We start from the raw sequence: 244,562 nt of genomic DNA on the forward strand, positions 1-244,562 counted from the left end.
AATGAAATAGTTTTAAACTTTATTGACAAAAATCGTAAAATTTTATTAAAACGCTGATACAATTATACAATAAACAAATAGTTGAAGTATCAAATTATCACCTTGAAATATTATGCTTTTTGTACTTTGACAAAACAAAGTCTTCACAATACACAATTTGTTTTCACTAAAATTTCTTTAAAAAAAATGTTTACTTAATTATAACATTAAAAAAATTCTTAAGAAAATTTGATAATTAAAAAATAAAATAAAAATTAACATACATAATGCTTTCATTTCATTATTTTCTTTTGTTCTGTATAAACTCTTGAATTGTATCATAGCAATTTCAATGCACCTCAATTGTGAATAAATAAAACAGAAACAACTAGTAGTAATGCCAGAATGTTTATTGTAAAATTTATTAAAATATTATAAAATAAAATCATAGTTAATCTAAAAAGTTTCAAATGTACAACTGCACAAGTTAGGATATTTGGTTAACACTTTTCCTAGGTTAGATAACAATGACATTGTTTTGATCTATGTTAATGTAGAATGCAGAAAGTGGAATGTATATCATTAAAACACATTTTTATACCCTTCTTTTATCCTGAATTATGTGATCAATTATATTTTGTGACCATACAGAATATCTTAGCAGCATAAAAAGAATATTTTTTTCAAAAATTGAGCAATTTTCTTTTCTTATCATAAATATACACAAAAATCCTTTCTAAAAATTTTTTGCAGATTATTAAGTAAATTTTAATATATTTTAAACATCATTGTTAACTAAATATTTATATTTTCTTGTTACATTTTTATTTTCAACCATATTATTCTTTCAAGTATCAATTCACCAATACATTTACACTATGATATTTTTCTTCATTATTTTTTTTTATAATTTCAAAAACACTATGTAATATTGCTATATAATGCATTAATAATATGCAATGCTATATTTGAAATGCGTGATTCACACTATGTAATTCATTTAATAATAATAATAAATAACATAACTGCATACTGAGTTTATTAATAAAGAATAATCATCAAAGATAATATAATAGTCAAAAAACAATACCTAACACAGTATTTAATATAAAAATAATTGTCACATATTAAAAACAAATTTCTAATATGTAAGTGATATTTAAAGTTCACTTTCTTCTTTTTTTGACATAGTACAGGCCTATTTCATTTTAAAACACTTCACTAATACAGCACCTGCTTTACTCTTAAAAAAAAAGAAACCCTTATTTATTATTTTTTGCACTTCTTCAGATCTAGTGATATTGCACATTTAATAAAATGATAGGGTAGACACAATTTTAGGCTTTTACTTACACTGGTAAATGAAGAAAGGGTTTGCTTTAAAATGACATTCATCTTACTGCTGTGGTCTGTAACATAACCTGTTGTACCTTTGATTATAAGCATACAATGTTAACAAGGTATGCCTATAATGAAAATTAATTTGATACTTTGAAATTATTGAAATAAAGTAGAAAAATATTCAACTTTTCTTAAATATTTTATTTTGAAATAATAAATCTGTGTTTGGACTATATTTGAAAAGCATGCTTTTACTTATTGAATTAAATTAATTACAAATTTACTCAAACACAACATTAAACTGAACAAAAGGTTAAAAGTTCCATTATAAAGAATGGAAGTATGTGATCTTAATCTTTATTCTGGTTTATTTTGATGTTATATGTCAGTAAATTTTTACTTTATTATAGTCATAATATTCAGATGCTGTTTGTAAATCATTTAAAAAGAAAATTAATATTTACTGTAACTGTAATAGAAATTGATATAATAAATTAATCCAAATTTGGATAAGAGAGAATTTTTCTTTATACAATGAATGTTTAAATATTTTATGAAAATTCTTACTAGAATAAATTTTTTGATGATGAAAAATATTTAAGACTTTCCTACATTACACAAAAATATAAAAGTTTACAATGTTATGTAAGATGATTAAAGGATATATTACAAAAATATATGCAAAAGCAATGTCAAAATAGAGAGAATTCTATATTTCTGTGATTTCTTTTTTAATTCTATATCTAAGTCATCCAAAATAGAATATAACCATAAATTAAATATGGTCTAAAAACCACATTCCTAAAAATAAGTATCAGCATCTATGGATTTAAATTTAAAAGTATCCATCTTTTAAAAATGGAAAATATTAAACTAAAAGCATTTGTCAAATGTGTTATTACTATTTTAAAAAGTGTTTATTTTATGCAAAAAAAAATATATATATATATATATATATATATAATTATGATTATGACATGAATTTAATCATTATTGAAAATTAAGATAATAAAATGAATATTGAAAATTATGTTATAAACCAGCGTTTCTCAAAGTGGGCGATAATGCCCCTTGTGGGCAGTGAGTAAATTTAGGGGGGTGCTGGAGGCAGGGTACTGAACGGTGATCAAAGGTAAAAGTTCCCTTTCCTCTGTCAAACGGATAAGAGGAAGCATTGCATTTAATGGTTTCCAGATGTCGAGAACAATGTACGGTAAGGGCACAAAGTGTGAGATTCATAGAAAAGTTTTCCTAAGAATATTTCCAATCCTTTCTCACACGGGGGGCGTTGGGTATAAATTTATGGAACAAAGGGGGCGGTGGATCGAAAAAGTTTGAGAATCACTGTTATAAACCAATCATGAAAAGACAGAAAATGGAAGTCACTCTTTAAACAGAGTAATTAAACTGATTCTAGTTGAGTCATTCTGTCATTAGAATTCAACTAGTTCAAGGATGTGAAAAAAATCTTTAATTTCTGCAAAGTTACATCAGAAATATATAAACATCTCCTCTAATACTATCATTTCTGTAAATTTATTTTTTTAAATATAATAATCATAATACATATTTAGAACACCTTTTGGACTACACAGGATTATATTGTGAAATTTTTAGTTTTCCTAAACCTAAAATGATATTTAGGTGAGATTATCTTACTTAAAGTGACTGTCTTAATCTAACAAACCAGTTTGTTATATATTTTTTGAATAACTTATCATTTCACTGTTAAAAGAAAAGAACAAAAGTACACATTTTTTATTAATCAAATTTTTCCTGGAAAGTTCTGAAAGAAAAGAAAAAAAAAAACACTCAATTAAAACTTTCTTGTAAAAAGAATAAGATTTTTAAGGATGAAAAGATTCTGTTTCATTTAAGAACAGATTTGAATTACAATATTTAAATATAATTAAGGCATCCTTAAATGCTCAATGAAATTACAAGCTCATGAAGTAATATATTTATCAAATTTTGTTAACTTTTATAAAGTTTAATTAGGATCAAAATATTTTATTTAAATAAATTTTTTGTTTTTATAATATACATTCCACTTTTATTGCTGAGTTATCTGACTTAGGAAAAATTATAAATTACAAAAATAAAATATTTAAAATTATTTCAAAATTTCAGATGCACATTTTTAACAAATATCTGCAACAAAACAATCAATAATATAATAAAAATAATCATTTGAAAAAGTTTCGAAAAAATTTGGCTACTCCTCTAACTGATCTACAATAATACTTTTTGTACTTAACTATTTAAAAATTCAAAAACAGATCATTTACACAGAAAAATCTAAAAAATATAATTATGCAACAACCATATTTTGATATGTTTACTTTTATAATCCCAAGAACAGGACATAGCAACTATCTACGCAATTAGTTAAAAGTTAAAATTAATAATAATAATAATAATTAATCATTTACTATTAAATATTTTTAGATCTGAATAATGAGTATTATAACAAATCATTCTTGCAACTTAGACTAAAAAATTCTGAGATGGTAGCTATGTCACTGTTTGGTAAAAAATTTTAGAAGTTAAACATCCAAAATTAGAAAATATTTGTACAGTTGGAAATATTAATTTTCAAAATCTAATAGTTTATAAAATTATCATATTGTACAGTTGTTCAACCGAGAGATTCTTTAACATTCATAAAATCTCACAGTTATGCATTTTTTTAAAATGAGCAAATATATATATTTATGTATGTACATTATATATATATAATTTCAAAGTATTTTCTTCAGTTATTAGGTGGTTTCCACTTTTTGTAACGATAATAACCTAATACTATTGCTACAATAATCATTATTGTTATAACAATTAAAGCTAATATAATAAATAATAAATAATCCTCAATAGCTTCATTGCCTTCTTTTACTGATTCGTTGATTCTGAAAAAGAAAGGTTGACTCTTACTTATTATCAATATCTTAAAAGCATTTTAATATAATAAAATTTAGCTATTTATTACAATATAAAATAAATTAATTGAGTTTGAAAAGTAACTCTCTAAGCTAATTGTATTTAAAATCTTAAAATTTTTTATCTTGATAATTTATGCAGTTTTAAATGATAAAATTATTAATTTAACAGAAATAAAAAAATATTGTATACATTTAATATGTATTGCATTAATGTAATTGTCAATAAATATAAATCACTTAGAAAAATATTTAAGTAACTTAGTTTTAGAAGAGTGTAATCTAAAATATTATCTTTTATAAAAATTAAAATATATTAACTAGAATGTTAACACAAAGTTATTTTAAATAAAATTTAAATAAAAGTGAGAGGGAGGAAAAAACTGTCAGTTTTAGCATTCCACAATTAAAATATTTTAAAATATAAACATTTATCTGTATTGTTTATTGCTTTTTGCCCTTAATTTCATTAAATGTTTCTACTAGCCTAAACAGTTATTTATTTTAGGGCTTATCAAAGTTATTTATCTGTATAATATTAAATAATTTTATTAATTAAAGCAAATAATATATTGATAAATTATTAATAGTAACTATTGAGCAAAAACAATATATAAAATATTTAAAACAAAATAAAAATGTTTTCATAATGTTGATTTTAAGTTATGAAATGTTGTCAATGTATTTTAATTAAAAAATATTTGATGTATTTTTATCAGTATATCACACAAAATACAATAAAACAGATAAATCATTATCAAACATAAAAAGACTATTAATCCAATTATGAATGAATAAATAAATATTCACTGTTTATTAATAATACTTATATTGATTTTACCAAAGACAGATGTTATTGGTACAACTCAACTGACAATTCTTTGAACCATTTACTAAGAGAATGTGAAGGGTTAGTTAAATAAATACCATCAAAAATATGAAATTAAGGAACTAATATGTACAAAACAAAATCAAGATTATAGAACTAAATTAAACAATCTTATGTTAAATCAAATGTATAGAATTAATAAATTTTTTAATCAAATCGCTAATGAATTTAAAAAATATATAAAATAAAATATAAAATAATAATAAAATATAAATAAAAAATTAATAGAAATCAAATAATGTTTACTAATGATAATGTAAATCACAGTAAAATATTTAAATGTAAACAAATGTTACAATAATCACATGGTAGTACATTTTGACATCACTTATAATCTTTAAGAAAATGTATATTGGATGAATGTTGAATAACAAATGTATACTATTAAATTACTGAAAAATAACCCCCTGTAACAAGGTTTGCCTTAATGCAAATAAAATAATAAATATTATTATTATAGATCATTATCAAATGTTCAGAGCCCATCAATAGGTTAAATAAAGACAATTTTCTGTCATTTGAATACAAAATTCAGCAAATAATTTGATATGCATTTTGGCACAATTTTAGAGATGAAGTTTTTGGAAAATATTAAGCTCTATAAATTTAAATTTAATAACAAAAAATAACAGTTAATTGTTAGAATTAAATTTTCCTACTTTTTAGATGGTTAAATGAAACAAAAAAATTTGAGGCTAGTATAAACATTAATTTTTCAAAAAGATACTAAAGTTATATTTACATTAACAATATAACATATTAATAGCATTTGTACAGTAATAATGTTTCATATTCATATAGTGTTTAGTAGAAGAATTATGAAAACAATGAACAAAGAAGTATAATGAATTACATGTTTAAATGAACATGGTAGGCTATTATAATCAGATTATCTAAAAGTGATTATGAACAAGATACAAATACCAAATCAAAGTTATGAAATATGACAACTCCACAAGCAATAAGGTCCTATTGTTATATAGATATAATACTGTAAAGTTTGTAAATATTTTGACTGTCCATTTTTAGTGGCCATTGATAAAATATATTTAAATGAATTGAATGTGTACTATAGCTTGCGATAAGAACTTGAAATTTTGAATAGATATTCTTAGAGTATAAACTTTGAGTTCAATAATTGAACTCAAAGTTTAAGCTATTAAACTAGATGATAGCTTTTAACTCAAAAAAACTAATTATAATCAATATTAGTACAACAGATATCAAAAGCAGTGAAAATATTTTCATCACTTCAACTTTATATTGTCATTTTCACAGATGAATTAGGAGTTGAAATTATAGCCATATTCTTAAAATGACTATTGATAAATATAGTCGTCACTTTAAAAAATTCTATAAGAAAATATTTTCAGTTTAGAAAATTCCAATCAAATAACTATCAACGTATTAGTACAATTAAGATATGTCTATTAGATAGTTGTGGCATTCTAGTATGTTTTTATACTGAAAAGGTAAAGATCGGTAAAGTAAAATTATGAAAGAATTGGATATGTATGTAACAAGTTGTTTTACAAAATAATCATATTATGTCTTTATAAAGAGAGAGACAAATTAATTTAACTATTTGTATGCAAATTTTAATTTGGGGAAAAAATTTCTAAAATAACTTATCATCACTAAAATTTGATTTTTTTAATTGGAGTAAATATGACTGACTTATAATATCAAGATAAATCTCTCATTTACAATTAAAGTGGATGCGGATGTATTGTACAAATAAAGATATAGTTCTACATTAAGTATATGTTTAAATATATATTTTAAGTTTGTAATTATTGGTTATATCTTCTTAATATTTTTTTATCCAATAGTATAGAACTAAGAACAAATTTGGCAAGCAGGCAAATACAGCATTGTCCAATTTTCATTTGTAAATGAGAACAAAGTCATACTTTAAAAAGGTTAAAAAGTACTCTGAATGTGAATGAGATTTTATTTCATTTTATTAAAACGCAATTTTGAAAATATTATAATTCAAATAAACAAGTTAAATTTTGTTTTCTCTTAAATTTACATAAAACAGAAATACAGAGAAAGAATGAGAAAATATGAATTTTTAGAATGAAATCAATATTTAATAATTACAGATGAAAATAACTTACCTCATGCCAAGAGCTGAAACTTCTAGTTTGGATTTAAATATAAAAGAAAATTTCCCATTCATAACAAATTCTTTAAGTGACTTTATTAGTGTATCATTAGTTGATATTACATTTACTTTCATTATATAATAATCTTCTATTCTTACAATTTTTGAATATTGGGGAATAATATCAACTTTACTTCCTAATTGTAAATGTTTTAAAGAAGCTATATGCAATTCTTCTATTGTTCCCATTTTTAATACTTCATCCATTATTGTTAAACTAAAATATATTTCTATTTCTATTTCATCCAACTTTCCTAGAAATTATAAAAATTATATTTTTTTAAAATAATTATTAACATTTATGTAAAGTTAATCATGTCATTTACAAACCTGATACTTCATTTTCAATAAAATTCTTTCTAAATTTTGTTGAACAAATAATACCCCAATTTGGACAAATCAAATTATATTTTTCTCCATAATACTGCAAAGAAATTAATTAATTCAGCATTACTATGTAACCTAATTTATAAAAATTATAATTGTAAATAAAATATTAAATAACCTCAATAGTAAGTTTAGTTTTTTGTGGACAGTCCATCCAAAAGTCATCTATAAACATCTTCAAACTACCATTTTCTAAACATTTATACATTCCACAGAAGCTGTTTGACTAAAATTTAAAAAAAGGTCAAATTTCATTTATAATAAAATAAATTTTAAATATATTATATTTAATAATAAACATTTATTTACTCCTTACTTTATTCTCATTTATTAATAAAATGCATGCTGATATTGTTTCATTTGTATATACAGCTGTTTTACAATAACTCTATTAAATAAATAAATAATATTAAAATATAATAATTAAATGTTTCTGTAGAAAATTTAATGGAAATCAATATATTATATAAAAAAAATATTACTTAACAACTAACAGTAGAATTAGGCTTGTAAATGCCACATTTCTTCCATTGACTAATTTTATGGCAATAACTTTCTGTTAAATGTAAATAATCACATCCCTTCATTCTTCTATAATCACTAAAAATATTAGTATAAAACTTTAATCATTAAAAATCTTAGCATAAGATAGTTCTAAAATTAGATTTGACTACAGAAACTATTTTGTTTATGACATTTAAAAATTTAAGTTCATTACAGATTATTTTAATAATTATTTGATTCAAAGTTGCCATATATCATCAGGTAAGAATTTAAAATTATTTTATAGAAATTCATTCTGAAAAGAAAGGAATAACATAAAATTATAATACTTATTGTAAAGAAATTAAGATTTTATTAAATCATATAAAAATATATTTTATTTAAATTATTAATGAAATAAATATAGCTGCAAAAGTGTTATATAATGAATGTAAAGTTTAGTTATTTCATCTGCTACACAAATTATTTTTAAAACTTTTATATTCAAAAATATTAATTTAAACATTAGTAAAAATAGTTTTGAAGTCAGGACAGAGAACTTTTTACATGTTTTACGTATTGAGGCAGATAAGAGGATAAGAGCCTATAATAAAAAGTTGACTTTGCCATAAGACCATTTGTTTCTGAAGTATGAAAAGGACATAAAATAAACAAGAAGAAGCTATGTGTTTTCTTCTGTTAAACTTCTTGTAAAAAAATTCTTTTTAATTATTATTTTAATTGGAATTGCTTTTTACTTCAAAAGAAATTTTGAAACATATATATACAGGAAATCCTCATTAATTTGAAATTCAAGGGACAAAATAATTGTGACTTTGAATTATTGAATTTTGAGGTATCCAAAATTAATATATTTCTGTACAATATACAAATTCCATGTAATTGATGTAATTTGTTAATGAAACAGAATATGGCTACATATGTAGAATGCTATTTTTCATTAATTAATAATTAATAATAATAATAATAATAACTCTCCCGTGGTCACCACCTGGTCGTGGTGGGAGAGCCCAGTATTTTTACTGATCCATAGGGCAATGCAGGCTGGAGCATAAGCTCCTGGTAGGGACACCCATGCCAGTAAGGTCTATGGGGAGAAATGAAGCTAAGAGTGACCACGCCCACATTCTGTGGAGATATTCATCATGGTAATAACTAGATCAAAGTGTGATACCGGCTCGGACGTCGCCCGGGTTAACAAGGTCCGCGTTCGTGGGTTAGGCAGAGGCTCACGTTCGAAAAATAGGCCACAGTCTCCCTTGGTTACCGGTGGCAAAAGCAGCACCGGCCCAAGCATGGCTACTGCAATGCCCTCAACAGATGTGAGGAACAAACCCAGCCTTGGTGTTTCTGTGGCAATGCATCCACAGACCACAAAGGCTGGAAAACCACGCCAACGGATGAAATGGACAGTAGAAATGAACGAGTTTATCATCCGTAGTTACTACACCATCACAAAACTCGAAACAAACATGACAGCATACAGACAACAACTACACCATAGATTCACACAACAGTATCCTCACCTCACTGTCACCGAACAAAGGGTTGTTGATCAAAAAAGAACAATTATACACAACAACCTTATTCCACAAACAACACTTGAACTTATCAAACAACAGGTTGCTGATCAAATACATCAACAGACAGAAACATCTAACATTAATGAAGATCATGTAACCTGTCAGGATAATCCAGCAACAAGCATTGATAATAACACACATACAACAATTACCACTAATGATACTACAGACATTTCCTCATCCATCACTGATAACATAGACATGGATTTAGTTAATACACTCTCACATATATTTCAGGAAACACTCACTAAATATACAGGCACAGATCCCACACAACGACCACGAATACCAAAAATCAACACGTCAAAGGAAGTAGGAAAAACACTAAATTACGTAAACACTCACTTACTACCACACTACATTCATTCAATTTCTACACTCGCAGACATTCATACATTAGTGTATGCTGGAGCAGTCACAGTAGTGACACACCATGGGCTGAAAGTACAATCACAGACAAACACACAGAAAACAAAATTCTATCACAAGCCTGCCTGGCAGAGAAGAATAGAAACACAAATAAATGACATTAGACAGCAATTAGGCAAGCTGACACAATACGCTAAAAACAACATAACACCCAAATTAAGGAAACAGCTCAAAAACATTTTCAAGAAAATAAAAACACACACAAAACATGAACATCACAACACACGCATTACAGAATACATTGATACACTAAAACAAAAACTTGCTGCCAAAGCACGTAGACTCAAACGATACAAAACATGTACACTACGAAAACAACAAAATAAATTATTTACAAACAATGAAAAACTCTTTTACAGACAAATCAATAACAAAGCAAACACTGTTACACAGCACAGTGGCACACCAACAGAAGAAGAACTCACAACATATTGGTCTTCTCTTTGGTCCAGTGCTGTCACGCATAATGCTGATGCAGGCTGGATCGAGGAGGAGAACAGAAACTTGCACAACATACCAACTATGCCCTGTGTTGAAATAAGCATACATGATTTCCAATACACTGTTAACAGAACACACAACTGGAAGACACCTGGTGTAGACAACATTCACAATTTCTGGTACAAAAAGTTTACATCACTGCACCAGGAACTAGCTAAACATCTAACACACATCATCATCAATCCACAAGACATGCCAAATTTTCTTACCCAGGGCATCACCTACATGAAACCTAAAAACAACAATACCACAGACCCCACACAATACAGACCAATTACATGTCTTCCAACACTCTACAAATTATTGACATCCTGTATCGCAAACAAAATATACAAACACGTTGAAGAACACAACATTCTAACAGAACAGCAAAAAGGTTGTCGTAGAAACCACAGGGGATGCAAAGAACAGTTACTCATAGATTCAGTCATTCTACGGCAAGCACACAAACAACACAGAAACATACACATGGCATATATAGACTACAGAAAAGCATTCGACAGTGTTCCACACAGTTGGCTGCTACATATTCTACACATGTACAAAATACATCCATCACTCATTGCATTCTTTCAAAACACTATGCAGCACTGGAGAACAACACTACATCTCAGGGTTAGTAACACTTCCATACAAACAAACCAAATTTTTATTAGGCGAGGAATATTTCAAGGAGATTCCTTGAGTCCTCTCTGGTTCTGCTTAGCCCTGAACCCATTATCCAACATGTTAAACAACACGCAATATGGTTACAATATCAGACACGAAAAAACAACACAGTTTACACTGTCACATCTCATGTACATGGATGACATAAAACTTTATGCATCCACACAAAAACAACTTCATCAACTCCTACAAATCACACATTCATACACCAAGGACATACAAATGGAATTTGGCCTAGATAAATGCAAAACAGTTCACATAGAAAAAGGAATCCTGAAGAAAGAAGATTTTGCACTTGGAAATGGAGACATTATTGAATCCATGGAAGAGGGCGAGTTCTACAAGTATTTAGGATTCCAACAGGCCAAACTAACAGAACATACACAAATAAAGCAAAGATTAATTAAAGAATACCAAAGTAGGTTAAATGCTATTCTCAGAACAGAGTTAAATGCAAAACACACAGTTAAAGCAATAAACACATATGTCATCCCAGTACTCACATATTCTTTTGGAGTTATACATTGGACTCACACTGATCTCGAGCAACTCCAAAGGAAAACAAGAACTACACTTACTAAGCATAAACAACATCATCCTAAATCCGCCACAGAAAGATTAACCCTTCCACGTAAAGATGGCGGACGTGGCCTGATTGACATAGTTAACCTTCACTACAAACAAATACAGTCACTGCGAGAGTTTTTCTACAAAAAACAAGAAACATCACAATTACATAAAGCAGTAACTCTAGCAGACTCAAATAACACACCATTAAACTTACACTCACATCATATGGACACAACACAACATATAAAAAGCATAGACACCATTAAGCAATCGTGGGCTCGAAAGGCACTCCATGGCAGGCATCCTTATGATCTGGCCCAGGATTTTGTTGACAAAACTGCGTCAAACAGCTGGTTAGCTCGGGGATGCCTCTTTGGGGAGACGGAAGGCTTCATGATTGCCATACAGGATCAGGTCATAAATACTAAAAACTACAGAAAACACATACTCAAAGATGCAACACTCACAAATGACACATGCAGAAAATGTCACGTCATGCCAGAAACTATACAACATATCACCTCTGGTTGCAAGCTCTTGGCACAGACAGATTATTTACACAGACATAATCAAGTAGCAAATATAATACACCAAGAGCTTGCAAAGAAACACAAATTATTAGACATCCACGAACCATACTACAAATACATCCCACAGACAGTATTGGAAAACAACACGCACAAAATGTACTACGACAGAGCCATAATCACAGATAAAACAATTTACCACAACAGACCAGACATCACACTCATTGACAAACACAATAAAATCACATACATTATAGACATATCCATTCCAAACACTCACAATATACAAAATGCATGCACTGAAAAAATTAGCAAGTACACAGAACTCGCCCAGGAAATAAGGCATCTGTGGAGGATGGATAGGGTGCTTATTGTACCTGTTGTTCTCTCCTCTACAGGTGTCATACCACACATACTACACAAAAGCCTGGGCACATTGGAATTGAATAGAAACACATACATCACACTGCAGAAAGCCACTATATTGAATACATGTCATATTGTGAGAAAATTCCTGAATACAGACACACACACACTGATACACTTCTTTAATTTCTGTTTTGGTTACTATGCCTTGACTTTGGTCCGGCATAGTACACAGCCACCGGTGTTAACCGAGTATATCTCACTTAACCCAACATAATAATAATAATAATAATAATATAAACTGCAGATAAATATCGTGTCCAATGAGAACCTCACAGGTTGCCAGACAGGTTTCATAAAAAGTAAAGTAGAATACCCCGAAATGTAGCCCAAATTATTTTTAAAGTAGTCCAAAAGTAGTAAGTCATCCAAATCTAGTAACCTATAACCCTACAATTATCTCTATTTGTCAATCTGCTACTTGTAGCCCAATCTTGCCCAGCCATATTTTATGAGATAAGAGGAAAAAAAACCCATTGATGGGTAAGGTATCACCAAAATGAGCTATTGTAAAAGCAAAGCCATCTTGACCAGATTAGAGTTATTCTTGATCTGATGTTCTCTTATATTGATAGTATGGAAGTACTTCAATCTAAATGAATGAGTCAACACATACATATCACAGTTCAGGCAGAATTTTCACTTCAAATTTTAAAGCAGCCATATTTCAAACTAATTGAATTCCTTAACATGTGAACTTCTATATCCCCCAGCTGGTTACGAAGTACTTACGAAATAGTACCGTTATCAATTAACAAGATTTCGAACTATCTGAATTCAAATTAATAAAGATTTTCTGTAATAGTTTAAAAAATTCAAGAGAAATGCTTTTACGAAAACTTATGTCTATATAATTATATTATAATTATGTTGAATAAGATAATTAACAAAATGATTTTTTAAAATAGTTCAGTATTTTTTCAAATTATGATTTGTTTCAAATGTTAATAAGGACAGTTTATTCTAAATTAATATTTACTAAAAACAGATAAATAAATTATTATATTATATATTTGATTTTATATATAAACATCTTGTAATTTCTTTTTTAAATGTCAGATTAGTTTCATCCAATTTAAGATATAAGCAGCAAATTTTTGATTTAATTATATAGACATAAGTAAATTTTTAAAAAAAATTAATTTCTAATAGCATAATTTGAATTTAGTAATGAAGATAAAAAATTCATGCATGAAAATATTATTTGGGAGCTTCATTAAACTATTATATGTAAAACAAATTTTTATTCTATAGTTAATATCTAATAATATTAATTAACAATATAAAAACCAAAAGAATCATATTATAATAAATGAATTAAATTTTTAAAGCAAAATAAACAAATGACATGCTTGTTAAATATGTTAAAAGAAAAAGGTATAAAGCTGTTGTTGTGAATTTAATCTTAAAGATTAAATTCACAACAACATTTTGCAGCTAATAAAATTATTTAATATTTTTAGATTCATAAACATAAGAATTCTAAAATCCAAATGTGTAAAAATATTAGAATCTAAGTTCTGATTCATTGAGATTCTAATATTTCATATGCCGAATTAAATATTTCATACATTTAAATTCTCTAGATTATAAATCAATAAGGTAATCTTTGTAATTATATACTGGAATAAGTCAGAAAAGAAATAAGATGTTACAAGATCATACATCTGATTAAGGTTAGTATGTTGAAGTAATATTGAACTCTCAAATATAATAATGTATTTGATATTTCAATTAACACAAACCAAATCAAAAATATAATCCATTAACATAAAACTAAATTTATATATTTAAATTCAATTTAGAATACTTACGTCATACTACAGAAGTAATTATCATCAAGAGCACTGCAAGTTTCTTTAACTGCAAAATTACAACCTTCACCTAAAATTTAGTTAAGTTTTATTATTTTATATCTAAATATAAATTCATATAAAAAAAAAGTGCATTTCTTTATAATACCTTTCCCCCAAAAATACCCATCTGTATTGGAAAAATTAACTTGATACCATCCACTGTCAGCAAATACAGCAGCACTAATAGGATCTACAGAAATATAATCTGCCTGAAAGTTAAAACAAATTTAATGAAGTATATTAACAATAAATCAAGAATGAATAAAATTCTGTAAATTAACCATAAATTTCCCTAATTTATTTATAGAATTTTAAATATCTGTTAATAATTAGATTAATTGTTCATTATTGACAAATATTTAAAGAGCCTTACTAAATTACTTTTAATATTTATAACTTTATATTTGTTTGATTACTTTTTATAATAAAATAAAAAACTAAAAATAACTATAGAAATATTCATTAGAAACAAAGTTTTGTCATAAAAACTATTAGTTTTTCCATCTTGTGATGCATCTTGACCTAAGTTTCAATCTTTTTGAACTGATCCCTTAATACAAAGTCAAACCCACATAAAGCTTTGTTATATGTAGGCTTCAGTTGTTATGGATTATCAGTTCATATGAACTTTTCTCCATCCCTTCGATCTTCAATATTAAAGATACACTAAAATGTTCAGATATTACAAAGCAGTATATCAGATATAACAAAGATTTGAATAAAGAACAAAGATATAACAAAGATATAACTCATTGATGCACAGCTGTACCAGAAAATATAACATAGAACAAGGAAAAGCCAACCATAGCATTTAAACTTGAATATCACACAATCTTCCAAGAAAGGAATTTAAGCTTTCCAACTAAAAATTCATTTTTGCTCCTCCAGCAATTCAATCTGACTTCTTCCTGCTTTAAATGTTTAGGCATGTGACTATATTATTATTATATTTTTTCAATGTACAAGGTGCATTGATGTGAAAAAATACTATAAGGCATTGAACTTATAAATAGTGAATTTATATTTAAAACAATCCCTAATGTAACTTGATTTGATATGATTGTTGGGAGAAGGTAGTGCAACATGTGGATAATCTACCAAGGGGGAGTGTCTCCCAGGTGGGCTTTCTATGGGAAAACTGGGCTCTATTTAGATATAAGACATATGAAGAAAACCTAAAAAATTCCATGCAGTCAGGCCACTGGTAAAGCTCAAACTCATAACCAAGTACCAATGTTCAGAGGTTTTATCCACTCAACTACTGGAAAGCACCCACTAATGTAGTGAACCTGTAGCAAATATTAATCCACACACACACACACACACACACACACACACACACACACACACACATTATATATAATGTGTGTGTATATAGATTAATACTTTATATTTTTTTCAAGAGATTATAATTCAACTGACACTTAAAAAAAACTAATCAACTTTAAGTAATCTCATATGCACATGCTAATAATTTAAAATATTGCTGTTTGATTATTATAAATGCTACTTACAAATGTAAGATCAGGAGACATAATGCTACCATGAAGCATCACAGAATTCCAATGAGAATCAATTTCACCATTTTTCTAAAAATAATAATGAAAATAAATTATATATAATAATTTTATATCAGATTAATATCCTTATAATATGATTAACTAAGAATTAAAATTAAACTTTGAAATACAATTTTAGAACAAATGTTTGTTAGAAATCTTTAATAATACAGAATATATTTCTAACATTGTTTTTTTAAAAAAATTCTTTCATAAATTAAACCTGAAAATACTTTGCATTCAAATGTATGCTATTGGAAAACTTTCAATCTTCAAAAAAATTATTAAAAAAACTGCAATATAAATTTATAAAATTATTTCTGTTATGTTATAAATTATGTTAAACTAATTTATATATCTTTACTACTAATATTTCAGCAATTTATATAACAGCATTGACTACTATCTAACATTGAAATGTAATGCGCAAAACTGCTTTAAGACATCAAAAGAAAATCCATTATCTACTAATAACACTGTACATTGCAACATATAGTGTTATTAGTAGATAATGATCTTTTAAATGTAATTCACATTTCTTCCTATATTATCTTTAATTTCAGTAAGCAAATGCCACTTTTTTCTTTTAACTATTAAATAATTTTATAATCTTGAAAATAAACAGATTCTAGTATTAAACATTAATACATTCATTTGCTTCATAAATAATAATGCTAATCTGAGAATATCAATTCAACACTACAAGTGAGAATAAGGATCCTAGTTTTGTTGCTTCTTTCAATTCACAAAATCATAAAAATTATCACTAATTTATGATCTTTTACAAAGGTGACAATCAATGTGTTCTTTCAAAAAGTGTGAAATATAAAATATATCAATAACAAATTTCATGTTACAACATGAAATTTGTTATTGAGAGAAATAGTCTTAAATAATATAGAAAAATATTTTGAGTTTACTTTTACTTTACGTTATTACATATAAACTAGGTTATTAGAAATAGTTTTTAGTAGAACTATTTAAATCTGAAAACAAAACAACATTATTAAATGAAGTAAATAGTATGTAAAACAAATAGTCCGATATCCAATGTGTAGTGGAAAAAACAAAAAGAATTAATTTAACTTTTTCTAAATTTAATTAACTAATATATAAATATACGTAATTATACATTAATACATAAAAACAAAACTAAACTTTTCGTATTATTCATATAATCTATTATTTTCACATATTGATTTATATTTAATATATGAAAATGATTTATATTGATGATTGATTATTCATAAAACCAATGATTTTATTATTTATTGATGAGATTCATTAATATAAAATGATATAATCTATTGAAATTTGATATAAAAAAAAGTAACGTTTGAAACTTAAAAAAAAGAATCCAATTCTACAAAATCATTTCATGAAAAAAAAAAAATATCAATTTCAGAATTATCATCAAGAAATATAATGAATTGCAAAAAACAAAAAAAAATTGAAAACATCAACTTAATAATTTTATATCATATATTAGTTGATGGATTAAATTTAAACATCTATTTAAAATCACTTGAAAATTATGCATATTTATATATATTTATTTATTATTTCACAATGATTCAACATTTAAGAATTTACTAATTCTAGAAGAAAAACGGAAATACCTTTGTTCCTAAAGGAGCACCAAAATTAATATCATCACAACCAAAATGTTCTTGCATTTTTTTAATAACAGTTGGTAATGAAAGTCTGTTAACATTATGTTTATCAGTTATGACAGGCCTTTTCCATTCTGAACAAGGGATTCCTAAAAGAGAATATAGTGCATGAAATCATAAATTTATTTAACTTTTATGTGTATTTGTAAATAACAAATCAAATCTCATTTCTAATAATAATATATCATAAGCAACTAATCTTTGTACATACATATATTACATACAGGGCAATTTTTAATTCATGCAAAACTTAATAACTTTTTACCTGAATGAGACAGAAATAAAATTTAAAAAGTACTATATAGTACAATGATTGATTAATGTTAAGAGTATTTTCAAAATTGTGGCACCCACTTTAGAACAACATGTGTTTATTGTAAAAAGTATCATCAAAATTCTAATTCTCCAATTGGTGATTTATCAATATACTAATTGGTGTGCTATCAGTGTTATTAGACCATTCTTCTTCAAAAAGAACATTAATTCTGCTGCATATGTTGAATTATTGAAAAAAGTTTTATCCCAAAATGCTTATTGGGGATAAACATTATCTTGCTTGGTTTATGCAAGATGGTACAAGACCCCATCACACAAAGCAAGTGTTTAAAACCCTTTATAGCATGTTTGAGAAGCATGTAATCTGATCAGATTATGAAAAATATGTTGGTGGTGTGGAGCGGTCACCTTGTAGCCCCAAGTTAAACCCATATGATTTCTTTTTATGGAGCTATCTTAAAGGTAGAGTATATTACAATGCTCATACAACTATTGAAGTGTTGATAGACACAATAAAAAAAACAGAAATAATAATGATTCCAAGAAAGACCTTTATTACAGTTATTGAATGTTTCAAAAATCAGTTAAAAACTATTATTGTGAGCAAAGGTAGTCATTTTGAAAACCTAGCAATAAATGGCAATAAATTTTGTATAATATGCTTTTTGAATTTCCTTTTTATCTCATATAGTTGAAAAGTTATTAAAGTTTAAAGTTTGGTGTGAATTAAAAATCATCCTTTGTATGTATGTGTGTGTGTATATATATATATGATTTTATATATAATGATATATGATTTTTGAATAGAACATCAATTTTATGTCATTCATTTACTTTATTTTATTTTATGCCATAGAAAGGTTTATAAATTTTTAAAATGTTTATGTTCAAAGATTAGATGCTTATAATTTATTATTATTATTATTAGAAATGAATGAGACTTAAATTACTTACATACACACATACAAATTAAATTTATAATTAAATCTTATATATGCTATAATATGTTAATTATTTATTATATGATACAATATATAATGATTATGATTAATATATATAAAATGATTAAAATTTATATACAGTCAACTTGTGTTAATATGAATCGCTAGGGGAACAGTAGTTGGTTCAGTTTATCGAAAATTCATATTAACAATTTTCAGGGTCAAGGCTGTATAATTTACGGAGTTAAGGTTTAATATGCAATCAGAATTTCTAAATAAAGTTAAATAAAATTTATTTAAAAAAAACAAAATGTCCTAAATGATTTTCAAATCAAACAAAATGAAAAGGAGAAAATGTTTGCCATTGAAATGTGGAGCAGTATATCAAAGCAGTCAAACAAAACAAAGCTAAAATAAATCAATAATTTTCTTTTTTCTGTTGGAGATTGTTTGAAAAAGTAAAAAAGTAGCCAAACCTGGCATCACTATAGGCACTTCTTGATACACAAACTAGCATGTTTGCATGAGGCCACATCCAATTAAAAGGATAGGCATCCTTAAACTTTAACCCTTATTTTCTGAGTACAATAAACCAGATATTTGAATTGCTCTACAATCAGAAGTTAAATTCATCTTTGCTTACTAAGAGAAGAAAATCTATTCTACTCAAAATGGAACGTTTATTACAGAACCACTTTTTATTGTTCATGTCAAAAAAGTAAAAAACAACCATTGTTGGAAAAAGGGTTATTTCTTGGGGTTGTGAAGGTGATTTACAGTTCAGTTTAATGAATTCTGGTAAAATTTTTGCTCGCTTTGTTGCACGACAATGGCAAAATTCACTTTTTCAGTGTTTATTTTAAGGTGAGTCAACTGTATATGGAATTGATTATAGAAAAATTTAAGATTTAATAATGACTAAAATCCCAATGATTATAAATGCTGCTACTTCATTTACTATGTTAATATTCAAAAACTTAGCTTTAAATTTATTTTAATAAAATCGATTCAGCAATCATAAATTAAAAAATAAATAAATAAACAAGCAAAGAGTTGCATAACTTTCCTGGCAACATCATTCAAAATTGCAAGTGGCACCATCTATTACTGTGTATGATATTTTATTTAATAGTATCAATCCCTGTAATACACAAACCTCCCTCCAAAATTTTAGAAATTTTCAATAAAAAGACACAGCTTCAAAGTGGGTAAACAAAATCATGCTTTCCCCCCACATGTACACACTAAGATCCATAAATTCAGGAAAAACCCCCAAATTTTTTTGCATTTCTTGATGTTTTCAAGATCAGGAGTACAAAAATGTAAAAATCTTGAGGGATCATTTTTGACCAATTGCCAAAACTAAAAGTATTTATATATTAAGTTTTAATTTAAAAAATATTTTTCACTTTTAATATAAAATGCAGTAAACTGCATCAAATATTTGTTTAATAAAATATGAAATGAAAGAATACTTTATTTATAGGTTCATTTAATGAAACAGATTTAGCTACATTCTGATTCATGTAAATAACATTTAAATTATTCATATGTATTCTTCTATAGTTTGAATTTGCTTGTTTAAATCTCTCCTTTCAGAAAAACTACATTATGCAGCAGTGATATCATATGATATTCAAATCTTTTACTTCTTATTTACATATTTATTACTAATTCTCATGAAATTTTGGAGGATAATTTAAATTTTACTCACTCTTAAATTTTACATTATTATTTTTGAGGAAATTAAGACAATGTTCAAGAAAAAATAACAACTAATGTGTAAAGTCATTATATTTTTCTAATTATAATATTTGGCATTTCAGTAATTAATATTTAAATAACAAAATTTAAACATTTTTGAAAAAAGTTTACCAATTGATGAACAATCTTTAAATTTTTTAAACATGTCTTGAGAAAATCCAAGAGCATGAAATAATTCATGAATGGCTACCTATAAAAATAAATTAATTCATACATTTTAAATTATGTTTGATATAAATTTAAATACAGAAAAATTACACTTGCCATCACTATTCTTTCTTCTTCATGTTTTTCTTTCAAATGAAAAGGACAAAAATTAATAAAACCAGCTATAGGTCTGTCATTCTGGTCTAACACACAATAAGAAGCATATGCAATAATATCCTAAATATAAAATATATTGAAATAATTTCATAATACAGCTTTTATAATAAAAAATAATCCAAAATTCTATATTTTATTTCAATTTTTTAGCATACCTGAGTTTGGCATAAATGTGTATTTTGAGCATTAACATAAAGTATATAATCAGCATTTTGGACACCATTTCCAGCAGGTAACGATAATGGAAGAGGATGTGGACTTGTGAAATTATATACATTGAGTCCATCTAAATGATCATCAGGTATCTGTTAATTTATGTAATTATTAGGCATTACTTTTTGAACATTGATATATTGTTTTACATTTATTTATATTTGCATAAATTTATTGTGATTTAATAGAACTATTATAAATCATATTAAACTGTTGTGTTAATCTAATAAGTAAATTGATATAGTTTTTTAAACTGTACTAAAAAGTAAATTAAAAAAAGTACATTTTGTGAAATATTTATAGGCAAGATAGACAAGTTTCAAAATTCAGAGGTTCCGACAAAGTAAACAGTAATAGGTTTAATTGGAAGTATGGTATTTTATTAATACAATAGTAAGTACTGTATATACCTGTATTAGGTATAAATAAAGCATTTTTTGACATAACAGAAACAGTTTGCCAATAGTTTGGTGCCTCACTTTCTTTGACTGGATAAACTCAGAGAAAAGCAGCATTAATTGCAACTATGTGCTGTATTTCAAGAAATGTTTCTCAATTACAATTTATGCTATCAAAATGTAGTTACTGAGCTTTAAATTTTTAATTGATAGTTCAATCAATAAATCAAATTTCTCCCAAAACCTCTATCTCATATTGATAGAGGTTTTGGGAGAAATTTATTTGATAGACAAGGAAAATATACTGAATTTAGGCTGAAAATGAATGGCTGAAAATGAATGGAAAAAAATAAATTTTGAGATAAAGAGGTTTTTGAGATAAACATTTTGGGACAGACTGGTTCAACTGTTTGTAAAATTATTTGTAGACTATATATATATAATATCACTAAATTTTTAGAGGCTCTTTTTATCTGGTCACGTTTCATCATCACCATCATATGGATTAATTGATATATTTAAAATTATTCAATATCCAAATTAAACATTTAAAAAAAATTAATAACTAAATTGAAATAAAACACAAATAACTGTAAAGGTTGTAAACAAAAATAGAAATCTATGAAATTTTGTCAGCACTGTTTACATGATACTATAAACATATCAATTAATAAGTTTTTTTTAAATAGATAAGTCAGTAAAAAGTCTAAAAATGTTAATTAGATTTTAAATATTATGTAAAAAAATTTTTATGCAATGTTTAAATGCAAGTCATTATTAGTAATTTGCTGATGACTTGTAATGAGTTGAAAATGTTTCAGAAGACAAAAAAGCAAGTTTGTGTCCAGCAGTTTAGCAGATAACTGAATTATTTCATGAATATAGTGCAGATTTTTTTTTTGGATTACAGTTCATGTTATAATTAATAGAATTCCCTTCAATTACTCAAAGCATTATCAGGAATTTTGATATCCTATATTTTTTGAATTTGAAAACTTGATATATCTGGATTATATCCATAATAAAAAGTGCAGAAATATCATGTATAGTTTTATAAATTTATGATCTTAATATAGTAGTATGTATATTATTGTATCTTCTTTTCACACTTTCCTATCTCCCTGTGTTTCCTCTTCTACCTAACTTCTTACTTTCCTAATTTCTTTTTTCCGTTTCCTACAGGGTTAAGTCTGTGTTATAACGGATAGCCCCTCTTATCTTTAACATCAAATCAAATATTATTGTATCTGGTTTTAGATTTTGTTTATAATAAACTTTTATAGTTCATTTGTTGTGAAACCATGTTGTACTAGATTTTCTTTAGAAGTGTTGAACACGAGATCATAATATTAACCAATCACATGGCTTCTTTTCTACCTTTATTTAGTTCAACTAAATAAAAGTGAAAAAGAAGCCATGTGATTGGTTAATATCATGATCTCGTGTTCAAGATGTCTAAAAAAAATAAACTTTTATCTTTTACATTTATTTGTATTACAATTCCTTAAAATTTCAAACAACATTAATTGATGTAACTCTGTATGTGGGTCCCTCACTTATGTCATGATCTTATTAATGGGTTATCCGAATAGTTTTTATTACTACTGTTAATTATTGTCGTCTATTTGAAAATGTTTATGCTTATCTGTTATACTTTAAAATGTTTCAGAGATTTGATTTTTGTTAAAGAGAAAAAATGTTAATTGAGAAGGCTGTATCTGTCCAATAATCCTGTTGCTTTCAGCCTCCAATCAGTGTTAAAACACTAAAAATGTTTTATTAATAACAACAAAATTTTTAATTAAACTATTATATTTCATTCAGATCTGACTATGCTCTAAAAAAATTTGATATCACAAACTATGTCTATATCTATAATAAAATGATAAATGTATTTTCAGAGAACTTTAACATTATACTGAAGAATATTTAAATTTAATCATATGTAGTAATAGTGAATAAGATTAATAATTAAGTTTGAAATTGTAATAAAAATGATTTAATGATGTAGAAAGAAGACAAGAAAAAAAAATTGAAGTGCTTTCAAGTACTGTATAATCAATCAGAAAACTTGATTCTACATAGAAAACACATTTAAAAAAAATCAAAATAAAAGTATGAAATAAAATAACTGAATTGTATAATGTGTTCAGCAATTAATCTTCAGAAATTTTTCACTTTTTAAATTGTCTTGTTACTTTATTCATGTTTAAATTAATACAATTATATATGTTATTTTTATTTTAATACGAGAAAAAATACAATATATATTGTAATTTTTTAGTATTTTAAATGTCTGTTATTCAAATACTTAGATATTATTTAAATTTAAAATCAAGGTATTTTTGATTATCATTAGAAAATCAAAATATTAAAAAAAATATTTCAAATTGGTTCTCTATTATTAAAATGTGTTTTCTTTAAATTTTAGTATGTATTAAAAACTTTTTACTGTGTAACTGAAAAAAATTATAAATAATTCTTACTTGGAAATAATCTATCTTATTTTCACAAAATTCTCCAACATACCCTTGACGAAGGCTTGAGCATCTAAAAAGTTTACATACCATATAAGTTTAAAATATTAGTAACCTATAAACTACTAGATAAAATATATAATTTAATTCAGAGTGTCAGATAATTTATATTATGTATAAAAATAAACAATCTAAAAATAAATGACATTTGACAAATTTACTAAATACAATTTTAAAATAGTGATTATAATAAAATAATTCATTAAAACACTTAAGTTCTTGAATGAATTAAAATGAAAAATATAAGTTCTTGAAATACTTTATTTAGTAACTATTTTACAGTATTAATATAAAAATAAATATTTCACTGAGACTTACAAATAGAATCGCAATATTAATGAATCTTTGTTACTAATATGGTCAATTTATCAATAAAGTATATTACTTTATTAATAAGTTATTTCCAGTTTAAATTATATCTTATTTTATTTAAAGTGAAACATTAATATTACTGAACTGATTCAATAGATCCTTTTATCATTACAAATTATCCTTAGCATTAAAATGAAATTGTTTAAAACTTTATATATATATAAAATGTGTGTGTGTGTGTGTTAATTAAAGCATTGACCAATTTTCTTTAAATTAAAATTTGAACAAAATATAATTAATATATAATTTTATATTTTAAAACATTTTAGAGACAGTTTAAAAGACTTTGTTTCAATTTTTTCATGTTATCTTTCAATACATTCATGTCTAAATTGTGTGTATAGTATGGTCTGTAGATCAGCTGGCACCACATACAAAATTCCATGTAAATTTGTTCTTCACTCCAAGCAGTCCAAGATGATTTCCTAAAATGTTTTGTTCATTTTAAATGGTTACATAAACAATTTTAAAAACATGCTTAAGTATTTTACTTTTTCTATAATGAACAACATCTTAGTTTTATGTTTCTGAATATACAGAATAAAATTTTATTATACTGTAGAAAATACACCACAGTAATCCTTCCATTTATGCAAATAATTGGTTCCACAAAGCATATAATGAAAACTGCATAAATGGAGCCATGGAAAGTTGGAGCTGTTTAAAATAAGGATCTGTTTCATATTCTCAAATACAGTGTTTTCTTCTTGTTGGGTAGAAAAAATGCTTTAATTACAGTTTTTATTTTTTTAAAATAATCCATATAAGAGGTTACTGATTTTAAAAAAAATGATTTTTGATGTAACTGTCATTTTTAATGATAGTTACGTCAAAAGTTCACCAAAAGTTACATCAAAACTTTATTTCCATAAAGTTGATGTTGATTGTTTAAAATTTAAACCTGTTAAAGTGAATTTGCATAAATGGAAAGATTACTTTACTTAAGAAAAATACTTGCAAACCAGAGTATTCATCACAGTAACATTCAGCAGTTATCAGTGTCCAGAATGTCAAACTGGAGAGCACAATATGATGACTTAAGTCAGGTTCAGTGGCACTAGAAATGGATTAACCTAACCATTTGCATAAAATATAAATCCAAACATGCCTGTAGAATTTTCTTTTGGGGCTCATTCCTCAAATTTTATTCAGTGACAGCCATAGCTGATGCCTTAACTGCCTCTGCTTTTCATCTTTCCATTCTTCATTTTGCTACCAGCAGTAGGATACTACCAAACTTCAGAAAGGGCTTTAGCCCCACAAACCCTCCTGCCTATGTTCCTAGATCTAAATATATCAATCTTACTTAAAACAAGACCCTACTTATAATATACTTCATAAACTGGTATTCAACTTTTCAATACAAACAATATAACGTGTATAAGAGTGTAAATAAAAAACAATTTTAAACCTCATTTAAAATTATTTTTATTTACACACTTATACTGAAGTTATTAATTTTTATAATTAAAGTTAGATACTTAAAATTCAACTGAACTTTTTTAATGCTATTTCTTAAAAACAAACGATTTGGATAATTTAGCATTCAGAATTTTTTTTTTAATGCAGAAATTGCACACAGTAAAAAACTAAGAAATTAATGGAAAACAAATCTTTGACTATTCTTATAATTCAAAATATTTGAATAACTAGATTTCAATATAACTATCTATATTTAAAAATTATTTTATTGAATCTATTACATTTCTATCCACTTACTAAAAAAAAAATTCTAAATTCTAAAAGCTTTTTCTAGAAGAAGCTAATTATTAATGATTATAATAAATCACAATCACTTGAAATAAATGTTTATATGTTCTGTTTTTATTTAACAAGTAATAAACTGATATATATACTTGTTTTGATTTCTACTGTGAGGTCCCCATAATTTATCACAAGCTTTTTCACGAGGCAATAACAATGGTCCAGTCACTTGTTTAACTGTAATGACAAAAAAACAAAGAAATTAGAATAAGACAACTGATATATCCATGAAATAGCTAAATACATAAATCTTTTAAAATATAAAATTTAGTATATAAGCACACATCCACTCACATAAAATCCATATCACAGATAGAAATTGTTCATTCCTAAGTAGAAGCTAAACTTTTTTCTTTTGAGGATATTGAATAAAAAAATACATTTTTCATAATTACTTTCTTTTCAAAATAAAGTTAAGAATCCTATTAGAAATAGTAGTTTAGGTCAGCTATTCTCAACATGACCCCCTTATCATTTATTTCATCCAATGGCCCTTTGGGACCACAGAATGAAATAAATAAAAAGGAAATGCATGCAGAATTCAGTTTTTCAATAGGCAATAATGGCAACAAAATCTAGTAGTAGTTATACTTCAACCTAAGAATTTACACTGCTTAAAGTTTTTAGGCCAAGTCTTTTATGATTTGTGTATATATCCTTTTTACAATCCCCTAAGACAAATTTGGTACTACCTGAAAATGATGGCCACATCTGCACAAAAATTCCAATAAAGGATGCAAGTGCAAGTTAGTAATTATAAACAATTAAAGATAGAGCAGGCAAAGCCTTCTCTACTTTCCTTCAGTTCAGCCCCAGTCATTGGAGTAAACAGTAGTTGTGTGAATCAGTAGTAGCCAAGTCTGTTTGGAAAAGAGATCTGTGGAGAGTTTGTATTTAGTCTTCAATATGTATTATTTTAAAAATATATCTTATTTTTGAATTTTTACAAGAATCTGGTTCCAGATGAATTAAATTTACATAATCATAGGAAAGGAAGATCATCAGAAGAAAACGTTGACTCAGTGGCAACAAATCTAGTAGTTTTTATTTGTATTAGTCATTGATTATGCCATTTTTAAACATACGTTATTCAAAAATTTATAAATGCAGGGATGAGAAAATTTTAAATTTATTTATCAATAATATGTTTGCTTTGTTATTTAATCAGTTTATTATTAACTGCATTTACTTTTATACTTCATTACTCTTCTTATCTTTATTTCTTTTCAATTTCTTGTTTTAATTGTTAAGTTGATTTTCAATATTTTAATTTTGCTTTCTTTTTACTCATTGTTTATTGCTCAATATTATCTTTAATTTATGAAAAGTACTCTTGTATAAATAAAATACATAAGCTTTGATTGTTTTTTTTTTCAATTTCATCTTAAACCATTAAGAAATCAGAAAATATATCTACATTTGATAGATATTGCCCATTCAGTATATGCCCATCAGATATTGCCCATTCAGTGAATTATGTGAGAAGAGAAAAATTTCAAAATTATGTTTAAAATCATTTTTTGTGCATATGTTTCAAAAACTTTTTACCTAATGAATTAAATATTCTATATTTTTAGTATTTTGGTTCATTCATCCTTTGGGAGGAAATTGAGTATTACTAGAATTTTTAGCTTTAATAAGTTAAATTACTTTTTATCATCATACACTTCTATTTATTGGTAAATTTTAATTATTAATTTTTATAAAAATTGGAAAGTAAATACCATATTTCCGTATACTTACATCACATGCATGATAGTAAATAAATAATCATAAATTAAAATCTATGACTAAAAGTTAAAATCTGTAGATCTTCATAGTTATGATACACATTTATAAAACTTTGTTTATTGTATTGTAATCTGAGTATGGTTATAGTTGTCTAGTTACTTGAAAACAATGACATTTTAAAATAAGCTTTTTACGCTATCAGTCTTTTGGCTGATAAAAATTATGCACTATCATCAGTTATTAATTATTATCAGTTTTAACCAGTACATTAAACATCAAATATTTTGTAAGAAAAATACTTGCAAACCAGAGTATTCATCACAGTAACATTCAGCAGTTATCAGTGTCCAGAATGTCAAATACTTAGTACAAGAATTTAAATTGACAGTGTTGCAAAAAAACACAGATAAATAGTAATTCATCCAATGTATAATAAATCTTCAAGTTATACATTTTATAACTGTTTTAACATATATTTTTAATATCAATGTCAAAAAAACCAAAATTTCCATTACTTCATTGACTTACCTCATTTAATGTTATCAGTAATTTATCATCATCAGTATAGAAATGTCCCAAAGTTATTACAATAAGCAAATTTTATTATACAGTCAAACCTGTTTTTATGCGCTCTTTTTATGTGCGATTTTTATTTGTGCGATTTTTTTAATGCGAATTTTTAATTTGTGCGGTATAGTTGGCGACTAGTCTCGTGTGATTCGTCATGTCTCACGTTGACTTATTATAGCTAAATAAACTTTATTATAGCATAAATGCACTTATTATAGTAATATTATTGCATGAATATGCGAAAAATGAAATAATTTACTTTTCAAGTCAACAAAACACCACCTGGACAAAAATATGTAAAACAGACGATAGACCAGACGATGCAGTCAAGTGCTGACATCTGTTGTCAATAAATTCTATTTCGTACGGTTTTGAGTTATTTTCTATGTGAGACTTTTTTTATGCGGTCCCTGTTGACCGCATAAAAAAATTATTTTTTTAATTGTGTCGCGAAAACTATTATTTACAGCCATTCGTGAAGTTTCGTGAGATTTTTTTTAATGCGTTTTTTTAATGCGGTCCCTATCCCCCGCATAAAAACAGGTTTGACTGTATATAGTTTCAAACTACATTATGTAATTTGTTGATATGTGCTTCTTCTCTTTAATTACTTATATTATACTTTGTCCACTGGACATTCTTATGTACTAGGACTTGTTATACTGAGGGAAGAGAAACACACAATTTCCAATTAAACTATATTTACTGTAACGTAATCTTGATTACGTTCCCTCAGTATAACAAGTCCTAGTACATAAGAATGTCCAAAGTGGACATAAGTATAATTATGTACTTTGTATTTTACTATAAAAATATTTCATCATTTTAATAATTAAGATATCTACAAAGATTTTAAAAAATTTTATTTAAAATTAAATTAATACATACAAAACTATAACATAAATTTTATATTATAATATCATAAACAGAAATACATATAAGGTTTTAAACATCTCAAATGTACTTTGAAAACTTTTAAAATAAATTACTCGTATTAAAAGAAAATCTATTATAATAGGAAATGAAAAAGTTATTTTTAAGTAATAAGGAAAAAAATGTAATAAAATTTTTTAAAATTTATATAAATTTCGATAATTTCATGAAAATTTTGGATCAGCTTTAAATATATTTTATTTATTAAAATTATACCATGATCATTCAAGTAAAAAACTTTAATTAATGTATTGTCAAATATCATTGACCTGGCACAATATCATTGTTCTTCACATGTTTTATCATATTAAATTTCTTTCCTTATCAATATTATATAAATTAACTTAAATTCACATTATAAATAATTTTGCATAGAAAGTTTAGAAATTGTGTAGTTTTCATCGTAGTTTTTCTATGAATTGTATTAGAGAATAATTCTGCAAAATCATTTGAAATTGATTCTGATTTATTAATTCTGTAAATTTATGATTTATATATTTATTTATTTATTTAGAGAATTTACAGAAGTTATACATAATTTAACAATAATAATTATGTCATACCACACACACTACACAAAAGCCTGGGAATATTACAGTTGAATAGAAACACACATCACACTACAGGGAAAACCACTATATTGAATACATGTCATATTGTTAGGAAATTCCTGAATACAGACACACACAATGATACACTTATTTAATTTTTGTTATGTTTTGGTTGCTATGCCTTGACTCTGGTCCGGCATAGTACACAGCAACCAATGTCAATCAAGTAACTCACTACATCCAACATAATAATAATAAAGTGAAACAAACTAATTTATGTATATTGTAAAATATATTGATTAATTTAAAAGATACTTTCACTTATAAGTAGCTCAGTTATTCTTTGAACAGAATGAAAATCAAAGCATTGCATGTATTTTAAAGATATAGTAATGGATTTAATGGACTAATTAGGTGAAAGGTATCTGCTATTGTCAAAAGTCCATTAAATCAAATGTGGTTTAAAAGTATATATTAATAACAAACTTAAAATATATAGTGTGTGTTAAAATGTTATGATGTATAAGTATTAATAAAATAGTATTACAATTATATCAATGAGTATAAATTACTCATTGTTGCAATGTCCATTTAGCATACTCTATTTATTAAGAAAAAGTTTAAATTTTCCTATAAAAACAAATTTTTTTATCCATTAGATCCATTTTTTATCCATTTTTAAATCAAGGTCTGTTAAATTGAGGGTTAACATTGAGTACTTAAATTAAATTTTTTACAAATTTTACTAAACTTATCATATAATAAATCTTAAAATACAGTAAATTTTGTTATTATATGCTAGTTTTTTAAACAAACTTTTTGATAAAGTGTATTTAATGTATGTATCAAGAATGTTTCATAATTTAAAAATAGAATTGTATAAAGTAAGATTTATTATGCTATTTTTATGCATCATTTGTAAAATTTTTCAATCTTATAAAAATATTTTAAAATGAAATAATGCAAATTTATAAAAAAAAAATTTGTTTGTTTTTGTTTTTCTGTTTTATATATTTTTATTCGATAATTCATTTTTCAAAATTATATTTATATATTACCATAAATACATTTGAGTAAAATTTATACCAAATTAAAATTAATAAAATATGATATATTTAATTTATTACTTTCATTTTTTACTTAACTATGTTTAATTAACTCAGACAGAATTGATATTAAGTTGAGTTAAATTTCAGGTTATGTTTCAGATTAACAATGAATTTATTTTAAATGATTATTTCTAAAATATCTACAAATATGCTAATGACATTTCATTAGAAAAAAAATATGTAGTAAATTAAAAATTCAGTGAACTCACCTTTAGAATTAACATTATTTAAATGGGGATAAATTAATAATAATTAAAAACTAATTTAAATTAAGTAAATAAGACAAATGTAAATTCATAGTCTAGACTAACAGATTATTAACCTGTAAAATACAATTTCTTTTTTTTTTCTTTTTTAGAGATAATAAATTATCCATTTTAATTAATGAAATGAACTAAATTTAACAGAAAAAGATTTCATATAAATTTCAAAAAAGACAGGATTCTGATTCTGATGATTCTGGGATAAACTGTTTTATGACTTATTCACAGAAAAATATATTTCCTTTGACCATACATCCATAGATGGGTCTAGTCTACTTTGTCCTTTCACACGCTGTACAGTACGAGGCAATAACAATTCCACACGGCGAAGTCGGCCTTTATTTTGAGGCTCCCATTCGCCGCCAATATGTAAAACAGTTAACGTCCTCCAGCGGTAGCACGTCGATTTAATAATTACATTTAATAAAAATATAAAAATTGTCAGGACAAATAGTATTATTCACAGAAAAATATATTTCCTTTGACCATACATCCATAGATGGGTCTAGTCTACTTTGTCCTTTGTTTTATGACTTATTTTAAATAAATTATCTTTACTTGCAAATGATTTAAGTTAGTTTGACCATGATATAATTTTATATATAAATATATTTATTATATTATCTTTTTATTTTTACTCTCTGACCTGTGGGCACTAAGGCAGCCTTTTTTCAGGCTTACTATATGTAAGATTTAATTTTAAAAAATTGCAGATGCAAATATGTTTGCAGGTGTTTTTAATTAAAAAATATCTACCAAAGTTAACACAAGCTTTTTTTATTGCAACAATTTTTTCTTCTCCCAATTTTTGAATTATTAACAATTGCTCCACTGAATAACTAAGCACTAAATTACTTGTTCTTATATTTGTTTTTCTAGAAAACATTAAAATACTATATGAATATGAAAAAATTTCCTGTCAATTTTTTAATATTAAAATATGTTTTGACTGAAAAATTTATTACATAATAAATTATTTTTAACTAAATATTTTCAAATCTTGTAATTATTCATCTTCGTAAATATTAAAATTCTATCATGGTATGTGATATAATTTACAAAGATGGGAACCATCATGCTTTTCTGAATTAACAAAATCAAAATCATTCACTCTGGTTTTATATGGCTTTCTTGCATAAATTTTAACCACAAAAATATAATTTGATTTCTTAAAAATAGTTCATTTATTAGGAAGATATTTAATCATATATAATTAACAAAAAAATCCTTTATAAATTAAATATCATTATTTATATTTTACTTATAAACCATTCAGTCTTTCTTTTAAGGTAGTATAATTAATGAAAAATACTTTTATTATATAAATTCTTTTATTTGATATTTATAATAAATGGAAATAGAGAATATCACATTTTGTTTTAGATATGAATTCTTCATTGCATATTAAAATTTCTTGAAAAATCAATAATGGAATCTAGATGGGTTGGGATAAACAATCTTTTTTATTCACTCAATGAAAGATTTCAAACATTGTTTAAAGAATGTTAACTGATAAGAAATATATTATTTTTAAATTATTATTTAATTTTTTTTATTAAATTACATTATTTTAATTGAACAAAATTATAATCAAAATGCATGATGGTAAATTTGTTATACTTTCAATCATAGCATTTCTTATAACAAGATAATTGTTTTCCAATTAGTTATCAACATGCATGAATCACACAAATGAAAAAACGAAGCAAATAAGAAAAAATAAACTGTTTTTTGTAAGATAAATGAAATAATTACATTAATTTTGAATCAAAATAAAGTTTTATATATTAAAATTGTGTATTTTGAAAAATAATTGTTAATTTAAAATACTACCATTCAGAAACTGAATATACTTGAACTAAAGACACTAAAAAACCTCTAATATACAACAGAGAAGTTTGGAAGTGCTGGATAATAGGTTCTTTAATGCCTTTAGTTAATTTAAATATGTAACTTAAATATATTAGGTTGGGGAAAAAGAAATCCATTATTTTGTTGCTAGATGGCTGTAGTGATATATATCTCGTAAAGTATTGATCAAACAAGTTCAGACTTGTGCTCACTGGAAAAGTGACATTTTATACTAAAAAAAATTCTGTTACAGTTTTTTGATTGGTCGATTTAGTTGTGAGTTATAAGGTGTAAAAGATGGAAGTTACCAAAGAGAAAATTTGGTATGTTTTACAATTTTGCTTTGATAAAGGCGAAAATGCAATCCAGGCAGCTGAAATTGTGAATGATGTTTATGGTCCCGATACTGTCACAGCCAATTATGCACAATTTTAGTTTCGTCGATTCTATTCTGGTAATTTCGATGTTAAAGATGCACCTCGCATAGGTAGGCCCGTCATTAAAAATGTCAATAGAATCATGGAAATGATTGAAATGGGCAAGCATGTTAGCAGTTGTAGCATCACCCAGGAGCTAAAGATTGACCACAAAACAGTTTTAAACTATCTGCTTAAAGCTGGATTCAAAAAGAAGCTTGATGTTTGGGTGCCACACGAATTGACGCAAAAAACATGATGGATCGAATTTTCATCTGCAAAGCCTTGGCCAAATGGAACAAAATCGACCCATTTCTTAAATGGATGGTGACTGGGGATGAGAAATGAGTCACATATGACAATATTGTGTGAAAACGAGCGTGGTCAAAGCGCAGTGAAGCGGCTCAAAATGGTGGCCAAACCAGGAATAATGGCCAGGAAGGATTTGCTGTGCATTTGGTGGGACTGTAAAGGAATCATCTACTATGAGCTGCTTCCATATGGTCAAACATTAAATTCGGACCTCTACTGTCAACAATTAAACCATTGGAAGCTAGCAATTGATCAGAAGCGGCCAGAATTGGCCAACAGGAGAAGTGTTGTTTTTCATCAGGACAACGCCACGTCACACACGTCTATAGGGACTTGCCAGAAACTCTGGGAGCTTAGTTGGGAAGTTTTGATGCATCCACCTTATAGTGCGGACCTGGCACCAAGCAATTACCATCTTTTTTTATCATTGCAAAACTTCCTTAGTGATAAAAAATTGGCGTCAAGAGAAGATCACGAAAATCGCTTAGTTGAGTTTTTTGCCAATAGGGACCAGGGCTTCTATGAGAGAGGCATTATGAAGTTACCTTTAAAATGTCAACAAATTATAAAACAAAACGGTGCATATTTGACCTAAATCGGACAATCCGAACCACGTTAAATAAAGTCTTAAAATAAACATAAAAATAATGGATTTCTTTTTCCCCAACCTAATATGTGTTGAATTCTCTTCAAAAAAAATTATATTATTTGTTTTTATATTAAAATTTCTAAATTTGGGTTTTTAAATAAAGTTTACTTTCTAAATCAAAATAACTTAGCAAATATCAGTCTAAGATTTGAAAAAAAAAAGTTCTCTTACACACATGAAAATAATCTTACCTGAAAGTAATTGTGACATTTTACTCCTAGCTTTTTCTACAATGGAAAAGAGTCTTGTCGTTTGTTCAGCAACCATACCATGGTCCATTATACCATAATAAACATGAATTCGAATTGGTTTAAAATCACTTGATATGTCAGCTTTATTCATATCTCTCTTATGTTTTGAACTATAATTAACAAAAGTTTTTACAACATCATTTGATATGATATCGTCAAATTCGCAACAGTATCCAAATTGCCGATAACATCCAAGTACACTGAACAAGACCATCATAAAAAGTAGCCTATCACAACACAATCTTCTTTTTCTCATTATTTTTCTTTGTGGCTTCTGAAAATATTAAATTATGCTACATTATGTTTATTTTATTAATTTTAAATGATAAAAGTAAAAATATATATTTTATACTAATATTAATGTTAAAATATGGTAAAGATTAATTAACGATTAATATATTATGTTACAGAGAGAAGCCAACTTCATCGAATATCATTCTATTATAGATGAATATAATTACAGTTGCAAGTAATAAAATTAGAAAATAATTATAATTAAGTAACAATAAATAAATAATAAAACACAAAAAATTATCACATAAGGCATTTTTAAATTAAATTTAAAAAAAAAAACAATGAAATTTATTAAGAAATAGTTCAGAATGAAAATTCAATTTAAGAAAAACACCAGAAATTACTGATGCTATCACAATGAAAAATAACAACAAAATAAATCAGTTATATTAAAAAAAAAAGCATTTTCAAGCTTTAATCTGGTGAATCCTTAGAATTTAAAAGGATTAATCAGGAAGTTGTTTTTTGTTTGCAGGGAAAAAAATGGATCAAAGTAGTTAGATGCAAATTCTTTAATTTTTATAAAACTGATACAAATTTTATTTAATTTTAAAAACATATAAATACAATTTATATGATTAAAAATAAAATTTTTAGCAGCTTTTCTTTTCAATTAAAAATTTTAATTAAGTATTTCATTATGTTTTTTCAACTTTGTTTAAAAAAAAAAAAAAAAAAATCGATCTATTACTTAAAAATAAAAATATCTAATTTTGTAAAAACTTATTAGAAGCTTTACATTTTTCTTCAGTTATTTTTTTTTATAATTATAAACATTAATGAATTGAATTACAAAAATTAATAAATATATTTTAAGAATTTGAGAATTACGTAATATTTCAAATTTAATAACATTACAACAACATATATCTTTAATATTACCTTCCTTATTATTAAATGTAGCAGCTCAGCAATATAATGTCACAGAAAACTAAAAACAAAATCTGTAAGCAGTGATGTAAAATTAATCATCTCATTAATGCAAAAGAGAGAAAAATGGATAAAGAAGCCATTAAATGACATAGCAATATTGTCCTTATATTAAACACTTGTTCTTAAATATTTCTTAAAAAATTGAAAACTATTTAATTTTAAAAAGGAAATTATTATTAATATTCGGTTTTTATCATATATGATAATCAATTTATTCTTAAAATATCAGATAGAAATATAATAATTGAAATATTGGATATACTAAATTTATTTAATTGCTGAATCTTTACAACTTTTTTCCCCCCAAAAATGACAAAATTATTTGAAAATTAAATAGTGATTAGCTTAAAGTCCTAGTATCTACCAATTTTATTACTTACAATTATCAAATACACTGGCTGTAAATTTAATTTGATAAAATAAAGTAAATTCTTATAACTTTTCAAATTAGCAGATATCAAATTTTACTTAAAAACTACATTTAAAAAAATTAATATAAATGTTCAAAAATTTATTTTTTTTTTAATAATGAAAATGATGAAATAATTGAGCCCTAATAAAGCAGATTTTTGTTATGTTTAGAAATTGGAGTTGTTTTAAAGAAAAACAACTCCAATTTCTAAACATAACAAAAATCTGCTTTATTAAGGCTTAATTATATTTAATGAGAGCAAGCTCCAATAAAGCACATTTTTGTTGTTATTTTTTCGAAACATCAATTGATAAATTGAAGATTTCAGTAATGTTTTGGAAAAACTATTCTGTAATGAAAACTGAAAGAAAAGAAAATTTACAAAACTAAATTAGCTGAACAGAGGGAAAAAAAACTACATTGAAATGGTGAAAGAAGTGAAAAAAATGATTTTTTTTTTTGGACTTGGACTTGAAATTAAATTTAAAAGAAATTTCTTGATATATGAAAATATCATTGGACTCAAAAATTAATAAACCACCATTCAAAAAAGTTAAACGTTTGTAAACAAACTAGTAACAACTGAACACGCACATATTAAGTTAAAATACAATGTGGATATACACTAGAAATGGAAGGAGAATGTGCAAAATATTAAAATGTATAATAATAAATTTAAAATGCTTTATAGCTTTTTAAAACATGCAAAATATTCTAAATTTTTCACTTACTCAGAGACCAAAAGTAGACTATAAACCATAAAATCAATTTAAATTCTATAATGATATAGAAATAATGTAGAAAGTATTTATAAAAATAATTTATTAATTATTTTCAAACATATATAAATATTTTATTTTAAATAGTTATATTATTAAAAAATATTAAAATGTGTGTTAAATAAACATTGAACATATAAAATATGCAGTAATAATATGAATGAACATGCAATCATTAGATATAAATTCTATATAAAATTATTTGTTTTTTTCAAAAGGATTCACATTTTGCAGCTGGAATTAAAATGATATATTACATTTCAATTAAATTTTAAATAATAGTTACATAATTGTATATTATATATCATAATTTCAGTCACCATTATGATATAGTGATCATTACCAGAGCATGAATTTGATACATTTCCAAAATATTAAGATCAGCTAATCATTTAATATAAATTTATATCAACTAATCATATATCTATATACATATATACACACTTACACTAAATATAAATTATCAACTAAACAATACATTTAAACCATTAAATAATAGTCAAAAATCATGTTCCTTTGTTATAAATAAATAAATATAATTATACATATAATTATATATATATATTTTTCATTTAAATGTTTATTTTTTATTTGAAAATCTTCATAAAAGTATATTTTTTAAATGTTTGTCACATAAAAATGCATCAAAACAGAAAATTTCCTTCTTTCTGGTTACTTCTCAGAAAATCAATTTTATCATACAACAATTTCAAGTAAGTAACCAATAAAAAGTTTAACACTTATTGCAGAGTTTCTATCTTCAAGTACAAAGCTCCAATTTACACAATAAATAGAGAAAGAAAAGCAAATTTAAAAAATTCAATAAATTTAAAAAATAAAAATATAGACTATGAGAAACTAGATTAATTCAAGACAAACAGTAAAAAAGTAATTTAATTAACTTGGTAAATCAATTTCTTATTCAATTCCTTATGACAGTGCATTTTTATACTGTGTTACAGCTGGAAGAATAGAAAAACTTTCTCTTATCATTTTAGTTAATTTATATTTTACTTTAAAACATTTTTTAATTGTTAAAAAGCTTATAGATATTAAAATATTATATACAAATGAATAGTGAATAAATAAATTACATAAATATTAATAACCACAAATGAAAAATTCTTGGAAATTAAGAACATTGTAATAATAATGATAAAAATTTCTTTTAGAATTAATTTATTTTTATGATTTTATGATTATATATGCTAAATTAAAACATTTTAATGCTGATAATTTTCAAGTTCATTGGCTGAATTAAAATATTAATAATTTTGTAAGAAAATAAAATACACAATATTTTCATGCTGTTCAATGACTTCACAGAAAGTCAGAGGATTCACAGATATATTATATTCTATAATTCATGCAAAATATTTGAAATGATAGTGCTTTCTAATTCTTAAATAATTGTTGATAATATTTTTTAATATCTATCAATATAAGTAAAACTGTACACTGTACATATAATTTTCTACAATTTACATAAAGAAATAATACTTTGATCTCAAAATAAATAATATTAATATACATTTAAAAATAATTTGAATAAACTTAAAATTTTATTAATAAACAATATGATAATTTCAATTTTGGTAATAATATTACCCAACATTGTAACTGATTAGTTATATTTTAGATTTTACATAACATGCTAATTAAAGATATTCAAATTTAAAAACTATTTCTGTTTAAATTATTATTTTAAAAACTTTGTTTAATATTACAAAAAATTTGTTTTAAATTTATTTAGCTAATAAATCTGTTTCATCTAATACAAGTTTATGCAACCTTTACAGAGCTATTATGGCTGCAATTATACAGTTCTCATATATGTTAATGTAGGAAAACTAGCTAAAGTAAAAAACAAAAAAAATTTTAATGAAATTACATATAGAATCCAATTAAGTTTTTAAAATTATGCTTTAAATTAATTATTTCTCTATTTAATTTCTAGCTTTTGTATTGGTATTGTTTTTGTTTTTAATTTTACAACAAAAAAAAACATTAAAGAAAAAGTAACCATCTTATAAAGTTACTTTACTTTTTGCAGACAATTATGCCTAAGGGTAAGTTATTATTCAATTAAAAGAAACACAAAAGGAAAAAAAAAACACGTTAAATTCTAAATTTAACCAATTATTTTCTTCATGTTGAATTTAAATGAGTAATTTTTTCATTGATTAATTCAATCAGAAAAAATTTATTTTTAGTTTTGAAAATGTATTCAAAATGTTTTAATTTATTAAATCTGAACACTTCTAAAAATTTTCAGTCTTACAAATCACATAACATTAAAAAGTAATTATAATTTCATGATAAATATTATTTTCTTAAAATTAAAAGAAAAACATCTATTTAACAAATTAGTTAAATTAGCAGAAAATATTGCAAAAAGTTATCTTTGAATTGGAACAAAAGCTAAGATTATATATTTTACTTATCATGTAATATAAAATGTTTAAAAATTGGCATATTTTCATTGATAAAAATAGTTGGTTCTTTGTAATTTGGTATAGAATATGCATATCAATTTTATTATTATATTTAACGATAATTATGTAAGTTATTATTTATATAATATTTTGAAGTCTTAGTAACATTTTAAGAATAATAATAACTAAATACTGTTATATATTCATTCAGATCATCTAATATGCATTACCAAGACTAATTAATATGAAAAATTAAGTCAACTTTATATACAGTTATATATTTTTTTTGTTAAAAATTCTTTTATACTTCAATGCACATGCTTTAATTAATTAAAATAACACTGATCTAATTAATTACTTACACTAACATTTTAATTATATGAATATTTTAGATTTTTTATAATTTCCAGTGTAAGCAATTAATCAATTTAGCTCTTTTAAACAATCAATTAGTAAAGTACTTAGCATAACTACTGTTATTAGCATCTGCACTTAAATAATGAATTTGTCAGAGATTTGATGATAATCATTATGCAACCAGAAATAAAAAAATTGACCAAATTTTGAAATTTAACTAAACACAAATTTATTAAAAGAGCATCATAAAATTTTAATTTTAAAATATGTTTACTAAAAACTGATTTAATAAATCATTTTTAAAGAATTATATAGTGATTTGATCAATCAAAAACATTTGTAAATGTATTATTATATATTTATAAGAAAAAAAATAAAAGGAATTTTAAAAAGGAAATAAAATAAAAAAATATAAAAGAATGCTAGTCATATGCAAATATTTTTACTTTAAAACTTGTAAACATAAGTTAGATCTGTCTTGGCATTAAATATATAAATTAATCAAACAACTTGGAATAGAGCCACTCTTTCAAGAAGTGAACAGGAATCCCAAGTATTAATCAGAATTCTTTTCATTTCCAAAAATATTTTCATGTCCTACTCATAACTCACTCACTATAAACAAAAATCAATTACATTATCTATTCAAGAACTATACATTTATGTACTTCTTGATATAATTTTTTATACTTTTTAATAAGAAATTCAATACATGTTATTGAATTAATATCAGAATAATTATTTTTGCAAAGTAAGTATAAATATCAATATATCAATTTCTACTTCAAAGAACCAGATATAATTTTTTTTAAAAATTCTATAAAATAACATACTTCAAAAGATTTCATTTTAACTTTATTTAATCTTTATTTAATTATCTTTATCTTAATCTTTATTTAATTAAGACTTAATTAAATAAAGATTTAAGACGTTGCTTTGACTCCAGAGTATTATATTTTAAATACAAAACAACTCTTAAGAGTCTCGTTCTACATTTTTTACGTTTGGCTTCGATTTCCTTATTTAAATTTGGATCCAACAACCAAATACCGGTATAACGGTCTCGAAAGAAAATCTTTAAATCAAATGACAAACGTCCTTAAAATTATTAGCATCGCATCTTATCGACGACATATTTTATATACCGAACAAATAAAATTCATAAAACAAAATAATTAATTACCTAATATTTATAAAATTGTATAGGGATTCAACCAAATAAATAAATAAATCTAAGATAATAGTACTTATTTAAAATATTTAAAAATTAATATCACAGTGCAGATATTTATATATAATTATGTATGTCTAATTCTTAATAAAAGAAACAATTGTATCTGATTAAGCTAAAAAGGAAGTATCAATTCTAAAAATATTTTACATTTATTAAATGATTCCTTTCTTATTGTTTAACACATTTAAACTTGTTTATGTTATATATAATTATTTATATACTTTAATATATATACATATACTAATTTAAACAGAAACTATATGCAATAATGAAAGATTTTTATATATAATTTGCAGCATGATATATATATATATATATATATATATAGGCTGACATAGAGCATAATATAATATAAGATATTGAAAAGAGATGACAAAATACTTAGAAAAAAAATTCTAGGTCCAAGCAAACACTTTCAAGGAGTAAACTCGCTAAATATTTTCTCAGGAGGCTAATAACAGTGTAGCAATCATTAAGGATTACTGCAGCACTTACCATAAAGACAGGAAATAACGTAAAGATATTAATTTAAAAAAAAACATTAGAACAACTTACGGCACAAAAATGAAAAACATTTGATGAAAAATATCTTCTTATCAGAAAAACATCAGATCTGTTGTCTGATAACGTGCGCTACTTAATTTTTTAACAAGATGATTAATCATTCGACAACTTTGCAAAATAATCATTTCAAACGAATATTCATGTCGTCCATGCAACACGTGCATATCTTAAATCGGTCAATTTCATCCTTACGTATAAATATACCATTCTTATCCGAGGTATTATTGGTTATTTCGACAGTGACGTTTAACTGATACCCAATCATAAATTTGATAGCAAACTCATGTTCATTAATCCGTAATGAAAATTTAATTTAAATATTAGTCGCTAGATGGCGAAGATACAAGAATGAGCCGATGTTTATATATATATATATATATATATATTATACATTTTTTTAAAGATTTTTTTTATTTTTGGATTTTTTAAGATAAAAGTAACAAATTTCGATAAATTAATCGATATTCAATATTAATTTAAGACGCGCTTCTTTGATTATGTTTGTTTAAATCGGTTCAATATTGAAAATTATATCATAACTATATTAATATTTTATAAAAATGATTAAATATTAAATTGCAAAATATTTATTTATAAATAATTTAATTACTTTTAAAAAATTATTAAGAATATTATTTATGCATTATAATTGAATTATATGCTTTCAACAAACATTGAAATAGCGCAATCGAAAACCGAATTTCATATAGCGGCACGAAACACAAAGAAGAACATTATGCATGAAGCTGTATAAAATGCAATGAGACGGATAAATCGTGAACTGGTGTAATAAACAAGCTCGTATCGACTAACATTCTCTGTTTACTGTTGCCGCGTTAATCTATATATGGTCGTCTCCTACGGCACTGTGGAGCCTAGATCAAATATCCTCTACTAAGCCAGAGCTTGCAACAATCGCTATATGTTGTATAAAAACAGATTAAAAAACGTTTAGGATGACAAGACAAAGATAATTAGCATTCATTGTGGTGCAAGATAGCACTTTCTTCTTTCTTTGCTTCATTGTTAATTGGAGGATCAAAAGCTTACGCATGATTAACTTCGTACATGATCTTACGCAACATTAAAATTATACATTTTTGAATTGTAGATAAGAAGATGATTTATATGATTATAGAATATGTTGAACTCTATTTTTTACGTGTACGCTAGTTTCTTTCGTGGATTTTTTTTCTTTTTATGTTGCTTTGGAGGAATTTACTGTGCCTTATCTTGTATATTGTATTTGATACTCACATCCTGTTTCAGTCTTGTAAAACTAACATTACTCAAATATATTGCATTGAGAAACATGTTAGAAAAATGATAAAGTCGAAGAGTAGAATTAAGATAATTTTTCTCATTTGGATTTATAATGGCATTTTAACACATTTTGCGTTTGATGGCGGCGTTATTGATTTCGATCGAAACTAGATTAAAGTATGAATCAATTGAGTACTTTTTTTTATGTTGAATGATATCGAAAAATGTTAATTAGCTGAAAAATTTTTCTGTTTTATCTATTTTAACTTTTTAAATGAATATTTCATATGATATATAGGCCTAAATGAAGAAAAGAAGATTTCATATTAAATACGCAGACTATTGTTTTAATATCCATTTCATTAATATCATGCTATATCTCTACATAGTTTAGTTTTCGATATCGACTTACCAATTCAAAATATCAGTATACAATATATATTTGATATAGGCTATCGAACAAAGTCCAATTATCATTAGCATCATTTATCATCAGATACGAGATGAAACTACTAGTTTATTATCGAAAGAAACATCTCATGTGTTAAATATAAGATGAATATTTTATTATATTAATATTATTTTTAGTATTTTGTTAAAAGATAGATTACTGATAGACTATTCGAAGCCATTGCATAGTTTAATACTTGCAAAGAATAGATTTTCAGTACACTAAATTATATTAGTACTGTGTTGTTCGAACAATATTTAATCAGGAAACTTAGAAATTTATAATTTAATATCAATATGTAAACATAAATTATTTATTTGTCTATTTGGACGATCTGTGAATCATTTCAGTAACTTAACACATCAATAGGCCCGTGACAATATGTGAATATAAATGTGTAAAATAGATATGTTATATCTATTTTTCTTTATCATAGAAATTGAATTTAGTGTTATTCGTATGAAACATTAAATCGTTCATCTTTCTCGATCAATAATTGAAAGTTTGTTCTTCGTTAAAAACTTACAATATCCGTTGCCTTATCTACATTTGATAGATTCATTTTTCTTTCGTAGAATTGGCATCCCCCTCCTGAATACTGTAGGATGTTTATCCATTACAAATTTAAAATCGATCACTAAGCCAACAATAATAACGAAAGACAAAACATTGGCAGGAAACTATGGCTGAATTTGTATCACATTTTTTCCCATTCTTCATGCAAATTTTATTCTTTCAGACATCAATATTATCAAATTTATCATAAAACATTGTATAAATCAGTGATTAGAAAATATTTTTACGCTGTAAACGAATTTGAATTTTAAACTCGTTATTATTTTCTGTCTGGACACGCTACTAATTAGATTTTCAGGATATAAAGAATATTTTTGAATTTTTATTTATGAATTTAAACTTTAAAAATCGTCTAGTTTTAATTAAAAATTGGCTTATCTCATACTTTATACAGTACTAAAAATAAATTAGCTAAAGTTTTAAATTAGTAGTTACTTAAGAAATTACCTTAAAACATGCAAACGTACCTCAAGCACCGTTCAATATCTTTAAAAATTGGTGTTCTACATTCAGAAGCTTAGTTAAGACATTTTTTTTTTTTTCTTCTTTCCTCTTTAATTTAATTCATTCAGTAGAGTTGAAAAACCGGTAAACCTGTATATATTTAACCCAAGGCATTTAAATAATAAATTGTATACCTCGTGGCAAATTTATACATTTGAATATGTAATTTTCTTAAGCCATACGTCAATCTTGACAGATAGTTCATCTAGCCCGATTCTACGTTGTATTTTATATAAGACAAAATGATTTTTCTACTTTACACGAATTCAAAGTTTTCCTTTGAACCAATTTTAATAGTCGGAGCGCTATTTAATAGTGGAGATTCTTCACTGAACTTTATAAGAAGAGCCTACTGTACTGTACTGTACTTATTTTTTATTCGCGCTAGAGATAATATAACGCATTTTCTGTATAAATGTCGTAATAATCTTAAGCTTCCTTATGAAGGAATAAAGGTAATTTATATATTTGATACGGTATGGAGGACAATTCAATTAAGGAAGCCTAGAAAAAAAAATTTCACAATCGCTCCATTCATAACTTTTGAATTGTTTCAGCCTACCGACAAAAACCGACACGAAAGATAACAAGATAGATTAATTATCTTAAATGCTATTTGATCAATTGAATTAACGACACGGTGACATTAATTATTGAAATTTTTTTTAAAAAAAGTTACATATTCCTGATAACTTTAAAGACCATTAGAAACGAGATACAATTTGTATAAAATTATTCTCGGTAGATGGCGACACTATGAAAAAATCAAATTTAAGCGAATCTTCGACCCCGAAAATTTAATTTTTTAAGTTTAAATACATTAATCAATAGAAAAACTAAAATAAAATTTCAATTTAAAATATTTTAAAAGAAAAATAAATTTTTATTATTCGCCCGTTAAGACTGCATCTTAATAATTAAACACTTAAAAAAAAAAGAAAAAATTATATTAATACAAAAGTGCATGACCGCCTCTGACAGGTTTCTATTATGTTAGAAGATTTTTTTCTCCTCTTTAATTTACGATTTAGTTTGATTTATAGCTTTTTCTTTTGGACTCCTCCTCCTATAAGAAATAAAAGCTATACGTAACATTAGATAGAAAAATCAATATTTTAATCAAATAGGCTATTAAACTTCCCTTTTTTTATCATATAAATGAATAAAAATGAGCATTTAAACGCTTCAAATCCTCATTTACAATAAAATCAATCATTGTAATCTAATGAAAAGTCGGCGAGGGAACGATTTCCAATATCATCATCATCATTCAATCTTCCATATGATAAGTAGGGAGGATGCAGTTACTGTAGAAAAGACGTTAAAATTTTTGTTTCTTCTGCTTTTCTGACAGTAACCTAATTATAAAATTCTCATTAAAATTATATAAAATATTCAAATGAAATGGATTCATATCTAGAATTCTAGTTACGATTCTAGGAAGTGATAAGAATATTTAAACATTGATTGATGTTTGTGGCTCCTTAACCTACTTTTTATAACGATCAGTTGTGCACGTTGACTCAGAAAATACACAGGTAAAAATCTTATTATTCATAATTGTTATTTTAGGATAATTTGTTTCCTATTTCGGTAAGGTTAATTAAATATTCTGAATAATTTTCTATTCAATTTCCTTCGGAGACTTTTTAAAATTTAATTTTGGATCATGAAAAAACAATGTATATTTCATTTTTAATGTTTATAAATAGAGAGAATATTCTGATATATTTTAATGCAAAATAAAATACATTAACAGAGCAAGGTCTGTTTTACACATATATTAATACTTACACAATATATATTTTTTCTTTTTTAATAATTAAATTTACATTTATGAACGTGAATTACACGAAAGAAACGAATCTCTTATGTAATTTTCCTGTTAACATTGATTCTATAAGGGAACAATAATCAGTCTGACATTATTGATAGGAATTGTAAATTAATTATAACGTTATTAGATACATATATAATAATTAATTCTAATGTTATTTAGTATTGTACAATTAAAGCTCTGTTTTTCTTGATGAGACACTAACTTAATTACCAAAATTATTTATAAGATTTATTGGAGAGTGGACAGCAAATCAAATGGAAGATTCTTTTATTGAGAAGTAAGGAATACATTATATAGGATCAACTGGAAAACAAATTTGAGTGTTGTAAATGTGATATTGCTTCATGATGTGTGTGGTATCCAAAATATTATTCTAATCAAAACTGTGAATGTTATGTATGAGGAACTTTAATTAAAATGTAAGGTATGTCTGGATGTTTTTATGAAATTTGTAAGGTTTTTCGTCTCATTCGGTATCTTCAATACCAGTTGAGAGGTTCACTTGATCAATTTTACACGTTTCTCATATTCATCTATTGTAAAATCAATAGATTTATGAGGTATCGAATACTTTTAAATTAATTTTTGATGTATTAAATAATAGATATAAAGTGTGCTTTAATGTATTATTTAAAAAAAGAGAGAGAGAGAAAAAAAATAGCATTAAAAATCTTTTAAATATTTTTCTCTTTTAAAAATTGCTGTTAAATAGAAATATTTTTCACGAAAAAATAAAGATAAACACAGTAAATTTAGAAAATAAATATCCATAATGACGATATGTGTATAATAACTAAAATTTTTATGAACATTCCAGATTCGCATGGACGGAATTTCGGTTCTTGGTTTTATCACAGACGGATCAGATGGGAAGTTGAGACATATCTGAAAAAGACAAGAGGAATATAAAGGAAATACAGATTTAAAAAAAGTCATTTCGATGTATAAATATGGTGGTTGTAAAACAACTCAACTGTGCTGCTTGAAATGTTTTTTCTGTTTGAGGCGTTTCGGAACCGTCAGCAGCCAAGCCCCCCTCTGCGTTTGAGTTTCGGCAAAAATGTATTCAAATACGTGACTTTCGTTGCATTGAGGAAAATGCCTTCTTCCAGTTTTGAAATATTCCATATCGTCGCCATTTTGGATTGGGCAATCTTTGCCGTTACCATTTAAACATTTGATTTCTCCATTTTCTTCCGTGCTACCATCTTGAGATGACGCTTCTATCGATTCTTGACTATTCATATTTTCTGTTAAAAAGCCGAAAAAAAAGGTTTTCAAAAACTAAAATTTAATAATAATATTTAAAAAAAAGAAACTTAAAATGCAAAGTAACTACTGAAAATATCGATCGAGGTCGTTGTCTGGCAGTGAAGCCTCCACCCATTCATTTTTATCGATTTTTAGCCGGCTCTAATTTTTTCGGGTGTGTACCTTTTCCGCCAACCTAAACACTAAATATTCGGAGCTGTAAAACTGCACGATTTTATTTCTACTTCTACAGATTTGTCATGAAATCAATTGATATGCCGTTCGGCCTACTGTAATCGAACTAGAAATGCCGTACATTCCATCAGTTAAATAATTACATTACTGTAGCAAGTCATAAAATCTACCATTTTTATAATGAAATTGTATAAATTTATAAAAGTTCGCTATTTATAAGTAAATAAATTAATTAGTTTTATAAAAATTCGCGTAAATAATTTAATTTTATCGCATCTAAAACAATATTTAAATACAGAGTTACGAAGTTAAGCGGTGATTCTAATTGTTTCACGCGAAAACCATTGAAGAAAATTAAAATTCTATTATTTATTTTAAAATTCTATTCTTTCAGTAATGTTATTTACGCATATTCTTCGTAATAAATTTAATATTAATTACATTAAAAGCTTATAATGTGATATAATCAACTGTGAGTTTACGTTAACTGAATTCAGATAACGGGTCATTTACTAAATTTTTATTAATTTAATAAGGAAATTAACTCAGAAATTTTATGGACGATAAATTCTGGATTTATACTTAAACTATAAAATTATATTAATTTATATTAGATACTTACTTTTCAATCTTAGGCCAATATATCCGTTTACAGATAAAGATAATTATTTCTCTTTCAATTTTCTGTCCTTTAATGTTCGAGTTCTCACTCGAATGTGCACATGTCGAAAAATTATTCTCGATAGAGCATGCGCTTATATAGGAGATTACGTCACAGAAGATAACTAAAATATCAAATACATTACAGCATTTAATTGGTCGATATATAAGGTACTTTCCTGTTAAATTATTTAAAATTTGATTGGTTATTAAATCAGATTTGACAATTTAAATATTTAAAATTTTTATCTTGTTCCATTTCCTCCCCCCCATCTTATTATTTTTTTCTTTTTTAGCAATCGATAGTTTTTCTTAAGTAATCAAAGTGTTAATTAAATATAAACGTGGCTTATTTAATTTCCGTTTTGAGTTTTATTTTAATACCGAATAAAATTCGATCTAGAAATTATTCTAAGAAAAGGTCATTGTCAAAAAAGTAAATAAATGATTTTCACCCCATTTTCTGTGTTTTCTTTCGAGGTTACTGGCCTGATGTCACGCTATCGATATTGTATGTCGATGTTAGTAGCATGGCATATACTACATTAGACATTTACTTTGCCTTTATGGTGAATTAATAATGATTCTGAACTTGAATTAAATTCGATATGCATGGATTATCGAGATCGATATGTCAGCGAACGATGCCATTCGTCTTTTATATCTTAAAGTAAAACATTTATCATCAATTCTTACCGAATTATAATACTGATAATAAAATATAAAATTTAATAGAAATTCCTAAATCTATAACTCTGACTTAAGAATTTTGTCGGGAGTTTAAGCGTTAAAAAAAATGATATTGACAAAAAAATATATATTTTTATCTTTTCATAACCGTGTCAAACGAGTCTCCCTACTGTTCTTGAAATTTATTATCATATTGGAAAAGGTCCTTCACCTTTCTGGCCGTCATACTACACTTGAGTCCAGTAGGGTCGTTGGCTTGGCTACAGAAAGTAAACACGACAAAGAGGAATCCTCCTCATTAATATTTGATCCTATACCTATAATCATTTTCTAGATACAGAGACTTAAACTCTCAATTATCAAAAAATATATATACTTAATAAGCGGGTGTAATGATATTAAGCTGACAGCTTCGGTTATTAACATTTCTATTAATGGTTAAAAAATTGTACGGATTCTCTCAAATGGTCAGAGTTCTACAGAAAAGGGAGCCAATAGAGCCCTGCTTTAGTATAACGTGTTAAATTTTAAAATAAGTAAGATAAAATATAATTTAAACTATTCGATGCCGAATTTTATATAAGAAATTTTAAAGAAGTTTCGCTTTTAATTCATTGCAATTGTGCCAAATATAAGGTAGTATTTCACAAAACATGACTCGCTGAACCGGTACAAGCCAGCTGATAACTTAAAAATTAGGATACGAAGTGCTGAAAAAGCAATACATTTATAATTAAAACAATTTTGATATTTAAAAGTTTATTATCAGTACACGATATTGAGCGATAGCCTAATCGTGATCGTGGTAAGGTGGAAATTGTCATGCACGCGCAACGTAGACCTATTTATTTATTCATGGGCTTCCTCTAATTCAAAAGGATCCTCCTCGAGGTAGTGTTTATATATTCGAGGTGCCACTCCATCTCGCATATATAAATACGTCTTGCATACACAACGTATTAGTATATATATTAAGTCTTTCTCCAACCCTCCTAGCTGGAGAAGTTTGAGAGGGAATAATAAATATTTATCGCCATTTTCCTAAATGTTTTATATGTACAGTACAATATAATCTTTTATTTTTAAATGGTATAAGGAAAATTTTATTGAATACAATAAAAATGATCAAATATATATAAAATTCTGTGACGGGTACTTTATATGACTTCATTCTTTATGCGTTTGATTGTTTTTAACACATACACAAACAATGAATGAATGACTATATTTACTTATAACATATTAATTTATTACACTACGACATATATTAAAAATTAATTCACCCGATATGTATAGAAAAATTCTTTACATAATAAAATACTATCTACAGACTAAGCAAATTTTAATTTATAATTCTAAACTGTTTTATTGGAAGAAGAATAAAAGTATTATAATATTTAAATACAGATTCTTCGGATCCAACATTTACATTTGTACAAAACTGCTTTCAAATTCATTCAATCTTATCTGTTATTATAAAGGATAAAATGCATAAACCTGAGTAAATTGTAAAATTCAGTAACTACTAACCCATACATAACAGTTACTTTTTATCAGTAGCGTAACCAGAAACTATAAGTTATTAGAGGGGGCCAATTAAAACTTCCAAAGCTGTACCCACTGTACCACTATGAATGTAACCGAAAGCGCTGTGGACTGAAGAGTAAACTCTTACATATTGTAAACACGTGTGTATAAGTGTATTTGTCACATTTAAATCTTTTCCCTGTACTTATTTGATTTTCTTCTTAATTTATTTATAAAGTTAAGAGGTCCCTTCCTGATCACGTAACTGCTTTTTATAGTTATATCTAGGCACAAATAATTCTAACCTATCAGTAGCCTACAGAGAAATAATTTTCAAAAGTGCATAAATTACATCAGCGATGTCTGGGGAGGAAACTCAAAGTTTTCTCGAGTAATTTTACAAATTTTACTTCTAATCTCTACGGGTTTTCTTTGCAATGACTCATCTGTGCTGCGGAACTGCGGGGATCATCGTTACGCTATTGATGCATATGCATCGAATACTTGCATTAATACTCTTATATAGATAATATATATCTATATATTTAATAATTATTTACCGATTATTTATAGAGATATAGAAATACATATACTTTTACCACGTACTGTAAAGTTGTACATATAGGCCTACCATATAAGCGTGCTGTATACACTGTACAGTTCAGCACATAACTAGTAATTAATTGATTTAAACGTGGTATAAAAATTATTTTAGACATAAAAAAAAGAATTTTGTACGTGTATAAATAAATACATACCTTCGTTTCAATTTAATTCTGTAGAATCGTTTCAACATGAATTTAAAGTATATGCAATAGAGTATACAGTGTATATTCTTGTATAGCTATTGTAACGGATGACAAATCGTTCAAATTTAGTTTCACATCACTCAAATGGCGTAATAATATCGATACAGATGGCAAATCGATATTATTTCACAGATTTTCTTCTTAATAACTGATAAACGAGAAGCTCTTCGCGAATGATGTCAGCGTAACTAAAGAGAATTATAATAAAGAACTTAATAATTATGTTCATAACACTCCCGAATCCCTATTGTGTCACGGGAACTTCGAATTTTAAACCAGATATTCTTCAGAGATTTATACCAATGCGTGCTAGACCGAAATATATCATTAATGTACGCGATCTTATGGATAATGTCAGTAATTTTTAGGGTGGAGCTGAATTATTTATGAACTTAAAAACTTAATTTTGTTATAGCGTCGTCGTAGGCGTTGCGGATTTTTTAATTTTTTCCTTTATTTTTATTATTTTCTCCGTTATAAACCAGAATACAATGGAATCTACAACGTTTAAATTACGGGAAAAAATGCGTCAGTTGGCAACACTTATATTAATTTTTAAAACACGGAATTTAAATTAATTTGAAATGATGCATTTTTAATTATAACATTAATGGATTTTTAATGTTTTTAAGAGAAATGTTTGTAAAGGTAAGAAATTTATGCAGAATTTTTCGAGTGGCGAAGGAAATTATAATTTCGGAACTGTGAATTGAGTCACGCCATCTGTCGTGGGAAAGAGACATTACGATAAGACCCCGAGCAGCGGGATGGTGTTTTATTAAAAATCTCCTTTTTTTTTCGTTCGGGTACATCTATAGAAATAATAAGTTAAGGAAACCGGTTCACATAGAACTCGGAACGTGAAGTGTCACAGATGTTAGTGTTTTGCATGTTGTGGGCGTGCTATTAAATAGGCCGAGGGATGAATAGAAGGCGGGAACTATGACGGTGACATTGTGGACGAACAATGCTAAGTAGTCTGGGGGAAGGTTGACAATACCACAATTTACGGTAGCGGGAGGTCCGAGTACATCTGAAAAGAGCTATTGAAAGCAGATTAACCTTTCCGCCAAAACGGTGGCTAGTCTACCACGATTTGACAATCCAATTTGCCATCCCCCGTTGACATCCATAATGGACGTTTGTCAAGGTTTTCTCCTGATTGATCGCTTTGTATGGCTGATCGCTTTATTAATAGTAATGCATTCGGTATGATACGTAGATAATTGTGTATTGCCGGATAATGATCCGATTCCTACCATAGATATGAGATTCTTTATCATTAGCAACACTCGATTACCATAAGAGAAAAAAAGAAATCCCGCTCAAAAAAGTTTCGGAGATGATCTAACTGGGAGCCATTCGGATTAAAATCATTTTAGTGTGACGTGCCACGGTGCATGATATCTTCATACACAATACATAACTTGTTTTACTGAATATCGCTATAAACTAAATCTTCATTAATACAGTAATTACAGTAAAAATACAGTGTGTTACGGTTTATGTATACATAAATTGACTTCATTCAGATAAATCTGTATAAAAACCATATTCATACAAAATCTATACTCCAAAGTATCATTTAATTTTAACGAAGGTTTAATAATACTGTAATAATATCCTATAATTCTAATGAAGTTAATATAATTCAATTTTTATAAATATTTTTACAAGTTTATTCTTAGTGCTTGCATTGCGAGCATGAGACTAAATTTAAGATCCCTGGGCTTGCAAAAAAAGGCCCTCCTAGTGCTTGTGGGGCAGAAAGTAAGAGGGCCTTTTTTTGAAAGCCCACGATGGGTTTGGCCAGATTTATAATAGAACGGCTGAATGATGAGGAAGAGAGCTCGGGGCAAGTCAAATCACTGAGGAACTGATTCGGAATTCGTACCCGGTTCCCGATGTATTTTGAACAGTTCAATTGCTTTAATTGTTTCAACGGGTTCAAGTTATAAACTATAGACTTTTATATCATATTTCTTAAGTTATAACTGTTATTATACATAAATTATATATTGGGTTTGGGTTTAGGTTTAAGTTTAAAACAGAACACGTGTTAAAATTTAAAAGAAAACGTTCGTTTTTAATTAGCATTTTATAGATTTAACACGACGACTGGCAGGAGAATTTTTAGAAATGTCAATTCTAATCCGTCTATTTAAATATTTAAGAATATAATATAAAATATTTAACAATAAATCTAAATTTTAAAGCAAAACATTGACATCATTCGAAGAAACACTGACAGAATTTAAGTAGCTTATACATAAATTTATCTATAAATACCACGTAAACCTAATGTAATAAATTATATTAAATTTATATAATGCTTATAAGCTATATATGATGTGGCCAAATGTATAATATAAGGTCCACATTATCTTATAAATATTATGTTAGATTCTACAGAGTAAAACAGAAGTATTTATATGGAAGATGCTGAGATTTTTCTCATTTTATCAGAAAGAAAGTTTATCAATAACACAGAAATGCCGTTGTTTTCCTTATGTAAATAGGTTTGTAGACTTTTGAACATGAATTTGAACTTTATCTATATTATCCCTATTACTTATAAGGAAAACAGAAGCATCTGTAACCTCGATACTTTCCTCCTATTTTACGAAAAATAAGAAATTAATACTTTTCAAAATTTGAAGAAATTAAAGAAGAATTCATTTCTATATAATTAAAATATTTTTATTTGGATATTCATTGTTCTACTGTTTCTATTTTGCATATATTTTTTTTATCATTTGAACCTATCCAGGTCTTGGTTTTTATTACTTTCCTCGATACGAATGTATAATTAATAAGAAAAAAAAGCGATGAAAAGCAACATTGATGTGTCAAGTTTATAATTTTTTTACTTATTAAGGGATCAAGAACATAAATTTTCTTTAAAAGTATCCCTTAAGGGAACGTTTGCTCCAGATCTTTGGACTTTTAAGCATTTAAGTAAACGCCCAATCAACTTATTCAATTCGAGAAGAACTAAAAATAGAAAATCGATAAGTATTTAATTTTTTAACCTTTTTAAAACGGTAATTTTTATCAAAACGATTAAAAATTATAAATATTTAATTTACTTTTCCGTGTTATTAATAATTTATAGGGCTAAGTACTTCCCGTTTTTGCATATCGAGCACGTTTTTTAATTGTTAAAATAATAAAGATTTTATTAAAATATTCCTGATAAGAGGAAGTGTTTAAATCTAAAATTGGTATTTTTTTTCTTAATTATTATTTCATTTAAAGCTTAAAAAATTGTCTTAAAAATAATCTATAATCTCTCCAACGATTGAATCTCAAATACAGTGTTACTTCGAAGGTTCCTGCTCTTAAATAAAGGATTTTTAGGGGAAAATAAGGTGATAATTTGGATTAAACGTTAAATTTTCGCATATTTTCGACTTTAAATGCGATTTGCATCTGAAATACGAATTAATATAGTAAAATATCAAAATAATCTAACGAAGAATTGTCTTATTCAAGTTTCAAACAAAAAATTTGATTTAATTATAATTAATAAAAATAATCTAAATGTTAAAAATAAATGGAAGGGGAAAAAATTAAATTAAATTTTGAATTTCTATCCATTTCTTTCTAATTTAGTGAACTAAACAAATTAAAATATATATCATTTAAAGTCATCGAAGTCAGTGTATGGTCTTGAGGAATTGATTGTAATCTTTAGTAGTTTTTTTTTTTTTTTTTTTTTTGATGAAATTAAGTTTTTCCACCTACATTTAACTGGGGATGCTCCACTTCGACCTCTTTGGAGCAAAACCTCACACTGAGAATACAGACGTTGACAGGCATTGTTATTTGTGCAAGTATTGACACAGCACTTCAACACCAACACTACTTAATGTCTCTGTGTTGGTGGTCTTCCTGGTTTATACACTATGCGAGTTTTTCGACTTTTTATTTTATTTTCTTACTGTGACGTTTTTAGAAAATTTATAAATATCTGTTTCTTTTTTGTCGATTGTGAATGAGACTTTCTCTAATTATATCCATTTTTAAATTTGTTAATTTGTCTCGAGACCCAATTGTTCATGGAGAGGGTCAATTTATTGCATGATCAAGAATGGTTTCCAGTGGCAAAACGATACATTCCTTAACAATGGAAATGATTGTGATACAAAAGGAAAAACCTTTGGAATGTCACGATTCAAATTGGTGTCAAGTGTCGAGCGAGGTAAATACGTGTCGGGATCAAACATTTGTTAATCGTGCAATCAAAACGTACGCGTGCATTGATCCCTCCCTTTTACAGGTACCGTGTTCGAATCACTTTTATGTGCGATTTTAAAATGAAATAAATAAATAAATAACTGGACGGAATAGTCTTTAGGTACGAGGTAGAGAAAGTGGCACGATGACGAGAAAGTCGCCTTTGGAAAGACACTGATGCAATCGGAAAATGCACCTTTTTATGAGTAGCTCAGCCATGACAAAGGCAAATAATCTGGCAACTGGTTGACCCTAATTATAGTTAAACTGTGTAAATTCGACAAAACGCGTGCAAGACGATGGAAACGATAAAATGCCATTTCCAGCAAATTATAACGATTACGGCTAAACAAGTAGTCATTTAACTAAATCAGATATTTAAAATATATATTTATTTTTTCATGGTAATTTTTATACAAAACGCGAATCGAATAGTGCAATAGTAATGATTGCGTTATACACTTTTATAATGTCCTCTTTTATATCATAACTTATTATTATTGTTTTTCTTAGCTAGGCCATATTAGAATATTATCAGTTTCCATAATAACATATCGGTCCCCATATTTGACTACAATTGTCCTTCTTTAATCCTTTGAAAGTGAATAAATGTACAGGTTATAAATGGTAGGATGTCACCAAGTTCGTGTCTGATATTGGAAAGAGGAATTTCCATTAATATTGGGGGGTTGCTCGTAACTGTTCAGGATAGCAAAGGGCGAGGATGCGAACGATGGGGAAGCGTTGTCATTTATAGTTAATCCATATTGGTTCGATGGATATGAGGAACAAGACAACGTTTCTCTGTTTGTTGGTGTCAAATGTCTTTCGTTCAGCTCGGGGATGGTATAATGAGAAGATAAATCTTCGTTATTATCACTACTCCTCTGTCCCGATGTAGATTCCTCTTCCTTATTAGTTTGGTCGTTCATTAACTTGGATAATCGTTTGAGTTTGTAGCGATGATTTTGAAACCATATTTTCACTTGATTGGGCGACAGATTGAGACGTCGAGCTAGACTTTCACGTTCGGTGGCAGAAAGATATTTCTGTCTACGAAACACTTTATCCAGTTCGTGTACTTGGACTTGGCTGAAGAGTACTCTTCTCTTCCGACGTCCTGGACATTGCACTGCGGGTGGTTTGTCACTTACTGTCGGTAGTACAGGCTGAGACATCAAGTTGGGAACTGTGGAATGTAAATGCAAATAAAGCTAGGTTTAAAATTAAATTCTACTCTCCCGACTAACATAATTTTTAGTATTTTAAAGGTCAGAAATATTTAATTATCAAAGTAGAATTTGCCGTAGCAAATGTTCATTTTGCGCCATCTTCCTCGTAATTACAAAGTAATACTTATGTAATTTTACGCATATTAATTATTAAAATAACACGTAATAATTTGCATTCTACATCCGTCTACAGCCGAGTTTATGGCGTGGAAGTTTATTGAAACGGAGGATTAGCCTAACGCAAACGATCCTGAAAAGAAGATCCACGTGGGCATCAAATATAATTATTAAATATACATAAAATTCACTTATAAATAGTTCCATTTGCGTATTTATTTTTAGATTCATAGATTTAGATAATTGTCGTAGAGTTCCAAAAGGAAAGACCTATGTCCAGCTTTATTTTTCCTATCCGCAATTTCCTCTACGGTAAAATGTTTATTAATAAACAATAAAAGAATAAAATTCGATTATAAAGATCGAAATCTGCTCAAAATTGATTATACAGTTTTAACTTCCATCGAAATGCAAGAGAGCATGAAATTTAGCATTTGTTTGATGTAAAAAAAAGACAAGGATTGTACAATTGAAGTCACGACAATTTCTTTAACGTTGTGTATCCAATGTACATGTACGAATGACCTTATACATAATTTTCCAGGAAACTATTGGCCAAAGATGATACAAATGTCATCCAATTTGTCACGAAATGTGACGTGTAAATTCGAGGGTCAAATCTGAATGTTCTTATCCTCACTCGTCGTCCCGTCTTTTTGATCTTCAGATATTTCTTTTTTTTAAATAAAGATTTAAGCCTATTAATCATTATATTAGCGAATAATAACTCACTCTCACTTTGTAATTTCGATTTTCTTCTGTCAAAAATTCCGCAAATTTCCGTTTAAAAATTAGAATTTTAGGCTAAAACCTTTTACTTTTTATATCTCGGTTTAACTTAATTTCGATTAAAACGTGCGAAGTTATTATTATTTTACTTAAATTGAGTTTTATATACGAAATTAGATTCAAAATGGCGCTTATCTTTAATGCAAAATAAATCAAATTGCAGCAAAAGTCGAAATTAAATTTGAATTTTAAAAATTTATAAACGTTTTATTTATATTATATTATTAATTTTTTAAAGAGTATTCTAACGAAATATAGAAAAATCTTGTCTATATTATATAGAAAACACAATATAATATATAGAAAAATATAAAATTTGATTAGAATTTATTAAAATTTATTTATTTAAATGTTAAAACAATTTTTTGAAGCGTTATAAAGCTTTTTTTTTTTCTGTAAAATATTACAAATGTCTCTGATCCTCATCCAAAATGAATAGATTTTATCATCGATTCTTATATATTTTTAACCATAAAAATAAAGAAATTATATATAAGATATGATCTATAATATATAAAATTCAGATTTAATTTTCTCTGATTGATCTATTATGCATGAAATTCATGAGAACTTTCACATTTCTGAGTGACTGTATCATAGGCTTTCATTAAAATGGGTATTTAAACTCTTATGTGTGTAATTACTTTCCATAGCAAACAATAACCACGAGAGAGAAAAAAAATTCTTTTTTTCCCCTGGCTTCGAATGTTTCTCAGCTCGAAAGTGAATGTTTCTCATGTGTTAAACAGTCGCACGACACGAACTAAATTTGCTTTCGTTGTATAGATCCATTGAATAATAGGAGGATATATGATATATCCATTGGCACGAACGAAACAATTAAACGTTCCTTTGGAAATGAACCTAAGTTAGAACAATAATACAATAGGGTCTAAATGTAGATAAAGGAAAGTAGAATAAATGCGAACGAAAAAGTGTGAGAAATATTATCTTAAAGTGGAATTAAGTTAGTATTTCTCATCGAATAATATAGAATTCTTACCTGGAAGACGAGGATCGGATGGCTGATTAGCATACCAAGCCGTAGATACACTAGGACGTATGTTATCTGTATAATTCCCCACGTAATCTCCTCCGTTATAATAGTAACCACTGTTATATTGTACGTGACCATAGGGATGAGCCATAGTTGACTGTCCCGTAGAGTCCAATGGACTTAATATGCTGGTTACGGAGAACGAACTACAATGTTTACTGGCATAAGCCATGTTTCGCTATGAGGGACGTCTGTGTCCCATTGAGGAGCCTGGCCCCAACATACACATCGGCGGACACATACCGTTAAGAGGTGCCAATCAACCGAGCTTGCGCAGTAGAGTTTGGGAATAAGAGTTTTTAATTGTTCAGTCACTAACGGATCCTACTTCTTTCCTTACTGGTTAAGCTAGGAAGTGAAGAATATAGAACGGCAGGAAGTAAAGATATTCTTGGTACTAATGAAGGATAATGTCCTTATTATTGTGATTGGAAGGGCTGACTTGTGTCACGATGAAGACCCGTATAGATACGTTTGACATAGTCACCTGTTAGATATAAGGATACGTAAAGTTTGTATTGCTTATTTTAAAAATAATAATAATAATAAAAGAAAATGATGCAGTTTTAATTAGGGAATGCCTATTAATACGGCGAAGAACGTTTCATAAAATGTTCTTTTGTACGCTTTCTGCACAATTTTAAACGCACGTGTGCTTGATCCTTAAAGCACGTGCGGGTGATGTCATTGTTGGAACCGTATTGAAGTGTCAAAATTCGGAGGATGCGGATTGTACTCGTGACAGGGTTAAAACGCTCGGTGCTGCCTTGTTCCTTACTACAATGATAATCTGTGTGCCTTTGGAGGATACTACAATAAAACTACTAAAATGCAGTTTGTTTGGTTTAGAAATTTCCACTTTTATATTCTATATATCCGTCCTCTACGGAAATCTAACTCCTTTTAAGGAATTAAAGGTTTAGTAGAGATTGCAGTTAACGTTTCTGATAAGGTTAGAAAAGCCAAACTGCGGAGAAATTCTTGAAAATCCCAACAAACTAAAAGTAAAATGGCATATATTTAACACTCTATAAAGTCGAGAAAAGAAGTGGTTCCAAATCATTGCTTTCGTCACACTTGAAAGATTAAATTCGACGAGTGAAGACGGAAGAATAGTTAAAAATTAGATAGTTAAAAGTTATATAGTTAATACGGTTTACTCGAATACCTCCTTATTGTTACAGAAAAACGATGAAGCGTAATTAATGACCATTGTTTCTTCCTGTAAGGAAGCCATTATTTTTTTATTTGTTTTAAAGAGTTAATTCGACAGACCTATATGAATTACTTCTATAAAGATGGCTCCTATAAACTGGTTGTCAGGCATGGCCGTTCCATAACGATTTCTATCTCCTTGTCGGAATTGTTACATCGCACATCGTAATTATGGATTATATTCCATAAAAGAATTATTAAATTTTTAAATTATGATAAATTTACTATATCTGTCGATATGTTTTAAAGACGTAAAGCTTAATTAATGCTTTTAACTACTTAAACAGAGGCCTAATATTCAAAATGGGTTACAGTAGAATGTACAAAAATATTACGTAGCGTTGAATCGTTTCAGAAAACAAGTTATGTGAATTAATACAGTAAAAGTTTCTAAGATAGTCAATACTACTAAGTCAAAAGGTAGAGTAAGGTAAATCCATGGGTGTACGAGCGGGAAAGCAGGGGAACTGTCCTCCCAAATTTGGGAAAAACGGTGGGAAAGATTCGGGAAAAGCAAGAACAAAACATCAGAGAGAAGTTAACAAAGTAAAAATCGGTACTTGTGTTTTTTATTTGTGTAAAATTTCGGGAAAATCTCAACCCTTAATTATAATTTTTCCATACGTCCACGGGTAAAGTTAAGGTAACTACGTTAAAATTTACTAAGTTAAATCGTTAAAACTTTGATTAAAACAGATTGTATTTGCTGTGTAAAAGTATTACTACGTAAATATACAGAGAAATCACTTCACGTAGAATATAATCTGTGCTTGTTTAAAGAAGCAGAAAATGACACACGCGAGATGTTTGCATGGTTAAACTCAAAATTCAGCAAACGTTTCATCTGTTATCCGTTACTTCTTTAAACGAATTAAGATTCAACGGAATGAGGGTATTAAGAATTGCTTTGAATTAGCGAATGTAAAGCATTTTTTAGTATGTAGGTCTGTACAGTACAAGGCATTATCTTACAAGGAGCACAATCCGCTTTAATCTATTATAATGATATTAAGTACTGTAGTTTTTATGTTATTAAAGTACGCAATTTTCACAATAATTAAAACTACGTAAAATAGTTGAAAAAAATATCCTCAACCATTTTTATATACTGTTAAAGGCTTATTAATCTTATTTATTAAGCTTATTAATTCAAACTTATTTAGACTAATAAATCTTTTAATTATTAATTTTAAGATTTTATAATAGTTTTTACATAGAATACTAACTTAAGATATTGTAAGACAAAAACCTTTGGATACTTCTGCTGTATAAAATGAAGAAAATCTTAGCATTTTACGAGCCAAATAAATCATATCTTCAGCAGCTTTTATTATGATTATTTCCTTTGTACTAAAAAATTTTATTATTAAAACTTATTAAATCACACAAGTAATTTCATTAAAAATATATATATATAATACATCATTATCAATCATTTTTTTCATGGAATGTAACTGTAAAGTCCAACAAAGTGTGTAAAAATACTAAGATAACATTTAAAAAAGGGCTCTACAGCTTTATTTTCAGTGTCAGTTTAACGTATTTAAGTATTATGCAAGTATTATTGCATTGATAACTTGCATTTAACTTAATACAGAAGTATGAATATATATATATTATAACAGAAAGTACGTCATTGGTTTATAATGGCAAAAAGTTAAATTTAATATCTTTCATAGTTACGAGCCTATAAAACACTACCTTTTTACCATTACAAACCAACGATCCATTACCGAAATCTGCTTGACTTTCTCTTTGCCAAATTAAAGGATCGTAATTTGTTTAATGTTTGATTATTTACTTAACCTTATATAAAATAAGTAGTGTGTTTATATATATATATGCGGGTTATACTCGAATGAAATGGGTAGTGACGACTTAAACTATTTTCCTTTTTATGATAGTAGTTAAGTGGTGATTTAGTTTATAGGCTCGTAATTCCTGATTTACCGAACGAGAAATTGGATAAAAAATTTAGGTTTCACAAATTATATGACCTCTATCAATTGTATTTTGTAGCTTGAACACAATACTTGTTCGTCACTCATGTTATGTATTTACTATAATCATAATAAAGGGGAGGAAATGGAAATTGCTAATAAAATTTCTATTTAAAAACACTCGGAGACAAGGAAAAATTTTTATAATTAATAAATTTCTCTAAAATTTAATAATTTGAATGAAAAGTGATTTTAAAAACCGTATTTAAGTAAAAAATGTCACCACTTTCTAAGCATAATCTCATTATTTCTCTGGAATATTTTATATTTTCTTACTTTTAAATATTTAAATATTTAGCAGCCTTGTTAATCTGCATACCTAGTTAATTCTTCACCATAAATAAGCTTGACATATCCGAAAATCTTACTAGTTTAATGGGATAGAAGTCGCATTTTTCTTAAATTTGTACACAGTATTTAAAATTAAACGGATATCCTGTTAACCCCTGACTTTTCACGCAGAGTCGACTTTATTTTTTGCCAGGCGATGTCTCCCATCGGAGACGAATCAAGTGGAAAACACGACACATTATCATAGTCTGGGAACTCGCCGCGGGTTCGGTCAATCGGTTAATCAAGCGAGATCATCAGCTTTCATCATCCAACGAATATGTCCGACTCTTCTTAATATAGTCATGTCGGTGTCACGTGTCCATTGGGTCCACTCAGCCGACCGGAATTTCATCACAACCGAAAGAATAAAATAGAATAAAATATTCGGAAATTAATTAAGGTAGGGGGTTCGATTGTAATTTTGCTGGCTTCGGAATCGGAAAAAAGAATACCGTTATAGTACGTTTCGTGTCAATTTATATTAGTGGAAAACCTCACAACACGAGTTGCTCCTTGACCCGGACGGGTTAAATCATGATTAACTTCCCCCTTTTCTTGGCTTTCGGTTGCCGATTGTTCTTCGACACACGATTATCAGATGGTGCTGCAATCTATATATATCGCGAAGAGTCCCAGATCACACGGTGGATATGGTCACGCTTTTCCGCATGCCACAATCCCAAATTGCATTATTGCCTTTGTCGTAGCTCTGTCGACAGGAAAATGTCGTAGTGTAGCGCTTCCAATGAATATTAATTCGAATAATCGATCTTCTCTTATTGGACCGTTCGACATTGCCGTGTTACAATGTTTTCGTCTTGTCAATTGCAACCCGTTTGCCTTAACTTAGACCACTTTTCCAGTGTGAATTATCATTTTTCTTTGTCTACTTTGCGTATATTTTTTTATATATGATATTCCATAAACGAAATCGAAACTGAAATGGCCGATACAGTAGGCCTTCGTTACACATACTTACATATATATATATAATTTTTAATTCATATATAGGCCTATATGTGTAACTCGCAACTTAACCTCGAATAGGCAACTGAAAGCCAAGAATACATTCGAATGTTTGTTTACCTAATCGATCGTAAAGTGCCAACAAAGTAAATTAACAGTGATAAATATAGTGTTTTAGCTATCTGTATATAATGTAATGCATAGATAATACGGCTCTTCATTAGAGGTTCAGAGTCTGGTGTATTTCTTAAAGGCCACCCCCGATATACGCTTTTAAAATACATTCGATTTAACGGACTTTCGGCAATAGAAGACACCCCTTAACCCGATTAGACCGTTAAATCGAGGGCCTACTGTAATTAAAAATTCGTCGAAAACAAATTCGTGTAATTGTATTCGAATACAAGTAGATAATTTAATACATTAAATACATTTAATTAGCTAACTTCGACTGCATTATCGTTTACTGTTTACTTGAATTCATTACTAATGTAAATTTTTATTTTACCGGTTACAATATAGTAAAAAATAATTTATAATTCTATTTTAAAGCATTTAATGTCGTTTGTTCTATTTGTTGTTGGTATAAATGATTAATCTATTTCATTAAATTTGCAAAGTGTACATACGTTTAAATAAACAAGCTTTGTACGCTATTACTAAGCAGTTAATTGAATTCCGTTTATACTATTTACTATTAACATTATTATTAATGGAAATTAATTATTAAAAATTTATAAAATCGAATAAATATGTTTATTATTAGATATATTTGCATATTTATACGACAATAACAGTAATACTTGAATACAGTAGAACCTGTAATAAATGTTTTATGTTACCGTCCGTGGCCGTTATTCACAGATTTGACTGTTGCATATATACAATCAATGGACACGGACGGTAACATCTTGCTTTTAATATTATAGGCCTATATTAAATGTATGGCATTAAAAATAGAGGGATTGAAATCTAAAACTCTTTTTATTATTAATTTTTATATAATTTTTAAAAGAATATTTACGTAATGAAAGAAAATCATTTTCGATTTATTAATAATTTTTTAATTTTTAGTTTTTTTTTTAAATTAATTAATTTTATTATCATTATGTAAGTAATTTTTAAAATATTTTTAACATCATTATCCATAATAATTTTTTCTGATTTTTTTAAATGTCATTATTAAAAATTTTCCATTTATTATTAGATAATTTTTTTTGGAAATTTAAATGATGTTTTAATGGTTATATTTTTTTTTTCAAATTTCGAGTTTAAGGCGAGGATATTTTAAATTTTCTTTTGGTAAAGGATAAGCGGTAAAATTTCCAAGTTTATTACATGCAACCAATTTACCTAATAGAAACGCACACTTTACACACGCTACTTTAAACTACGAAGTAAAATTTATCTCTAAATTCTACAAACAGTTTAAGGAGAAATATGAACAACTTAAGCACGTTTTAAGTATTCAAATTTCCCCGTAAATTATCATTTTTTTTTTCTTTTTTCTTATTATTAAACTCTTATTTAATTCGCTTCGTATCAAGTCTTCTTGCAACTCGACTTTCATCAGCTTCTAATTAAGATAGAAGGCTGAAACATTAGACATACCTAAATCTTATGATAATACATTTTGATAATGTTTTAGCCCACCTCAAAATCCGATAAACATAACCAAATGTATCAGTAAATGCATTGCAGTGTTGTATGGGTACTCCCGCATGCGGGTCCGTGAGAGAATGAAGCAAAGACCAAAGTTATTTCATTATTTGACAAAAATAATTAGAAAACGGACATGTTATTTTAAATTTTCACTCCTCTGATGGGCCTTAAACGTCATAGACTCCCGCTCGTAGGGCTTGCTCTACCCCAACCTCGAAAACACGAGTAAAAGCATGTAGAAATACTATATATTTAAGCAATAATTGTCTTAGGTATAAGGGTAAACGTGTCTTATACTAATAAAATAAAATGCAAATTATCTACCCGAATTTATTTATAACGTATTTTTATTTTGAATTTTTAAAGTGGTTATAGTGTAAATGCATTTGTGGATTTCTGCACACGATTACAGCTGCTCGTAAAAATCGATTCTATAAAAAGAATGCGTGGAGTGTCAATGTTATAAATTCTGTTTAACTTTCATTTCACGTTTTCAATAAGTGTTTCTACCTAATACTTAGGCCTACAATTTCAAACTGGAAATTACCATAAAGGAAGTTCTACTTACAGAAATTAATAACTATCGTCGACATATTTCCTTGATTCATTTATAGAATTGTCATCTTTAAAGCCTTAAAAATTAATACGTTAAATCGGCACAAAATTCGCTTATTTATTATTCAGGTTTTCGGTATATTTTTTTTTTTTCATTTATTACAAGTGTTATGAATTAATAATTTCTTGTGTAATTTTATTAAAGCAAACCTTTAAAAATTTATAACTTTATAAGACGAGACGTTGTGTTTTTTTTTTAAATAGGAAATTTATGGCTTAGATAATTTTTGTTTTTATGCACTTTTATAGCATCGAAGTCAGTGTTTTTTTCTTCTTTGTTTTCACGTTACTGAAGTGAATTTTCTTTTTTAAATCAATTATTTTTATGGACATTTTTCTTAATTTATGACGTCGATACAAAAAAGTAAGCCTGGTTTTAAAGAATTTATCCAGATTTATAAAATTAAGCGAGAAAATTATTATAGAAAACTTTAATTTAATTTATATATATATATAAATTTTTTTTAATTCGAAAGGTTTCCGCTCGACGGCGTGTTTTGGAACCATGCCACTACATCGAATGCCATCTGATGGATGAATTCGGAACTAATATAATTATAATTTTTAAAATTGTTAAATAATTATAATTTAAATATGTTAAACAAAATATTATATATATATATATATATATATATTTATATACATTAAAGTATTTTGATAATCGCTGGCTTATAATAAATAATTGTTCGCGTAACAATACATTTTACAACGTTTCTTATGACGCAACATTGAGCTTTTAAGGTTCAATTTGTATGTCTGCGCATCCACGGAAATATTCCTGAGGCCCGCAACCTAAGCCCTGAGTCATATCGCTGCACCTTCCCCAATTGTTACCTGAAAATAAAACAGAAATGAAAGTGGCTCCATCTCTCGCATACTTTCCGAAACACGATAATTCAAATATACCGTACTGTATTACAATTAAATATTTTACTTACCTGCACGATAATGCCACTGAAACACGCATCTCTGACAACGCAACCCTTCAGGAAGTACCAGATTAATATGGATATCTCCCGTTCCGGGTCCAACATAATATTTAGTACCAGATCCATCGGCTAATTGGAGTAAATTTTGATCGAGGCACGCTTGATCCACTACTTGATTTGCGTATTGCACGGGACATATCCGAAACTCGAAATAGCCGTTATGATTAGCTGTCAATTGTACAGTCGCCGTGAAAGTTTGCCCCATTTTATATTTTCTGACAATAATGCCTCGACCGTATAATCCACCATCTTCGTTCGGTCGTGGAGGCGGAACGTCCCACGGATCACCGCAAATACCACAGTTTCCATGGTTTCGAGACCACAGTCTCTAGAATACGAATCGATTTTATAAAATTATTTACTATTATTTTGTTAATTAAAAACCGAAACTTACATCTATTCCTCCACAGAACAATTCGTTGTCGTTATAATTGACAGGAGTATGAAATCCAGCTCTCCACATAGACGATCTTGCTGGAGGTTCCATCAAGCGACCGTGGCTCCATACATGATGAACCAACTGAAGCACTAAGAGAAACGACAACATTTTTCAGTAGTAAAACATCTATAAATGAACGACGTGGAAGTCTGAACTAAATTTATAGTTTTGTCACCGTGATTGCCTAAGATAAGTGATTGAGCATCATCATATTGTACCTACAAATATTTTATAACAGATAAGATATCGTTACTAGTAAATATTGCAAAAGGATTGACGGTGTTGCTGATGTCTGTTTGTGATGGTATAAGGTATTTAACTGTATGTTATCTGCAATATTCACCGAATTCTACACATTTTCAAAACATGACGTACTAAAATTTCTGTTTTGATACCCGTAAAGAGGATGTGGAAAATTTAGAGCTCGCAGTTTCGTGTTAAAAATTTCATTATAAGTAACTGGATAGCGGATTCTTGCAGTATTCACGTAATTAAATTTGATATATCGCTTGAAAACACAATAATTCAAAGTTTATTTTGCGATATTTCTTTTTTTATTAAATCGAAGGTTTGTTCACATTCAATGTAAGGTTTACAGAGATCTAACTGCTGTGATCGATCTGACTCATTCCGCATTCCGATCGATACAACTTATTTAAACTGTTGAAAGTCACTTACCTCCACCAGTCGTTATTCATTAATTACTCCGAGTGATTTATTGATTTCGGAAAGTGTTTTCATCTTTTTTTTTATTGTAAATTAAAGAGGGAAAACGATTCCAAAGAAAAATATTATGTCGTCGGTCATTGTAATGAGTTACGTGACTCAATCGTTCGAGTCAATTAATGGTAGAATGTGCGTGTTTATTGTTTAGATCGATCGATATCGATTTTTGTACATCGTAATTCAGTAATACTAAGCAAATCATCATATTTGATTTTAAATAAACATGATGATTATTACATATTTTTACAAAACCTACTAGTAAATTAATAAGTAATTTTCTAAAATACAGTATTTACTCGATATATCAAACGAAAAATCTGAATGAAAATCAACACAGAAAAGCGATTAAATTATTATTCATATTGATCTATACAATCACGTAAACTATTTTAACCATCGAATTTAGCAATCGTTGGTTCAAATTGCTCGCTCGATCAACTTGTAGCTAAAATATCGATATCCTTCATTCATTTAGATGAATAAAACACAGTTCTAACGGTTGAATCGTAATAATTCAATATTAATTTCTTCGTAAATAAACTTAAAAACATTCTTATCTCGAGATTACTGAATTTCAAAATTTTTCTGCAAAGAATATTGCTCTCTGTCGGTAATACAGTAAAACCTGTGTAAATCGGAATTTCCGTTTTGAACAGGTTTCTTTCTAATACAGTATTTTTTTCCCCTTTTGGCAGGTTTTCGCTTTATTCAGGTTCCGTTGTTGACAGGCTGGAGTTATTATAAACGAATATAACGAATTTTTTCTTCCATAGTCAATTCAATTAATTGTATTTTTATCATTATAATTTGATTTTTATTAAATATGACTCGTGGCGATTGAAGGAATATCCCGGATATATTAAATTAATATTGTTTTGTGTTACTTGACAAATTATATTCTTGCGGTATCATTTATCAATAAACTTTGTCAATATTTTCAATACGTTCAGTCTTTTAAAGTGTTTATATATTTTAATTAACAAATTACAAAATACAATTATTGTAGAATTAAAATTTATTATAAAATAGAACCATTTAGTGTAAAAGTGGCACTATTAGTTAGGGTGCTCCCGCGTATTGTGGGCATATTTCCAAATACACTACTGTATTTTGAAGAGTTTAGTTTATAATATGCGGATGTATAATATATGAGTAATTATATATTAACTATAGACGTCACTGGTAATGTTAAATTGCGAATTTACATATTCCATATATGTAGGCTATAGTAATTTACGTTTATAAAAAATCCTTTTAATTTTACGATCAATTCAATTGTATTTTATGTATAAGATGTACGGTCTCTGTAGATAGACTTTTTCAATTTTACCAGAGATCTAAAAAAGTTTAAAAAATATATTTATCAGAGATCCCGAACGAATTTCTCATGTATATTAATTTATTTAAGCTTGTGTCAGCAAAAATTATTAAATCATTTGCTTATTTACACGCAACTTTCAAATTTTATAGTGGTTTATAATGTTAAAATGACAAAGAACAACAAATGTATTTTTTTAAAATATTACATATAATACATTTTTATTTAAAATAAATGCTTATTAAGTTAAAATTTATGCCTTGATAGATACGTCGGAGCAAGCTCTAAATGTTTCCTGAGGTCCGCAACCCATGGCACCGCCGCCATTTTCGCAATTTCCCCATCTGTTACCTGAAAAATCGAAATAACGTTAGCTAACTAAATATTTACGAAGCTACTTTACAGTCAGTATCTTACCAGTTCTATAGTGCCATTGCACCACGCATCTGTCACAGGTTACGCCGTCTGGTAACTTCAGTTCCACTGGATAAATTCCAGGCCTTGCTCCACGATCTAAATGATATTTAGTACCCTTTCCGTTGGATTGAGGCAGTACGTATTGATCTAAGCAATCTTGATCGGCTTTTTGATTCGGAGTTTTAAGAGGACAGAGACGAAATTCAAAGTAACCCATATGGGTGGCGGTTATGTTGGGAATAGCAGTGATCACTTGGCCCATTTTATATTGTCGAGTGACTATTCCATTTCCATATAAACCACCGTCTTCGTTAGCTCTCGGTTCTGGTGCATCCCAAGGATCACCGCATATTCCGCACTTGCCATTATTTTTAGCCCATTGTCTCTAGAAAAACAAGTGTTTTAAATATTTTAAGGTAATATTCTCGAAGCAATAATTGAAATTATTCAAGAGACCGCGATATAAGATTAAATGCTGCAAGAGTGCGCTAATACTTACAGCATATCCTCCGCAATATAATTCGTTATCGTCGTAATTTACAGGATTATCGAATCCAAATCTCCACATAGTAGAACGACCCGGAGGTTCGTTAAGTCTTCCATGACCAAGAACACTTACGGTAACCGAGAACAGAAAGGTTACTAAACGAAGCATTTTAGAATATGAAAGCAGAAACAATTAAATACCATATTCTTATATACCCCCATCTTCATCTATTGAGTTTATCTACCTGATATCATTTTATCGCATTAATGTTCTGTTATGGATCATTATTCTCACGATACATTCGACCAGATAATTCTCATGATATATTTTTAATTGAAAATTAATACGTGTTAACAAATTACGAGAAATCGATATGCAAATTAAATACACAATTTATTAAATTTAAAATGAGAATTCGAACACGTTTATTATTTTTTAAGAGGTGGAATCGAATCTGTTTGCATTTGCAATGACGTTTCTTTACAGGAATAAAGTGATTTATTAATTAAACGGTAAGTTGTAGTAAGAAATTGCACAGTAATGTATTATCTTAAGAGCTAATATTTTAATAAATGTATTAGGAACAAGATAATGAAAATTGATAATTGCTAAGAGATAAAAATACATATGTTAAACATTTACTGTTTAATGAAAATGTCCTGAAGGGTTTATTTGCCAAATAAATGTTAGAAGAATATAGATTTTAATACCGGCCGTTGGTTTGGTTTGGCCCACAATGGGGGGTAGCGAGGGACAGGGGAAGACATATTGGGAATTTACCACCCACGAAAAATTCCTGGGGTGTTGCTCGCTCGATTCAATTCAGAGTTCTTTCACAACGGTAGTCTGACGCCTTAAAGTTTAAAAATAGATCTATAAATTGTTTTGGTGCCAATTTACACGCATAGAATTTTTTAAAAATATGTTTATTTAGTGATTAATTTATTGTATTTATCATGGAAACAAATTGTCTGTAATATTATGTTTGGATAATTTTTAATTTATTTCTCTAAAAACATTTATTCGTGTAATACGATATAGAAAAATTCATAAATATTTCTTTTCCGAGAAATAAACATGAACGTTTTATAAACAGGAAAAACTAACAGAACATAATTCATTACGGGCGTAGAACATCAGAAAGTACTTTGCTACTTTCGTATTTCTTAATAATAGAGAGACGAAAATAGTTCGAATAAGTATTAACCCTGTGACAATAAATACAAATAATCTTTTAGGCAATTAGTTTATTATTATATACGAAAAATTCTCGAATTCTCTACAAACTTTATCAGAATTATAGAATATAATTTTCCTGAAGATGAAGTTTAGAAAGATTTTATTTAAATGTTTCGGTTATTTAGACAAATAAATAAATAAATAAACCGTTTTCTTGGTGATAGTTTGCGGCAATTAATATAAATTTCTGTCACTTAAAAAAATCAACATATAAACATTAATACGTTCAGCGATAGAAATTGTTTACACTTGTAAATATAGTTATACAGAACTGCTTGTATTATGCAAATACCGGTAATAAGTTCATATATTTGATAGTTATAGTTCTTCATTCATCCTGATACACTGAGTTTAATGTTAATCCTATAAAATCCCACAAAGTAAAACATTATTTATTTCAAATATCTCAAGCTCGTCAGTAACAGAGTGGATAACGTCACTGAAAACTGGTAGTTGGTCGTAGGTTTTCGAGTTGGAGAGGAGTTTTCTGGGTTTTCTTCACGTTTGTAACACCGAAATGATGCCCAGTTTCCCATACAAAGTCCTTTCGAGAGGCTCCCCACTTGTTCTTTAGCAGATCACCCTTGTGTTTGTGTTCCTTATTCCGTCAAACTGAGTTATTTAGATATAAATTTTAAATTTTGATAAATCTGTAAAACGATGATTTAATACAATAAATGTAAATTATAATTAATGAAATGTAATATTTTATAGGCCAATTTATATAAATGTTAAATCTTTCTCCTTCGTTGATATGGATCATTGTATAAATATGAAATTTAGAGCAACATCATGATAACCGGATTTAGAAACGATATCAATCACCTTTAGGTTTATCAAAAACAAACTTTGGTGAATGTAAACTGATCTTTCATCATTAATATATCTCAATTATAGATTTTATAGGTATGGTATTTCATGTAAATGTAAATTGGATACAACCTAACTTAAATTATTATGAATTTTAATTAGTAAATAACAATTTTTAGGTATATTATGAAATATTACGCGCATTATCTAATTAATAAATTTATAAATTGCATTTTCTAAAGTTTTTGTGTACGAAAATGTTGGTTTTATTAAATAAACATATGTATATTTAACAGTAACAATGCATTTATTGATAATTTAAACAAAAAAAAAAAGTTCTGGATATCATGTAGAAATTACAAGAATTTTCTTTTATTTAATGGCGATATCGGCGCATCCACGGAAATATTCCTGAGGACCACAACCCAGTGCTCCCTTACCATTTTCACAAATGCCCCAGCTGTTACCTGTTTAGATTTATAAATATATATAATATAAAATATCATCCACATCAATCTGAATTGTGGTATCAGAAACAAAAATTACCTGTACGATAGTGCCACTGGAAGACACATCTATCGCAAGTAAGTCCTTGGGGTAACTTCAACTTAACAGGATAATTATCGGGTTTTGCACCTGGAGGAATAGGGAATTTCGTGCCTTTACCATCGGCTCTCTCTAAAAGATATTGATCTAAACACTCCTGATCCGCCTTTTGATCGGGTGTCTTCAGGGGACAGATTCGAAATTCGAAATATCCCTGATGCGTGGCAGTTAAATAAACATTTGTATCTATCTCCTGTCCGGATTTGTAAGTTCTGGCGATGATCTTATTACCGTAAATTCCTCCGTCTTCGTTGTCTCTAGGTTCTGGTTGATTCCACGGATCACCGCATATCCCGCATTTTCCGCCATTTTTATTCCAATGAACCTAAGTAAATTTCTTAGTGAAATATCGTGAAGAAAGTAAAAATTTCGATTAATTAATAATATTTACCGAGATTCCACCGCAATAAAGAGAATCATCGTCGTAGTTAACAGGATTTTTAAAACCGAATCTCCACATGCTAGATCTACTCGGGGGTTCCAGAAGCCTTCCATGGCTCCATACCAGAGTGATGAAAGATAAGAAGATACTCCACAACAGCATCTTTACAGGCAACGGATGTAAAGTGATATTTTTTCGATAATTCTTTCATTTTATTTTCTTATCATTTATCACTGTTAGAAGGATTCAGATAAAACCATTAAAAATATATCAATTGTTAACAGCTGCTCAGTTTTTACTATACTAATTGATAAATCCAAGACAATAAATTATCAAAATAATAAACGGTTGCACCTTAAAAAAATTCAAATATTATATACAAATTCCTATATTTGATATATTTTATGTTATTGTAACGTAATGTAAACCGGAATAAATCAAATTCGAGATATAAAATTGTAATATCTGCATTTAAAATACATTTTTTAATGCCGAAAATATCATCTGATATTACGTTTTATTTTTAACATTTATAGTCGTGTTATATATATATCACGCGATTTAAACTGCAAATATTTCGACATTATTCTTATGTTTTCTAGGATTTCGGAATTCGCGATAATAACAATTCCATGTGAACAGGTAATAAAAATTCTTTCTAATTTTTCTGATAATTTTTTTTTTATAATTTAATAAATCTAAGATAATAATTTTATATTTTTATCTGCCTTAAAATATCAACTAACATATGTGAATTTATATGTATTATTTTTTTCTTTTTTCTTCTAGAAAATGTACATCTGCATTCGGATAGATAAAAATTCATTCAAGGTTAATTCTAAGCAAATAATACGCATTATGACGTCAACACACGCTGTTTTTATAATTTATGAGTCCTTAAATGAAAATATATTCCTCAATTTTTTACTTAAAGTATATAATTATGTGTCGAGTAATTCGTTCCCACCAGTGGTCCAGTGCACAAAACCACTGAACACTAGTAGGCCTACTGTATTTGGTGGTGGCTGGCACACCTGGCTGTTTTCCGAGTTTTCACGTGTCTAACACCTTAATGGGGGCCAGTTTCCTATTGAAAGTCTTCCCGAGAGGCACCCACCTTTGGCAGTTCGCTCATGTGTTACGCTACTTTATGACAACCTATCCTATCTTCTCATATTGCCTTTAAAGAATCCCGATTCGAATTCCATTCGGATCTTCACGGATAATTCGAATCTGGCATTCTTCTTCTTCCTTTCCTGTTGTGTTGCCGGTGAAACAGACAATCGGGACCGATTGTTATTAGCAAAAATAAACAAAGACGTGTAATTTAATTATATCGACGCTTGCTGGAAAATCAATTCATTTCAACGCAAGAGACAATGAGTAGGGTGTTCTATATATAATTCAAGAGATAGGAAATTATATAAACTGAAACATTTATCATAGTGTCCAAACTTGCTCCTTTAATTTAAAAAAGTCACTCGTAGAATAAGGGCGATGAGAGTCGTGATAACAAGTGACATTCACGTAAATGAATACCTTACTCTTCTCTTCTAATCTTAATTTTATAAGCAAGAAAACTTTAAAAACAGAGGGAAAATATTATACAATTAAACCGACTTAATTGCGTGGCTAAATTAGGGGGTAATAATTTATTACATTAAATATTTTTTAGTGTGAATCATCATAATTGTAAAGTTATTGCTTAATAGATTAACTTGTTTTAAAATTGTTATTAAACGTGTGGAAGAGAAATCTTCAAAACTCGGCGTAAAATATCTTTAATAAAACATTATAAAATTCAACAATTTAATCTTCACTTTATTATAAGATAAGGAAATCGTTTTGGTACGTAACAAAATATTTTATTATTTTTTCACCTCGGTTTTATTCGATACAAAATAAACTTTCCAGCGAATAAAGACGTCAAACTCAACATTGATCGAAAGCAAACAACAAATATAACAGAGCTTTTTTTTGGTCTGTACAAACTTATACAGTTTATTCAGTTTTCCTCCTAGATTCGGTATCGGTTACGTTAGATTCCGGCTTAGTTTCGTTAAAATTACTATAATAAATTGGTCCTGCAATGCCAGCACCGGCGAATATCCTGATATCTGCACAATTTCTGTAATTTTCTTGAGGACCGCAGCCTTTTCTCATCGTTCCGTCATCGCAAATACCCCAGTTATTACCTAAAATATAATGAATTTAATTAACACGGTTAAGCATAAAGATGAAATGAAAGCATAATAAATCATCGTCATCGTACCGGAATGCCAATGCCACCTAAACACGCAATTCATACAAGTTACATCTTTCGGAAGTTTAACTTGCATGAAGAATAATCCTGTATTGTTATGTGGTACGTAATATCTGGTACCGGAGACATCGGATAACTCTAGCATATTGTCTTGGAAACATTCTTCAGTTTCTAGAAATCTATCTTCTCCTCTCGGACAAAGACTAAATTCGAAATAACCTTCGTGATTAGCCACAATATCTACGATGACATCGATGACTTGACCCGGTTGGTACGTCCTGGCAATAATATCGGTAGCAAACATACCACCTGTCTCGTGCGGCCGGGGTTGAGGATGATCGTATCTATCACCACAAACACCGCAACTTCCATTATTACGTAGGTACTGAATCTAAAAATGGCAATTTTGAAATATAGGGCTTTTATATACGTATAAAGAACTATAAAGTTTCAAAAAACTTACGGCTATTCCTCCACAGAAAAGTTCGCTATCTTCGTAATTAGGTGGCGTAGGATAACCGAATCTCCACATCATGTTTCTAGCGGGTGGTTCCAGCATTCTTCCATGTCCATTAACGATGGAGATAAGTCCACAGGAGAAGAAGTAAAGTAAGGCCAACATCAGCATGGTTTAAACGCAAACAGATATGCAAGGGGCTCCTTTAAATACTGCATTTTGACTTGTAGTACCGGAATGTTAGGTTATTCACCCTTCAAGTTCAATGTCACGAGCAAGGATCATCGGGTCATAAGTACTTTCACTTATTACCATTGTACTGTATTTAATATCCCATTATTTACATTCAATTACGAAGGTGTTAATAACAATAGGATTTCTTATAATTACGAACTTAAAGTTTTTATCGGTGTAATTATTTTAAATTACGATAAAATATAAATAAAATGTACAATTTTTTTTTGTTTTTGTTTTTCCATAAACTCTTTTTATAAACAAGTTTCGCGACTTTCGTTTTCAAAGGTTATTGACTATACAATTACCAGAATTGTACAACAGGTTCTCGTAAACAAATATTTTTATTTTCTTTAATTTTTATTTATTACATAATTTAGATATTTACGACATTTTGTAAGAAAATCCTTAAATAAAAAAAAATACTTAAAATATGTTTGGTTTAGTTCGTATTCTCTCATACAGATGGCAGAGTAATAGGGTATTTATTTGTTTTTATTTAAAGATCGTTTGATTTATATATATATATATATATATTAAAAAAATACTACTCGTTTTTTTATGTCTCCCGCTCCTTTATAGGTCAAGGTTTTCTAGCTTTAAATTTAATTAACAAAATATGTAACACTACATTTTGATATTAAGTAAACTCGACAGATATATAATGTTAATTAATTAAAAATTTAACGGCATTTAAATATTTTTAATTATATATTTAATTAATTTCTTGTTCATTTAGTGTTAAGAAGAAATATTTTAATCAAATTTCATCGCATTAAAATTTCGTTACACGTGCTGACATCTGCGGTTTATATCGTGAACTATTATTGTCATTTAAAATACCGAAAAAAATCAATAAATTAATAATAATTCAGGGGAAAATAATTAAAATAAAAAATAAAAACCACGCATCGAATCGATCGACATAAAGATAATCGACTGGAGATAGGGGTGATAATGTAAAAGGGCGATTCGAGTGTAAAAAAATACAAGGAATTGGAGTAAAAACAATCTAAATTTGGAAATCGGAAACGTCAAATGAATGGAAAAAAACTCGATAGATATCCTAACGGAAGTCACATACAAGTGGTCATTCACTGTTTCTTCCGCAATCCTCGCTTAACCGCAGTCATTGCCTATAAACAGTTCTGTTGTACTCGTCAAAAGGGAGCCATTCTCATGCCAGGGGACTGACTGTCCCCTTGTAACTGGAGACGAAACGTCTTGTTAAACTAGAAATTGTTGTTTAATTTGTCTCGCAGCTGTCAGCTGTTACTCAAAATATCTTCGACTATTGAGGACATTGTCTACTTGGCTGGCATTTTCCTGAAAACAAAGCAAATCCTCATTAAGTTTTCTCCCCCTCCCTCTTGTACGTACACCTTGATTTATAACCACTCGCAGACTTTAGGAAATCGCAATGTGCACATTGTTGTAGAGGTTTCGGATTTCCTGCCATGCCAGATGGACAAATCTATGTTTAGAGAGGGTGTGTTTAGAGAGAAGCTGTATAAATTTTATATAGTTAAGATAAACGTAAATGAATCAGCGTCGGGAGAAAAATTCTGATTGATTGTTGGCGTTTTATCTTAAGTTAATCCTCGACATTCGAAAAATAATCACCGATAAAGGCTGACTCACGGGGGTGGAAATGAGTAAGTCGGGGGAAATCAAGGTAGAAAATTTGGTAGTTTTAACAAACTTCCCCAACCCCCGCACGTAAAAATAATTTATATCTCTATGTTTTCTGCCGTCGAGTCCTGGTTATGGTGGTTTGCGACCGAGGAAGTTAAGCCATATGGTTTTTATCAGCACTGTTTCTCATAACTCTCCTCGGCTCTATTCTGTATAAGATAGATGGATAGATTTCTAACTAGTGAATACATCCGGCTTATCCTCAAACAAAAATCAACATAATTTACTTGGAAACTACTTCATGATAATAATAAAGAGCTGGAGAGCCATCCAACCTTATTCGATAATAACCTCTATTGGATAATAATGGCACCGCTGTAATGTCGGGTTATTTTGTAAGTACCGGATGATTGAAGCTGCGCTATTACTTTTTCTAGTAGTGATTCCGGACTGGTCATACAACTGTGAAAAACCTGGAGTTGTAAAAAGTAAATGATTACACAACATAATCTATTTTTATCCGAATGGTCCACGTGTGCTCGAGCTTCTATAATTGATGCTGTCATAAGCATGGATCCTGTGCTGAAACCAAATAAACAGCAAACACATGCTGATGTCAATCCTTAGAAAACTAACTTTTCAAAAGGCATTCAGCTGCTTGTATGTGTCAGAGAAAATTGAATGTCAGCCACATCATCCACTGTCAACGAGATACATTAAATTATTTATTGTATAGAAAATACTTAATCCCCTATAATTCTATTCTACTCTGATCTTTTTCCACTTCTCCCCAAGAGAATTAACTGGTACTATTAATCACAATGATTTAACCGAGACGTTAATGAAAACTGAGCTAAGGAGAGACAAGAAGCGAGTTATAGACAACTAAAGATAGGCAAGTACCCCTTCTCGCGAGTCGCGACCACATAAAATGCCGTTAAAAGTTCCCCTCCTATAGAATTGAACTTTACTGGGCCAAAACTTGAGTTTTGTGGATATTTCAGACACCTCGGAGGCACTTTCTCTCAACAAACAAATCTCCGAAAAGATAGCAGAGACGTCCAAGTTATGAGCGATGATAAGGGAAAACCCTATTTCTATATATATTATAAACTTTCTCGTAAGCAAGGCTGCAGAAAATAAACTTTAAAGCAACTTTCCCATGCCAAGTTTATTACTTTTTTCCCAGCGATTAAACACCTTATAACTTTAGAAGAGAGAATTGTGTAATAAATAATTGGGTTAATGAGTGTTTGCTCTTCCATTCACATCTGGCTTACTGCAAAGTCAGCAGGATTCGAATCTGATCTTGAACTCGGAAAGACGTGGCCACCACAGAAGTGAAACTGTACACCAGATATTACAATTCGCCCACTTCCAAGTGTAGAGAACCTCGTATCGCTTACAATCTCGTTCTATCGATACAGAACCGTGCAAAATACCTACCTCGTTCCGGACATTCCCGAGTGACATATTTTTTCTTCTCTTATAAAATTTCGATGCCCCTTTGCCGAATATTATCAAACGGATGCATTAAGGTCATTCGGGGTGGTTTGGTGTGATGTATCACCAGTTTTAAATGTCTTTACAGAAGCCGATGATCGAGTGCAGACCCGAATATATAGGTCACACAGTCTGGTTTATAATTTTTATAGCCTGAGGCTCGATTTCTCTTCAAAAGAAGAAATGTCGACACGTGACACCTCTTACAAATTACAGCAATTAATCTGCATACTTACAGTGACGTTTCTAGATAATAAACCCCCCACTATAAAATTAATACAGAATTATAGTTAATGACCCCGAAATCGGACAGAGATCGATAATATAAATCTCTGTCTAGATATAACCGATCAATTCGCAGTTAAATGGGATGAAAATAACGAGATTAACCTATTTCTTTCTTGATATTAATTTATCTTAGTAAATCCCTCCTGCCGTAATCATTCTTATAGCTAATAGATTATCTCTCCTTGCTACTGACACGCTTTCAATGTACTCTCGATTTCCTTCTTTCCTTTACAGGCACGTTTCCACTTTTGAATTAGCGAATAACGTGAGAATAGTGATACTATGCAGTCCATAAAGGAAAAAGGTCATTTCCGTTGTCATCCGGTCCGTTTGGGCCCCCCGATGCAGATCAACGCGAATTTCCGGTGTTCTACAACAGCTAACTCTATTTAGAACCTTTTTTTTGGCGGCCAAATTTCTATATTAAACATTTGTTGAAGCCAGTTTGTCTACTGTACATTGGCATTCGTTAAAACACTGCATTAAGGCCAACTTTAGCGATAAAACCTTATGCCTTCCAGGTATACAGTACGTTATTGATAACTTATCTATCAATTCTTCACTCGTTATGCGTCTATATCACGCGTAGAAACTGTACACCAGACAAGATTTATGAACTCTGCGCTGGCAGTAAATCTATCTGCCTTTTTTTTCGGCCTTCGCCGAGCCTTTATACACCATAAATTGCATGCAAATTTCGTCGATTACGCTATTGAAATATGCGTTTAAACAGCTATTCAAACATTAACATTTTGTAGCAGTTTTTTCCCAGAACCAACAGGTGGTAAGCTTGTCGATGCATTTTCAAACAGGAGGCAGTGCAAACAATATGGAGCCCGTCCCGTTCCTATAGCAATGAATCATTGAACACACTAATTAGATTCCGATCTGCTTGGGCAAAAATAATCTCAACTATATTTACAATCCTGTCAAGAGAAAGAGAGAGGAAGACAAAGAAAAAAGTTAATCATTTTTAATGAATTCAAATTAGTGTGAATTGTTTAACTGTTGACAAATTAGAAAAATCGAATGATCTCTTTTGTTACTATGGAAACCGCATCCGTGTCATTTATCAAGGTTGCTTAGCAGCACTTGTAAGGATTCGGAGATGCGAAACGATTTTAAAAAAAGGTATGTGCAGTACGTCAGCCGGCTTGTGGCTTTGTTTTGAATGAGAATTAAAAGACGAAAGTGGCAATTTTCATCATATTATTATCCTTTTGTGCCAGGGAAGCATTTTAGTCTTTACTTCGCCTCCCGGTTATTATTATGCGGCTCGGTTTTAATGCCTTAAAATTCGCGTTATGAAAGGGATCTAATGCAAATGTTTGGTTTGTCTAATTGCCTATCCAAGCATTTAGCTTATATTATACCGTATCCAAAGCGATTCTTTTTCTTCTCACGACTCGTTAACATCCACCCAACAATTTTATTATGTGATTTATTGTAGCATAAAAATAAACGAATTATTACAAAAGCCCAAACTGGTGTTGCCGTGACTCAGAGAATTTTTAATAATCGTTTCGGTGGGTAAGAATTTTATGATGTATAAAACCTCACTGGGGTTTTGTTGAATAATCAGATGGGGTTTTGGACGCTTAACCCCTTCATTAAGAAATCTTCCCATTCTGACAGTTTGAATTACTCCGATGGCTTTACACTCCTCCGTTTTTCTCTATTATATATTGTCGTCACCCCTCCGATATGTTTGGCAGTTGGAACCATCCGCTGACGCAGCCAAAATTGGTCATCAATAGATCTATGCTGGTGTAATTAATATGTTGAGTGCGTAGGAGAGAGCCAGCCTCGTTACAATAGATGTGTCCACTTAAAACCATGTTCTTTGTCCGTCCACTTCAAAAGAGTAGCCTATCCTACTTATGCAGTCGCAGGAAGGAATCCTCTTTATAAAATCCTCACGCTGTCTGTGGAATTTGTTGCCGATTCCCTAGTTGAATCATTAATTCGATTTTCGTAAATCCCCATCCAGAATATTAGAAAGAATTTTTGTAATTTTTTAAAAGCCGGTATGTATTACGTCGAAGAATGCAAAAATATCACGGTTTAAGCATATTTTTATGTTAAAAACTCTTTCAAATACGCCTGGTAAGTGCTGCGATCATTCGAACGAAATTCGATAAAATGCTAGGCTGAAAAGAGTTAATTTTAGCCGGATAAGTGTGAAAAACTCTCAAAAGATTATATTATAACTCGGAAACATCCCAGATGATTGACTCGAGTGGACTCTAAAGTGTCGCGGCTGCATTTTCCATCTTTTCGATTCTTAACTTACGGTGAAAGTAGTAGACAACCCTTGGAAAAGTCGTAAACCCCCCACTTGACTCCACTTCACAAAGAACTATTACCATTTACTTTCTACGTTGAACACTTTTTTTTTTGTTTTTTACAGTTGGATACTACAGAACTAACCTAGAAAAACTCCCAATTACAACAGATTACGTATTATAAAAAAACCCACGAAACTAATCTGTTGACATTGTCAAATAGATTATCAAAAGTCCCCCATCCTAACATAAAAAAAAAGTTATAATAATAGATAGTTCGTCCTTTAATACCATCAGGATCAGCTAGATTTGCACTCTAATTAGCTTGTTCGTGAAAATGGCTTCCCAATGATGGCTAGGGAGACAAGGAAGAATAAAAAGTGCCGGTGACCGTCTGTCGCCCCTATACCCCTGGAGCGGTGGAGGATTTTTTTTTTTTTTTCAGCATTTCCCTTCTCTATTCAACACAAAAGAGACTAGATGAACGCAAGTAAGACATCCACAGTTGAAGTTTATAGCTTAACCTTGAGAATGGGCACGGCTATATATAGAGCATTATTTTACAGTGGCACAGAAAAAAATAAAAAAAAAAACAGAATTATAATAATCGTACTAAATTGCCAGTGTGAATAATTCAAGTAACAAACGATAAATCAATCTGGTTTCGATGTACGAACGATCTAAGTTCATTTATAACTCAGAATCTCGCTACTTATCCCACTGTGCTCCCATCCCGTTCCTGAGTCACAGTAGCTTGCCCTCCTGATAAGTAACACAGGTGATGGGGTCATTGGGACAAGGGGTCGTTAAGAAAGTACTCTAAATGACAGTCTCCACCGTCTGGCTTTTATATTACGACTTCATTTATTACGCTGATTTAATGAAACAAACAAATATTTTAAAGCTTAGTCTGTAATTTCTAAAGGAAAAATGATATAAAGAAATAAATAAATTTAATGAATAAGAAAGAGGGGGAAGGATTTAAGCAAACGAATTTTTATCTTAGTAGTAATATTTAGTGAAAGAAACATTTCTAAAAACTCCAACTACGCGTACTGTATCTGCTTCTTGTCAACAACTTTCTTGCCTTTAAGAGTTAAGTATCATGTTATCGAGTTAAACTCCTCAATAACTGTATTGTTTGAGATTTCCCGAAATGTTTTGTTGGTCCTTGGGTGTGTAGTCGTTAAAAAAGCGATTAGGCAACTTTTTAAAGTGTGCTACTTTAAAAAAAAAGAAGAGGAATCTAGCCCATTGATTAATAACGTCAATGCAAAACAAGATAATTAACGCAGCATAGAATAAGATTGGCTTGAATTTTAATAGATATTTTTGAGAGGAAGAATGCCTGGAAGCACTTGCACATTCATGACCTTATCTAGGGTGCTGAGACAGTAGGAGTCGAATATTTGTCTGACTACTCCCATGCTTATATATGGAAGAAACAGCGACTTCTTTCGTTAAGAGCTTTATGTATATGTTAAGCAAAAGAAAAATATATATATATATATACTATTCTGTGTATTGCCGCTCTATTTTTCATCGAGCGGCACTGCTATAGAAGCCAATTCTTCAGGGGGAAAGACCTTTAAAGTTTCTGATTATTTTTAATTATTTATTTTTAGAATATTCTTTGAAATGTAAATGGAGGAGTGGTGGATTGGGGATAGGAAAACCCCAGATGGCTGTGAAACAAGAAACGTTCAACTGAAACAAAATCCCCGTTCGATCAAAGTTGGAAAAGTGTTAGAGTAACTAATGATGAGCAGATTACATCCCGAAGAGTACGTGTAACAGGATCTAGTCTGTTCTTCCGAAAATGGACCGGACTAAACGAGACTCCCTTTGATGTATCTACTGATCTTTTCGAATTCATAAACTTGTTAATTTCCAATTTAACATTTAAAAAAAAGAAGAAGGGGGGAAAGTATATCGATAGGCAATCATGAGCACACTATCGTTGGGAATTTTACTAAATACGAGCACTTTATTTTCAGAGATTTCTTTCGATTTAAGATAAGCTGGAAATTGGCAGATAGTTCGGAAAGATTTCTTATCTCTACTAGAACCAACGAAGTGTTTCTAATACGGATAGACACACGTCAACGCTGATTATAGTGAAATAAATATGTGTACCAATCTACCTTTCGCTAAGCGTTCTTATTTAGAAAAAAAAGAAAAAAATGTGTGCAGATTTTTCTTTCCTCTCACGTGGTTATTAATAGAAACACTTGATTAAAAGAAAGAATGATCGATACGCTTAAAGGCGGATTGTGAATGCAAATAGGACTAGGATAAAGTACTTCATTCAACTCGTATCATCGTAGTACACTGTCGAAAGACAGTTACAAGCGACTAAACATTAAGTTTCGTGTTACATAAATATTATTTAAAGATGAAAGAGGCTTTGTTCCGAGCACAGACACTTCTTATTATTTCTTTTTTTAATCTGCTCCGCATTTCTTAAAGGTGATCACGAAAAATTAACATCGATCCGAATCGATTTATCATCAGCGCATCAAACTACTGCAATCATTTACGAGAACGAATATCATCATCTGCGCGAATCAATTCGAACTTATATCTACCTTTAAGAGGTATTAGTCTCAGGGAGTGAACCCCTATTCAATCTCAGGCCTGACTGGCTTACAAACCATTAGATGTGCAAGGCGATCATTGCCATAAAATCCATCTCATTAACTCCCTGTCCAGCGCGACGAGGAAAAACCTGCTGATTCACGTCCAGTGTTTTTACGAGAGGAGAGGGACGGGAGAGATACAGAAGTGGACAGGAGACTCGTCTAAATCAGTGTGTCACCCTTTTTACTCCGCACAGCAAACGGACAAACCATTCGTAGAACTTTATGGGCCGAAACTCCAGTCTGATTCATCGCGTTAATATTACAAGTCTATATCCTGGGTGGCAATGTCGAATGGGATCGGTACCGCACACTTTTATTTATTAATACAATCAGGGAGAGAAAGGGAGGAGCGGATCGGGTTTTGTTATATACAGTATCTACACACATACATATTTTCTCTTATCCTGATAATGGTCGACCAACGAGTGAGATATCACAGGTATACGGTTATCGAGACCACCCTTCTCGCTTAGATAGTCCAAGTATGGAGTAGAAATGTTCCCCGAAGATTTGTTTACAAGTTAAACAGGAAATATATCAACCTTAGCATTATCTTGTCGCAGTAAATGAATTTACCACAAATACATCCAGCGCATTCCTTTTGGATTTATTTGATGTGGTTCTGACCTTTTATCTTTGTGGATTATGCTCTAGTTATAAAGCCATCGTCAGTTTATGACTTTTGTAAACACTCCTCCACTTAATAGTATTCTATAAGTTGTCCGTGATAAATTCGACTTTTATTTATTTACTATAAATTTAATCGTTCCAAAAGTTCAAAACTACATTTATAACTTCTTTCCTTTTATTTAACTTGCAAACTCGAATTAGTTACTTAAGTTATAAGATGGCTAATTTAATTATAAAAGACATAATCGTTATATCTTTTGATCTATGACATTCTATTCTAATTAGGCAGGGACATTTTTTAAAATTCTACACGCGATTTAATCAGTAATTATAAAACACTATAATTTAAATTCGGCAGTTTAAAGTTATCTTTATGGATCCCATTTAGATAAGAAGTATCCGCTAATTTTCCTGTGAATTTCAAGACTTTCAGCAGAGAAATTCTTGCTTTATTGCCGAACAAATTCCTTTGTAATTTAAGGTCAAAAATCAAAGTTTAACTGTAGTAATTATTAGTAATAGTAATACGCCTTTTAAATCTCATTCGGTCGAAAATATAACACCGATAAAATCTAGAATATTTCTCAGAAAAATTCGAGATTATGTAGGAAAAAAAAGGAGAGGGAAAAATATTCATAGGTGGTCGGATTTGCTGACTCTGAAATTGTAGATTCAGAAAATTCAAGATGATACAGGAGAGTAGTTTTACAGATATGAATATTAAACGTGTAATATCTTATGCGAGATAAAAAGAAAAGAAGCGATGAAAAACCCATTTAAAAGTTAGGAATTTAAAATTCTGAATGGAAGGTTGTTTGTTCAGCTTTCAACTATCCGTAACTGGAACAAGAGTGTCCTTAGAGTCGGCTTACTAATTACTATGCCAACTTTCTGAAAGTCAGTCGAGTAGTCCAACTGGTGCACTCATTGCTATCGACACCCCTCATGAGGAGTGGATAAGTCCTACCGTGTTTGGACCATTATGTGAGTGGATGTACTCCGGAACGAGCATGTCACATGTACGGGATGTTTACTGCTCCGCTTGATATCCATGTGACTACCATCTCATCTTCTGTTGACAGGTAAGAATTACTTATCGAAAGGTTTTCGACCTTTTAATATCCATTTAAGGCAACCTTTTAAATATAATCGAATCGATGGGTGGATAAAAAATTACCCGACTAAAAACCACGTGATTAGCGGATATTCGATCACTAATACAAGTTAAAGCATACAAATTTATGGTCCCTAATTGCGGGTAATTCGCGAGAGTTGTGCAACACGTGAGGGTCAGGCGGCCTTCTTAGAATTTAAAGTTTATATTTCTTTAAATGGACTTGTGTGTTTAAGGTCGATTCTTTCAATTGAGAATATTATAAAGCTTTGTGCTTTAATTCTCATCGACGTTTTTATGTATCTAGATGAGTATGAATGTCAGATTAAAATCTCAGATGTTTATCTAACATGCCCGAATGTTTCGGCACATTACCCTCCCTCCCTTCGTATACGAGAACAGTCAAGCGATGAGTATTTTTTCCACTGGTTTCTGGATTATAGAAATCATTTTTTAAACGTTTTTCTTTCAAATATTTCACGCTCGAATGCCTAAATCTTCGCTACTAATTAAATTTATGCTTTAAAACGTGTTATCATACGCTTATTGAGCGCATATGTCAACTAACAAATAGGCTTTTTAAAGAGTGTAGGAGCATTATGCATTTATTTATTATTATAACTGGATTTACGAGTTTGACATTTGCATACAATATGGGTTATATGTTTTCTTAGTGGTTAACAGATCTGAAGTAGATGCCCTTAAAAAATAACAGTGATTTAAATGAAGAGGTAAAAAGAAAGATCACCTGGACGAGTGTGGGAACTCCCGGTCAATGGGGTAGAGAGTAGACATCGTTTCTATAGAACGGGGGCCCCTACAACACGTGTGTCCCCCACGGTACACAAAGGACATCCCGTGTTCAACACGATAAGCTTGCCACTATAGGACTAATCCACATCCACTCAGCCACTGCTTTCCTCTTCTTATTTCGTGCCAAGTAATGGCTGCCATGACGTCATTGGCTGTAATGACCGCATTAGATGTGCGATAATGAGCACGATAAGACTCCGATGACAACTTTTCCGTCTCAATCAATGTCCAGCGTTTGATTAAAAGCGATTTTTCCACGTTTTTCAGATCGGAAGAGAAATAAATGGTGTAAAGGAGAACAAAAAAGAAAGAAAAAAAAATGGTGCAGTCCGGAGAAGATCGGGTGCCTAAATCGGATAGCGACCCGACACCACCTTATCATCACCATCGACATTACCATCATCACGTTTATCATCATGCCGCCGGCAGAACCAGCAAAATTCCAATTCCGGTATCTCCCACCACCAGGATGACTTATAATAGGCCAAATGCCACCCCGACTCTTTACCTAGGATACAGGTAGTCGCCATTTTCCTCAAACTCAATTTAAATTTCTTTATACGATTATTTATGTATTATTACTATTATTACGTACAATACACCAATCGCGTCTTTCGGATTTGACTTAAGTTGAGTACTGCCATCTAGCGTCGAGAAATGACATTAATAATGGCCCAAAAAACATTAATTTGGGCAAAATTCGTGTAAATACAACGCGCATTTTGTTTTAAAAAAGAAACAAATTCCGGCATCGTTAACGAAAGGAAAAAACTTTAATAAATCCATTCCGAGGGAGAATTATTGAACCTTTTTATTGTACAGGAAGTGATGTCATTAGAATCTCCTTACTTCCGGTAACTAACTACTAGACGTGAACTTTTCTTAATCATTCCGACTTGTTTTAAACGTAAAAAAAAACATTTACTTATGCAGTTTTGTAGGAGATTTTTGTACGCTTTAGTCTGATAAATTTGGATTACAGACGTAGAGGAGACAGCGGATGTCCATTATCGAAAAAGAAGACAATGATCCCAGCCTGGGAAAATGATGATGACGTTTACGGTGCGAATTAATCTAGTTTGATAGTTTCTACTTCTTTTATTTAGAATAAATATATTACAAAAGGATAATTTATTAGTTTATATAGAAATATTTCCTATAGATTCTCTTGTTAATATCTTAAGTAGAAAATTGAGATGAATGTTGAAGCGTAAAACATTTTAGATGATACAGAAAATATAAATGAATATTTAACAAATTGTTGAATACTTTAAACAGGAAATAATTTCACTAAAACATTCAAACAAATTCGCAAAAATCTTCACTTTTTTCATACCTTTTCCATGTTTTATCATCGTCATCTTCATCTTCATCTTCACTTTTTCCATACCTTTTCCATCTTTTATCATCGTCATCTTCATCTTCATCTTCACTTGGTTAGAATTTAATTAATTAAAACATTTAAAAGAATTTACCGCACCTTCAGGGCTTCTATAAGAGGAAAATATTTTGATAAATGTTTTTAAACTTATCAGATCGTTTTCAGAGTTTCCGGAAATATAAAGTAGAATTTAAGGTGGTTTGTTTTTTTTTCTTCTGTAGATTCCAATGAAGATTAGATACGATGTAAAGAGATAAAAAAAAAATTTAAATATATCTCTGTCTATTGTGTTGATATATTTTTTTTAAATTTAATCTTGCTCGATACAGCATACATATTTAAAAAACGAAATATGGAAACTGTATAGTAGTATCGCTCCCGAAAGCTAAGGTCGCTTAAGGTTACAGCCCTCTGGCATTAAGTTTATTAGTATAAATGGAATATTAACATACAATAGTTCTTAAGGAACAATGGATAATGATCGTCTATCAATATAATCATCGCATGCAGTGGTGTATGGATAAAACTAATTCCGACAGGTAATGTAAGCGTAGGAGTGATTAGTCCGGCGATAAGAGAGGAGTTAAAGGAATGCTTCGACACCCCGCATCCTCAAATGTCTTGATTTCCTCATCTCTTGCGCATCTAATGACCGATTTTGATTGGTAGGATGTGCGTGTTTTAGTGGGGTTATGAAGGGTTCTGGTGTCATGACGTCCATTAATGGGAGGATATAGAAAGTCCATCAATCATTGTCTACAAATTGTTATAGACACGCCATGTTATTGTTTGAATTGAAGGAATTTCCTTTCACTGTATTCTTATGTGTTTTCTGTTTGCAAAGAGGAATTTTTGAGGGGTTTTTTTTTGTTTTTAAACAAATGTAGACTGATAAGTTTAGTGCTTATCTCACAGATGGCGCCAGTTAGAAATGGTATGTCGACCGTGTTCTCCCCTCCGTTCTATAATTTAATATTGTAAATAATTATTTTTTATTTATTAAAACTTAAAAAAAATTACTTATTTATTTAATTTCTGTATAATTAGCTTGAAGATGTTTTAAATTATTAGAGGGTTGACGTAAATATTTATTGCACCGGAAGTACGGAGCTTAATTGTATTCGATTCTCTCGTGAGAAATGTATTCGAAACTAGCGATTGTTTGATTGAGTACATTCGTAAAACGAAAATATGATTAAAAATTTATTTAAAAAAGAAAATAAATTCTTACATAATTCAATAAAATAAATTATAGTTGATAAGTATTTCAATAAATAAGTAGCATGGAGTAATGACTGAAGGAATCATTCTTAAGATGAGTCAAAAAGGAACCAATAAAGATCGTCTTTCAAAGCCAAGATATTAGATTTTTAAACCCGTCAATCAAAAAAAAAAAAAAAAAAAAAAAAAAAAAAGAAAAAGAAAAAGCAAGGGGGGAAAAACATCATGTCTTTCTCAGAAAATTGCTCTTAAATTATTTTTTTTCCCCTAGTTGAATTTTTTCTTTGACGTGATTTGCTGTCAAATTGATTGTGCTACCGACTTATTGTAGTGCTTTCGGCGCTCTAACTTTAAATGTTTGATGGGATGTGACATAGTTATCCTTTCAAAACCAAATCTTTCGCGCTTTTCCATCTCTCTCTTTTTCTCCCCTTTAAAGTAAAAAAAAAAAAAAAACTCGAGTTAAATCCGTAAAAAGTGAAGTAAAAGTTTTGTGAATTTTTATCGCGTCGAAAAGAGAAAATGGCAGAATGGCCTCGGTGACGTCACCGCCGTTGGTGTCGCCTATGTAGCGTAGCAGAAGAGAAGCGCAGTCGGAGAATGTCAGGCAGTGGCCGATCCGAGCCGAACAAAGTCGGATGCAGATCCCCAAGGGGGCAGGTGGATTGACCAGGTACACGTCACGTGACCTCGTCTGATTGATTTTTTTCCCCTCATTTGCAATCCAACTCGAAACTTAAACAACGTCAAGGTAAATAATATTTGTTTTGCTTTTTTTCACTTCAGAAAAAAGTTTATTTTTTCCAGAAATTTAAATTCTTTCGCTAATGTCCGTGCACTTTTTTTTTTTTTTAAATAAAAGCTTTAATTTGCATGCCAGGAATTTATTTAGTTTTAAATAGAGAATTTTCGAAGATTTAATAATTCCGCATTTTTAAAATCATTATTTTTACCTGGTGCCAGCGTTAATTAATTATCTCCAGAAAATTTTTCATTTTTGACATTTATAATTCATTAATTTCTCACCAGAGGGTGTGGAGCGATAGTAAACATTCAATTTTTCTTCAGTATTTAAACATTAAATAACTCTTTAAATATTTAAAAGCTTAACTTTTTAAAAAAAAACTTTCGTATATTTTATAAACTAATATTTTATCATTAAGGTGTAATTGAATAAATGTAAGCTAAAGTTTTGAATAATTTAATCCAATCGGATCGTTTAGATACGAAGTGATTTGATTGGATAAGATTTGAATTTTTAACTTTTCTAACAAATTCAATTTATAAATATGTTATTAATAATTTTTATGCACGAATAAGTATTAATAATTTGCTTTTATCCCGGATAAATGTTATTTTTTGTTATACAGTTTAATAATTTAATATTTATTTTTATAAAAATAGCGATTGAACCATCGATTCGTTGTGTGAACAAGTTGTATATTCAATGTGTATAATTTGATTCTCATCAATTTTAACTGTTTAGAAGCACGAAAAGTCCTTGAACTCGAATGGTCCTTGTTGGAATAATTGTGATTTACATGCGGTATTGTCTAGGGCCGCGATGCAACAACAGCTGAGTATTCATTTTGTTCGGCGTTTCTTTCCCTTCCCTTCTCTATGCAAAGTTTGTTTTATTTTGAGAATCATTCAGAAAGCTGGGAAGCTTGGCTTTTGTCACTTTTATGTTGCGCATAACTTTGAATAACATTATTAAAATTGAATGCGAGCGAGATGGAATTATCAGAGATTGGGTGGAGTTTGGGTACGTCCGAATCCAAACTGTGAGGAATGTTTGGGCGGAATATTCCACTTGGATTCATAAATATTAAAATAAAATGTACCGAAGTTCAGAGTATTAAGTATGTCACCTGTTAATCACTTTAAAATCAATCGAGTAAGATTTTATTAGCGATTTTTCATTACGTTTCTGCACTGGGAAAGAATGAGGCAATTATGAGCCGTGAATCATTTTTCAACCCTGATGATGCATAAATTTAATTTCGAAAGGTTCTCCGTGTCACCACTTGAGCAGTCGTGTCTGGTACAAAAGGGGTGTTAGAACATCCCCACCAGTAAGTTGTGGTCCCCGAGGTGCTTCTTAACGACTTTCTAGCATCGTTAGACATTTTTTATTCTATACTAAGTTAATTTTTTTCTGTGTGTTGTTGGCGAACTTACTAAATGAATCAAGCTTTAATGGCAGTTTGCAACGCTTTGGTACATCAGCTGGAAGTTTGTTTAAGAGCTCTGGAAACTCCACTGCTTAGTTTTAAATTTTTTCTTTTCGTGTAATCGGGTCTTAAATTCTTTTCACTTATTTTTAAAACTCGCTTCGGTCATTAAAGTTTTTTCGCATTTATATATCAAAAAAAGAGTTAATGAAAGACGTTTCCGTTAGCACCATGTGGCCAAAATAACATCTCCGAAGGAAAGGACTCATGTGCCTTATCAGCAGGTCGTTGGAATACTTATTCTTTGGGATTCACTGATCCATGATACAGGTGGTCCGAGTTTACAGGTGTGAAACCAAGGGGAGAGAAAGTATGGGAAAGAAAAAGGCGTTATACGCACGAATTTCCTGTTTAAAACTCTACATTGAATGTATATATAATAATATCGTCTCAGTTTAGCGATTAGTTAATTTTTTGTTGCTTAAAATTTTTACTGCGAAGGTAAGCTTTAAAAAGTTTATTGAAAAAAAAAGCACTTTGGTATTATTTTCTGAACGTTTCTATAGCAGATGTCAAACCGATTGACGTGACAACGTGTGTCAAATTCTTTCAACTTTTTTCTCTTCAGAAGTCATTAATGATCTTATCCGAAGTTTTTGATTTTATATTTTCTAGAATGCCTAGACCTAGTAAAGTGGTTGGATCTGGATTATCTGCAGCATCTCCTCCTACGTCAGTACCTTATCCTTTAGCACAACAGGCCCAGCAATATTTAGAACAGAATATTAAAACTTGGATGCAGCCCGCAGGAAATCAGGTACGTACTGTACAGTACATCTCGTGTTAATTAAGTTAATTAATAGTATTCATTTCGAAATATATATATATATATATATATATATATATATATATATATATATTAACAATATATTTAATTTATATAAATATTTTATTAAAAGTTGTACAGATAAGATACGGTTCAGTTTAATTCTGTATACAAAGGGCACAATGGCACTTTCTCACTCGAAAGGTCTCGGAAAATTATACTCTTCAGGGGAAGTGTTTCGCGATAACAAACTATTTTATAAATATACCCAAACTAAATATTTACCTTCCAATTAAGAATATGTCTTCTCCAGGATACGGAAAAAATTAGGAATTTCAAGGACAAACCAGAATACGCCAAAGTTAGTGCCCTTTTGTTAGTTTATATTCTCAGGAGACCGCAAGGAGCAAAGAATGGTTTTGCCACATTAAAAAGAACTTATGACAAACAGCAGATCGACGTGTCTGTTAAGTTCACTCGGATTACACGTGATTAAGATATTTCAAACTTTGTTTTGTAAAAGAAACGATTCAGAATCGAAGTATTTCTGAGGTCGTACATGCATCAAAAGTGGAAAGAGTTCGATATATTTTAATAAAAGCGACTCGAAACGTTAAAAACAAGACATTAAAAAATATTTAGAAGATATCGTAAATAGACGAATAGTTTAAAAAAAGTTTAAAAAGGGGACTTTTAATTAGGTGTGGTCTTGTATCTAATGATTACGAGTTTTATCGCCACCACAGTGTAACGTCTGCAAGAGGTTGATATCCAGCATTGAACTGAGTTATGAGTCTATGACAGCCAACCACCCTCCCTATTACAATTTTAATGACTGTGATTATGAGTTTCTACTGTTTATGAAATTTTGGGTTTCTTACTCTAAGCTTCGACTTTCATCTCCGTTTCGATCGTAAAAATATCACCCTCGGTCTCTCGTCTAAATCTCTTTACTGCCTTGTTTCCAATAGGGGGGAAGCCGAATCAAATTCACCCAATACTTTATCATGCAGCTGTGAATTTTTACAAGACTTTGAATTTGAAAATTTTCTTATACATCACACCTTCAAACAGCTTGCTAACCTATAAAGGGTTGAATATATAAAAATTTACACCTCTAGAAATCTAGAAAACCCTCGTATCGTGAGGTTGATATATATATAGAAAAGATATGAGATTGTTTATGTGTGTATGTATGTGTATATATATAAAATGTGTTTTCTCTGCTATCTATGGCCAGAATTTTAGAGTTTTCTTGCTCTGTTCTTCACTTCGATCGAAGCATAAAAATAAGAAGACATAAAAATCGGATAATTAATTATGAAATGGAATACGAAATTCAGTAAATGCTTAATTAAATTATACATTCTATTTGCTTTATTTTTATAGGGTTTAGCAAATTTCCGTGTTCACAAACAACTTAATCAAAATTGACGTCGTCTTCATTAAATATTTATTTTGTTTAGTAGTGAACTCTAGGGATATGTTGATGCGTTAAACGAATAAAATCTTCTTATCAATTGTGAATAGGTTTGTACTTTAAGTGAAGTTTCTCGGCAGAAAAAGAGAGAAATTTGGTATTTGTTAATATTTATTTTACAGGATTTTTAATGCTCCATTATTTTTTGCCTTGTGAGAATTTTTGAATGGTACCAAGCGGCCATACCGGACACGTCAACGCTGAAAAGATCAAAAGTATCCATCTTGTTTCTTTGTTGAATTTTGTATGGACATCTGGATTTGAAGTGGAAGAAAAAAAAATCAAATAGAAATCCTTACGGTAGAGATACATCATTATAGGGGTAATATTTCGAATCTCTATAAAAAAATCGATTGAAAAAAACCGCACCCAACCCGTTCCAACGTCAAGTAAAGTAAAGGGTTTTTTACCTATTCATTCAATTCTTTCTCCGATGGGTTGAAACGTCAGAAAATTCGGTAATAAAAGGGTTCTACAGACATTGATGTATGAGGTAGACTGGTCTAGCCCCATTTGTATTCTATCAGTTGTCGTTGACAGCTGGACAAAGTTGTGTTGTCCGGCAGACTGATTTCACATACCTTCTTTTTGGCCAGGATCTTTCCTTCGCATTCACGCATCTCTGATCATATTTTATCTAAGAGGAGAGAAAGAAAAACCCTGTTGAATTTCGGTAAATAAATATAGAAAAGCTATATTTTTTCGTTATCCCTATAATAACTACTAGAGAAGTGAGATTATCTAGCCGTTGAAAAATGGCCAGTATCTCTTGTTTCGGATTTTAGTGAGTTATGAAACCGAAAGCACTTTTAGCATTAACGCCAAGCTTTAAAGCTCCGTAAAACCGCCGAAACCAACTTTAGCATCGGTTGATTCGGAGAAATAAAAAAAAAAATAGTAGTATTTTCCCGACCAATGCCGCACCTGAACCATTTCTTACTAACATAACGGCCGGCCTTATCGTAGGAGTAAGTATTCTCGAGATTGCATCGTGATAGCCGCACGCTGAAAAGTTGATGATTCCCTTCTGCCAGATATGAAGAGCAGTCACCTCTGCACGAAACTCTAGTAGAGTGTCAGCAGGTAGCAGACACATAAAGTTTTCATTTTATAGCAACTTAAGCTTTATCCATAAGCTGGCACCGTACCATCATCTCATATTGACTTCCTGTATTATTTTATCAACAGTTTTCCTCCAATTTTTATTATATAAAAATCCTTTTTAATTTTTAAACTATATATTAAGTTATTATATAGATACGTTTAGGATCCTTTCATTTCAAATAATATATTTAATAATAAATTTTAATTAAGTAATAAAGTCGAATTTATATTAAAATATGCCAATAAAATATGTTTCATTTTACAAGCCGATCATCATATAATCATTTAAGCAGTTTGCAAACAGCTGTTTGAATATTTAATATATCTATCCACCCCTGTGATGTTTCTATGTACAATGCTCTCATTGTATATCCTATCGTATATATTGTAAATGAGCGTCTTGTACAAACTAACACGCGAACAGTAATACATATATATATATATATATACACACACACACACATATATATGTATTTGTAATATGATTTATGGCGTGTGTTGTGGACTTTAATTGATGGCGTGCCACTTTATGACGCGTTGGTAACTCTGATATAGAACGTTAAATAGTCAGATCATGCCCGAATTTTTGGAAAATTGTATTATATTTGCTTTAATAAAACGTTTACAGTTTGCAGCGTCATCGATCGCTACCAGTTTGTGACATTTAATTTTACGTTGTTAAGAACTATATTGCAAGGGATCTCCGGAAATTTTATAAATTCCAGTCCTGTAACTAGTTGTATTAGGTAGTGTACGCGTGCAGGAAGAAAACACAATGATTAAAACTTCAATCGGCTTCCTAATTGAAAATTTATCAGCAGAGAAGATACAGTGAACTCACTGTTACGTGTGATTATAATTACGTCCTATGGCTTTAAACAAAACAAGAATAGAACATTGTACTGTGACATAGATTCTAAATTCTATGAAATTTCATAAGATGTTAACGGTTTGAAATCATCGTCGTCGGCTTGTGGCATTTAAACTAGTTTTACATCGATAAGTTTGCGTTTTAAATCAGATGCTGGAGGGGTTTCTTCACCGAGTTTCACGACAGACAAACCGATGTTTAGCTCCGTTAAAGAGAGTTACATACGTTTAGTGATAGGAGTCAGAACGAATAAAAATTCAATCACGGTACCATAATTAAAAATATAGAATAGAAAAAGATGAAGCGATTTTACTGTCTCGATGACATTGCGCAAAATGGTGACAGGTCTATTGTAATTGTCATAACAACGTGTAGCCCCGAGCTGATGTCATCTTTAGCCAGAGGGCTACCATCTGCACTTGACACTGTACATTGTTCGTCCGAATACTCCTGAATATATCACAATAGTACTCAATTTTCGATTGGTGCGCGATTGGTTAACTCGTACTAATGGTAAAACTTTTATTAACGATCTTCTTCGAGACAGATTTTAATTAAAATAAATTAATTACTCACTGGTCAGTCGCCTCCGTCTTCTTCCACTTCCGAACACTTTTAATGGGAGATGCAGCATCGGTACGTGTAACTACAAGTCTTGCTGGTTGCACGGTAGCGCGTTTATTTATAATAAGGGCTACAGCTACAAAATGGGTGGCACCTCCAGACGAACTGGAAAGTCGGTAAACGATCCGTCTGCCACAAAATGACCGGAATTGATATAATCCTTCGAGAGGCATGATTTACAGAGTCACAATGGGTTCTTGCAGCACATACTCACTCATCTGACAGCATAATGGGCATCGCAGCATGCAGTCCACTCCAGTTCCGGTCAATCCGCCCGCAGTGGATAAATCATACGATTATCTAGGAGACAAAAGGAGTCGTTTCTATTCACTTAATTCTTCCATTATCTTGCGCCGCTTTCGTTCTCAGTAATTATAGTCCCTTATCGTGTTACAATTGCATGCTTCTTTATTGATTCTACCAAAATGATTTCCGAATTCTTGGAGAAAAGCCAATAATGGTTCGGCATCAATGACATCAATTTGGCCAGAAAGAGTTCGATGGAGCGATTACACATCTCGGTTTTGTTAAAAATCGTCCATTTGTCTGAGTTAAGTACTGGATAAAGTGAGTTTCTGGGCGTATTACATCAATTTAAATCTCTTTAGAAACTCGAACTAATCTAAACGATGCTCTTTTTTTATTCTCTTGCAGACGTTCTCCACCTATAGCTTGAGTCCTATTCGAGAGCTACCAAGGTATTCGTACGGCCATATGTCCAACCCGACGACGACCATGACGGGCATTACTCAGAAAGTGCTACAAGAACACAACTTGGCCCAGATGTATCAAGCAGTTCAGGGTTTACCTCATCAAGAAATTCCCACCACGGCTACTTATCTGCACGGCGTGTCTTCGCGAAATCCCTTCCCTCATTCATTATCATTCAGTGGCTATTCTCATCATTCTATGATTCAAAGTACTTCATACAGTTCTCCCTGCACCACGGGTTACGCTCTCACGCAACCATCGGCCGCTGCTTCGTTCTTTGCCAGGTAAGTCATTAGTAGGCCATATAGCGGGACTTTAAGCGTGTACAACATTGATCACCGAATAGCATTTTAATGGCAGCTATACGCGTAAATAAAATATGACATCGAGAGTAATCTTTGATTCCAGATAGACCGCAACAATGAACCATCCATCTTAGTCTCTTGATAATAACACGACCCAACCCACCATATATTCCTTTAAATTCATACACAATTATGCGATTATTTCGCTTTTGTATATCGAGTTTCCCTTTACTTAAACACTACATTTTTTCCCCCTTCCAACTCGAACATCTATCAAAGATTTAAGCAGCAAGACGAATAATAGAATTGCAACTCACGTCGGTAAACATCTCAAGACTTGTCACAAAATTAATTGGGAAAGTTTCCCGCTCTTTACCTGACAAGAGAATAAAATACAATTGAAAAATAAATAAAAAAATGTTGCTCCTAAAAGAGTACATTAAAAAAAAAACATAAAGACACATATAAATAAATATATATATATATATATAATTTTTAATTCGTGGATTGTTTTCGTCGACAGACGTTTAATTATCGGTCGCAATTAGGTTGTCATTACCAGATTCAATTAAGCAAATAACACATTAAAAAATAACTTTTTTGAGAAAGTTAGTTTTGTGAGAACATTAAAAATCCCCCGAATTGCTTACCAGGCAATCTAGCCTTGGGTATTAAAGCTTAATGATATCGTCAATACATCCATCACACCAAGGTATACACCCCGGGAGGTTTCTTCAGCACTACAGCAGAGTTTATATTGATAGATTGCTTGTCTCTGCCTACTCCATTGCTCTAGCTTGTGGCCAATTAATTAGATCACATCTAAATATTTTTACCGGCATTTCTTCCCATGTTTAATTGATCAATAAATTTAATTAACCTCCAGAAACATCAAGAATGTAAATTGGACCGATGATCTTATGGATTGCTAGCTAAAATATTCCTTCAAATTAATACTAATTAAATTTTTTGATACCTCTACTTGTCGTATTTCCAGAGATTTATCCCCGTCTTCCAAGTACCTTTTGCCACTCGGGTGTTTTTAATCCGGTACTTCGACCTCTCCAATTTTTCTCCTCGACATAAAAATGCTTTATAAATAATAATTATCGGATTATTAAACGTTAGTTGTTCCGTTTTAACTTGGTCCACAAATTCTAATTTTGCTATATGAGTTTTTTTTAAGAGAATTTCTAGGCGAATTGGCAAATTTGCCAATGGATCTTACACTTGGCTGCATGTGAACCGACAACTTACTTTAATACCCATTCGTTTCTTGAAAGGCATTGGTTAATGATAGGCTACCAGCTAATGTACTGTATTCTGTAACCGCAAAGGAGGTTGTATTAACCTTATCTGTAGATGTGTAAGCAGAATGTCCAGCTATATCTTGTTTTTCTAGATACAAAATCATCTGATAGTGAAAGGAAGCATTGTTCCTATTATATGATTTCTTTTTTCTGCATTTCGGGGCAATGCCATTATTCAAAGGATTCATTTTTTAAGTTGAAAATTTTTATAATATTTGAGAATTTTAAAGCCATTTACATACTTTTAAAATGTTTCATAGATCATGTTCGAAAACAGTCATTCTTCTGTTATTTCGTGTAAGATTATCTGTTAGTCTATCTATGCAAGGCTTTTTGTATCAAGAACAAAGGTATTGTTTCGAATTAGTTAAAAAAATAATAATAATAAGAGAAAAATTACTTAATTCTCTCATGTTACACATAATAAAAGGCACATTTATATCACATTTATTTACATATTGTAATAGAATAGTTTTTGTGACAATAATTTCTTTATTGTAATATAATAGTTTCTATTTCTATTCAAAAAAGATGTATTTTTCTGTTATTTGAGAGCAAAAGAACTTTTTTTTTTCTGCAGTTAAAATACGTTTCTTCCATAGAAAACGTGAGTCTCTTTTGAAGTGCGGACATTCTATAGAGCAGTTAGGATATTTTTCCCTAGGCATAACAAGGAGCATCTTCCTCCCCATACAACAGAGAGAGCGAGAGAGAGAGAAGGGTGACGCAGAATCTAAAGAATCATCCTGTGTGACGACATTGTTTGAGTAGCATGCCAACATGATGTGTCTCTCTCTATCTTGTATCATTGATCTCTTATAGATCTCCCTCCGTCGGAATTTTCATTGATTCTTTCCTCAGACAAATCTCTCTTTCTCTCTCTTTTTTTTATCTTTAAGCTGGAAGGTTTGCCCAAAGCCATAGAAAATAATAATAATAATAATAATTTTTTAACTTTAAGTTTTTTTATATAACAATAATAAGAAGAAGAATCGACCTAATTCTTGTAGAAGAGTGAAAATCCCTTCATTGCAGACTCAATTAGTCAGTGGGTTAATGGTTGTTTATCTCTGTTTTGTTCGATTTTTCGTCATACGCCATTCAAGATTCGCAAAAAATCTTTTTAATGATGCCGTAATGTTCTCGAAGCGTATAAAAATCCACAGTTTAATAGATCAGAGTGAGATGATTTAGAGAAAGTTTACAATAAACTTATCTTTAGCAAAGCGCTCCTTACAGAGCTGCGCATCGACTTTAATGAACTGGCATCGACCATGTTGGAATGCCTGATGAGCTGACTAAGTCCAAGGGGTCCATTCTCATTAATCTCTACGCTTCGTGTACATTGTAAATCAGCTAGAATGTACCAGGAAATTACTCAATGTTTTGCCACCAATGCCCAAGGCTTTAGTTGATCGTTACGTCACCAATCGACACTTTTGTCGAGCGTTAACAACGCTAAATCAAATTACTATCCACTGTCGAGCGCTTCTTGTATGGGTTTCACGACCTCCCTAGCGCAAATTTCTAATAAGATTAAAGTAAAATCTTTAAAGTATATAGATAGTTTTTTCCCTATGTTTGCAGGGAATATTTGTTTCCTAAACGAGATTTTCGAAATATTTATAAACACGCATTCCATTACTCAAGAAGATAACGTTTTAGCAAATTGTACGCATTCACGAATTGGCTACCTTCAATATATTTTTGTTAAAAGAAGAAGAAGAAAAAAAAACCATTAAGCATATTCGCCTCACGCACTATTCAATGGAGTGTAAAGAAAAATGGAAAAATATTTTCCCCCAATTTTTTTTCTTTTCCTATTTTACTCAACTTGTAATGTTTCCTCGCCTATGTTCGCCTAAGTTACGAATATTACACTCTGCAGGTAATAGATTTTTACTTAAGGGTTGTGCAAACTTTTAATACAAACTTCTTCAACTTGCCTCGAAGGTTCTTAGTCGAAATTTTCACGAAAGGGAGGTGAAAAATGAATTTATAATGTCACACGAACTACCTGATGAATAACGAGCCTGCGACAGAATATCATTTGTCTAAAGTAAGTTACCTTTCTCGAAATAACAATTGCTAGCGAGAGTTCAGTTTTATTTCTTTTTTTTAAGGAGCGAAAAAAGACGAACAGATCGATAACTTTTTCCTCCCCTCTTCTAGAGATCTATAAGCGTTATATTTTCTTTAAAACATTTTTAATCTGTGCAGAAAATAGCAAACTACAATCGGGATTAACCGCACACGCAGACGTCCAGCACTTGTAAGAGTTGAGGATGCCTTATAGCTGCTAGCAAAGTTATTAATTATTGAATGAAAAACAGTCTACTTGTGTATCAATAGCAAGTGAGGGCCATTTAAAGTCTTAAAGTAACATCTCGAGTCTGTGGCTTGGATGAGCGGTCTCCAAGCACGTATTGATTACCACCCATCCAACATCTACTTTATGACGTTTTAAAAGATATCAGAGAAAATTGCTGCTAGCTTCTCTCTTTATATATATATATATATATTTTATTTTTTTTATTTTATTTTACCCCCATTTTCTTCCACATTGGATCAATGACGTTAAGGCTTTCTTTGAGAACCTGTAAGGAGCTTAGGAATAGTCTATAAGATGGTCCTCTACTCACCAACACAAAATCCAGTAAAGGTATTTACTTGTATAAGCACAAATCCTACTCTAGTTCGTGTCATTCGTATTATTACAGTTTTTTTTCCCTCTTTACGTTTCCCTGTTGATTCTTCTAAATCTAAAAACATTACAATATTCCACTCGTTTAATTTGCCATCCTCGGGGCATTTTCTTTCGAAAAAGAAAGGGAGGAAAAGGACAAAGGCTGATGTCATCGAAACGTTTGAATTGTGTGAATAAATCAGCGCAAAAATATGTTCATTTTTCATCAAATTAACGACACGAAGTCGAGGGGGCATAACTCGAAGCAACGTAGAAATGAGTCTAACCTCTTGAACCACTCCTAATCTATTGTTAGTTGTCAGCATTATCTGTAACATCACATCTTGCTCGTATTTTGTTGTCTCGCTAATTACCCGAGCCGAACAAACTAGGTTATATTCCTGTCATTGACTCGGAAGACAAGAAATTATAATTTAAATGCTACTTTCAAACTTGAATGTGATAAATGGCCAGAGTTTAAGCAATCTCGGTAATTATAACTTCAGTTTCGACAATCTAATCCCCTCCAGGATGAATGTCGGCCCTTAATCTTGTAACTTTCTTATCGTCGATATAAAGCGCTAATGAGTGATCGGGTAGAAAGAGATGAAGTTCTTAATCCCTTCCTCAGATAAGCCAATCGATTTGAATCGAGTTTACGGCCGGAGAATTCTTAAAAAGTTACAACGTTTATCTGTCACTTTTTTACCTCGTGGTCTGCAGCTAGACTCGACAATGTTAAACGTATTGAATTTGGATAGGATCCGACTAGAAGTGCTCGACAAACAAACCGATGCAACTTTTGTTGATTGGCATGTTAAGTAGTTGTATTTATGTAGAACAAATACTTTCGACATAAACTTGTACAGAGCCTTACATTATATTGTAAGCGAATTCGACTTCTAGTTAAGTTTTAACTCCTGTTAGTGAGTGGATTTTTTCCAAATTATTTAATTAGGAGTGGAGTTTATAACCTTTAAAATCGTAAGAGACGACGTTTTACAATGGAATTTGATTCAAATTTTAAAAATATACAGATCTTTTGTTAATAAATTCTATATTTAAAACATTATGAATGAGTTCAAAGCTACAATCGAGTTGAGTTATTAAATTTATGAATGTTCTAACCTTGAAAACAATTGTAAGAACACGAGTTGGGTTTACGAGGAATGCGATCGTAAATTTAAAAAATTGAATTTTTAAAATAACCAATGAGATAATTCTAAAATAAAATACGAACGACTTCATAATATTAAAATCACGAATGAGATCACCTGTTTAAAAAAAGTTATGAATGACTACAGACTTTGAAATTGAGAACGGGTCTAATAAATTATGAATGAATGAGGACTTGAGAATTATGAATACGATTAAAATAAATCGAAGATATTCATATATATTTTTTTATCGCTGCGATTTTCATATTTGCCATTGTTTAGCGCTCTTTTGTATGAAGCGGATCCACCCACATAAATAGGCAGAGCGTGAATAAAAGCACAGCTGTTTACGAGAAACGATGAAAAAATTTACAGTTTGTGCTTAAAATATTAAAAAATAAAGCTTAATATTCCTTGTAGTAGAACATTAAAAACATGATTTAAATAAAAATTTTCCAGTCATAAAAACGGGGGATAACCTTCGTAACAGCTTTTTTAAAGGTCTTCCAGTCTCTGATCGACGCCAAGAACGACACGCCCTTTACCTTAACGCATTTTAACTATGAATGAGAAATAAAATACTTAATTTACGACGAAATATTTTATGTCACCTTCGTTATAAAACTGTAAACTTGCTGATAATTTTCGTTTAAAACCGATGAAAAATATCAATTCTTGTAAAGTTTTCTCTTCTTTACTTTTGTGGCAGACAGAATCGGAGCGATAAAGCATCTTCTTGCGGCTCGAGATAGGACTAATTAGAACAGCTGTCCCTCTGTCAGATTGACAGAAGAACGTGACACTAAGGCTGTGTGAATATATCACGAGACACGACAGCGATCGATTCTATTAGCGGGATAAGATAAGTGTCACGTCTCTTTTTTTCAGGATCCTTTCACCGTGTCTGTCTTTGTCTGCCCCAAACAGAAAGCAAATTTCAACCTTTATTAAGATTTTTTTTTCATTCGAGCGCCATATTTTTAAGCATTTCTGCAGAATTTCCTCCTCTATAAAGAAGGGGGGAAAAAAACCAGCCTGTAAGAGCAACTGGTCGGCCATTCCCCTCTAATCAATCTAACTTCGTTGAGGAGGATTTAGATTTTCGTAAAATGGAAGAAGTAAGTAAAAGAAAAAGTTGGGTTTTTTTTTTTTTAAATAAAAAAAAACGACATTTTTCGCTTGTAAGCAAAACAATAAAAACGAAATTATGGCGGTGCTTAAACGGGACAACTTATCAGATGACATAATAGTTTCTTCCCCCTTTTCGTGTCGTCCTCAGGCTTCCTTAATGTTGATTAATGAACAAATTAGTTTTTAAGTCGTTTCGAATTTAAACGCTCGTAATGACGCTGATAACTTTTAACTACGCTCAAGTTAACAACTAGGTAATCGTTCTATACCGAAATTTCCCTAAAAAGAAGATTTTCTTTCTGTTAATCGAGTTCTGTAGCAGTTATTTGAAGAAGTGAAGTGTCTCCATCCTTCATTAGCGACTGGCTGGACTTTAAGGTAGATAGCATTCTTCTACCAGCAAGATAGCCTAATGGAAAGCCTTGTTCTCTTAGATGCCATTAACTGTAATGTCTTAACAGATTCTTTACTTTCAATTATTTCTTTTGATCGCCATATTTTTCTAACTCGCCTACAATTTCTAGCGTGAAGTTTATCAGAAAAATGATAACCGCATCCGACTCTTTCATCTCTTCTATTCAAATTTATGGCCTCGAATTTACAGAAAATTCATATTTTAATTTAATGGCAATTAATTTCGGTACATTTAAACTATTTTGTAATAGTATAATTGGGGAATTTTTAAAGGGATAAGAGGAAAATCGAACAAATAAATGAAAAAAAAAAGAGCTACACGGGTTATTGAAGTCGACACTAATTCAATTGATAACGTAATGATATTAAGAGAAAAATTAAAGTTAAATTCCATGAATAATTTCTGTTATTAGTGAATGATTTTGTTTACATTTTCATTAGAGAAATTTCTCTTCGTAAATTGAATATAAATAAGAGAATTTAATGAGAAACAAACCTTGTCTAATCTGATCGTTAACAATACAAAATCGTTCTTATTTACAACGAAAAGAATTAAAGATCCGATAGAAGTATAAACAATGGCATTAACAGTTAAAATTTCTATTAATTATGTTATTTTTTTCATTTAAAAAAATCAAAATTTTAGTAGAAAGTTACGAAAGAAATCTCTTCTCGTTGGAAGAGGAAGAGCAACTAACGTTTAATTAATATAAAATTTGACAGAGAATTGAGTGGAAGGCGAACAATATCAAAATTATTATTTAACGGATAATAAAACGGGAATTTCTTTAAAAAAATCAATTTACAAGACAAAAAATAAATAAATTTCTGCAAAAATCTCGTCCGTCATTTAATAGAAAGTTTTTAACAGAGGGAGAAAGAGAAGAACAAAAGAATTTCGACATGGTAACCGAAGAAAGAAGAAGAGGAGAAACAGCGTTTTATTTATTTTTTTCTTTTCTTTTTGTAAAAAAAAATAAAAATTTCTCCTATCAAACTAAGGGTGAAATTGTGTTCGAACTCAATAAATAAAATATCTTTAGTAATAGAGTGACGTATAAGAATAACAATGTCATATTTTCGAATCTAAACATCTGATATATTGTTTTGAAAATGCCCTAGGCTATCAGAAAATAGTTTTGAAGCTATTGGATTCTTGAAGCTGCTTACGTCTCGACCATCTGTCCTTTACGGTATATTGATTACATAAGATGGTCAGCCTTGCCTTGATTTAAATTTAATACCGTTCTGTGATGGAATATCTACTCGCTACACGCCACTCTGACAGGCCTTACATATATATATCGAACCACATACTAGCTCAAGAATTTTAATATAAATTAGTTTAGATATTCAGAACCATGTTTTGTTTTTTTTTTCTTGTCGTATTTCTAAAATGCGTTTCCTTTTACTTTATCCTGTCCTCAGGGCTGCCCAAAGACTCAACTTGTCTTCGAAGAAGAAAAGGCACATGCAAGGTATGGGTGAAGCGCAGTTTCGAACTAGGTTCCATGAGATTTTGCGTGTTTCTCCACCACCTGCACCTCCCGTTCTATTACGTGTCGTGAACAAGAAGGATACCGGAATAGGAAAGGTAGTTTAGTCATGGTTTTACATGCACTTAGCCACATTAATTGAATTGGTTTTTTTTATTTTATTTTAATAAATAGTATATTTATAATACATCGTATTTAATATTTATTATGTTTTATTTATTAAATAGACGCGCACAATTAAAAACGCATCGAGTCTAACCTTCTACGTGTATACTTATCTATATTTATATGCAAGACCAGAAGGGCAAAACTGGGAATTTTTTACGGGTCTAAAGTGGTTTCTACCCCTATAAATTAATGTTCTTTTTACTAAAAAATATATATAATTTGTTAATATAAAGAAATTCTACGAAAACTTATTTTAAAAATAGGTGAAATAAGCTCTGTTTATACGTTTTTTTTTTTTTTTCCAAGCGGAAAGTCGTTATTTGTTAATTTAAATTTTTGAAATCGTTAAAAACGAACTTTTATAATCTTTTACGTGATTGATTAATTTAAACTTTTGAAATTTACATATAATAGTTTAGTAATTTGATATCTAATTGCTCATTCTTGATTGGTTTATTTAAATTTTTGAAATTAATACGTTGTTGATACGTCATTTTACGTATAGTAATTTCAAACATTTAAATTAACCAATGAGATGTATCTACATAGTTTAAAATTTTCGAACGAACGAACTTTGATTGATTAGTTTTAAATTTCCGAAACTCATTTAGAATTCGTTTTATATAAACGATTATTCCGAAATTGTCCGATATGATTTTTAAATTTAAATATTTAAAATCCACGCAAGGGATTGGGTAATTTTGAATTTACGAAATCGATAGGTGCTTTCTATAAAGCGATACATGGAGAGTTTCTACTGTTTTCTCCCCCGTTATATCTCAGTTTATTTCCGAAGAGATATAAATAAATAAATAAAAATAATTCTTATTTGTCGGCTCGAAAATGGAAATCCAACTGTACAGAAAATCTGGAAATTCTATTAGCTTACTTCAAAATTGTTGAGTGTAGGCAGTTAAGTAATACTTGTTTTTCCTTAAAAGTTTCGATGCATTAAAGCAAAAATACAGTATCAGCTATGCAGATAGCCATCTGGATGGAGTTATTATGCATGCAGTTTCTAGGTAAACATGTTCAACTCGCTGAATTGGGCCTTGTTTTTTTTCCGTTCCCCTTAGACTTGTAGCTGTAATAACACTAAAGTATTTCTTCTGCTATCTTTTTCTTAATGTGCTCCGTCTACTGTCCTGTGTCGCCAGAGAATGCCGACTCGGGAACAACTTCATAAAGTCGGATCGAAATTTTATGATAAACCATAAATTTTTATGTAAATCCTTAGATGTTTTATTGAGATCTTTTTCAAACAGCTTTCGACCGAAAAAAATATCATCAAAAAATGAATACCCGTCACTTAATATCGGACGTCATCGCGGAGGAAGGCATTTTATTGGTTATTCTCCATTCCTCTCATCCCCCCGAGCCATCGCGTAGTAAGGTAGCCTGTGACGTAATGTTCACGTAGCGTGACGTAACTTTACTTTTGTTGCCTTCCGTTTTTATGGCTAAACTGCCGCTATCACCAGATTAAATCTTCACTACGTTTTGCTACATTGAACAGAAAAATAGAACAATTCCTTCCCGTAATGTTCGCTAGCGAACACGTGATCCGTCTCTTCTCTATCTACCAGTTTGTTCGTAAACGAACGACGTGAGTGATGCCTCATAGCCGCGACCTTCGACACACTTCATCCCTCACATGGCCTTAATTGATCAATTACGATATAAACTTTACGTCGATTGTCTTAAAACGCGCCAATAAATTCGACACGAAAGCGTTGGAAGCAGGAAAAAAAAAGAAAAAGATCTATGTGTGTGTACGGTCGTATCGACCATAACGTCTTTTAACTTATTAAAATCATCCAGCGATACAAATTTATTCTCGTCACATCTCTTTCAACTAACACACGAAAGTTGTTGTGCCAGGCAGCAGCGGTCGATCGATGTATACGAACAATGTTAACCTTCTAATGTATAGATCTACGTCAAGATTCGTCATTTGGTTTGCCTTAATCTACTCGATGCGTCAGATTTGCCGTTTCGGTTTCATTTCTAGCTCCACTAGATTTATTGCCTTCGGAATACTTTCCGCTGTCGGCGAGTTTAGCGTCGACAGCCTTACAGATAAGAGAATTTATAGCTTATGCTTTCACTTCGCTACTTTTTCTAAGCTTTCATAGATGTCACCACTTGTCTCCCGATTGTTTCCTCCCCCCATTCACGCCGCATACGATCACTTGGAGAAATTTTCGCTTTCTAGCTAACTATAAAAATCATTTCACTATCTTTTACTATTATAAATGCGTGACGGGAATAAGCGTGTCAATAAATAAGCTAATAAGCACACGATTCTCCATTGTTCAAACATTTAACGTCATTCCGTAGCATTTATTAATCCTTTCGGGATGAACGTAAGAAACTGTGTTAATTAAAAAGTCAATTTGCATTGTTTTCTCCGTTGGAAGAGGCCCGAAGAGCGGTGTAAACACTCGATTCGATTAAAATGATTATACTCTAACTCGTGTAGCCGATTCCTACATTGCAAATTACACTATTTTTGTTTTATTAGGTTAAAGTTATGCTTCGTTTATGCCCGACTAGTGAAAGTAGCGACAGTTTCTTAACCATAGACAGTAGAAAGAAGCAGGTGACAGTCTACGATCCGCTGAGTTGCGGCACTTCTACTCCTGTCGAGAGAAGAGCCGGAGTTTCTGCACCTAAAATGTTTGCATTCGATGCAGTTTTCTCCCAAGACGATACACAGGTTGCATTTATGTTGTTTTTTTTTCTCAATAATGAAAGTTAACCGTACTTTATCGACTTCTATAACCGATTTTATATCTTTACTAGGCGGAGATGTGCAGCAATTCTCTGACGGATGTGGTCCAGTCTGTTGTAAATGGAAACGATGGATGTCTTTTCGTCTATGGCTACCCTAAGCTAGGTATAAATATAATCTGAGCATTCTATAATTTTACCCCTGGAGTGATGCGACAAAACTTTTCACCTCGTAAATTACGTCAAAAGCAGAGTCGGGTTGTCGGAAGAAAAATCGAAGCAATATCTTCGGATTGAAGATATCGTGGAGTATCTGTTAGTAGATAAATATATAACAGTATCTTTCTCACCACCAACTGGTATATCCTCCATAATTCTGTCAATGAACGAAACAGGTCTTGAGTTACAGGACACATTTATCGATAGTTTTCCATTGAAAAGATCCCAAAAAAAGAGAAATATGTCTCTTCTCCTCCTTGACCACTGGACTGTATCCCATCTCACGGATGTCTGATTCACTTCCTTCACATTGCCAACTTTCTCCAACAATCTGGAACTAAAGTAGTAACCCGAATATAAACTTTCGGAAGATGCATTAGAAGTGTTTATATTAATACTTTTACTTTCTTACTTGTGTTTTGTAGGTAAGACGTACACCATGTTGGGAAGGAGCGATTCCGTTCAGGAACTGGGAGTGATTCCTTGCGCAATAAGTTGGTTATTTAAGTTAATTAACGAGCATAAACAAAAAACAGGAGCCAGATTTTCGGTTCGTGTTTCTGCAGTGGAAGTTTCGGGAAGACAAGAGACTTTAAGAGATCTTTTATCGGATTATGTTGCAGGTTAGTTCTTATTTACCGTCTTGAATGTCATTCCTTTAACGCATCAAAGAACTTTTCTATAACGTTAATTGATTGAACAGTCCTACTCGGCCGTTGATACTCATTTCTTCTAGTGTTGACTGTAAATGTTAAGGATTAAGTTTAGAAAAAATCGATAAATTGCAGCTCTAACTGTCGGCAAACGAGCGATTATCGAGGTTTAAAACTTTCTATAATGGATCTATCTAATTTATTTGTGTCGATCTATGTATAGATTCCGCTCAACGGTAAAAAAAATAACAGTTACATTGCAATTTCATCAATTTTGAGTATTGTGAGGGACAAATCAATGAATTTTGCAGCAACTGTAAGCGCGATGGCAGACACGAGCCACAAACTGGTATCGGACTCTCCCCTTCTATAGGCATCGACCGCATATACTATACAATGTAGCAATGTCTGACGGACGTGGATGTTTGTCTCCTCCTATTTCTGACAGTTTAGCTAAAGGAAATCGAAGTGCTGTGCTTGTGTCTAGACTTAAGGGTTAACCAATTGGTTGCAATCGATATATAGAGCTGTACAAATATTTCCCCTAGGTGGAGAAGGGAATTGCACTTCGCCAGGGGTGTACTTAAGAGAAGATCCTATATTTGGCTCGCAGTTGATGAACCAAAGTGAGTTGCGAGCTCCAAATGCAGAAAAAGCGGCTTATTTATTGGATGCAGCACTCTCCGCCAGATCCACAGGTAAGTCCGAAACGGTTACTTATATTTCTTTTATCTAGAAAATATCCTTTTTTACGTTCTTTTCCTCTCACTACTTTTACATTTGACTCTATTTGATATGCCCAGATGTTCCTTATCGATTTTATATAGTCTTTTGTCTCTTAATATTGTTTTCCTGTCTTATTCTTAAACTAGCTACACCTGATTATTTTTTATCTCTTAAAGCTTTCTTTCCACGTCTCTTTTTTTACAAAATAGTGACTAGTTTTGAATTAGATAAAGTTGACGTTTTATAATCTTGTTTTATAAAGACTCCAATAGGCAAAGTTTGAATAGAATAAACTTTAAAAGTATTTCTAAAACGATATTTTTCTAGATTCCCAGTTGAAATTCGATCTTATAAAAATCCTATTTTTCACAACGTAGTCAATCTGTATTTTACTTTATAAATATGGCAACAGATTTGGCAAATTCATTCGATTACATTTGCCTACTTAAGATAAATCTGACAACAGCAGATAAGAAATGAAATTAAGCGTTTTTAAAGAGAGTGGGTGGTTTTTCCTGCATGATAGCTTTGCTGTGAGGGAAAGAGAGCTTTACAGGAGAAAATAGCTTTATTCGGTAATAAGAAAAACGAGCAATTTTTCATAAATTCTCTTAAACTAGAAAAAAGTATCGATTGTCTGTCGGAAAATATGGTTTTTAATACGTAGTTTGGTTTATTTTTTTTCGCTGGTAAGTAATTACAAAATCGTAAATTTTTAAAATTAAAAATTATAGTTAATTTTTTAAAGATAAAACTTGGATACAATTTACTTTTTTAAAATTGTGTTATGTAAAATAAAAATGAGCGTGTTTTATACAGATTATTATTTTTAAATTTAAGAATTTTTTATGCGTTTAGAGTGCGAAGAAGAGAGTAGAAACTCTCATTTTTTGTTCACTTTGCATGTGTACCAGTACAGAGTGGAGAAGGGAACAAAAGGAGGAGGTAAGTGGATTTGACTCTTTCAAGCTTTAATTTATATAATTCGAGATAAGTAAAGCTGCCATAAATCTAGCATACGATGTCAGTAACAATGGTAAAAAAGTAATAAAATAAAAGAATCAGTCATAGAAGAAAAAGGAAACTCATAAAACACTGATGGAGTTATAATGCTTGAACTGACGAATCCAGGATTATTTAATCAAATCAAAGAAATTCCAGCAAAGTTTTAAAAGACTCCTGATGGTAATTACAAGCAAGTTTGGAGCTGCTTAAATATACAGAGCGTTAAAATGAATAAGTTTGGTCACAGCTGTCTTTGATTGATTTCATTAGTGTTTCAAAACGATACTCATTAAGATTTACCTAACTTTACTGGCAGAATTATCTCTTGGCATAACTTCTGTCGTTTTTAAACAATTACATACGGATATAGTCATAATTCCACATTTTTAGACGAGTCACAACACAAATGGAAAATTTCTAATCACTATTCTCTAGCATAATTATAAATTTATATAATGTTTTTATTCAAATTTTCTTTTCAGTGGTGGGAGGTCGAAGTCGTTTGCATTTATTGGACTTGGGAAGCTGCGAGAAGCAGAGCAAAGGGAGAGATGCCACTTCCGGAGCTTGTTTGTCTCTTTCCGCTCTTGGAAACGTTATTTTAGCTTTATTTAATGGACAGAAACATGTGCCTTACAAGTAAGTTAATTCAACAGTTTCACAAAAGCTTTATTTGGCTAAGTTTCGAGATCTTTATCTACATTCGGCATTCGAACACGCTTTTGTAAGTTTTGAACGAATGCCAGAGCGCTATTAAATAGATAAATGGAGTAAAAAATCGGGAAAAAGAAAAACTTATAATTGGATAAAAAGGAAGTTATGTGGGAGAAGAGAAGCATTATCCTCGAACACCTAATTATTCTTCGCTATGGTGAGTGGTAAGGGATGGATACATTTTGCGGTAACAATCACTCATCTCGTACTTAAGTGACGTTTCGATTCAAAAAATCTTATTTAGTTTCAGTTTATTTGTTTATCTGCAAAGGCTCCGATCCGATGCTTCTCATAATTCATAAAATATATCGCCACAACTCTAGAATTCTTTATTTTTCGATTTCAATTGAAAATGAGGTCGTTTATCTTCATATATACGTTTTTTACAGTATAAAAAATGTAGGATTTTTATCATTTTAGAATTTAAATTGCACAATTGAGACGATTCCTTTTTTTTTTTCTTAAGTTAGAGATTAAAAAATGCATAAATGCATGTCTTTTAATACTAATAGAGCTAAACTTCTGTCGAATTATTCATCTAGAAGCCTTTAGATGCTTAAGAAAAGGTTATTGGAGTTTAATTTTATTACCTACGATAAATTTTATCTGTTTGTAATAAATATTACACGTGTAATTAATGTGACTAATTCAGTATTAAACTTTCATTTATTGCAGAGATAGCAAGTTAACCCAGGTTTTAAGAGAAGTTCTCGGTAGCCTTACTTGCAGAGCGGCTATGATAGCCCATGTGTCTGCAGTACCTCAACATTATGCAGAAACTTTGGCTACAATCCAACTTGCAGCCAGAATACATCGAATGAGAAGGAAAAAGCTCAAAGTAAAGAAAAAACTTTTTTATATCTTCCGATAGAAAAAGTGCATTTAGATCTATTCGATTCTGCACTTAATGCTAATTTAGTTATGTATAAGTTATGATATCAATATTTTAAGGGCTACATTTATTTTGTTTTTTACTCGTTTAGATTAAATTAAAGCGAAAATAAAAGTCGGATTTTTAATTTATAAAATGATCATTTTCATGCAGCAATCAATACAGAAATCTATAACTTAAACACACATATTTTCTTTAGTATTTTAGTTCGAACACGGCCGATATGGAAGAGAGGGGTATTCGAGTCCACGAAGAAGGTGTTCGTTCCGGTAGTAGCGATCCAGATTATACGTCTAGCAGCGAGCAGTCTTGTGACACTGTTATATATGTGGGTTCTGGTGGGGTTCCACTTAGTGATCGAGAACTTACGGATAACGAGGGACCACCCGCAGCTTTACCAATCCTTCCGAAAACGAATAAAACCGATACACCAATCAACAAACAGAACGAAAATGCTAAGTTGGCAAAAGATCGTATCTTCGGACAAAGTGGAGTAGTTCTTCAAAACCCTCATAACATCAGATTGAATAAAGAAGAGAAAAATCGCAGCGTTAAATCGACAGACGACAAACACGTTCCTTTAGGCGGTGTCATTAATATCGTTCAAAAACCTCCTACCGCTATTCATCTGCCGAAAAAGATCCATTTGAAACATCATCTTTGGACGACATCCAAGCAAGAGATTCAAGAAGGAATCAAAGAGTTAAAATGCCAAAGCGATGAAATGTGGATCGACGGACCGAGATTTACTAAACCGAAATTCGATACTCGAACGTTACACCATTTACAAAAAGAACAGTGGGTAGACGGACCGGCCATCTACGGTTATATGGACGACCAGAAACAAGATATGATCCAAAAATGGATCGAAGAACATTCCAGAAATCCTCAGGAAAACCTACAAGAAGTATGGGTTGATTGTCCACCGGCTGTGAATCTCCTCAATGGAATTTTGGAAAAATACGTTCCAAATACGTCCGTAGAACAGCAGGATTCGGTTGCTGTTAACTATTTAGACCAAGAGGATGAGATTTCTAGCGAATCCGAAAGCGAAGCCAATAAGAGGGAATTTACTAAGCATTTCGATTTGCTCAGCGAAGAGAGCTGCGCCGGAATCTGCAATTCTCTGCAAAATATCAGCGCAATTCCCGAAGTTCATGAATTTCAAAATAAAAATGCTTATGGCGATGACAACTCCAGCACTTCCGCCGATGTCGACGATTTAGATAACGACGACGACGACGACGAAGACGACGACATTGACGATAATCAATTAGTGGGAGATCAGGTTCAATACGAGGAACCCATTTCTACTCAAGACTGTTGCTTGCAGGTGACAGAAGACGACATTTTAGCTTCTCTGTGGACGGTTAAAGAAGAGTTAATGGGGGATTTGGAGGTGGAGAGTTCGGACGGAAGCGATCATCCGCTGCATATATTAAGTGAGGAAGATCTTAATTTAGCCTCTTCGTTTACAGACTCCTGTTCCGTCAGTGTCGATTTAGAAACGGTTAGTGTTCCCGATGCTAGTCCTGGCGTGACGTGGGCTCTGTTACAAGGTCGACTCTTCCAGAAGACCGATCAAACCAGTCAAGTGCACAATCATCTGTTAGCCGAGAAATTAAAGGCCTTAGCTGATTATCGTGAATATCTAGACATGGACGAGGGACCATTATGGACTACTTCCAATCGGGTCAGTAAAACTTGTAGCCTTCCCGCTCACCTGGCCCAACTGGCAATGTCTCAACTTCTGAGACATTACGATCCAGATATGAATAGCATATGTAGCGAACCCGCTCAGTTGGATGCCAAAAAGTTACCCTGGAGTATCCATAGCGGAAATGGACTCAAGCTAAATTCGTACTATAATAAACTTCAGAGAGTATCGCTGTCTGTAGACCACGCCTTTCACGCAAAACCCACTCAGATCGTGCCACCTCTGGTATGCCTGGCCAGAGATAATATTAAAAAGGAAGAGACGACGACGTACGATGCACAGGATGCAGCCATCGGTAAACAAACATCAAAAATCAGCACGGTTAGGAATTTATCCGAAAGGGAAAACAAACCGAGACAAGATATTACGGTTCTCAGGCAACCGGATGGTTCTTCCGATCCTCATCTAAACAAGCATCATTCTGCAACCAATATAAGTTCCGAATTAAATTCCGAAGGTAAAAAAAACGAACAGACTTTCGTCGAAGTGCCGGAAACGCCAAAATCCAAACCGTCCAAGCTGTCAAAATTCCTAGGGGTCAAAGGTCGTAAAGAGAAAAGTAGTAAGAAGAGAGCGTATAGAAATAACGAAGTGTGCAGAGGAAACTCATCACCGGCTAGAGGTCAGGGAAGTGACAGTGATACAATAACCAGCGGATATCCATCACCTTATACTAAATCCTGGGTATTACGCAACTCCAGCAGTGGACACGGCAGCGATAGCAGCCTGACAAGCACAGACATTAGGGAGACCAAAGAATTACTCGGGAAATGTGGAAAAGTGCAGCAGTTCTCCGGAACTAGCAGCGGTTACGAAAGTATGCCTCGAGACAGCGAAGGCACTCCACTTTCTTCTTCCAGTCAGGAGTCTGCAAGGGGGACTGGAAAGAAAGATGGGAGGAAAACGGGAAAGAAAAAGTCTCAAGGTAGAAGACGTGGTTACAAAAATAACATTTCTTTTTTTAAACTTAGAAAAGTAATTTTTCTTAATTTTTCAGATTCGAATAAGCGTAATCGATCTGCATCGTCGAGGCATCTGACATCATCCACGAGCATCAATCAACATCCTTGTTTAGTCGAACAACAACCGGGAGAACACGATGCTCAGCACAAGTTATGGGATAATAGAAATGTGTGGAAGAACGAGGAAGACTCCTGTTGTGCAGGATTCCTGTGTTGCAAGTTTCTAGACTTCTATTGACCCGTATCTCCACGGTTCTGTCCAAAACAAGTGCCAAGTTTTTCCATTATAAAAGAAAGATAAAAACGTTATACATCTAGAAACTGTAGACAATCAAGTCGTTTATTTGTATCATCGAAGATTATTACTCTTCGGATTCCTATGTAGAATTTTTTATGTAAATAATTTTCGTCGAATTTTCTAATATTTATTCCGTTGATTTTTTTTACCAAGACAAATGTAAATTGTGAACTTTACTTCGACAAAATGTGGCCTTCATTCGATTCAGCTTTCACATTCCTGTATAGAACTGTGTACAACGCGCGAATAGTTTTATAAGCAAATTACCTTTTCCTCATCATCCATTCTTTCCTTTTATTATTAATCTTCAATTTAAGAAGAAAACACAAGAGTAATAATAATAAAATTAAAGATTCGATTCTTCATTTATAGCACAAATCGCTTCGATTGTGCAATAACTATAACCACGAAGAGAAAGGGGAGAAATCAATTTTTATCTAAATTTTATTTTCTCCATTTGATGGACTATTAAATCCATTATTTTATGGAGGCAACTACAGATCTTTATAAACTAATAAACTCATTAATCTTTAATGTTTTCTTGTTGTTCATTTAATCAATAATTCGAGAAAATATTCTTTGCCATACCGAACTGGAATCGTAATTTAGCAACTTAAAATTGAAGTTATTAAGCTGGATTGTTTAGATAATATGCGGGAGAGGGAGGAAAATATCCGAAAATATTTGGTAATAAATCAAGGATTGTCGAGTTATTTGTACATCGGCTTTATTTCCATTTAGTACAGCATATCCTGACTAATAAAGGATAAGAATTAATCGCAATTATAATCTCCAAACATGCATGAAATTCAAAGTGCTGTCTTAGTAGAATGCTGTAATGATTCTGGTCCAACTCCAGCTTTATTGATTACAGACACAACCGAAACTATCACTCATCCAAATAAAACATACATTAAAGTAGATGAAGTGTTTGATTAGTATTAAAGAAGTAACTAAATGCTGTCACCACTAACTACCTCATAAACATAGAAAAAGTGTCATGTGATCACAAACACAGCATATGAAATTCATTGTTTGCTCCGGTGGGGATTTTCAGATTCATCATCCTTAGAAGTTTTTGTAATGTTGTGTATCGTTACTATAGTAACAAATTTGTTACCTAGCTCGAGCTGGGAAATAATAAGAAGGGGATATGCCACGATATTATTAATATAGACCTAATTATGGGTTGTTTAAGGCATTACGGTTAACGTAAAGAAAATCGAGTGGAGAATTTAAACTAGAAGTTCTAGACGATATCGCATGACCGCTGGGAATTGTATACGCTGGCAAACGTCGTTAAAATTAACGATAACTTGTAACCATTTCAGTCGTATAACTTCCCAATATGACGTTTATAGTTAGCTTGTCACTACCGTCCACCCCATATTATAGTTGGTGTTACGAGTTTTATGATTATAACTCCGATATGTAAAGTGTAATTTTAGCTTTTCCGATTGAGTAAATATTTATTTTATCTTTCATTCTATCGGAAAATGGAGAAAACCGTGATTTCCTAGCGATTTAAAGCGTGCTGAATAAAGCCGCGATCGAAACAATTAATCGAAACGCTGATATAATTGAAAGAACGTGTCGCGGTTAATTTTATGCGTTTTTGTTTGAAGCTCGGTTAGATATATGATAATTATATTGAGGGATGGGATCATGGTTAGTTAGAAATGGAAGGGATTTTCATCAAAGCTCCCCGAAATTTCCTATCCCCTAACACTTAAAATAGATCAACAAGCCGGTGCCCCGAAGCAAAGATGAACCAATGTTGTTTTTGCCATACAACTCGGTCGGTTGGACCATTCCCAAAAGGCTAAGATTAATTTTATGTTTTCCCAGTCGTCCTTCGACGATGAATAATTCAATGAAATTCTTCTTCCGTTGAAGAAGTACAGTAGGTAGGTGTGATGTCACACATCACGCTAAATCTAGTTGACATTTGGTCACGAGAATCTTCTTCCCCTTTTTTTTATTTTCTTTCTATTTACAATAGAATTTATTTATACATACGCGTATATATATATACATATACAAAATTCAGAATTTTAAAATGGAAAATTTCGAAATCATACAGAAATTCGAAAGCAGCTGTTGATTAAATTGCATCTCTTTATTCCGACTTCGTGCAATAATGGAAGAGATTTTCCAACTAAAATTTTCTGATTGTGTAAACTATTTACATACTTAATTTTCGCTCGTTTCTATTGTTAAGGTGATGCTGCTATGGTAACAATGTTTACAGGGGGTGGCAAAAGGGATCCGGCAGTTATTGAAACGTGTAAAGATCTGTCTTCATCGATCTAATCGGAAGAGTGTGAAAGTCTGTAATCAGATTTCCTTCCGAACCGTTTTCTCTAAGATTTGATTACAACTTGTCCTTCTAACGGTTCTAACTGTAAACAGTCCGTAATAATCTTATTACACTTTCTGCTGCGATAAAACAGAACCCTTCAGAATGGATATTTCTTTGATATTAATTAAACCGAAATTTGACTTTGAAAGCCGAGTCAAAACGTGGAAAAAATGGATTGCAATATGTTTAAAATCATCAAAATTCCCTTAAACAATGTTAAAAATGCATGATTACCGCCCCGAGATGGATTAATCGCTCTAGAACACGTTGACAAAAATGCGATTTTTCAACTTTAAACTAATACTTAAACAGGGATTCTTATCATCAGAAAACTATACCGAGATAAAACTCGAAAGCATACATCTAACGTCAACATTCATGACTCACGGTTTTAATGACTTGAGCCAACAAAGAGGACATCTCTAGTAAACTTGACATATAAATTAAACCGAATAACCAGCAGCCAATACGAAATAACGAAAGGAAAAAAAAGGCGACATAACTAATCATTTAATGTTATAAACTTAGTAATTAATTATTAAGTCTTATCGGTAAGTGACTCATCTTTAAAGGGGCCGAGAAGAAGAAAAAAAGTGTCTCAAAAATCTGTGATTTAAACGTGATGTGGTTATCAAATGCGTAAGCTAACTATACAAAGTTAATGATTAATGATACTAGAAGGATAGGAGAACAAGAGGGTTCATTAATACTCTCACTCCACAAACCATTGTCCGTGGATCCGCAGCTTTATCTCTGTCAGTAAACCTTTACTCGTGTTAAGATCATTCAACAGAATACTCATTCAATCTAAATCCCGATTTCTTTTCTGTATTTCCATGGCCCGAAGAGTTTTGTTACCGAAACAGGTGTACAATCCGTCGCACTTCATACATTATTAGCCATTTTTTTAAAATAAAATTGTTATAATTTTTGCCTGTAATTTAGATTAATGGCGTTTCAAATGTTTCAAAAATCAGCCAAACCATTATTTTAGCGTTTAAAGTAGTCCCGTTTAAGATAATTATCTGGATTTATTGTCAAGAAAATCGTTTCGGTTAGAAAAATGATGATGAGACAATTTAACGACGTTAAAACTTGATTATGCTTTAATTGTGTTCAATTAAGATGACGTCAGTAATTTATAATTCGAAAGGCGCCCCTAGCGTTAAAAAAAACGTGTATGAGCTTTTGAAAATAAAAAAATATATATATTTTTTTCTTTTTTACTCTATTTTTTATTGATTCTTTTATTTTATTTCTCGTGTAAGTCTTACAAATCTTATCAACGCTTCCGAGTGTTTCTTTATAAGTGCTACGCAACTGACGGACGGGATTTAAGTAAGTCAATACTCCCAGAAGGGAACACAACACAAACGATTCGATTTTGACAGAAAACGGACTCTTTTCGTGTCGTTTTGAATAAAAAACACAAGCTTACGCCATAAAAAGTATTTATTTTTAGTTTAAAGATGCTTTTAAAAGATATTTATTTATTATTATTATTTTTTTAAATGGGATTTTAAAATCCGCGCCATCTGCCGCCGAATCATCTAACTATTCGTGGAACAAATTAGTTGTCGGAGAGATGAGCAAAGGGAGAATTGTCCATTAAATGAGACAGAGATAATGGGAGGTGTTCCTCATTACAGTAATTGTAACTAGTAGCATGTGGACATATACACGTTGAATATTTGATACGATAATAGATTAATCACCGCCTCTTGTGACTATGTGAGAAAACATTGTGTCCGCTTGTAACTAGTTAGATTTATTTCACTAATACTTCTGTTTAGTTTAATGATTTTACATCGCTCCAATCAAACAATTAAAAAAAAAAAATTGTCCAGGCAATTAGCAAAGCGTCTACGTATATTTATATTGTTGATCGCGCGTTAATTGACGTCGCATCAACTAACAAAAAAAAAAAAAAAAGGAAAAAATAAAAGTTATAAAAAGTTGGAGAAGCGCTTCTGACGTCAATTAAGTTTAAAAATTTTCTATTACTTTTATAATTAATATAAAAAATATTATTACGTTTTTTCCCGCTATTTTTAATCTATAAAGGAAACGATGTAGCTCTTAATAACGTGCGCTAACCAATTTAACTATTGTAAAAAACGAGAAAAAGAATTAATGAACGTGTGGTAATATGTAACTGACCTCACAAGCGTGATTTTCTTGACGTCATTCTCAAATTTACTAATGATTTTATCGCTGGAAAATTTTTTAAAACTCATTTTAAAAAAAGGTGTGAATTTTTACGTTTTTTTTCCTTTCCATGTCTTTTGTAAATTTAAAAAAAAAAAAAAAATTCATGCCAATTAATTAATAAATTACTACACTAAATACCAACCCGCCATTACAAGTATATAAAGTGGAATTCTTAACGTCATTGGCGGAATTTATTAACTCATACGCTAACATAATTACAAATCGGTAATTAGTGATGATGTGTAAAATAGTGCAATTCATCATGAATTTATCTTAATTTTCTAATTAAACTAGCGATATCGTCACGCTCAAACTCGCGCCTTTCTCCCGTTCATATCTCAACAAATATGTCTCGGTGACATTTTAAGAAGAGGGGAGAAAAAATTTTCTACGCAATATTGCCAATGTTTACGTGCGATCTACTCCCGTAAAAGTAATGACGATAAAAAAAAGTCCACTTTTCGCAAACATTGCCGAAGAAATCGCGTACAATATCGCAGTGTAAACGTCAATTTTCTCGCATAAAATTGCCTCATTTTTGTTGTGCTTATTCTAGAATGGCGGAGAAATTTTTTTTTTTTTTTTTTTGAATTTCGTATTCGATTAGCTCAACAAATTAGCATATGGCCAACCGGTGTGACGTCATCTTAACGAAATTTACTAATCGCGGCTGATTGACGTTATCCTAACTACGAGCGTGACCGCAGTTTTAGCTGGGATTATTGTAATAATCGAGGCGGCGATCCGATGGCAAATAGTTTTGTTTACACATTTTGTAATCAGATTGTTCTCGTCATTGTTTATTAATTAATTTTATTATAAAGGAAATTTCTTTTTTTTAACGCGTACAAGAAAATTAGAATTTAAAATTTGACGTTTATGAAGATTAATGTTTCTTACTTTTATTGTTCGTATTCTGTTTCTACAATGGTTTAAAAACTTATATTTAATTAAGTTTGAGAATTAGTTAAGTGAGAATATATAAATAGGCTTTCTTAACGAAAATTTTTAAAGTGTTAAATACGATATTAACATTTTTTTTCTCGTTCTAATTTACAAGTAATGGAGAAGTTAAGAATCGAAAAACCCCTAAAATTCCCCCTATACAAATAGGGTTAACTGCCCGGGGTAGTCAGTAGAGAGAATTAAATATGGTCAACTGTTTATTTTAAGTTTTTATCTCAAGGATAACATTTCCAACTTTAAATCAACTATTCAGCCAATTGACTTTGCTGGAAGAAGTCACTTAAAGGTCTATTTTCGGATACCAAAGATCCGGTTTTTTTTATTATATTATATATATATATATATATATATATATATATACATAAGCATTTGGAAAGCAAAGAAGATGCGTATACATCGCTCCACAAAATGGGAAACTTCCGATACTTTTTCCCAGCCATTTTAATGCATCTACTCCATTATCAGGAGCTATTAAATATAGTTTTCCCCGAATTTGAGACCGTTAAAACGTCAATACTTTTACAACCTTCTACAAACTTGAACTGCGGTAGGAAGAATAAAATTTTTAAAGTTTTGAATTCGATCTGTTTACGACAGTTTTGTCCACATTTACCGATTTATGATCAATCATTGCCAACTCCGATCCACGCGGTTAGAATAGTCAGATCACGTGACTGGTTTCGACTACGTGATAACTGGCAACACGACAAGCTGTCAATTCCTTCTACTTAATAATGTATTGTGTAGGAAGTTGCCACTACTACCACAACACTACCGCCCACTGTTATATTATCAGCTTTTTTAATCTTTAAAAAGCCTTAATTTGCTTTTATAATTAATCTGTACCATAAAAAAACCAGCTGATAATAGATTAGAGGTAGAAAAAAAAAAATGCCACAAAAGAGTTTAATCGTGTTACTGGGAGGAGTCTTATGGCATGCATAGTTATGTCTCATTACATTAAATTTAAGCTTATTAAAGTAACAAAACAATTCAGATTACAGTAAATATGGCCATATTGTTTATGATACAACTTATCTATTAGTATTTCTTTCTCGTCATCAATTAAAAAGTTATAGGTTTTTACATATTTTTATATTATAATATACGCTAATTTGATGATAATTGAATACCACTTTAATTTAAAATTATAAGCATTACTATTTTAAGAAGCGTAATTAAAAAAACTGGGGTACGATTGTAATCTGTGGCGTCATCTGGTGGCCGAAACTCGAATTAAACGCGGTAAAGTAAATCGTAATATAATTTTTCCCCCCTCCAAAAACTAGTAAAAATTCCAAAACTTATAACGAAAGGAGAATTTTATGAGAATAGCTGAATTAATGGAATTATTGAGCGATTTTTAAGCTGAGAATATCACATAGGGAAGTAGTGACAAGAGATTTGGCTCACTTTCTTTACTCTAGATTAATAGTCTAATTAATTAAAGTATACAACAAAGCTTTGTTTTTTAAATATAGATATTAAGTAAACTATAAATATTAATCAAAATAAGTTACTTTTATACATATAAATGTCTTAATATCACACATTAATTAAGCGAAAATGACCGGAAAGTAATGAGTTTGAAGATTAATACAAAAGGTTAGAATAATTTTTCTCCCTTTTTATTATATTAAAAAGTAAATTTTTCCTACGTTTAGTAATTTATTTTTATAAAAATGTAATAAATGAGATAATAATTTCATAAATATCGCCCGAATAATTAGATTTTGCAGAATAAACATTAAATTTCCTATCGAAGTGTAAACTAATTTTTGCTTCTATTAAATTATATTAAATTAAAATTTTATATTTATTATAATAAACTTTAAATTACAGTTTATATATAGAACGAAGAAATTCAATTATTTTACTGAATTTTAAATATAGGGCCTAATAATTATTCATGTTTATAAAGTTCTGATGATGATAATAATAATAATAATACTCTAATAATATAATAACAACAACAACATCATTATAAATATATTTATAAATGGTATAGGCCTATTAATTATTTTAATATATAATTAATTTAATTATTATTAAATCATTTAATATATTACACCAGCTAAATGTTACGCTTAACAGTGAAAATCCATTTATTAAACTTATGTATAATTTAAACTGATAATTATGTACATACAATAAATATAAAATAATTATCGTAAATTCTAATTTAATACAAAATATCCGATGTTAATTTTCTATTATAAATAAAATTCATAATAATAATTTAACGATAATAATAATTATTATTACCATCAATTTAAATTATGCATAGATTTAACTAATGGAATTACAGTGATAAGCGTGAGATCATCAATTATTTATTATATATATTTTTAACTACATTGTTGTTCTTGCTATTATATTGCGTCTCTTATATAACTTTAATAATTAAGAATTATATACGAAGAAAGAAAACGTCAGTCGTGAATATTCAGTTATCATGACTAATTATTTTATTTCGCGCCCACCGGTGGATAAAACCACTGAACATGGTAGTTGGTCGCAGTTTTGCGCCTGGCAAACGGACTGGCCGCGTGTTTTCTGGGTTATTTCACGTGTCTAACGCCTTTAAATAGGGGCCAATTTCTTGTAAAATGTCCTCCCAGTTGGAACTAAACCCTAATAATTATCACCTACAGACCAATTTCCTGTATTTTCACGTGTCCTATACCTTCATTTAGGGACCAATTTTCCTGTATTTTATAAGCTTAATACCTGTAAACAGGAGCCAATTTACCGTATTTCACGTAATACCTTTAAATAGTAGCAAATTTCCCGTATTTTCACGTATATAACATATAAATAGGGGTCAATTCCCGGTAGAGATTTCTCCCGGGAGGAATCCATTAGCAGATTCGCTGACGTGTTGCGTTGCCTTATTTCATCAATTAATTAAAAAATAAACAATTATTCTATTTTTCGAATGAATTTTCTAAATCAAAATAGAATATTCACTACGCATTTATACGAGTTCGTAGTTAGAATAATCGACTTTGATGTCCAAAAGTAGACTTTGATCGTGCGCTGATTCATTTCAAAGTAAAGTCGATATCTATATTTGGAAAAAATGTAGAACTGTCAGAATTATGGAAATTTAAAAAAGCTGATATAATCTTTTTCAAAAAGATTTTTAGAATTTTCAAAAAATTTTTTATATCTATTCTGTGAAACTGATCAATATTCTGATCTAATTTGAATAATTTTAATACATAATTTTACGACAGATTATGATTCAAAGCGTAATTATTGATTAAAAAAAAACGAATACTTATAAAGTATTTCTTGTATTATTTCGCTTATTTTTGATTTAAAAAAGGTTAAATCTTTCAAAAAACAAAAGTTTACAGTAAAAATTTATGATTTTAAAACGCGATTTACGATAGAAATTATGCCAAAATGTGAAGTCTGGCGAGTGGTTTTTATAATAGATAAGATCTGTTAAACAGTCGATTTGCAAAAGTCTAATAAAGTTTAAGAGTAGCATGGTTTTAATGTCGAGAAAGGTGTTTGTATAACATCCTAAATGGACGATAGGCTGCCTCTCTGAGGAACAGTTTCTATCTCCAGTAGGGATACTAGTAAATATTTCGCATGGGTGATTGGTAGAAAACATCGATCACGGTCCCTCATCACTCTCCAACTCCTATTACAGGCCCAGCCAAACCCACGATGGTTACCTTCTTAATGCCCGCACGGAGGAATAGGTCTAAAGAAATTCAATTTAAAGAATTAAGTATTTTATAATTGCATTGTAGCGTGTTTAGTATGGTGTGTATTGAAATAATTAACTTATTAGTTTATCTCTAATTATTTTAATCTCATAAAAAAATTCAACAAAAAAAAAAAGCTAAATAAAAGGAAAATTTTGAAAGTTGTGGCATAAGAATACTGGAAGCAATGTGAATAAAGTGCACATTACACAGGCTATAGAAAATTTTGGATGAAGCAGGAAAACGAGTATCGTCACAGAAAAAGGTTTCGAGCTTTACTTTGTGCCTTCAATGATGCTTCTTAAAGATGCTCTAACGTTCAGCCAAATAAATGTACGTGCAACAACTTTAATATACTGTATTATAAATTTTAGTTTCATGTCGTTTGTAATTTATTCTTATTTTAGGCCTAATTAAGCAAATTTCGAGACGATGCCAAGAAAGAATTTTAATTCTTATTCAACAATTTCTTTTGTCATTGTTTAAAAATCAACAATTCAAGTTTTATTAATAATCGTCTTTCACAAAGTCGAGTCCACAAAAAATGGAAAGAGGAAAAAATATTAAAAGAAAGACAGAGTCGGTGCATCCCGTAAATAAAAAAAGAGTAAAGACAAAAGGGAATGAAGAAGACCAAGAAAGAAAAAGAGATGAAATTGCTGAACTATGTTCACTAATTGAAATGGCAAGTTTCTTCCATTCTGCCGACGAAGGGACATCCTCCTCAAAGGAGAAGAACATCACTTCAGAAAAATATGATAATGGATCTAATGGGAGGTATTTTGCAACAAGCGGAAACAAGCTCGGAACTTATGAATCGGACGAAGAAGATAATACAAATTGCGAATACAGATGCATTAACCGCTTATTGGCCGAAGCTCATTCAATGAGGTTGCAGCGTTTGTCTGGAATTTCACGAAAAACCTCAGAATAATCATTCATTTGAGACACTCGAAATGCTGATTTACGAAATTTCTATAAATAAAACGATCTTTTTCCGATGAGAGATTTCGTTTCTGTGTCTTGATATTTAATTTAAATTGTTAACTTTTTGGGGTTTTTTCTCACTAATAGATTATAGAATACATAAAGATAGAAATGGTCGGGGGCGTAAGGATACATATTTCAACGAGCAATTATTTATTATAACAACGTCACAATTCCAGGCTGCAATTTTTAATCACATTTTTAATTTATTTCATTTAAAATTTATTCTCTCTATCTCAAATTATTAGTAGTGTCTTGCCCCTGTACGTCATAGTTTTTCTTTAACAATAAAGTCATGCCGGTCATCCATTAACTGCTTTTACGGGAAAAGATTTGAATTGAAATAACGTGACTTTCGGTTTGTTTGGAACGTTCGTATAGAGTTAATCGGGCCTCCTGCCCTACAGTTTCATATACACTCTCGAATTTCATTCATCTAACTCCGTAGCTCTGAGAAAAACTTCAGAAATAAAATAATTAATTATGTCGTAAGGAAAATTGTTTTACAATATAATAATTCCTAACAATGTTTAATTCTTTTTACAAAACATAAAAGGTTGTGTAAAAATTATCGGGATTTAGTTCAAATAATTTAATTGATTGGAAGAAACATATTGATTTCAACACTGAAACGATTAGATTAAAGGCAATGCGATACTTCTAAAAGTCCTTAATATGATTAAACTGCTTCATACTTTATCTTATTTTTATATATCTTATTATTGATGTTGTTTAGTTTTTGTATAGTTTATTACTCTATATTTATTTATTTATTACTTGTCAATACCGTTTGGCATTGGCATAGCATAGCCTATACTCTGCTTCAGGTACTCTATAGGTGCTGCTGCAGAGTGTATGAAGAATTTAAGCACTGAAGAGGGGTCAGAGAAAATAATATTGATCCGAAATGCATTTGTAAAAAGGCAATAAAGGAGTTCGAACCTGTTAAGCTGTGAGGCAGTCTACCGTCAATTTTTCGGATTAAAGAGAATATTACTAGATCAAGATAAAATACCAAATTTGACTCTTAATATCTCCACAACCAATGAACAGATTTCGATGAAATTTAAAATATTTAGTGTTCACGATGACTACTGTGAGAGTCTTAAATTTCGAAAAAATTTGTTGGATTCTTTTAGACTTACACAATAGGCATTTTGCTGGTTTTTTTCGCATAGATTTACAACAGAGAATAGAAACACCAAGCTACCGAACAATCTAGGAGTCTGCATATGCTTAATAGCTCTTTCGAAAGCTGACCAAATTTTCTGTAGTCCTAGTAATCTGAAATTGTAAGACCTATAAATTCCTACTGTCGTCCGTCCGTCTGTCTTTCCTTACCTGTGATACGGAGTTAGATGAATGAAATTCGAGAGTGTATATGAAACTGTAGGGCAGGAGGCCCGATTAACTCTATACGAACGTTCCAAACAAACCGAAAGTCACGTTATTTCAATTCAAATCTTTTCCCGTAAAAGCAGTTAATGGATGACCGGCATGACTTTATTGTTAAAGAAAAACTATGACGTACAGGGGCAAGACACTACTAATAATTTGAGGTAGAGAGAATAAATTTTAAATGAAATAAATTAAAAATGTGATTAAAAATTGCAGCCTTGAATTGTGACGTTGTTATAATAAATAATTGCTCGTTGAAATATGTATCCTTACGCCCCCGACCATTTCTATCTTTATGTATTCTATAATCTATTAGTGAGAAAAAACCCCAAAAAGTTAACAATTTAAATTAAATATCAAGACACAGAAACGAAATCTCTCATCGGAAAAAGATCGTTTTATTTATAGAAATTTCGTAAATCAGCATTTCGAGTGTCTCAAATGAATGATTATTCTGAGGTTTTTCGTGAAATTCCAGACAAACGCTGCAACCTCATTAAATGAGCTTCGGCCAATAAGCGGTTAATGCATCTGTATTCGCAATTTGTATTATCTTCTTCGTCCGATTTATAAGTTCCGAGCTTGTTTCCGCTTGTTGCAAAATACCTCCCATTAGGTCCATTATCATATTTTTCTGAAGTGATGTTCTTCTCCTTTGAGGAGGATGTCCCTTCGTCGGCAGAATCGAAGAAACTTGCCATTTCAATTACTGAACATAGTTCAGCAATTTCATCTCTTTTTCTTTCTTGGTCTTCTTCATTCCCTTTTGTCTTTACTCTTTTTTTATTTACGGGATGCGCCGACTCTGTCTTTCTTTGATATTTTTTCCTCTTTCCATTTTTTGTGGACTCGACTTTGTGAAAGACGATTATTAATAAAACTTGAATTGTTGATTTTTAAACAATGACAAAAGAAATTGTTGAATAAGAATTAAAATTCTTTCTTGGCATCGTCTCGAAATTTGCTTAATTAGGCCTAAAATAAGAATAAATTACAAACAACATGAAACTAAAATTTATAATACAGTATATTAAAGTTGTTGCACGTACATTTATTTGGCTGAACGTTAGAGCATCTTCATCAAGAAAATAATATCTACTGACATGGGCCTCCGCAGAAAATTTTCCGTGGAGGGTTTGTTTATTTAGTTAAGTTTCATCAACGCAACACTTGGACGATCTGCCTAGAGGAAATACCTTTTGGGAGGTCTTTGGTAACTGGCCCCTATTCAGGTGTTACAGACGTAGAGAAAACGCAGAAAACTCTACCACCTGGCGAGGCGCGAACCCACGACAGTGTTTAGGGAACAAAACCGCTCGGCCACTGGTGGGACTAATTCAACATCATAATTTACAAATAACGTTCTTTATTAATACTTACTTTTCTAAAATTGAGTGAATATTAATTCATTAAACAATTAGGTCTACTGTTTTTTTTTTACATATTTTCAATTTAATGGTTAAGTTCTTAAAATATTAATTAAAAACTAGCACACGGAAAAACAAGTCTCCTATCTTTTCTGACTTCTGGAGGCTAAAAAATTCCAAGTCATTAATTCATTTACTCAAAACGGAACGTGGACTGGTATAAAAAAGCAAAAGAACAAACAGGTTAACGTTGAGAGAAAAATAGTTTTTTATTATTTTACACCATACTTAACCCTAAATGCATTTCGCCTTTATCGGCCTCCTCAGTAGGGTTTCATACAAAAAGAATGTAATACAGGTTATCCAGCAGCAGTAGACACATCATTAACACAAGTACGGTCGCGTTTACAACTATTATGTATGATCAGCTCTTTCCAGCATTCTGCGGGTATCACGCCGTTATTTAAATTCATAACATTATTTTGCATAACAATCGCGAAATGTTCTTTGAATTTTCTTTTTACTACATTTTTTCCCTATTTAAGATCTTTATATTATTAATATCAATATGGCAATTATTCGCGTGACAATGTAAAAACACTGGAGATGTATTAACTTTAAGCCTCACTGCAGCCAGATGTTCGGACATCCTCACTTTCAGTTTTCTCTTCGTTTCTCCAACATAATAATTCGGTATACCGCATGTACACTGTAGTCTATAGATCACTCCTTCTTCTTCCAATAGCTCTTTATCCTTGTAAGGTTCTGTCCTTATCAGTCCGAATAACCTATTTTTTTGGAATGGAGCCAATTTAATTGTATTTTCACAAAAAATTTTTTGATATTTTTCAAAATTACCCTTAATGTACGGAAAAGAGACATACGTATTGATTTCTTGCTTTTTCTTTACTTGATATCTGTTCTCTAAACATTTATTGCACCAGTTCTTTAACAATCTTCCTGGGTAACCGTTTAACAAGTACTTCTTGTTCACCTTTTTAATTTCCTCTTCCCTTTTATTAAATCTAATTGTTCTAGAAAGAATATTACGTATTTCCATCAGATAAATATTCCTTTTTTGGCTAATTGGGCAATAAGATTTAAAGTTTATAACTTTATTTGCATTACAAGGCTTTCCATACTTATTATACTCTAAATGATCTTTAAACCTAACTATCTTTATATCTAGGTAATTAATTTTACCAAATATTTCTTTCTCATAGGTAAACTTGATATATTCATTAATTTCATTAGCTTTCTCTAGTATTTTCTCAGAGGATGTTATTTTACTATTGTATGTAATAATTATGTCGTCTACATACCGTGCAAGGAATACTATTCCTCCTAGTCGTGACAAGATTTTATCCATGTTTATCATAACTATTTGTGCCAATTTTGAGCCTATAACTGAACCCAAAGATATTCCGTCTCTTTGGCGGCAATACCTTCCATTTACTGTAAAGAAATTATTATCTAATGCAAAAGTCACTAATTGTATTAAATATGTAGGGATATTGTACTCACGTAAACTCTGTATGATCATTTCTTTTTTGATTGAAGGATGTCCAAACTCATTAACCTGTATTCCGGTAAGACTCTTCCTGCTTCTAACTTTGAAATTAAACTGTCAGCATTCTTTACACTGAATTCCGAGTTTGATATAACCTGTAAAGATTTCTTTAAAAAATTTTCAAATGATATAACAACGTCATCTTAAAATCTACTATAGATCTGCATTTGTTTTGCTTGTGTGTCTTAATACGAACATTCGATTTAGGCACTCTCACCTTTTCTCCTGGAGATAATTCTTACTTTCGGATATCGAAATAGCACCTTCCTTTAATAATTTTTTCTTCAATAATTTTTGTATATCGTTTGTTGGATCCTGTTTTAGTTCTTCAAAATTTCCTTCCCTTATAATTTCTTGTTTTTTCTCATCTAGATCATGTAAATTCAATATTATGACTTGTTGTGATTTATCTGCTTTAACAATACATAAATTAGATTTAGGAGAATTATTTTTCCGTGTGTTAGTTAATAGTACAATTGGATAAAGACTGATTATCTGACTCAATTGGTTTTTAAAAATATTCTATTAATTAAAAATTTTAGAAAAAATAATATTTAAATAAATTTACGACTGAGAAATCTTAAAAAGTCTGGATATATTTATAGAGTGTCTTAATTGACTTAGACCACATACTAATTTGGATTTATTTAAATACAAAATAAACAGGAATAGTTTAATTCAAACCAAACTTAATAATTTTTAACAACACATGCAAATTATTTTCCAGTATAAGAATGTTTGGTGAACAATGAATCGTAATTCAATTATACGTAAAGAAAGCGAGAAAACAGGTAAAATTATTTTTAGAATTTAAAAATTATGTATTTATTTATAACGGTTTTTACTTTCAGTGAAACATCATGGCAGAAAATAATTCCCGGTGGAAACGTACGATAATTTACCTTATCATCATTTATTCTTTAATTCGCTTATTCTTCTCTTGCCTTTTCTTCGTTTATCTCGTAAAACGTTACGATTCAGGGAATCCTACCGTATATTCCGTATTTCTAATATTGGTTAGTCTTTTTGTGTTGGTAGCCTTCTGTTGCAGTATTCTTCTTAAGTATTAATATATTATTAATTTATCACCAGAGGAATGTCAAAATATTCTTCGTTTCCAGTTGAAGGAAGAAATAGCGTCGAACTTTTCCGTGAAGACAGAAATAGTTCGAGTCGACGAGAGTCCGTAGGAATAGCAGAAATGGCGGGTTCACTAAATGGCTTTTTAAATGTTCGAAGCGATTGATAAAAATTAAAAGTAGAGTAACTATCAACACAAGTCTGAAAGTTAAGAAAAGATGATCTACGCCTATCCATGGATTCATTTTAATTGTCTTTTTTACTTAAAGTACTGGTTCTAGTAATTTTTTTGTGTTTTAAAACCTAAACAAAAGCATTCGTGCTGATCTTTTAAGACTTAAAATAAAGCTTTTTAATTTTTTCGAAGTTTGGAATCTCTGTCATTTTTTATTAACGTTACTACTAACTTGTTTTATGTATAATAAAGTTTTCCGCTTGAAGAGTTTTGATTTAAAAGCGAAGGTAAACATTGTTTCAACAAGATGGCTAATGATAACAGCGAGTCAGTAGTAATGCTATCCTGCAAAGTAAAAAAATAAAATAAATCAGCAAACGAGTTGCTAAACTTTCCCGGCAACACTAAAATTTTGGTGGCGCCATCTGCTTTTATATTTTAAACTAAAATAAAAGTTTTTTAATAGTATAAAATGGCAAAAAGCTTAATTTTGAGGGTAAAGATGAGGTGTTTTAATTTTTACAAAAAAAAAAAAAAAAGCCATTAAATCCGACCCTACTGGCGATACACAGACCCCCTCGACATTTAAACTACCAAAATTTAACAGCATTAATCCCCTAATAAATTTCCTCCCGGTAAAATTTCAGAAATTTTCGACTAAATGCACAGGAGCTGTTAAGCTTCAAACAGGGTGAAGAAAACAGTGTCCTCCCACACACACAAATATCCACACATACAAAAATTACCCCCGAATTTTTTTGCTTTTCTGGACATTTCAAAGTATCCGAAATGTAAAGTTTGGCAATTTGCCGCATTATACGGGCAATTTTCGATTAATTTCTAATGTTTAGTTCATTTCTACAGTTTGATCGTTCGAATATTGTTTTGTTGTAACAAAAGCATTAATTTTGAATGTGTTTTGTTATAAAGTAACTTTTTTTTCTTTTCTTCTTATCTTTCTTCTGTGTTTACTGACGGCGAGTAATAAATATGTTGTACCATAAATATTTTAATAGTTTATAAATTATTTATTATTAACGCTTGACGGAGGCATGCTTTAAATATTTCAATTTTTTGACAATAACAAAATTATACGAATTAATTTTTGTCTATATCTTCACTTAATATTTTCATTAATTTTTTAAAATAAATTCAATTTTAATAAAGGAGAAAAAGCATGATCGAGACGAACTAAATATTACTTTCTATTCCAGCATATTTTATTAATACATTACTCTTGCTAATAGTAATTCAATAACAGTGAATTATGCATTATAAAACAGAAATTCGTTGTAGAATACGGAGAATGACTTACAGAAATTATACTATACATTAATATATTAATGATTTTGAAACGCTTAATAACTATAAGTATCTACGATATAAACTATTTTCACTTAAATGCTCTGTCTTTATTAGAATACATTTCGTAAAAATTCATAGTGATCCGGCTGGATGGTCGAGGAGGCGCCAGCCTATCGCTCTGGCAAACTAGGGATCGAATCTAGAAACTTTTAGGAGGTCCCTCACCACTCGGCTACCCCCATTTTGGGCCTGGCCGTAATTAAAAGGCGCTCTTAGTGCCCGCAGAAAGGAAAGAGCCCCCCAAAATTCATAAGGTTCGAATGTCTGGTCTCCTGTCTCTGTCAATAAATGTTATCTCTGACACTCTCCGTAGTATCATTTAATTTATTCTGGCAAGAAACATAAGATCACATTAGTTTAGAAAAATGATGTATGAGAAGAATTGTTAACTTTGACGGATATTACAGTATCTTCCCCCGAATCGCTCACTATATATTTCAAATAAAGCTAAATATGATCGATATACCGTGCTTTGATTTCAATAATCGAAGCCATCATTCGAATAATCATTCATTTATAAATTAAAAAAAAAATCCGTTTATGTCGAACATCCATATTATTCAATTTCGTGTATTCCTTTTCAATTCAATTTGAAAGAACGATTAAGATCGAGCTTTTATTTATTTATTTTTATTAATTATAAATTCACTTTTCAGATTTAACTAGAACAGATATAATTGTTTTGTTACAGTTATGTTATTTATTTTCGGCTCTTATTTTTTTACTTTCCACTCCGAATCCTTTATAGAACAATCTGATAACACGTAAGTATTTTAGTTACATCTAACCAGGACCGTCCAGAGGGTGATCTGGTGATTTTTCCCACGAATCAGAGAAAACTTAGCGGCCAATTGTGATTCCTATCTTATAAATTAATGCCATTTTTACCACAAAAATAAAACCTTCAACACTGCACAAAAAATAGCAAAGGGTCCCGTTCTATCCCGGGTTCCATACCATTTCTCGATAGCCTTGCCTCTGATGTGTGTTATAATCAATGAATATATCAAAACTGTTTTAAAACAGGAACAAGAAAAATTAACAGATTTATTTTAAAAACAAAGCAAATAAATTACAAAATCCCATTTATTCCAATTGAAATCGCTAACAAATTTAAATGATAACCGGGTATTTTACTGTACTTAAATTATAAAATACTGTAATTAATTCATTATAAACATTATAAACCTAAATTTAACATAGACAGTTTACCAGATAAATACTGTAATTATACAAATAAATTTTGATTTAATATACTCGGATCCAAATTAAGATAACGGTGCTTATTTCCTCTCTATCTTTCCTCCATCTCTAAATATCGATTTACTGTCTCCTGACGTATCTTTTCTTCCTCTTCTTACTACTTTGAAGTTTGTTTTTTCAATTGTATTTTCTTTCTTAACGATTTAAAACTTTCATATAAGTGATGCAATTCAAATTACACGTTAATTTTTGATTAGTCCATAGAACCTATGTTATGGATGTAAAAAAATGAATTAAACCATTTTGATGTAGGCTAATACTATATTCTACTAGCTGACCCGGCAAACGTTGTTTTGCCATATAAATTGTTTCTAGGTAATTTCTAGCTGATCCGGCCACGCGTTGTTGTGGCTCAAAATGTATCTATTATAAATGTATAACACTTCCCCCGTGGGGGGAATTTCAAAAAATCCCTTCTTAGTGTACATTCTCTTGACGTACCCTATTAAAACGCAATCAAAAACGCATCTAAAATAGTATAATAAAAGCCGAGTTCTTCACAGTAAGCCTTAATCCCGTCACTTTTCCCGCTGGGGAATATCGAAAAATCTCTTTTTAGTGTATATTCTGTTGACTAACCTATTAAAACGCAATTAAAAACGCAAAAAACCGCATGTAAAATAGTATAATAGAAGCCGAGTGCTTCACGGTAAGCCTTAATCCTGTCCATCTCCCCCACTGGGGGGGAATTTCGACATGTATATTATATAAAAACACGTGCGTATTCGAATGCAACGTTGTGTCAAAATTTCAAAGGAATCGGTAGGAATAAATGAACGTTATATTTTATTTATATAGATAGATAGAAAATGATCTGCTTCAGTCCATTCTCACAGAAAAGCATAATGCCTCACAGAAAAGCAAACTTAGGTCGTCGGAAGTTAGCGCCATCTGTTGGACATAAAAGCCTTAATCCATATAGAAATATATTTTTGAAAGGGGGAAATGGTGTAGGGTATGAAAATAGATAGTAGCCGATTCTCAGACCTACTGAATATGCATATAAAATTTGGTAAAAATCGGTAAAGCCGTTTCGGAGGAGTACGGTAACAAAAATTGTGACACGACAATTTTATATATAAGATAATCTACTTGTAGAAAATATACAAGAAAATTAAATAATTAAATAAAAATTTATTGATGAAATTATATGTCTTCAAGCTTTGTCTTCTAGAAAATTTTATGCGGATGCTCACGACTTAATGTATTATTTATTAAGATTTTATGATACTTCAGTTTCTAAGAGTGTGTTTTAATTAATAATATTATATTTAATTCTCTGAATAAACTTTTTAATTTGTTTCTTGAGAAGTTTTTCAAGATTTTTACATAATCAATTCATTTAGTTCTGTACAAATTGTGTTTATTGAATTCAAAGCAAAAATTCATTCTTTGTGTTTTTAATTATTCACTACTTTTTCGAAAACACAACAAAAATGGAAACGTTCTATGGTGATTTCTATTTCTGAAGAATTTTATGAAACGTCGTCTGTAGTATCTGAAGTAAATGCTACTACAGTCATCGCTATTGTAACTGCATTCTATACTCTTTTTCCTTTACGTCTTCCGTAAAATCAGTATGTAATATTTTATTATTACTTTTATAGGAAATGAAGTTTCACTGTGTTTAGTTTTATTGTCTACTCGGCACTAGTGAGATCTGCATTGAAATAAATCGGATAAAAAGCAATCATACGAACAAATCTTCAACTTTGAATTAGATTTTACCTGATTGCTTCAATGCGGGATAAAGTCAGAATAATTGTCGATACACACGTTCAAATAAATCGTAGAAATAGCCAAATCTTAAAATTTACTTCAGCGCGTGTAGCAGCCTTAAATGCAAATTATTAGAATTAAAATGAAATAAAGATTTTTAAAAAAGGAAAATTTTCTCAAACGTGTTAGATCGAAACAAAATTGGGCGTATTTGTATTATTCGATGTTCCTCTTAATTATAATCGATGCGCGATAATACATTTTAAATAACAGGCTCCTCAGATCGTTACTTCAGATTGGATAATATGGCAGTGGTCATTATGGATCTTTTCTTAAAAAATTTTCGTAAAAGCAATTCGATACGGCTAATATTTTTTAGAAATTTAATGAAATAAATTTAAAATTACCTCATTTGCCAAAATATTTAAAAATGCTACTCGGTAAATGACGTCACTGAGCTGAAACGATAAGGGCTTTTTTTAAAATAACTAATAGCTAATATTTCCGCAAATTAAATAGCCTATACATTCCGTAGGAACATAAAAAGAACATAACCAAAATTTCAACTGGATTAGAGAAAAATAGCAGGCGTTAAAGGAAATTCACATACAAATAGGCGACGGCTTTTATATTTATTAATGTATTTAAATTGTAATGAATGTTTTAGGCAGAAAAATTTCATATTTTATTTGCGGTACAGCAGTATTCCAGTGTAGCGTTAATGATATTTTCAAGAAGTGTAGCCTTATAGGATAAACAGTAACAGATATTTTGTTGGACGCTGAAGAATTTAAATTTACAAAACTTACATAAAATTATCAAATCAGATTATACTTAATATATTTATATTATTTAATACATTTAAAAGCCGCGGCGCGTACGAAATTTTTAATCATTCGTAATAATACTTTCTTATTCCTCGATATTTTATGCAAATAGAGCTCTACATAAAAGAATTCGACAGAACAAAAAAAGTATTGTTACAAAAGAACGAAACTCGATTACAGTGTTCATTCGACACTTTTAAAGGTAAATTAATTCTAGATTATACCCCTATATATATTTGTTTATTTGTTATAAAGCCATCCGAACTTTTTCAGGTAAATCATGGCTTGCACGTGGAAAATCAGTGAATGTAAGATGTTTGTTATAATTTTATTGCATGGCTACTTGTGGGGAATGTTTGGTGGACTGGCAACTTCTCTGGCACGTAACCCACCAGTTTATAAAGATGGGAAAACTACTTTTGACAGTCGACTAAGAATATGGTTCTGCGTTCTTCACGGAGTTCTTGCTATAGGACTCACTGCCTGCTTCATTCTGCATGAGTTTTATCAATCATCTAACAACAATGAAACTAGCAACGAGAATACAGAGACTTCTCCACTGATCCCTGAAGATGAAACGTCTTTCATAGAGGAACTATTTGGACCCGGACAGTCCAGAGAAAACGTGCCGAATGTATTTTATACTAAATCGTCTCGATCTACTGCAAGTAGGAACACTGTTTCATTCGACTTACCGGATGATTCATTTGAAACTGTGTCTCCTCTATCTGAGAAGAATTACGATTCCGTTGGGCAAAATAAAAGTCTGTTAGATCATCTCGTAAGTGAAACGGATTTTTACACGGAGGATGAAGACGATTTCGTGCTTGGTTCTTTATCCTTAGAAAACTCCAGTGACGATTAACGTCATCCGAGGTTTTAGTGTGAATGTGAATCAATTAAATTTGACAAAATTAGACCTATTTTTTTTTTTTTGGTCTGCTTTTAAAACTATTTGGTCTACCAATATTTTAAACAATTCATTTTTTAAAATAGAATAGTTCTAGATAAAATTCATTTCTCGTTCTTATTCAGAGATTGTGTATATTTTGGTGAACAATCTTATAATTGCTTATTTGAAGTGTAGAAATATTTTTGTATTCTGAAATTCGTTCAAATTTTAATAAAATTGATTTTTTAAATATCTAAATTTATTTTTGCAAATTTATTGTCTGGAGGTTCTTTCTTCTTTCCAATTGAAAGAAACTTTAGCTTTGCTAACTAAAACATTTAAATGAAATATATTTAATATTTGAATCAATTAAAATTTTAAAACGGAAGTACCAAGTTTACTTTCAGTAAGAAAAAGTAAATAAAACACTCTTTTGATGTTATATGTATGTATGATATATATATATATATATATATATATAAACAAGAAGGTAATAGAATATATATATAATTTTAGAAAGATTATAAAAGCGAATGTATACGAATAAACTGCGATGTAGACAGTGAAAGAAAATAACAAATTCGAACTAATTTTAGATCAGGAACTGGAAATATTAATAGGGTGTGAAATGAAAATCCTCTCTGCCAAGAGTAAATCGCTTTTCACTCAGAGAAAATTCAATTACATCAATTGTCAAAGATTTAAATCGACTTATTACCAGATGAACGAGAAATTAACATGAAAATCTCGTAATCTGTTCAGCTAGGTTCATAATGGGATAGTAGTATGGCAAGGAGAGGTCCAACACATCTCAGCAGACTACCCTGAAACATTTCTACGATTGTTCGTCCAGATTCGATCCCAGGTCTTTAGGTTAATGCCTTAATCGCTCAGCCATCCACCCGTCGAAGATATACCAATTAATACAAGATGTGCTTAAACAAAATATTTCAATTTTAGTTAAATCAGAAAAGGAACAATCATAACTTGCTTTTATTGTTGTTGTTAGCACGAGATTTATTTTACTTTTTATTGAATTTTTTTCAATTAAACACCAAAAATATCTCTAGCATTTAATATCAAATGGAATACAAAAAATAGTCCATATAAAAACTGTTGTATTGGATGAATAAGACAACACAACATAGTAACTTCGCCAAGCGAGTTAAAAATTTTCGCGCCATTCGCGTCCAGTGTAAATCGCACTTAAATCGCTTTTTAGTCAGGTGCGAACCTGGCATATTTAACAATGGAATCTATATTGAAAGAAATCGGAAGAAACGCAATCATACCAACAAACCTTTAAACTTTGAATTAGATTTTATCTGATTGCTTCAATCGCGAAATAAAGTCGGAATGGACGACATATATACGCGTTCAAATATGTCGTATTAATATCCAAATGTTAAGAATTTACTTGAGCATGTGAGCCCTACAGCTGTAAATGCAAATTCTTAAAATCAAATATATTCTAGTGTAGCGTTAATAATATTTTCAAGAAGTGTAGCCTTATAAGATAAACAGTAACAGATATTTTGTTTGATGTCGAAGAATTTAAATTTACAAAACTTACATAAAATTATCAAATCAGATTATACTTAATATATTCATATTATTTAATACATTTAAAAGCCGCGGCGCGTACGAAATTTTTAATCATTCGTAATAATAATTTCTTATTCATCGATATTTTATGCAAATAGAGCTCTACATAAAAGAATTCGACAGAACAAAAAAAGTATTGTTACAGAAGAACGAAACTCGATTACAGTGCTCCTTTGGCACCTCTAAAGGTAAATTAATTCTAGATTATACCCCTATATACATTTGTTTATTTGTTATAAAACCATCCAAACTTTTTTAGGTAAATCATGACTTGCACGTGGAAAATATGTGAATTTATTAAGATGCTCGTTGCAATTTTATTGTATGGTTACTTGTGGGGAATGTTTGGTGGCTTGACAGTTTCTCTGGCACGTAGCCCACCAGTTTATAAAGATGGGAAAACTACTTTTGACAGTCGACTAAGAATATGGTTCTGTGTTCTTCACGGAGTTCTTGCTATAGCACTCACTGCCTGCTTCATTCTGCATGAGTTTCATCAATCATCTAACAACAATGAAACTAGCAACGAGAATACAGAGACTTCTCCACTGATCCCTGAAGATGAAACTCCTTTTATAGATAGACTATTTAGACTCAAACGGTCCAGGGGAAACGTAAACAACGAATTTTATACGAAATCTCAATCGTCTGCAAGTAGGAACGCTGTTTCATTCGACTTAACGGATGATTCATTCGAAACTGCGTCTCCTTCATCTGAGAAGAGTTGCGATTCCGTTGGGCAAAATAAAAGTCTGTTAGATCATTTCGTAAGTGAAACGGGTCTTTACACGGACGATGAAGACGATTTCAAATTTGGTTTTTTATCTTTCAAGGAATAACAGCGACGATTCACGTAATGTGAAAATCGTCGACGATTTCATTTGAATGTGAATCAATTTAATTTGACAAAATGAAACCGTTTTGGCCATTCTCTTTTTAAAATTATTTTAATCTACAAATACATTTGCCCGATTTATTTTTTTAAACGTAAATTTATCTAAAATATTCCCATTCTTCTTATCCCATTCTTCTTTAGAGCGTGTTTGTTTTGTTTTGTTTTTGTAAACAACATTTTAATTATAATTGTTATTGTTTAAAGTGTTGAAATATTACTGTATTCTGAAATCCGTTCAAATTATATTAAAGTTTTGCTTTTAACCTCCCAAGATTCTTACATTTTTGAGTCAGGACACCTTGAATCGTCGAGATATGCCAATAAAAAAAAAAAAAAAAAAAAACAATTCAAAGAGTTTAAAAGAAGAGTTTTTTCTTTCACTGCACAGTCTCCCAGATTTATTTATTATCATTTCTTACTGACCATTTGACATAAATTTTAATGCACGCGAAGTTGTGTGTATTAAAGGGTATGTCATCAGATAAAAAGATACAGTATAAGAATGTCGACAAAACGATACGTGCTTGCTAACATACAATACCTGAGTTGAAATTAAATTAAATTAATCCGTAAATAATTTTTATATCGATTTATAATGAATATTTCATTTGAAAGACTCAATTCTGAAGTGCCAGCCAGATGAGCCCGGAGTTGCTCGGGCAAAAAATAACAACAGCAAATATTAGGATTATTCGATTATTTCGTACTTCTTATTCTTCTATTATATGATATTATAGTGTTTGATTTATTACGCAAGGATTTATCACACCGAGTGACCAATCTAACACATTTTAAACCAGGGCTGTCCAACTGGCGGCCCGCGGGCCGTATACGGCCCACCAAATTATTTTTACGGCCCGCGAGTACATTTTACTATGAATAAATTTATGTTACTAAATTATTATTATTAATATTAAAATTATTTTACTATGTGAAAATTACGGCCACAATGTTCTCATTAATATATTACGAATATTTTAAAGTTTTCTTTTTAGTATAAATAAAATATTTTTTTAATTAACATAAACTGACTTTTCATTTATCAACCTTCTTGGCCCCCGAAATGTTTGATAAAGAAAATATGGCCCCCGGGCTATGATAAGTTGGACAGCGCTGTTTTAAACAGTAATTAACAGTCATTCTTTAAATTGTGACAGTAGAGGAATGAATAATTTTTAAAATGTGTTAGATTGGTCACTCGGTGTGATAAACTCTTGCATAAGATAACGTTTGCAGTTATATAAATCAAATACTATAATATAACGAACATTAAAACGAAAACCATATAAAGAGATTGGTTACTTCAGCCTACCATTGTCTTGTTTATCGCTATACTGGGATGACACAAAATGGCGTAAGTTCAATGGTCAAGTAGACACCAATTAAAAATATATCTTTAAATTTTTCAGATATCGTAATATCTTCTAATGTTAACTCTAAGAAACTGTACCATTCACAGCCGAATCTGCCTACCAATTAAATTTCGCAAAAACGAACCAAATATTTAAACTCGGCATTATCGAAAACCACTTAAATCATATTTTGTACTCGCCGGTAACCTCGTATTATGTAATTTTCCTATTCTAATTCCACCATATAGAAAGAAGGAACTGTTTAGGAAGGGAAATCACTTCGACCAAAAGTAGTGGTTGACCTCCTGGCAGAGAGAACGGTCAACGACTACTAATTAATACCGGTCTACTATTAATATTTGAAAAGTGATCCGTGTTGGATAGGTTAAAAAAGTTTAGAAGCAGGATGTTCAGATTAACTGTGTACAAACTTCCGGTTTGTACCGCAAATCACGTTATTTCAATTCAAAAATTTTTCCTTGAACGGAATTAGATACATAACCGGCACGACTCCATTGCTAACAGAAAAAGTATGATATACGGGCAAAACACTACACACCACGGAGGAAAGTGCTGTTTTACCTGTCTCAGTAATGGCGTGTAATAGAGCGTATATTTTGTGCTATAGCATTGTCGCAGTAATTAAGTAAATATATTATATATATATATATATATATTATTTAAAATTACATCCTTTACTGTAAGAATTACATTTAGTTAATTATTTTGTTATATTTTTTGCCAAGAGATGGTGCTAAGTGTAAAGCCAGCAATCAAATGTTGACAGAAATTAATCAATATGTACAAATTCAATCGATAATTTGAGTTGGTATGTACGACATGATCTAACTTAAAAGTAGTTCTACGTAACTTTCGAATTTCGTAGCAATCAATCTAATGGCCTAGACGTGTATAGCAAACAAATATCCTCATTTATATATATATATGTTACAGTCAAAACCCGTTTTTAGTTAGAACGCGTTTTAACTAGTTGAAACTAGTTTATACTGGATGTCTTTGTTAAAACCCGTTTTATCTAGGTAAAACTAGTTTTAACTCAAATTCATTTTTCGACTAGCAGTAAATTCTAGTTTTAACTATACAAAACGGTTTTAACAAAGACATCCAGTATAAACTAGTTTCAACTAGTTAAAACGCATCCTAACTAAAAACTGGTTTTGACAGTAACATATAAAGTGATTCGGGGTAAGATGGTAAGCGGGGGAAGATGCCTACTTTTTGATATTTTCAAACGGTGACGTCAGATATTATCATGTGTTTGCGTGATAAATCGTTGGGCCAATATTGAGTGCGGAAACCTGTAGTTGGCTACCGTTACCTGATTTTCTACATCTGAGAAGAATAAAAGCAAGATAAGAACGAAGTTTTTGTTATGAAATTTTTCTAGAATCATTTTAAAAGTAAACGTTAAAATAAAATTTATTAAAAAATGCTAAAAACAATTAATGTGTGAATTAAGGTTCTAAAGTTTCCATTGTGAGCTACCGCCGATCTCGATCGGACATGTTAGAACACGTGACTCCACTAGGCACCTTACCCTGACAAATGGGAAAGATGCCACATTTTTCTTGGGGTAACATGCCTATTTTTTGTTAATTGAATTCCAATACGCCTATTTTTAATAAAGTTTTGTTTTCTCGTTTTATTGCAAAATATGCATAGAAATTATATAAGGACTTCTCAAAAAGGTTTTTGGACTGAAAAAAGCTTTCAGCTAGCTATAGAGCACGTTAGAACGGGCGGAAACTTAACAATACTTATACTGTGCTGTTATACTTACTATGAAGCACTTTGTACTACATATGCAATAAATTAAATTTGGTTAAGATATTCGAAAATTAATTTTATGCAATTATATTTGTTATCTTACCCTAATGGCATTTGGCATCTCACCTGGATACTTGGGGTGAGGTGCCTAAAATGCCAGACAGTAAAAAAGTCGTCATTGCAAACACAATATACAATTATTTTTCATATACTCTAAAGTTTTATTTGAAAAACATGCTCAAGAATATTATATTTTTGTTAGAGGCCTCCAAATTATCGCTATAATTTTCTTCATAAGCAAAATGTTAGGCATCTTTCCCGGAATCACTACACATAACTATTTATTTCTCCCAAACATATTTATGTAGCTAAAATTAGTTTTAACTAATGTTAAAAGTTAAAACCAGTTTTATCTAAAATCAAGGGCGTCGCCATGGGGAGGGGCAGAGGGGCAGTTGCCCTCCCCTAGAAATTCGAAAAAGTTATTTAAATGCTAAGTTTTAATTAAAATAATTTTCTTAGTCTTCTTGTAAGTTAAAGAAAATGTTTTATTTGAGATATTTCTTTTCCGGTACATAGTAAATGATTAAAACTTTATGAATCGTTTCTATTTTACCTACATACAATTCATATCCTCTATCAATTTACATCATCTTGCCCCCCCTTACCCATTGGCTGGCGTCGTCCTTGTCTAAAATCAAAACATGTACAGCAGTAAATTAACTAGACAAAACGCGTTCTAACTAAAAACGGCTTTTGACTGTAACATATATATATATATATATGTGGGAAGCAAAGCGCCATCGGACGACGAAAGACGGAGAACGAGAACGAGACGAGACGAGACGAGATTTGAAAGTAGCCAGACGACGTTTGAAAGAAAAAGGCGGGAAGAAGACGGAAGACGAGTCCAGATGGGACTTCATTTTTCTTTTCCACTAAAACGAGACGATTCAAACTTAATGTCCAATGTTTATGTCGTTAATTGTAATGTCTAGTGTCACAATTAAATGTTAGTTTAGTAAGCAATTAAGTGTCTTTATTGGACCAAGCACAGACGAAGTTTCAAAAGTAGGAGACAAGACGAAAAGAAAGTCCTACAAAAGTGGGGGCTCAGCCGGGATAGAAATAGGCTTCGATGTGGATTAGGATTAACTCGAGAAGATTCGACGAACTGTGCTTTGGTTTTGTGAGTACGCTGGACATTTACGGACATTTCTGTTTTGTGAAAATTTCGACGGTGGACAGTCCGAATACATCGACCTCCGGAAGAACTTCGACTTACATTTCGGCAAACCGTGAGTAGTTCTAAAATTCTATTTTTAAGATGGCGACGCTCGTAGAAATTATCGGCGAAACGCTAAAGTCGGCCTCGACAAATTCGATAAAATTGTTGCATCAACTTGTATTCGAAGAGATTGGGGATAGGAACTAACAGAAAAAGATTGAGAACCTTTGGTGGATTCAATTTTCCATCCAAAGAGGACGAAAACCTAAAAAAGAAAGTGCAATATATTAATGAGAACTTTCGATTAAACGATCTGGTTGTTTTGTGCAACTTGTTAAATGTTAAATATGACGGTACTAAAGACGAAATCGTCGAAAGGCTTGTTTTTTCTCTTTCTGATTTAAGATCATTGCAATCAAATCGGATCTTGGCAGACGTTGATACCGAAGACGAAGATGTATTAGAAGTTCAGTCTGTTGATAGATTCACCTGGCAATAATTGTCCGCGTGTTTCGGATATGAGCAAACTTTCCATTAACTTTCATGACGTGAAAAACGTAATCAAACCTTTCGATGGTAGTGAGTATTGTTCTATCGATAAATGGCTGGTTGCATTCGAAGACTTTGCTAAAATGATGACTTGGTCCGATTTACATAAATTTATATTTGCAAAACAATCCTTAACAGGGTTAACGAAATTATTTGTCGAAAGTCAAAGCGGTATTAATTCCTGGGATAAATTGAAATCGGAATTAAAAGCGGAATTTGGTAGTAAATATAACTCAGCACGATTGCACGGTATGTTGGCTAAACGCCAAATGCTCCCCAATGAATCTGTGCAAGAATATTTCTTTAAAATGCAAGAACTCGCTAGTCATGGAAAAATTGAACCTGACGGGTTGATCGAATATGTTATTTCTGGTATACGTGACATACCCAGCAACAAAGCGATGTTATACGGAACAGATAATTTAACAGAATTTCGTGAAAAGTTGAGAGTGTATGAGAAGATCCGGTCTGCGTATTCTCGTTCGGTTCAGTCTAAACCGAATCTACCTACAGAGCATCGAAAACCCCAGCCTTATCGGAGTAAGCATGACGGTAAAACTGTCAAATGTTTTAATTGTAACGAAATTGGTCACATTTCGAGTAATTGCTCGTATAAATCTGAATTGCTCGTATAAATCTGAATGATTGTACTAGATGTTTTAAGTGCCAAAGATTCGGCCATAAAGCTAACGCTTGTCCTCAAAAAGAAGTAAACAAAATGGGACTAAGCCATTTCTCTGGATGTAACAACAAGATTGAAACGGATGCTGAAATCCTAGGTGCAAAAACAAAAGGACTCATTGACACCGGGTCGGAAGTAACGATGATATCAAGGCATTTTTATGAAAAAGTAGGAACTCCGAAATTAAACTCAGATAATGCATCTTTAATTGGATTAAATGGGAATAGTATTTCTCCATTAGGTTTCTTCGGAAGCGAAATAAAGATTGACGAATACTCTCTTCCTGCAAATATTTACGTGGTAGAAGGTGATCTATGTAATTCTATAATAATAGGAACAGATATTCTGAATAAACTGAACTTCTCTATAACAAACTACGGATTCAAAGTCATGGGAAAGCGAAGTCAAAATACTATTCGTGTTAACTATACTCGAATTTTTGTTCCCGATGGAAAGTCTGCAGCTGAATCAACACTCGTTAGATCAGATGACGCCCCTAGAAAGGAGCAGATGTCCCTTTCGCATTCCTCTGAGAAGGGAGAGGGAAACGGTTTTCAAAACGTTAAATCACTTGGCGAGCGACCACCCCTTGCGGTCAGTGACACAAACGACTTCGGCGCAAATAAACAAGAAAAGTTGACTTCCAAATCTGATACATTTTCGATGCCTTACGATAGAAGCAAAAAAATACAATCAAGTGCAGATATGGGCAGATTGAACCGTTTTAACCATGTTTCGTTCACCGACGACAGGGAGCATGATTTAACTGATCCCTCAGAAGCTGAGAGCGAAAAAACATGCTTTTTGAGTCAATTGGCAGATGCGACCGATTGTCAGATAGACTTAAGTCACATTCTGGACACAGAACAACGACAGGATTTGATGAAACTAATTACAACCTATGAGCCAAATAAGGTTAAGGATACCGGGTTGAAGATGCAAATTATTTTAACTGACGAAATCCCCATTAGTCATCGCCCACGTAGAATGTCATTCGAAGAACAAAAAATAGTAGAAGACCAAATCCAAGAATGGCTAGACGGTGGCATAATCAAACCTAGTTGTTCGGATTACGCTGCGCCAGTAGTTTTATGCAAGAAGAAAAATGGCAAAATTAGAGTGTGCGTCGACTTTAGAAAGTTGAATCGGAAAACGGTCAGAGATCACTTCCACTTGCCTTTGATTGAGGATGTGATAGATCGTTTAGAACAATCAAAAGTGTTTACGTCGCTCGATTTAAAAAATGGATTTTTCCATGTTGACATTGATGAGAAATGTAGAAAGTATACCTCTTTCGTTACACACGAGGGCCAGTAAGAATTTTTAAAGGTTCCTTTTGGCTTGTGTAATAGCCCAAGCGTATTTCAACGTTATATTTACCATGTGTTTAGACCGTTGTTACAAGATAGAACTGTAGTAATTTATATGGATGATACCCTAATACCGTCATCAAACGCACAGGAAGGTTTAGAAAAGTTGAAGCGTGTACTGAAAGTAGCTTCAGAATATGGGTTGGAACTTAATTTCGAGAAATGTCAATTCTTAAAGAACGAAGTAGAATTTCTCGGCTATGTCATCAAAGACGGAACAATTAGACCTTCTCCGACTAAAACAGCAGCCGTTCAAAAGTTTCCACAACCCAAAACCGTAAAACATGTTCAAAGCTTTCTAGGACTCACGGGTTATTTTAGGAAATTCATTCCCCACTATTCGAAGATAGCAAAACCCTTAAGTGATTTACTTAGAGATGGAGTAAAATTCAGATTTGGTTCAGAGCAACTAGAAGCGTTCCAAAAATTGAAGGACATGCTATCACAAAGTCCAGTTCTCCATATTTTCAAGCGTGGTGCTCCATTAGAATTGCATACAGATGCAAGTTGCCTCGGGTTCGGAGCAGTTTTGCTACAGCAAGCTGATAACGGAAAGTATTACCCGATCAATTATATGAGTAGGAAAACACCCCAGCAAGAAAAATATAACAGTTACGAGTTAGAAGTACTCGCGATAATTGAGGGCTTGAAGAAATTTCGAAACTATTTGTTGGGTTCCAAATTTAAAATAATTACGGACTGTGCTGCGTTCCAACAAACACTCGGAAAGAAGGAACTTATCTCAAAATTAGCAAGATGGTCTTTATTACTTAACGAATTTGACTATGAAGTTGTCCATAGGAAAGGCAGTCAGATGAAACATGTAGATGCACTAAGCCGCAATACAGTTTTACTAGTTACGCGCTCTTCCGACGAAATAACGACAAGGATTGTGTCTGCGTAGGATACTGATGAGGATATAAAAGCTCTTAAAGATTCAGTGGGAAAAGGAGAGACAAATGACTACGTGCTGAAAAATAACGTTCTATATAAATACGAAAACGGACTAGAACTGTACGTTGTACCCAAGTCGATGCAAACTGACATAATCAAACACGTACATCGGAAAGGTCATTTCGCAGCGGCGAAGACGGAGGATCTTCCAAAATGCAATTTTTATATCCCAAACGCTAGAAAGCACATAGAAAACGTCATACTGAATTGCGTCGACTGCATACTATATAATAGGAAAAGGGGGAAAGGTGAAGGCTTATTAAATCCTATACCAAAGGGAGACAGTCCTTTGAGCACATACCATGTAGATTTTCTCGGACCACTACCCTCAACGAATAAAAACTACCAGCACATATTCACGGTAGTAGATAGTTTTACTAAGTTTGTGTGGTTTTACCCCGTTAAGTCAACAACTACACGAGATGCTTTGGATAAGTTGAGGATCCAACAAGCGGTATTTGGAAACCCGTCTCGTATTGTCACGGATCGTGGAACTGCTTTTACCTCCAAAGAATTTAGCGATTATTGCACCAACGAGATGATTGAGCACATTACGATCGCCACAGGTATCCCTAGAGGAAATGGACAGATAGAGCGTATGCATAGCATCTTGATCCCCGTTTTGGCGAAACTCGCGCAAGAAGACGCTACAAAGTGGTACAAATATGTTTCAGACGTCCAAAGAATCATCAATAGTACACCAATGCGTAGTACCAGATATACACCTTTCGAAATTTTGATCGGTACCAAAATGAAAAATAAAGAAGACCTAAGAATAAAAGAGATCTTGGAGGAAGAATTTCTAAATTTTACGATGCAAGATAGAGACAAGATCCGAGAAGATGCCAAACAAAACATCTTGAAACTACAGGAGGAAAATCGTACATCTTACAATAAGAAGAGAAAACCAGCTCCCAAATATCAGGTTAACGACCTTGTTGCCATTCAAAGAACTCAGTATGGGACAGGACTCAAACTAAGGCCTAAGTTTTTTGGGCCTTACAAGGTTACCTCGACGATGCCTAGGGATAGATATGCGGTTGAGAAAATTGGTCATCATGAAGGGCCCAATGTGACTGTTACTGCAGCTGACCACATGAAGCCATGGCCCATTGATCTTGACTGACATCAAGAACTTTTTCTTATGTTTTTGTGTGTGTTGTTATGCTTTTGTGTGTGTTGTAATTTTTCTCTTTTTCTTAGTTTTCCAGTCGTCTCTCCGAGGACGGAGAAAATTGCAGGATGGCCGAGTTGTGGGAAGCGAAGCGCCATCGTACGACGAAAGACGGAGAACGAGACGAGACGAGACGAGATTTGAAAGTAGCCAGACGACGTTTGAGAGAAAAAGGCGGGAAGAAGACGGAAGACGAGTCCAGATGGGACTTCATTTTTCTTTTCCACTAAAACGAGACGATTCAAACTTAATGTCCAATGTTTATGTCGTTAATTGTAATGTCTAGTGTCACAATTAAATGTTAGTTTAGTAAGCAATTAAGTGTCTTTATTGGACCAAACACAGACGAAGTTTCAAAAGTAGGAGACAAGACGAAAAGAAAGTCCTATATATAATATATAGCTATATATAATATATATAGATGATATTTTTACATTTAAATTTATCAAATTGGAAAATTTTAAAGTTTTAAAAAGGAAATGACACTTCTAATTAACATTGTATATATACTACAGCAGATCCAGAAATCTTTAGAGGGAGCGCAGAAAAGAAACAATATGTGTTACAAAATTTTTTACTATGTGAGGTACCCGGCTTTTCTGGGGAAAATCTCTAGAACGGGGATGCAGATGCACCCAGCGCACTCCCTAAATACTCCTATGAGTACAATAAAATTTGAATAAAACGGAGACCTGCCTAAACGGAAAAAAACATACAATTCAGGTTTACAAGGATTTTACTTTATACATAATGTAATATAATACTCTTATAATATAATACTGGTGCTAAAAATGAGTAACCTGCATTACGAAATATCCTTACATTGTATTTAGTGTATCGTGATGACAGTAGTAGTGACGATTCGAAGTCTGTGGCTAGGTGCGAACCCACGACCGATTACCAGCATTTAAACGCTAATAGTCGACCGTGGGTTCGCACATGGCCAACAAAATGGCCACGTGGAATTTTCTGAGATTCTCCAGTATACATAAGAGATTTTACACGGATAGTGTTCACGTTATATTTTAAACTGTATTTATGCTTAATTATATCGACTTAACACAATCGATCTCTTTTGGTCGAAGTGATTCGACTCCCTTCCTAAATAGTCACTCCTTTCTATATTCCTGGAATTAGAATAGGAAAATTACATAATACGAGGTTACCGGCGAGTACAAAATATGATTTAAGTGGTTTTCGATAATGCCGAGTTTAAATATTTGGTTCGTTTTTGCGAAATTTAATTGGTAGGCAGATTACCATTTGACATTCGGCTGTGAATGGTACAGTTTCTTAGAGTTAACATTAGAAAATATTACGATATATGAAAAATTTAAAGATATATTTTTAATTGGTGTCTACTTGACCATTGAACTTACGCCATTTTGTGTCATCCCAGTATAGCGATAAACAAGACAATGGTAGGCTGAAGTAACCAATCTCTTTATATGGTTTTCGTTTTAATGTTCATTATATTATAGTATTTGATTTATATAACTGCAAACGTTATCTTACGCAAGAGTTTATCACACATTAACGTTTATAAATCAAACACTATAATATCATATAATAGAAGAATAAGAAGTACGAAATAATCGAATAATCCTAATATTTGCTGTTGTTATTTTTTGCCCGAGCAACTCCGGGCTCATCTGGCTGGCACTTCAGAATTGAGTCTTTCAAATGAAATATTCATTATAAATCGATATAAAAATTATTTACGGATTAATTTAATTTAATTTCAACTCAGGTATTGTATGTTAGCAAGCACGTATCGTTTTGTCGACATTCTTATACTGTATCTTTTTATCTGATGACATACCCTTTAATACACACAACTTCGTGTGCATTAAAATTTATGTTAAATGGCCAGTAAGAAATGATGATAAATAAATCTGGGAGATAGTGCAGTGAAAGAAAAAACTCCTCTTAAACTCTGGTTTTTTTATTTCTTATTAGAAATAAAAAACGTTTCAGGGTGCTGTGAGTGAAAAATATAAAAATCTTGGGAGGGAGGGTTATTGTTTGACCGATCGGCATGCTTTCCTTCTGTTATATATAACAGCTGGGAAAGTAAAACCATATACACTATTGATCATAATTATTATAAATTTCACTCTCTAGTTTTTTTATTGTTCGAATTCTCTATCAGTTAACCTGGGCAAAATTATAAAAAGAAAGAATAATAATCAACAAAATTAATTCATAATTGTTATTTATTTATTTATTTAATTAATACAGAGCTAAATGTTTCTTAATTTTTACAGCAACTCCTTGCCACAAGCATAAATTATCTCACTGAGAATATTTATTAACTTAAATTAACTGTTATGTATTTGTTTATGCAACAAATTTTAATTACTTTAACCAGTATCTTACAAAAATTTTTATACGTAGATTGTTCGGGATGTGCGAATTTTCTACAGATTGCACCTGTAAGAAGATAATAATTCGAAACATAATTTTAAATTCGACATTGCATATTTCTCCGTCCATCTTTTTTTCTTCTTCGTTGTACCTTTCTCTGTAATTCGCATACAGTTTAGCCTTGTAGGGATCTAATGGATCGTCACTGTTTGGTTCACACAAAAAGGAATGAATCGAAAGTAGCAATTTTGATACGGTCAGAGCTGGAGACCAGTTTTTTCTTAAATTTTCAAACAAATACTGTATAGTTATCTCTGCTGATAAATTTTCGTTATGAATTTTATTTCAGGAGGTCTAAACGGATGCTGAGCGAGAAGACGCCTCCTTAGTATGAGCTATTGGGATGCTTCCTATTTATTATCGTCGATGGGTCTTGCCGATCGTCTTTCATTGTCTCATAGATTAATTTAATCTTTCCGATTTTAGTTTAATTAGCCGAGCTGGAGGATCTTTAGTAATTTTTGTCTATTGATTGCAATCTGTGTAAGTATTTGTAGACGAAATCATCCTAGACAAATTCCTTAACCTCAATCTCAGAAAACATAAAAAATCGTCATAAATACAATTTTTATAAAGAACTTTTATCTTTCTTTATAAAAAATTAGACTTTTAACATTTATTTAAGTTTGGTGAATAATTTTTATATCTTATATATAGAAGACAATATATATTCAGAAGACAACATATAATTTTTATATGTTGTCTTCTGAAATAGACTGAAAAATAACGTAGACTAATAAAATTTTTTAATTTGATATGCAAGATAGCTTATATGTAATAATGTCAACAAAAAATATTTTCAATACATTCATACTACGGGAGTAAGAGCTGGGAGCTGAGAGCAACTACCACCGAAATTCAAACAAAACAACAACAACAAAAAATCACAGAGAAAACAAAAACGTTTAATTATTAGTAATGAAAATTTAAAATGGATTCGTGTTTCTGCTTGGGTAATATTTTAGTCAAATTAATAGAACCTTTTATTCCTGGCCCAGCACGGATTCGGTTCCTCTTTGAGGTGACGAGACATTACTTCAATTGTGAACGAAAACATTAATTTTCGTACTAGTCTAATCACAGTTTTAGGTTTAGTTTAGTAGTTAGGTAAAACTAGTTTTAGGGAAATATTCTTAGGTTCTGACCTAAATAAAAGGAAAATAAGTGCTTTAAAATTAACAACACACAAAAATAGTGTCGAACTGAAGGAATGAGTTGTTTTCGGATATTACTGAGGAAAAGATTTTTAAATAAATTATTTTAATTTATTCCATGTAATACAGGTGGCAGCATTTTTACTTTCCCAACTGTTATGTATATATAACAAGGAAAAGTACGGGAGTCATGTCAAATTTGACCCGAGTTTTTTTGCAAATCTCCACGTTTTGAGTCTTCCTGAATCCAAAAGAATTAAAAAAAAAAAAAAACAAAACAAATCCATGGATGTATGTTTATGTAGACGTCTATTTCGCTTAGCATCTCAGGATGGGGTAAAGAATAAGAAACTAAATTTGGCATGTTGGCTTGTATATGAGGGACATTGATACTATTAAATTTTGATGGTGAAAGGTCGAGGAGATACACGACTAATATATCTTACACTAATATTTATCTCTAGCTCGAAAGGGGTAAATATTAGTGAAAGTATTAATAACGAATAAAATCTTCATTCTTTTATAGAACTCACCCTACCCCAAAATAAAGCTTTTTGCAATTTTATTGTAATTAAAAATAAATTTTTATAAACAAAATCTGATAAAATTTGTGTATGGCACACAGTCTGTTATTGTTTGCTAATATGAGTTTTTTTATAAACGTTTATGATAGCCGGGGAAGTTACGCAACTCTCGTTGCTAGATTTTTTTGTGCATGTAAAGTACCCATGTGAATTTAGTGATTTTCATTCGAAAGGATTTTTCGTTAAAAACAAAAAAAATTTATTTCAAGTCCTTGTACAAGATAAATGTATAAACAATAAAAAACACTCTGCTAAGAACTTAAGACATATCTAAAAAGTTGTGTCATCATAAAATTTTCTTCCTGTTCTAAAAACAGATTACGTTTTACAATTTAGTCAACGTAGGTTTATTCCATTATCTTCTCGTCTAATATTGATTCCTCCGTTCAACATTTCAAACATCTCGTGTAACGGAATGTCTTGGTTTGCTCCAAGTTGAAGTAGAGGTTGACGTCGAAAAATTTGTCTAAAACGATTTGGTCTACAAATACCTGTATATATTGCAACAATTAGACATAAAACTCCGATAACAAGTATCGAAACCACAAACAAAATTCCAGGACTATCCCATAAGAAGTAGAATAAAGTTACCAAACTAACTATAGTTATAGGGCAATAAATAATTCCATAGTGATATTTAGAATTCCACGTCTTCGCGTATCGAAGGAACCTTTGGAAAGATGTTTCCTGATTCTCTCTCTGGTCTTGTTCCATTGGGAAAATCTGCAGTAACACAATACTTAATGTATTAAAAAAATTTAGAATCTAAAAAGGATACTTTAAGGATAACTTACTTAAATTCTACTATTACTTTTCTACCCTTTAAAACGTACTGCGAAGACGGCTACTGCATGCTTTTTAACATCGTAAATCATTTGCATATTGCTACATTAGATGGTTTTCTGGATTATATCGTTATTTCGGGATTTAAAACAATTATCATTAAACATAATAAGTTTTACTGAAACTACCGTAATAATATATGGGAATTTTAAAATTCAAATACGTAAGCTGTTTTTTATTCAACCCCCGATGGTGCATAAAACAAAGACAAGTGTAAATAACAAAATGAATTTATTACCAAAAGTTAGGTATATCTCATCATAGAATGTTGCCGCCAGTGACTTGAGATGGGTCTTAACGTTGTTTTGAAGCTCGTCATTAGTCTCGAATCTCTGCCTTCCTAGTCACGTTTTCAGTCCAGGAAAGAAGTGGAAGTCGCTCGGCGCTAAATCGGGGCTATACGCTGGGTGTTTAAAAAGTTCCATATTGGGTGGAAGTCTTCACACACCTTTCCTTTAATGTGTGAAAACTTCCACCTTTCAGACCGTAATGTCAGTATTATATTAAAATTAATTCGAAATGAATGTTTTACATAATATAGAAATTTATATTTCGATTAAAATGTTTATGTGATTTGATGCGAGATTCATAGAGATCGATTAAAGTTATTTTTACTGTCCCTAGAATTTTCTCGAATCTTGTCTTTATCTTGCAGAGAAAATATATGATTCCTTACAACCTTGACACAATTCACTGTGATGTAGGTCGAGATAATTCTTCGAGATGGGGGCCCTTGTTATCGCAGCTTTATTTTCAGGCGGTATTCAGAACTTTTCTTCTTCTGACATTTTCGAGCATAGTTTGACCACTTCATATATTCACGCTGATGCCTGCTAGCTGAATATAATTCGAAATTGTCTAGTTCGTTGATATTAGTATATTAGCTGATGTTACATGCTCCATTACGACTGGGGCGCACTGTAGCAAATTCGAAGTAGAAGAATATCTTTCGTTTCAAACTCCACTTCCTTATATACAAGTGTATTTGATATTTCCCCTAGTTTACAATACAAGTTATTTTCATGTCAAATGAGCTTATCGGCACGTCCTTCATCCGATAGACATTGCTAAAGTTGCCATTGCCTAGTGGATTCGAGTCCAATATACTAGATGATGTCCTGTTCCACAATGTCGTCGTTCTCTTACACTATCGCATGAGTTACTTCTGCTAACCTTTTACATTTACAAGAAATACTCAAGACCTTGCCCGGGCTTTTTAGGCGTGGACATTCTCGACCGAACCGCCTAAATTCGAAATTTGCCTGGTTTGATAATATCAAAAGTATACTTTATCAGAGAAATCGAAAGTGCAGGGAACTGGGAACCACAGACCCTTAATGATCCCCACGCTTACAAATTAATGTTACTTTTATCAATTAAAAAATAAATACTTAAGAGTGCTGTTTTTATTAATAAAGAAAGATTCTACGTATTTCATTTGTTCAATGCAAAGTAGGTTAATAGCGATATACTAATATACTATACTAATAAACTTTTCACACTTTTTGGTTATCCGTTTTTTCAGTTATCCGACCAACCCCAGTCGAGTCGAATAATCGATGTTTTACTGTATGCATCTTATTGTTTTTCACATGCATAGAAATTTGTTACAAAATATTTTTATTATTTAACTGCATTAAGTAATTCAAATTACGTTAAAATATCAATAATCGCACAATACGTATTTAGATTTTGGAAAATACAAAGGAAGAGGCGCGCCAGTATTATTTGTACATAAAATGTTATTGTCAAGACACCTATCTACGGAACTGATCGTCGAACTTGAATTTAGTTTCTTAATGATTTCGATGGGAAATCATATTTACTAAAGAGTATATTCAGATGGTCATAAAGAATGATATTTTTGTTATTATGTAGCAATTCTCTCTTCGGGAGGAATCACATTGATAAATCACGTGATGTTAGTTTTATCCCACCAAACTAAGACCAGGTTTCATTCAAAACATTAACAAGGTTTGAATAAAATCTGGGCTGAGTTTTTATTAACCAATTTAGTAATAAAATCGGCTGTATAACAGCCAGAATAATCGCGCATGCAGCAAATTTTAAAATTTACTAAAAACGGACTAAGTATAGGAAAAAGGTAAAAATATTAAACGTCCACCTACAAATCTTATTAGTACTACTTTTACTTGAAATCTTCACGTTTCGTTAGTTTTTAAGTCGACCGATTAAAATGAGATTAACGAATTAAGCATATTAGAAAAATTTTATTTAAAACCACACTCCTCTTATAAAATCGAACTTTTCGCTAAAATTTCCTTTTAAAAACCGAACATAAATCTATTCGTCGTAGAAAACGGAGTCACAAATTTTGTCACTCAGTAACTTAATTCCAGAGGTTGCTCTCTTACTCTTACTGCGTCTGCTTCTCTTACATATTCGACTGCAGGTTCAGGATTGGCGTTGCTAAATCGAAGAGACCCTTGAACTGCTATTTCCCTTATACATGCACCGCACGTTATGCCAGCCAATATAATAAACGGGACACAAAATAGAGAGAGCAGAAAAGCTTTTAAGTGCTGATTAGGCAACACCAAAGCGTAATAAAGGCAAGCATAAAACAGAATTATAGTTGCTGGAAAATAAAGGAATATAAAGTGATATATGGACTTCCAGTTTAAGAGACATCTAAAACACCGTTGCAATCGGCTTTCTTGGTTTTCTTCTTGCACTACCTGGTTCTGTTCCATTCTGAATCTACGGAAAATATTACGAATAAATCATTTACACGTTTAAAATTTAACCAATCTAAAACCGAAAAAACTTTACTTACACAAACTAATTTTGCACCACACTGTCGATTTGTTAATAAAATCGAACGATGCATTGCCATTTCCCTTGATTATATCTTCTGAGTTTATTTACATAAGTCACACCAATGTACAAAATTCATTGAAGATGAATGAAATTGATAGAAGAAAAATTCTACTAAAACATAGAAAATGTTCTTGTATGTTAAACATTATCAAAGATATCCTTTTTCGTAATAATAAAAATTTGATTTTTTAAAATTCCGATTATATTCGGTGTTTTGTATTTTTTTTAATAACCTAATATTTTTTAATGAAAATATTGTAATATTAATTTTAAAAATTATAAACGAAAATATATTTCTTTTTCGGATTATTCTTTTTGCACTAATCAATTTTCACGACTAATCCAAATAATACAAACACACTATAAAGGTGGTATTGTTTCCAAAAATTTTTGTTCTGAAATTCTTACAAAAAATTTTGCAATACAGTACAGTATTATAAATTCGGCTCTTTCTTTCATTTGAAATTCTTTCCGCTTACTGGGCAGTAAGAGGGCCATTTATCTATGCCCACCATGTGTTCGGCAAGACTCACCATGGGAGTACCGTGATCAATTTCACGAATCTAGGAGACTATTCCTGTGTTAAGCATTTGCCGGATGATCAGAGATAGGTCCTCACACATCCGCAACAGAACCCCGAAAAATACCTGAGGTTGCACACCGACCGGAGTTGATTTCGGATCCTCACTGCGATAGAATGGTTTGGTTTTACTCGACTACGGCATCGCGATGCATAGGCCATCTGCCATATGCCTCTCAGGAGGTTTTTTTTTTATATAGGAAACTGGCTTTATTTAGGTGTTACAAACATGAAGAAACCCCAGAAAATTCCGCGAACTGGTGTTCAGTAGTTTTATACACTCGGCCACTGGGTGGGCAAGCGGTAGGACGACATCTTAACGCCTCGGAAATCAAGCCATCAAGACATTTATTCTGTCATTATTTTTGCTGGAATTCCAAAAGAGAAATCGCCCGTGAGATTTTTTACACGTTGATTTGACCTATGAGATTTCATAGTTGTTTATAAATGATTATTACTTAGCTACATTTTGCGTGTGTTGCTGACTGTTAAAATTGCACAATGTGCTATACTGTTCTTATCGGCACGTCCTTCATCCGATAGACATTTCTTAAATTGCCATTGTTTAGTGGACTCGAGTCCAATATACTAGATGATGTCCTGTCCCACAATGTCGTCGTTCTCTTACACTATCGCATGAGGTACTTCTGCTAACCTTTTACATTTACAAGAAATACTCAAGACCATGCCCGAGCTTTTTAGGCGTGGACATTCTCGACCGAACCGCCTAAATTCGAAATTTGCCTGGTTTGATAATATCAAAAGTATACTTTATCAGAGAAATCGAAAGTGCAGGGAACTGGGAACCACGGGCCCTTAATGATCCTCACGCTTACAAATTAATGTTATTTTTACCAATTAAAAAATAAATACTTAAGAGTGCTGTTTTTATTAATAAAGAAAGATTCTACGTATTTCATTTGTTCAAAAATAAATGGCAAAAGAGGATGGCCCAGTACCGTACTTCAAATAAAAACACTCGAACAATAGTGACAGTTCGGTTCCGATTTGATCATGTCACATTTCTCGAATGGTATCGCAATGTATAGGCCCTACATGATAACATTTTACTGTCCCGGCTGTTATATATAACAGAAGATATGTATGGCGATCGGTCAGAAAATGACTCATTTCAAAAAATTTTTACATTATTAGACTTAGGACACCTTTAAACGTCGAGAAATGAAAAAAAAATCGAGGGTAATTTCTGTATGTATGGATGTTTGTTTTTATTAATAAAGAAAGATTATATGTATTTCATTTGTTCAAAAATAAATGGCAAAAGGGACCCGCTCTACTCCCGGATCCCGTAAAAGCTATCGACGGCCCTGTATTGTACTTCAAATGAAAACACTTGAAGAATAGTGAAAATTCGCTTCCGATTTGATTATGTCACATTTCTCGAATGATATCGCAATTTATACATAACATTTTACTTTTTCGCCTGTTATATATAACAGAGGAAAAGTATGGCAATCGGTCAAAAAATAACCCCCTCAAAAAGGTGGATGGGGTGGGAAATAATGGGAGTCGTGTGTATCCCCAGTAGGGTAGGACTTAATGACAATATTACTCGTTAGCACTTACAATATTTTATAAAACCCAACTTTACCCTGAAAATTAAGCTTTTTGCCGTTTTGCAATATGAAACTTTGAATTTTAAACTGAAATATAACAACAGATGGCCCCACCAAAATTATGTTGCCGGGAAAGTTGAGAAACTCGTTGCTGGGGTTTATGTTTTTTTTTCTGTGTGAGTGTTTGTGTTCGTTTTCAAGAACTAATATTTTTAAAGCTTATCATTCTAAACTAGTTCGTGACAAATTCGAGATATTTGATAGTTATACGTACAGGTACAGTACTTGTACATAAATGTTATTGTGAGTAATCAAGACACCTGTCTACCAAACTGATAATTGTTGTTTAAATGATTTCAATACGAAAAGTTCACATTTACTAAAGCGAGTGTATTCAGATGGTCAAAGTATGAGATTTCTGTTATAGTGTACAAAGTTCTCTCGGGGAATCACGTTCATAAATCACGTGACGTTCTTTATTTCACGAAGAAAAGATTATATTCAAAACGTTAACAAGGTTAGAATAAAATCTGGGCTTAGTTTTGATTAAACAATTTTCAGTAATAAAAAGCTGTTGTGTAATAGCCAGAATAATTCATTTTTGAAAATTTACAGAAAAAAAAAACTCAAAAAAATATTTAAAAACGTAATAATCTAACTACACATCTTAATATTAGCACTACTCGAAATCTTCATTTCGTTAGTTTTTAAATCAACCGATCAAAATAAATGAGTAACGAATTAAGGATATTAGAAACAATTTATTTAAAACCACCGTCCTCTTATAAAATAGAACTTTTCGCTAAAATTTCCTTTTAAAAACCGAACATAAATCTATTCGTTGTAGAAAACGGCGTCACGAATTTTGTCACTCGGTAACTTCATTCAACAGGTTGCTCTCTTACTCTTACTGCGTTTGCTTCTCTTACATATTCGACTGCAGGTTCAGGATTAGCGTTGCGAAATCGTCGAGCCCATTGAGCTGAAAGTTCATTTATACCAGCATACAACATTTTGCCAGCCAATATAGTAAACGGGACACAAAATAGAGAGAGCAGAAAAGCTTTTAAGTGCTGATTAGGCAACACCAAAGCGTAATAAAGGCAAGCAAAAAACAGAATTATAGTTGCTGGAAAATAAAGGAATACGAAGTGATATATGGACTTCCAGTTTAAGAGACATCTAAAACACCGTTGCAATCGGCTTTCTTCTTGCACTACCTGGTTCTGTTCCATTCTGAATCTACGGAAAATATTACGAATAAATCATTTACACGTTTAAAATTTAACCAATCTAAAACCAAAAAACTTTACTTACACAAACTAATTTTGCACCACACCGTCGATTTGTTAATAAAATCAAACGATGCATTGCCATTTCCCTTGATTATATCTTCTGAGTTGATTTACATAAATCACACCAATGTACAAAATTCATTGAAGATGAATGAAATTGATAGAAGAAACATTCTACTAAAACATAGAAAATGTTCTTGTATGTTAAACATTATCAAAGATATCCTTTTTCGTAATAATAAAAATTTGATTTTTTAAAATTCCGATTATATTCGGTGTTTTGTATTTTTTTTAATAACCTAATATTTTTTAATGAAAATATTCTAATATTAATTTTAAAAATTATAAACGAAAATATATCTCTTTTTCGGATTATTCTTTTTGCACTAATCAATTTTCACGACTAATCCAAATAATACAAACACACTATAAAAGTGGTATTGTTTCCAAAAATTTTTGTTCTGAAATTCTTACAAAAAATTTTGCAATACAGTACATTATTATAAATTCGGCTTTTTCTTTCATTTTAAATTCTTTCCGCTCACTGGGCAGTAAGACGGCCATTTATCTATGCCCACCATGTGTTCGGCAAGACTCACCATGGGAGTACCGTGATCAATTTCACGAATCTAGGAGACTATTCCTGTGTTAAGCATTTGCCGGATGATCAGAGATAGGTCCTCACACATCCGCAACAGAACCCCGAAAAATACCTGAGGTTGCACACCGACCGGAGATGATTTCGGATCCTCACTGCGATAGAATGGTTTGGTTTTACTCGACTACGGCATCGCGATGCATAGGCCATCTGCCATATGCCTCTCAGGAGGTTTTTTTTATATAGGAAACTGGCTTTATTTAGGTGTTACAAACATGAAGAAACCCCAGAAAATTCCGCGAACTGGTGTTCAGTAGTTTTATACACTCGGCCACTGGGTGGGCAAGCGGTAGGACGACATCTTAACGCCTCGGAAATCAAGCCACCAAGACATTTATTCTGTCATTATTTTTGCTGGAATTCCAAAAGAGAAATCGCCCGTGAGATTTTTGACACGTTGATTTGATATATGAGATTTCATAGTTGTTTATAAATGATTATTACTTAGCTACATTTTGCGTGTGTTGCTCACTGTTAAAATTGCACAATGTGCTATACGGTAGTTTATATTTTATGAAACAATGTGAGAATATCAACTTTGAATCTAAATTCTTAAATCTTTTTAGATTATAAGTTCGATTTTAATCGTCATCTCAATATATTTACCGTAATTGTTCAAATTAGTTCTATCTATAAGAGATTATTTTGTCTCTGACCATTCATTTAAAGGAAATTTTGTTTTGTGTGTAAAATTATATCAAGGTAAGGGACTATGCATATCACATTACATACAGATATTTTTGTCCCCGCTGTTCTTTCCTCGTAATAAAATTCCTGTCGGGAATAATCGTTGTGCTCCAATTTTTAACGAATAGCAATTCGAGAAAAATGTGTTAATATGTACGTGAATTTTAACGGAAGTTTTATTTTCCCTCCTAAAAATACAATGTTTAAGAAAAGCTTAAAAGATGTTTTTAAGCTTTTCTTAAACGTTGATTAAAAGCTTAAAAGAAGGCTTTTTCAAGCATTTTTATCAGTGTCAAGGTATTGAATCTTGTGGACAGATTTGTTTCAAAACTTAGTTCATTTCTTTTAGCTAACCATTTTTTCCTCATACAGTGATATCTCGGTTTTCGTCGATAATCCGTTCGAAAACAATCGGCGAAGTCCGAAACCGACAAAAATCGATGCAATTATTTCCATATAAATCAATGTAAATCCAATTAATTCGTTCTAGACAGTCTAAAATACATACCAAAAATATATTTTATAGAGAATAAATATAGTGTTTGAAATTAAATGCCTTTGTGTCCTTATCTTATGTTTAGTACTCAATTTGTCTACAGAACCTAATTTTATTACTAGGACTTATTATACTGGTGACTTTATTCTGCAATTTAAGAAATCATATCAGAAAAAAACAGTCTTTATTTTTCACTTGTTAACTAATTAATATAAAATGAATACAAAAGACTAATGTAAAGAATAAATGAACATTTAACATGGCATTCGAAGTGCTGCTGGCTCTAGAAACTTTCTTTGGTCTCATGACGAAGCTTCTTTGTTTAGTTAAGTTACGGCAACGCAACACTTCGGCGATCTGCCTAGGGCATGGGTCGGAAAGTGCGGCTCTTCGGACATAAACTCCAATTTCACCTCATCTCAAGCAGCCTTATAACTCCAGTTTATGAGATAGAGCCGCCGAACAAACTTCGACTCGTACGGCATACTCTCTACCACTCTTTAGCCTGTCCGCACATGACCACACTCGCATTGATCAATATGAATCGCATGCGAGTGGTAGCATTTGAAGCATATCTATATATATAACCCATTGAACGCGCGTCTGTCCGTTGTCCATGTAACATTATGCCAAAAAGACCACTAGAGGCGCCCCTGTTGTGTGTCGTATTTTGCACATTTAAATTAACAATATAAATTATTATTTACATTAACAGTATAAATTACTATTATTCATTTGGTCAATAGCCAATAACAATATAAATAATTCAGTATATTTGTAATAGGAAATTATTATTGTCACAAAATGCCTGTAACGTTCACTAGGGGGCGTCTTTCAACACGGTCGGCGATCGGTCAAGCATTTAAGTCTCGATGGTACTTTTGTTATCCTGTTTCCATGCCAATTTGGCTCTTCTCACTTGACAAACTGCCGACCCTTGTCCTAGGGGATGCCATCCGGAAGGTCTTTCTAAGGATAACTGGCCCCTATTCAGGGGTTACAGATGTAGAGAGAACCCGGAAAACTCCACGTGGCCAGCCCGTTCTGGCGAGGCGTTATCCCACGACCGAACTCCCAGTGTTCAGGGAATGGAACCGCTCGATTACTGGTGGGCCTCCAAGATGGAGCTAAAAGGAAAGGAAAGCAATGGAATTGTTTCGGTAAACGCGCGGAGTAATGCTCACACAACGAGAAACAATGCCGCAGTGAACAGAAAAACGTGTGGGTCGCTCTTTGTTTTCGCAAAATTAGCAGCGAGGTAATCTGGGCACGCCGACGAAATCCGAGACAAATTTTTCGCGAAAAAAATGGACGAAAACCGAGGTAATACTGCACTTGTCTACAAATACTGTAGTCCAGAAGATTTTGCTTCGTTTCTATGCCTATATGATATATAATGTAAAGTGTAATCATTACATCATTATTAAAATCTTCAGCAATTAGTTTTTCAGTTAGTATGCATTATTCATTGGAAATTTCTGGGACAATTTCATTCTTTGCGCCAGATTATTTCCTGTTTCTCTTTTTTTACTTTATGATAACAGAAAATTACACAACTGATACTGCTTATCAACATTCAATAAACTTTATAGTCGTTTCTTTGATTAACAGATTTTAAATCTCTGAAATATCGATAGAAAATGAAAACAATGAAGTACACGCTTCTCAATAACCTGTTGTCAATCGACGATTTTCAAGAAACTATTTGAAATTATAGATAATTCTTATCTATAATTTCTATAAAAATCAGCAATTAAAAACGTTGTTATGGCTTTTTATTATCGAGTTCGTGTGAATAAAATAACGATTATATGCAGAGTAATTACGAAATTAATATATTTTAAACGTCTATATTAATTTAATACATTTACGGCAATTCATATTAATAAATTCAACATCATACAAGCTAAGAGCGAAGTTTATGTCTAAAAAAAATAATTTCAATTTGTGATTTTTAGGGAAAGACAGTCAGACAATCACACGGACAGATAGACGACAGTGGCAATTTATAGGGGTTGAGAAAAAATACTATGGTAAGCCTATTTCTACGATATTTACTTTACAGTTAATTTTTTAAATCTATGATTGCACTGTCATTTGTTTAATTTTCGCAAAGAACAACAACAAAATTTTTTTCCAGTGTCCAGCAATAATAGTAATTTGAAATGACGGTTCGATGTAAATCTGTAGTTTGAAAAATATAATCTCGCAAACCTGGAAAAATTCATCGTCACATTATTTATAGAATTATACTAAAATGTTATAATGTTAAAATTAAAGTTTAATTTATTTTTACTAAAGTTATCAATAACTTTTAATACAAACCGCAGAAAATTAAGTTTTTAACAGCCGATACTGGAATTTGCATTTCTCCATATTTTTATGTAAATCGATAACATATTAAGCAATTCAGTCGGTGTACTAATTCGTATTTCGGGCAACTTTTAAACGTAAGTTATTAGATATAACAGATATTTTTCGAATTATCCAAAATATCATTAATTAATTTTGCTAATTACACTTTTAGGTGAAATTATGGCATCTCACTCTCAACGGTTTTATAAATTATATCTGTTAGGTATTCTTCAAATGTATTTGCTGGGAGTATTCGTTATTCTTTTATTTTATAAACCCGTTTCACGGAAAATATTTAAAAAAGAAAATATAGAAGCTAATCATATCGACATTAAGTTATGGCTTATATTTTGCGTAATTCATGGATGTTGTGCCATATTATTACCTCTTGTGTGTATAATTTCAAAATATCGCATTTATAAACTACGACGACGGAAACAAATACCGGTTTTAAGAAATCTGCCGAGTAAATTAGAAATCTCGTCTCCTATTCCTCTACAAACTCCGGATGTGTTTATGACACCCGAGACGAGAGCGAAATTATTTTATCCCGTAGGCCAATGTAATATCAAGACTATTCGAGTGTCGAATATCCCGTCAACAGATGTAATAATACAGAATCCTAGCAGCGAATTTACTGAGGAAATATATGTCTAATTACTTTTGGCATAAGTATTCTACTAGACGTTTCTACACAATAATATATTGTTAAAATTAGAAAAATTATATATAGTATCTATAAATGCAGACTTGGAACATTTAGTTTCATCTAATACAAGTTTGAATATCTGAAGTTTGTATAATAATTTGATTTTTTTTCAAATGAATTGTACAGTTTAAAAGCCAGTATGTAAGTGTTTGTTCTCCATTTTCCCAAAATGGATTTTCGGAAACACGTTGACGAATTCATCATGATTTTTGTATAAATTTTTAATATTTTAACTCTGGAAATATTTTCTACAGTTTATAATTTTGCGTTCAATAAAAAAATATTTAATTAAATCTGATTTTTTTAAATTTCAAATTAATGTGTTGAATAGTCAGCGTATCGTTCAGAACGGACTTCTATCTTCAATAGTTAGAGTTAAAAAAATTGTTAATATTGAATATTGATTTTTCTAAACAAAATTTGCATTCCAAGATACAACAATATATAATAAACATAGCTAATCGGGTTCTATTGCTCCTAAGCTTTTCGTATGTGCTCTTGAATTTGATATATCTAATACTGTTTTTGAGATTTAATCTAGCTCGAAGCCTTGTTGTGCGCCCATTTACTTAAATTACCACGGTAAAATGTTCATCACCATTAGTTTTATAATTATATTTGCAATAATTACTTAGGTGACATCTAGAAACGCGAAACGATGTTTATCGATGTTAGCCTGGGCGAGCAGTTTGAGCAGTAATATGTCACAGATGAAAGATTAGAAATGATTTATTATTAAGAAAAGAAATAAATGTGATGAAAAGTACAGATAAGAAAGAAAAGTGTAATAAAGAAATTAAACGAAAGTGAAGTAAATAAACTAAAGTAAAAAGTAAGAAATAAAATAATAATAAAATAAAATCAGTTTGCATTTAAGCGGGAAAAGTCTTGGATAAATGGAGTCGCTCGTTAAAACCATCCGCATTTGAGACTTTGTTCAGTCTAAACTGAGGGAACTGTGTCTGAAACATAATGTCGGTGAGTCGCCTGACACGGCTAAAAAACATATATTTGAAATAGTTACATAAAAGTTAAAAATTTCCGATTGGATGAGAGGAAGGAGTTGAGCGTAACTGCTGACATGTGGACAAAAGGAAACGACAATTAGTTTAAATCGGTACAGAACCCGGGCATGCAGTTACAGCGGAGGCAATCGAAGAGCTAGGTGACGTTGTGTCATGTAGTGGAAATGAGGGACGTAAATCTTATTCCTTTTTCTTTAAACTCGGTTAACTTTTCCATAGCTCAACCAAAATTTATCAAACTCTGTAAAAATATGAACCAACTGTCTGGCTTTACATTCCGAAAAACAGCACCCAAAAATGTCAAAATACTTTTTTGTTATTAAGCGTCAAAGAAGCGAAAGTCGACACTTTCGTTTTTTAAATATATCTTTTCTCTGAATCAATTATATTTTCCAAAAGTCAATTTATGCGCGTTATAGGGGTCTATTGAACATTTTTTCATCAAAATCATCAAAATCTAACGTGGGAACTTGTTTCTAAAAATCAGACACGAAAGTGAAAAAAGTTACTGCAGAAGCCTGGGACTCGTCCAGGCAAAAATTCTTCAATATTCCGTAATCCTGTGTCTGCAGATGTATAGGAACCAAACAATATCCAAAACAAATGTTGTAACAATGTTCACATGCTCGACTAATAAATATAACCAGTTAATCATATAAATTAATTTATAATTAATAAATATGTTGACATAAAGTATATGCGATTAAATCAATCTCATTGCAATTTTAATTATACGAGAAATTTATTAGTTATTGTGACATCGTCACAATGCCTCGATTTTAGTAGTGTCTTGCCTCTGTGCTGTACGTAATAGTTTTCCTCTTAGAGTCATGCCATTTATCTAACTCCTTTCAGGGAAAAATTTTTGAACTGAATTGACGTGACTTCTGGAGTAGACTGGAAGTTCCTATACAGTTTATCAGAACCTACTACCATATCTAATCTTGGCTTTCATCTGTCTCCGTTCTCGAGATTCAGGAAGGAGAAAACTGCAGACAGTCAAACACGAATGTGTGTGTATATCCTATTAATATATATAACTCTCGTTGTTTGAGGTCCTCCAATTTAGCGCCAGCCTCTGTAGAGAACAAATGGAGGCTCGAAATTGAAGTGTACTGTATTAGAAAACTGAGTTTGATATGACTAATAGCAAAAGGAACCACAAATATTGACCAAGTTTCAGATAAAATTATGTACAGTACATTTTATTAAATTTGTAAATACGGTATTTATAAAACTGATATTATGTGACTTTTAAAAATATACATTTATTAATGTTTTACATTTATCGAAAATGTCTGAAAGTTATTAAAATTATTATTTCATTAATTATTCAGTCAAAATTATTAACTGAAAAATAATTAATAATAAGTAAACGTTACAAAAAATTAAAATTAAATTATCAACTTCTGTAATAAAGAAATAAAGCACCATAAATCAGAGTTATTCGAGTTTAAAGAAATTTATCTTTGAACTCGGATAACTTTTCCATAGTTCAACCGAGATTCACCAAACTCTGCAAAAATATGAAGCAACTCTCTAGCTTTATATTCCAAAAAACAACATCCAAAAATGTCAAAATACCTCTTTGTTATAAAGCATCAAATATTAAGCGTTTTCGATTATATTTTATTTGAGAGTTAATTATATTTTCCGAAACATAATTTATGCACACGGCAGGAATCTATCAAGCATTCGGACATCACAACCATTAAATTCTAACGTAGGAATTTGTTTCCAAAACTCGGACAACAAAGTGCAAACGTTACCCCAGTAGCCTTGTCTTCGCCCAGATGTATCATATTATTGTATTATCAGTACATGTTATTTTATTCCGAAACAGTATTAAAGAATTATACACATATTTCGCTACAGTTTCTTAACCTCACTATTAATTAACAAAAGTGGGTTAAGGCCGAAGTTTTAAACGCGAAAAAGTGTACGTTGGACGTTCAGCGCCGCTTTCCTGTAAGCCTGGAAGTTTGACAATGGCGTTTGGAAAGTCAGTGGAATCATGCTCGACATACATACATTCTTTATTTAGGTACAAAAGTACATTTCTCGGCCCCGCGTATGAAAAATTATGCTCGACATTCCAAACGCCATTGTCAAACTTCTAGGCTTACAGGAAAGCGGCGCTGAACGTCCAACGTACACTTTTTCGCGTTTAAAACTTCGCCTCAACCTCGCTATTATTGAAAACATTGCAAATTTCTAACGAATATTTTAATTTTAGTAATATTTTAAGGTTTTTTTTTAAAGTTTAATAAAAATAAACATTTTGATTCCATTTCCTTTTCTTTAATATAAAATCATCATAAATTTTATTATTATATTTAAAACTAATTTGCTTCCTAATATTATATTTTAGAAAATTATAGAATAAAATATTTTCAATTATTTACATTTAATTTTGAATAAAATTGTTGTGTCTTGGAATGCAAATTTTACTTAGAAAAAGCAATATTCAATATTAACAATTTTTTAAACTCTGTTTAACTATTAAAGATAGAAGTCTGTTCTGAACGATACGCTGACTATTCAACACATTAATTTGAAATTTAAAAAAATCAGATTTAATTAAATATTTTTTTATTGAACGCAAAATTATAAACTGTAGAAAATATTTCCAGAGTTAAAATATTAAAAATTTATACAAAAATCATGATGAATTCGTCAACGTGTTTCCGAAAATCCATTTTGGGAAAATGGAGAACAAACACTTACATACTGGCTTTTAAACTGTACAATTCATTTGAAAAAAAATCAAATTATTATACAAACTTCAGATATTCAAACTTGTATTAGATGAAACTAAATGTTCCAAGTCTGCATTTATAGATACTATATATAATTTTTCTAATTTTAACAATATATTATTGTGTAGAAACGTCTAGTAGAATACTTATGCCAAAAGTAATTAGACATATATTTCCTCAGTAAATTCGCTGCTAGGATTCTGTATTATTACATCTGTTGACGGGATATTCGACACTCGAATAGTCTTGATATTACATTGGCCTACGGGATAAAATAATTTCGCTCTCGTCTCGGGTGTCATAAACACATCCGGAGTTTGTAGAGGAATAGGAGACGAGATTTCTAATTTACTCGGCAGATTTCTTAAAACCGGTATTTGTTTCCGTCGTCGTAGTTTATAAATGCGATATTTTGAAATTATACACACAAGAGGTAATAATATGGCACAACATCCATGAATTACGCAAAATATAAGCCATAACTTAATGTCGATATGATTAGCTTCTATATTTTCTTTTTTAAATATTTTCCGTGAAACGGGTTTATAAAATAAAAGAATAACGAATACTCCCAGCAAATACATTTGAAGAATACCTAACAGATATAATTTATAAAACCGTTGAGAGTGAGATGCCATAATTTCACCTAAAAGTGTAATTAGCAAAATTAATTAATGATATTTTGGATAATTCGAAAAATATCTGTTATATCTAATAACTTACGTTTAAAAGTTGCCCGAAATACGAATTAGTACACCGACTGAATTGCTTAATATGTTATCGATTTACATAAAAATATGGAGAAATGCAAATTCCAGTATCGGCTGTTAAAAACTTAATTTTCTGCGGTTTGTATTAAAAGTTATTGATAACTTTAGTAAAAATAAATTAAACTTTAATTTTAACATTATAACATTTTAGTATAATTCTATAAATAATGTGACGATGAATTTTTCCAGGTTTGCGAGATTATATTTTTCAAACTACAGATTTACATCGAACCGTCATTTCAAATTACTATTATTGCTGGACACTGGAAAAAAATTTTGTTGTTGTTCTTTGCGAAAATTAAACAAATGACAGTGCAATCATAGATTTAAAAAATTAACTGTAAAGTAAATATCGTAGAAATAGGCTTACCATAGTATTTTTTCTCAACCCCTATAAATTGCCACTGTCGTCTATCTGTCCGTGTGATTGTCTGACTGTCTTTCCCTAAAAATCACAAATTGAAATTATTTTTTTTAGACATAAACTTCGCTCTTAGCTTGTATGATGTTGAATTTATTAATATGAATTGCCGTAAATGTATTAAATTAATATAGACGTTTAAAATATATTAATTTCGTAATTACTCTGCATATAATCGTTATTTTATTCACACGAACTCGATAATAAAAAGCCATAACAACGTTTTTAATTGCTGATTTTTATAGAAATTATAGATAAGAATTATCTATAATTTCAAATAGTTTCTTGAAAATCGTCGATTGACAACAGGTTATTGAGAAGCGTGTACTTCATTGTTTTCATTTTCTATCGATATTTCAGAGATTTAAAATCTGTTAATCAAAGAAACGACTATAAAGTTTATTGAATGTTGATAAGCAGTATCAGTTGTGTAATTTTCTGTTATCATAAAGTAAAAAAAGAGAAACAGGAAATAATCTGGCGCAAAGAATGAAATTGTCCCAGAAATTTCCAATGAATAATGCATACTAACTGAAAAACTAATTGCTGAAGATTTTAATAATGATGTAATGATTACACTTTACATTATATATCATATAGGCATAGAAACGAAGCAAAATCTTCTGGACTACAGTATTTGTAGACAAGTGCAGTATTACCTCGGTTTTCGTCCATTTTTTTCGCGAAAAATTTGTCTCGGATTTCGTCGGCGTGCCCAGATTACCTCGCTGCTAATTTTGCGAAAACAAAGAGCGACCCACACGTTTTTCTGTTCACTGCGGCATTGTTTCTCGTTGTGTGAGCATTACTCCGCGCGTTTACCGAAACAATTCCATTGCTTTCCTTTCCTTTTAGCTCCATCTTGGAGGCCCACCAGTAACCGAGCGGTTCCATTCCCTGAACACTGGGAGTTCGGTCGTGGGATAACGCCTCGCCAGAACGGGCTGGCCACGTGGAGTTTTCCGGGTTCTCTCTACATCTGTAACCCCTGAATAGGGGCCAGTTATCCTTAGAAAGACCTTCCGGATGGCATCTCCCTAGGCCAAGGGTCGGCAGTTTGTCAAGTGAGAAGAGCCAAATTGGCATGGAAACAGGATGACAAAAGTACCATCGAGACTTCAGTGCTTGACCGATCGCCGACCGTGTTGAAAGACTCCCCCTAGTGAACGTTACAGGCATTTTGTGACAATAATAATTTCCTATTACAAATATACTGAATTATTTATATTGTTATTGGCTATTGACCAAATGAATAATAGTAATTTATACTATTAATGTAAATAATAATTTATATTGTTAATTTAAATGTGCAAAATACAACACACAACAGGGGCGCCTCTAGTGGTCTTTTTGGCATAATGCTACATGGACAACGGACAGACGCGCGTTCAATGGGTTATATATATAGATATGCTTCAAATGCTACCACTCGCATGCGATTCATATTGATCAATGCGAGTGTGGTCATGTGCGGACAGGCTAAAGAGTGGTAGAGAGTATGCCGTACGAGTCGAAGTTTGTTCGGCGGCTCTATCTCATAAACTGGAGTTATAAGGCTGCTTGAGATGAGGTGAAATTGGAGTTTATGTCCGAAGAGCCGCACTTTCCGACCCATGCCCTAGGCAGATCGCCGAAGTGTTGCGTTGCCGTAACTTAACTAAACAAAGAAGCTTCGTCATGAGACCAAAGAAAGTTTCTAGAGCCAGCAGCACTTCGAATGCCATGTTAAATGTTCATTTATTCTTTACATTAGTCTTTTGTATTCATTTTATATTAATTAGTTAACAAGTGAAAAATAAAGACTGTTTTTTTCTGATATGATTTCTTAAATTGCAGAATAAAGTCACCAGTATAATAAGTCCTAGTAATAAAATTAGGTTCTGTAGACAAATTGAGTACTAAACATAAGATAAGGACACAAAGGCATTTAATTTCAAACACTATATTTATTCTCTATAAAATATATTTTTGGTATGTATTTTAGACTGTCTAGAACGAATTAATTGGATTTACATTGATTTATATGGAAATAATTGCATCGATTTTTGTCGGTTTCGGACTTCGCCGATTGTTTTCGAACGGATTATCGACGAAAACCGAGATATCACTGTATGAGGAAAAAATGGTTAGCTAAAAGAAATGAACTAAGTTTTGAAACAAATCTGTCCACAAGATTCAATACCTTGACACTGATAAAAATGCTTGAAAAAGCCTTCTTTTAAGCTTTTAATCAACGTTTAAGAAAAGCTTAAAAACATCTTTTAAGCTTTTCTTAAACATTGTATTTTTAGGAGGGAAAATAAAACTTCCGTTAAAATTCACGTACATATTAACACATTTTTCTCGAATTGCTATTCGTTAAAAATTGGAGCACAACGATTATTCCCGACAGGAATTTTATTACGAGGAAAGAACAGCGGGGACAAAAATATCTGTATGTAATGTGATATGCATAGTCCCTTACCTTGATATAATTTTACACACAAAACAAAATTTCCTTTAAATGAATGGTCAGAGACAAAATAATCTCTTATAGATAGAACTAATTTGAACAATTACGGTAAATATATTGAGATGACGATTAAAATCGAACTTATAATCTAAAAAGATTTAAGAATTTAGATTCAAAGTTGATATTCTCACATTGTTTCATAAAATATAAACTACCGTATAGCACATTGTGCAATTTTAACAGTGAGCAACACACGCAAAATGTAGCTAAGTAATAATCATTTATAAACAACTATGAAATCTCATATATCAAATCAACGTGTCAAAAATCTCACGGGCGATTTCTCTTTTGGAATTCCAGCAAAAATAATGACAGAATAAATGTCTTGGTGGCTTGATTTCCGAGGCGTTAAGATGTCGTCCTACCGCTTGCCCACCCAGTGGCCGAGTGTATAAAACTACTGAACACCAGTTCGCGGAATTTTCTGGGGTTTCTTCATGTTTGTAACACCTAAATAAAGCCAGTTTCCTATATAAAAAAAACCTCCTGAGAGGCATATGGCAGATGGCCTATGCATCGCGATGCCGTAGTCGAGTAAAACCAAACCATTCTATCGCAGTGAGGATCCGAAATCATCTCCGGTCGGTGTGCAACCTCAGGTATTTTTCGGGGTTCTGTTGCGGATGTGTGAGGACCTATCTCTGATCATCCGGCAAATGCTTAACACAGGAATAGTCTCCTAGATTCGTGAAATTGATCACGGTACTCCCATGGTGAGTCTTGCCGAACACATGGTGGGCATAGATAAATGGCCGTCTTACTGCCCAGTGAGCGGAAAGAATTTAAAATGAAAGAAAAAGCCGAATTTATAATAATGTACTGTATTGCAAAATTTTTTGTAAGAATTTCAGAACAAAAATTTTTGGAAACAATACCACTTTTATAGTGTGTTTGTATTATTTGGATTAGTCGTGAAAATTGATTAGTGCAAAAAGAATAATCCGAAAAAGAGATATATTTTCGTTTATAATTTTTAAAATTAATATTAGAATATTTTCATTAAAAAATATTAGGTTATTAAAAAAAATACAAAACACCGAATATAATCGGAATTTTAAAAAATCAAATTTTTATTATTACGAAAAAGGATATCTTTGATAATGTTTAACATACAAGAACATTTTCTATGTTTTAGTAGAATGTTTCTTCTATCAATTTCATTCATCTTCAATGAATTTTGTACATTGGTGTGACTTATGTAAATAAACTCAGAAGATATAATCAAGGGAAATGGCAATGCATCGTTCGATTTTATTAACAAATCGACAGTGTGGTGCAAAATTAGTTTGTGTAAGTAAAGTTTTTTCGGTTTTAGATTGGTTAAATTTTAAACGTGTAAATGATTTATTCGTAATATTTTCCGTAGATTCAGAATGGAACAGAACCAGGTAGTGCAAGAAGAAAACCAAGAAAGCCGATTGCAACGGTGTTTTAGATGTCTCTTAAACTGGAAGTCCATATATCACTTTGTATTCCTTTATTTTCCAGCAACTATAATTCTGTTTTATGCTTGCCTTTATTACGCTTTGGTGTTGCCTAATCAGCACTTAAAAGCTTTTCTGCTCTCTCTATTTTGTGTCCCGTTTATTATATTGGCTGGCATAACGTGCGGTGCATGTATAAGGGAAATAGCAGTTCAAGGGTCTCATCGATTTAGCAACGCCAATCCTGAACCTGCAGTCGAATATGTAAGAGAAGCAAACGCAGTAAGAGTAAGAGAGCAACCTCTGGAATTAAGTTACTGAGTGACAAAATTTGTGACGCCGTTTTCTACGACGAATAGATTTATGTTCGGTTTTTAAAAGGAAATTTTAGCGAAAAGTTCGATTTTATAAGAGGAGTGTGGTTTTAAATAAAATTTTTCTAATATGCTTAATTCGTTAATCTCATTTTAATCGGTCGACTTAAAAACTAACGAAACGTGAAGATTTCAAGTAAAAGTAGTACTAATAAGATTTGTAGGTGGACGTTTAATATTTTTACCTTTTCCTATACTTAGTCCGTTTTTAGTAAATTTTAAAATTTGCTGCATGCGCGATTATTCTGGCTGTTATACAGCCGATTTTATTACTAAATTGGTTAATAAAAACTCCGCCCAGATTTTATTCAAACCTTGTTAATGTTTTGAATGAAACCTGGTCTTAGTTTGGTGGGATAAAACTAACATCACGTGATTTATCAATGATTTATCCCGAAGAGAGAATTGCTACATAATAAAAATATCATTCTTTATGACCATCTGAATATACTCTTTAGTAAATATGACTTTTCATCGAAATCATTAAGAAACTAAATACAAGTTTGACGATCAGTTCCGTAGATAGGTAGGTGTCTTGACAATAACATTTTATGTACAAATAATAGTGGCGCGCCGTCCGTGGAAGCGTCGCTTCCCTTGTATTTTCCAAAATCTAAATACGTATTGTGCGATTATTTTGATATTTTAACGTAATTTGGATTACTTAATGAAGTTAAATAATAAAAATATTTTGTATTTTATAACAAATTTTTATGCATGTGAAAAACAATAAGATGCATACAGTAGAACATCGATTATCCGACTCAATTGGGGACTCTGGTTGGTCGGATAACTGAAAAAACGGATAACCGAAAAGTATGAAAAAATACATTATTAGTATAGTATATTAGTATATCGCTATTAATCTACTTTGCATTGAATTTTCATCGCCTAACAAAATTTTTTAAAATAATAATCGTCGCTGTTGTATCGTTAAAAATTATTTCTTTATTTTGCACAAAATAAATACAAAAATAAAGAAAAAAATTGAAAATTAAGCCTGGTTTAAATACTGGCCTCCCTTTCATGGTCGAGCCAATATTGCTAGCTAAAATATGCAAACATTTAACAAAAATAATATTAAAGTAGCCAAGACATAGCCAAATATTGTAGCGCCTCATCACTATCGGACACTTGAATTTGCCGACTAGAACGCGGTCGGTTAACCGATGTGACGGTTGATCGAAGGTCGGATAATCGATGATCTACTGTATTTCGAATGGAAGCGCTGTATTGTCGAATATGGGACGGCTTCCATAGCCATAATATTTTGAATCGTGTAAAGCAGCCAGATTATACTCATGCGCTTTACAGAGCACCAACCTCTGGCAGATGCTACACACCAAAATATAACCTTCCAACGATTCCACCTATTAGCCACTGGTAGGGAGCTATTAATATTAATTAATATAAAATTTTGGTGGCGCCATCTGATATCATATTTTATTAAACTTTCTAACTATTACAAAACGGCAAAAAGCTTAATTTTCAGGGTAAGGTTGGGTTTTATAAAAAGTTGTAAATGCTAACGAGTAAAATCATTAAGTCCGACCCTACTGGAGATACACACGACTCCCATTATTTCCCACCCTGTCGACCTTTAACCACCAAATTTAATAGCATCAATCCCCTAAAATACCTCCTCTCAAGATTTCAGAAATTTTCCACAAGAAGCACAGAAGTTATTGAGCTTCAAAGAGGGTAAAGAAAATCGTGTCCTCCCACACACTCACACACAAACATCCATACATACAGAAATTACCCTCGATTTTTTTTTTCATTTCTCGACGTTTAAAGGTGTCCTAAGTCTAATGTAAAAATTTTTTGAAATGAGTCATTTTCTGACCGATCGCCATACATATCCTCTGTTATATATAACAGCCGGGACAGTAAAATGTTATCATGTAGGGCCTATACATTGCGATACCATTCGAGAAATGTGACATGATCAAATCGGAACCGAACTGTCACTATTGTTCGAGTGTTTTTATTTGAAGTACGGTACTGGGCCATCCTCTTTTGCCATTTATTTTTGAACAAATGAAATACGTAGAATCTTTCTTTATTAATAAAAACAGCACTCTTAAGTATTTATTTTTTAATTGGTAAAAATAACATTAATTTGTAAGCGTGAAGATCATTAAGGGCCCGTGGTTCCCAGTTCCCTGCACTTTCGATTTCTCTGATAAAGTATAATTTTGATATTATCAAACCAGGCAAATTTCGAATTTAGGCGGTTCGGTCGAGAATGTCCACGCCTAAAATGCTCGGGCATGGTCTTGAGTATTTATTGTAAATGTAAAAGGTTAGCAGAAGTAACTCATGCGATAGTGTAAGAAAACGACGACATTGTAGGACAGGACATTATCTAGTATATTGGACTCGAGCAGAGTCGGTAGATTAACTGGTCTTTCGACTTCCTATCTTCGCTAGTAGCTAAAATCAACTAGAGACAAATGTTACCACCAGGGGCACTGCAATCACTACAAGAGCGCTAGATCGAATCGCAATGAGGTCGAATATTTTTTTTTATTGAAAGTTATATAGCCTTCGAGTTCGATTTCATAATTTTCTATGAATTTTATTATAAGAATGAAAAGGCTTTTATTTAAACCCAAAACCAGGTTTATGTATAAATAAATAAACTTAATAAAACATTAAACACCTTCCATCGCTGAGAAATGTTTATTTAATAAAGATTGATATTCAGTTAAATAAATGACAAGGAACAAAACTGACATAATAGTACAATTATTAATTTGTGCTATTATGCCAATTTATTATACGTTAAAAATTTATTATACGTACAAACAAATTATATTACACATAATTATAATAATAATAATTATTATTTGCGCTATTAAAATTTACTTTAAGTGAGAAATTTTTCTATGTTTTTTACTTTCAATTGATGAAATAAATGATTGATTAATCGTTCGCGTGAAAAAATGCAATCGACAGGTAACAAAAAAGTGCAAAAATCTGGAGGTCAAGTAGGACTTATGACCAGCATTGTGGCATCCTACCATCAATGTAACAGAACACTAATTTAATATACTATCCATTATTGAAAAATAAACATTCATGTTTGAGTTTGTTAATTGTTCACATACTTTGCTTTCTGCCCAGGTACATCAATTGGCAAAGCTTATAGCTTGGATATAACAAACCACCTCGAGATTTGATGAATGTAAATGTCTTCTCTGGTGCAGCATCTTCAGGTTTTGCTGTTAATATATTTTTGCATTCATCACAACCAAGTGATGGCAGCAGATAACGAACAATGTAACCTCCTAAATAATGTAAAATAAACTTAAATGTTTCTGGTGCGCAATAATCGTGATCTAATAATTCATTATCAGTAGGATCTCCACAGGGCAGGCTTGGATTACAAAGCAAATTTTGTAAATGTTCTTCCAATTGTTCTTGAACTTCCTTAAATGGTTTTTTATGACTCTGAAGAAGATTTTTTAAAGTAACAAGGGACGATCCGGGATCAGTTTGAACTGATGCTCGTTTGGGAGGACGAACCAAACTGTACACAGTCATCAGTCTATACAGGTATAAGAACTGTACTGTTGTGGGATGAGAATTGCTTCCACTTCCTTGTCTTATCATTCCAAAGAAACGCTAACTGAAAAGAAAACATAAGTTAAGAGTTTAATACAAGATTATATAATCATTACACTAAGTCAGTTTTACCTCTAATGGGTCCTGATTAAAGTGAGCTGTCAAGATATAATATGAGTTTGAAAGCAATTGTTTAATGAGTGCTAAGATACTAGTTAGCGTCAAGCGTAGATTTTCTGCTGTCTGGTGGCTCAAAAATCCCTTTTGATCACTGCTTTCAATCTGTAATCTGAATGTTTCCCATCTATTTAACCATTCTAGAGATTCTTCAATAACCTATTTTAAAAAAGTTGTTTATTAAAACATTTATAGTTTTTCCTAGTGAATCATTACTATTACCTTGAGATCATTTGAATCATGTCTGATTCCATCCTGTGGCAATCTGCGATTTAAAGCATCAAAAAGAGCATTGATGCGACGTATGAAACTTATTGTATCATCTGCATTCTTTAGGCTAGCAACCTCACGCTGTTTATAAAACAGCATAGCATCAGCAAAAGTATTACTAAATATCTATAAAGAAATGAGATAAATAAAAGTATTCTTATCAAATCAGATTATATAAGTAAAAAAAAAAGTGTTACTTGAGCTGCCAGCAATACACTCATTCTCTGGAAGTTATTGGGATTAACATGTATTTCAGTTACTTTGGGACATGCCTTTAATCCCTTTGGTAATTTGGAATCTTCATCAACAACTGCTTTAAAATGCTGTAATTCTACCCTTCCTTCAGGAAACTAAAAGTAAAAATGAAGAATAATGCAATGGCTTATATTATAAATTAGGTGAAAACACTTTATTTTTTTAGTTTTACCTGAAAGTATCTACTTTTCAAAAGATTATTTCGCATACATTTTAAAATATGTGGTACATCAATAATTGCCAGTACTTGTCTATCTGCAGCAGGATTTGTAAATGAGCATTGTATATTATTTGTGTCTGCACAAATTCCTAGAGCTTTTAAAGCTGCTTTGTTTGTGCTGGCACCATCACAAACTATTGCATTGACTATTATACCACACTGTTCTAAATGAATAATTGCTTGCAAAATAAGTTTTGCAACAGTAGAACCTGGGACAGAGCTTTTTGAACAGAATGTGCCAATACATTGTACCCAACTAGCAAAGTGAGGTCTGAACATAAACACTAGGCCATGATCACCTGCTGTAAATTCACTCTGTGGCAACACAGAATTATCACCACAATCAACAAGTCCAATCATTTCACCAGTAGCTTTTGAAAGTTCTATATGTTTTTGAAGTGTAATTTCATCAAAAATTAAAACTCCCTGGCATTCTGTTTGTGGAATAGTCTCCAATTTTGACTTTAAAATAACAAAAAGATCTTCATCAAATTCAAATTTGGCATTAATGCCTCTGATATATTGATGCAGTGTAGACTGACAAGGTAAAGGCAAGTAATCATTATTTCTCAAAAATTCATAGACAGATGGTGACCTAATTTTTAAAAGCAAACAGTCAAGTAACCAATTAATGTCATATCTCATACCCTTTTTGCTTTTTATATGGCATGCTTTCAGCATGTGCTCTATTACAAGTTTCTGTCTTGGTGGTAAGGAATCAAGTTTATCAGCTGACAACTGTTTTATTTTAAGTTCAGCATTTTCTTGATGAAGCTTGAGATTTTCTGTTTGAAGAGTTTTCAGTTTCTTCCTATAGATCATCTTTTGCTTTCTGCACCGATACAAATCCTCTTTGACTTTTAACAATTCAGACTGCAAAGCAGAGATTTTATTGATATATAATAGCTCAGGATGCTGTGTAGTTGCTGCTTCAGATGTGGAGGGTTCTTCTATTTCATTTTCTACAGTTGTTACTTGGGAGTGTGTATCATGCAAATCTAATGATTGATAAAAAAATATAAAAAAATCAGACAATTAATCTTAAAGTATTTATAAGGAAAGTTAGGCCACAGAGAGATAGCCCTTAGTGAATCACAGTGGGTCTCACAAACCCAGCTCAATCTTTAGTTAGCATTTTTTAAATATAAAATGTTCCTTAAAAATACTGAAAAAATTTATATTTTTCCAACTTTTCGGCCCGATCAACATGAGATTAGAACGTTTTTTTATTTGATTTTACTTAGACTAGATGTCTTAAGCTTCCAATCGAAAAATTTATATTAAAACACAGGGTCAAGGAGACCCACCGCAACTCAGGCAAGGGCAAAAAGTTACATGGCTCACTAAGGATTAAGATTACATAAAAAACATATAAATATTTATCTTTGGTACTGACTTTTCGGTATCTCTTCGTAGATGGTTCTTCATTTCTTGTGAGACATCGCGTTGATCGTTTTGGAGGTACAGACTTACTAATGTACTTAGGACAATTAGGGAAGTTTGATGAATATGCATCCGACGTTAATACCCAGCGATCTTGTGGAATTTCTACTTTCTCTCCATTTATAACATGGGAGTAGGTTTTTAAAATAAATCTACTCGCAAAATGTACATCACAAACATAACATTTACTTGTTAGCATCTTGTCGTCTCGTGGAATGCATCGCATCCACTTCTCAATCTTATCGCTAGGAACACAGAAGAAATGTCTCTTCTCGTTCGATGACTTATATCCTGCCTTGCATCCTGGCACAAAGCACGTTGGCATTTTTATGTAGCTAAAAAAAACAATTATTATAGGTCGAAATCACTGAGCTCTGTATATCCAAAGCAAGAACAAGGCTCTTCTGATAACAGTGGCGCCAACTAGCGGCAAATATTGGCTCTAGCTAAGTTTGAACTATAAGTCGAAAGACCAGTTAATCTACCGACTCTGACTCGAGTCCACTAAACAATGGCAATTTAAGAAATGTCTATCGGATGAAGGACGTGCCGATAAGCTCATTTGACATGAAAATAACTTGTATTGTAAACTAGGGGAAATATCAAATACACTTGTATATAAGGAAGTGGAGTTTGAAACGAAAGATATTCTTCTACTTCGAATTTGCTACAGTGCGCCCCAGTCGTAATGGAGCATGTAACATCAGCTAATATACTAATATCAACGAACTAGACAATTTCGAATTATATTCAGCTAGCAGGCATCAGCGTGAATATATGAAGTGGTCAAACTATGCTCGAAAATGTCAGAAGAAGAAAAGTTCTGAATACCGCCTGAAAATAAAGCTGCGATAACAAGGGCCCCCATCTCGAAGAATTATCTCGACCTACATCACAGTGAATTGTGTCAAGGTTGTAAGGAATCATATATTTTCTCTGCAAGATAAAGACAAGATTCGAGAAAATTCTAGGGACAGTAAAAATAACTTTAATCGATCTCTATGAATCTCGCATCAAATCACATAAACATTTTAATCGAAATATAAATTTCTATATTATGTAAAACATTCATTTCGAATTAATTTTAATATAATACTGACATTACGGTCTGAAAGGTGGAAGTTTTCACACATTAAAGGAAAGGTGTGTGAAGACTTCCACCCAATATGGAACTTTTTAAACACCCAGCGTATAGCCCCGATTTAGCGCCGAGCGACTTCCACTTCTTTCCTGGACTGAAAACGTGACTAGGAAGGCAGAGATTCGAGACTAATGACGAGCTTCAAAACAACGTTAAGACCCATCTCAAGTCACTGGCGGCAACATTCTATGATGAGATATACCTAACTTTTGGTAATAAATTCATTTTGTTATTTACACTTGTCTTTGTTTTATGCACCATCGGGGGTTGAATAAAAAACAGCCTACGTATTTGAATTTTAAAATTCCCATATATTATTACGGTAGTTTCAGTAAAACTTATTATGTTTAATGATAATTGTTTTAAATCCCGAAATAACGATATAATCCAGAAAACCATCTAATGTAGCAATATGCAAATGATTTACGATGTTAAAAAGCATGCAGTAGCCGTCTTCGCAGTACGTTTTAAAGGGTAGAAAAGTAATAGTAGAATTTAAGTAAGTTATCCTTAAAGTATCCTTTTTAGATTCTAAATTTTTTCTAATACATTAAGTATTGTGTTACTGCAGATTTTCCCAATGGAACAAGACCAGAGAGAGAATCAGGAAACATCTTTCCAAAGGTTCCTTCGATACGCGAAGACGTGGAATTCTAAATATCATTATGCAATTATTTATTGCCCTATAACTATAGGTAGTTTGGTAACTTTATTATACTTCTTATGGGGTAGTCCTGGAATACTGTCTGTGATTTGGATACTTCTTATCGTATTTTTATATCTAATGATTGCCATATGTGTAAGTATTTGTAGACCAAATCGTCCTAGACAAATACCCCAACCTGAAGCAAACGAAGATATTCCATTACACGAGATGTTTGAAATGTTGAACGGAGGATTCAATATTAGACGAGAAGATAATGGAATAAACTTACGTTGACTAAATTGTAAAACGTAGTCTGCTTTTAGAACGGAAAGAAAATTTTATGACGACACAACTTTTTTAGATATGTCTTAAGTTCTTAGCAGAGTGTTTGTTTTTTATTGTTTATACATTTTAATCTTGTACAGTACAAGAACTTGAAATAAATTTTTTGTTTTTAATGAAAAATCCTTTCGAATGAAAATCACTAAATTCACATGGGTATTTTACATGCACAAAAAAATCTAGCAACGAGAGTTGCATAACTTTCCCGGCTATTATAAAAGTTTATAAAAAAACTCATATTAGCAAACAATAACAGACTGTGTGCCATACACAAATTTTATCAGATTTTGTTTATAAAAATTTATTTTTAATTACTATAAAATTGCAAAACGCTTTATTTTGGGGTAGGGTGAGTTTTATAAAAGAATGAAGATTTTATTCGTTATTAATATTTTCACTAATATTTACCCCTTTCGAGCTAGAGGTAAATATTAGTGTAAGATATATTAGTCGTGTATCTCCTCGACCTTTCACCATCAAAATTTAATAGCATCAATGCTCCTCATATACAAGCCAACATGCCAAATTCAGTTTCTTATTCTTTACCCCATCCTGAGATGCTAAACGAAATAGACCCCTACATAAAACATTCCGTGGATATGTATATATTTTACTCTTTCGGATTCAGGAAGTCTCAAAACGTGGAGATTTGCAAAAAACTCGGGTCAAATTTGACACGACTCCCGTACTCTTCCTTATGTATACATAACAGCCGGGAAAGTAAAAATGCTGCCACCTGTATTACATGGAATAAATTAAAATTTATTTAAAAATCTTTTCCTCAGTAATGTCTGAAAACAACTCATTCCTTCAGTTCGACACTATTTTTGTGTTGTTAATTTTAAAGCACTTATTTTCCTTTTATTTAGGTCAGAATCTAAGAATATTTCCCTAAAAAGTAATCTTTTTTATTAGACTAGTACGAAAATTAATGTTTTCTTTCACAATTGAAGTAATGTCTCGTCACCTCAAAGAGGAACCGAATCCGTGCTGGGCCAGGAATAAAAAGTTCTATTAATTTGACTGAAATATTACCCAAGCAGAAACACGAATCCATTTTAAATTTTCATTATTAATAATTAAACGTTTTTGTTTTCTCTGTGATTTTTTGTTGTTGTTTTGCCTGAATTTCAAGCTCCCTGACTCTTACTCCCGTAGTACGAATGTATTGAAAATACTTTTTGTTGACACTACTACATATTGGTTATCTTGCATATTAAATTAGAAAGTTAATTAGTTAAGCTTGACAATAAAGTATGACAATATAATGAAAATTATATATAGCAAAGTGCTTCTGAATTACACAAGTGGCCATGTGGTTCCGTTCCTTGAACACTAGGTGTTCTCTCGTGGGTTAGCGTCTCGCCAGGACAGTGGACTGGCCACGTGGACTTTTCCGGATTTTCTCCACGTCTGTAACACCTGAATAGGGGCCTGTTACCCTTAGAAAAGGCATCTCTTCTAGGCAGATTGCCCAGGTGTTTCGTTGCCATGACTTAAGAAAAACAAAGAAACATGCTTCTGAATTAAATTATTTCTGGTTTAAAAGTTTTTGAAATACTTGAATACAGTTATCAGTTGAAGCCTTACAAATTACTATCGTGCAATAGTTTAAACATTGCCCGATTCCATTCCACTCTGTAAATACCATCAGTTCGCCTCTTTCTAGTATAAAATTGCCGATCACGAAAATTAAAAAAATAATAATAATCATATTGCAGTTTGAAGACAAACACTTTAGAACAAATCACGATATACCGTCTTCGAAAAATATTCATCAGTCAGTAAAATACATCCAAATAGGCCACATGAGTCTGTTAAGAATGATTTATAATTTCTTATCAATCGATTGATACTAATTTTTAACGATTGGTCTGATTTCATGTAGTTTATTGGATTGTATTAATGGGATGAGGCAATGTAACACAATAGTAATCTCCCAAAGATATGCCTTAGGAGCAGGGCCGGATTTTAGGCGATTGGAACGATTGGTGCCAATCGGGCCCCGCGCTTGAAGGGGCCCCGCATCACGTCAAAATTTATATATTTAAAAATAGTACATGTTACAAAAATTAATATCTAGGTATATTATTATTAAAAATAAAACAACATATTTCAATATGTAAATTAACAGTTAATTAATTTTGTTATTTAAAGTTTGAGGGGCCCCGCAAAAAAAAATTCAATCGGGCCTCGCACCTACTGGATCCGGCACTGCTTAGGAGAGAACTTTTTAAAGAAAACTGGTTCATCTTTAGGTGTTATATAAATGAAGAAAACCCGAAAATTCCACGCAGCCAGCTAGTTGGTCAAGAACGGATCAGCGACCAGTTCAGTGATATTGTCCACTTGGCTGCTTGTGGGTATAATATATTAGAATGTTTAGATTGTCAAATGCTACAGAAAAAATATCTAATGGAAATCAGCAATATTTTAACGCCACTTTTTATTGTGAAATAAGGTGAATTGGGCATGGATGGAGGATATACGAACCTTGACGCTACCATACAGTATAAGTTAATGAATGCCGAACGAGAGTCATTGCTAGCAAGATGATCGAATGTGACAGGTGTAATAAAATATTTGGTAATTTTTCGAAATTTCAGAATAAGATTGTAAAAACTGAATAATATTAAAATTACCCATCAAATCTTTTCGTAGTTATAGAATCGACATACACTGTCATCATAGTGTTCCCAATTTTCATTGACACTTCTATCAATGCAGGAAACTATCTTGACACACGATTTGTATCCAGTGGTGATATTCGGCGGGTTCGCAGAGGTTCGGTCGAACCCGTTGTTAAAATTTTCAGTTTTCCGAACGGGTTCGCCCGAACCCGTTGTTAAAGTTTTCAGTTTCCCGAACCTCGTTAAACACACGGAACATTTCTCAGTGGGTTTGTTTTTTTTTTTAAAAAATATATTAAAATATGCGTATTATACTCTGTAATACTACTAAACTAGGGCCTTATACCCCGTTTGCACCGAGCATTTCAATCTAGATTGTGAGCAAGGTCAGGGACTATGTCTTGGTGCGATCTCTCTGGACCGTTTCAATCTCGACCGAAACGAGGTTTAATCGCGATCGATTCAAGAGAGTTCTTGAAAGTAGATCCGGACATAAGAGAGATCCCAGAATGCCACGCGCGCGAGATAATAAAAGATGGCTGTGGAACACGCGTTGGGCTATGGACAGCGAAAGAAAAAGGATAATGTACCTCGAGAGATGATGACATCTGTCTATTCCGAGGAGTGCCGTTTCGCGGTGAAGAATTTCTCTGCCTAAAAAAAAAAAAATAAAAAAAAGTCGATAGCAACAAAATACCATTCGTTACAGGGCTCGTTACGGTCCAAATACGCCACTGATTGTTACATGAATGTTTGCAAGAAAAGGTATTGTATTTATTTCTAGCCAAAACTTCCATTTCGTTTGTCGGTGATTGCCAGGGAAAAATTTTCTGCTAGCGAACCCCTTGTTAAATATTTCGAATATCACCACTGTTTGTTATGCAAAAATGGAATGGTTTCCTGTGTGAACGAAAATGCTTGCACTAGCGTTGACGAACAACGGTGCACAATGTACACCAGTGCATTTTGTGCTCCCATTCTAAATACGCCTGTAGTAAATGGGATTCACATTTCTTATCCATTTTATGAATTTTATTCTAATCCGCTTTTGGATTTCTTAGATTTTATACCCCATGATTATAAGAAACTATTACTTTCAGTTTCATGAAATATTTCTATTACAAATGTTTAAACCCAGGTATTTTGAATTTGAATTGCAAGATTGTAGATTGAACTGCATTATAAAAAAAACGAGTTTTTAAAACAATTAATAAATTTATTTGTTATGAGTAAGCGTAAATTGCTTGACAGAAGGAATTCGTTCTCTCAAGCAATTTTATGCTTACTCACAACAATTACAACGAGAACTAAAGGTAATCAAGTACAAAATTTCTTTTATTCAATTTCTTAAAATTCAAAAATTAAAGTAAATTCAAACTTTAATTTATTTCATTTTTATTAAAAATAAAATCAATTATTTTATTATTTTACAAAAGTAATAATAATTTACTTTATTTCAAAATAATTGACTGAGAGAAATGTGCAAATTAATGGCGATATATAAACGTCCTCCTAAGCATAAATTCAAGTTTAATTTACAATTTCAGAGATATTATTGTGTTGTTTTATTAATTATTAATATTATCGAATATATTATATTTCAGACTTGTCACCGTGTTTTCAAAATTATGATTATGGACTCCAAATACATTTGTAAAATAATTAGTCTGAGTATGCTGGAAGGATACTTTTTGGGTGCTTTCGTCAGTCTTTTTGTGACTTTAGCAAGAGAACCGCCAGATATTAATAATTGGGGAAAAAATACAATTGAAATGAGACTACATTATATCTTCTGCATTATACACGGATGTTTCGCAGTAGTTATACCGTGTTATCTTTCGTTTAAATTTCTTTTAGCCTGTGTTTTAGACAAGTTGCCAGTTCGAGAACTACAGACGGAAACATTTTTGCCCTTTTCCACTGCAAGAGAAATGTCTTTACCAGTTACGCTATCTAAACCGATATTATATCGGAAATCTACACCGAGTTTATGGTATTCTGTAAAAGAGAGTACTACTGGAATAGAGAACAAATTACGTAATGACAACATCCGTACAACAGATTCAACTATCGTTGAAACTGCACTATAATTAGTAAAAATATAGTAAATAACTAATTAATGCAAAAGTAAGTAACTCAAACTTTAACGAAAGAAGGAAAGCACTCGCTATTTATGAATTTTGTACTTAGGAAGACAATCTACTATGTAAAATTAATGTGAATTTTGTCAAAACTAGCATATTAATTAGATTAGTTCACGCGACTGCTGCAAAAATTTAATACTTTAATATATTAAATTTTTTTACTCAGGATTAATTAAATACTGTTTAATTTTAATGTAATTAAACATAAAAACGAAAAAACGAAAGAAATGTGTTAATTTTGAAGAAAAAGCTTCAAAGTACAATTTTCTTTGTCTCGCCTTTCCGCGAAATCTGACACCCGATGAGTCATTGTTTACACAGCTGGATGACCTTGAGAACAGCTGGTGTCGTCTTTCGCGGGACATTCTCATAAAGGCCTCAGGAGGAGAAGGATAAAAAGTAGAGTGAATACTAGGTGGCGGTATATTTCTAAATATTTTTTTAAAATTACGATTTTAATTGAAATTTTCGATCCCCGACTTAATTACACGTATATATAATAAAAATCTATTAATTAAAAAAATTTAAAAAACTATTGGATGTTGTTTTTGACATCAGAAAATAGCTTTAAATAACTTTACCGAAGTAAAATCAGAGCACTAGAACTTTAGAAGGATGAACGAAGTTCCATAAAAAAATCCCATAAAAAACAATTAAGCGTTAATCGCGCGTCATTAAAGGTTAATTAAAATCGCAATAAAATTTTTTCGCGCGGGTAAAAATTTTTCAAAAAATTTGGAGACAGAAAACATCCGAAAAATCAAAAAAAAGAAATTTTTTTAGGGGCCCAAAGTACGGATTGTTTGTAACGCTATGTAACTTTCCCGAGATAACTCGGGTTAAAGAATGATTGATTATGCATAGATCGAAAATATTTTAGTAAATTTTAAGTTTAAGTAAATGTATTAAAAAATTTGATTAAAGTTAATATATTGCAATTATTTTGCATACAAATGCCATATATTAATGTTACATATTACTTCTAAATAACTTTAATAAAGATAATTAAATCTTAAAACTATTGGATTTTTCTCATTCCATTTCATTTTTTTAAGTGTATAAGTTATTAAAAGTCAGAGAATTTCTTCGCTTGAGAGAAGACGTTAACATAGTTAATTATAATGAAACTTTTGGATAAATATAAAATTTTCGCGATTAGGAAAAACCATGTTCATTTATAGAGAGAACAAAATTAAACTAACTAGTGCGAAATTTTTCGTGATATTTCCATTTTATTTTGATTAAAAAGAAAACTAACAGTTCTATCTCAATTCTTTACGCTGCAAATTGTGAAGATCACTGAAAAATCTTCGAAATAGATTCGACCTGCATGAAACCCCATTTATTTGAAATTTATTTTGCAACAATTTTATTGCAGCAGAAAAATGCTGAACCATCGTAATTTCCTGATTTGATCCATCTGTGTACATGGGAACTAAATTATTTTTACTGTGACAGATCTCTGCAAACAGCTGTCTTTATTTAGAGTAGATTCTTTAGGAAACTGCTTTAAGCTAAAATTGAGGTATAACAGGTGTTGACCAAGGTGATATTTTATCAACCTTAGACTGTGAGATGTTGATTGTATCCAGGTTAATCGTGCTGCTCCTAATATCCATTCATATATGAAAAGCATGGACACTAGATGGACAGCTGCAAAGGTTTTTTTTTTTTACTTTGCAGTTTTCTTTTCTGTTGTTTCTTTTGTTTGTGTCAATAAGCATTTTGCAAAGCGAGTGAGAGATTCATTTCGGAAAACGAGAATATTTGTTTGAAATCCTTAGATATTGGTGGATTTCGAAACAGCAGCATACGTCTTCTGTTTCTTTGGTTTACTTAATATGACCACAAGAGAGGCTTCTGGATAAGGCAAGTTGTTTACAGTTTTCATTCGTTGAATCTCTTTCTCTCGTTTCCATGCAAGGCATTTTTATGAACAGGAAGGATGGGCATCTTTGTAATTCACACAGCTTGGGATAGCTATACAATCAGTACTCTCGTGTCTTCAGTTCCATATTGTGCACATACACTTTTACCACGGAACAATGTTGGTGAATGTCCAATACGTCGGCATTTAAAGCACCATAGTGGGTTTAGTACACATGGACGAACCGGGCAAGGCAGATATCCTGCTGAAATAGAAGATGGCAATGTCGGTTTGTTAAACGTCAGGATAAGGTGTTTTGTTGGTATCAGTTTGTCATCTCGAAGAATGGAGATGCGTCAAGCAGCAGTGACACCTTCATCTGACAGTCTGACATGAATATCTGATTCTTCTTCAAACATCAAATCAACAGCTATAATGCCACATGATAAGTTTAAGCTTCCATATAGAGTAACACTAACCCGAATTTTCCCCAAAGTCTTCATTGTGAAAAGCTGCACTGATTGCTGATGAGATGCCGTTTCTATCAGAAAGTCTCCTGATCTTACTTTTTATATCTTTTTGAGATGTCTAATAGTCGATTCGAATAATTTTTGGATTAAAAAAAAGGAGAACACTTAGATAAAAAGATTTTCTATAATTGCGTGCATTACAAGCAGGCTGACATTCGTTGGAGGAGAAACGTCTGCGGGTGTTAGTATTTGAATCCACGATTAAAAAAAAACAAAATTGTTCAACTCCCAGTGACTCCATTCACCATGCGATCCAACGAGAGGATGCCATTACATAAGAGATTCTTATGGACTCACATCAGCGTTCTCCAGGAGCTGTGCCTTCACAATGCAATTAAGAGCACATATCGTCAGACATGGCAAAACTGTCAAGCAGGGATATGTCTGCCCTGTCTGCATGGATCACTTGACTCCGAGCCGAAGTTATAAATGACTTAACGACCGAGCAATTGACTCAAATGGAGCCTGATTTGAGCCTCCCATTTATACGAAGCAATATGAAAAGTTGTGTATTGCTTTTCAACTGCTATGATACTTCTTCCAATCATACTGGTCTTCACACGTATCCCAGATCCCAGAAATGGCAAAAAAAATTCTTTAATTCTAAACCATTCTCGAGGTCTTCTTACCACAGACAGGATCCAACATTGAGAGTTGGATCCTGTCTGTGATATTCTTGTTACTTGTTTTCATATTTTCTGCATCAATTATGGAATAATCATGTCTTAATTGAAATTAAAAAACAAATATATAACCGAATATCAAATATTTTCAGTAAGATAATACGGATTGTTTCTTTGATATTAATTATTTATTAAAGAAAGAACTACTTAAATATAATAGGACAAAAATGTTTAGAAAACAAATATTAATAAATCTAATAGAACATTTAACAATTAAATTATCTGTAATTTAAATAATTTTATCTAAATTTTTAATAATTTAATAAATAAAAATAACGAATTAGAATTTAATAGCAAATTCATTCGATAAGTTTCTATTAAATCATTTTGGATTTATGCAAATTAATGGATTTATTTAATGCTTCACTATAAAAATGAGGAGTTATAGTCTAATTTTTATGCTGAAGTTTCTCGTTTATGATTATTAAGGTAATTAAATTTTAGTCACTTACGTGTTTAGTAATTTACAATTTTAATTTTTTTTAATTTCAGAGAACTTTTAAATCATGGCTTCTACCCGAAAACAAATCTTCAAAATTGTATGTTTGGTTTTACTCTTATGTTATTTATGGGGAGTGTTTATTTATCTTGTAACATATTCTGTAAAAAATGCAACGAAGACAAATCGTGCAAGTGTAATTTTCGGAATGATACTTTCTGGTATTCACGGATATTTAGCTGCCGTTCTAACATTTTACTATCTAGGTGAAATATGTATACTATTTTTAAACACTAAACCGAATGAAAGTAGTGTTGTCCATCCTTATCGAAATATGCACAATAGGAATAGTGATGAGTTATCGCCGCTTCCATCGTATTCTGCGTGAAGATCTTCCAAAAAATATTAACAGGATACTACGTAACATAAATGTAAATAGTGAAGCTGATGCGATTATGAATTTAGAAGATAATCAACAGGAGGAAAAGAATCATGTCGGGATGGAAGATTCTGCATATATTAGTTCAGAAAGTCTTTCGTCGTAACGAAACTTCGATTGTATGAAAGAATCAGAAAATTTGGACTGTAATGATTTCTCAAATGAAGTTAATCTTATTCTATAGACCTAAGCGCGAGAATTTTAAAGTATTTGTCTAAAGTTTTAAAGTAACGAGCCTTTTCTTTGTCTACTTTGATTTGTTCAATGTGAATCCTAGACGAGAATGTGAGAATTTAACATTAAGAATTTAATTTTTTAGATAAAATATTTATTTGCTCAATTGTAAACAATTATAGTATTCTTGACTAGAAAATTTTTGTAAAAAATTTTCGTGCTGTAAAACAAATAAAGCATTCCATAAGTGAAAATTCTATCCAGTGTGGCAAATTTGGGTTTTATTTTCTACTAAATATCCAGGGCCGGTGTCACAACTTAATGCCGGAAGGACACTGTAGCACGGGTGTTAATTGTCAGGCCATGTGTTAATGTGTAAAAAGTTAAGAAACTTCATTGCTGCGATTTGAAAAAATTGTAGACCTATAAATTTCCACTGTCTGTCTTTCCTTTAATCTCGAAAACGAAGCTTGATAGATGAAAGACAAGACCATACATGGAAATCTTAGGGGCAGGAGTCTCCGATTAACTATGTAATGCAAACCGGAAGTCATGTTATTTCAATTCAAAACTTTTTTTGCTGAAAGAAGATGACCGGGACGACTCTATTGTTAAAGGAAAACTATGATGTACGGGGGCAAGCCACTTCTACAAATATATTCTTTTCACCTAAAATTCTAAGTTAAATAAATTAAAAATATGATTAAAAATTGCAGTGTTATGCTGTTTTTAATGTGTAGTCAAATTATTTTTAAGAATATTTAAACATATTCTTACTAAAAATAATTAAACCAGATATGGTCTGAGAAATATGCTGAATCCTTACTGAACTATAGGCTATGGCTGAATATTTTACAGAAAAATATGAATTCATACAAACATCTAAGTAATCAATTTTAATACCTTAGATATTTTTCTATTTTTAAAAAAGTGCAATTTATTGCACCAAATATAGACCTAATAAGAATTAAAGGTCAAAAACAAACAGTTATTGTTGATAGTAAATACCTATTTTTTAAAAAATTGGCATATTTATCTCTGTGGTGACGTGCATATACAATGTGATGCAGTAGTAAAAGAGAAGCCGATGTCTTGAAAACGTTTTAAAGATTTATTTTCAGCACCAACATAATGCTAAGGCCAGGAACACACATGCGTAAAATTCAGCGTAAAATCTAGTATAAAACAGAAAACGTAAAAATTTTTCTGAAATTTTGGCTGAAACAGAACTGAAAATAGAGTAGAGCGTGTCTCTACTTTTTACCCCGTAAAATTTTTACGCCAAAATTCCTCCAATAAAGAGAAGTCTTTTCTGTGACGTCAAAGTAGACACGTGCTTTTTATTCTAACAATGGCGGCAACGAGGGTTAACCCTACAATTGTGACGGTCTCGAAAAAACAAAAAATAAATGAAATACAGGGGTTTATCGAATTTGTTCGACCACATCAGTGTCATGCATAAAGACACTGTATTTAAACAACGTTTATGGATGGCTGTAAGTGCAAAATTTCAAACAACAGGTAGGTCTTGTAAAATCGATATATAGGCCTAGTATTTAGATCACACGTTCTTTATTTGAATTCGGAATATAAGTCTATTAATTTAAATTTTCTATATTATAGCAGAGGAAGTGGAGAAAAAATGGAAGGTACAAAGGGATAGATCGCCTATATGAGAGAAAAAAATTAATAAAATTAGCACTGTTGATGGTAGTGGTGTTTCCTATTCGGCCAGAATTTTTACGTGTGTGTGTTCTGGCATAAAAGCGTAAAACAGAAACTGAACTGAAAGCTGATTTCTGATTCAGTTTTCTGCCAAACAATTTTACGCATGTGTGTTCCTGGCCTAACTCTTATCTCTGTCTGCTCTGCATAGAAATTATAACAGTTGACATGTCAAAACTTTATATTGTCATTCCATGTATTAATTTTATTACTCATTATTTATATTGAAGTTTATTATTTGAGTCATTTTGCACAATAGCAATGATTTCCTTCATTGACATTGTGTTTAAGCCTCGTATTACCTTTATTTTCTAATTTAAGCGGATTTAAAGCAGTGGCAAAATAAACGGATAGTTCGGTACAATTTAAAATATAAAACAAGCAGTTTCTTTCCGATAAGCACAAGTATTACAGCCAAGTTCTATGTATCAAAGTGGCCACATCTATTGTTTTATCAAAACAATGACAATGTTGCGGCTGTACTTCAGGAATTTTGTCAGTCAAAGCAAGACGAAAAACCGCATAGCCGTGTTAAGCAAGAAGGGAAGATCAAACATGGTAACTTAGACAAAGATCGTAATTTGTGGATTGAGCAAGCGAACACTTTTGGTGCTGTAATTAAGATGAGCTATTTAAGCTCTAGGCGAACGATTTCTGCACGAAGATCAACATTGTAGACTACTGCAGCAACGGCTGGCTATACAAATCCAGAAAACGCCGTGGGATTGCAAAAAGGAAGATCGTCGGGGAAAGCAAATCTTCCAATCTTCAGACTATCGAGAAAGGTTAGCGGTAGTTGCGAGAAGCAATGAGCGAGTACAATTTGAGACACGTATACAACATGGATGAAACTTCTTTATTTTCCGTTCTCTCCCGATGCAACGTTGTCTTCTCAAGAGGCGAAAGGATCAAAACAATCTAAGAGGAGGTTTACCATCGCCATTTGCTTAAACGCTGATGGAAGTGAGAAAGGAAACCGATGGTAGCTGGAAAATCAAAGATACATTGTTTCGACATTTCAATCCAGAACTGTATGTCAATTATTGCTGGAACAAAAAAAGTTGGATGATATCTACGAGTTTAATGGTTGGCTGACCATATTTAACAATAAAATGAAGAACGGATGAAGAAAACTATTGATCATCCTAGACAATGCGACTTGTCATAATCTGCCCAAAATTCTGAGTGAACGAATGTAGGCTGATTAGGGAAGGTCGACTATATTTAAATTATCCTATTTTTATATTTTGAATATCTTACGTCTGTCTGAGATCTTATGCTATCCAAACTAAGACAACAGAGCAAAACAATAAAATAATTATCACATTATATTAATACAACTGAAAATAATTATAAGGTAATTTGTACCATAAATTAGTAAGAAAATCAACACAAATTTATTCTTTCCGAAAATATAAATAATGCTAAATTCATTCAGGCGAATGAACATATATTCTCGTTGAATAATTTTTTAATACCGGTAATTAAAAACATTAAAATTAATTCATTTCTACGAATAGCGTCAATAAATTATAGATTATGCAAATAAATGAAGAATATAAAAGATATAATTTCACTTAATTAAAATATTTAAATATATTAAAATTTAAGTGATTTTAAATATATTTCAGAAAGACTATTCAGTTTGTTAAGTTACGGCAAGTTAAATACAATTCCGTTCTTTACTTTTCATTTTATATTCTATATTTTAAATGCTTGTATATACAGGGTGTCCATAAAGTCCGTGTGCAATTTAAAAAATTTATAACTTTATTAGTATTTGTGATAGAAAAAAAATCTGTAACAGTATTATAAAGATTAATGTATCCAGTTTTAGGTAAAATTATTTAGTAACTTTCAACACAATAATTTAACAATTTTTCGAAACTTTAAAAATACTTCTTTTTCAGAATTACGTGTGACCCATGGCTTTAACTGGAAAAAAAGTAAACTGTTCTTTGGTTGGCTGAACCGAAATATACTGGAAACCTCGATGGTTAGAAGACTTGAAAGCTAAAATAACTAATGTGATTTCAGGCATTGCTGCAAATCAATTGGCAAATGTTTTTAGAGAACCGCAAAATCGTATTTCCCTTATAACTAATGATGGTGGACATGAAGAAACTTAATAAAATACAATAAAACAAAAAGAAATATATAGTTTTTCTTATTTCCAATACATTCTACATAATTTCTCTATCACAAATACTAATAAGGTTATAAATTTTTAAAATTGCACACGGACTTTATGGACACCCTGTATTTAAGCCGTGTCCAGAAAATTGGAAAATCCAAAAATCCAGATTGCTTCTGGTTCTAAGCTTGCCTGATATTTGGCCCGGTAATATACAGTAGACCATCTCTGGCTACATAATTCGTATCAGGCCCAAAGGCTTGTCTTGTCTTATATCGGCCAGTTGGGCATGAGCTTCTAGGCTATATCGTCCCGTGATAAAGTGTGACGTAATTGTCATGTAATAACAGTTTTATGCGTTTATGATGGTCGTTACACGGGAATTAATGCCTTCAGAGAGGTCTTTTAAGGGTAACTAGCTCCTATTTAGGCGTTACAGACATGGAGAAAACCACTCGCTCGGACTGGGCAGCCAGTCCGAGCGAGGCGTGAACCCATGACCGAAATCCCAGTGTTCAGGGAACTGAACAGCTTACACTGATGGGTCCTTACACAGGCTTACAGCTCACATATTCTGTGCAATTTCTACTGTTTCGAATAACGATTTTTCTTGACTATTAACGTTTGGACTTGTAACTATTAATGGGACTATGTCTATATTTAAATTATCCTGTTTTTATATTTTGAATATCCCTTTTGTATGTTTGAGGTCTCATATTATCCGAACTAAGACAATAAAAACAAAACGATTAAATAATATCATGGTAATAACACGATTAATAAGTAAAATAAGATAATTGTAGCCATAAATTGAAAAGAAAATCAAAACGACTAGACTTAATTTCTTCTTTTCTAAAATATAAATAATGCCAAATTTATTCTCTTTGAATAATTTTATGTAATCAAAAAATTAAAATAAAGTAATTTCTACTAATAGTCTTAATTAACGATACTTTTATGCAAATCAGTGAAGAATATAAAAGATGTAATTCAGTTACAGTGTAGTGCGATTTTGAAATTTCAGGTAATCAGAATATTCACTTAAATATACCAAAATTGAAGTGAATATTTGATGGTAAATATAATATATTTCAGAAAGAATATTCGGTAATTGATGGCTAATGACGATTCGATAAGTGATGGCTGGAGAGATGCTGGTTTGATATTTGGCTTAAGTATACTTCAAGGATATTTAATGGGAGTTTTTGTTGCTCTTTTAATGAACATTATCATGGAATCGACGATTAGTTACGAAGCAATAAAGATCACTCCCGAAAATAAACTCCGATTTGTTTTATGCATCATTCATGGATGTTTGGCTATTGTTGTAATGATATATGCTACCTGTAGATTAACTTCAGTACAAAAGAAACCAAAAGTATCTGCTCGATCTCCTCCAAGAAAACTGAAAGCACCTCCTACTCCTCATCCAATAAAGCTATCATAAAATTAAAGATGTTAAATTATTGAATTTTTACTGTACACTATGTTAAAGATTGTACTGGTTCGATTTGAGCGTATTGAACAACCAACCAAAATTTAATATTTCTCTATTAAAAGGAGAAATAATCAACATCGTATCAGAAAAATCTGTGATTAATTGGATAATCCACTCAACTTTTTTAGATTCGAGAAAAAGTTTGTTGTATAACGAGGAAAGTTAGAGGAAATTCTGTTATTGTAAAGAAAAATTAACCTTAATGTGTTTGAGAAGCTGTTAATATTTATTGTAAATTTCCTTTATATTGAAAATAAAGTGGTTTGAATCTAAGGAGAATTATTCACTAAATATATTTACAATGTATATTTGGTTATCATTTGTAATTTTTTTTTTTATTTTTGCTCTTATTTCCAAAAATTCTTTTCTTTTACAATCAAGAAGGTTCCTTAAAAGAACCTTTTAATAAATCTTAATATATTTAAATAAAGTTTTGGAGTAACCTCAGAGTGGCTAATTAATACAATATCGTTCGTAACTTGTAGAAACTATAGTCGAAATAGCGAAAGTTAGCCTGAGCTGGAAGGGTCCATGCCAGATGGAAGGAGACACGTGAAAATTGAGACTTTAACCTGATCTCTTTACCATAATTTTACGTTTTTTTTACAAATTTCATTACTGTGATCCATAGACCCTCTATATAAAAATCAAGTTTTTTTATATGGAAGAGGGAGAGAATAAAATGTTGTTTATTGCTGAAGTGAATAGTTAAATAATTACATTGTTTTATAAATTTAATTTTGTAGTTATTTTGTAAAATTTAATCATATCAGGTTAATTTTATGGAAACATATTTGTTACCAAATGATTTTTCCCAACATTTTTGACTTTATTCGTAAACAGATTTACGATTTAGAATATGTTAGAATGATCCATATCGGCCGCTCGGTACATAAACATAATGGCTAAAATATCCATTAGAATTTTCATTTACATTATTTTATTCTTAATTTAATTTAGATTATTTGAAGTGGGGGAACAGGATATTAATTTCATTATCAGCTTATGGAATATTATGCAAATTGATGATCATTAGAAGAAACGAAAGAAAACTCTTGAGAAGAACGAAACGATTAGGAATTTTTTTCTCATAAGTAATTAATGAGATTTGCAAAGTTTAAAAGAAAAACAAAAGGCATAATTAATGTTTATTATTATATATTTCAGGTCAAATTATCGGATTATGGCTTTTAACTGGAATGAGTGTCGCGTGGTTCTTTTCTTTAGTTTCCTTCAGATTTATTTCTTTTCTGCTTTTCTCGGCCTTTTAGTCTATACTTTAAATGACCCACCAAATTTGGACGATTGGAACAAAAATACAAGTAAAATCAAATTACGTTTTGTGTTTTTCGTTGTTCATGGAGTAGGCGCTATATCATTGGCGTGCTTTCTTGGATGTAAAGCAATTTTAAAACAATGTGAACCCCGTAACGGAGATAATTTGAGATTTTCTACCATTCAGGATATTGAAAAAACTTTTTCAGATAGTAATTTAATATCCATGTCTCGCTTTTCAGAAGTTATGTCCGATTTAAGAACTATAAATGGATTACAAATCCCACTTGAAGAATTTAAGTTTCCTTCATCCAACCGTTTAAATGCCGATGAGAGTCTGGATTCAACTGCACCAGTTTATATATCTCGTCCTAGAAATCGCTTAACACCTAAAAAAAAGTTATAACCTTATTTTGTATAAAGAAAACAGCCAGGACAATGATTCGTCTTTGATACATTCTAATTAAATGACCATAACATTTTTAAAAAAATGAAATTTTAGATGTTTTTTTGTGGGATCACATTATAATAGATTCAAATTTCATATAATACGTACGTACTCTATTACTGATGAGGGGCCATTTTCTATATTATAATAGATATTTTAAAAAAATTCGATAGCACACGATTGTTTCTGAATCGTGCTTTTTTTTTCTAATTCATTAGTTAGTTCCCTTCTTATATTTCCCAGTTCCCTCCTTTCTTAACACGGTGGAATAATTGAAACATGAGTACATATTGTGTAGTTTTATGTTTATATTAAGGTTATATTTTCTTATGCCCATTTAATAAAGTAAAAAAAATTATTAGAAACTTCCACATTCTCTAACAATACACATTCTATCGCTCTATTAATTTACGAAATTGTCATTTTCTTAATTCGAGACAATAACGATAGCAAAAATTAATGCCAAAAGTTCAATGGTGAAAAAACAGATACGCGATGATAATCATTGATAATCATAAATGCAAATTTTTACTGGTAAAATCTGTAGATTTTTTTTTTTTTGTTATTGTTGTTGAAAATACTACTATTTGATAAACTATCAATTTAAAATGATTAGAGATATTTTATGCAAATTATTACTGCTATAAAAGTTTCCGTAAAGTGTAGGACAAACAACTTAGAAATAAAAACTTAGATAACTTTGCATATACATTTTTAATTATAAATTACTTTTAAAGTTACATCTTACTTATAATAAATAAAACTCTTTATAGGCCATAAAAAGTATTTATAACATTGAAAAATGAGTATAAAATGGAAGGAATTTGGAAAAATTCTGATTATCGTTGTTGTGCAATTTTATCTTCTATCATCGTCTATTGGTCTTCTAACGTATTCAGTGAAAGAACCTATTAGACTAAATATTTTAATTGGCGTAATGAATGGATTATGTTTTATATTTTTGGCTACGTACATTGCATTCAGCAGCGCTTCCAAATTTATATGCATGGACTGTTCAAGACTCAAGCTTTCGAATGAAAAGCATGATAATAGTGATGGCGTTTCTGAGAATTCTAGTGAAGCCGACTTAATTCTCTACTCAAAAAGTGTGAATGAGAATACTCTGACCGGGAATGAACTCGCAACTGTTCGACCTGATAGACCTGTGTGCAAAGTACGAATTAATCCGCCATGGAAGATACAATCGCGAAGAGAAGTTTCTAATAACTTACGACACGAGCGTGGTATAGAACTTCATGATATGTCGTCATCCGTTTTATCATCGGCTGCAGAAAATGTGATTGGAGTGATAGAGGAAAAATAAAACTTCAAGACTTTACTTGTAAAAATTCGTTTCCTCGTTACTTTTTAAACTCTTAATATAAACTTTTAACCTACATTTTTTTTTATAATCGAATACTTCTTTCTTATTCTTCTCTTCAATTGTTAAACTTTGTAAAGACACAGAAAAGAGAATCCTTAAAGATTCTTTTTTTCAAGTAAACCTTGTGACATTAATAAAATTTTAATACTATTTATCTGATTTTAATTTTATTTCTTACTTCGAGAGAGCTATTCTTATTTATTTGTATAATTTAGAAACAGATGAAACAAATTCGAATAATGTGTTAAGGCATTTGTTATCGGAATGATTTTAATTATTATTTATGGTGTCTCCGACAAAATTAATACATAAATTACATGCATTTAATGAATGAGTTTAGTCATTAAGAGCGGATAGGCCAGCAGAACATTTTAATTATGTCATGTAAATAAAGTAATCAATAAGGAACATGCGTGAGACAGCCAATAACACGAGAATTTCTAGAAGTTTTCGTAAGGTCGACCACTTCAGAACATAGCTCTACAGCAGTTCGCTCGTAAAGAACTTAAAAACATCTAGTTTATTATACTGTATAAATGCACGGCGGTAATACGATCTAGCATATAGGACGAGGTGTGACTTTAAAGATCAAAATGAAGAAAATTAGATATATTAATACAATTCTAATTTTAATTTCGTTTAATCACAAATTAATTATTATCAAATGCACGTAAATGCACACATAGTCTCTCAAAAATTACTAGCATTTTAAACTTTAAGGAAAAATCTTGTAAAATCGACATCATAATTTGTTCACGTAAAACTGGACAATCGGGAACTTTTTTCCCCCCAATTCTTAACAGTCGAATCCACTCTCCGTCGATTGCACTTATAAGTTTCTGTGAATTCTGATTTCCGAATAATCATCTGTTTTCACGTGGGAATGGGTTAAAAGTTATATAGGGTTCCTGTGTGATTTTGGAATTTCGTTTGTTTGTTACGGCAACGCAACACTTGGGCGATCTGTCTTGAGGATGCCTTCCAGGAGGTCTTTTTAAGGGTAACTTGCTCTTATTCAGGCATTACAGACGTAGAGAAAACTCCGAAAACTCCACATGGCCAGCCCGTCCCGGTGAGGCGCGAACCCACAACCGGACTCCGAGTGTTTAGGGAACAGAACTGCTTGGTATGCCAATTTTGGAATTCAATTTCAAAAACTTTGCTTTTCCTATTGCTATCCATCTTTACTCCTGACAATACGCAAGAACGATTCAAACAACCCAGATAAAATAGTTTTGTTTTTTAAACACCAGAGAGCGAGCATTCGGTAAAAAAATGCGAAGACAGGTTTTACAAAAATTATTGCAAAAACGCAAAGGATCCTTCGCTCGCGCTTATAGGACGACCTAGGTTATTGAAGCAATGAAAAATGAATAAAAACCTTGTCTTATAAGCGAGTAATCGGGCCCCGTCCCTCACCACCCGGTCGCCCCATTGTGGGCCTGGCCGAACCCATAATGGGCCTACTAAAAGAGGCCCTCTTAGTGCCCACAGGGCGGAAAGAGTTAAAAAAAAAGGCCTATTCATCAGTCATATCTAAACACTAAAAGTTTATCAAATATTGAAAATTCATGTTATTAGTAAATTGATAATTATATATTTATTTTAATTCATTTCTTTAAACGATTTAAACTGTGATTTTAAACTTTGCTCAATAAGAAGTGTTTAAAAAAATAATTTTATAAACATCATAATAGGAGCACATTGAGGAAAGCGAATTTGAACAGCATCTGGCTAATGGCAAAACAAAGTTGAAGCCAAATGCTATTCCTACATTAATTGATGTAACTAATCCTTCTAGAGTTGTAGAATGTAGAAGGGAAAATGCTTATGATAGAATAACTTCAGAAACACAAACAAATAGTAAAAGAACAAGTAATATTTTGCTTGTACCTTAAAATATTATCTCCATTAATATAGCAATATTGTTATTTATCAATACCATTTTGAAATGCCATACAAATATGATTGTATGGCATTTCAAATCATTCACTATACAAATATTTCTAGTTCTACATACTTGTATTTAACTTCATTGCATTTATTCGTTATGTAGATATATTACGGATGGAATACAAACACCGGAAGATGACCTAACTATTGAAGTTAAAGAATTTCCCAAGTTATTTCTAAATTAAAAGAAGAAATAATTCATCTTAAAAAAGAAAATGAATCACAGAAGAAAAAATTAAAGATTGATCCGAAGAAGGGATTATGAATGGACTAAAATTAAGATTTCTATTAGGGAGAAGGAGATATAATTTTTTGTGTTCTATGAATTTTCCTATCCCTTCATATGGCACATTTAACGTAAACATCTTCGTGGATATGAAATGCAGTTTAGAAAACAAAAGTCGAATCCATGAATGCTTTTGGAAAGGATTGTGCATTGACTATAGATGAAATGGTACTATCAGAAATCTAGGTTATGACCAAACAACAAAAACTGTACAAATGCCCAAGTAGGAAATCATTTGACTGTTGTTCTTTTACGTGGAATTATTTAATTTAATACAAATTGGAAATAGAGTGTAGCTATTCACGTTACTGGTTCTACTAAAATGGTTGCGAATTAAAATTCTGTGTACATGCTATACGTTCTCATATGAATTCAAGTAATAAAGCACTTCGAGTTCTTTACGAATTTCTGTAGCAAGATCTAACTGAAACCATTATTTTACATAATAATAATAATAATAATAACAATAATGATAATGATAATGATAATGATATTTGTGTACTGGAAGATGTTCTCCATCTACTGCACCAGGAACTAGCTAAACATCTAACACACATCATCATCAATCCACAAGACATGCCAAATTTTCTTACTCAGGCATCACCTACATGAAACCTAAAAACAACAATACCACAGACCCCACACAATACAGACCAATTACATGTCTTCCAACACTCTACAAATTATTGACATCCTGTATTGCAAACAAAATATACAAACATGTTGAAGAACACGACATTCTAACAGAACAACAAAAAGGTTGTCGTAGAAACCACAGGGGATGCAAAGAACAGTTACTCATAGATTCAGTCATTCTACGGCAAGCACACAGACAACACAGAAACATACACATGGCATATATAGACTACAGAAAAGCATTCGACAGTGTTCCACACAGTTGGCTGCTACATATTCTACACATGTACAAAATACATCCATCACTCATTGCATTCTTTCAAAACACTATGCAGCACTGGAGAACAACACTACATCTCAGGGTTAGTAACACTTCCATACAAACAAACCAAATTTTTATTAGGCGAGGAATTTTTCAAGGAGATTCCTTGAGTCCTCTCTGGTTCTGCTTAGCCCTGAACCCATTATCCAACATGTTAAACAACACGCAATATGGTTACAATATCAGACACGAAAAAACAACACAGTTTACACTGTCACATCTCATGTACATGGATGACATAAAACTTTATGCATCCACACAAAAACAACTTCATCAACTCCTACAAATCACACATTCATACACCAATGACATACAAATGGAATTTGGCCTAGATAAATGCAAAACACTTCACATAGAAAAAGGAATCCTGAAGAAAGAAGATTTTGCACTTGGAAATGGAGACGTTATTGAATCCATGAAAGAGGGCGAGTTCTACAAGTATTTAGGATTCCAACAGGCCAAACTAACAGAACATACACAAATAAAGCAAAGATTAATTAAAGAATACCAAAGTAGGTTAAATGCTATTCTCAGAACACAATTAAATGCAAAACACACAGTTAAAGCAATAAACACATATGTCATCCCAGTACTCACATATTCTTTTGGAGTTATACATTGGACTCACACTGATCTTGAGCAACTCCAAAGGAAAACAAGAACAACACTTACTAAGCATAAACAACATCATCCTAAATCCGCCACAGAAAGATTAACCCTTCCACGTAAAGATGGCGGACGTGGCCTGATTGACATAGTTAACCTTCACTACAAACAAATACAGTCACTGCGAGAGTTTTTCTACAAAAAACAAGAAACATCACAATTACATAAAGCAGTAACTCTAGCAGACTCGAATAACACACCATTAAACTTACACTCACGTCATATGGACACAACGCAACATATAAAAAGCATAGACACCATTAAGCAATCGTGGGCTCGAAAGGCACTCCATGGCAGGCATCCTTACGATCTGGCCCAGGATTTTGTTGACAAAACTGCGTCAAACAGCTGGTTAGCTCGGGGATGCCTCTTTGGGGAGACGGAAGGATTCATGATTGCCATACAGGATCAGGTCATAAATACTAAAAACTACAGAAAACACATACTCAAAGATGCAACACTCACAAATGACACATGCAGAAAATGTCACATTATGCCAGAAACTATACAACACATCACCTCTGGTTGCAAGCTCTTGGCACAGACAGATTATTTACACAGACATAATCAAGTAGCAAATATAATACACCAAGAGCTTGCAAAGAAACACAAATTAGTAGACATCCACGAACCATACTACAAATACATTCCACAGACAGTATTGGAAAACAACACGCACAAAATGTACTACGACAGAGCCATAATCACAGATAAAACAATTTACCACAACAGACCAGACATCACACTCATTGACAAACAGAATAAAATCACATACATTATAGACATATCCATTCCAAACACTCACAATATACAAAACGCATGCACTGAAAAAATTAGCAAGTACACAGAACTCGCTCAGGAAATAAGGCATCTGTGGAGGATGGATAAGGTGCTTATTGTACCTGTTGTTCTCTCTTCTACAGGTGTCATACCACACACACTACACAAAAGCCTGGGCACATTACAATTGAATAGAAACACATACATCACACTACAGAAGGCCACTATATTGAATACATGTCATATTGTGAGAAAATTCCTGAATACAGACACACACACTGATACACTTCTTTAATTTCTCATATGAATTCAAGTAATAAAGCACTTCGAGTTCTTTACGAATTTCTGTAGCAAGATCTAACTGAAACCATTATTTTACATAATAATAATAATAATAATAACAATAATGATAATGATAATGATAATGATATTTGTGTATTGGAAGATGTTCTCCATTTATTAAAAAATGATATAAAACAATGCTAAATTCTAAATTTAATTTTCTTGAATTTGTAGTAAGGAAGATTTGCCATCTGCAGTAGTATCATCGAAATACTTTATAGATTTATGAAAAAAGAACCCAGCATGACTAGTGGACTACGTTTACTCCACTTAAATAAGAGTTGTATTTATCCTTTCCATTTTGAAAAGAGTAGCAGCTAGTTGCTTAACTTTCCCGGCAAAAACAGTTAAAATTGAGTCTGGCGCCATCTCTCATGATGTTTTATTAAAAAACTTTTTGTTATTATGGCAAAAAGCTTAATTTTGAAGGTAGAGATGAGTTTAAAAACTTGTAAACGGTAAAATTTTCATTGAGAAAGTTTTCTTTAAATTTTCATCCTAACTCTACTCCAGATATGATACATGATCTCTTCGACTTTTAACCAAAGTTTAATGGCACCAATGCCCCTAACACAATCTTCGCACAATTTCAGAAATTTCCGACAAGAAGTACAGAAGTTATTAAGCTTCCATCTGGATGAACAAAATCTTATTCCCTACACACTAACATCCATACACATAGAAAAGATTTTAATGTTTTTTTTTTTCTTCTTTTTTAAATTTTCGACGTTTTCCGAGTCGAAAAATGTAAAAGTCATACGGGAGTAAGTATGGCACTCAATCATTTTTCGACCGACCAAAGTGAAATAATTCAAACAAAAGGACATTTAATGATGATTTTAATTAGCAATTTTGAAGAAATATAAACCAAATTGTCTATTGTAGAACAATTATTTCCAATATTCTTTGACGAAATCAAATGTGGATCTCACTTCTTTGCAAAATTTTTTAATGAATTTTTCCTTAGTGGTTAATTCAACCCCTGGTTTTCTCCAGCCTACTTTATATTGCACTGTTCTCCAAATATTACCCAGATATTCCAAAACATTTTCTATCGTTTTATTCTGAAGAAAAGACAAATCCATTTTTTTAACTTTTATTTCTGTCTTCGCTTCGGATAGTTTGATTTCTGAATTTTTGTGTACATTCCAAAGATCGTTTTGGAATTTACAGTAATTATCATCAAATAACGTTTCATTAAATTCTAAAAAAAATTTAGAAAACAATTATTTTAATTGTTTGATAATCTTAAGAACAATAATAGGAGTTCTTTATTCGGATATTTCGAAATTCAAAGTTTTACCTTTAAATCCTGATAATTGACTACAATTTATTTTAATAATTATAAAAAACGTATTGAACGTTGATAGAAGAAATAGAAATATTAAAATTTTTTCTATAATTTTCATTTTTTCTCTTCTTAAAATATTTCTAAAGCTTTATTGAAAGTCCAAATAATGAAAATTAATTGTTGCAGTTAATAAAGAAAATTAATTGTTACAAAAAAAAAATTAATTAATTTTTTTTTGTAACTCTTTCCGTTCTGTGGGCACTAAGAGGACCTTTTATAGCAAACCCATTATGGGTTCGACCAGGCCCACAATGGGGCGGCCGAGTGGTGAGGAACGGGACCGACATATCCGAAAAACCACCCCCCGAAAAATTTCTGGAGATTTTTCGGCTCGTCCGGATTCGATCCCGGGTCCTCCAGGGCGGCAGGCTGCTAACCTTGACCGCTCGGTCATCCGGCCAGTTAATTAAGATTGTTGGAAGTTACCCGAACCGTAAATTCAATTATTGTGAGAATTATTCAAGTAATTAATTGAAAATTACTGATATTTCAGTAATTTTCAGTAAATCAGAAAAAAAGAAAGTCGTAAAATACGACTCCAGTATTCAAATTCAAATGTTTTAATTTTTTTAACACGTATTTGATAGACATTTCCAAAACACAGAATTTTGATCACAGATGATCCATACAAAAAAGCAGAATTATAAACAGAAAATCATAAAATTACTTTCCGAATGTGCACCTTCGATACGCAATTGCCTAAGGCGTCAGTCTACCCGGAAACAAACGGGTAGAAAGAGCCCATGAACTTTTCAGAGGAGGTCTTTATTATTAGTAATTATTATCTCTTTCTTCCTTATGAGGACGAAGAGAGCATATTATAGCAAGCCCATTATGTGTTAGGCCCAGGCTCAATGACGCGGCCGGATGGTGAAGGACAGAGCTCGACATATTCGGACGGACCACTCTCGAAAAATTCTTCGGATTTTTCGTCCAGTCCGGATTCCGATACAGAGTTTTACATAGCGATAGTCTTCCACCTTAACCGCTCAACCTTTCGGCCGTCCAGCGATTACTCTGTCCCGAGTATATCGGGCCCCGTCCCTAACACTCTCCGCCCCATTGTGAACCTTGCCAATTTACAATAAGTATGAATAAAAGGCCTTCTTCTAGTGCATGCAGGGTAGGGTTGCCAACTGGAGAAAATCTCTTTGGGGGACATGCTAGTAAAACTCGGAGATTTTGAATAAAAATTCAGGACTTTCATATGAAACAATTTATTTCTTCAACATATATTTACTTTGAGATCGTGCTTTAGAAAGCTTTTCATCTTTTAGTACTGTTGTATACATCTATTGGCACGATTCCTTTGAATTCAACTTAACTATCAATTCACTATTTATTAATTTTACAGAACATTTATTTCAATTTTTTGTCCAAAACACGTTCATACGAGAGAAAACACTTTCTACAAAAGTCATTAGTAGCTGGAATAGTCGGGAAAAATGACAATAATTCGATTAAGTTTGGCAATAGATTCAAAATTTTCACCCATTTTTCTGGAACACTTAAATTTTCCATTAAACTTGTTACTTTCTTCTTTAACTATAACTATCTCGTTGTATAAATCATCTATATTAATGTTATATTGTAAATTCAAGGTTTTTACCTTGAATTTTTACATTTTTACCCATTCAGGGTGTCTTTTTGATTTTATCGTCAAATATCAGGTTATTTATAAAAAAAAAGAATGTTTTCTGAGTTGGCTACTTTTGACTACTCTTTAAAAAATTTTTTTTGCTGGGAAGTTAAAAAATTTCAGGTAACGTTAAAAGCTTCTTGAAAGCAAGTCCGACTCTGTATACAAGTAATGGTATGCGTCCTTACGTAACAGTGATTGTTGTAAGTTAACTAGGCTGGATGGCCGAGCGGTCAAGATGGCAGCCTACCGCTCTGTGGGACCCGAGATCGAATTCCGACGTGTCGAAAAATCCCCAGGAATTTTTCGGGATGATCCGACCGGATATGTCAGCTCTTGTCCCTCACCACTCAGCCGCCTCATTATGGGCCTGGCCGAACTCATAATAGGCTTGCTAAAAGAGGCCCCACAAGGCGGAAAGAGAAGCGGCCGGATGGCCGAGCGGTTAAGGTGGCAGCCTACCGCTCTGGGGGACCCGGGATCGAATCCGAACGGGTCGAAAAATCCCCAGGAATTTTTCGGGGGGTGGTCCGTTCGGATATGTCGGGCCCCGTCCCTCACCACCCGGTCGCCCCATTGTGGGCCTGGCCGAACCCATAATGGGCCTACTAAAAGAGGTCCTCTTAGTGCCCACAGGGCGGAAAGAGTTAAAAAAAAAGAAAAAAAAGGCGAAAAGAGTTTTATAAAAAAAAAAAGATGTAAGCTAACTACTTGCCGATCTATCACGTGTCCATGATCGCGTGTTGCATGATTTCGTTCGAAAATGCATAACAGTCCCGCACAATGCGGAATAGTTGGCAACCTAAATGCAGAGCGAAAGAATCTAAAAAATGTATATATAGAATTTATATAAATTTTATAATTATAGAATTTATTTTTATATTTATTAATTTTCATAAGTAATTAATGAAAAATTCTCGTTTTTTCCATCAGAGGGATTTTGTAACAAGATGGCGTATGATACATGCTTTCACGTGTATATAGGTTCTGAAACAGGATTTATAAAAGGTGAATGATTAATATTATTACTTTATCTGTTTATTGTTCATTATTTACTTATGGATAATGCTGGTCTGAATGACACTGTTGAAACCTTAACAGAGCAAAATTAGAAAAAAACGCCCCATGTAGTAAGGATGGACTTTTACCTAAAATCTTATTCATTTTGTATTTGTTTTACTTTTTAAAAGTATGTTTGCCTAAATTGTGGCCTACCGTAATGGTACGCGTGATCGCGTAAAGTGGTCCGCGAAACAATTTGGGTTTGCCAGGCCTGCTGTAGACCATACCAATAGGAACAAAAAATGTCAATGGTATACATGTATACCATTCACATTCACTGCACGGGGAAATTTTTCTACCCTACAATCTAGACGGCGGCAGGGATTTTTCCCCCCCCCGTATATTGCACGCGGCGACCGCGAAATTTTTTCTTTCTACCGTACATTTAAACGGCGACGTGAAGGTTATTTCTACCCGACGGTCTATATTAAGAATACTAAAAAACACGAACGAAAAAACAAGAGCACTTACTTTGTTACTGAGCCTTTCCTCTTTTTCTTCGCTTCCCGTCGACTGAACTTGATTCTCCGGCATGAGAAGAGGATCTCTTTTGCGCTTTTCTTTTAACAATGTTCTCGTTTTTTTCCACCTTTTTCTTCTTGGCAATAGGTGCGGGAGCGGCCGGAATGGTCTCCGGTTCTTTCCAACTAGGTACTTTTCCGCGACCGGGAAATATCATTCTGACGTGTTTGATAAAGGTGTGGAATTTTTCGCCGGGATTTTTTAACGTCCAATTGTGATACTTCTTATACATGAATGCGTACATATACGAATCCGACAAATCTTCTGTGTAATGTTTCGGCAAATTCTTCTTGTTTTTTAAGTGACCCCACAATCTTTCGATATTCTGAGTATGAACGCCTGTAATCGGGTTGACAAAATTTTCAGAGTGGTTTACTGTTTTATGAGAAATTTCTATACCTTCTAAATCGTCGATGTGGTTATATCCCTTCCATTCGTCTGTGAACACTGAGCTGCCGGAGTTAACGTATTTCGAAATGATCCAATTGAGAGTTATTTCAGATCTGTCATTAACCTGGCATATAAAACAAGTCTTGTCCTCCCGGCACAAACCTCCGACGACCCATTTAGTGCTTTTCATCTTTCTTCCTTTCTCGTATTTTCGTTTACATATCACTGTTTCGTCTATTTCCACTGTTTTGCCGACGCCTCCTATTTTAAACGATGTCAGATTGTGTAAGGACACTAACATAACGAAACGTACGTGGTTAGCCCAGTCTATTCCTGCCTTTTTAGAAACGCCCGAGGAAATTGCCGAATTACTCGTCGTGCACTCTAAACCAATACAGTGCCATATGAATGCCAACAGATTGGCCCACGAAACATTGCCGCATTTCCCTTTGAACGTTCCATCGAAAGCCGAACTATTCCGCCTGCATTTTCGGCAACGCATCGCGCAAGAATTCCGGTCGCTGCGATAAATCAATTTGCATGTTTGGCCGCATTCCTCGCAAACTTCCTCGGCGTGTTGGAGGCCTAATTTCACGGCGAATTTCAGTCCGCCATCAATTCTTTCGTCTAATCCCAACTCGGAATACTCCGCTTCGATTAACTGATAAAAACGTCGTCCAGTACACTGTTTCCAAAATCCGTCCGATTCTAAATCACAATCCGCCATGACTCGGTTGCGAAATATCTATTCCAAAAATCACAGAAAACGCTTAGCCTACTTTTCAATATAAACAACTGTTCCAACAGCCTAAATTCGCAAATAAAATTAAGAACATTACAAATTACCTCGTAATACAAAAATTCCAAAAGTAAGAAAAACCAACGAAATCTCTCGGCACGACAAGACGCCCACTCATACTCGGAGGAAAAATTTGCATAATTCCGATAACACGCAATTCGAAGAACCAAAGCGCCCTCTACGGATATCTTCAGTTGATGACGAAATCATGACGTAATCCCGGTCGCAATCTCGAACGGAGAGTGAAAAAATTTCCCCACCGCGGTCTAGAATTTCCCCGTCGGCCTCTAAAGTGGTCCGCGAAACAATTTGGGTTTGCCAGGCCTGCTGTAGACCATACCAATAGGAACAAAAAATGTCAATGGTATACATGTATACCATTCACATTCACTTCACAAGATATAGCACTCAAGTTCCTTTGACTTTTTTCTTGCAGTAGTATTGTCTACAGCTCTGTGAAGGTCCCAACCATGTCATTCAGTGCTGCAGTTTTACTTGTTTTTTCAAGTACAGTGGAACCTCGCTTGACGAGCATAATTCGTTTCAGAGTCTTACTTGTAATGTGAAACACTCTTTAAGCGAAACAATTTTTCTCATATAAATTAATGTAAGGGGATACTATAGATTATCACCTATGGAATTTCGGGTCTTTGGGTATATATCTGAACTTGGGACTGAGACAAGTTCAACGATACCCTACTTTTGGACTGGAGATGAAAAATAAAAAAGTTATACTTTTTTCTGGCAATCATGCCATGATCGGGAGTCGTGTCACTCTCTCTGCTCTCGTATTGTGTTTAACAGGCAGTCCGGCAAGTCAGCCATATATACCTTCAACAGAGGCAAATGTTGATCCACGAGCACACGGATCGTCTGCAGTTGGAGTTAAGTCCTTTTCGCACGCCCCGCACTCCTCGACCTTGGCCACTCAGCTGCCGACACACTCGCTATTGCTCGCGGTCGGCTAGTACTACACACCGCTTTCGCGGCTTGTCCAACAAACCTAACCTATCCCTCCAAGAGATGACCATAGTCTGACGTCATGGTTTTCAGACTTTATCGCAAGATGGTGGTACTAGCAACTACAGTGCCGTCTGCATGATAGCATTAAAAAAGTATGATAACTTAAAAAGTATGATGACTTTCTTATTTTTTGTCTCCGGTCCAAAAGTAGGGTACTGTTGAACTCGTCTCGGTCCCCTGAGTTCAAATATATACCCAAAGTCCCGAAATTCCATAGGTGGTAATCTATAGTACACCCTAATGTAAAATATGATAATGTGTTCCATGCCAAAAAAATGCTCAAATGCTTTATGTATAATGTTTATTCAAAAAAAAATTGTACAATATACACTGTTAAAGAGCGTGAATCATAATCATCTTTTCTTCTAGCGCAGAATGAACCATCCTGGAAGAAGAATTCGATTTGCAGAAACAAAAAAAATCACAGCTAATATGTTTGATAAACACTCCAAATGATATGCCAAATTCTTGGGTTTTGTAAAGGCTATAATTAAATATTAGAAATTAATTAATTTGACTAGAGGTAGGCAGTTATTTTTAAATGCAGTTGGTTATTTAGGTCACATTTTCTAAATGCCTTGGTAACTACTGGCAGTTACTAGTAACATCGGTTACAATTTCCAAATGCGCCCGTGGTAGGTAGAACTAATTGAACCACTTGTCTGACATCATTTATGTATGGGTATTTGCAGCGGTGGCAAACTTCAAAAATCTCACGGCACAGTGGTTGAGAATCACTGGCATGGAGGATTATTGAGTGGCCTGCATATATTTTCAGTCATAAATTTATTTCCACTTATGTAGCTCTAGCTACATAATACATTTTAAGAAATAATAAATTGTTTTCATTCTTTTTTTCTTATTCTTTGAAATGTTTCTGCAGGGGTTGATGTTAGTAAAAAAATATTTTACAATTTGAATGATATTCAACGTGACCGAAGAAAACAAGAAATAAACTGTATGTGTTGGAGAAATGCAGAAGAAACAGAGGTAAATTATATTCTTGTAATTTTAACTATTGGTTGTTAAAATTTTGAAAAATTACTATAGTAGAAGTTTATTAATCTGACACCTACAGGACTGGAATGGTGCCAGATTATTGATAATGCTGGATTACAAAGTGTGTTTTATTCTTGTAAACTTTGATAAGTTATGTATGATATGAATATTGCAGACATTGCTGTACATTTTGTACCAGTGCACACCACTTTATGCTTTTAATTTTTAACATATACTCTATAATCAGTGTAAAGATGATAAGGTGCATGACTAGGCACCATATCACTTTTGCACTGATGCTGTGATCAATTGAAAAACTTCCAAAAACATTGATGAAACATTAAGTTTTGTAAAAAGACACTAATTTTATCAAATGACAAAACAAAAATGAAACCAATTAATCAATTTTGACAAGTTGAAAGAATATAAATCTATTATTTTCAAGACTTCCAATGATGTAAATCTTAGTCTAATCTAGTTAAATTTTATTTGATACTTTCATTGGTACTGTGTTAAATAAAGATTACAATAAAGAAATGTAGACAAATTTTTAGCTTATCTTTGCCAGACATACAAGCATTGATTGTAATCATATCCATTGTAAAGTTTAATAACATACAGTTTATTGTCATTTGTTAAGGTTAATTAATTAATGTTAAATTAAATATGATTTTTATTATAATAAAAAATCTAAAATAATGAAATAAAATAATATATCAATTTATTTTAGATACTTCTACATAAAGATTATTGAGAAGGAAAATTGTTATTCAAGTAAAATGACTATTAAGTGAAATTAGTTTGAAATTTGGTCAATTATTTCTATTTAAAAATTAATTTACATAAATCAAAGATAAAGTATAAATCAAAGATGTTGATGCTTTTACCTAAAAATTAACAATAAAAATAATAATACAATTTCTGATATATTTAATATTGATGTGTAACATTTGTCTCTGGAAAAATTATTTTACATATTTTTTATATTATGACTTTATACAAACTATCGTCACCCACGGGAAGTACAGTAAAGTAAGAACATTGAAAAGAGGGATTGTTAAAGTGTTGACGTTATTCAAATAAGTTAACTGTGTTTTGTCAAAGTTAAAATTTGCTCGTTTATGAAATTACTGATAATACTTTTGAAGACTACTAAAGATAAGAATAAATATTATAATGTGTAAGGTGTTTTTGCAGTTACTGTAGCATGTAAAGCCTAGAAAGTTATGATATTCACTTAAGCAAGCATGTGGTGCACACCATAATTCTCTACAAAGTAAAGCCACATGTTGTCTCTTGTGCTCCTATTTTGGCCATATTTTTTTATTTAATTATTTTAAGCTTCTCGCATTTTGCATATTGCTGTTTGATAAATGACATTCGTAATAATTTATACTTGTCTTAATGAGTTTTATCAATGGCTTCGTGTTGCAAGTGAATCTTGTTGGACAGCTAATGTAGTAATCTGTAAGTTTGTTAGTATTTCATTTACTAAAACTACAATAGAGCAGTGGCATGCCATGACATTTGATGATAGGGAAGCTGTGTTTCTGTAAGAAGCTGACTTCCAGGGGCAATCAGTTAATTGCACATCAGTAATGGTCTAGGGTCCATTCGTACATGGGTGGTGGCTGTAGAGACAGACGACAAGTATCTGACAAAAACCGTTTATTTTAACATAAAATAAACATACACTATGTACAAAATAGTTTGCTTTAGGACAATCAGCCATTCGGACGTCCTGAGCATCGATGTGGTTCTTCGATGGTCGATCAAAGGCGGCCCTGGGACAGTGGCATTGACAAGCTGTAAGGCACGGGGAGACTTCGTCCGTTGGAGTCAGGGACACAGTCTAAGTCCGAAGTGGCACGGGTTACAGGTTGGCACAATAGACGAGAAACCATTTTTTTTTTCCTTGCGTGTTGAAACACGGCGTTTTGGTTTTGGTTATTTGGAACATTAACTGAATGCCAGGTGTCCTCGATTGTCGGATATTATATCAATCTCTGTTCTTTCTTTCATCCATTTCGATTGGTCGTTCTCCCTCAATCATACTTTCTGAGTGGTTGGTCCCTCCAAGTGGTGACTTTTCTCCCACTCCAGGTAAGAGTCTTGTTACTAAACGTAACGTGACTCTTACCTGGAGCGGGAGAAAAGTCAAAATCAAAGACGAATTTAGTCTTCCACCGATCATAGAACAACTTCCTTCCGCTATTTATGGTTTCTGCCTGGCGGGTTGATATAAACAATGGGTGTCTGACTACAAACAACTTTTACCTATGTTTTTTTAAACTAATAAATTTTTCTCTAAATTAACCATTTTTTCATGTCTTTCGTGACGGGTCAGACCTGTCCGGTACATGACATTTCCATAAAAGTTTTAAAGAAATACTGGAAATGACAAAAATAAACAATTTATGTATTTTAGTTCTAAAATACAAATAATACATACATAATACAAATTGATACGATACAAACAATGATAGAAAACTTGTTTTTTTAATTTTTTATAAACTAATTATATTCAGCGATTTTTTTTCGCATAGTCGTTAATTACTTTATCATAAAAGTCGCTGGTTGTCAACTCCATCAATGTATTTAAAAGCTTTTTTCTATCGAAAGCAACGCTAGAGACCACAATTTTTCATCCGACCAAGTGTTCCTGGCCAATGTATGAATTCGCTCCGTGGTACAAAAACTGCACTCAACAGACCCACTGGTAGATGGTACCATAAAAATTAATGATATTAAATCATATAATTCTTTTAGTACGTGTTAGTTCGGATCAACATTAATTATAACATGTTTTATGTTTAAGAGTTACTTGTCAATATAGTCCTGACACGAATATAAATATTGCGATTCACTACGTAATTTAGATAAATCAAAAAATTTCCCATAAAATTTACTTAATTTAAAGAATTAAAACACGTTTGGAAAAATTATTAATAATTTTAATATTATGAAAAACATCTAAAAGTGATAAAGATTTTATGTCTGAAAATCTGTCAATATAATTATAATTTTCTTTTAATTATACTGTAATTAAATATAACTTTGCAAAAAAACATACATAAAAATAACATTGCTCTTTACTTTTTAAATCTTAAACAATTCACTTAGTCAGATAGCTCCCTACCAGTGGCTAAGGGATAGAATTGTTGGAAGTGTTGCACGTGTGTAGTTTCCACCAGCTAAACTGGCTGAGGTTGGTGCTCTGTAGAGCACATGTGCCAATGCCCTCTGGCTGCTTTACACTATTCAGTTATTCTCACCATGAAAGCTGTCTCGGAAGCGCTTCCATTCCGCCACTGATATTCGAATATACAATAACAATCTTATCATTTTTTTCACATGTAGTATAGAATTTTTTAATAAGATACATAATGCAGTTATAATAAAATATTAATTTTAATTAATTCAAAGTATGTTAAAATATGAAAGTTTATATTTTAGAAAATACAAGGGAAGGTCGTTGGAAGGTGGATGCGGCACTTCCACCGCTTCCAATGACGGCACACCACTGCAATAGAGAATTGAATTACACATTTATTTCCTAAATAACCTACATTTGAATGCTTAGATAATTGATCACAAATGGATATAACAAATTTTTACTTTTTACTTGGATATCCCCAATTTTTACTTTTTACTTGTTCTGGCAATGAAAACTGTTCTAAATGGTTTATCAGTTTTCATTTGGTCTCTTATTAATCTAAAGACTTGTTTGCTATTTAGGTACCTACCTACTTGTCTGGTTTAGTTAAGATTAAGTAAGTATTTACTGAATCTTAACTAAACCAGCTCCTCAAATCTCCAAAAATAAAAAGTATCTATTTAACTGTTAAAAAACTTTACTAGTATGATGAATTATAAAGAATTCATGTAAAACTGATTCTATGTAATAAACTTTGTTAATTACTGTTAATTAGATACGAGACACTGTCTTACAAAGAAAGACAAGTGTTAGACTCAAATTCAAATGCCATTTTAGGTATGTACGTAGGAGCATCATCTTTGTCTTTTCAAGTTTTGATAAAGAAATTGCTTTCATCAAAGTTAATAAATCTGCGTAACATGTTTTGCTTTCAATACTATTTATCTGAGATTGTAAAAAATTGTAAAAAACTTGCTTTAATATAAGTAACATTCCTTTTGTAAATATCTGGAAGTAGGTTTGTGAATTACTAAAATTAAAAATATAACAACAACAAAAATAGAAATAAAACTAAAGCACTGTGATGTCTTTTTTTATGTATACTAGGATAGATAAGTCACAGCTTAAACCGAGAAACTTTATTCAACCTCTGAGAAATCATTGCCTTGTTATACCTTCTTTTCAATCTTTAACTTCGAAATCTACATTTTTTAATTTGCTTTCTCCCGGAAACTTGTAAAAGAGAATTTTATGTTCTTTATAATAATCTACCTGTTTATATTTGCACTGGGGCACAGAACAATATCAAATCATTATTTAATATAAAGTTTAAAAGATATTCATCTGCATTGTCCTTGATTTGTAGCCATATTATTTACATTTCACTAGGGCCACTACATAAAAGCAATGGCAGCCATGGGTGAGGATAGTCCCAAGTGATGCACCAGATGGACAGAGTGTAGCCTGCACTGACAAATCGACATGTACACAAAGTGCTGACCGAGGGATCCTCAGGGTAAATGACCTGTTGGACACCCTTCAGTGCAATGGAAAGATAGACTGGAGAGGGATCTACAAAGAGTGGGTATACTGCCTGGAAAAATGGAAGGAGATTGTTGTGGTGGTTCAGGGCCCAAGAGGCTCAAATAACCATTGAATGATGATGATATTTTTAATTGGTGTATTAAACTGCAAGATTAGAAATGAAAAATGTCGAATAATATATATGTACAGTACATATATATTTTTTCCAATTTTTTTTATTTTAGCTGTTTTGAAATTAAGTCCACTTCAGATGTAGGATGCTGAGTAATAAAACACACAAAATTTATCACAATTTCTAAAATGATAAAAATTTCTTTAAATCTAGGAAATGAGTTCTATTGATTAATATGTTGTTGAATTACATTTATATTTTTTTGTTTCTTTTAAAACTTAAAATCAAATAATACTGTGGATATTATATTCCAAAGAGTTATTTGATTTTAATTGTATATTTGGAAGATACTTTGCTTAAATATATTTTAAATATGCCGTATTATAGTTAGATAAAGAGTATTTCAGAACATTTATTCAGTTATTTTTGCATAATACATTAATTATTTAATTTTACAGATATATCTAGGATTGAGTAATCAAACAGTTAAATTATTTGATGCATTAGATTATGAATATTTAAATGAACTAAAGTTAGATTCTGGATCAGGAAAGATTGTGGGAATAGCAAAATACGATAAGTAAGTAAATTGAAGATTTTTTTTTGCTCTAAATAATATATATAATATATTATATTATGTATTTATACACATGCATATGTGGGTGTTATAAAGCAAAAGAAATAATATATATTAAAAGTTAACTGATTATTATCAGCTAACTTATTGTATTATAAATAATCAATTTATTTATGTTACAATTTTACAAAATATTTACAAACATTTTATTATATTATGTTAAAATATCTGTACATATTTAATTAAATTTTTAACATCTATTTATATACAAATTGTATGTTTGGTTTGAAATGTACTAATATGCTTAACAAATCCTGAATTAGTTAATTATCTCAAACTAATCCTGAATTAGTTCAAAATGTCATAAATATCAAAAGATTGATACAAGGAATATGCTGGACATTCAAAAAGAAAACAAAAAATCTTTAATATCCAGCAATAATTTAAAGAACAAATGTTTCTGATCAATTACTGCAGTCAAAAAATTTGTTCTCAGTTAAATTGCTACTGGATATATACAATCAACTCACATTAAGATGAATCACTGGGGGAACAGCAGTTAGTTCACTTTACCAAAAATTTGTATTAACAATTTTCAGGGTCATGCTCAAGGTTATATAATTTAGAGAGTTAAGGCTTAATAAGCAATCAAAATTTCTAAATTATATTATTTCAAGTTAATGTTCTAAATGATTTCCAAATCAAACAAAATGAGTAGGAGATGGTATTTGTCACTTAAATGTGGAGCAGTATACCAGAGTGGCTAAACAAAACAAAAAGTGAGAAGAAACTCTTGATTACTTTTCCAAACAATCTTCAACAGAAAAAAAAAAGAAAATATTTTTTTGGTTCCAAAAGAGTAAAAAACAGGAGCCAAATTTTGCACAAAGTAGCCAAAACCTGGCATTACTGTATGCATACTCCAATATGCAAACTAGCATGTGTTTGCATAGAACCACATCCATTTAAAAAGGTGAGTGTCCTTAAACTTTAACCTGTATTTTCTGAGCACAATAGAATAGTCCACTAAAACCAGATGTTTGAATTGCTCTACAGTTGGGGGTCAAACTCATCTTTGCTTACTAGGACAAGAAAATCTATTCTATTCAACAGGGGACAGTTATTACAGTACAACTTTTTATTGTTCACATCAAAAAGTGTAAAAAGCAACTGTTGTTGGAAATAAGGTTGTGAAGTTGGGAGTTGTAATTTACAGTTCAGTTGAATGAATTCGGGTAAAACTTTTGTTCGCTTTATCGTCCGAAAATTAATGTTGGGACAATGGCAGTTTTCCAGGGCAATAGCAAAATTTGCATTAACACAAGAAATTTATTTTAAGGCAAGTTGACTGTACGTATTTTTTTGCTCATTTCGCCCTGTAGGAACTAAGAGGACCTTTTTGTCAAGCCAGTGGGTTTGGCTTGGCTTACAACTGGGTGGCTGGATGGTGAGAGGCAGGGCCTGACACATACAGACCAAAACATCCCCGAAAGTTTCTGGGGATTTTATTTTAACCTGTCCAGATTTGTTTCTGAGTCCTCAGTTGTAAGCTGACACCTTAACTGTTTGCCCATCTGGTTATCCCTATTGGATATCAAAGGTTTTTTTTTTTTCCTTTTTGTTGAAAGATTTATATCTTGTGATTAAATATTTAATATTTCATTATAATTAGGTAAATAAGAACTTATTTACATTAAAATATAAAAATATATATGTTTAATATACAAAATTGTCATCATTTTATGTCATTTACAATCACTAGTGACAATCCAAAAATTTAATTTCATTATTTTTGTTCATTTTTGTGTATTGCATCAAAAAGTCATTGCTTTGCTTTGCTACAAAGTCATGTTAGTGTAAACAATGATTTTAATATCCATATTATTTCTTATTAATAAAGATACATAAAAGATAAATAAAAACATACATCTACATGATAATATATAATGAATTATTTTGAAATTGTTCTTACTTCAATTTCCTTAAATATTATATATAAAAAATGTTCAGTTATAATTGGAAATCTAAAATCAAATTTTTTTTATATATATATAAAGTTTAATTACAAATATTTGTTTCAAGGTCTTACTATTTACTAGTTTTCATAATATTTATATTTAAATCTTATTTTAACATTGTATCAGATTCACAATTGTGAAAACAAATTGCTGAAAAAAGTAATATTTATCATATTAATTTAGTTATTCTATAGTTGTAGTTATGTAGTTAATATTACAACTACAGTATATTTTCTATTAAAGATATTGTGTTTAAGGAAAATTTTTCAAACAAGTTTTGATGTAAATGGATCTTTTAATCTCTGCTATAAGTTTTGTATACATAACATACAAAATAATATTAGTAGAATATTGGATTTATTGATGTAATCTTAAACAAATTTTACAAAATTATAAATGTCAAAAGGCTATTAATATAAATGAAGTGTTAAAACTAAGCACATTTCACTATCTTCATACAGACAATGTAATTATCTTATTAGATATTTTGAAAATAAGGTTAATAAGTATCTTGTTAAATATTAAATGTTTTTCAAATCTATTCTATTTTATGAAGATATTCCGGTATGGACTATAGCAAGGATTTTACAGTGCAGATAAAATAATTTAACAGAAACAATAATGAAATTCAATCAAGTTTAAAATTTTTCTCTACATATTGTGTTCTTTGAATAATATATTTGATGAAAATTTATTAAATAGTAATAAATAATGCAATTATTAATACATTACTGAAGTACTGGATGTGATACTGTCAAAATAAACACATTGAAACCAAAATTATCCAACATAAACAAACTAATGAACTAAATGTTTATCAAATTCAGAATTTGGTCTATCTTTTTTTTACATTCTCTTGTGACTTAACCTGATGATGATTATTTGAAACCATCATAAACATTTGCTTAGTTAATTAAAGTTTGTTCTTGCTGGCTATTTTTAGTTTCAATGTGTTTATTTTGCAGTTATTGATGATATCTTTGTAAAAATATTAATATTTGCATTAAATTTTATGATATAAAACATCTTTTTGACAGTTTGACAAGATCATTATATAATTATATTTATTTTGTATTTAGTTAATAGATAATTTCATGTAAATTATATTTTTTAATGATAATCATTAAATCATACATAAAACAATTTTTAAATATTTAATCATAACTGAAAAATTTTGAATAGAAATGGATCAGATAATTAAAATATATATGAAAGTTAGAATTTAAATTCCAATTGAATTTATTAGTATTAAATAATAAATTTTATTATTTTTTTTATTCCAGTCTTTTGACATGTGTAGAATCTGGAATTATTAATGTTTGGAATGAAAAAAATAATGAAAAGATGGTATTTATCTTATTTTGTTTTTTAAATAAAAGTTTGTTACAAAATAATTGAATATAAATCTATTGTAATTAATGATTTTTACTTTCTAAAGATTGAAATTAATGCAGGTCCAGATTTATGTCGAATGGCAACAAATCCTTTTAAATCAGGAATTATTGCAACAGGTGGACAAGAAAATGATCTGAAAATATGGGATTTACAAAAATCTAAAAAACCAATATTTCATGCAAAAAATGTAATAATTTTTTAAAATATAAAATTGATAATTTTAAAACATTACTACTCAGACACCTTATACCTCTGAGAAATTATTAATTTAATAATGCAAACGTTTTCCACCTGTTCCACAGGTCATCTTCAAGCAATTTTTTACTTCTGGAATGTTATCTCGTGCAGGTTCGAATATATATGCGCACGATATTTCAAATTTTTTAAAAAAACCATTGGAACATTCCATGTAAAATATAAAATATAAACAATAATAAAAACATTAATAAAATTAATTAAATAAACATATTGATCCGCTAAATAATAATTTAAGGGACGTAAGCTAACATAATATATATCTATATTTTATACGGGATGAGGATATGCTGTATGCTTGATTAAATGGGGTGTTTGTCAATCATGAATTTCCACGCAGTTGGCAAATTCGTTGTGTCTTTATTAGTTCAAGATGACCTGTGGAACAGGTGGAAAACGTTTGCATTATTAAATTAATAATTTCTCAGAGGTATAAGGTGTCTGAGTAGTAATGTTTTAAAACTCTGAGCATTTATTCAAGGATAATTTTAAAATTTATAAAAAAAAACCAATACAATATTTTGTAACCATCTTTCAGGTCAGAGATAACTTTCTAGATCTTCGAGTACCTGTGTGGGTATTAAATATGAGATTTTTCCCAGATAGTGAAAAGATAGTAACTACTACAGGTCATCATCAAGTAAGTATTTATAATATTTTTCATAATATAATCCACAGAAGAATCTCAGATGCACTCATTCTAGAAATATTAAGTACAAAGAGAAACAGTTGTTTATTATTTACATTAAAAATTGAATTTTTATTAATGTCATAAGACAGAATTACTGTACAGTACAGATAAAGATCAATCAAATATTGAATTCTGCATATAATAAATTAATATTTTCAATTGATTTCTTGACTATCTTCAGGTGTTAGAATGTATTACAGTTAAACATCTTAAATTTTATTTAATACTTATCAAATATTTTGTAATCTTCATAATTAAATTCATTATTTATATAATAATAATATAAGTATTATATACATATTTTCAGGAGTCAAAATAAAATTTATATATTTCTTACATTTCTGTATTTATTGCCTCTTATGGCCAATTCAGATGTAAAAATTCAACACTTATAAAGTTCTCTTAAAAACAGTTTAATATGACTAAGACTACAGAAAAATGAAAAGAATTGGAATATATAAAAAATGAACAGCAAATTATTTTGGATATACAAAAAAGCATAAAGATAACTTTATAAGCCAATTAAGGCAGCAACTAAGGAATTACAAAGAATCAGGACAACCACACAAGGATGGTAAAGAAGAGGAAAAGGTGACATGCTTATGTCAAAGTCTTTATGTAAAAAAAATTAATAAAGAAATATGTTCCCAGAAAAATTGTGACAATAGTGACATATTGAGAAATAATAATAATATATCACCTAATAAAAAATAAGAGAGAGACAATATCTTCAAAAAAAAACAATCAAGTATATAAGTTTCTTATTCAGTCTTCTAAGTGAAAAAAAGAAATAGTATGTAGGTAGAAAACATTTATACCTTTAAGGACTTGTTGAATAAAAGTATGTTTGAAATTATGAACTTGCTAACAAAATTATACTTGTAGAAGAGATATTAAATAGGATCTGTAGAATAATATAAAGCATTATTAAACATATAACTAGTGAGTTTAACTAGCAAAAATATTTTGTTTTAAATAGTAATTGATGACAACTTAAAAGATTTCTATTAATAAATACTGTATTAGCCCGAATATAACGCGATATTTTTCGACCATTTATTTTCCGTTAAAAAATCGACTCGCACTAAATTCGGGGTTAAGTAATGGAATGTAATGTAAACAGGGACATTTTCCTACAGAGGTTGAAACGCGACTGAACGTCCGACCAATTCCTAGCTCGACCGACCACTTCAAAACAACCATGTGATCTAGTTAGTAGGCCTGTGCTTTTGTTTGCATAGTGCTACTATAGTAAGGCTATGTCTCCGCTTGTTAGCGTCTCACGCAACTGTTTTGTTTCATTTGTTTTTTGCTCTAGTGACTAGCGACGGTTACTTTACTTTTTTCTTTATTGCCCATAAAAAATGAGTGCAAGTAATAAAGGTAGTGTTGAGAGAAAAGGCTCATCAAAGAGTCAAATAAATAAAGGTACCAGGAGAACCTATGATATGAATTTTAAAATTATGGTTGCAAACGAGGCAGAAAGAACGAACAACTTGAGAGCTTCGAGGAAATATGGAGTTCCAGAAGTAAACATCCGCCTATGGAGAAAAGATTTAAGGAAATATAAGAATGCAAATTCTTCAAGAAAATCTTTTAGTGGACCTAAAAAAGGAAGGTTTAATGAAGTTGAGCAGCAAGTGTTAAAATTTGTATTAGAAAAGCGAAATGAAGGGTGCCCAATATCCCATGAAGTCATAAGATTTAAAGCATTAGAAGAGGCTGCTAATTTAAACATTCCTAGAAAGGACTTTAAGGCAAGTATGGGTTGGTGTAGAAGAATGATGAAAAGGAATGGTTTATCACTACGACGGCGATAAAACTTCCTGACAACTTTAATGAAAAATTGTTGACTTAGCAGCGCCATGTTATATCATTACGCAAAAAGCACAACTACAGTCTTGGAAATATGGGAAATGCAGACTAAACACCAATCTATTTTGACATGCCTTCCGACCTTACAGTAAATAAGAAAGGTGATAAAACTGTCTTATTGAAGTTAGCTGGTTATGAAAAGTCCAGAATTACTGTTATGCTTGCTGTTACTGCTGACGGACAAAAGCTTCGACCTTACGTTATATTGAAACGTAAAACAATGCCCAAAGAAAAGCTGTGTCCAGGAATTGTTTTTCGGGTTCAAGAAAAAGGTTGGATGACAGAGGAGTTGGTATTAGACTGGTTGAATGTGATATGGGGGAAACGGCCAGGTTCTCTGAGAAACTCCCGCTCCATGCTAGTCCTTGATGCATTTCGAGGCCACCTTACGACAAGTGTTAAGGAAAAAATTGAGGCATTGAATTCCGATCTTGTAATAATACCGGGTGGTATGACTTCTCAATTGCAAGTCTTGGATGTGGTGGTTAATAAACCATTTAAAGAGAATTTTCAAAAAGAATACAACAATTGGCTGTTATCGGGCAATCATCCATTGACACCTTCAAGAAAAATAAAAAAACCCTCAGTCTCTCTTAGGAGAATGTATTGTGACTGTCTGGCAGAAGATCGAACCTGAATCGATAGTTAAAGGTTTCAAGAAATGCTACATTTCCAATGATTTAAATGGGACGGAAAATGACATTTTGTGGGAGACTGAAAGTGTGAATGAAAATACTGATGATATCGATGTGACATCAGTGAGTTCAGATTCTGAATGAACATTTCTGTTTTTTGTTGTTACTTACGTAATATTAATTTTGTTTTACATTACTTAATTTTATTGACATGAATGTAACCTGTGTTATTTTATTGACATGAATGTAACCTGTGTTATTAGCTATAATTACCTAAATAAATGCTTATCTGATTGAATTTTACTTTCTTTGAATTCTTTTATGAGTATTATTTTTTTTCTAAATATCTTTATGAAAATTTCGGAGTTGCGTTAAATTCGGGGTTGCGTTATATTCGGGCTAATACGGTATTTACTTTGGCTACCTAAAAAGTATTATTTAGAAATATTAATTTCAGTAAAATTAATATTAAACATCCAAAATATATCTTTAGTATTCAAGAAATTCCATGATGAGAAATATTTTCATAGAATAATTGTTTTCAAGATTTAAATTTGCAGAACAAACAAATCTTAATATAGTCAATGCTAGTAAAATATATTAAGTATAGATTTTCAAATATAGATTACAATGTGGTCTAGAATATTTATAATGTTTATCTGAAAATGAAGCACAATAAGAGAAAATTATATATTAATTAATGTTATTTTTTAAAATATAGATCAGAGTTTATGATCCTAGCAGTAAACAAAGAAGGCCTGTTATAGATATGGAATTTGATTCTTATCCAATAGGTGCTTTATCTTTCACCAACCAAGAACAGTAAGTTAATAATTATGATTATTGATATTAATGTTTTTAAAAACATAAATGTATCACACATCAAAATTCAATTCTTCACCCCAGGGCCCACCAGTAGCCAAGTGGTCTTCGTACCCTGAACACTGGGAGTTCAGTTGTAGGTTCGTCCTTGCTCAGACAACCTGGAAAACTCCATGGGCTGGCCATGTGGAGTTTTCCGAGTTTTCTCCACGTCTGTAATGCCTAAATAGGGGCTAGTTTCTTTTAAAAGACCTCCCAGAAGGCAACCCCCCCTAGGCAGATCGCCCAAGTGTTGCATTGCCATAACTTAACAAACAAACACAATTCTTCACCCCAAACTTTTTGAACACCTTGTAAACCAATAAAACATTACATTTTCATATCATATCATTAATGTGTGACAACATATACAAGAAGTAAGAAATGTTTACGGATTCACCAGCAGTTAATAATTTTTTTGTTTTTTATTAGAAGCTTTTACATTGTCCAATTTTTGCAAAGAATATCTGCAATAATTACAGTTGGTTTGTAATAAACTATTCATGATGTATCTGATTCTAATTGTTTGTAAAGTTGTGTTCCTTCAGAAAAATAAAATATCATACAACATTTCTTTCTCTAAACTTAATTAAACAATGTAGTTTCAAACATTTATTTCACCATTCATATTCTTTCTAGATATTTCACATCTGTCTAACCACTTTTATATGCATAATGTATAAAATTAATTTTACATGTGATTACTGAAAATAGGAATATATAAGTAAACTGATACTTTATTAGATGAAGATTAATAATTGTATGCTTATTTTTCAGGGTAAAATATTTTTTAAATATTCTAGAAATTTGAGTTATTGCAGAATCCTATTAGACTAACAGACATGATCCTAGCAAATGAAATCTTACTAGATAAATTTCTAACAAGACAGCATTCTACTATCTTAATTTCCTCTGAAAGAAAAAAACAAGTGTGTTCACTTTAACAATTATCCAGGTGCCAAAATTTCTTTCCATCATTGCATGAGTTTATGCATGTACTGCATTAATTCTACTACAAGTGTTTATGGTAAAATAAATTAATTCAGAAAGAAACATGTTGATTGTATGGAAGTTCCATAGCAATACATAAATTTTCCAACTATAAGAAAAAAATGCAAATTAAAAATGCAATCTTCACAAGTCATGTGGAGACACAAGAAGCAAGCAAGTAGATTTCATGAGCACTTTCCAGCTGTACCAAGACAGAGATATTGTGAATAAATACTATAGCAGAATAAAGCTAACTTTAGTATTAATCTGTGCAGTGTTAGTGTTTGTTTTTTATAGTCTGTGATTTTTTATACATTATACTAAATTTTCTTAAAATGATTTCTTTCTACTATCTTTGCACTTGGGAGATACAGGGAAAATTTACATATTGCTGCAGAAGTACTGTGCAATATAACATGTTTATTTTTGAATGAATTTATTTATTTTATTGTAAATATTGCAGTGGAACAAATGCACCATATGCAATATACTTGTGCAATGCTGGAAAGATCTCTTTTCCACCTAGATAAATATTAAAGTAAACACATTGCATATATATATATATATATATATTTTTTCTTAGTTGGGAACTAGAATGGTAGAATTCTGTCTCATTCAGAATTTATCTGGCAGCTCTTTAGTAGAATTTTGTAACAGCCTCTAGAAATACATATGAACTCTTGGTCATTTGATAAATTAAAATTGGAATAAAATTACAATAAATAAATCATTACTTATTTTTTTATGTAAGAAGTAAAAATTTTATTTTTAATATAATGTTTTTACATTATAATAGTCAAATTCTTGTTGGAAATACTCAAGGAAGAATGGCATTGATTGATCTTAGAAAAAAGGCAATGGTACATGTATATAAAGGATTTGCAGGGAGTATCAGAGACATACAGTTTGATCCTGTTCTTTCCCAAGTTTATTCTTGTGGGTTAGATAGATTCCTTCGGATACATGATCTTGATACACACGAATTAAAAACTAAGGTATATTGACTGAATTTCTTTTTACACTTAAAAAATCTTTTTAAGATAATTGATATAAAAATAAATTTTGTATTTTTTTCATAAAATGTATTTTTAATAAAAATGAATTTTTCTTGAATCTGTATAGTTTAAGAATGAATTTAAAAAATCTCATAAGTTTTAGATTAGAGAGCTGGTTTGGTCTGTTATAATATTAACATAAAATTTATGAGAAATTTTTAGTATAATTATTGAGTTAAAAAATAGCATGATACTACATAGATTATCTTATCAAACCATTGTCTGTCTGTAATGGTCAGTTATCATCATAACTGACTATTACATACATGCAGTGGTGATATTCGGTGGGTTCGCACAGGTTTGGCCAAACCCGTTGTTAAAATTTTCAGTTTTCCGAACCTTGTTAAACACACGGAACATTTCTCAGTGGGTTTGTTTTTTTTTTAAAAATATATTAAAATATGCGTATTATACTCTGTAATACTACTAAACTAGAGTCTTATACCCCGTTCGTACCGAGTATTTCAATCTAGATTGTGAGCAAGGTCAGGGAGTATGTCTTGGTGCGATCTCTCTCGACCGTTTCAATCGAGGTTTAATCGTGATCGATTCAAGAGAGTTCTTCAAAGTAGATCCAGTCATAAGAGAGATCCCAAATCTCACGCTCGCGAGATAATACAAGATGGCTGTGGAACACGTGTCAGGGCTATGGACAGCGAAAGAAAAAGTATAACGTATCTCGAGAGATGATGACACGTGTGTATTTCGAGAAGCGCCATTTCACGGTAAAGATTACTTCTGCCTAAAAAAAAAAAAAAAAAAAGGTTGAGGTTGACAGCCCTAAAATATTATCGTTACCAGCCGTTTTAAGTATGCCACTGATTGTTAGATATACGGTTGCAAGATGAATAGAAATAAATACAATATCTTGAAACTTCCATTTCGTTTGTCGGTGATTGTCGAGGAAAAATTTTCTGCTAGCGAACCCCTTGTTAAATATTTCGAATATCACCACTGCATACATGCTAATGCTACATTGCATTACATTACACACTATATATAAATGAAGTATAGTTTAAAACTGGTTAATGCTTAATTATAAATTTATTCATTTATTCTGAAAATATTATGTTAAATTTACATTAAATTCACAATTTATATTATGTTTGATGTTAATAAAACTGAATATTTACAAATGTTTCATTTTACTAATGTCAAATAAGCTGAGGCTAAATGCATTTTTTAAAAATAAACTGTATTTGATAAAGATATTGTATTTATTTATGTATTCCAGCATTATTATTGTGCTCTTCCATGTATACAGTAATATTTTTGTTTCAGTATTACATCATAATTCAATCTCTTTGTAGACAGACAATTGACAAATAGGATCTAAATTTAAATTTTGAATTGAATATCTAGTATTTATCAATGCATAATAGAAATGAAAGTAAATCAATAAAGATGATAAAATTTACACATGCAAGTAATGAAAATTATTCTTCTATAGTTATCACACTGGTGAGATTCATTCAACATCAAATGAAAGACATCAAAGTATGAGAAATTGTTTATCTTAAAAAAAAAATAATACAATATTCCTTTTATTCTAAAAAAATTTCTTATGATGAATTTTTAAAAAAATTAAATTTTCTTAAAAAATTTCCTTTATTCACAAAAAACTATCTCTACATTTTAAGGTTTAAATGAATAATATCTTGAATATTATTTATTAATAGATATATAATGATATAATTTAAATATATTGTTAAATGTAACAAGGATTTAATATAATTTACAAGAATTTCAAAAATTATTACAGGTAATTAAATTGTTTGAAATTTTTCATCAATAAATTTATAATGAAAATTTTTATTTTTTATGTATCATTTATATAATTTTGACTATATTTAATAACTACAACAAATATCAAGTACAGTGTTTTTCTTGTTTTCCTGAACCTTTCCCGTATTTTTAAGATGAATTCTACAGAATTTGTAGTCAACTATATATCATTTATCCTTATTTTAGTACGTTATACAAGTTTCATTATATTTTAATTAAATTATATATTATAATAGACTTTTCTTTGCAAAAAATTCAGATTAAAGTAACAAACATTTTTTCAGATGTATTTAAAATCTGGTTTGAATGTCTTATTGTGCCATTCAGAAGCTTATAATGCTTCACAATCAAAAGACAAGTCGTCGACACAAAACACTGAATGTGTAGAAGGTACGCAAGATTCTGACAATGAAATATGGGACAACATGGAAGTTGTCTCTAATAAAAAACAAAGAAAATCTGCTTCAAATGAAAACTCAAAGCTTAAAAGAAAATCCAAGCATAATGCTTCTGCAGAATTAAATTCCAAAGTAAAAAGTAAGAAACTGTTTTTGAAATAATCTTTTAATAATTTTGTATTTTCTGATTGTTCATCAGGTTAAACAATTTATTTTAAGTATTTTGTATTTTATTATTAAACTTTCAGAAAGCAGCTTTATGTCCTAGTACTTAAACTTCTTTATAAATGCTTATTTTTGAAATATTGGAATGTAATTATTCTTTAATGTGAAATTGTTGATATTTAAATAGTGCAAACTAAAAACACAATCAGAAAATATGGAAATAATTATTTTCAAATACTTTTATTTTAAAACATTCTTATTCCAAATTTTTTACTTACAGAAAAGAAAAAGACAAAGGATGTGAAAATTTTTTATGAAAAATCCTGTAAAAATTAATGTATTTTATTAAATTTTTTACTAAACATGTATTTCTTTAAAATATAATTATGAAAGTTATTTCTATATATCTATTCGACTGATTAAATGAGGCACCATTAGCCTATACCATAAGCATAGAAAGCGAAACGGTAGAAATTAGATCAGTAAGAAGGCCATTTAGTAATGTTCTATACTTTATGTGAAATGATAGCATTTGAATGAACTATAGCTGTAGGGCAGTGGTCATATGATCCAGTTGAAATGTGCCACCATATACAGGGTGTCTGCAAAAGCTATTCATCAGTCATGAAAGGAATGCCTTAATGAGATGATGGAAATTTTTTCTAGAGTAAAAATACTTCCAGAAACCACCACTAGTAGGTGTATTATAGCTTCATACAGAACATAACAATGAACTACACAAGTTACCTGTCTAATGCTAGCAAAACATGATGGCTACCATCTAAAATTGTAAAACAGCATGTTCAACATTGCATGCAGTGTGTGCCTTGGAATGTTATGCACATGGCGTGCTATGCGTCTAAGGTCTGACAGAGATGTTACGGGATCACGATAGACCAAGTCTTTGAGATAGCCCAGAGCCAAAAATTACATGTATTCGAGTCAGAATCTTTCAGACAGATATGTTACTATTTCAGCTTGAAAAGTGTTCTCTAGAGATGGGTTTTGGAACTTTTTTTTGCCTTAGAAAAATTTCCCATGATCTCATTAAGGTATTCCGAAACTTTCATGACTTTCTGATGAATAGTTTTTACTGTAGCCAACTTGGAAATGTTCAGGCAACCTGTATTTTGGACAGATTTTCACTTCTTGAGAATTACTTGACGTTCTTTCAGAATCTGCCAAACCTGTCTGTGTGAAATTTTGAACTTTCTTCCCAATTTTATAAGAATTTGTCCAACTTTTTCCAAGGCTTCTTGCTCCAATTGGTTCTTTTTTCCTTTCAGTCATTTTCCTCTTCTTTCAACCACTTTTCTCCCGTTTTTTCATTCTGCAGGTTAGTCTTGGTCTACCCTTGAAATGATGCTGTTTACTGTATGCCATTGAACTCCTATTGAAGAGAAATGTTTAAATGTATTACATTTCCCATTTTCGCAATTTTCAGTATAAAATTTGCCAATTACATTTCTTCGACAGAATTCATTTAATTCTTTCATTTTTAAATGGAACGTTATTTATGTAAACCTTTTTGATAAATAGAATCAAGAACACTCTAGAAAGAATGTATGCTGACTCGTGCATAGGTGAAATTAATTATTCAAAATTACCGGAAAACACTATTGAAATTTATGAGCATTTAGATACACACCTGTAATTACACATTCTCACTAAACTTTTCCCGCTTATATGTCTTACTGAAAATCGACTGCTAAATTTAAAAAATTAGTCTGTTTGGTGATAAAATGTACAGTTAATACAAGCCCCACTAAAACGATGTTCCGCCGCACCGTTGCCCTCTCAGAATGAAAATACTATCATTAATATCAGGTAAATATCTATCGTTAATGTATAATTATTCTAATTATATGAAACATTGAGACATTTTTGCAAAAAAGTCATTATTATATTTACAAATTATCCAGAGATAACTGTAAAAATCTACAGACGTATTAAAGAACAACTTAGCCCAAATAAATTCTACCCATTATGTGCAAACTTAACTGTCTGCAAATTCCAGAAACATACTAAAATATCTACTTCACATAATTCTGCAGAATATCTACAGATAACTTGAAAAAAATTTATGATATCCTGCAGTTTTTTTACGCATTACTTTTGATGGAGTGTGGAATATTACTGTAGAATTAATGTTACCCTATTAATAACATTTAAAATCATTTGTTAATGGTGAATGCTTCTAAATGATGTGAGTTTGTGTCAATTATTAGGAAATTATATTAAATAAAAACAGATGACAAGTCATCAGCTGCTATTTACTTTTTGCAAGAGAATCATTAATTAGTAGAAATTATTTGCATTGTCATCAAATTTTTAAATATTTTTCAAAGTTTTAAAGTCTGAACACATGGTATCAGTTGACATCAAGTGAACTCACTTTATTGATATCGTGTGAAACTTGACATAAATCGATATTATTTGATATCGTTTTGTAACTGGTATGAAATTTATTTCATGTCATTTGGTCATTTGAAACTAATAAAAAAAACACTTTAGAAATGATATAAATTTACGATGGTGGATCCGAAAAAAGAAGGTTTGTTACAAGGGTAATAAAAAATTATTTATTAATACTAGACAGAAAATACAAAAAAAAAAAATTAAGAGGCATACTTGCCAATCACTTTTCCACATAGTCACCAAATCTATTTAGGCATTTATCTGAACGCAGGACAACTTGTATAACCCGGCTTGGTAGAAATCACGTCTTTGCACCCATTAAGCCAGTTCTCAGCAGCTGTTTTCACATCACTGAAGAGAACCTTGTTTTAGATAAGTGTTCTTTCATTTTCAGAAAAAGGAAATAGTCACTGGGTGCAAAATCTGGGCAGTATGGGAATGGCTCCAGACTTCCCACTTGAACTTTTGCAGCAATTGTTGAATTTTGCGAGCAGTATGGGACCTGGCATTGTCATGCTGGAGGATGATACCATCACTCAATATGCCAGGGTGTTTGCGTCAGAAGGGGCGTCCTTAAAAAACGAACCACAGCTCGCACCTCTAAGCGAGACCACTTTTCTAAACGTCTTGCCATTTCAATCACTCTGACGCCTCAGCGAACTTACACTACCTACCGCAAAACTGTTGTAAGACAACTAGTACCATCTGTCTCCACACCTGGGGAAAAAATATTCCCTCCACATTAATTACTTTTCAAACGCTGCTGCTTGTAACCTTTTTTTTTTGGATCTACCTACGTATATAATTGATTCATGATGAAATGGATATTTTAACTAGGGCAAAGCTGATATCATTTTATTCCCACTAAAACTCTATATACAAGTATATGCTTTATTTTATTATTATTATTTTTTTTTAAGGAGTTAAGTAACATATAAAACATCCATTTAGCAGTGAAATGTGTTCATTTAGCTCAGCCTTTAATTTATTATTGCTCGCGAAAGCCACACAACTCGGCATTTTAAGCACAGTATGACAGAATCCGATAACATGGCGGACAAATTTAATCAAATTTACTCCGAGGCTTGCCTAGAAAGTGTGGATTTGTTGTTTTATATTGTATAAGTTAGAAAATACAGATGTCTGTACGACAAAAATTGTAAAGATTTCAAAGACACGTCATTGAAACACACGATATGGACGGCGATTGGCGTGAAATTTGGATTGAATGGTAAGAGAGTTTGATATACTGCATTAAACTCCTGACGTGGAATCGATTAATTATAATATGTTTTAAATAGGAAACGAAGCAGAACAGAGTGGAAGGTACAGTACAGAGAGATCGCTACAATAGAGAGGGGGGGGGAAGATTCGGGAGAGTTCAATCAGTGGTAGCGGGACAAAAGGCTTGTAAGACTAAATGGCAATTGTACGATATAATGAATAACATCCTAAGAGATTGCATGGGGGAATATGTAAAGGTAAGTTTATTAATGTCACTGTTTCGATGATTTCGGCGAGGTTTCGAATGTATCAATAATTTCGTTGTTAATAAATGAAGAGAAAGCGTGGCAAAATCCGTACCGTCATCCATGTTTCACTCTACGACAATTACAGAACTGATCAACAGGTGGCACATTTCCGTTAATTCGTTCATTCAAACGTTCATTTCGGTGCTAGTGGGGTCAAGTTAAACGAAAAGTCTGTATGTTTCTGTTTTCAGAGTCCAGGCTTTAGATAACATACCCGGTTTCAGTCTTCATGCACTATGAAATCTAAATATTCATCAATTAAATCGAAATATTGGGAGAAAAAAAGTGATAAGGAATTGGTAACTGTGGAAACGAAATTCGAGCTAAATTACTATTTTAAAAAATATGAAAATTTACGTCGGATTCGAATCCAAATCCAGGAGAATCTTTTAAATTGCCTCATTTGAACAGAGCCAGTCTGTTTAGTGTCAGAGGAAAAGGCGAGTCCATAATAAACGAAGAGCGAGTTGATAATTTAATCGATTTAGTAACTTTTATTTTAGTTCTTTAAAAAAAAAACTAAATTCTATTTTATAAATAATACATTTTAAATAAATTTTAACTGAAAATTGATGTAAATTAATATGAGGAAAGTGCTAGAAGTAAAATATTTGAATTCTGTTTTTTTACTTTTTTTCTTAATGCCTAGACACATAATTGAAACAGGAATATCAAATTATTTCTTCTTTGCCTTAAAAAAAATTATATAATGTAAACTACACAAAAAAATCCTTTGTTTTCTAATTTCCTTTAAATGGCTTAATTTAAGACAGCAAACAGCATAATTAGAGATAAATGTAATAAAAGGATGACATAATTAGGCCTGCTTCTTCACAGGAATGAATCTAGTATCATTTCGAGGATGGATTAAACTAAATTTGTTTGATTCTCCTTAGAATATAAATATTGAAGGTCTCACTTGTTAATAATTTGCGTATAAAACAACTCTAATATAAATGAAGGAAGCTTTATTTTGTGTATATAACTTATAAATATCGATTACGTACAACAACGTCAATTTTGCTTTGTTTTTTTATTAAGTCTTAAGCACTTTCTTGGCCTTGAAGAGGAACAAAGAGGTTACGAAACATTACCAGCGACATTTTAGCCTGCACTGCCAAGTGTAGTAGCAAATACTATTAATGATGTAGAAATATTGATGCTTTCGGACAGCTTTCTAACTAGTGTTGTTGATTTTTATTATATAATGAAATATATAAGCGTTTATTTCTAAATCAATCCGTCATTTATTTATTTATGTATCATAAATAACAATTTTAAAATGGTAAATTGAAACAATTACCGAGTTACAAAATGAAGCTGAGGAGTCGTATCTGCGTTTTCGCACTAACAATGATTAAAAATTAATGCAGATTATGTCAACTTACCAATGTTTAATTAAACTAAGAATAAAAATAAACAAGTAAAAGGTCCAGAGCCTTAGATAAAGGCAGTTCGCTCGTTTTTCATTGCAGCAGGACCTGTTTTGTGTCAGTTTTTTCCTGGCAGGCAATGCGTGTAAAAGTGTAATTTTTCGATGATTTCGTTGTAAGAGCGAATATGAATTCGTTTAAATCAAATCAATAACTAGTTTAATGGTTGATGGATTACGGCACGTTGCTATTTAAAGTTTAAGACACCGGCGGTACTGGTGACCTGAAACACACTAACCAACATTGTCAGTCTTTTTAAACTTTGTCAATCTTCAATGCCTTCACATCTGTAGTTCTTGTCCGTGGTCTTTTCTGAAGTTTGCTGAACCGTAACCTGTGAGTTTGTTTTGTGAAACTACAGAACTATTGCAATAAAGAATTAAAGCCGGATCCCTACTCCTAACTAGGACTCCCCTGGCTTACTTTGCAAAAGAAGTGTTGCAGACAAGCGATAAGTATGGTAAATACTTCACAAGCTTGTCATCAACCTGTGGAATCGTCATTACTCAGTTCGGGTTTCTCGTCTGTAAAAATGTGTGTGATTTTTCATTCTTGCTATTTCACGAAATTGTTGAAACGTGACTTTTTGGCGTCATCACTTTACTTCTAAACAGGTAAGAATTGTTTCTCGTTACTAACATGCAGTAATAGAAACAAACTAAGGGTTATGTGTTTTCTAATCGTTTCTAATACATAATAATCGACGATGCCACGTTGTTCCAGAATATTCCCTTTTCTTAAGTCGTACTCCCGCCAGTTTCAAAATAGGATGCCACTTTTTTGAACATTAGTTTTAGTTTGATTTAATGTTTAGATTGAACACGATGACAGACGAAGGAAGAAGAAACTAACACGGCCCCAAATCATGTTAGCCATAGATGCTACGAGAGAGAAGGAATGGAAAGGTGGTAAAAATATTTCGGGTCCCCAATACCACACAGAAAATGATGTTGTCTGCATATTTTGTGGTAAAGAGTTGTCATTAGATTGCCGCGATGAACTGTGAGATGTGTACAGTGCACTGATTAGACCCATATAGAATGTTCAGGATCAGAGGAAGACGAATGTTCTAGAAAGATTTTTAATCGTTTCTAACAAAGGGAATTCATGAACTGTTAATATAAAATGTTCTGACGTTAAACAAATTTTAGCTTTAACGTTATTAAAGTTATAGAGATAAAACGAATTGGTTCCTCTATATTATTAACAAAGTTCCAAGGATTAATTTTGTTGATTAAATTAAATCAATATTATGACCATACAAATAATTTTGGGTCTTTGCAGAATTATCCTTGGTTCCTCTATAGTTTGTATTAATTTCCTTTTATGTTACAATGTTAGTTGTATTTATTTTCGTTATAGTTATATATTTATAAAGATAGTAGGGGGCTTCGCCACACTTGTTTAATGATTTTCGGTAAGTATTTTATGTAGAGAGAGTAGATTGTGTGTCAGTATGTGTTAATAAAACAATAGCGAGGTTGAGGCCGAAGTTTTAAACGCGGAAACGTGTACGTCGGACGTTCAGTGCCGTTTTCCTGTAAGCCTAGAAGTTTGACAATGGCGTTTGGAATCATGCTCGACATCCCAAATGCCATTGTCAAACTTCTAGGCTTACAGGAAAGCGGCGCTGAACGTCCGACGTACACGTTTCCGCGTTTAAAACTTCGGCCTCAACCTCGCAATTTACTTTTGAATCAATGGCGTCGATTGGCTACGTGCGGGACAAGCACTGTATTTAGAAAAAGAATTATATAATGTAAGATATTAATTAAAAATTACTTTAAAAAATTGAGAAAGTAAATTTTAAAACGTAAAATAGAACCGTACCGTAACGAAACGGGATGCGCCGCCATTATTATCGTCCGGAATAGGAATTGTTTTCATTTCAAAAACTACGAATACGAAACTAATTAGGAAAGTATTTAATAAATGTAAGCTATATCATGGATACATTAGCGGCATGATTGCGCCCCGCATCTACGAGTAAATAATAAAGTACGAAACGGGAATGTAATAAATCCGTAGCAAACTGGAAGAGCTTTATTCAAAATCGAAACTAATTCAAAGTAGATTGAGAACAGTTTGGCCAATACTCTTTTCCACGAAATAGTTGCTACTGCTAATTACTGACCTATGGTGACATTTGATTACATGGAATTTCTGATTTTTATCAAGTGCCTTTCTCAACCAGCAAAATTATTTGTTAATACAGTAGAACATTTTCTGCTGTATAAGCAACTATCTTCAGGAATAGGAACGAAAAGGAATAGCTTACGTAATGTACTGTACAGTACACGACGATTGTATTGTGGACTATTGAATCGAGACAGAAGTTAGCCATACTGAGTGTTTGTCGTATTTGATATTTCATAAAAATAATTTTCTTTTTTTTAATATTTAGTTTCGGTTAAATTGTATAACGCTTATAATTTTTATTTCTAATATTCGTGAAACATTAATTAATACAAAACGATTAATAATAATATTTTTAGATTTTGTTTAAATAACCATAATCTCGATGCTTACGAGCAGGCCCGTAGCCAGAATTTTCTATTATTCCTTGAAGTTTATGCGGCTATGGCCTTAACTGCCGGAAAAAATTCGAATGACATCATAATCGTATTGGCCTTCCGTCCGTCAGTAGTGGGCATAGTAGTTTTTTAGTTACTTGGTGTCCTTCTTTTCTTCCTTCAAGGCTGTCTTTATTCTTTCCTTTCCGACGTCTTCCTGATGTTTCCGAAGCATAATCCCTGTGGCCCTTAGAAGTTGGACCGCGAGGCCGTAGGCGGTGGCCCACGTCGCCCACGCCTTACGCCGCCTCTGCTTAGAATGTCACAAGTTCCTCATTCTGTATCATACACCCATGCTTTTTCTTCCTCTTTCCTCTCGCCTTTATCGTTCGTCGGTCGACACGTTTAAAAGGGTAGATTTCCACACAATTGCTAAATCTTTGCTAGTCCAAGTTCCTAATTTAAGAAGAAAACCTTTCTTGTTCCATTCTTCCACTTAATCATCATTCTTTCTCTAGTTTTTCTAGTTCTGGATCCTGCCCGTTAATGAGAGAAACTGTTAATTTGCAGTTTGTAACGAAACTTTAATGTTAAAATGTGCGACTTAATTTTTTAAAAATGTTTATTAAAATGTTCTCTAGTAAGATTCGAAGAAAAACCATTAAGTTGAAATTCATGCTCGAAATTTCATACGCAATGCAACATAGTTGGTGCCTGTAAGGATGGGCTAAGTAGCCCGAAAATACTTAGGCTGTAAGTTTTTTGGTTTTGTACGTAATCAAACACTCCTAAAAAGGAGTAAAGTGCGATTTATTGATTTAAAAGGAGTTCTTTGTTTTTATTTCCGTAGTTTTATGTCATCGCCTGTTGGCGGATCGTAATGTACTGCAATCCTTCTATGATTTGCGGGAAAGCTTCCGTGATTTTGTAATTATAGGAATTCCTTGTCAACCGTATTTCGAAATAACACGATTTCTACCAAGAAATGAAAACGTTAAGAAAATTTTTATAATATTTAATATTTCGATTACCGATAAACTAAAACAAAAACGAAATGAGCCAGCCTTCAGATTTAAGAAGAGTTGTCGATCTTCTCCACCAGTTTAAAAGAGTTTTTTTCATTTTTTATAGCTTATATTATTTATATGAAATTAAATTTTCTATTATATATCATACACTTAAATTCCTGATCCTTATTCCTCTATCCTCTATTCCTTAACTCGATATTTTTGAAACTCGACTCCTCCGGTTGATGAGGATTTCCTATATCTGTTTCCAAGCAAGTAATTTTTATTCCCTTGAAATTTAAATAACAGAATAACGTTATTATTTAAACTGATTACATTTTGTTGTAGCAAATACATTCTTTTGTCTTTATTTCGTTATTAGATTTCATTGAAAGCGAATTTCATTATCTGAGCTGTTTATTTTCTTATCTCCCCCTTTATATCTTTTATGTTTACATAATATTAAAACAAGCATTTACAATTATTGTTTTTATACTTAGAATTTCGAATTTATTCAGTTAATTATAATACAGAATAACTCGAATTAAATTCCCTCTTATTTAAATTTGACGTTAAGCAGTTTTTCTAATAAGTTGAACGAAAAATATGAATTAATAAACTAATTTTATATTAACTTTTTAGTAGTCTTATTCTAAATTAAACACTATAAAATAGAAGGATAAAGTTTTAAATAAGAATTGCCGCTAGAAATAAGACTAAATTCATCTTTTCACAGCAAATTCTATCGTGCCAAACAATTTACTTAACCACTGTTGTACTTCATTATACATCTAATTAAGAAGTTCCTGAGATGCCGTGTGAAGATAGTACCACTTCAAACTAGAAAATCTCTTGTTTACATTAAGAGAAAGCATTCCACTGCCAAGGAATAACGTTATCTTATCGTATAGTTTGGATACATTGTTACTTACAAGCGAAATGTTTACGTATTTCGAAGCGTCGTAACTTTTACAAATCCTTGGAAACAATTAAGAAATTGTAATTAATATATATATATACAAGATGCCGACTTACATCTCCATCTAATTTATCTACGAATGAAGATATAAATTGTAACTCTATACGCACTGGGATTAGATTTGACTGGGTTTTTGGGTCAATGAGAAAATACTGATTTCCGCTACTCTAGGGTGAAACTGTTATCTTTCAGAGTGGAACTATTATTCTTCCAAAGACATTCCAACTATGGCTAATGATGACCACGAGTATTTTTGGTATTCGATACATCGCGATTTACACAAAAAAATATCTTCAATCGTCACTCTCGATTATTTAAGGTTATCTGTTTTGTAAACAGATCATTTAATTTATATTTCTCATCCATTATTGTCCGAATATAAGAAAATCTAGTCGCTATCCCAAGGGTATTAGGAAAGAAACGTGATTATAGGAAAGGATATTAAGAAAGGAAAGGAAGGTATTATAGAAAAGGATATTAGGAAAGGAAGGGATATAGTATATACAGTATATAGAAAATGATATTATGAAAGGAAAGAAAATATAGTTAAGGAATACAAGAAAGGATATTTCAACAAAATATTTTATGGTATTATAAAAAATCTCGTCAAGCATCTTTAAAATTTCATTAAATTCCATTATGGTCTCACGAAACTCATATTAATTCCAAAAATTAATAAAATTTGTGATTTTATCGGACAAAAACTGTTAAATAGTTAAAAATTCAAAATTAATTTATAATTTTTAAGAAAATTATTATTTTTTCTCTAATCGAATTAGTTAATAAGACAACAAATGATAGTAATCACACAGTAAAATTATATAAAAATACTTTTAATAGTAAACTTCTTCTATAATATAAAAATATAAATAAAACAGAGAAAATGGAATGATAAATTAATAAATAACAAATATGAAAATGATAATTGTGGTCGGACTAGGTTTACAAACGTATTTGGTGAGCGTAAAACTGCTTGATAATTAATACAATTTCTATTCGTTGATACATTCGCACCTTGTATGATTAGTAAAGTGTAGTTTTTGAACGATAAACTTGCCGGATTTTTCAAACATTAAGAAATGAAGAGTGACTTTCTCCTGTTCCGCCGGTGCACAAACTTTACCGTCGTCGCAACAACCGGAGTCTTTGCATCTGTGTAATATGGTACACGAAGGAAAGTACCTGGATGGGCTAGGATGATGATCTTGGACTTTAACGGCACGCGGCTGTGGCACCCTGCACGATTTTTCTTTTCTTATCCATTCTCTGTGCTGGCTGGCTATTTTCAGTTCTTCGATTTCATTCAATAACGAAAGTTTCGAGTGACGAAGTTTGCATTGTATAAATCCTGCCACCAACATCACGATAACAAAACTGCACATTTGAATCCGTAAGAACTCCATTTCGGTATTAACAAACTTTGCTTTTCTGCCGCTTGCCGGGTGTTTTTAAAGCCGAACGTGTTGCACCAGATGAAGCAACTCATTCGACGGACGAATCCCGATTGGTGCTTCACTACCACTTAGTTTATGATGTCATTTTGCCCCTCTCCTATTGGCCAAGTAAACGTCATTAAAATGTGCTTAGAATTAAATTGTTTCGAATATTATAATGACTTTTTAACGTATTCATTTATTCAAAAAATAGAAAAAAAATCAAAAAGTTTAATAAATACGTTGGCAAGATAGAAGAGAACTTAGGAAATAAACAAATAAACAGTTTTTATTTAATATAGCTTGTCTCGTCCATTTTTCTAGCCGTAATGCAGTTTATTTTTTTGTCTAGTGTACGTTATTAGTATAATTTATATCTAGTAGAAAAAATAAATAAAACAAAAGATAGCGGGAGAAGTATATGATTAATGAAAAAAAATCTACGTAATTACTGTCAGCAGCACCCAAAACTATAGTTTAGTTCACCGTTACGGATAACTTATATGGCATTTTTATGACACGATGATGAATGAATAAGTAGCATAAGTGATCTTTCGTCCTTTTCGGACGTTCTTTAATTTAAAGGAGAATAAAATATGACTTTTAACTTTTATTCTTTTTACATATTTTACAGATTATGACCTTCGATATTTTGTTTATTTTAACCTTCAAGGTTAACTAGTTTATTTTTGTAACTCGATATAAGCCATTTAATGTGTGAAAGTAATTTATAGTTTAATTGAATACTTTTACTATTTAGAATAATTAACATAGTTTTAAAAATATTAACTTAATTCAATCCTCTGCTGAACTTCTATGAATTAAACTTTAAAAGAGAAATAAGATAATAAATAATTCTTTTTATTTAAAATTATTATATAAAAGCGAAATTTCACGAATGAAACTTTCGTTTTAAACATTATTTAACGAGAATCAATTGGAATAATAAAAGTTAAACGAATGACTTCATTGCTGGGATCGCCCATTTTTACATTCAGACAATAAAGGTTAAAAGTGAAATTTAAAACTTTGAAATATATTTATATTTTTATCGTAAGTCTGAATTTAATAAGTAATAATTAAACTCGAACCGCATCATTTTAAATAGAAAATGGGCGTGAATTTAAGTGATTACACACATTATTATTATTTTTTTTTTTAAACTAAGCATCGAATTTGTCTTTGATTGCAAAACTTCTTATGTTATTTCTAATTATAAATAAATATTCTTATTTCTAAACACATTTTTAAATCTAGTTTTTAACTTTCTCGGGGTATTTTGCTTCTAATTAGTCTAATTTGCTTCTAAATTCAGACGAATGTTTTATTCCTCAAATTTAAAAAATTTACAATTCTCGCTCGACTTTCCTATCTTCGTAGAAAATTGCGCTCATTTATATAATTGTAACTTAATACAAGTGACGCTGTCAAGAGATTTATACGTTCCAGATTCGAAAATTGGTTGGACACGCGGCCGTAAACTAACTGAAAATTTACCATTTCAACAAGAGGATGTATCGTACGGGAAATTCGTCTTTTCTGCCTTTGAGTCATTAGAAATTTCCCGCACATTTGCGTAAATGTGCGAGAAATTTCGAATGACCGTTTCTGTAAGAAAAAAAATTCAGTTAAAATAACTTATAAAGCATATAAAATATAAAATTTAATTCGTTAAACCTGGCCAAAAACGTTTTAAAAGGTAGGAAATTTCACCGAGGAGTAAACATTTTGCGTGTTAAAATGTCCAAATTAGAAAAGGTGTGAGGCTTAAAAATCCGAGTGTTGCTCAACTTATCGGTAAATGATAGTTGGCAGTCTACATCCAGGCATCATATATTATTCTTATCGGATATCGAGAGCCTCGTACTCTCTCCAGATTATCCGAGAGCGTGACATTGGAAGGTTATTTTGTTTATTACAACAAAGTAACCTTCCAATGTCGAACGTTCTGTATTGATTTCCAAGCATTAAATACTCTGTCATTTAAAGAGAAAAAGTTATTTGTAACAGCTTTAATGGAGTTACAGATATAAAGAGATTTATTTATTAATTTTTC

The 244,562-nt window shown here is 31.1% G+C and overlaps 8 protein-coding genes and 1 long non-coding RNA gene across 16 annotated transcripts; 2 read left to right on the plus strand and 7 right to left on the minus strand.

Annotated features, from left to right (window-relative positions):
* Window positions 1-3,209: 3,209 nt before the first annotated feature.
* Window positions 3,210-42,513, minus strand: LOC136969555 (ciliated left-right organizer metallopeptidase-like). Of its 4 annotated transcripts, none has more exons than XM_067263769.1 (18): window positions 42,224-42,513; window positions 36,401-36,449; window positions 35,165-35,498; window positions 26,681-26,765; window positions 24,402-24,465; window positions 21,460-21,609; window positions 21,245-21,364; window positions 21,092-21,170; window positions 17,946-18,088; window positions 16,282-16,356; window positions 14,874-14,976; window positions 14,726-14,795; window positions 8,197-8,302; window positions 8,019-8,090; window positions 7,821-7,928; window positions 7,646-7,739; window positions 7,269-7,569; window positions 3,210-4,226 (listed from the first exon to the last, which is right to left on the minus strand). In XM_067263769.1, the coding sequence occupies exons 3-18, from the start codon at window positions 35,478-35,480 to the stop codon at window positions 4,076-4,078; spliced, it is 2,037 nt and encodes a 678-aa protein (XP_067119870.1). In that variant the 5' UTR covers window positions 35,481-35,498; window positions 36,401-36,449; window positions 42,224-42,513; the 3' UTR covers window positions 3,210-4,075. The 4 variants fall into 4 exon arrangements, with proteins under 4 accessions (XP_067119870.1, XP_067119869.1, XP_067119871.1 ...); XM_067263768.1 differs by having other exon boundaries at window positions 36,401-36,462; XM_067263770.1 differs by lacking the exon at window positions 36,401-36,449 and having other exon boundaries at window positions 21,092-21,166; window positions 21,241-21,364.
* Window positions 42,514-47,589: 5,076 nt separating this feature from the next.
* LOC136969697 (uncharacterized) lies at window positions 47,590-52,144 on the minus strand. The gene is made up of 5 exons (XR_010879855.1): window positions 51,948-52,144; window positions 49,428-49,636; window positions 48,935-49,097; window positions 47,841-48,116; window positions 47,590-47,751 (listed from the first exon to the last, which is right to left on the minus strand). It is a non-coding gene; the product is annotated as an uncharacterized lncRNA (long non-coding RNA).
* A 4,728-nt stretch (window positions 52,145-56,872) lies between these two features.
* On the minus strand, window positions 56,873-59,604 carry LOC136969724 (homeobox protein LOX10-like). The gene is made up of 2 exons (XM_067264004.1): window positions 59,379-59,604; window positions 56,873-57,426 (listed from the first exon to the last, which is right to left on the minus strand). Exons 1-2 carry the CDS (start codon window positions 59,602-59,604, stop codon window positions 56,873-56,875), a joined length of 780 nt encoding a protein of 259 aa, XP_067120105.1.
* Window positions 59,605-66,838: 7,234 nt separating this feature from the next.
* Window positions 66,839-189,753, minus strand: LOC136969559 (uncharacterized). 3 transcript variants are annotated; one of them, XM_067263777.1, is made up of 4 exons: window positions 67,874-68,029; window positions 67,607-67,777; window positions 67,162-67,540; window positions 66,839-67,057 (listed from the first exon to the last, which is right to left on the minus strand). In XM_067263777.1, exons 2-4 carry the CDS (start codon window positions 67,757-67,759, stop codon window positions 66,960-66,962), a joined length of 630 nt encoding a protein of 209 aa, XP_067119878.1. In that variant the 5' UTR covers window positions 67,760-67,777; window positions 67,874-68,029; the 3' UTR covers window positions 66,839-66,959. The 3 variants fall into 3 exon arrangements, with proteins under 3 accessions (XP_067119878.1, XP_067119877.1, XP_067119876.1); XM_067263776.1 differs by lacking the exon at window positions 67,874-68,029 and adding an exon at window positions 189,740-189,753 and having other exon boundaries at window positions 66,840-67,057; window positions 67,607-67,800; XM_067263775.1 differs by lacking the exon at window positions 67,874-68,029 and having other exon boundaries at window positions 66,840-67,057; window positions 67,607-67,860.
* On the minus strand, window positions 69,887-70,803 carry LOC136969698 (uncharacterized). The gene is made up of 3 exons (XM_067263977.1): window positions 70,612-70,803; window positions 70,113-70,497; window positions 69,887-70,046 (listed from the first exon to the last, which is right to left on the minus strand). Exons 1-3 carry the CDS (start codon window positions 70,765-70,767, stop codon window positions 69,949-69,951), a joined length of 639 nt encoding a protein of 212 aa, XP_067120078.1. The 5' UTR covers window positions 70,768-70,803; the 3' UTR covers window positions 69,887-69,948.
* Window positions 72,937-73,954, minus strand: LOC136969699 (uncharacterized). Its single transcript, XM_067263978.1, has 3 exons — window positions 73,646-73,954; window positions 73,195-73,579; window positions 72,937-73,115 (listed from the first exon to the last, which is right to left on the minus strand). Exons 1-3 carry the CDS (start codon window positions 73,796-73,798, stop codon window positions 73,021-73,023), a joined length of 633 nt encoding a protein of 210 aa, XP_067120079.1. The 5' UTR covers window positions 73,799-73,954; the 3' UTR covers window positions 72,937-73,020.
* LOC136969700 (uncharacterized) lies at window positions 75,558-76,713 on the minus strand. Its single transcript, XM_067263979.1, has 3 exons — window positions 76,363-76,713; window positions 75,909-76,290; window positions 75,558-75,831 (listed from the first exon to the last, which is right to left on the minus strand). The coding sequence occupies exons 1-3, from the start codon at window positions 76,525-76,527 to the stop codon at window positions 75,638-75,640; spliced, it is 741 nt and encodes a 246-aa protein (XP_067120080.1). The 5' UTR covers window positions 76,528-76,713; the 3' UTR covers window positions 75,558-75,637.
* On the plus strand, window positions 86,359-117,012 carry LOC136969550 (kinesin-like protein CG14535). 3 transcript variants are annotated; one of them, XM_067263760.1, is made up of 14 exons: window positions 86,359-86,655; window positions 87,768-88,019; window positions 92,952-93,093; window positions 97,836-98,176; window positions 106,324-106,489; window positions 109,084-109,278; window positions 109,365-109,458; window positions 109,937-110,134; window positions 110,713-110,862; window positions 111,749-111,835; window positions 112,378-112,534; window positions 113,285-113,447; window positions 113,701-116,143; window positions 116,216-117,012. In XM_067263760.1, exons 2-14 carry the CDS (start codon window positions 87,820-87,822, stop codon window positions 116,416-116,418), a joined length of 4,539 nt encoding a protein of 1,512 aa, XP_067119861.1. In that variant the 5' UTR covers window positions 86,359-86,655; window positions 87,768-87,819; the 3' UTR covers window positions 116,419-117,012. The 3 variants fall into 3 exon arrangements, with proteins under 3 accessions (XP_067119861.1, XP_067119863.1, XP_067119862.1); XM_067263762.1 differs by lacking the exons at window positions 86,359-86,655; window positions 87,768-88,019 and adding an exon at window positions 88,491-88,562; XM_067263761.1 differs by lacking the exons at window positions 86,359-86,655; window positions 87,768-88,019 and adding an exon at window positions 90,326-90,853.
* A 20,078-nt stretch (window positions 189,754-209,831) lies between the features above and the next one.
* l(2)k09848 (lethal (2) k09848) lies at window positions 209,832-231,553 on the plus strand. Its single transcript, XM_067263980.1, has 10 exons — window positions 209,832-209,890; window positions 213,562-213,668; window positions 218,950-219,071; window positions 222,370-222,433; window positions 222,525-222,668; window positions 223,275-223,376; window positions 226,659-226,759; window positions 228,585-228,783; window positions 230,913-231,165; window positions 231,472-231,553. Exons 1-10 carry the CDS (start codon window positions 209,833-209,835, stop codon window positions 231,525-231,527), a joined length of 1,206 nt encoding a protein of 401 aa, XP_067120081.1. The 5' UTR covers window position 209,832; the 3' UTR covers window positions 231,528-231,553.
* The last annotated feature ends 13,009 nt before the right edge of the window (window positions 231,554-244,562 follow it).

The sequence above is a fragment of the Centruroides vittatus genome, unplaced genomic scaffold, assembly GCF_030686945.1.
Source record: "Centruroides vittatus isolate TY-2023 unplaced genomic scaffold, ASM3068694v2 contig_18, whole genome shotgun sequence".
Classification (NCBI taxonomy): domain Eukaryota; kingdom Metazoa; phylum Arthropoda; class Arachnida; order Scorpiones; family Buthidae; genus Centruroides; species Centruroides vittatus.

Bases quoted from the DNA above. Each gene is read 5' to 3' on its own strand.
- LOC136969555 (XM_067263770.1), bottom strand. From the start codon at position 35,480: ATGAGAAAAAGAAGATTGTGTTGTGATAGGCTACTTTTTATGATGGTC. The intron at 18,089-21,091 runs GTAAACTTTTTT...ATTCTCTTTTAG, and splicing joins TAAAGATTGTTCATCAATTG to GAATCCCTTGTTCAGAATGG. The intron at 4,227-7,268 runs GTAAGTTATTTT...TTTCTTTTTCAG, and splicing joins GTTTCAGCTCTTGGCATGAG to AATCAACGAATCAGTAAAAG.
- LOC136969699 (XM_067263978.1), bottom strand. From the start codon at position 73,798: ATGCTGTTGTGGAGTATCTTCTTATCTTTCATCACTCTGGTATGGAGC. The intron at 73,580-73,645 runs GTAAATATTATT...AAATTTACTTAG, and splicing joins TTTATTGCGGTGGAATCTCG to GTTCATTGGAATAAAAATGG. The intron at 73,116-73,194 runs GTAATTTTTGTT...AAATCTAAACAG, and splicing joins CCAGTGGCACTATCGTACAG to GTAACAGCTGGGGCATTTGT.
- LOC136969550 (XM_067263760.1), top strand. From the start codon at position 87,820: ATGGTGCAGTCCGGAGAAGATCGGGTGCCTAAATCGGATAGCGACCCG. The intron at 98,177-106,323 runs GTAAGTCATTAG...TCCTGTCCTCAG, and splicing joins GCTGCTTCGTTCTTTGCCAG to GGCTGCCCAAAGACTCAACT. The intron at 106,490-109,083 runs GTAGTTTAGTCA...TTGTTTTATTAG, and splicing joins AGGATACCGGAATAGGAAAG to GTTAAAGTTATGCTTCGTTT.
- LOC136969698 (XM_067263977.1), bottom strand. From the start codon at position 70,767: ATGCTTCGTTTAGTAACCTTTCTGTTCTCGGTTACCGTAAGTGTTCTT. The intron at 70,498-70,611 runs GTAAGTATTAGC...TTGTTTTTCTAG, and splicing joins TATATTGCGGAGGATATGCT to AGACAATGGGCTAAAAATAA. The intron at 70,047-70,112 runs GTAAGATACTGA...TCGATTTTTCAG, and splicing joins GCAATGGCACTATAGAACTG to GTAACAGATGGGGAAATTGC.
- LOC136969700 (XM_067263979.1), bottom strand. From the start codon at position 76,527: ATGCTGATGTTGGCCTTACTTTACTTCTTCTCCTGTGGACTTATCTCC. The intron at 76,291-76,362 runs GTAAGTTTTTTG...TGCCATTTTTAG, and splicing joins TTTTCTGTGGAGGAATAGCC to ATTCAGTACCTACGTAATAA. The intron at 75,832-75,908 runs GTACGATGACGA...ATTATATTTTAG, and splicing joins TAGGTGGCATTGGCATTCCG to GTAATAACTGGGGTATTTGC.
- LOC136969724 (XM_067264004.1), bottom strand. From the start codon at position 59,604: ATGGCTTATGCCAGTAAACATTGTAGTTCGTTCTCCGTAACCAGCATA. The intron at 57,427-59,378 runs GTAAGAATTCTA...TACATTCCACAG, and splicing joins ATCCGATCCTCGTCTTCCAG to TTCCCAACTTGATGTCTCAG.
- LOC136969559 (XM_067263777.1), bottom strand. From the start codon at position 67,759: ATGTTGTCGTTTCTCTTAGTGCTTCAGTTGGTTCATCATGTATGGAGC. The intron at 67,541-67,606 runs GTAAGTTTCGGT...TTCGTATTCTAG, and splicing joins TGTTCTGTGGAGGAATAGAT to AGACTGTGGTCTCGAAACCA. The intron at 67,058-67,161 runs GTAAGTAAAATA...TTTTATTTTCAG, and splicing joins TCAGTGGCATTATCGTGCAG to GTAACAATTGGGGAAGGTGC.